Source organism: Excalfactoria chinensis, chromosome 1, assembly GCF_039878825.1.
Source record: "Excalfactoria chinensis isolate bCotChi1 chromosome 1, bCotChi1.hap2, whole genome shotgun sequence".
NCBI lineage: Eukaryota > Metazoa > Chordata > Aves > Galliformes > Phasianidae > Excalfactoria > Excalfactoria chinensis.
This window is the reverse complement of record NC_092825.1, coordinates 144,304,060-144,592,417: the sequence shown is the minus strand read 5'-3', so window position 1 is coordinate 144,592,417 and position 288,358 is coordinate 144,304,060. Positions and strand designations below refer to the sequence as shown.

Below are 288,358 nucleotides of genomic sequence, written 5' to 3'. Positions count from 1 at the left end.
TATCTTCTGTTAGGTGAAATTTAATCACAGCTTCCTGTGACTATTATCTAGTTGAATGGCCCAAACCAGAAGCTTAGTACTGTTTGCTTTCTGTGGAAATAGCATACATTCCATGTATCATACATTGTTGGGAATTCCTAAGAAGCTTGTTGAAGAATAAGCACAGAGATTGTTGTAATGACTTATTTTCAGAACAGACGTTCATTTTAATTGCAAGATATTAAAGGTGCTATAGATACATGATAAGCTGTTGACTAAAACTGCACAGCTTATTCCTTACTGATGTTGTCCCAGAAAAACTAAGAAAAAATCAGCTTATCAGTTTCTGCCTGTGTTATCAGCTTACTTTATCAGAGAATGTTTAATAAATATTTCTGTGCAAAAAAAAATGTATTCAGCATCTTACGTATTTCCAGTATCTTGATTCATCTGTAAATTCTTTGGAGAAGTTTATCTTTAGTTTTAAGTGCATACACAGAGGTTAGCATGGAACAGGTTCTGATTTACAGATGGAGTTCTGAGAAACTATATCTATTTGTACTGTGAAATCTTCCAGATTTTCATAGAATCATTAAAAGTTGGAAGAGACCTCCAAAATCATTTAGTCCAACTGCCCACCTACCACCAATATTGCCCACTAAACCATGTACTAAAGTACCACGTCTGCATGTTTCTTGAACACTTCCAGGGATGGGAACTCCATCAATTCCCTGGGCAGCCTGTTCCAGTGCCTGACCACTTTTGGAGAATAATTTCTTCCTAATAAGAAGCCTGAATCTCCTGTGACGCAATTTGAGGCCATTCCCTCTGGTTCTGTCACTGTTATCCAGGAGTAGAGGCTGACCCCCACGCTACCACAACCTCCTTTCAGGTAGTTATAGAGAGTGATAAGATCTCCCCTCTTTGACTGACTGAACAATCCCAGTGAGGGTCAGAAATATTTGGAGAACTCAGTAGTGTTTCATGCCACTTGCCCAATCACTTGCAAGCTAGCCAGTCTTCTGGTTGGATATATAGATGTTGTTAGCTGTCCCCATCAGCTGTGCAGGAGATGCCTCTCTTCCCCAAATAACCCTGCAGAGTCCTTCTTTTCACAACAGTTGACCACGTCCTGAGCACCAAACAATATTTGCATTCTTCTGAGAGGTTATATTTTTCCTCGTTGCAATTCCTTGACACAGGGAAATAATAATCTTAATTTTGCTAACCAGGAAATCGAGTGTAGATGTCCTATGTGAAGCCTGTATCAGAACGAGGATACTTAGTACAGAAGTTGCCATAGTTTGAAGGGTGGTTACTTTCTTAAGGGTTAATAGAAGTGAGTTAGGCCAGAATTTGAGCTGCTAAAAGCATGAAGCACTCTGGCCCACATACTACCCATTTCAAGGAGACTCTTCCTGTAACTGCTTGAATGATTATTCTGAACAATGTTCTACCATCCATTACTCTCCTTATCTCTGCCACTACTTCTCCTAAAGCTGAGTCACCTATTGTATCTGAAGTGCTTTGTACAAACTGTTCCATACTTTATATCTATGTGATAGTATTGGCCCATTTTCTATAACCTTTTGTTGGAGTTTCCTGGATTGCAAAGCCAGGCCAAAACCTTCTCAAGCTGTCAAATCTAGCATAAACTGGAACAACATAAGGAAGAAAGGAAAATATTTGTTTTTAAACATGTTTCTTAATCTGATACTGGGAAAATTCTAAAGCAGTATGATTTTTGCTCTTGCTTTTGGTGGAATCTATTTTAAAGCAAATTAAAAAAATATAAGTGTCCTCAGTGAAAATATAATGTAAGTTGGATCCATGCATTATTTCTAATGTGGTCAGACCATTTATCTACCACTTTTGTTTTGTTTTTTTACCAATCTACATTCTGATTCTATATTCTAATTACTGGAAAATATCATAATTGGGTTAACACTTCAGATGTTTGAAAAGAATCATAGGTAGCAAGTTGAAAAACATTTTTTTTTTCTTACGCTTTTCTCATTTTTTTTTGTTGGTAGAAGACAAAATTTTCCTCCTTGGAACAGTACCACATGCATTTTGTAAACAGCTTTTTTCAGGAGCCTTGAGACAATGGCTCAGGCTTTATTTGGGATGTATTTGAATTGTATGCTAATTTGAATTGTGTTTAAAGTTTTCTTCCCATAATCATTTCCCTTGAAATAGTTTTGATTCTTCTGTAGTCTGGGTAGCAGTAATGTTAAGGATCTAATATATGCTTCTCCACTTTCTATTTAGGCTTTATTTTAATTAAACTTCATTGACAAAGCTAAGGTAATCTACTGCAGATCTGCAGGTGATATTAATCCTATCACACTATAAATACTGCAGTACCTATATAAAAGCCAACCAACTAGGTTTGCACTATAGGTCAAAGAGGTCTAATCTATAACCAGTGGAGTTCATAGAGTTGTATTTCTGACATTATTCCTGGATTTCTGCGGGGACTGGGACATGCCTTATTGGAAAGTGAACTTGGAACAGTATAATAGTATGCATGGAGTTACTACTGTAGCCAGATTTGTTTGTTTTCAATTAAAGATACATAAAAAAAAAAAAACAACACTAATTAGCAATGCAGCGTTTCCTCAGCAAAAATGGCTGTTTGCACAACTTCCCACATTGGGCTAATCCACTGGATTTCTGAAGGATGTGACTGGCAGTGAGAACATTCTTTGTCTTCTCTAATATGGTTTTCAAGAAAGAAGGGTGGGAGTTTTAGAGTTAGAGAGCTTGTCTGAGTCCTGGAAATTCTCAATACAGAGATTTTTCTAAAGGATCATCACTGTACTTCCCTGAAGTATGCTGAAATCCATATCCTACTGCAAAATCCACTATAAATAACCTGCAGATGTGCATTGTGTGGTAACATCAATACATATCTCAATGTTAAACTCAGGAACAAGCATTCTAATTACTGTAAATGCAGGAGATGAAAAGATAGAATAGGCCTGGCTAAGTTTCAGAGCAACCAGGATATTTTGTGTTCAGCTGTGTCATTCATAATGGTTGCTGCTTGTTAGATGATGATTTCCTTCACAAGATTTTTTTATCTCAGGTTTAGAAACCTGCATCATTGTTCATCTTCTTCTCTACTCTTCCACACTTGTGAGCAAGGTGTTTCCTTCTGGAAACAATTCAGACTTATGACTACTGGTGTGCTAAGTGTTTTGTTTGGTAGGTTTTGAACTAAAACACCTATGCTGCGCATATCTAGGAAAGGTGAAAGAATTGTATAACCTAATGAGAAACCACAACACTCAGCGACTCTGTGGGTGGTCTCTGCTCTCATCTGTGATGAACCTCGGTGCTGATGGTAAGAGACATGGGCGTTTCACTTAAGCTTTCAGAATTATTATTTTTCATTAGCAGTTTATAGAGATTACGCCTACTGTAAATCTTCTGAAGCACTCTGCAGCCCCGGGGAGTCTAGATTACCCTGACTATTCTACTAGGCAGTGCAGTGCCTAAGCAGAAGACATAGAGAAGGTATGAGCGCTTCTGAAATCATACCAGAAGTGCAGATATGGTGAGTAGGGTGAGGACAGAGAACCTGTCAGGCAACAGGAGACCAGTGAGATGTGTTTCTTTTTACTGAACAGAATGAGAGTTGAGGGGAGATAATATTTCTGATAGTAAATATGAAGTAGAAGGAAGAAATATTTACATACATGGAATATGAATTTAATAAATGATGTAGCAGTAAGAACTAGAAATTAGAAGCTTTTCCTCTGAGTAAGGAATAGATTGTTTGGATGGGGGGAAAAAAAAATTTAAAAAAAAAAAATGGAGAGAGAAGACTCATCTGTTTGAAGATGGAAGGTGCTCTCATTTATAGAAAATAAATTAAAATCTTGCTTTCTGTGGTAGGAGAGGAAAAGACTTCCTGATCAAGGAATACTTTTCACTGCCATGTTCTCATCACTCTTTTTCATGATCCTTTTTAATGTTTCAAATTCACTCAAGAATTCACTGGCCTGGGAAATCACAGTAGTGAGATTTGCATAAACTTACTCATCATCCACTGTACTCCACTATCTGACTAAGTCTATGTTTTTAAGTTGTACAGTAGACATACGATTACCGCATTGTTGTCCATAGGTAAGTAATAACCTGTGATATTTTCTTGTAAACTATCCTTGCTGCTTTCATTTTCTGCTCATGAAGAAAAGACAGAATAATAAAAAGTCATTTCAGCTCTACATACAAAGTCCTGGTTTGATTGCAGACAAGGTAATTTAATTCAATTTATTTAAATGAGACCAAGTTTCATCAAATGCTTCAGAAGTGAACCTCCACTGAAGAGTAAATAATTCACTGAATTTCAGTGTTACATGTGTAGTTTAGAATCAGAAATGCAAGGTATTTTTGTACTGTTTTGTGCTTTGTTATTACTGCTGTACTGGAGATGAAAAGCCATCACATTTGTGAATAAAATTCTTACTTGGCTAATTTATAAATGCAGCAATTTTCTGGAAAGCTGATAAAACCTGTATCTGCTTACTTAGGGTGAGGGACCCTCCTCAAAGACTTCTGTCTTGTCAAAACATCTGTTTCTTCCTCTTAAAGATTTTCATATCAACAGAGGCCACTACCCCCTAGATCATTTTCTGATTGGAAGGATGTTTGTTTTAGGAAAATTGTATTGCCAGCCTCTGCTATTCTGGTTTCATGATGTTCAGGTTCCTGTTTTTTCAGATTGTGGTGCCCCAGAGTCACTCTCTGCCTTTTCTCGTGATTAAATATTGTGAGAAATAGGAGAGATGCACATATCTTAATGTATATGCAGGTGTTGTGTAAGGAGCATAAAAATTTAAGAGGTAACAATTAAGAATTGTTCAGAAAGATATATTTAAAAGCAACTTTATTCCTTATAAAACTCAGAAGCCCAGCTTTCTGCTGCTGAAAGCAGAGAGAAGAGTCTAAGCATGAACTGAAGGAGAAAAAAATTGCTGACTTAGGCTAACTAGCTTCAATCTAGTCATGGTATGCAGTGCTTTAATCCTGGAGACTCCAAAACTTTTTGTCATGGTGTATAACCATTTTATTATTAGGAAACTCTACTAGTAAGAAGAAAATCCCACAGTCCTGCCTTGTAAGGCACTTTTGGGAATTCTGGTCTTGGTTCAAGTAGTTTTAACTGACTTTGTGGCACAAAACTTCTCACTGTTTTGAGAGAGTGGGAGACATGAAAACGAGATAAAGTTTTCTAAGCATTTAATGAATTTGGTTGTCTGCTAGTCCAATGAGGGCTGGAATTAGTACAAATTAAGGACAGAAAGGTAAAGTCGGGAGGTGTTAGTGGAACAAGTAGAGATTTTATTTTTATTTATTTTAATAATCAAATGTTCAGTCTTATGAAATTGTATTTTACAGCTTCAAGTGGAAGAAAATACACACTCACCAAACCCTTATGCCCAAACTGTTCTTGTTCTATACATCTCATGGCTTCTAAACATGCCTTCATGAAACAGCTCTGGGGCAGTAATCATTATTTTTCTTTCCAGGCCATAGCACTGAGCCTGTGGTGATTAGGTACTTTTACTACAACCAGTTCACCTGTGTTTCAGAGTATACGTTTCTTCTTCTGCAGCTCCGTTGGCCTCCAGTAACATAAATTATGTTGATGTATCCTTCCAAGTATATTTCCACATTTGTGTTTCTGTCATATAAATGTAGTTCCTTTATCGTAGCCATTTTACAGAAAGAACACATACTTTCATAATATTTTTATAATGCTCAGTTACACTTACTCATAGCACATGCTGGGATTGTCTGAAATGTTACTAATACCTGCCAGGAGATAGCATTACACAGCAAAGTTTATTTTTCCTTAATCTTGGCAATGATAAGACAGATGGTTCAAGTTTAAGTGATGAGTGAACAGAGGAAAGTAACACCTCTCCTTTTTATAGCCACCCACTTTCATTTTCCTGTCTTTTGATTTTTCTGCAAGAGGTTAAAAGAGATCTTTGTACTCTTTACTATGAGTAAACTGTACACTGGCTTGTTGAAAGACCAGAACGTATATTCATGATCTGTCAAGCCTAACCTTCACACTGTTAGTGTTTTATGGTGTGGGCTTCGTAGTTCTTTTTTGAAAGCAGAATGATTTCATCACTACCTTGGGGAGATGAAAGGCAGCCAGAAGATGTAATTACTGTGTATTCATTTATGAGTCAATCACAATGCAAATATATCACAGAAAGACAACAACAGACACCTGCTCAGAGTGTGATATTACCAAGAGGTTCTTAAACATCTTTCTACACAGTTATTGCTATGAAGTGAGTGAAAGATAATTTTCAGGACCCTGAGGTATTCTGCAAAATTATTGGGGGGGGGGGGGGGGGGAGGAGGGGGAAGGCAAAAGTAGTGATATTTTATGCATAAACAACAGAACAAACTGAGGCAACATAAGTTGTGTTGAACATATTCTGCAGTAATATCACTCACTGACGTTCATGTTTCCCTTCAGTCACTGGGATGAAGCAGTTTGAAGCATTTAACAGCTCCCTTTGCTGGTGATAAGTAGGAAGTGCAATTTGTGTCATCCCCAGTTTTGTTGCAGAATCAGGTTTTACTTAGCTTGGCAGACAGCATGTACTAATTCCTGGTTTCTATTAAGATTTCGTAAATATTCCCAATAATTCTCCAGCCTCAAGGATAAGTATAGATAGACTATACGAAAACAACAAGGAAACAAATAAATCAAGCATAAATAGACTAAAAGAAATGAGTAAGATCCAAAAGCTTTATATAAACTTTCATTAGGATTCTATAACAAAAAACAAAAAACAAAACAAAAAAAAAAAAAAAAAAAAAAGATTCTGTATAAAATGGCCAACGTAAGACTGACTGAGAAAGGCGGTTTTTCTAACAAGTACAACAGCTCCCTAACTAAAGCTATCCCATAACCTAACTGCTCATCAGGAGCCTTTAGCAGACCCTGAACCCTAACCTGAAGCCTTTTCCTAATCCCAAAAGCTAATTAATAAACGTCATAAATGAAACCTCAACACCCAAACCTAGCCTGAATGCATACCCCTTAGCAGAAATCCCAATGAGATGCCAGATGCCACAACCTTAACCCAATGCCTTCACTCCCTCGCTCTAAGCCTCAGGTGCTAGAGCCCTCTCCTAACCTCAGTTTGCATTTGTTCCGCCCCCAGGAGGTTGAAGAAGGGCAGGGATTGTAAGGTTGAAGAGTTAAAGCCTGGGGAGATGAGTGTCACAGGCATGAAAAACAGTTTTGTGTTAGGGAGTTTCAATTAATGCAATTCTATGCCAATTAATAGTAACCAATCAACCAAAAAAACAAACTAAATAAAAACCAACACACAACCATTTTACTTTCTGATGTTGTTGTTAAAAGCAAACTAGCAACAAAAACCCAGACACTTAGGGAAAACACCTCAGTTTCCTTCTAGGTGTACTCCTCCCTTCCATATCTTCAGTTCACTCGTTTTATTATACTCTGTTCTTTCCAGGACACAATGGGCAGTGTAGGAGATTAAGATCAGGCTCCTTTGCAATTTCTTCTTACTGTTTCAGTGTTGGTTTCCTCCATGAGCTGGAGTCCCTCTAAAGTTGTACCTCCTCCCAAGTCTCCTCTCTGTCCATTCCCACATACCTAACACAACTCCAGCCTCTTATCCGGCTGCAGGTCTTTGGCTTTTTACCTGCTTTGCTTGCCCACCCTCTTCAGGCATTCTCACTTGTCTGCTTCCTTAGAATTGTTGTCTCCTTCCTTCTCCTCGTCTCAGCATTTACCACCTAACATGGTTTTGCAGAAGCTCCAGACATCCCTCCAACTGCTGAGCTTCTGTTATTCCACAGCAGAGCTGCCACAGCTTGCCTGGCATGGCATAGTTTGTGTCCCCTTCCCACATAGCCTGAAGCCCTTCAGTACCAAAGCACTGCCACCGGGTGAGGGGAGGGCCTGTCCCTGTCTGCTTTGTGCTGTGTGGCCTCATCTCCAGCACTGGGGGCAGGGCGGGGTGCCAAAATGTAAGAGGGCCATAAAACTATACGAGAGTGTCCAAAGGAGGGCTATAAAGAAGGGTCTAGAGGGCAAGGCTTACAAGATGCAGCTGGGGTCCCTGAGCTCTATGGAGTTAAGGAGGCCTGAAGAGATGATGGTAATATGTCTGGAACAAAGATCAATTGATCAGGCTTGGTATCCTCTCTGTGTTCACGTACAATCCTTCAGCACTACCGAACTTTAAATCCTACCTCTAATCTTTACCTCAGTGCCGTTTTATAATCTGTAACCTCAAAGCACAAGTCCAAATCCTGAAATCTTTACATCTTAGTTCTTCACCTTGGCTGAATCTTAGAAGGCAGACACATCAAGGCCTTGTGTATGATTCTGTGCACGCTGCTTTAGACCAGTAAGTCATATAGGTATATAAAAGCACCAGAGTAGTGAAAAGTTACGCTTGTCCAATCATATCAAGTTCTGTGATTACAGAGCACTCATTTGTTCAGTGAATTGTTGTTTTACAAGTAGGGTGGAGTTGACTTTGTGGTGGGAGTTCTGTGTCCCTGCTATTACATCAGGTGGCTCCTCTTCATTCTGTTCTTCATGGAAGAGAAATCCAGAAGGGACTGTCAGGTACCTGTGTTTCAAGAAGATTCAAATCAACACAACTTTGGAATGTGTCTTGAGTATTGTGGGAGAACAGTGTTGCTCCCTCCTTAACTCTTAGCTGTGTTATTTCCATTTTTTCCTACTGCTGAAGACAAGATACTAGTCTAGCAGGATCTTTGGTATGAACTATTGCGTACATTTATCTTTTCTGCTGATCTTTTGAACTGAATACATAAAGGCTTTTATAGTTCTTCTTCTTCCAGCTTCCAAGCGGATTGTGATATCCTAAGCACATTTTCCACCGACAGACTTCCTTTCATGGCTGACAAAAATCTTTCAGGATCAGATTATGGTTAGCAAATAAGTCGGACAGACTTGAAATACAAGGTTCTATGTAATCATCAATTTACAATAAACCTTATTAGCTGTCATTCAAAATTATATAACACACATGGAATCAAGCTAAGAAACAGATTTTGGAATAATGTGTATTGCAGCTTCTTATTCATTTCCCATTTTTAAGTGACATCAAGGACCACCAGGATAGCAGGGGCCAGAGCACAAGTCTATGAGGAAGTCAATAGGAGCCAAAGCCAAGCTCTTTGTAGTGGTGCATAGAGGGAGGATAAGAGGGAAATGGAGAGCTTGAAAGAGGAGAGTTTCAAACTAAATATAAGAATAAACCTTTCCCCTGTAAGAACAATCAGGCATTGGAACAGTTTACTCCAAGAGGTTGGGTTGTCTCCATCATGGGACATCTTGAAGATCTGTCTCAAGCTCTAATCAGCCTCATATATTCTTTTGCTTGAAGCTGAAGGTTGGGCTAGGGACCTCCCGAGATCCTTTTCCACCTGAGCTCTTTTGTGATCTTATGGTTCTGCTTGCAGTTTGGATAGAGATTAGATTTAATTATTGTAATCTGTGCAGTAGCTCTCATTGGAGACTCAAACTACTTGAACTGTTTTGGGGTGTTTGACCAAGATTTCAGCTTCTTGTTCAGAGGGAAGGAGGTCTCCAACTACTCTTGGGTCAGGTCTGCTAGCTCCATGTGGTTGTTTTAGATACAGCAGGCAGCTAAGATAACACTACTTTCTCTTTGTAACTGAATCAAGTTCCTGGTCACCCATTATAATACCGGGAGCTTAGACATTAGCCTACATGTAAACATGTGTAGACATCTGGCTTCAGGTGCCAAACCACAAATTGTACTCCAGATGCAGATTTTAAACCTAAGTACATGTAGTTGTTTTACACCAGTGGACAAATAAGCACCACCATGCTACTCTCATATATTCACTGAAGGATGGAGGGAGAAAGTATGATGAAAAAAAGCTCCTGAGTTAAGAATGAGGAGATTGCTCACATATTGCCATTATGGGCAAAACATTCTAACAGAGATTTGTGTAATTTCTTTACCTATTGGTAGCAGACTAGAGCAATGAGAACTAAAAGCATTATATAAACTCCCCATATCCATACTCTTATACCTCTTTCCAGTGAGCAGTGCAAGGGAGTGGGGAGTCAGGGATGCAGTCAGTCCATAGTGTTTCATCTTTGCCACTCCCTTATGGTCACTCTCTGCCCTTGCTCCATGTGGGGTTCCTCCTGTGGGATGCCATCCTTCCCGGATTGATCTTACGTGTTCTTTCCACAGGCTGCAGATCTCCAACCACTGTGCTCTAGCATGGCTTTGTACCACAAGACCTAACCTCTCAGGCACTGCTCTACACAGGTCCCCACGGGGAGCAGTTCCCCCAGCCCACTTGCCCCACTGAGCTCTTCACCATGGAGTGCAGCTTCGGCCTCTCCATGGGCTGTACCTCCTTCAGAACTCATCCACTGCTCCTCCATGACTACATGTGGTGATCACTTTATGTCATACCCATGGGTGCAGGGGAACAGCCTAGTCCTCTGTGGGCCTCTCCTGGGCTTCAGAGAGCTTCTGCTCTGTGTCTGGAGAACCTCCTGCCCTCCTTCTGCATTGACCTTGATGGCTGCAGTGCTCTTTCTCTCTGCATTTTCTCACTCCTTTCTTTTAGCTGCTGTTGCACAGTAGATGTTTCCATTCTTAAATCTGCTCTTGGAAAGGTGCAGTCAGCATTGCTCATGGCTCAGCTCTGGCCAATGGCATATCCCTTTTGGAGCCCCTGCAGCCCTACCAACTACCAAAACCTGTCCATATAAACCCAATACAGTGCAGCACATGATCTATGCCTTTAAAATCCCATTGTACTAATTTGTGTAAGCATATTTGACCAGTGCCTTTATGACATGATATGAGAAATATTTCTATTGGATTATCAGGGCCCTGTGGCTCCTGACAGACTATTTGTAAGAGCTTGTTATTTATGGAGTGAAAGGAGAAAATGTGAATAATTCAGAATGTCCAGGTGGCACTGAATGAAACATCCCCAAATGCCCATATCTGGAGTATTAGGATATTGTTTTCAAAGCACTGGTATGTCCCATCTGTGAGTTTTCTCAATATTTCTGTGTTCTGATAGTTTCTTGCATTCACAGCCACATATTTGGATCATACTCTGTTCTTCAAACTGAGCTCCATTTCCTTGTTTGCTGTTGCTAACATTACATTATTGCTAACCAGTTTCTAAATTATAGCATAAATCATGTAGTGTTACCTTATTTTCTAAGATAGTTTCAGAATTAATATTTATACCACTAGATGGCAATATTAAGTAAATTACAACCGTATTTCTTCCAAAAGTCGTATCTTAAATGCACATTTATGTCAAGGCCAAAGGACAAATGTTTCAAGAGAAATACTGTACAAGGGTGCTCCAAAAGTAAAACCTCCTATTATATTGGTCCATGACATCAGAGGTGGATGCAGGTGGTATGGCAATAGAAGTTGAACCTTCCTACCAGTACTCCGCTGCATTTTGTTGCTGTGTGACAGATAGCTGTAGAGGGGCAGTCTGACCAAATGGCATCTGACATGGAAGTGTATATAAAGCAAAAGTGTGTCATGGAATTCTTCCATTTTCATTCATCAGTGTTTGCTGAATATTTATGGGTATGGGTGTGAGCACAGTGAGGTGGTGGTTGGTGTTTTTCAGCAGTGCTAACAGTGGTGTGAAAGACAAGCCAAATACCACATGTAATTTTTTATGAGCACAGCATACAGGCTCTCCTTATGGCAAAAATGCATAGCAAGTGGTGGTTTTCAACTGTATTGCAAAAGAGTGTTTTGTAGCTGAGAACTGGCTCTATCAAATGGTGTTCTTGTACTCTGAATTTGTTGCAGTTTCCACAGAAATAAATAAAAGGCAATACATTTGGAGCGACCTATGTATTTCTACACATCATATATAACTGGAGATCTGTCATGTCATATAGCAAAGGTTAGGCATATGATATTCAGTCATAGAGTTGATTTCCTTGTGATGTTTTACTGGATGCAAATTATCTTTCTGTGTTTTGATAGGTTTTTAAAAAATTGTTGTCAGTTCTGTTTTGCAACTCTTTCTGACTTCTTCATCTATAGGAGATCTTGTATTCAAATCACTGGTTTTCTGTTTACTCTGGCTTTGATTGCTAATTCATACATACATGATTTAAAGCCATTGCTATTAATTGATCATAATGATCCCATAGTTGTTGCTTTGGGGAAGATTATCTATGGTATGATACAAAAAGCCTTTCCCAGAGGTCTGTCTGTGCTGACCCGCAGGAAGTATTTCAATAGTGTTCATCTTAATTTTAGCTGGCATTTCTTTTATTTGGCATGAAATCTTATGGTTTGACATGACTTAACAGTGAGAAGGTTTTGTTCTTTGTTTTATTTTTCCTTCTTCTTTCCACTTCTTGATCTAGTTTTTGTAGAAATATATGCCACTTTTTTTTTTTTTTTTTTTTTTTTTTTTTTTTTTTTTTTTAAACACAAATTACATTTTCCAGCTGACTGTCCAGCATGTTTGTCCTTTCTCACTCACAGGCTTCTGTCTGCCAGAAGCCTCAGCTTCTGAATATTAACCAACTTACTAAGGATCCCCTCAGGCTATCCATCTCTTTATAGCCATCTTCTATTTGTAAATACACAAATAGACTGAAGGCAAAAGTCAGGATCTGGCTGTAAGCATTAAACCCTTTTTCAAATAGAAAAATCTGAAACTCCTGTTTGTGTCATCTTTTGGAAAGAAACAGAGAGACAACTCAGAAGAAAGGAAGGAAATCTACAGAAGTACACTTGAAAGAGTGTATGCTTGAGCTGGCAGTAGTTGGGAGTCGTTTAAGAGGGCTAGGGAGCCATTGGTAAGTCATGAAAGGACCTCAGGATGAATCACAGTGTGTTACCAGCCCTCGGGGGAGCATTTGAGAGGTCAACAAAGACTGAGAGCACATCAAAGAGGATAATAAAGTGAAGGGAAGAAGGAGAAATGCAGAGGACTTACTGAGAAAGTAGGCCTGAGTTAGATAGAATGTTGTGAAGCCAGTCAAGAGCCCTACTCTGGTGAAGCATCCATCTGTACCTCTATGATGCCTGTAAAATCAATGGGGGCAGTGTGGAAACTGAAAGTTTATTTACGATACTGATGTGTGCAAGAACAAAAAAAGCTGTACTCTTCTCTGGAGTGTCAAAAAAGATGTTCATGAATGAGAGAAATCAGAATGCACTCAAGTTAGGTGTCGCTCAAGAAAGGAAAATTATGTCTTCTGTATTGTATATTGACTCTTCCTTCTGACTCTGCCACTGAAATACTTTGTGTTCATCCTCTTTTTAAATCTTTACCCATCCATCCCTTCTTATGCCCTGTCGCTTGAAAATGTATAACTAGTGAATTCATGCGGACCATTTCAGTGCAACAGAATCCTTACCTTACATGTGGAAACACATGACAATTCTAAAGAGTAGCTAAATGAATCTTTTTCCCTCACATTTTTTTTTTTCCAACAGTGTCAATGTCTTTTACTCTGCTATTGTTCAGATATTTCAATACAGATAAATTATTTCAGCTTCATCACGTATTTGACCTTGAAATTATTATTCTATTATGCACTGTAATATTTTCATATAACCTATATAGTATTTCTGCTTACAGCATTTCCAACATTGCCAAAATCAGAAGTGATGCCATAGTAAAGAAACACATCAATATTTCTAAATGAAAAAGGCTGTGCTTTAATTTGAAGAAAAAAAAAATCTGAAAAATGCATATTGAAAAAGAAAAAAAAAGGCAAACTGACTCTACCTAGGGACAGTTTTGGAAAGTTGTAATATAGAAAGCATTAATGTATTCTCTAATTATCAATTATTCCATAGGTCTACCTTGAATTTAAGCCCTCTATGAATGTCACTTACATAACATGAAATGATTACCAGCCTAGATAAGAAAGGAAAATGTCAGTTCTGTATAGGAATGAAATTAGGCAGTGGACTGATGGTGGTGGAAAGGTTGAGGCAAATCACTCTTAGCCTACCAGACTAAATAGTTCACTGTTGAAATTAGGTGTACTATCACATCATAAATTTCCAGAGCACGTACAACGTGTGAGTTCACCTACTGTACAGTATAAAACTCTTTGAGAGATGTTCTTTTCAAACTGAATTATAGCTAGATTTGCTGCTAGATTTGCACCAATAAATAAATAAATAAATAATCAACTTTGCAACAAAATGGAAGGATTAGAGAACTTCAGTGCAAGGTGGGAAACAGACGCTGACACTGGGAACCTTGGTTTTGCCATTGCCAAACATTAATGGAGACCTGCACCCTGAGAGGAGTAATTCTGCAGTTTTCCATTGTGCTATTTCTGCATTAATTGTAAACCACTACAATCACCACAGTCACAGATTTGGAATAATATTCAAAGCACAAATAGATCTTTGGATATTCAGTTTACTGTTTCTCTAATCAATCAGTCTGGTCCAGTTTCATATTGTTGCCTTTTCCCTCTTTTCTCAGAAACTGTTATTTTATTTTATAAGCACTGGTTAAGCAAAGCAATGAATCCTTCAATCACTTGTAACTAGGAATATATATTAATTCCCATTTTCTTCAGCAGTATCATTCAAGGACCAAGAGTAGAGTTGTTGTCCCATTCCAGCAAAGAAAAGGGTGAAAACTTAATGAGTGCATCATAAATTAAGACAGACATGATCATATATATGATTCTATGATTCTATATCAGGAATATATTCAATGACATAACTAATTCAGGAAGTTTTGACCAGTGAAGTATAACGATAATGTTTGGAGTCAACTTTTTACATATGTAAAAAGCACGCTGTTCTGTGACGTGTTGAATATGTCACATGGTAGAATTCATGAAAATCTTGGAAGACTATTTCTTTCAACAGACAAATAACATAGCTGGTAGGCACTTTGAGGTGAGAAATAATAAGGAAAATATTGTTGTTCTATTTTTTGCCGAAGACCTGTCTTTTACTCATTATTTCCTTAGCTCACCTCTTGGCATGTAGGTTTTTCAAGAACCTACATATTTGAACCCTATTTTGAACAGAGACAAACACAATTCTTGATTCTGCAGTAGCATAATCCTCTCAGAAGCTGCACAAGAAAGACAGATGTTATCAGCATTCTGTGGATTTCCGTGTATGAGTTTTGGTGTCACTATTTAAAAACAGCTGTTTAGTTTGTGTGTATCCTGTACATTCATAGAATCATAGAATCACCAAGGTTGGAAAAGACCTAAAGGATCATCCAGTCTAACCATTCACCCATTACCAATAGCTCCCACTAAACCATGTCCCTCAACAGAACATCCAATTGCTCCTTGAACACCCCCAGGGTCGGTGACTCTACCACCTCCCTGGGCAGTCCGTTCCAGTGCCTGACCACTCTTTCTGAGAAGTTTCACTTCACCTCCAGGTATGGACAATGCGTCCAGTGAGCTCAGACCAACCATTTGCTTTGGCCATCTCTAGATCCACTGACCAGCAGCCACAATATAGTATTTCTCTTTTTACATATTTTGTATTGCACTTGTGGAGATTTCCATGTCTTTTAGGTGGCCTTTGATTTGAGAAACTATGTTGGGCTATTACATTAGGATACCCAAAGTGCTATTAACTTTGCTCTAATTTTTACTTCAGTAGAAAATCCATCACTGATTTTTAAAAATTATTTATCATAAGAGTTCAATGAAACCAACTACAACCAATTACACAAACACTGAATTTTATTATTATTATTATTTAAATATTATCCTGAATAGTTCAAGCAGAAATAAAATTTTGTTTAGGACTGAGTTTTTATTCCCAATTAAAAAAGAAAAAAAAAAAAAAAAGAAAGAAAAAGAAAAAAAAAAAAAGGTTTTCTTGGCTTGTTCTCAGGAAAATTCCTGTGTGAACGGACTTCCTCTCTTTCCAGTAGACTTATGCCTGTTCTTCACCATCAGTATGCAGTTATAAAAAGGGAGGTTGTAGGAAGGGGAAGATGGTGTTTGAAACAACGTGAACATGTTTTATTATTGCTCTTCCACGAGTTTATCATGTTCTGACTGCAAGCAACCCATTAACGAAGATGCTTGTTGTGCATACAATGAAAATAAATCATGATGTGAAACAAATATATGTATAAAAATACATATGAGAAAAAAATATAGACAAGGGGATAGTCAAGTGTGTTTTTGTATGCTTTCTATGTGAGTAGAAATAATCACTTCCTTTTTTTTTTTTTTTTTTTTTTTTTTCATGTGTACTTTTTTAATCATCCTGGGACACAGTGGGAGGTATTTCTTCGGCTTTCCAATAAGGAAGGGGCCAGGATTATGGGGAGGTCTACCTTCAAAGCTGTGCTGTGTCCAGAGGGAGTCTCCTCCTGGGGTTTTGGTGTTGGAAGGTCTTTGAAGTTTTTTGGATTTTTACTTACCAGGTGGTCTGAACTCACACCAGCATCTCTGCTGAGCAGCAGTTGTGCAGCACAGCAGGGAACATACCTGCTCCACTTTCTGGAGTAAAGAAGCCATTGGAAAAAATGAGTCTTTTTCAGGATGGTTATATCTCTTACAAGAGCACAACAACCCCTGCTTCAGAAACTGAGCCAGAAAATGATTGTCTGACAGATAGCAGAAGTCTGATGTAGTTGCAAGCAAGCATTTAGCACCAACGGGAAGAGCTGTCTTAATCCAGCCATTAGATGGCAGAATTGATCAAGCAATAGCTGATTTTAGTGTGGTGTAGTGCATGCCCCCAAACAGATGGTTTAAAGAATAGATATCAAGTAGCAGCTGGTGCTTGTATATATTCCCCAAATACTGTACCTGGCCTACCTGCAGGCACTTTGAACTAACAGAGACCACAGTATTTGTATATCATTTCCAGAAGCGGCACTTCGGGGACTGGGGATCAGAGCATCAATCAATGAGTACTGTTAGATCTTTTCCAGGCGTGTGCCTTTGAAGACCTGTACCTGTGCAAATATTGACCATCATGATGCTGTCTGGCTACACATTTTTGGCAACAGCACAGGTACAATCCACTTGAGTGTTTCCCCTAAATATCATTGCTTTGAAAGGTATCTGTTCTGAAGTGGATCAACTCAGTTTTTAACTGCAGTTTGTTTGTTTGGCCATCAGGCAGCTTCATCAAATCACTCACCATTGGCATCTCAGTAATACCAGCTGAATTCTGTGGGAAGCAGTTTCTAAAATTTTAATCATTCCTCCTTGTATCTTCAATTCTTCAATATTTTCGAATAAAGAAGCAGAATACTGAATTACTGAATCAAACAGCATCCTAATGTACATTATTTTATTGACATCATTTTATTGCTTCTTTCTCTCTGTTTTTTTTTTTTTTTTTTTTTTTTTTTTGTGTGTGTGTGTGTGTGAGAGAAAGAGAATAAAAAAAAAAGTTACTTTTTTGACCTCCATAAATTATTTCAGCATTATCCTTCTGAAGATATTCCTCTTCTCAATACAGTTTCCCACAGGATAATGACCAGTCTCAAACTATATACATCCATGTATCCAGATTAAGATATTTCATATTCTTTCTTAGTTCCTGACAACAGTGTTTTGTCTTGGCTAGCTCACTAAGGAAAACTAGAGAAAGGAACTTGGTATTTAGTTCATTTACTTCTAGAATTATTCAGGTGGTTTATTTAGAAGGGGACGTGTGGGGGGGTGGGAAGGGCAGCAATAATATTGACACGTATGTCTTCAGTTGGTGTACATCCAGATGTACATGTATTTCACTTCCATATACATGATTGCCTCCAACAGAAACTTAAAGGATTTCAGCTCTTTCTCACTGAATTCAAACTCATTCTTTTATTTAAGAATATTGTTATGTGTTCGCTCTTTATTTTTTTTTTTTCTTTCTTCTTTTGTTCCCATCTGCGCACACATACAAATTCTTTACAAGGATACTGGAATTCATACCTCCTAACGTTAAGTATCTACTTCTTATCTTGCCACCTGAGTGGCAATATATACTCATTTATAGATGTAATTCATCCCATCTATTTTAGATGTCTGCTTTAGGATATGTCTGTTCTAGAAGTGACAATTTCTCTCCAGTGACTATAAAGGGAGCTTAGGGGGACATAGCTTAGATACAGATTACCAGTCTGTAAATTCAACCAGGTGAATCCCATATGGAGACCGAAGTCCTGCAATTGAGATTTCAATATTTCATCACTTGTTTAGACAAGAAATGGATGCCATCTGTATCTTTTGGTACCAGAAGTAGGCTATGAAGACACAATCCACCAGTAATGTATTTCTAAAGATGACAAAAACACTTAACACTTTTAGTGTATACAGTAATGAATTGTAAAATTTATATGTATATCAGACTGTTTATGACGTGCAGCAAATAAATGTGACAATACTTAGAATGGATCTGCTTTTTATTCCATTACGTGGTGATCTCATTTCACTGAATGAATGATTTGATCAAATATGCTAGATCTAAATTTTAAACTGAAAGAAGCAATATGACAGAAAACCACCTGGTTAACCAGCCTTCTTTGAAGGAACCTTCTCTCACTTGCTGTCTGGTTTGGTTTGAATGACAGAAATGATATCAATTTAGCTCTGATGCAACAGGCAGACTAAGGCATGAGTGTTGCAACCAATTTCAAAAGAGCATCAAAACTATCTTTGATTGTCGCTCTGAATGTACGATAATAGTTCATAGATGCTATTTTAAAGTAAACAGGAAGTATCCAAGTCAGTCCCTCAAAATACATTGTGAAAACAGCTCCAGTATTGTTCGTATCATTGGATAAAAATATACAAAAATACATTTATTTCTTGCTGTATGCTATTCTTACATACAAAACAGAAATGAGTTAATATTAACTTCAGTATTTTTGAGTTGAACAGAGTAGGTGATCTGAAGGGCTTAATCCAATTTCTCTTATAAGTCTCGACTGCACTATTCTCAGTCCTCTTATTAATTTCTGCTTCTTTTCTGTTCCATAGAAGGTTACAAGTGTCAGTAATTTATTTCTTGTTGAAATAATTAGAGAAATACTTTCTGTTCTCAATATTTTGCCGCCTAAGGACAGCATAAGACCAGTCAGTTTAGTTCATTGCTTCAGGTAGCTGATAAGTGAAATTAGAAAAGTGAGCCTTGTTGATTGCACTCACATGGATATTTCTTTCTCTGGGCTGATGAACAGAGCTGAACATTTTAGAATCACTGTTGGGGTGAGAAGTTATAGTTTCAAATTCAAATTACCCTGAAAGGTGTCCATTTGAAGTATATTATTCATATTAAAAACGTTTTAAAAGTTGGTGAAAGTAAAGCTCTGTAAAGAACAAATAGTTGTTTAAGTATCCACCTTCTTGTAAATTGTATACCCATGCTTTATCTTGTCTTAATGTTCAAAGTGTTTTCACAGTTATTTGTTCTTTAAGATTCAAGCAGATATTTTATAGTAATGTTTATACAATAAATCAAGTTATTCAAATTAGAAAAAGCCATGCTATTGAAAGTGCAGCAACAGTGACCTTCAACAAGAAATGCATCTACATAAGCATTGATTCTGGGAAAATAATACCTCTATCTGATTTTGGATTGCTGAAAATTACTGTGAGTTTTATGGAATGTTTTATTCTTCAGTCATTAAGACTAATGAGCTATGCAGGTTTGTTTTTATTATATATTATTATAATATTTACTATATATTATTATAATATTTATTATATTTTTATTCATTTTTTAACCCCTTCCCTCTTCCCCCAAGCTACAGCAGCATATTTCTGTTTTGTTTTTTTTTTGTTTTTGTTTTTGTTTTTTTGTTTTTTGTTTTTTGTTTTTTTATTACAGGTACAACTTTTGAGAAACTTCATTGATTTTATCGGATTTGCTCTGCAGTTCTGTATATACATATGTATCTAGAATTTGCTTGTACTTTTAGAAACTACTTGCTATGAACTGGTAAAGTTTCCCAGAATCTTACTGAATTATATTTGTACAAAGCAAACAATTGAGCATAATTGTTCAACACAGTAGGAGTATGCAAAGAAGATACACAATACTTCTTCTCTATGATGCAAAGATACAGCAGTTTTATGGCACTTGCTCATATTTATGTCTCTAAATCTCTTCCCTTAAAAGATGTGGACAAAGTCTATTCCTTTGCACAACAGCTCTTTATTAAAACCATTATTAGAAAGTATGATCAAATGGGTATCACCCAAGGCAGCAAATCTTTGGACATACATCTCCTATTACCAAACCTAGCATATATTCATGCCACAAATGTACTCATTGTTCCCTGGGGGATGCTGGGTGACAGCAAGCTGTAGCAGTGATAATTGTGATAGCTAAGCTACCTGAAAGATAGACTGACAACATGCTTATGTATAGAACTGTGAATACTGTGGTTTAGTATTCAGGTTAATAGTGGAATCATTTCATTTAAGATTGTTTCTGAATAAGTCTCTTGTCCAGTTCTGGATATGATTCTTCTTTATATTACTATGCTTCTTTCTTTCATGATTGATTATAACCATACAACACATATCTAGCAAACGTAAGCTAATATTATCAGTTACCACCTTTCTTGTGCAGCCCATGATGCAGCTCTTAGGAATTTGAGCCAATGTTCACATTTCACAGAATCACAGAACTGTAGGGGTTGGAAGGGACCTCTAGAGATCATTGAGTCCAACCCCCCTTCCAAAGCAGGCTCCCTACACCACGTTGCACAGGTAGGCATCCAGGTGGGTCTTGAATATCTCCAGAGAAGGAGACTCCACCACCTCCCTGGGCAGCCTGTTCCAGTGCTCCGTCACCCTCACCATAATGAAGTTCTTGCGCACATTCGTGCGGAACTTCCTATGCTGAGGTTTCAGCCCATTACCCCTAGTCCTGTCCCCACACACTACTGAAAAGAGACCAGCCTCGCCACTATGGCTCCCACACCTTAGATATTTCACAGAATCACACAGAATCACAGAATTTTTCAGGTTGGAAAAGACCTAGAAGATCATCTAGTCCAACCATTACCAATACTTCCCAGCTAAACCATATTCCTCAACGCAACATCCAAACGTTTCTTGAACACTCCCATGGTCGGTGACTCTACCACCTCCCTGGGCAGTGCATTCCAATGCCTGACTACCCTTTCTGAGAAGAAATACTTCCTAATGTCCAGCCTGAACCTCCCCTGTCGCAGCTTGAAACCATTGCCTCTAGTTCTATCACTGTCTACACGAGAGAAGAGGCCAACCCCCAGTTCACCACAACCTCCCTTCAGGAAGTTATAGAGAGCTATAAGGTCTCCCCTGAGCCTCCTCTTCTCCAGGCTGAACAATCCCAGTTCCCTCAGCCGCTCTTCATAAGGCCTGTGCTCCAGACCCCTCACCAGCTTCGTAGCCCTCCTCTGAACACGTTCCAGGGCCTCAATGTCTTTCTTGCAGTGAGGGGCCCAAAACTGAACACAGTACTCAAGGTGCGGCCGCACCAATGCCGAGTACAGGGGGACAATTACCTCCCTGTTCCTGCTAGTAACACTGTTTTTGATGCAAGCCAGGATGCCGTTGGCCTTCTTGGCCACCCGGGCACACTGTTGGCTCATGTTCAGCCGTGCATCAATCAGTACTCCCAGGTCCGTTTCCTCAACACAGTCCTCCAGCCACTCTGTCCCAAGCCTATAGCGTTGCCTGGGGTTGTTGTGGCCAAAGTGTAGGACCTGGCATTTGGTCTTGTTAAACCTCATCCCGTTGGCTTCGGCACAGCTCTCCAGCCTATCCAGTTCTCTCTGTAGGGCCTCTCTACCCTCAGGCAGATTGACACTCCTAGCCAATTTGGTGTCATCTGCGAACTTACTGAGGGAGCACTCAATGCCTTCATCCAAGTCATCAATAAGGATGTTGAAGAGGACAGGCCCTAGCACCGACCCCTGGGGGACACCACTATTTATAGACCTGGATCAAGTCTCCTCTCAGCCTTCTTTTCTCAAGGCTAAACAGACCCAGTTCCCTAAGTCTCTCCTCATAGGGGAGATGCTCCAGGCCCTTCACCATCTTTGTGGCCCTCCACTGGACTTACACACAATCTGTAGTCCTATAGATCAACAAGAGACTCAAAAACTTTTACAGCAGCCCAGTTCTTCCAACAGATTGAGTGCTGTTCATATGGGAATTGTTGTGATATATATCATCTGATACGGACTCCTGATTTTTAATAGCTTTCCATTAGCTGTGTTCAGTTTTGGGCACCTCAGTACAAGAAAAAAGACATGGAGGTACTGGAGCAGGTCCAGAGAAGGACAATGAGACTTGGAAAATCAGCCCTATGAGAGGCTGAGGGAGCTGGGGCTGCTTAGTCTGGGGAAAAGGAGGCTGAGGTGAGACCATATATATCTCTTCCAGTATAAGAAGGGTGCTTACAGTGAGAGAGGGGCAAGTCTCTTCTCACTGGTGACAGGACGAGGGGAAATGGCCTCAAGTTGTGCCAAGGTAAGTTCAAGTTGGATGTTAGGAAACACTTCTTTACAGAAAGGGTAGTTAAACACTGCAATAGGCTCCCCAGGGAGATGGTAGAGTCACCGTCCCTGGATGTGTCTAAGAGCCATTTGGATGTGGTGCTGAGAGATATGATTTAGCAGAGGGCTGTTAGAGATTGGGTACTATGGTTAGGCTATGGTTGGACTTTATGATCTTTGAGGTCTTTCCTAACCTGAGTAATTCTATGATTCTATGATTAACTTTTTCCTCTTCTAAAAAAAATACCTGCCAAAATATCATAGTATCATAGTATTGTGCGAGTTGGAAGGGACCTTAGAGATCATTGAGTCCAACTCCCGGGATTCGAGCCCTCTGTGTAGCAGAGCGGCACTTCTACCCCCTGCTCCACAGGGGGGGATTCGAACCCGGGCCCCCTGGTGTTGCAAACGGGAATTCTACCGCTGCGCCACCGGAGGCACACCATTTGTTTCTTGACTACCTACTTAATGAATTGTGAAGAGAAGGATAATACTGCAGTATTAAATAATTCTATTGATGTTTCAAATCCTAATAGAGCAGGGCTGGGAATGAAGGTATAAAATACACATATAAAGGAATAAAGCTTTTACTTTATGGAAAAACAAATTTCCTTTTAAGTATGCCTTGGAATTTCTGGGATAGCCCTATGTCTTATTAAAACATCAAAGACAATGTGATTTTGTAAGGTCTGGATACACAATAATGCACTCACATTTTTGATGTTGCTATTAAGTTGTGATCCTTAGTACAAAACAATTCCCAGTCAATTGTTGTTGGTATCCCTTGGGGATTAACAGCTGAGTTAAATACTGTTTAATGTCTTTATTAATGATCTGATGATGGAATTGAGAGCACTCTCAGATTATTCCAAGTTAGTGGAGAAAATAGTTGATACTGGTGAACAGCAGCACTGTGCACCACAGTTACCTCAGCAGTCTGGAGAAATGGGTAAAAGAAACTTCATGAAGTCCAGCAAAGGCAAATATGAAGTCTTGCACTGACTGATGTTCATTGATGCTTGCTGAACACTTATGAAGAGCAAACAATGTATGTGGGCACAGTGAGGTGGTAAGTGATGTGCTTCAGTAGTGCCAACAGCAACACAAAGGACGAGCCATGTTCTGAATAAGCCATACAGATTTTGGTAAGTGCAGCATGCAGGCTTTTGCTCATTGCTGGTGAAAATGCACAGCTAATGGTAGTGATTATGTTAAAAAAATAGAAAAGTTCTGTAGTTGAGAATTTGCTCTATCAAATACTGTCATTGTACTCTTTGCATCTGTTGTCATTTCCATAGAAATAAATTAGAGGCATTATTTTAAGACCAACCTATGTACTACATATATTGCCCTTTATGTATGGTAGATATTATTTCCTTGTTCTCTTTATAACTCCTGAAACCAATTTTACACAGCTCCAGGTCCGCATTTTTTAGGTTAAAAGTGGTGAGCTGTTCATAACCACCAGACTTCCAGTGCCAAGTCTGTACCATTTTTAATTACCTTTCACCTTTACTACTTCACATCATAATCTGTCTCCTTAACTTTCAAAGCCTCTGCTATTATAAGAACCTTGTGTTTCTTTACACAACATCATTATGTTAGGCATCTTAAAAGTTTCATTCTTCATAGAATAACTACTTGTTATGACTATCTATTCAAAAATTGTTGTACCATACAGTGATGAGCAAAATTAAGACAAATTAGTCACAGCTAACTAGCTGGGAAAAAAAAAAAAAAAAAATTAAAAAAAAAAAAATCAGCGTCACAACCAAACCAAATAAAATGAAAGCTTCAGAGAGGTCAAAACAAATTAATACCAAAAAGTCCCAAGGCCCTGCAGATTTTGTTGGCCTGATACTAGCAGCAGCGGTATGGTATTTTATCAGGCTACAGGGTAAAAATCTCAAGCACAGACCAAGTTTCTTACTGTTTTTCTGATTGTTAACTACACTTTTTACTACATTATCTTGACACCTCCAAAGAAAGATTGGGAATGAGGAAACATCCTTTTCACAAGATAAGCGAGCTGCTTGCAGGATAAGCAGGTCCTTCTCAATGTCTTAAGTAGCTGTAGCTTATGGACTACTGTACAGTTACACAATTGCACAGTTATACAATCAGTAGGTAAACAGAGGTTAAACAGATGTTTCATACAAAAGATTATTGTGATAGAAAGGCAATCTATGATATATGGAAACTGCTCACCAATGTTGAAGGTTCACAGTAAACTCCACAAAAGAGCAATCTCCAAAGAGATCCTGCCTTAGTGGTTGTCTGTCCTTAAATGAGATCTGGGAGAGGTGGAGCCAAGATGAATTACCTTCACCTGTGCTCCCCCAGCTGACTCATTGCTTGCCTCTCAGGTGGTTAATCAGATGTTCAGGTTGTGATCAGCTGTTTCCCATGCAGACTATTATGCACTGGAAGGTGTCATAGAATTGTGAAATCTCAGAATCATCTGGGTTAGAAAAGACCTTCGAGATCACTGAGTCTGACTAATAACCTAATCAGGTGAGTCCATCAACTCAATCTACTCATCAACTAAACCTTTTCCCTTAGTGCCACAAATGATGTCTCCTAACATCATTTCTTGTTCTGCTTGGCATGGTCACCAGTTTTACATCAACTTCATTTTCAAAAGAGTTTAGAACAATTTCAGTATCTTATAAGCAGGACATTTAATCTTGTTTTTGTCTGGATTACATTTGTAGAACCTCAGTGATGCTGATGAAAAGCAAGTGACTGTAGTTTTGGAACCTTTTAAATTTACAGTTGTGATTTGTGATTAAAATCTGCATGTTTGCAGATACAGTATGCTTGTTTTGGTGTCTGTATCTATAAGCTGTAGTATATCTACAATTTTGGTTAGAAAGCTTATTTCTGAACAACTGAATAAATAAAACCACAGTTTAGTTAATCAAAGCATCCTCCTTTATAATAATTGCTATGCCAGTATTTTCAAAGCTGACCTAATGTGTAAGTATCTAAATCATACATCGATTGTTGGAGTTTTTGAGCTGCTTTTAGTTGTAGCCTTACAGGACTTTTGAAGTCCTGTAAGTTCTGTATTTTAAATGTTGTCTAACTCCAAGCATTAACATATAACACTCTTTATTATTGTATTATCTGTCTAAACAAAATGAGTAGCAGCCAGCATTCCTGAATGTGAAAGTCAGGGAATTGTGCTTGGAAAGTGAAGACATTAGATGATTCTTTCATATGTCTATTTTGAAGGGATTTTACACCTCGTCTGGAAAAAAAGAGGTGGTGATTTAGGATTTGACAAAAGCCACACTGATTTACAAGCTGAAGTGATTGATTTGCTTCAGTGATGTCTTAGTATAGATATTTCTGATTATCTTCTCTTTTCAAAGAAGCAAGATAGTTCTACACTGCAAGAAGAAATCTACAATGGTAGAAAACAGTGAAATTCTTGAATAAAACTTAAAAAAAAGTGAAGAACTTCTCTGTGTGAGATGAAGACCCGACTCCTTGAGGATAACTACAAAATGAGAATACAAATCAGAGAATGTTGCTTGACCGCAATGTGGTCTTCTGGGAGAGCACGGGTTATCTTTACGTACTGCTTCTTCATCAATAACAGATGAGCTACTATTTCTTCTTACATGTCATTACCCTTTCCTCAAAAACAAAAAGATGAAGTGGAGAACTGAGGGGAGAAAAAGGTGAGGGAGACATTCATGAGAGGGAATAATTGGATTGGTTTTTTAAACTACATTTATATCAACAAAGTTTGTGAGTTAGACATGTCTAGTTTTTGCTGATAATAGATGAGTACATGAATAAATTCTTTGGCTGGAAAGATCCTTGGCTAAGTTCACTGGCTAGAAAATTTTAAATTCAAAACTTTTAAGTTCTAGAATCATTAAATAAAGGAAAACCTATTAATAATTATAGGCAAATAGGTATATATTATTTTGGCGTAATAATTGTTCACTTTCCACAGTATATTCCATGAAACAAGACTATAAGTAGTCATACCCAAAAAGCACTATGTAAGTGGTTATAAATGAATTCTGAATCTACTAAGCCAAAAGGATACCATTTTCTTCTATCTGCTATCCATACAAGAACTTGTATGAACTTGAACTGAGAACAGAGAAAGTAATTTCTGGTTAGGTGCTTAGGTCATACAGTTTTCAATGGTGGTTGTTCTGCCAGTTCCAAAGATGGGTTTCCTGGAGAAACACTGTACATTTGATGTGACAGTAGACTGAATATTCATAAGATGCTTGACCTGATTTCAGTGTATGGACAGATACTTTTGATATTCAAATCCACAGTTTTTTAATGCACACAGTAGTCTAACTAAATGAAATATCTAAAGAACATTAAACATAAATTTAAGATTTTCTAATATCCACTTATGGCATTTGGAATACAGAAAGATTTATAGGTAGAACCTAATGTCCTACTGGAATAAACATCAAAAAAAGTTACTTCCCCTAAATTATATACCTACGTGGAAGTGAAGGAGATAGTAACATATTGTTTTCTGTGTGACAAGCATTTTGAATAGAACTCTCCTTTAACACTGAAGGCCTCTACATTTGAGGTACCCAGTCTGTACTGCTTTTGAACTAATGAAGAGAGGGGGATAATAATCCCTCACAGGGATTATTAGAAATGGTTTACTTTAGCCATGTGATTAAATCCATGCCCTCTGTATAACTTCTTTTATCTTTGTATTGGCCGTAAGGGAACCCTAAATGACTAGTTCAGATGTAGAAATTAATGACTTAATTTACCTACCTACATATGAATTTCACGGACTATTTGAAAGTTCTATTGGAGACATGACATAAGACCTATGGGAGACATACATCCTTGTGGACCAGCAGCTGTAAACTGACCAGGAAGCCAGGACTGTCAGATCTTACGGTGTCTAAGGAGATATTAGGTTTTTGTCCTGTTTGGTTTATATTCAATTGCTTGTTCTTATCATTACACTTCTTTCATTTGCCTATGTGTAGTCCAAGACTTTCAGAATGATTTGTTCCATGAGAAGAAAAGAATGCCTTTTGGAGTCGCTGATTTAGTTCAAATCTAATGGCAATAGCAGTCTTCTGGCATACATTTCTGATTTTCATTGACTGTGTGGAAGTGTTGACAGCTGGCACACGTGAACACTTGGGAAACTCCAGGTCTCAGTAGTTCTGTTCCTTGATCCATCTACAAAGCCTGTGTCTTAGGATATACCCTATCTTAGGATACCTGAAATGCAGTAGGACAGTCATGTTTGGGCAACTGAGTCTTGACCTAAAGTCTGACCCTTAGAGCCTCACCTAGGTTCATAATTGATACTAAGTGTGTAACCCTCCTGCCTGGTCCTGCAGTTAAAATACAGGCACAGGGTGAACCAGTTCTATCCAAGTTTATTACTGGTAAGAAGAACACGCCTTTAAAGGCACAAAGAAAATTATTTGCATCTGTGTTTTCCCTAATTAAAGAGTGCCCTTTTCATCCATGAAGAAACATTTTCCACAATACATCAGTAAAAATAATTTATTATTCTATTCAAATTTATCCTATGTGGGAGATAAGACCATATGGAAAACAGCTAAAGACCTTTCTAAAAGCTAGGGAAAGGGAACTATAAATCTTGAAGTATGCTGTGCTGGATGTTACACTGAATAGGCTGACATAAATATTTTTAAGCCTCAGCAGAACAGTAGAGGAGCTTTTAGGTTTTCAAAACAGAAAAGAAAAATCTATACTACGATCCAGTGCTTTCATTTAAGAAAATTTTGGCTCACATTCTTTCCTAATTGTCTCCATGTCACCACAGTATAGAAGGAAAAATATTTTATATGTGATTGCACATCTCTTCATGTGATCTACAGCAATGCCTCCATCAGAAAAAATACAGAAGCAATAACTTTGGTTGACAGTTGTGCAAGTTGAAGCACTTGTCTTTCTTTTACCAAACTGATGCTTGTGTTGTCATTGTATACATGCTGTAGTAAACAAACAAATAGTCAGAATAATCTACATCGGCTTGCCTCTATGACAGCTACAAATCTGCATTCTTTTAAATATAAAAATCTGTTTTCTAATCATTTAAGTGATGATATGACAGCTATCATTACCAGAGAAAATGCTGAATATCAGCATGTTAGTTTGAAATAGAGGAGATAGGGGAATGGCATCAGAGGCCTTTGGCTAAGTTATCAGATGACTAAGATGCGTATTCTGCAGGATCAGTCTTTTGCTGTGGGTTGTCAATGAACTGTCATATGGTGAGATAGGATATTCATTTGCAGATCAGGATAATATAGTTTGCCATGCCCAGCCATCTGGAAAGAGGATTATTCCTTCAGGTATCTGAAAGGTGCTTACAGTGAGAGTGGGGCAACTCTCATCTCATTGGTGACAGGTGACAGGATGAGGGAAAATGGCCTCAAGTTGCAGCAAGGGTAAGTTTAGGTTGGACTTTAGGAAACATTTCTTTACAGAAAGGGTAGTTAAACACTGAAATAGGCTCCCCAGGGAGATGGTTGAGTCACCGTCCCTGGATTTGTCTAAGAGCCATTTGGATATGGTGCTCAGAGATAACATTTAGCAGAGGGTTATTAGAGTTAGGGTACTATGGATAGGCTGAAGTTGGACTTGATAATCTTTGAGGTCTTTTCCAACCTGAGTAATTCTATGATTCTATTATTCTATGCTTTTTTTTATTATGTGTGATATTTTGAATATCTGACTATTGAATGCACTTATAAATCAGTATGAAGGCAAAAAAACAAACAAACAACAACAAAAAAACCCACACAAAAACAAACAAACAAACAAACAAAAAAACACACACACACAAAAAAAAAACACCAGTATTTCTCTGGTGTCTGATTTTAGGTATTTATGGTATGCCTATTCCAGCAAATTTAACAGTGTCAAGGGACACTACCAGGTTCTAAGCTTAATCATCCATGCTGTTAAATGTTTTGAATGGTCCCAGAGTAGTTCTCTCTTGGGCTACTTAGCATTTTCTCCAAACAGTTTTCACCTTGACAGATAACGTGGTTAAGGAACAATTCCTAGCAGGCAGGTTGAGCACACTCACAGTCTTCTGTGTGGCAAGAGGGTTTTATGTATACTTAAACAGGCTGTTCTGTGTCATCTGAAAAGTTCCAGACATCTTCTGTAGCACAGACATTGCCTTGGATTACAAGCTCAATCATTTTGCTCTATTCTGCATATTCAACACACACTATATATTATTTGCCTATTCATGGTGCACATAACAGCTCCCTATCAAATGTCAACTATTTAAAATGTAAGGTTTTCTGGCTCCTAAAAAAGGGAATATGAATCTGGTTTCCTTCTTTTCAAATATTTTCATGTTTAAGACACCAGTTCATGTTTAAGACACTGTGACACTCAAGTGAAAGAGTAACAGCATGTCCCATGCTGTCATAAAGCAGTAGAAATACACTGGTTCTTGTTATGCACCCTATCAGAAATCCTAGGATTGGACTGTTGATGACAGGCTCAAGTTTTATAACCTAAAGTACCTTGCCTAATTATATCAGTTTTTTTGCACTTTATGAGATTTCTCTAAAAAACCTCTGATTTTTCTAAATAAGGAAGGAGAAGAATGACCAACATTACTGAAAATTCGTATTTTTCAGGATATTTCAGCGTAGAAAAAGAATGAGAACTGTAAGTTTTAAAAAAGCCTTGAAGTCATAATACATGTTTGGAAAGAATGGATGCGTATGTCTAACAAGGCCTTCATTATCATTGGTGTTTCTGGTGGTTTGTGATTATAATAAAAAGAATCTGTTTGTTCTAAGGACGCTGTGAAGAAGGAAAAAATACGTAACGAAGCCCACAAAATATAATGAAATTTCGATATCAAGCCAGCGGCAGTAGCACAGACTGCTGTCCTGAAACACTCTTTAATCCAGTTGCTATTTAGAAAAAGCTTCAAAGACTTTTTTTTATAAATCAAATTTCCGAATTTCTTTCTACATCATCCCGATGCATTTTTGGATGCTGTTCAGAGATAGAAATAGAGCACATATCAGCTTTGTCTTAATCCTTTAACCTTACACATGACAGTGAAGAACAAGCCTCTCTCTCTGATGTTCTGCATCATATATTTAATTTCTAAGAACTTTAAATCTCCTGGAAATGACAAAAGTAACTGACACATCTATAAAATAAGACATCAATCAGATTCTCTCTGCTTTTGAATCACAGTAATAAAGGGAATATTTTCAAATAGGGAACTGTCTTTTTTATTTATAGATATTCGGCTGGAAATAAGGGATCAGTAAAATGTTTCCTCCATATCTTTTTCACTGTATGAAAACAGGGTTACAGATCAATTGATTTACCATCACAATCGATTAGGTGACTCTCTTGCTATCTCTATTGTGACAGTAGACAAGCGCTCATATAGATCTTTCATTAGAGGGAGTCACTGAAAACCAAAGGTTCATTGCATGCCTAAATGGCTTGTAGCTGACTCATTAGGCCATTAACTAACCATTAATATTGTTTAACCTCAAACCTTACAGATAAAATAAATTATAGTCATGTTATCCAAACAAAATAACCTTAACTTCCTTAACAAGTATATAATTATGTGAATTTATTACCATCTGGTCCCACTGAACTGAGGGGTTCATTTTCAGAGCTATGAAGGGGGATATGAGAATACATCACCTTCAAGATAAGTACTACTGGGAGGCAGGTGCGTCAGTCACCAATATGCTTTGTAAGACACGAACCCATGGGGTATGGACTTACCTTGTTACTGCCCAAATAAAGTTACCTTTCACGCAAAATGTTTTCCCCTTTCAAAGTACCAAATCTTATTTTATTTCTTTTTAAGTGTTCCTGCATCTCCAAAATTAGTTGCATGTATAAAATGGCCTTCTCTGTCTCACTATGGTACCAAGGCTTCACACAGACAAACAGACTGTAACAGCAATAAGCATTAATTGAATGAGAAGGCACTGGAAATTTTACACTTACCGTAGTCTTTTCAGACTCACAAATTCTATATACGTAATGCAATGATCTGCTGAAATTGTACTGAAGTAGAAGTATAAAAAAACAACACAGCATATGTCCTGAGAAATAAACGAAACTTATGTCAGTGTGCTTCCCTTGGAACAAAGCCAGCTGAATCCTGGTTACTATCAATAATATAAACAAAATATGTTACAAGCTTTATACAGAGCTTAAAATAAGCAAAAACCCTGCATTAGCACATTGCTGATATCCCAGCAGGTCAGCTATAATACACCACTACTCATAGATATTTTTTATAAGATAACTTGCTTGAAAGCAGTCAGTAGGCTCATTTTCTGGCACATTTCTCACAAGAAAAAATAAAAAATAAAAAAATCATAATGCAATATCAGTTTCTCCTTTTGAGTGTACAAAAAAGTGAATGTTGAGAGAGGAAAAAATAACAATAACACATAAATTGAGTGGCAGAAGTGCAAAAAGGAGGGAGAATGGAGTAGTACTGGTAGAAAATAAAATCTACCTTTTTTACAGAACAGCATTTAAAAAATTACAGAGTATAATACAGTTTATACTTTAGTAAATGAAAATAATTGCTGTTTCTAATAAAAATGAGAAGGGAAAAATCAACTTACTGGATCAAAAGGTTGATACAGAATCCTACCTCAGCCAAACCAGATATGAGAATAATATAAGATTTCTGTATTTTTAGAATGTTACCATCTCATATGTTGTGCCAGTTCAGTTGAAAGTTAAAATATTTGTCTCAGACAGATTAAGGGATTGATTTTGTAAAATATCTCTTTGTTCAACAGCTTATGAAAATATCTGCTTATTAAGAAGTGCCTAGCTAGCACAGCTTAAAAGTCCAGTGAAGAGTTTTTCTTTGTGGAGATCATTATCACTTCTGGTCACTATCTTTCCTACAGGGTGGTCTGGGAAAGAAGAAATTTTGCATTTTGTAGCAAGGTGCATGTTATAGAATTGGTGCTAATGCCCAGGGCCAGATCTTCAAAATGCGTTTTAGTTATTTTCAGTGCAGTGTCAGAACTTTGATACATGCTCATGAAGTCATGCAAATACCTCTGTGTAAAATATATGTCATATTCCCTAAGGCACTGAGTATACTGAAATACACTTTGGCTAAGTTAGGTGTCACGTACAGTGAGATAATAAGAATATACCATCATATTACAAAATTAGAAATCTACTTATAAGTCTACTGGTTAGCATGGATTTGTTTTGTATTTATGGAGGAATGGAGAAAATGTTCTGTTGTTTTTTGTTTTTTTTTTTCCATTTTTTCCCCCCACAAACTATTATTTCCAGGACAGTAAAAAATGGGATGCAATTGGAATTGATAAATCAAATTCATTTAGTTTCGTGTTTAGTCACTGACCTCTAGAGTACTCCATTTGGGGTTATAAGATGTCTGCAAAATATTTACTCAGTTCCATGTCCATAATTTGAGGTGAGAACACCTTAATCCAGTGAACTAGATGAGAAATAAATAATTTCTTGTAGTCAATCTGACTTCTAAACCTAGCAGTTTTTTATGTTTGATGCTTTGACAGAACAACAAAATGAAAATATACTAACATAAATTTGTTAATTTACTATTAACTTATTAATTAACTTCTTCAAAGCCTTTAACATGGTCCCACGTGACATTCTCACTGCATGGGAGATGTATGGATTTGATGGTTGTATTATTCAGTGGATAATGAACCAGTTGGATGGTCACAGCCAGAGGTTTAGGCCCAGGAGGAGGCTGGTGACAAGTGTTTTCCCTCAGGAGTCCATCTTGGAAACAGTGCTCTTCACCATTTTTTACCAAGGACCTATATGGTGGGATTGGGCGCACTCTCAGCAAGTTTGCAGATCACACTAAGCTGAGTGGGACAGATGATGCAACAGAAGGAAAAAATGTCATCCAAAGGGATCTGGACAAGTTTGAAAAATGGTAATGTGAACATAATAAGGTTCAACAAGGCCAAGCACAAGGTGCTGCAGCTTGGCCAAAGCAATCCTAGGCTTGAGTGCAGCCTAGGAAAAAGAACTCCTTGAGATCAGCCCTACTGAGGAAGACTTGGGCATTTTGGTAGACAAAAAATCTTGACCTGATCCAGCAGTGTTTGTTTGCAGTCCAGAAGGTCAACAGTATTCTGAATTGCATCAAAAAAGGGGTGGTCAATAGGGAAAGGGAAGTGACTGTCAGAGCAGTATACCAGTAGAATCCCTTCTTGTTTTTCACATCTTTCACCAGGTTCAGTTCCATTTGTGTTTTGTGATTCCTTATCTCATTTCTGTGCATTAATCTGTCTTGGCAGCATGCAAAATTGGTACCATCTTTATAAAAAATGTGGTGTGTTTTCCTTTAGCTTATCTTTTGAAAATGTGGCAAAATATTTTTAACTAAACACTGATAAAACACTGTCTCTCTGCTTCATCTTTTGTGCTAACATACCTCCATATTACAAGCAATCTGAGATTGTATGATGGCAACACTACAAATGTTTCTATAAGTATGTGTAAGAAAGCGTGTAAGTACATATAGAAAAGTTCATATGACTACTCAGACTGTCCTTAAATTGAGATTGCCTGCTTAGGAAATTTCCCTGTATATGTGAAAAGATACTGCCTTCTTTATCATTATTATTATTTTAATTAACATGTTTCCAAATTTTAAAAGTCTACTTTTTGAGCATTATTATTTTCCTTTTCCAAACAGAAATGCCTTTAGGCATTTTAACTTACACTTGGCTGTGTGTTCAGTATGCCAAATAAGGCTAAGATTAGTCCAGAGACATTTAGTTAATGGATCTTCAAATCAAATATATATGTCAAAAACAGAATCCAGGGAAAGCTGGAAATTAATATCTGCTTCATCTGATCTCTCATGAAAGGTGATATACTCAGAGAAAGGATAATTAAATGAGACTCATCTAGACTTTGACACACAACTTTTTGAATTTTAAAATAAATCCTTGAAGTATACCGATGATAGGTTTGTCCAACTGGCAATAGTTTTCAAAGAAACTGTCACACAAGAATTCTCTTCATTTCACTTTTATTTTATGTAATCAGCTCCCAATAATTTTGACTCAGTATTATTTAGACATTCATTCAAATACAGAATGTCAACAACCACATGCACATATCCCATACAAATCTCACCATATTCTTTGAATATCTTCCATTGACTTTTATTTCTAATGGGAAAATGTGATACCAATACTTGAATGTCAGATTTTGTATCTATGTTCTGACTAGAAGAGGTACATGAAATTTGACTGGTAACTGATCATTTAAAGATTATTTCAATATCATTTCGATGTTTTGTTTTCCTGAGCAAGGTGGCTGCAGTTGATAGTGCAGTAAAGTGTCTGTGGTCTCCAAGTCTGGTTGTAAAACTATGTCTTTGCTGAAGACTCAGCATAAATGGAAGCTAGTTAGTGTTAATTGTCTGAAAGGTCCAGGAAAATAATTTACATATTCTAATGTTTTATGTTTTGAAAATAAACATTCAAACCAGAAATGGGTTACCTGCCAGAATTTTTCACTGCTGTTTTTATTTCTTTGTCACTTCTTCTGCCATGCACTCAAGAAATGCTTCTGCTTGTGTAGCAGGATAACAAATACATTTAAGATTTCAATTAGGAGTCATATGGTAGACACGGTTGGTTTTGTTGTTGTTGTTTTCTTTTTATTTTGTTTTTGTTTTCAAATATGTAAGAAAAGGAGTGGAAATTATGAAAGTGGAAAATGAAAGGCAAATGCATAGCAATTTTAGCAACCAAATATGATTTAGTCAAACATGATAATGTTCAACTGAACAAGAACTACTAACAAACAAATATAAATCAGTATGTAAGAAAAAGAATGTATTTACTTATTTATAGAAAGGAATAAAGTTTTTTGTTTGTTTGTTTGTCTGAGAATTCTTTATCAGATCCAACAGAAGTATAGCATGTTTATTATACTGAATTCACAATGTCTCTTTTTGTCTCCAGTATCTTGAAGAATTCACCTCTCTATTATCTGTGCCTGTCACTTTACTGTCTTTGCTTTAATACTCCATAAACACTAGTCTTAAGGTATATGAATTATGCATTCTCTTCATTAATTGTCTTCCGGATCTCTGGTTCTTCTCTCAAGACAATGGTTAAGAAAATATGTACTGTCTTTCACAAACTTCAGAGATTGTGACATAAGATGCAGTATGGGTAGATTTTCTGATGCAGCACTTTCTATTATAAATGTCTGCTAAGACATTCATTCTATAATCAGTGACAATTAAAAAATACTCAACTGACATTTTAGTGAAAATGATGTCTATTGGGGCATGCTATGTGAAACTTTCTCCACCTTCCGCTGAACAGAATGTACTGAAGGTGTTGTGTTGCAGTGCAAATTATTTGTCACACTGAATTGCTCATACCTTCTTAAAACAAACTTGTACTGTCTGTATTCACAGTTTTATGTTGGTAGATATTTCAAAAGTGACACTGAAAAATACTGAATATAATAATACAACGAAGTTTGTTTCAAAATACAGGGATTTTCTGTAGTGCCTTAAACACTGGGGACTTTCTTTCTTTTGCCGGAAGTAAATTGCTTTCTTGATGTGACATCTGAAAGCCAGAAGCCAATGAAAAAAAGAAGAGTTGTTTCCCAAAGGCCCAGGAATTTGGGACATTCATAAGAAAGTACATTTAAACATGTACATGTAAGAAATCTCTACGGTAGGTATCTGTCTCAGATGTCTGTAGAGAGCACCTCATTTGCCACACAAAACTAGCCAAAAACAAAGGGAATTCCTGCCATGTTTCTATCAAGGGCCATGCTCTAGGACGCCAAACAAAGGCAGCCCGGGGAGGCTGACCACATGTCTCAGTGATAGAGGTTGCTATGCAACCTCCGGTGAGAGTTTGTTAGTAATAGACGGACTTTTTGCATAGAATTAGGGTCCTTTTAATTTATATTGTAAATACAGCTTGAGTGGAAACCCTGATGAAATCTCCTAGGTATCTTTGAAATGAATAATGTACATGATAGGTTAAAATTGGTGTCAGTATTGCCGTCTTTCTGTACTAAAACACAGGTATTAATTCATTTGCAGCACATGAAAACGATGTCAGATGGGATGTTTCCCTTCCCCTCCTTCCTCTGAAGTCTTTGGTTATTAACTGTTCTTGTCCAGTAGCTGAAGCTTTATACTGCTGGCCTTGTGCCACTGAAATCCAGCAGAGCAGCATCATGCCCTGAAGCAGGTGTGGATTTATTCAGCTAGTTGCTTCTGCTCTTATCTGCACTTTTTACAAGAACTTTCCTTCCAGATCCACCGTTTCAATTTCAGATGCACAGATGTGTCATTTCCTTGTCAGAAAAAACACCCGAGTTTTTGGACATCTTCTAGGTGGTCCTGTGTTTTACATCACAGCGATACAGAAAACATAACATGGAATGAACATTTCATGTGTCTGTGTAGTAGTATTTTGCAAATACACATCTGACTGTTCTCATACAGTAGTGAAATATCTTCTCGAAGCTGAAAAAAAAACAAAATCCACTGAGGAAGATTCGTCCATGTTTGGACATTTTGGATGAATATTTAAGTGTCCCAGTTACTTCACTGTCAAAATAAATCATTGTAAGACTGTGATTAGTCATTTAAAATTACAACCAAATGGAGGCAACCTTCTCAATTTGGACATGTAGATTAACCAAGAACGTTATCCTCTTGACTGATTGAGTTTTAGAGGCACAATCTCTCACGTACATCTACATACATTTTTATTGCTAATTTTTAATTCTTAATCATGACTAGCCATGTATGCACTGTATTACTGACTAAAAGGAGACACGAACTGAATTGTTTTTTCACTGTTGTGTAATGATTTATGAACCAAGTATTACCTTGTGCGGTCACTGTAATATACTGTAGAATTTTCATGCATACACTGACTTCTCTTTGATTAATTCTGCACGGACTATGTTTAGATAGAAATTCAGTTAGTTTCTGAGTATCAGAGACATCCACATGGTGCTCGCAATAACATTTAGGATTCACACTGCTGCAATCACTGGCTCAACTCCAGGTATCTTAAAATTCAAATATGAATCCTTGTCAGAACTAGTCACAATGGTTATCTCTATAGGAAAGTAACAGGAGAGAAAGAAAAACAAGCAAATAGCGATTTCTATGACACAAGTCATCTACCCCCGAATTAATCATTATCTAGAGATACCCTATAATCACAGAAACATAGAATGGCCTGGGTTGAAAAGGACATCCAAGATCATCTAGTTCCAGCCCCCCTATCATGTGCAGGGTTGCCAACCACCAGACCAGGCTGCCCAGATCCACGTCCATCCTGGCCTTGAATGCTTGTAGGGATGGGGCATCCACAACTGCCTTAGGCAACCTGCTCTGGTGCGTCACCACCCTCTGAGTCAAAAACTTCCTCCTAATATCTAACCTAAGCTTACCCTATCTTAGTTTAAAACCATTCCCCCTTGTCCTATCACTATCCACTCTTGTAAACAGCCATTCCCTCTCCTGTTTATGCTCCCTTCAAATACTGGAAGGCCACAATGAGGTCTCCCTGGAGCCTTCTCTTCTCCAAGCTAAACAAGCCCAGTTCCTTCAACTTTTCTTCATAGGAGAGGTGCTCCAGCCCTCTAATCATCTTAGTAGCCCTCCTCTGGACCCGTTCCAAGAACTCTGTGCCTTTCTTGTGCTGGGATCCCCAGGCCACACTTCCCCTTGCTACAAAGAGGCAGTAGCTCAGATTTAGAAGTCTCATACCTGAACAAGGACAGATAAAACTCATCATGTGTAGACCTTTTATGAGGTTACATTTTTCCTCTTGTTGCTCGTGTCTTAGTGGCCTCTACCTTACACTTGAATGAAGTTCTTATTTAGGGCTGCTGCTCCTCATCAGTTTAAGTTATTATGTTGAGAGTACACATTGGTCCAACCTGAGGTTGTCCTGCTGAGATAAACTGACTGAAAAAATGTTACAGCCTAATTACTTCGTGGAGGAATGAGAGGAAATATATTGTCCCCCCCAGAAAAGGACAGCTCTGGCTTCTCATCTGACTGACAACAGACCTCTGACAACAGAGGTGATAGCAAATATCACCTCAGAGTTGGGCAGTTATCTCAGTCTCTTCATAACATGAGCAGACATAAACATGGAGGCTATTCTCTCTCTTCTCCCATTCATTTCCCTTCTCTGTTATATCCTATTACATTTCTATGTAGGCTGACAAGGATAGAGAAAGCCAAATTAGTGGATTTTTCATGTTTTATTCTAGAATGACTGTACCTTATGGTTATTCTGAACCCCTTATGGAGGTATGCAAAACACTACTGCTTCTATTTTTGAAGAGACTTTGTGTCCCACTGCTGCTTGTTCTGTTTTCCAGACAAAACTGTTGTACTTCATATGATCAATTCACCATTCTTTGTTGCAAATGCTGAAATCCTGTAAAAACAAATATCTTCACACTGGGAGCACAGAAAGAACTTGACCTCTGCTATTAGAATTCTTCTTTATTTTTGCAGCTACATGTAGCTGTGCAAATACGTACAGATAAAAGACAAGCTGAAACAAGGCTTCATGGTTTCAATTCTCATAATGGATGTGGGATTAAGACAGTAGTGTAAAATACTCTTCCCTGCTCCACAAAAGGCAGAAGTAATTTGAACCAAGATTTTCATGCAGTTTCTCTTTTTACTTTTTGGAAGGCTGTTTTGATGAACACACATTGTCAGATGAATGATCAAAACCTGACATGCTTCAGTTTTAAGTGAAAAAAAAAAAAAAAAACAAAACAAAAAAACAAAACAAAAAAACAAAAAAACAAAAAAAACCAAACCCAAACAGTAAGTTTTGAGGGAAAAGAAAGATAGTTTAACAATAATCCATGTAAACATTTCATTATCTTTCCTGAGTGGTGTGTGCAGGGATAAGCTGCTCACCTTCCTTTTAACCTTGCTTGAAATTATACACTCTTAATCAGGAAGGTTACAGCTTAGTAAAGAGGCAAAAGATATGCAATGTCCTTCTGTGCTAGTTCTTTCCCTATATGTTGTGATTAAATACAAAACAAAATCCAGATCTTTTGAATTTAATTTACTGTGCTTACACAAAGTAACTTCTTCATTTTTCCTAAGTACTTCTTGGTGTCATAACAGTCATTACTGTGCATTGACATGATGCATCTTGTCAAAGATCCGCTTATGAACTCCATATTATGCGCTGACATTATACATTTGAATAACTCCAAAAGAAGGTTTGATATGATGTAGCACATCAAATGAAAGTCTCAGTATTATGCTTTGACATAGTACATTGTAGCAGCTGTGAAGGAAAGAAGCCATTAAGATAGATCATGTCAATGCATAGTATGGAGCCATTAACGCTAAGATTTCTGACATGATCTATCTTAATAGCTCCATATCTGCACTGAAAAATACATTTGATCATGTTAGAGATCCACATGTTAACAGCTCAAGGACCGCTACTGCAGTGCATGTTGTATTGCTCTGAATACATAAAGAGGAGTACACTGCACTCATGTGAGCCTGGCTTGCTCTGCCTGCCAAGAAAGGAAGACCTTACACTTCTCCCTGCTGCATTTTCCTTCTTCCCAATATCACATATTCTTTCCTGAGGGAAGGTTCTGGGCAGAGCACTCCAAGAGTAATTCACTCTGCTAAGAAGAATTGTAATTAGAGCTCCCACAGTAGTTAAGCAGCTGGTGTTCTCTGACTGCTGCTTTGTCAACTGTTCTTAATTGCTTCATTGTTCCCCTGTGTTCCCCTTCCAGCTGATGGCTTCTTTCACCTGTTGTCTCTCATTTTACTCTTTGAAAGTGATCTCTTTTGGACAAGTTATATTTGTACAAAGCATTCTGTGATAGCTCACAGACAGTCTTGTAATACAAGCTCCCCTTAAAAATGACGGTGATAATAATAAAAATGTGAGGTGAATATTGTTGAAGCATACTTTTATTTCAGGTAGCTTGCTGTAAGAGACAGCTGAGCTCGTGTTGCAGCCCAAAGGCAAGTACAAAACTTCAAGAAAGCCCATTCTGCCTTTGGCTATGAACCTTGAAGAAAATCATAAATTGGAAGACTAAGTTGTTGGCTGAAAGAGATTTAGAGTGGCAAGCAAGGAAACAGTTTTGGGTGATTTCTTCTGTGCTCTGTAAAACAGAACTTTTTATGTGCTTAGAGAAATATAGCAAAGAAAACAGATCTCATCCCATCATTCATTTATTTTCCTTTCTGGAATAATGACGTCACACTGAATTTTGGCTGAATAGAAAAGCAGACAACACAAAAGATGGTTTTCAAAATAAAATGTGCAAAAAATATGCCCATTTCCATATGTGCTAGCTCTGTAACCAGCTGTTGTAAATAGCTGGTCCCTAAGCACCAGAATATCATCTACAATAGACATATTTAAGATCAATAGAAACACCGAAAGCTTATCCATTTCTGTTACAATAAAAAAGGAATTGTTTTGTCCATTATGGAACAATGCTGTAAAATTTAACAAAATAGGCACTTTTTAATATGCTTTGGTTGTCTCTTTGTTTGACAGTAGACATTTCACAATGCAGTTTAATAGCTCTGCTATGGAATTACACAGAATGCTATAGTATTTTGAATGTTTTAAAAGTAATTTTGTGTAATATTTTCCTTAATTTCATCAAATCCATGTTAATTCTGTGGAATTTTTCTTTAAGAGCAGATACTTGATGAGTGATGAGAGTGGTGAGGTGCTGGAACAGGCTGCTCAGAGAGGCTGTGGATGCCCCATCCCTGGAGGTGTTCAAGGCCAGGCTGGATGGGGCCCTGGGCAGCCTGGTCTAGTATTAAATGAGGAGGCTGGTGGCCCTGCCTGTGGCAGGGAGGTTGGAGATTCGTGATCCTTGAGGTCCCTTCCAGCCCAAGCCATTCTATGACTCTATGGTGACTAAATATCTTTTTTCTAATTAATATTTGAAGTTAAAATACTGACAAAGTCCCACCTACAAAATAAGTTCAATGACATTGCTCAAAAACAAGAGCAAAGCAATGCTACATAATAAAAGAAGACTTCCATACTCTCCTTCCCGTGCCTGGAAATTACTATAACATTGTATTGCCACAGAGACCTGACAGCTGTAAGTAGGAATGCTGTGATATTTTTGTTCACATGTCTATTTGTGGCACTGGCAATAATTTCTGATGAATCACTGTCATGGTTTTGTGGTGTTGCTGTCAATATTCCACATCATAACATCATGTGCAGTATGGATCATTGGAAGGTTCATGCTCCAGTTCCGTGGAATGGCAGCGTCCCGAGTACTCAGCTCTCGGAGGAGAACTACATATCCCAGAGGACGTCATGGCCAGGGATAAGTCACGGGAGGAGGACATATATAATCTCACTCCCAGGCTGAAGAATCTCTCTCTCTCAGACCCTTGGAGAGTGGGAAGTGTTCCAGCCGTGTCACCTAGAGTTCACAGTAGGCCTCTCGGTTTTCGGGGACTCTCTCTGTTTTGTTCAATTTATTAGCCTCAATCACATTGTATTATATTGTGTTATCTTGTATTCCAATATCATATTTAGTAAAATATGTTTTCCTCCTTAGATTGCCGCTGCTGTTCTCTTTTCCCATTCCCCTTTTTCCCTTCCCTTACAGGCCAGGGGCCATATGGGGTGGCTGCCCCTGTCATAGGCACAAGTAAATCTAGGTAACCTGTGACAATCACACAGGAAGTTTGGGAACATTGGTAGTATCCTCAACATCTATGTTGTAGAAAATATTTTTTCATGTAAGAACCACTCAAACATAGATGTTCAAAACCAAATTAAAAGCCATGTTTTAAAAAGTAAAGGTTTTGTGTATCAGAAACTGTCAGTTGTTAGAACCAGATGGTTTCTGACGAAGTCTCTCAAGATTTTCTCCGGACTTACTCATCCTACTACAGCTGAGAAGCAAGTCTGGTGCAGTACATTAGTGACTAAAAGATTTGCTTAGATTTTCACAACTCCTGCTCTAGGAAAGGCAAAATGAAGTTCTGAAGCCATTTCAATAACTTTACCAAAATCTTTCTCACTCTGCTTTTTCCCACTATATTCTAAAGGTATACTTTTTATTTCAGGAGAAGGGAAAAATAAAGTGGTGAAGCACAGCAAATGCTTGTTTGGTAACCTGTCCCACTTAAAAGCCTATTGAGCCCATCTGCTGTTCAACTCCAGTACTATTCATGAAGGTATTTCAAGAATTAAGGTGATGTTTTTCTCCATGTAAAGCCCTTTGTTACCCTTCCTAAGCTCATGCTATGCTTTCCTAACTGTGAGGAAAAACTCTTACTGAAGAAGATGTTTCTTTGCACTGACGTTAATAAACTCTTTGTGGCTTTACTCCTGTTAAACTTGCAGGAATCAATATAAAACCCTAAATGGAAAGATTATGTTGGTGCTTCCAAAATCTGAGGTGGGCATATCTTTGTTTGACACACATTAGTTTGATAGTTCTAACTGCAGGAGCTTTCTGTCAAAGTGTAGATTTCAGTTGTATCCCACTGCTGCCTTATTTGAACTTTATTGGGCATTTTACTGGTGACTAAATGGAAGCAATTTAAACTCAGACAGCGTGTATATGAGATTCTATTAAGGTGCTAAATTCTCATTAAAAACTAACAAATGATCAACAAACAAACAAACAAACAAAAAGCCCCACAAGTATTTTTGACCATCTTATCACAGGAAATCAGGCTGATTCCACTATGGCTACACTGGCACCCCAGAATACCTCTGAATAACATATATAGATGCCAGAAGTCTCCTAGTTTCTGGGTCAAACCCAAGACATATGGTAGCTCTTCACTGTACTTCCATGCTCATGGTCACAAAAGCCAGTATTCGTTCTGGATAGGGGTCAGAATGTGTTCAAGCCACATCCTTGGGGCATGGGGATACTTGTATTTACCCAGATGCTACTTAGTATGCAGTACCTAGGAGTGAGTCTGAGCACCACATTCCTGGTGACTTGTAAATCTTCCCTGTTAACTTCTGCCCTCTTCTGCTTTAGGCCTCAGAGAAAAATCTGTTCAGAAGGGGCTATCCCTGAGAAGCTCCAAATCAATGCCTGCCATCTGGCCTTGGAGTCCACCTACTTCTTTTCCCTAAACAATGCATAGTTGAAGAGATTCAACAATAGCACTTGAAATGTTTGTTTTTATTCTGTCACATCCTCACAGGTTTTTGCTACAGACACATTTTCCTACAAATTTGTATACATATATATAATTGTATAAATGTGCTGCATTCTTTTTGATTCACAGGAAGAATAAACACCAAGAAAACACTGATTCTTATCTGCCAAAATCTAACTCCCAGCATACATTTTTAAGCTAGTGTGACTGCTGAAATAGTACATTGCTGAAATAGAACTTCAGGAGTTCAATCAATGTATGCTCAAGCAAAAAGAAAATGAACTTCTGAAATGGGTTCAAGTACAAAATACTGACATTACAGCGAAACGATAGTGTGTGTCAATTCTGTTTGTGGTGACTATGAAAAAGAGCACCTCTCCTAAGAAGACAGGTTAAGTAAGACAGCTGGGCTTGTTCAGAACATTTTTCTTCATTTTGTTTGCGTTGGTGGCATTGTCTGTTTTTCATGTTCTATTGGAGAGAGCTCACAGCTCTTGGAGGTATTGAGGACTGGCAGTTCCTTATGAGTTCGTTTGGGACAACATACTCAGGGCTGACGAAAATTCGAGCTGTAAAACCATGTGATGTTTATACGCAGTTTTAAATAGTACATTCTAGTTTTTCAGAAGTTATAATTAAAAGATTTCTACTCTTCCTTTCTCAATATCTTTCATCAGCTTCGTAGGGTGAACTTTTTATTGCCAGAAATACTACAGAGGCAGAAAATGATCCATCTCTGTCTCTTAATGATTTAAGGAGATATTTTGGCCATTAACACAGAACCTCTGGGGAAAATCAGACTGCCTGAGCCGAGGATGATTAGTGCAGAATTGGAGTTGAGGGCTGCTACCCAAAGACGGGATCTGACTTAGGATGTGAACTGCCATTGCAGGATCCTGTTTATCAGGGAGCCTAGGACGAGATAAACCTCTGCCCTCTATGTTCCTAAGTTCATTTGAAGAAATGTGTGTCATTGGGTCTATCCTGGAGCATCACACTGGATCACAGAATCACAGAATCATAGGGGTTGGAAGGGACCTTCAGATTTGATTGAGTCCAACCCCCCTGCCAAAGCAGGTTCCCTACACCAGGTCCCACAGGTAGGCCTCTAGGAGTGTCTTGAATATCTCCAGAGAAGAAGACTCCACAACCCCCCTGGGCAGCCTGTTCCAGTGTTCTGTCACCCTCACCATAAAGAAGTCCTTGAGCTTCAGGTTGGTGGTGTTAAAGAGAAAAAGATATTTCCTTCCTGAACCGCCTGAGGCTTTGGAGTCAAGCATGGACAAAGAGCCCTGGGATGTGACAGAGCTGCCCAGTGCCAGCACAAAGGGAACAAAAGGGAAACACAGAGGAAGACAAATCTGTGTTGTAGAAAAAAGGGAATTCTAAAATCTTGTTTTCAGGAAGTGAAAGAGAACTACTGATCATCTGGTAAATACTCCCAATAACCCCCTCATGTGAACATGCTCAAGGAGAACTTTATCTGACTTTCACTCTCTTTTATCTCCTTGGTACTGTATAATACTGTTTATGTGTATTTTCATAGTAGACACAACAAAAAAGCTGTAAATGCCATTAGAAAAAAAATAAAATTGTAGATTTAATCTGAGCATGTTTTCTTTCCACCTTTGTCCACATTATCTTCATGATCTTCTGTGATGTTTTTATTCTGATACTTTCTTGTCTGATCGTAGGTCAAATCTCCCCCTCACACAGCAGTCTTCTTCACATGCTATGCCTGATACCAAAAAGTTGCACTCAAATACTCTGTGGTTCCCTGCAAGCCACTTTCCTTTGTCTGGAAATAAAAAAGTTGGCTGTGTAAGAACAGTTACCTCCTGTGCTCTCAGGTCACCTAAGTGAAATTGTTGTGTACAAAATCATCTGTATTTGGTCTTGTATCTGTTTTCAGGTGTAAAAACAGATTTATCCCTTCTTTATCAGTTGCTTTTTGAGTTCTCAATATTTTATTGTCTTAACTAATTGCCTTGAAACACACTTCACTGTGTCACAACATGCAGTCAGCATGCAGATTATATATATTTTTTTACATCCAAGAAATGAGCTTTTTATATTCTTTTCAAGTGCTCCGTTATTTGAACCAAGGTGAATCATTGTTTTTTATCTGCATCCTTGACTGCTGTTTAAGAGGATTAGTGGCACTGCTAAGCTTTGCAATGGTACTGATGAGTTGCAGGATCAGCTGCAACTCATAGTCAGAAAGCAATGAAACATGTCTCAGTAAATGTAGCTGATCCACAAGTCACTATAGAGCTCATTATCTTGGCCTTATTCTGTTACAAAGATTAGACTCAGACATAATTGTGAGAATCTTTCTACTCTTTTAAAACACTTTACAGTCCTGCTGCCATTCTGTGGTAGAGAAACCAGACAGAGCAAGAGCAACACTACCATGCAAATAATGGAGGGTTTAGCCTTTAAGTTCTCTGCTGAGGGAGGCAGACACAATATTGCGCTAGCACTGTCTGCAAAGAAGAGTTTGAGTAATACCGGCAAACTTAGGATCTGTGTCACCATAGCTAGAAACAGAAAACTACGTGCAAGAAGAGAGAGGGGTAAACCTCTGTATGGCAGGAGTCAGTCTTCACTTGATGTAACACAGTTACTTCACTTTACTCCCACTTGGGATCTCCCCACTGTGTTGCTGAGGGCTGTTTGTAGAAGCCCATGTGTCTGATGAGACTCTGGCTTTGTTGTTGATAACTCTGAATACCCTTCAGAATACAAAGTAGAGGTAGAAAAATAACTATTATGGCTTGAATTTACTGTGCAGCCGTTACAGTGAGGCTATATACCACTGAGCGCTCCCCTGAATGGGAAGGGTACAGAGCAAAGCCCATACCCGCTGTGCAGTGCAAGCTAACTTGCTTCAAGTGGACGGTGCCTTCAGGGCAAGATGTGCAACCTGTAAGTAAGTCTTCCCGACTTTGTAAAGGTGTGAGCAGCTGCTTTATTCTGCCAGTGTAACAGTGCAGCACTGCAGCCCAAGCAAGTGGGCTGGTGTGCCTACAAAGTCACACACACACACACACCCCCAAATGCAGTGGACAAAGATGGGGAAAAGCCAGGAAGAAGATAAAAAGGAAATAGGAAGAAGATAAAAAGGAAGAATATAAAAAGGAAAGGGTCATAAAATGGTTCGGGATATCACCTTGATGAAAGCTGCGGCCCTGGAAGGCATGCACAATTACTGGGAGATATGGCCATTGTAAAATGGCACAAAGAGGTTTTGTGAGAGTCGTGGTTCTCAAACCTCAGTGCAATGTTAATGGGAAAAATTACCTCTGCCAGATACTCACCACTGTCTAGAGGGAAAGTTGTATCTTTATTTTTGGAGTGTTGAGCATCTACAAACATCACCAAAGTCAATGAAAGCAAACAAGAAGGCAGGAATGTGGTTCCTTTAGAGGCTTTCCTGCCCAGGAATGTAATATATACCTTGATATATATTATACAAAGAACTAAGGTTGTCTGTGTTCATAAACAAAAATAGAGAGCAAGTGTTTTTCTTTAATTATTTGTTGAAGCTCCTCCCTCCATTCCAATATTGCCAGCACAATTTAACAAGCACATTAGCGTAATGAATGTAAATTACTGCTGGAATAACACATTCTTTGCTTAAAAAAAAATAAAAGAAACTAGAAGTATTTTGATAACTAATATACAGAGATCTATAAAAGTAGCTATTATCTTTTAAATGAATGTAGAGCATGGAGTTTATTAAATGAAGAAATGCAACATTACTTTTATGTACTGTGTATTCATTTCCACGGTTAAGGATTAGCGCACACACTGTAATAAGAAGTTCTCAATATGGAGTCAGACTGCCAGCATGGGTGCAATAAACTTTTCAGAATGGTTCATAAGATTATTCTAATTAGGGATAATCTAATTTGAACAATTTTTATCTTCTCGAAAAGTAATATGATGTCACACTATGGGAAGAGTCACTACCCAGGCTCCAGGGACACACTAAAAAAACCACACACGTTCTCTGTAATATTAAAAATTATGGTTGATCCACGAGACAGTCTTAGATCTACCCTTCTCCTCTCAAAAGATCCACCATATAGACTGTTAAGCCCCCATAATTATCTCCCCTACTTGTGACAAGCATGGGCTAATCAGTCTCTGAGGGAGTTTTCCTGCAGATCATTGAGAAGTGTGTGTATGCTTCACATTGCTTATCAAGCTACGCAGTATCACATAAGAGCTGACAAAAGTTCATTATCCTCATCTGGACTAGAATAACTCCAAATTAAGGAAAAAGAGAAATGCTTTTTTGTTTTTTATTCTTTTCCTTTCTTTTTCTTTAATAGAGAAACAAAAAAAAATACATCTGGCTCGCAGTGCACAAAGATCTCAGCTAAGAAAAAAGCAAGCTAGGTTCTACTTGACTTTAATCCCATATTAAAAGATTAGAAAAAACATCTGAAGAAATCAGAGATAGCCTAATTGAGGTTCTCGCCTTTAATCCTGTGAGTAGACTCCCCCTTGGATAGCAAGATCTGTCAGTGCATAGTCTTGGGAATTCTCTAAGGAAAAATAAACCACGCGAAATGGACATACAACATGCTCTCTCACATTTAAAAAGAGAGAGTGAGAAAGAAATAAAGAAAGAAAGAAATAAAGAAAGAAAGAAAGAAAGAAAGAAAGAAAGAAAGAAAGAAAGAAAGAAAGAAAGAAAGAAAGAAAGAAAGAAAGAGAGAGAGAAAGATTCTTGAAGATGGCATTATCTAAATATTATTTCCTAGGAAATAGAAAAAGAACAAAAATAATGTACAATATAAAAAGAAAAAAAAAAAAAAAAAAAAAAAAAAAAGCCAGAGTTATTTTGGAAGTTCTTTGATAATGCCTACAAGCACAATTTGAAAGCACACCAACTGGTTTAATTCTGCTTTTCCCACTCAGACTAAACTGCCATTTATAGGAGTGTGTTCTCTTTTCGCCAGTAACTGCATTTCCGTGAGGATAGCTGCATTCGAAGTGTGTTAAGAGAGGATCTTGGAATGAGTCCTTTGGAATCATACTGAAAACAGATGACAGAATAACAGGTGCACACAGGACAACCAGATAACAGATACACATTTTTCGTTTACCTTTCTTTTTCTGAGAAAGAATGCATAAAAATAGATTCATACAAATTCACTGCAACTTTCCCCTGCAAAGTCGTCCTTTCTCATATTAAAAAAAAAAAAAAAAAAAAAAAAAAAAAAAAAAAAAAAAAAAAAGAAGGCACACTTACAATGGTGAAAAGCAAAAGCAATGAAATTAAGCTGAAATTTTGCCAGTCACTGAAGTAGCACCGGTTTGTAAGGGAGTGACTGACACTGCAGTCGAGGTATTTTATTGTAAACATACAATTTATAGACTGGAAATGGAACTTAAATGCTTGTGTATTTTATTTCTGTTTAAATGTTCATAGTTCTAAACAGTATTTTTCATTGTAAGATATATTATTTTCGGATTTGATGATCCCCAGCAGCAGAGCTAAATAATTTTTCACTGGCACAGCTGCTCACAGAGGCTGTGGATGCCCCATCCCTGGAGGCGCTCAAGGCCAGGTTGGATGGGGCTCTGGGAAGCCTGAGCTGGTGGGTGCCAGCCCTGCTCATGGCATGGGGTTTACAGAGCAGATCATTAAGTTCCTTTCCAACCCAAACCGTTCTGTGATTCTGTGCCTTTTTTACATGGTTATTATGTAGTAGATACATGGAAAGGAATGGTGTTGATAAATAGTTATTCAGTATTTCAATGAAGAGTTACTCAAGAAATTCTTTTTTAACAGGTCAGATTTACTTTATCTCAAAGATAAAAGAGTAAAACTTTAGAACTATGCTTTCATACAGATACATATCTGTACAGAAACAAAGAGAAAAGGAGTAGGGTGAAATATGAAGAAAGCCAAAACAATTGGTCCTCATTAAAAAAAAAAAAAAAGGACTTATCAGAAGGTACTTCAGCATAAAAAATCAAGGTAACATTACAAGCAATAAACATAAAAGAGGTTCAGAACAGTTATTTTTATTGCCTGGAAAATTACTGTGATTCATGTTTCTAAATTATGTAAAGATATATAGATAATGGAATTATGAACTGTACATACATAAATGTGTTTGTATTCCATTCAACATATTCGGTAGTAATATATGGACGGGTTGAATCGCTGCATGTTCGGAAAGTTTTCTTTTATTTCCCCTATAAATTAATTCAAGACATGAGGATGTCATTCCGAACATTTTAATATGCAATTTAATATTTTATTAACAACGTTTAAGAAAAAGATTCATATATTTCAGTTATCTTGTTAGAAGGCACTATAAAATGTGGTAGGAATCATTGTGAGGCACAAAATTCCTATGGCTTGGCATAAGGTCTATGAACAAATTAAAGGAGTCTAATGCTGTATTTCAAAATTTATGGTGACAGTGGGGAAAAAAAACCCCACAAATCCTCTGGAAGTATCTGATCCAATATGGCTGGCATTGGAAGGCTTTGCTGCTTTAAAGGAGAGCTTTGTCTGCATTGTATGTACAAGAAGTGACACTGCACAGCAGAAGAACTGCAGTGCCCCAAACCCAGGTCTCTGGGAACCTCGTAGATAGGCTGAGCACCTTAAACTGACAATGAATTAAACAAGAACGGAAGGTACTGAACGCACATTAAATTCAACAGTAGCTGAGTTTCTCAGTACTTTGACAGATCAAGACCCCAATTTTTATTTTGTCTTTCATAACAAACAATGCCCCAAGGCAAGTACATACAGGAAGAATTTTGCATAAAGTTAATTGTTCACTATACATAAAAATAGCTTCTTAGTTTTAATGAGATCCAGGCGCACGCTGACCCAGTCATCTTATTCTCTGGTGCAGAATTCTTGGCAGTTATCAACAGCATGAACCGACTGGGAGTAAGGTTTGTTTTCATGTCATGGTAGTGGGGAGCTTGATGAGGACTAAGCCCACGTGGGGCTGTTGAATTCTGCAAGAGGAGTAGGAAGGAATGTTGCACCTTCCCAACTAAAGCATTTTAAAGATAATATGCATTTTACTCTAATTTCTCCCTTCTAGTTTTGTAAAATGCTTACCATCTTTTCGTACAGAAAAAGTAGCAAAGAAGTATGGTTTATTTGAAGCAGGAAGGCATTTAATTCGTTAGCACTTGATCAAAGAATTGCGTCACAGCTTTGCAAAAGATACAGTGCTAAAGTAATGGACATATTTAATCACGTGACAGCACGCATATTCAGAAATATTTTTGCAAAGGTAATAGCATTGTATTTGAAAAACTTCTTTCAGGTAAGCACATAAATCCAACGCAGTAAGAAGGAGCCCATCTTTTGTTTGGAAAATTTGATAGCCTCCTAGGACTGCTTGCTTCCCTGTGGTCTGTTATCTGAAATGTTCCCTGCCATGATACTTCGAATCAATGACATCAAATTAATGTAAGGTATTTAGGATGAAAACTCACTGTGCAAAGTGTAATTCTAGTAAATGACAGAATAATTAAGTAACACATGCAACAGATTCCAAAGGAAGAAGTTTTTGCTGTAACGTAATACACAATAATATCGAATACAACATGAAAAGGAGAAAAGAGCAGCCTTGGCTCTAAGATGCCTGACTTTATTGCTTCTATTGAAATACCATCTATCTAAGCACATAATTTAATCTCTGCTTAGCAGAAGCAGAGCTCCTAAATAAGCAGCCAGCATTGTGAACGTTCACTGTTGCTTAAAGGGGAGAAGATCTCACATTTTGTTAACACAGTTCTGGTCTGCACAGGAGCTGGTCCAATGAGTAGAAGGTATTACGACTATTTTTACCAAAGAACTCTTACACCAGATCTACCTTTTGCTTTTCATATAATGGAAATATTTGAGATGATTTCTGATAATGGGACTTGCTAAGATTTAAGCATTATGTAAGTGATATATCTGGGCAAGAGATTTCAAGAACTCATTCATATTCTGAAATGTGATATCTTGCTTAACATACATGAAGGCCAACACAGGTAGAAAGTAGAGACATAGTGACTTGAATGCGTATCTGAACTACTCACTTTGTTAGTTTTGACACAGATTGCATTTTTTTTATGTGGCTCTGAATGAGGCATATTTAATGTACTGCATTAAGAACCTGTAAGATATGAATATCTCTTCTCCCATCAACAATATTTACATTAATAACATTTGTATTTGCACATACATTTATGTGTGAGCAGATTCATGTACTTGTGAGTATGCAGCTTATGTTTCTTTTTAATATAGTATTTTCTCCTAAACACATACCCACAAAGTAAAGAAGTACAAAACGCTGGTGTCTAAAGATTTTCCCTTCAAATGACGTTTTCTTTTCTTTCAGGTGAACATCTGCTTCTAGAGAAGATTAGCTGATTAACCTGGTTCATGCCCCCTTTGCCATCTTCCTCTTAAATTAATTTTGAATGTTATTCTTACTCATAGGCCTTTATGCATTCCAGGTACATATCATGCCAGGTTTTAAAACATTCATGCATGTTAAAGGAGGAAATGAAATTCAGCTACTCACGTCTCCATCTACGTCTACCTTACATGAGCCCTAGTTATTCTAAATTGCTTCCTCTGAGTGCAGTCCAGCCACAATGCTAATGAATTTTCTCGTGATCCCTGTTTGATTTCATGGATAAGATTTAAGTCTAGTGAAAAAGACATAAGAGTGCTTGAAAATGACCCCCTTTATCCAGTGAGAAGTTAACAGTAGTCTTTTCTTGTCTCACACATCTGAAAGTCCAAAAGCGACTCTGTTTTCTGCTGATGTGCTTGGAGATCCGATATGCTTTTTCCATTTGACTCGGGTCCTGTTTTGTTTATTTATTTATTTATTTATTTTCTACGTCAAGCAGTAGATGGAAGCTGATGGTGTGAAAATGTAAATAAATAAAGAAAATCTTGGCAGATACCTTTGTTAAATATTTTATAAAGATGTCAATGTTACGCACCTGCCTGTTTTCTTTCGTCTCCAAATTAATAAAATTAAGTGTGGATCTCTTAAAGAGATAGTTTCAGAGGGAGGAAAAGTGTTAAAAATAGTTTTTAACTGCATGATTCTCATGCCTTTGAGAGATTTTGAGTAATGCCATTTCCGAAGCTCTCAGCACATAGGACAAGATGGACCCCTGATTTTGATTTTAGGTTATTTCTGTTGTGACCAGTATCACAAATACAACTTCATGCATTTTTGTCTGTTTGGTTTTAATTGATAAGGTCTATGTATATTAAGGTTAGTTTTAATACTAATTTTACATTTTCTGCTTCAGAAAAGGAGTCCCTTCTCCTGCTGCAGCCACATCTGTGATTTGACTCTTCTTACTGTAGCAACCACCAATTTATAAAGGGAATGGAATGTGAAGAAACAGGATTTGATTCTAAGAATGCTTTCCAAGTGATATATCTCCACTGAAATTCCAGATTATTCTCAGAGGGCTGGCACACTTACAGCAAAGCTCCAGTGCAAGGGGTTAAGCTGAGCAGGACACTCATCAGTGCAGCCCCGTGGCCAAAATCCTCTCTCAGTGAGGCAGCTGTGAACTATATTTTCCTTTAATTAGCTCTGTGGCCAGCTCACTCATAGCTGGGTAGGAATGTCTTTATTGCAGGGCACAGACACATCTAAACAAAAATGAGCATGTACTGGCTAAGAGAACTCTAGTAAGATCATCATCACTGCCAAGGCTAGGCAGTGAGGTGAATTAATAACAGGAAAAGTCTGCTATGAGAGGATGGGCTGTTAGCAAGGAAGCACAAGAAAGTCTCTGGACGTTGTACAAACCAACTGTTCCCTAGGAGTTTCATCTGCTCATAGCTTGTATTCCAGATTTTGCAAGCAATAGGCACAGCCCGCGAATGGGAGAGCTGGAGAGCTCAGCAGATAAGGATCAGTAGAAATGCAGCTTCGCTTTTTTCTCTGAAGAAAAATCAATATTACCTTTTTTTTCTTTTTTTTTTTCTCCCCCTCCTTTGGCTTTAGCGCCTTGGTTCAGAGTTAGCAGCACTAATTCATACACTTCAAAATGCTCTGAAGTTCTCTTCATATACTTTCCCAAAAGATGAACTTTTACCTAATACTCTGCTGACTGAAATCATTCCTTATTCTACTGAAATGTCAAAGTGCACCCAGAAAAACTTTCAGAGAAAAAGTAAGTGAAAATGTATATGCTGTTAAAGAGAGGAGGGGGCTGGGTTTAGCTAACACCTTACTTTACTTTTATACAGCTTATGCAGCCTGTCTGTATCTGTATGGCACTGCAGCATCTAAACTGTAATGTGTATGCACATGCACTGTCCAAAACACCATGTCCAGTGCATTGCTCAGTACATTGCTTGTACAAAATATACCCTTGCTGAACTTGCAATTTTGGCCTTGCTTTTACAGAAAGTCAGGCAAATCATTTATTCTATATTGGTTCCATTCTTCCATTCCTGTATTGTTGAAATGTCTTTCTGGCCTTTAAGAACAGTTTCTAGATTCTTTTTTTTTTTTTTTTTCTTTTTTTTTTTTTTCTTTCTTTTTTAATTGGATCAGGAAAAGCAGAAGCTTCTCTGAATGCTTGTAACTTACATACCTAAACAAAACTTAGTTTGACATCATGACCAGACTGCTGACTTTGTATTTTATTTAAGCATGAGCACTGGTATCTACTCCATATTTCCATTTTGTCCATTAGATACTTACTGAAGGGTTTAATGCCTTTTCTATCCCAATTTTTCCTCATTTAAATTTTATTGCTCTCATTTTAGCAGGATTTTGTTCTGTCAGAATGAGACAAATATACACTTTAGGAAATTTATGAATTTAATTGTTTAGATGATAGGTATTCTTTTCAGGAAATTATAGACATTAATAAAAACTCAATGAAATAAAATGTGTCATGAAGCAAACAAGTTTGTTCCATTCTTTACACTATCAACATTTAGTACCTTATGAATATTCCTTTTGCTTGCATATTGGTAATTTTTCATGTAAGTAAATGACTTGATAGCTGTAACCATATTACTTGCAAAATACTCCATCATCTCAATACCAGTACAATTAAAATAGAAACGATATTCCTCAGAAGATTACACACCAATTTGTTTCTACTGGCAATAAGCAGATGTCCTCAAAGATTGAACAGGAATGGTGAATTTAATATGGTTCCATTTGCAATGTTGAGATATTTCCTCTCTGATTTTAGGATGTATAGAGAATGGTGTAAAGCTGAAGTTTACATTTATAGTTTGTGCATATTGGAGGACATGAGGAGATGCACAGCTAAAAGGCTCAAGAAATATCAGGATGGGATGGCCTGTGAAATCTTCAGTGTTCCTAAAAGTCTTTTTGCAAGGCTTCTGTGACTGATGTGCTAAACATATTGCAACAGATTTCAGAAATGCTGGTATGTAAGAAAAGCATGTAACTGGTTGCTTCTATTACAGCATTTTTCACCTTTCCCTGTCCTCCTTACACACAAGGAATTCCTCTTCTAGTGTCAGAAAAAGATTATCCATTCCTGTATCATTCTTTCTTTTGATCAGTCTTCTCCCAGTTTGTCATCCTGAAAGTACAAGTTGCTTTCACAAAGGCTGGTTTAATTGTTCAGAATCTTCTATTATGCTTGCCTAGACAAGAATGCTGCCATGATCAGTGGTTTGGTTAAACTGCCCAATTACTTAGAGGCACAAGACTACATGCCAAACAGCCTGAAATTTTATAATGAAAATAATGAACAATAAGGCCAAAGGAGGAAAGCAACAAAAAGTATTTGAGCAACCTTCTCCTCCTTCCAGTTAAGAACTCTCCCTTTCACCTCCTAAATAAGATCTGTTAATGAATATCATAATATAGCGAAGGGAAAGTTTGAAACTCAAGTCTTTGGAGCTTCTTACTGTATGCACATATATAATAGAATCATAGAATTACTCAGGTTGGAAAAGACCTTGAAGATCAAGTCCAACCGCAGCCTAACCAATCATTCACAATATATCCATATTGCAGCGATTCCTCATTCTATGCTTTTAAGTTTCTGCACCATAGAGTTTCCACATTCATGGCACTCACAGTGTCTACAGGTCTTGCTTGTTTATCCTTTGGTGAGCTTTTGCTCTTCTACTTCATTTGTTAGATCAGCCTTTGCTTTCCCATCAAACTGAAGCCTTTTAGATTCATCTTGATGGCTCTAAACACTGTTCTATTGCCACTCATGTCACTTCTTCTGCTCTCTACTTTGATGCCATGACTTTCTAGCTTCTCTCCAACTTCCTATTCATTTGAAATCCTCCTCTTGTTGAAGTCTTTTTTTCTTATTGTCCCCTTATATTTGCAACACTTCTGTCTTTGCATCCTTCCTTCTTTCAGATCCATTCTCAAAGCATTTTTCATCCTCACGTGAAGAATTAAAGTACAGCACCATGAGCTTAGAACTGTAGAGACCGGAAATGAATCTGATCTAAACTATCACCTTCCCAACACCAAGACTTTGGGTATGAACACCTCACCACAAGGAGGCAACTAAAATAATTCTGATTAATCGCACGCTATAAATGCCTGCTTCTCTGCAATGGGTATAAAACCCAGCCACATGGGATGAGACATAAAGATGTTTCTTCTGCAGACACTAAATCTGCAGAAGAGTTCACCATACATATGAACATTTTAATTAAGTACTGTACTGAGGAAATAAACATTGCTAAGTTTTAGATCTTATATATTAAGGGAATATTAGCTTATATTGACTTAACAGTCAGGTGTAAAACAGTGAGAATTAAAGTACAAGGAGACAGAAGTTTATATTTTCTCTCTATGCTTTGTTAGAAGGACCAGATATTTCTTTTATTCTCTCAAATAAGAGACAGAGGTGAAGACAGTCAGACCTGAGCAATCCTATTGTAAATAAGTGGTAAATTATGTCCACATTCTTAATTTGACACTCAAGATAATTTCCTGAGTGGTATAATCTAATAAATAATTGAATATGTTCAATAATCTTTATAGCCTTCTGTACGACTCTTATTAATATTTCTGGTTTAATGTCTAGGGGCACATCATGGACCAGCATTTCTTTGCATATTTTGCATCCTACTGAGCAACAAGGAAAAAAATTTGGACTCTGCAGAAAAAATTTAGAGTTTTAATATACAGTCAGAAAGGCCATCCAGTTGGTCATAGATTAAAAGAAAATACAGCAGTATTTAGAAAAGGCAAATATTGCAAATCTGTAAGGCTGGTTCCCTCTCAGCCAAAATTTTAGTTTAATTATGATTTAAAATAAAGTGTTTTCTTAAGGAGTCTTATTAAATCAGTCAGTAAAGCTGTATCAAATCCTTTAAACTTCAAGCTTAACAGTGTATGCCACCCAAGTTACAGGCTCACTGTAACAAAAAATTATGCCATAAAATTCATTAGTAATTTAGACTAACTTAGAGATGACAGAAATCTAAATTGAAAGTATTCTGAAAATGAATGGTTAGCTAACTGGGTACAATGAAACTAACTGTGTATTAAATTGAAAACCTTAGAAACAGTTTTTACAGTAACACTCTCAACTAATGAGTTTTAATTTACATTAGAATATCTATTTCAGAGACTAACATTTGACCAGTCTTAAAGCATTTAAATTACAGATCAGTTTCAGTCCCCAGCTACTGCTTGGATGTCAGGCTTGCTGTGTTCAGCAGAGATGCAAGCCTTTATGTCTCAAAACTATATCCTAAAATGGGATGTGACACATCAGAGCTCAGTGCTGCATTGCCTAATCTTCAGTTGCCCAGCCATTAGATACAATTCAAGCATCCATATTAGGACAACTTCTCTAAATAATGCATAGGAACGATACTTCACAATGGACTTTAAGATCACTAGTAAACTGTGAGAACTTGTCAGGAGTCTAACACTACCATTACCTCTGAGTCTGACTTCTATATAATAATATTGAAACTAGAAACGTGGTCTAATTACAGATCTCTCCTAGACAGCTTCTAGAAATTAGGGAGTATTTTCCATGCACGTTTTGAGGCCAGGGTTCCCTAATCACCAGATATTGATTAGTCCATCAGTGGCCACAGATTTGCTTTTTCTGTTGAATCAGAGCCACTGTGCACCCAGGGATACGTTCCCAGGGAACAGAGAAAATAAGGGGCAAAGTTGAATCTCCCACTTAGAATATGCAGCCATTGAATATTAGGTATCTGTCACTACTCTTCTAGTTTGGGATATAAAGAGTTTGGGAATTTTTCTTAAATAAATAAATAAATAAATAAATAAATTTGTTTCACAGCCAGTTCAGTGGATGGTAGTGTTGTAAACTCATCCCTGAAGCTCTGCTTCAGTCTGATTCAGCGATATACCAACTTCCCGCATGTAGCTGTGAAAGTCTCCTGGGGAAGAGAGTGGGCTGAGAAACAGGACAAGGTTGTGGGTTATAAATAAGCTGTGTTCTAAGGTGGGTTTTATGGTCAGATGCAAATGCAAAGGCATAGCTCGTTCAGAGTTCTGAAGACATAGGTTTGGTTTATCAAATTCCTCTGATCAGTCATTGATCTTTAACCACCATTACTGTTTTACTCATTGCTTTAAAACTCCACAGGATAATTATGGAAATCTTTTGACTTTTTATTTTACTCTATTTACCCTTCAAGTGTGATTCTAATTTCAATTCATTTGCTTTTTCATATATAAAATCAATGATAACTGAAGAAATTGAAATACGTATAGGGAGACTGTATCACTTAGTACAAAATTGTTAAAATATTTCATTGACCTTCAGAATTGCAAATTGCAACTATCTGCCTGTGAACGGAGTCCAAAATTCACAACTACAAGCCTAAATTCTGTGCTCTACATGAGGAGACCTAAGCATCTCAGAAAATTAATGCCAAAACCACATATGCTGAATCAGAAGCTGTTTTCTTATCAAAAGTGCTGAGAAATAGGGTTTCCCCGTTAGCCTGACCATTTCCTGAGTTTATAACCCGTACCCAAACAACAAAGCAAGTGCTTCTTGACTCTGTAAAATCTTCTTCTATATATAGTTCCTGCTCATCTTGGACATGGCTCCCTCATTTCAAAGTACAGAGGTGATATGTCTCATCTCTGCAGCTAATTCTTCATGCTGAAAAAGACATACATTCTTTTTCCGATCACATCTCTCACTGACCAAGAGCTCTTGGCTCTTACTGAATCTGGACAACCATAAGATGAGGTGTACTGCGTTCACAAGGCCATTAGGGACACACGCAAGGAGTCAGTCTCTGTACCATAGTGTGTACGGTTTTCACAGGGCAGACAGAGCTACCCTGAAATTTACTGTTTCCACGGAACAATAAATGTTTCCTCTTCTTCCTTCTCTCATGTTTTAAGGGAAATAGAAGTGTCTACGTTTTCTGTGGAAGTGCCAACCCTATCAGTACATGTTAAGTGAGACAGATTCTCTTTTAAGCAGCTCCTTAAATTTGGTCTTTACTATAACAAAGCAGATACTTCTCATAGGAAGAGATGACAAATATGTCAAAAGTACCAGTCCACCTTTTGAAATTATATTTCTGTACACAAGACTAGAAGTGCAAACAGCAGCAGGAGCAGCAGCATCATATTGTTTCTTTGTTGCTGTGTATGGCACCATTTTCCCCTGATCTTACTGTGAGAATTGTTTATTAGCATTGATACTTGCATCAGTATTTAAAAAAAAGTATTTCTACAAAGTCAGTCAAATAATTCCAAGCAATCTCTCTTAGCTGTGCTCCCTGTGGGTGTTATCGTATTTTCACATCAATGTAATTACAGAGCTGGTTATTTATACATGTGGTAAGTTAACATTCATATATTAAGAGTCAGACACTTATGACCACAGGAATGCTTGGATCTATAATACTAGTGCTCTTTGACAGTGTCCTCACTTTTCTCCATGAGCCAGTCCACAGAAAGTTAATGAAAGTATACTTCACCTCTGAAAATATAATAATAATATATAATATAATAATAATGTCCAAATAAATGTTACCTTTCACAAGGGCAAGATATGAAGAAACACCAAAATAAGCGATAACAAATGTTGAATAAGCAGGTGAATCATCAGCCTTACAGTAATATCTTCTGAAGCCAAGAGATCCTGTTCCCTCAGTGATAAGAATCACCTGTGGTGGTTTGTTGATTTTTTTTTTTTGCATGTATTTTATTTATTTACTTAATTCATTAATCTCTTAATTATCGTGCTTCAAAAGAAGAGAAACTGATGACAAGCATTTGCATATGATCTCTGATTACAAGGAAGCATCTGAGAATGCTGAAAGCTGCAGTTGCAGTTACGAGGACAGTTTATCATATTCCTTCTTATCACTTTGTGTCATTTTCTTATGAGTGACTTTTAGTTAAGCAAATTTCTCTGTGTGCTGGCAATGAAAGAACGAGGACAAGGAGAACTGAATTACCTTATACTTCTAAGTAGCAGGCTTTTCAGCTTCTGGCCCCAAAGGGTTCCAGGAGATCTGTCCGGTGGTATGGAACGTCTCTTAGATATCTGCAGTGTTGTGATTTCACTGGCCCAGGTACACTATGAAGTCTTCAAAACAAAAGAGAAAGATTGTTATTCAAGCAACTATTATCTCTTGTACTGGAAACTTGTATGTGAATGAGATTATAGTGCACTTCTTTGCTGTAAGTGTTTCCAGGATGCTATCTGGCTCTGTTACCTGGATGCACATACATTTGGAGGCTCTGTTACAGACATTAATTGTAAATATCAACTTCTGTCACATTTGATTGCTATAGCACTTAACTGTCTTTCATCAAACAGATAACAGACAGTACAGAATCTGCAAACCAAAACTACAGTGGGATACAAATTGTTCTGTGTGATGACGGTGTGGTGGAAACTGAAGTGGATAAATAAGAAATTCATAGTTCAACTGCCACGAAATTACTGTCTTCCTTAATTTCCTTATAATGCTTTCCTTGTTGCCTTCACATACTGATACTGAACTTTTTTATTTGTGTTGCCATTAGTTAACAAGGCATCCTAAATAATCAACCTATCTTTGTTAAAATGAGCAGGATGCACGCAGAAAGAGATGTTGTATACAGGTGAGGACTAAGCAGAAAATGTTGTAGCAATTTGCTGAACACGGAGGCTTATTGAGGATGCAGTCCTGAATAATACACACCAGCTTTGCTCTTCCCCCTTTAGTGTGTGTAGAGAAGCCATGAATCATTCATGGTCTCCCAGCTGAGCGGGGCTTCAAAGGGGCTGGTTGTGATTGGGTGTCCTGGGTGAATTGCCGCGCTGCAGAAATGCCTGCACCCCCAGCACTGGAGGGGTGAGGAAGCACTTTCATCTGGGCCTCCAAAGTGTTTCGGGTCACAGTTCACCAGGAGATAACGATGTAGATGTACATTCAGAATTAGCTGCAGAGATACCTGTGTAGTGCGGTGTGGAAAAGTGAGCCAGTTAGATCCCCAGTGGATGCTGTGAATCAATTACTGTATTCTGAATACAAGGTTGGCTGCAGGGGATAAACAGATGTCAGAGAATTTTTCCCTAATAAGACCATAGTAATAGAAGAGCACTGTCAGCTTCATTTTACATTAAAAATCTCATTTCCTCTTTATATGACCAATTTTATTAGGCCTCTAAACAAAGATATTTTATGCAACTGATAGTTGTATAATGAGAATTGTATCATTAGATTTCTTTTGTTTTTCTTTTCTAACAAAGACTGAAAGAAAATGTAAAAACGAATCTAACTAAAGTTGGAAAGAAGGTGTGTAATTTAGAGAGCCAGATGATCATTTGTTTTCCTTTCCAACAAAAGAGAGTACTGAATTGGTTATGGCTGCCTTTTATGCTGAATCTCAGAGCAAAATATTCCTAGGATAAAAGTTGATGATTAACTCACACCGTTCCCTGCACTTTCTGCATATTTTATCAGATGCTGGTATACACAGCTGTGGTCAGAAACAAGAAATAGCTCGGATTTTAGTTAATGAAGCTTTGAACAGATCACTCACTAGCAAATAGCACCTTATGCTCACTATTTCTCATAACCTCACAAAAATCAAAATATCAAGATATAGGAGCACCATGTATTTAGAGAATAAAAGAGATGAAAAATTACAGATAGCCCAATATCTGTGATTGTACTCTCTCAAATGGAATTACTCTAATTACAACACAAAATTTACAGAAACTGAAACACTAGACTGGGGAGGAGGGGGGGTTGGATATACTGTATTCAGAACCTATTCACATGAGCTGTGCACTTTTTCCCATTTTGAAGGTAAATAAGAGCTGATGCTGAGGTTTTTAAGCACATGTTACTGTCATGAAGACAGTGCAGCTCCATATGGAGCAAAAATTGCCTTTAAACACCAGTTTGCAATAAACACATTTCCATTTAGTGTTAAAACTCATGGACACATCTCAAATGAAATCTTAATACTGAATATTTTACCAGAAGAGAAATGTGGAGAACATTACTGATAAACAAGTCAAATTTCTGAAAACCTCTATGAAGTTGCATGTATACAGAGTACACACTCATTGAATTCAGTTCAGCGGAGTTTTGGCTTTGTTCACTAAAACTGATTTAAGAAACACAAAGACATTATATAAAACCCTGTTGTTGAGTTATCAAAAACTGGCTTTTGCTCTCTTCTCCGCTCTGACATACAATAAAAGAAAAAAATAAATCAGAAGTGTGTCTTCTGAGATAGCCACATGTTGATAATATGTCCCTGTGCAGGTGGTAACACAGCATTTGAGTCCATAACCTTTCCACATCAAGACCTGAGCAGTTCTGTAATTTCTGCATTCCTGGGATTTGTCTTCATTGGAAACTTGGAAACAGTAACAGCAACAATGGTATTAAAACAACTTCTCCAAACTTGGCTGTCCCCAGGGTTTCTTTCTAAGACCAGCTGTGCCCTAACTCCTAATCACTGTGCTTTTGCTCCCCTGAGCATGAGGACTGCAGCCCTCCAGAGCCATTGCTGCACTACACTCCCTATCATCCCTCTGACACACAGCTCTGTTCACTGCAATACAGATTCACAGGGGGCAGAGAGAATGTGGAAGGCAGAAACTTCTTTCAGTCACATCCTTCCCTTTCCTTTTCCAATCTCTCTAAAGACAGGCTATGCAGTATTAGTTACTTTAAGGCATTTGCACATTATCTAGCACTGTTCTAATTCTGTAAGTTACTATTTGCACGGCTACAGTGCTGAGAAAGAAGTTAACCTGTCTTACTTACCCAAACCGTTCAATTAACATGTCTTTAAATAAAAGATCTGTTTCTTCTCTCCAGCTGAGACAAGTAGGGGAGCTCTATGTTCACAGTCATGTTTTGCTTCCAAGAGATGCCATGGTGTTTGTTGCTGAGGTGGCGTAAACTCAGGCATCCAGGACACTGGAAGTACCCACATAAAGCATGGAACTGCTGTGACTGAGATATTTCAAAAGAATTATTTGACACAGACACTTCAAAACCGTGGACAAGGAAATATGCAAAGTAGCTGCATACATTTGGTAGATAAAAAGGCTGATGGCTGCACAGTCACTGGTCTCTCCCAAATTTAAACTCCTGACTTCATGTATCCCAGCCTCTAAAATATTCACAGGAATTTCATCATCAGAATTTCACAAGCTCTATGGAAATCCAAACAACACATGATGAAGTGACTGTACAATTTGTTGTTTTGTAATACGTAATTAAAAAGCAGTAAGGTCCTAGTGTATGCTAGCCATATTAAAGCTTGTAGAATTTCTCAATTAAAAACAAAAGATACCTAGATAATTTGCAAATCCATGAAAATCTATGTAACACCTTTTACTTCAATAGCACTGTGCTGAACTATAAGAGCCATGGCCTGAATTCAAGGAAACACCAGCATTTACAGTATTCAATCGTAAGGCTATGACTGTAGGAGTGCTGTCTCTCACTAGTGACAACTTGCCCAATAACATGATCAGCCCAAGGGTGTCCTGTGTACTATAGTGTTTTCAACAGTTATATGAAAAAAAAAATAAATCACAAAGGAAGCAAATAACCACAGTAATGCAGAAGCATCAAGAGCGCTCATATTTAAAGGAGTTCACTGGGAAGAAAGGTGTATGTTTCTGAACAGTGCTTCCTGCAGTATTAAGCTCACTCACCCTTCATTCCTGAGTACTGTTTTGCACTGAGAAGGTCCCTGTTCTTTTGGGACTTCTAGGGACGTGTGCAACGAAAAAGGCACAGATAATCCAAGCTGGTGAACTGCTTTTTTAAAAGTAGTAGAAAAGGGCATAATCATTCCAATGCTGGAAAGCCCTGGTGATGTAGCCTCAGATGAACACTGTCACGGTATTTAAAGGACAATACACAAATCACACCTATGGTTGTGTTCAACAGTCTCACTCTTCCTCTCATCTTCAAAGCATTATTTACAGCCAGGAAAGCTTTCAGTTGTTCATCAGCATAATACTAAACTTTCTGGATGATACACTAAATTTTGATTAGTGTTGTGCTCTTACACATCTTGCAGCAATGAGATTTTACACACCAGTGGCACTCTTAAAGGCAACATGTATGAATGTCAAAGTCCATGCTCAGGAATAAAATCATTAATGTTAAAACATACAGCTGCCAACAAGGAAGGCCTACGGATAAATACTACTCAACTTGAGCTTGAAATCAGTCTTCCTAATTACAGGGTCTCCTGCAGTTGACTCACTATAAACACTTCCCTCAAGTTTCCTCATGGACTTCTTCCACATTCTAGAAAATCAGAAGATAAAGAGAAACAAAAAAAAAAACACAAAAAAAAACAAAAAAAGGCAGCTAAAAGAAACTAACAGACTCTAGTTCACATTATTGAATAATGAAAAAGGCCTCAGCCTCCACCGATGTGATAAACATGTTTGCATAGCATAACACAAAATATCAGAAAAGCCACATGACATCAGCTTGAGAGAAAAGAATGAGTACATGAATTGATCATTGCTTTTAAACACAAAAGCACAACACCATAAATTCACAAAGGTCAGAAAAGCAATGTTCATTTGAATAGTTCCGATACTTCCAAGATGCTAATTTAAAGGGTGACATTATTAATACATTAATGTGTATATGTTGACATCAAGAACACTACCAAACCACAAGTAAGGCTTAGGATACAATACGAAAACAGAATGGCAGTAATAAAAACTCCAATTTCCACGTCAGTTCCCTACTTCCAGTAGGACCTTGATCTGTAAGACAGATACCTGTGAATAAAAGACATAGTTTAAGTGGGGACGAGAGAAGGCGAGGCGGCAAAATCATAGACTCAACTGCGGGAGCAGAGTGAAGAGACTGTTATTAAATACGCTTAAAAACTTTTAAATCCATGCAAAAAAAGCTAGGTCACATGAACAAACCAGCTGCATGCTCACGTATGGTACAAACAGCTACCAAGCATGTACATCTATTTTGAAGGTAATAACACAATAGTTGACACATTACCACCTTATCTAAAAATAAAAAAAACAGGCACAAAACAAAAAAATAACTAAAAGGAGCTAATCTAAAAAAAAAACAAACAAAACAACAACAACAACAAAAACACACAGAGCCAACAAACAATCCATAAAAAAACAAACAACAGCACACTTAAAACGAGGAATATAAATATGAGCTGTTACATGGAAAAACAAAAGACAAGCAACGCGTGACTGAAACCAAACTCCCTGACAAGCCAAAATGCAAATGAAGGCGCAGGGGCGGGCGGGGCAACCTGTTTTTTTTTTTTTACTTACCTATGAGCAGTTTTCATTTTCTGGTTTGATATTCTCCTGACATTCATTTGAGGATCTCCTTTATACTTACTAACTGGAATGTATGTTTATCCTACCTGGAAATGCAAAATATTGCCCTATATAAAGTGCTTTTGAAGGTAAACAAAACTATAATTTTATTGAGATCAGTCGGTGCTTCCTTCACATTTTTAGTGACGTAGTTCGCAGTGCATGCTGTAGGGAATAAAATACGTGGTTTTAATTATCAACAAGAAGCCTTAGGACACAGTCAGATTAAATTTGAACATGCATGTGAGAAACAAAATAAATATAGATATATGGTGATAGGAATAGATACAAATCAATCTCGAGGGAAGTGGGAAGGAAAGAGACGAATAATTAAGTAGAATTCTATGAATAAACAAGTAATATATACATAGAATGTCCTCTGTTGAAAAGAGCCTCTAAGATCACCTAGTTTCAACTCCGCTGGTATATGTAGGGTATCCACCCACTAGACCAGGCTGCCCAGAGCCTCATCCAGCACATCCTTCAATGCCTCCAGAGGTAGGGCATCCACAACCTCCTTGGGCAAACTGTTCCAGTGTGCCTCCACACTGTTAATGATAACTGTGTTCTTTATATCTAACCTGAACCTCCCCCATCTCACTTTAAGAGCACTCCCCTTATGCTATCAATGTCCACCCTTGTCAGCAGCTGTTCCCCCTCCTGTTCATACACTCTCTTCAAGCATTGAATGGCCGCAATGAGGTCTCCCCAGAGTCTTTTCTTCCCCAAACTAAACAAGCCTAGTTCTCTCACCTTTCCTCATAGTAGAGGTGCTCCAGCCCTCCTCTGGATCCGGTCCAAGAGCTCCGTGTCCTTCTTGTATTGGGGGCTTCAGGCCTGGAAGCAGTACTTCAGATGGGGCCTCACAAAAGCTGAGTAGATGGGGACAATCACGTCCTTCTCACTGCTGGCCACCCCTTTTTTATATGCTGCCCAGAACACAGTTGGCCTTCTGTGCTGCAAGCGCACAGTGCTGGCTCATGTCCAGCTTCTCATCCACCAGTACACCCAAGTCCTTCTTCACAGGGATGCTCTCAAAGAGATCTTCCCCCAGTTTATACAAATACCTGGAATTGCTCTGACCAAAGTGCAGCACCCTGTACTTGGCCTTACTGAACCTCATTAGGCTTTCATGGGCCCACTTCTTCAGCCTGTCCAGCTCCCTTTGGATGGCTTCCCTTCCTTCCGATGTATCCACTGCACTGCTCAGCATGGTGTCATCTGCAAATTTGCTGAGGTTGCATTCAATGCTATCTTCACTGATGAAGACCCTGAAGTGTACCAGTCCCAAGACTGACCCTTTAGGGACACTGCTTGTGACCAGCCTCCACTGTGACACAGAACCACTAATCACAACCCTTTGGCTGCACCCAGTCAGCCAATTCAAAATCCACTGAACAAATCCACACCTCTGCAATTTCGAGAGAAGGATGTGGTGAAGGACCATGTCAAAGGCTTTGCACAAGTCCAGGTGGATAACATCCATTGACCTTCCCCAATCTACCGAAGACACCACTCCATCATAGAAGGCCACCAGATTGGTCAGGCAACAGCTGTCCTTGGTGAAGCCATGCTGTCTATCTTCAATCACCTCTTTATCTCATACGTGCCTTAACATAGCTTCTAGGAAGACCTGCTCCATGATATTCCCAGGCACACAGGTGAGGCTCACCAGCCTGTAGTTCCCCAGGTCTTCCTTTCTCCCTTTCCTAAAAATGGGAGGAATATTTCCCTTTTTCCAGTCACCAGGGATCTCATCCAACAGCCATGATTTTTCAAATATGATGGAGAGCAGCTCAGCAACCACATCGGCCACCTCTTTCAGAACCCTAGGATGGATATCATCCAGCCCCATGGACACATATATGTGCAATTTCATGAGGAGGACTCTGACTTGTTCCACCATTACAGTGTGGAGTGGTTTCTGTCCCACACCCTCACCAAGAGGCTCAGGGTCCTGGCAGACATGGGAAGCCTGACCACCCATGAAGACTGAGGCAGAGCACTTTCTGAGTACCAAGTCAGCTCCCCATTACATTTCATCAGAGAGGGAACACTCTCCTTGGCCTGTCTCCTCCTATCTATATGTATCTGCAGAACCCCTTTTTGTTATCTTTCATATCCCTTGCCAAGTTCAGCTTCATCTGCACCTTGGCTTTCCTAATCCTATCTCTACACACACAGACAATAGCCCTGTATTCCTCCCAGGCTACACAACCCTGCTTCCACTTTCTGTACATTTCCCTCCTTTCCCTCAGTTTAAGTTGCAAATCCTTGCACAGCCATGACGGTCACCTGCCTTCCCTGCTCCACTTCTGCTGGGAGTTGGAGAGCCATTGAGGTCTCAGAAGGGCATCCTTAAGGAGCTGCCAGCTCTGTTCTGTACCCATGCCCTTAAGGACCATTTCCCAGGGGATCCCACCCAGCAGTTCCTTGAACAGCCAGAACTTTGCTCTCCTAAAGCACAGGTCCTAGCTCTACTTTTTGCCAGGCCTGCATTATTCAAGTCCACAAACTCCACCAAGGCATGGTCACTACAGCCCAGGCTGCCTCTAATCTTAACTTCTCTAATGCTCTCCTCTGCATTAGTAAGCAACAGGTCCAGTAAGGCTTCACCTTGAGTTGGTCTACCTATTACCTGGACCAGGAAGTCATCCTTGACAGACTCCAGGAATCTCCTGGATTGTCTACCAGCTGCCTTGCCACTATCCCAGCAGATATCCAGGTGGTTGAAATCCCCATCAGGACATGAGCCTGCGAGCGCAACACCTCCTGCAGCAGAAGCAAGAAGGCCCTGTCAACAGCCTCCCCCTGATCAGGTGTCCTGTAGCAGACTCCAAACACTAGATGCCCCTTACTAGACCAATCCTTGATTTTTACCCACAAGCTCTCATGGCTGTTCCTCAGACACAGCTCTTTGCAATCTATCCACTTCCTAACACAGAGAGCAACTCCACTACCCCTCCTACCCTGCCTATCCCATCTGAAAAGCCTTCAGTCCTCAATCAAGGTATTCCAGTCATGGGATTCATTCCACCATGTTTCTGTGATAGCAATTAGGTCATACTTTCCCAGTTGTGTCATGGTCACTAGTTCCTCCTTTTTATTTCCCATGCTGCATGCATTAGTATAGAGGCACTTAAGCTTAGACGCTGGCCTCATTGCCTTCTCAGAGGAGCCCCCAAATACCTCCAGGAAGAGTCTGGGTTTCTCCCTTACCACCTCCCAATATGTCAGCATTCCTACACATTTCTCTGTCACCCAGTATACTCCCTTCCCCCATCATATCTAGTTTAAAGCCCTGCTAACCAGCCCAGCCAACTTGTTCCCAAGGATATCTGTGGCCCTTCTAGTCAGCCAGCTCCTGTCTGCTGTCAGCATTAGGGATCTCTTGGAAAGAGTCCAGCGGAGGGCCACAAAGATGGTGAAGGGCCTGGACCATCTCCCCTATGAGGAGAGACTTAGGGAACTGGGTCTGTTTAGCCTTGAGAAAAGAAGGCTGAGAGGGGACTTGATCCAGGTTTATAAATACCTGAGGTGTGGGAGCTATAGTGGCGAGGCTGGTCTCTTTTCAGTAGTGTGTGGGGACAGGACTAGGGGCAATGGGCTGAAACTTCAGCATAGGAAGTTCCGCACGAATGTGCGCAAGAACTTCGTTATGGTGAGGGTGACAGAGCACTGGAACAGGCTGCCCAGGGAGGTGGTGGAGTCTCCTTCTCTGGAGATATTCAAGACCCGCCTGGACGCCTACCTGTGCGACGTGGTGTAGGGAGCCTGCTTTGGCAGGGGGGTTGGACTCGATGATCTCTAGAGGTCCCTTCCAACCCCTATAATTCTGTGATTCCTGCCTTCTCAAAGCTGCATCCCAAACCATAGTACCCCTAAGAATAAACACCACTCACAAAGCCATTCGTTCTGCATGTTCACCCTCCTCTTTTTGTGAGGATCCCATTCAGCAACTGGAAGGACAGAGGATAATACAACTTGCACCCCCAGTCCCTTCAGAAGTCTTCCCAGAGTCCTGAAGTCCCTTTTGATTACCAAAGAACTTCTTTTGCCTACCTCTACATTTTCACTGGGGAAAACTACTAACAGATAATAATTAGAGGACTTAAAACAGGTGAGTGATGTTCCTAGCAACATCTCTCACCTGGGCTCCAGGCAGCCAACACACCTCCCTGTGGGACACCTCCAAGTGGCACAATCGGGCCCATGGTTTCCCTCAGAAAGGAGTCCCCTATGATGACAACCCTTCTTTTTTATTTCCAGCTGACCTTGTAGCAAAACAAGGAGCAGACTGTCTAGCCTTGGGCAACCTGTCCTGCAAAGACAGACTTTCCCCAACATCCACACCCTCCAGTCCCTCCAGCTCCAGAGCTTCATACCTGTTATGTAAGGGAGCCTGGGAAGGTGGAACAGGCTGAGGGGCAGCCCACTTGTTGTCCCAAGCAGGGACTTGTTTCCATCCCTCACTGTCTTTGAGGTCACCCCTCCACACCTGACTGGGAGACGGCAGATGAATTCTACTGATTTAAGAGTACCTCCACCGCACCCTTCCTGTGGGGATAGCAGAGTGCAACTCCCTCAGTCAATCCCCTTCCCACAATCCCAGATACTCCTCAGCCTTTCTTACTTCCTTCTTCAGCTCTACCACCAGGCCGAGCAGATCACCAATCTGCTCACACAGCACACAAGTGGCAACCTGGCTGCCCTCCTGTAGCAGTGACAGGGCCAGGCATTCTCTGCAGCCTGAGCCCTCAACTGCGGCACGGACGCTCCAGCTTTCAGTCTTAAGTCTCTACGTCCCTTTTAACGGCAGCTCATCGCCAATAGTGACTACGGCTGCACTTAGGCGTGATCAGTGAGCAACGACCTGTTAAGTGCTAAGCTCCCTCCTGTACGACAAAGCGACCTAACCCACCTGCCCGCCGATCCTCTCAGAGCTTGCCCCACAAATCACTCGCTCCACAGCTAAATAACAACTCCCCGCCCCCTCCCCCGCGTAGCGGCGCGAATAAACCGCTTTGCCTGAACGGCCCCCATGATCCACACACCCTGACTCCCCCAATCCCTCCCTGAGGCATTTTGTAGGCAGGGCGCGGGAAGCAGAGCTGTTGCCCTGGCAACGCCCACTTCACGTCAGCTGCTCTCGCTAGAGCTGCTACTTTGTTTCACTGGGACAGCTGCGAAGCAGCTAAATAAATAAATACGTAAGTAAGTAAATAAACGTCTTCGAGTTGTGCCTGTGAATATGACAAGTTCAAACTCTTTGGGCTTTATGATACTGTCCCAGAGTTTTGTGAGGGATTGAAAAGTAATTTAGTAACTGATTAGATCAGCTACAGAAGTAGTAGTAGCATGCCTACATTTTGTGTTGATCATAACATATAATCCTCCTACCTCCCTTTTATATTTTCTGTACAGACATTGAAGAAAATCCCTCACACTATTTAAAACTGCTTCGTTTTGTGTAAAATTTATTGCAGGATTTTTAGATATATCTATACAGCTAAATGCAAAGGGGGGGCGGGAAGGAGTCAAGCACTGGAATCCTGTTTGCCGCAATTAGCATCCTCTATTTAGGATAGCTAAAGTTAATTTTCTCCAACAGGTCTTTAGACAGAGGTATCTCTAAGCAGTTTGGATGTGGCCCAGTCTGTGCCACGTGGCCTTGAGGCCAAGCATGATTCTTTTACTTTCCTTTTCTAAGTAGTGTTAGGAAAAGAATGAAAATCCACCTTTGAAATCTCCGTGCAAAAGCAATATGTATTTTGGCTGTAAATGAACTTGTAATAATTTCAAATTTTAAGCCACTGTGCCACACTTCTTAATGTGCAGTTTTGGAAATGCCTTAAGAATGTGACAACTATAACAGGTACTTCTTTTTTTTTTTTTTTTCCTTGTCTTATTTTGTATATTTGGCATTACATTTTGAAAGCATATTTACAAATAGTTTTGGCTTTTTGTGAGGCTAACACAGCACCAAGTTGAGTGTGGCACAATACTCATTAACACCCAAATACTTTTTTCTCTAGCTTATTCTTTCAGATGCCATGGATTTTCCAACCAATCCCACGTTCCATGAAATTATCAGTTAGAGGATGAAATTTTGTCATAATTGCAACAAATGAAAAAAGAAGGCACAACAAGCAGAAGCTGCTAGAAGGAAAAAGACCAAGAAAAAACAGATGGTAACAGATAACTGGTGACTTCTGGGAAGGTAAGTGGAGTATAGCTTATAGAATGAATTTGATGCTATGTAAATATTGATTTTAGAGGTTCTAAGATACAGTATATTAAATTCAATGAAAATTTAAAATTCAGCTACACTAGAATCTGGCCAGGTCAACATCTTCTGTCTTCTTCAAAAGATACTGAGGGATTTTCATCTTGTTGTGCTATGGCTTTAGGTAGTGCATAAGAGAAAGCACCCTCTGCAGATTATGCACCTGTGCATAGTGCATAAAATCTATGTTAGCAAAAGCATGATCAGACTCAGAGAACCTCTACAATAACTTGTGAAGAACTGACTGCTTAATCACTCAAAGAAGAACAAATAGCAAGACAAAATGAAAACAGAAGGCTTTTCATTTTTATTTAAGTATATGTAGGTACATCTTTATTAAATATATATATAAATATATGTAAAAGCCTGATACTGTGAGCTTGCAACATTAAATATATAAAGTACTCAACTAATTTAATTTAGAATACAAACTGCTCCTGGTTTTATTTATATACATTCTTAATTATTTTGGTGTAACATGGCCTAAATCTCTATCAGGCTGTACTGAAACTGTTGGTCATGATTCCTTTCTCCTCTGGTTCTAGCCTCAGATGCATACATCAGCGATTATTTACTTTCAGTTCTGCTGTGCATGCATAAATGAGCCTGGGATTTGGTTTGTTTAATTTCAAGATTATGTAACACTAAGAAATGTGTGTATGTGTGATATTTGATAAATCAGTACATATGAACTATGCAAACAGCTCACAAAACTGGAAAAGCATTTTTTGCAACTGTAAAATTACAAGAAAACCTACTATTTTATTTTTACAAATCCTAACACTTGAGATATCTCCCCTGAGGATTTGTGTTTTTCTCCTTCTGAATATATACATTTTTATATTTGTTTGGTTACTAAGACTGAGGCTTCAGACCAAGGAATTGGAAGTTGCAGCCTTTCGACAGCCATTGCTTTATTCTTCTATCATAAAAAGGATCCTAAGTAAAGAACACCAGCAGTGACTTGCATTGCTTCTGGGCATTTTTTTGTTCTTGTGATCTAAAGTCCACTTACTGTGTTTTCTGTTATTTGGAGGTCACAAAACTTTGATCACTAGGGGGTAGTGTGGGGCTTTTCCTTGATCTAAGATATCACACTCTTCAGCCTGATGCTTTTTGAATGTGTATGTGAAAATTTTACATTAAATGTCCCATATCTGTGCACTCAACTCTACAGTGTTCAGAATTTCCTGGGTTCCAAAATCACATCGTGCTATCTATAGAGATTAATGCATGGCATTCTCTTTACTTTTTGTGAATTTCCTCATAATCCCCAGCATGCGTCAGTTATAGCCTTAGTCCTCTCCTTTTTTTCACTTCTCTCACAACACATAAACATAAACGCATCCATGCAAATACTTACATTTTGAACCCACTGACAATACACTAACAGATTTAGAATATTGCAAAAAGTGTGACCCTGTACCCTGTATTAATATTTAATCAAGTGCTCACTATACATTGCAAGTTAGTCTGAGGAAATTAATTAGCCCAAAAGATACTTGTCCTTTAAAGGCACTGTAATCCCTTTTGAAAATGTAAATTAGATAATCCTTTAGTGAGTGCAAGCAACTGCTCATTTCATTCAAAGTGTGAGGTTTTTAAGATGTCAATAGAAAGCTGTCCTACGTCATTTGAATGTATTGGTTATAAATTCACCCTCTAAAGGATTTCATAAAAAAAGTGTAAGAACTTGCTCCTCCTTCTTTCAGATCACTTCTTCCCTTGCATAAATCTGAGCATGACCCATTGGGGACCCTCCCTTTTCCATTTTTCTTAATTAATTCCCTTGTTATCCGGAGACTGAAAGGCATTCTTGAGATCAAGAAAGGTCTAACATTATTTGAACATAATGCCAAGAAGACAATTCATGAAAAGCTGGATTTCAAATGTATAGGTAATGGTATTTATACCACTACTAGCTATCACTCACTTTCTAGCTCATAAATCAAGACTGCCTAAATTTCATACTATTATAGATTAGATATTCTAGTTTGTCAGAAAATTAAAGCTAGAAATGTTCACTCTCTTGATTACTGTGTTTTTTCCTATCACCTAAAAGAATTTCTTATTCAGATATTGCCTTACTCTTGGTTTCGAAATCCCAAGGTTTTCTGATTAACCTAACTTCTGCCTAACCAAGTGCGGGATTCAGCTATGTGTTTTATCACCTGAGCAGGCATGGAATAGGTTTTTTAAATTATTTTTTAGCTGCTGGTAGTTGTTCTAATAGATTATCTCTTAAAAAATGGTATAAGCTTGTTCTATATTTCCTACTGGCTGTGAAAGATATAGACTGCAACTAGTCCTGTGCAAAACTAGTCTCCCCACGCAGGGCTCTTCTGAGATTTTCCCCAGTTTTTGTCCTTTTTTTCTTTTTTTCTCAGCTGTGGCTGGGCTTAGTTCCACAGCACTTTAAGAATTCATTCCCACAAACCTCCCTGAAGACTGAATATTTTTACTCATGTAAGTATCTCCTACCTAAGTAAGGGCTAATAATAAGATGTAAAGACTTGAGCACTTCTATTCTGCAGTGATTGGATGGTTTCTTCAATATTTGAGTGTGCTCTCATTTTCAGAAGCAAATATATTGAGGTGAGTCAGTATCTGTAAAATGATGTCCACATAGCAGTCATACATCTGATTCTGTGTGTCCATTATAAGGAGAACAAATGTGATCTTTTTTTTTTTTTTTTTTTTTTTTTACTTTTAAGAACAAAGAACTTTGTGCTCTTCTTTCTTAATTCACTGTGTAAACAAAAACTTATGTGAGATTCTGTAGCAAATTGCTCCTACTAATTTTATAAATGTATGAAGAATTTCCTGTCAGAGATCCTATTACATTTCTTGAGCACGACTCTCTTATTGTGTCAATAGCCATAAGAATAGAACTTCCTTAAAAACTGTGAAATGAGAGATGTTTGTTTCTCAGTTTTATTTCATTTTGAAAGTGTAATGAAGAAGACTGTTAAAGAAATCTTATTTAGGGCAAAATTAGCTGGTGACAAAATAAGGATTTCTTACTTTCTGTTCCTCCTTCTCATCTGTTCCATCATAGACTCAAACCGTTCCCTATTTCCCTATTGTTCTGGATAATTTATTCTGTGCCAGCACTAGTATTAAGCCCTTCAATTCACTCACTGTCAAGTTTACAAGATTATGTACAGTGGTTTTGTGTGGTGGACTTCTGTCCACCAGGGACTCAATGAGCTGAAAATGTCAACTTGGACCTAAACCAATCGCCTAAAGCTGCAAGATAAGTGTGATTTCATCCAAGCCACAAAACATTTACAAGTGCTGTCTTCATTAAATGGAAATGTATTTTCAAAATACAGGAACGTTAACTGCTTTTCACAGCATTCAACTTCCTGCTTGGCAATAGGGACCCTCCTACCCCCAATACACTCAGATACATGAGAAATTCAGATTGTGCTACTCTTAGTGGTTTATTATGCTCCCCAACACACTTTCTGAACCTGGAGAGGCTCTCGATAAAAGGCAGTGAATCTGACACTGTCATATCAGTATTTTCCCCAAGGAGTTTAAACACTGGTATAAAATCACTGAAAGGCAATCACCATGCAGCCAAGTTACAGCTTTAGACAATCAGTGTGGAAATCCATAGAGCAATTTGAGTTACTTACACCCTTTTCCCTCCACCTTTTTTGACCCGCTTCCCCTTGTGCTGTGAACAGAAGTAAATTCTTTTGCTGTTCAACTTCTGTGAACTGAGCTTCATGGAGGAAGTGCTGTGAGGTCATGGGATGAGAGGTTCACCTCCACGTAACTCCATGCAATCTGATGTGACACACAAATTTAAAAATCACTTCCAAGGATATTTTCAGCCAGAAGAAATACAGTGTGTGTAGCACGAAACCCAGCTGGCTAATGCTGAATATGTAAATAATCTTTGAGAATATTGAACTGTATTCATTCCTGACAAAGAACAGTGAAAACAAACCTTACTTCTAATGTTTGCCAGATTTTACCCTGACTTAACGCTCTTGTTTTCCATGGGATTGTGTGGAATTCTTTTTGTTAACTGTCTTTTGCTTCAAATTCAGTGGTATCACCCAGATTGCTCATTAGCTCAATAATGTATCAGCACACCTGAAAAGGTACTCTTTCAAATAATGAGACAAAAGTGAGAAAACTCTAAGACTTTGAATCAGGAACAAAGAGAGGTGAATAGGCATCCTTGGGACATTATTTCAAGTAAGCTATTGTGGTTTTAAAGGCTTCTGTGGCACGCTTTCTCAGAACTTTGTCAGGGATGGACCTGCCTTATCTTACACCATGCATAGGTTCACACCCTACTTTGCCTTATAAGCAACAAAATAAGCTATCCAGCTCCTTGACCCTGGTAGATCTTTCCAGATTCCAGGCATGTACCAGCTCATTTCTATTTTGCTAGCGCAGTTCTTCATAAGACTGCTTTATAAACTGCTTTAGTAGATAAACCAAACTGATTTAGCCTTCCAGAAAAGAGCTGAAAGTAAAGGGGCTATGCAACACTCTGTGTCATCAATGCTTACCAAACTTGAACTGCATGTTGGTATTTATTTGCTATGTGGTGCTCTTCTTCAAATGCTATGTAAGCTGCCTATTTTGATAGAAGAACAACTTTTTTTTGTGACTTATACAAGCAAATGTTATCTGCTCTCAACTGGGATCAGGTATAGTTATGACATTGAAACTGCTAGCAGCAGAGTGAACAAATATATTTTATGCCTGTTAACAGGTACTTTATGTTCCACAGCCTTGCAGTATGTTCCTTTGAAAATTAACTTCCCATGGGCAATCTAACCTCCATTATTTTCAATCAATTTTGCAGTCAAACTCTCCAACTTCATTTTCAGGTGGCTAAACCTTGGTTCTGTAACAGTTTAAGTACTTCTAAGAAATATTTGCTTGTTTTCCCAGCTGTCAAACCAATAATTACCTGTTAAAAGCCGATTGCTCTGTTCCTATCTCTGATAATAGTGAGAAACTGTAGTTGTGGCACCAGTTTAGTTTGCACTGAAGGTCTACGTTTGTTCATCAGATCTTGAACAACAATTACAGAAGACAGCGAGGAAGAGAAATTACAATTTTTTCCAGTTCTAACGGAAAAAGAGAATGAAAACCAACAGTAATTTGAATACCATATTCATATACATCCAGCAAATGAACTATGGGAATTTGCTCACAGTGATTTGAGGAAATGTTTAGATAGCTGATATCAGCAATTGAGCTTTTGGAATGTATCAAAGGCATACTAAAAACACGGTGTTATGTTTTGTTGCCTCGGTTCCTAGCAATGTTGCATGCACTCAGCTGCAGGGGAGATGCATTTGTGTGCTCTGTGCACAATCCTGTCCTTCCAAATCACACGATAGCCTGTTCAGGTTGCATTTCACATTTTTTTTCAAATATAAGTTAGACCCATTATAAGCATAAACTGTATGATGAATACAGGAAGATGCCTGTACAATTCATGCCACATCTTTTTACATGCTTCCCACTTTAGATGAAGTGTGATTTGGTGGAAGAAAACAAGGCTACTCTTTAAGGTAGATGCTGCCTTAAGATCCCTCAGTTTACCTTTAGTTCTTCCATTGCATCCTCATTTTAAAATGTATCTTAGCTGTCACCAGTTTACTTATAGCGTAGTAATAACTCAGTTTGGAATACAAATGTACAACTGACAAAGCAATTGAGAATAAGGTTTTTGTCATTGTATGGGGTGCAGGCGTGAAGATTTGGCACTGGGGAACTGCAGAGGCTGACTCTGTCAGGAAGGGGCTGCTTCATACCAGACACAGCCAACCTCAGCTGTGGGCCCATTGCAGAGCAGGGGTGGGCCCAGAAGCCAATATGGCATTCTGTTCCAAATACTTTGGGAGAGTTGTAGATATTAGAGGCTGCTTAAAAAGTGATCTGGTTATATGATGCTACTTTATACATTTTAACACCTTCCTTCAGGTCTTGCTGCAGTCCAGGATATTTCAGTTGTACTTCAGATGGCTCTAGAATGACTTACTCTACCAGTTCTCTTCTACATATATCCCTGTGCTTGTGACATTCTTGTCTGACAAGGGACCTGTGTTAAAAGTGGCAATACCCAGAAGGAAAACATTCTACAAGAAACAAGTGATCTGCAAGTGTATACCTTAGTGAAACTATCCTCGTTGTTGTTGTTGCTTCATATCTCATTTTCTCAGACTTATGTTCCCACATACTATGAGCTAAAGCAACAGGTGTAGGAGAGTGGTTAGGCCCTGGAACAGGCTGCCCAGGGAGGTTGTGGATGCCCCGTCCTTGGAGGTGTTCAAGGCCAGGTTGGATGGGGCCCTGGGCATCCTGATCTAGTAAATGTGTATGTTTGGTGGCCCTGCTAGGAGGGGGGTTGGAACTACATGATCCTTGAGGTCCCTTCCAACCCGGGTCATTCTGTGATTCTGTGTGATTCTGTATATGTTAACCAAGTAAGCTGGAGTAGCGTGCTCAAATACATATATATATTTAAATTAATGGATCACTTAAGTTATCTAAACTAATTTGAAAGTGCTCATTTTGTCTAAATTGGCTTTTACATCTGTTTTCTAAATGAACTGTCAAGTGAGCCCAGCTTACCATGCTTTGATTCTCACCACCTCTGTGCTCAGTGCTTAAGCTGGGTTTAACTTTCATGAAACAGTACAGGGCGGTTGGCTGCAACTAATATGATATACAACCCATAGAATTCACCTAACATGACAAGGGCTTCACTCTACAGATCTTCCTAACCTGTACCACTCAATTTGCTTGTGTGATTGAATGACACTGCTTGTGATAGAGCTTATTTCTTGTTAGAAGTATCTTTGCTAAAGCCAGACAGACTCATCTGACTAAATAGCAACCTCTTTAAGAGCTACTTCTAAGATAGTCACCATACTTCCACTCTTCAAAGTGAAGACAAACATGTCCTTCCCAGAATATTTTAGATCAACTGCCAAGAATTGCCTTAAAAATGACTATTTCTCTGTGCTAAGCAGGATGAAGTTGTGGACATATATATCTAATGTTAGGTGAGCTAATTCTGATAAATGGTGAAATGCTAGGCACAACTTCAGCATACACAGCACAAAATAGTATGACTGAAAAAAAGGGACTCTTCACAGGTTACTGCGGATGTAAGAGCCCCCCAACTAGCCTCCAGGTGGCTTCAACCATTTATTTCCTCAAACAAAACAACTGATTTAATGGTTAAGAAGGCTGGCCTCAAATGCTGTTGGCATAAAAAGCATGTAGCCTCATAACTCCTAAGGATTTATTGCAAGTAAGCAGAGCCAAACTCTGTCATTCTCAGCCCATTAGTTGTCCTTAGGGGAATCATAAAGCTCACTACCTTTATACCTGTAGTTGAGAACTGAAATAGAAGCTGAAGTATAGTTTGAAAATACAGCTGAGCCCACTTAATGTCTTTTTCATGCTCCTTCCTTTACTACTTACTCCAGGTCTTTTCCCTTGAAAAAGAAAAAAAAGAATTTGTTAGACAACTTCATATGCTGGAGCCAGCACAGCTCTAGGTACTAGACTTCTGCTAGAAGGGGGCCTGTAAAAAAGCTGGAGAGGAAATCTTAATCAATCAGAAGTGTAGTGATAGGTTAGGGAGTTGTGGCTTTAAACTGTCAGAGGGTAGATTTTGATTAGAGTTATAAGGAGGAAATTCTTAACTTAGAGAGTTGTGAGGCACAGGAACAGCTTGCCCAGCAAAACTGAAGATGCCCCATCAACTGAGGTGTTCAAAATCAGGTTGGATGAGGCCCTGGGTGGCCAAATCTAGTGGGTGGCATCCACAGTACTGTGATTGGAAGTAGATGATCTTTAATATCCCTTCCAATCCAGACCATTTTATGATTCTGTGACTTCCTAGCTGAAAGCAGCTCGACTGTACCATTGATCTATATCCCAGCATGGCAATAACATTTTCTGACTTTGGCAATCTCCTGTCAGCAATATGAATGGAGAAAATAACTTGCAGAACTATCCCTTAGACTTTTCAACTGTATGGACTGCTAGTGATTATTTTCCAAAGCTGCTACTTTTATTTAACAACTCAGATATGTTCTTAGTCACATCTTGAGAACTGACACTTGTCAAAGAGGTGTGAATTTATATTAAACCAGTAAATCATTCATTTCTCAGTGCCTTGCTCTGAAGTGGAATAGTGCTTTCTTGTCAGTACATGCCCACACTGGGGTGAGTAGCATTTCTCTCACTTTTTGTATGCCAACAATTAAATTAATAATTGCTTTTACTGAAGGAAGAATTGGGCTACATACTTAGAATGGTTTTTTGTTTTGTTTTGTTTTATCTGGTTTACCAAATGGCTGCACAAACATGAGACATGGTGAGACATGGGAAAGCACATGTTCCAAGAGTAAAATCTTCTCAGCCTGATTATTAACTCTGGGCACAATCTGAATTCAAAAGCAAGAACTGCTTGCCCAAGTTGTCTACACAACACTGGAAGGGTCAGTGAAACACAGAAAGCAGTAAAATGAGTAAGGAATTGTCTCATAACAGGTCTGAGCAAAGAATCCTCCATCTATTTAATGTTCCCTATTGAGCTGGAGATTTAAAGCAGCTAAGTCCTTCAAAATGAAAAACTGAGGGATGAGTGGAGAGAAAAAAAGACCACATAATTATGTGCAATAGGATAATGATTGGAATGTGATGAAGTTGGGATGTAAATTTCCACACTCAATGTGGTTATTATCAGATTTTTCCTGTATGAAGTGGCCTTGTGGCCAAGATGGCTGGTCGTATCCTGCAGTGCATTAGAAAGAGTGTGACCGGCAGATTGAGGGAGGTGATTCTCCCATTCTACTCTGCTCTAGTAAGACCATACTTAGACTACTGTATCCAGTTCTGGGCTTCCCAGTTCAAAAAAGACAGAGATCTCCTAGAAGGAGTCCTGAGGAAGGCCACAAAGGTGATAAAGGGCCTAGAATATCTTCTGTATGAGGAAAGGCTGAGTAACCAGAGTCTGATCAGCCTGGGGAAAGGAAAACTGAGAGGGTATCTGGCAAATGGATGAGACCAGGCTCTTCCTAGGGGTGCATAGCAGTAAGACAAGGAGTAATGGCCATAAACTTGAACATAAATTCTGTGATTCTGTGATTCTGTGATAAGAAATTCCATGCTAACATGCAGAAGAATGTCTTTACAGTAAGGGTGACAGAGCATTGGAGCAGGTTGCCCAGGGAGGTTGTGGAGTCTCATTCCATTGAGAAATTAAAGATCCATCTGGATGCATACCTGTGCAACATATTGTAAGATACCTGCTTTGGCAGGGGGGTTGGACTTGGTGATCCCTTGAGGTTCCTTCCAACCCCTGTAATTCTGTGATTCTGTAAATAGTAATTTACTGATTGCACTTATGGAAGGGTGCACAGCCATGTCCTAGAGGCAGAATAACAGGGAGGATGATTCAGAGGCAACTGATTAATCATAACAAGGCTCCATATAGTTCAGTGTTCTCAAGTCTTAAGGGTGCTTGAATGTGCTACTGAGTATTCCTTCAGCATTCACACAGTCAAGAAGCAACAAATCTGAGGAGCGTGGTGGCACTTGAAGTGTCTATTAGATACTGAGCTTCATGGCAATGAATGTGTATACCTATATTCAAAGTAGTAGGTTCCTAAAATTCCCCATTTCTCTTCACTGACCATGACGACTACAGTTGTAGGCATCTATGGTGTAGGCAGCTAAAGTCAGAGGCAAGAAATACTACCTCTTAAATTCTCTGTTTTTGATTTGAATATAAAGCCTCATTTTGATATAAAAATTTGCATCACATTTAAACTTCCTTTCCTGTTATGTAAATTCCTTATTTCTCTCCTTTCTTGGAAAGTGTTTGCTCATAGGTTGTGGACAGTATAGTCAACAGATTGGGATCATTAATAACAGATACTGGAATTATATGAAACAGCAAAGGTTAATGATCGTTTTAAAAGACATGTGAATGTATCCATTGAAGTCTGGTTTTCTAACACAGTTAATTTCTTTCTTAGACTTTGGTCAACCAAGGTTGACCTTGGTTGGCTGCTAGCTTCCCATTCAGACAAGGACTCCTAAATAAGATGAAAAATCTTGTGGGTTGAGTTAATGACAGGGAGATCACTTGCAAATTACTACTAGAGGCAAAATGTACTTGGCTTGGGGAAAATTAATTTGATTTATTAACAATTAAAAATAGATTTGGATAGCAAGAAAGCAAAACAAAAATAAAACCAGTACCTTTTTCAGTCTCAGTTCAGTTTCAATCCTTCTTTCTACGTAGACATCACTATCTTGGCTGATGGGCTCAGCTCTGTCCTGTGGTGGGGCCATTTGGGGGCCAGCTGGAAGGGTATGTGTAATCTGTTCTCAGAACCAGATCTATGCAGAGCTTGGAAGACACAAAACTGGAGTCATCCAAAGCAAATCAGAAAATGAACTTAATAGTTAAGCAATACAGAGGATCAAGTATAATGTCTGCACATATGAGAGTCAAGAACTTTTTATTACTCTTCCATGGATGTTATTCTTTCTTTTGTATATTCACTAATTAAATTTCATTGGAAGGATTGTAGCTTGTTTTATACCTGGCTGATCAATGCAAGGCTTGTCCACTCCTGCTAATACTTTAAAAAGATAGAATGTGACTGGAAGAGGTTTATTTATTTTTTGCATTCTAATGTAGTTCTAGGGGTTAGGAAAGAAAAACATATCTTTTTGACATCCGATTCTCTGAAATTCTCTTGCTTGATTTTGACTGCTTTAAGTCTGCTGTCAGAACTAGATTAGCTATAGAAAATCTACCCATCAAGAATTTGTCCAGTTACACAGTAAACTTTCTTTTGTTATCACTGATATTTTCACCATACTCCAGCTCTGACTTTCAACTCATAACAAAAGTGCTCCTTTGTCGAATCTTTTATCTGTTAGTTTCCATGTAACTTCTAATATGCAAATAATCTTGCTGAGAGGGCAGTGGCAGCTATCACCTTTACATAACCAAAGATATCATTTATTCTATTTCAGGATATTATGAATTTCAATCATAAATGTCACTGTCTGATATTCCGCTGTTTGTATCTTCTTGATGACATCTTGGTGATGATAATGAGCCTTTCTGCTCTAGCAGTGAGGATGCTGCCATCCATCTTCTTTGTTATGGCCCTTTACACTTCTAAATTTGCGCATTATGTATTAGACAGACAGAACTCTAGTTCAGGTCAGCTGAGAGGAATGCTTTCATTTTGCAGAAGGGCGGCACTTCAAACCTCATATAAATATTTTGTATTTTTGTACCAGCTAACTTCCTTGTAGAAAACAGATTTGCTTGCAACTCAGTTACCATGTTGCAAAGTATTTCGAACTTTTGCAAAAGGTCATGACTCAATATTGCAACTGAATGAAATTTTGTATTAAATTATTAAATATGCTTTAAATATTAATTAATAAACAGTAGGTAGTAATAGATTTATGAAAAAGTTCTACAATTTTGCAATTATGCTTTGACATATACTTGTTAATGAAATGAACATTATGCGCTTTCATGCATAGACAGTAGATGGAGATTGAAATTAGTGTCTGCAAGGTTTTGCCATTTACAAGTTAGGCATCTAGTTATATAAAATCTGACAGGTATGAAGCAGGAAGACAATCAGTTGCAGAAGCTACAGAAAAAAAAATACAGAAAAATTGCACTTAGCAGATAACTTACTTTCTGGAGTTGCCTTTCTTCCGTAACAATAGAGATAATGTAGACAATTGGTATTCAGCTGGCAGAAATCAAGTGAAGTTAATTATACCCCTGGTGCCAAGAATGAGCTATGGTAAAGATTTTCGGGTACTACAAAATGTCCAAATGAATCTGTACACCAGACAGATGTAGCTGGAACACCATCATAGAAACCGAGATCATTCAAGTACATAACTTAGATGTAAAAAAAAAAAATTAACAATAAAAATGTTATATAATAACATTACGGAATAGGATGAAGTGGAATGGACAAGGTTATCTTGAGATTTCTTTTGTTTGATACCATCGAAGTATCCCACAGTTATCTCACCCATCAGAAAAATATCGAGGACTAGAAGATGCACTACAGCAGATTATTGACTCAAAGCTGGATTGTAAATTTAGATAGATTTATTTGTTTTTTTGTTTGTTTCTTTTTTTAAAATTATTTTTATTTTTATTTATTTATTTTTCCCTAGCACTGAAACATTGAAATTTATTCCCACGGGTTTGTTGAGGAGAAAAATATTTCATAGTTTCAGACAAAATGTCGCAATTACAGCAAGGTGGAGTCCTTTGAGATAAGGATTTGTAGCTACTAGATTACCATGAAAGTAAGGGTGTTCCAACAAAGGCCCTTCCTCTCCACACTCCATCATTTTCCATTACTGAGAATCCACTTGCATGGTATGTGTGGACAAAATTCCCTGCACACTGAGAGCTTGGGGATCTCATATCTGTTTGTTAAAGTAACAGTAGCATTTAATCAAAAGAAAAATCCATTCTCCATTAATAAATAATGTATACATCTAGCATTATAGTCAAGCAAGAAAATAGAAATGGTTCCAGTAATTTGAGTGTGATGTTTTCCCTTTGTAAAAGTTTAGAAATACTGCTGACTGATACGGACATCATGTTCATGAAGTTACATTTAAAGCTATATTGAGTCTTGAGCTTCTATTACGGATCCATATATAATTCCAAGATACAGAATGTCCCTGGAGCTTTAACTTGTCATACAGGGCTTAAGCCAGGCAGGGGTGTGTTTATAACAATTGCACTATGTTAAGCTTTATATGCAGCTTCATAAGAATGAATGTGTGTGTAGAAAGTAGGGGATGGACTTTTTGAAGGATGCCTATTTCTTACAGATTTAGATGATCCATTAGTTCATCTCTATTCTAGAGAAACTTGTCATGTCTCCTACAATAACAGCAACAGAAGAAACAAGAATTCAAAGCGTTTTGAATTGAATTCTATTCTAAACTACTGAAATTTATAAGCCAATGTGTTTACACTGTAGTTTAACAGAAAAGGATTCTGATCTATTGACTTTTTTCTAGTCTTTTCTAGACTTTTTTTTTTTTTTTTACTATCTGTAACAGGTCTGGTATGATGCTCTGTTTGGCTTTAGGAGAAAACACTGTTGATAACACTGATGTTTTAGTTGCTGCAGAGCAGTGCTGTAAAAAGGCAAAGATATTTCAGCTTCTTATACTGCTCTGCTAGTGAGGGTGGTTAGGGACCACAAGGAGTTGGAAGGGGACAGAACCAGGACAGTTGACTTAAACTGTCCAAAGGGATATTCCATACCAAGTGACATAATGCAAAAAACCTTGAAAAACAGTGGGGAGCTGGAACTGGGACATCCACTTGGGGACTGGCTGTGTATTGGTCAGTGAATGGTGGAGAAATTGCTTTGTGCATCACTTGTTTTTTATATGTATATATGCATATATAAATATCATTACTACTATCTTTTTTTCCCCCTTTTCCTTTTCTATCTTAGATTTTATCTCAGTCTTTGAGTTCTATGTTGTGTGGTTTTTTTTGTTTTGTTTGTTTGTTTGTTTGTTTTCAGTACTCTCCCACATCCCACTGGGAGAGACTGGGAGAGTGAGCAAACAGCTGTGTGGTGCTTAGCTACCTGCTGGGTTAAAGCACAACTAAATTAATTTAACATATCTTTGGGCACCACTGAAATTACTGGAAATAGTACAAATGGTTTAAGTGGAGCTGGACTTTTTTAATCCACGGGGAAAAATAAGAGAAATGTCAGTTTATTCACTTGTTCACCTGAAGACAAATATTGCTATATGAGATTGCCCAGACCACCCAGGGTATTCCTATGGGGCTGACAGACATGACTGTGGAAACCCACTGACAACTTGGCAGTTAATCACATTGTTCTAGGAAGTTTCCAGAGATGTATATGGGCAATCACATTAATTTCTCAGAGTGCCTAAATTTAGGTGAACCTACCTGTTAAACTGGACACCCAAATCTGGTCATCTGAATATGGGAAAAACCTATATACAGCTTTCCCGCAATTCTTCTGGCAGAATTATACATCTGATAATGTACTAGATCTTGTTTTCTGTTCTATTACTCTGGTAATTAAATGAACTCTTTTCCTGACAAATTGGTATCCATCGGATTCCTGTTTCTGAAGACATGAGATCTATTTATACTGACTGATACAAGGAATAGTCACGACTTTAGTAACAAAGACTGAGATCAAACTTAACTGTGTTAGGCATCTAAATTTTAAATGTCATAGTCTTTCTAAACTATGGAGACTGGAGCTTTGGAAACCTGATGAGGGAAGACCTGTCCAACAAAGACTAGGAACATTAATCAGACAAATGTGGAATATGCACACCCCATCCAGTATTTACAAAATTAGGAATTTATGCCTTTGTATCCTCTTACCTGTCTGGGTTTCTTACAAAAATCTCTGAGTATTCCCCTCACAAGACCAAATTAACTTACACAGAGGGACCTGTACCTGGGGACAAAGAATATCTTTTGTACATAAAGTCTACAGATTCACAGTCAGAAGTCTTAGAAATTACTTTGAAAATTGTAACATGAGGATGTAATTAGCCCTATATGGGACAAAGGCTATGCATCTATGATGTTGACTGAAATCTCTGTTTCCCTCTGCCTGTTTGAACATTCCCATGATCATTCATTATGTGCAAGATTATTTCAGTACTTTCCCCTGTAGTAACAGTAAGTGACAGCACTCTGTGTACTTCAGTATTGAAGCACTGTTATGCCGTTCAGTTCTAAGAAATGTAAAGCAGCCTCTATGTACATAAAAAAAAATTTCAATTAAGCATTGTGTCCCATTTTTCAGCACAAGTATTACCTTCCAGCAATAAGGAATAAATCTCTTTATAGCTATGAAAATACCCAAGGTAATTCAAGTCATTCATACTGTTGTGATCCTTGTCCCTGTGCTGCGAAATGCACTGGCTCTGCAGTTATTCTATATCCCTGATAAAAGAGAAAGGATTTTCCTTTACAACATTTCTAATATTTATGAAGACACATCCTGGGTTTATTCAAGTCTCTTTTTTTTTTTTTCTAATCTAACAAAGAGTCCACTGTGAATTTGGAGGAGAGTTGTCAATATAATACATGTGAATTAGTGATGGGGTAGGAGTATGGGTCATCCTAGTGTGAGTCAAAACAAAATGCAATTTTCTTCATATCCATAGAGTTTCAGTTACAGATGCATTTAGTATGAATATAAGTTGATAGAATGCAATTAATGCCCAAATCCCATTAATGCAATAGGAGGGTAAAAATGAATGTGATCAGCTCCAATTGATTTAAGAAGAGCTGACAAATTCCCATAGTAACAACCATCCACCAAAATCTCATAGTTTCTTACTGGGGGTAAAGTCAAAATACTCTTCAAGAGGAGGATAGTCAATTAGACATTGTCTAAAGACAAGTTAGGAGACAGGAGAATGTGAGGATGCCTTGAAGTAGATTGTAAAAGCTACAAAAAGGACAGAATGATGTGGATTAAAAAAAAAAAAAAAAAAAAAAAATTAGTGAGAAGTTGAATGTGAGATGCAAAAAAACATATGAAAGGGATACTGAGAATGGGATACATTCCAATTTGTAGCAAGGAAGTCAGATATGTCAGAGGGTAAACAGCCAGGAGAAACTTCTGAAGTAAAAGAAATGGAAATATAGGGATTAAGAAAGACCAGCTCTTTAAGAATAATTAGAATTAAATGTCATTAGAAGAGATGTCTGATGATCCACCCAAAAAATAAACGAAAAGGTACTCTGTGTATTTTAGACACAGTAGAATGGTACCATTTTTCTCCATTCAACTAGTTGAGTGGTTACACTGCATATGCATACATATACTTGTAAAAGTATACTTGTATACATAAATATTTGATTATTCTAGAATTGAATCTGTATATCAATAGCTATATAATAAAAGGTTCTTGTTTTCAAGATCCTTCAGTTGAAAGGACATAGATTTGCAATACTAAGGGAAGACGAGACAGTCAAGAAAATAAATTTCAGAAGTACGATGTTTTTTTTTGTTTGTTTGTTTATTTTTAAATATCATCATTTAATATAAATGTCTTGAAAGAATTCTGCAGGTCTGATTCTCGATGCCTGAATATTTCAGGGAGAAAGAGAACAAACATGAAGACCAGATGATGGGTAGCTATGTTATAAAACTGTTACTATGTGGCTGCATGTCATCCTTCCACAATTTCAAACATAACTAACAGTTGCATTTATTTCCATCAGCCAGAAATACAGTTTTGAATACATATATAAATGGTAAAGAATCAGAACAGCACTTTCACCACATTGGCCTACAGAATTATAAAGTCTGTAATCTTTACTCTGTAGTACCAACCTGAGTGCTGTTTATTACAGTGTGAACATTAACTCTGACAGTGCATGTCCAGTCAAGACACAGAAAGAAACCACAGGACGTTTGTTCAGTTTAGACTGAAAGCAGTCTCTGTTGACTTCAATGAAATTTGGTCCATTTTTAATCCATCTTATCTAGTAACATTAGAATATGAAGCATAATATTTTTCAAATATCCCATGAAGAAAAAGGATAAAGGAATTTTCATTGTAGATATATATCACATAAGTATTACCCAAAATAAGACAAATGACATTTGATGGTCATGATTAGTACAAAAACAAATACGAGAATCCTCTCAATGGAATGAAACAAGCAGTGATTGAAATGCAGATATTTGAAGAAGAATTGTTATACACCCTAAAGAAATTTAAACAATTTTTGTAATGGTTATAGCATACCAGTGATATTTTTCTGATTTGGAAAAATGATTGTAACTTGCTGGAAAGGTTTATTATGGAGCTGAATAATTTATACCTCACCATTATGTTTGATGGAAAGCAGAGTCAGAAAATTGTTAGCGATCTTGATGTAAGTCAGACACTGATTTGATCCCAGTGATAGCAGAGCATATTTTGCTTTTATGCAGATGGGATAGAAATAGTCACTGAAAAAAAATATTTTAAAGTCCTTCAAATAATAGTTTAATTCAAGATACAACCATAATCCTCAAAGGAGTTCTTGGTCTGTAGTATCTCAGTGAAATCATCCTAGCCCTAGCATTATGGAAAAATGTATGTGGAATAATATGACCATCAAAAGCAGATTTTTTTGGCATCACAGGGATTTTATAAACCCACTTAATTGGGACTGTAGCTGTTTTTAGGGAACCAGGGAGCCCAAAACTGAAAGATGATCTGGAAGAAATGTTTAGTACAGCAAGTAGGTGTGATGGTTCTGTACACCTCTTTAGCTGAATATTGCCTTCTTGCATTCTTGTTACAAATTTTCTGTCTTTATATAGCATTCCCAAAGAAGTCATTATCACAGTCTTCTCCATAGGTGGGAGATCCCAATTTGATCTGGGTGACCACTGGTGGAAACCAATTTTAACCCCATTGGCCCATTGTTGGGCAAATCTGCTACGCTGTTCACTGAACAAGGGACAAAACCATCTAACTCAAGAAAATTGCTGACAGAAGACAGCAATTTGTTTGTTAGACACTGTCACTTTTATTACCATCCGTCAATAAGGCATAGACTATATATTGGCATGTTTCAAAAATAATACAAAATAAAACAATAAAAAAAATATATTTTTTTTGCTGTAAGGCCAGTAGTTGCTTTCAAAAGGAATAACAGATGCTAAAGATCTCTTGGTACATGTTAATGATGCTAAATATATCAATAAAAATCATTTCCTAGGTAATCCTGTCCTAAAGTGCTTTCTTCTCTAACCACAAACAGTTCATAATATGACATTTAGACAGAATTCACTTATCTGCTCCCTAAATGGAGTCTTCAGAGATATCCCCAGTTTAGTGATTATTATATGGTTATTTAAATGTTCTTTTGTAATGCCTGCAGAAATCTGAGTTCTTGAGCATGACAGTTAACTCCAAGGGAGGAAAAACTGGACTCCGTTGAAGAGTATGTTGTCTTCAACATTCTTTTGTTTCATTCCTGGAAGCACTATATTTTTTACTATCTCACTCTGCATTTTCCAGACGGTGCCACTTATAATTGCCATTTAGCAAATGAAATCCTGCATGGATAAACAATGCAAATCATAGAATCACAGAATGGCTTGGGTTGGAAGGACTTTAAATATCATCTAGCTTCAACCCCTAGATATGGTTGTGCAAGCTGCAGTGTGAGCCACCAAAACTCTTTTGAAGAACATAAGCAGTGGTGACACATCTGGAAAGGCTGTTTATATATTCATAAAGGCCGACAGAAGTTACTAGCTCTGTAATCAAAATTTTCTGCTCAGTATGGTTCCATCCCAACAGTTCTGAAGTTCATTTTGATCTTCTCTATTGGAAATTATATTTTCCTCTTATTCAATGAGAGGCTTCCAAAATGATTGCTCATCTCATCTGCCCTTCAGTAAAAATGATAGAAATTCATTTATTCCACAGATATGACCAAGGGCCAGATTCTGTATATTCTGTAATAGTTTATAATAATAATAGTCTCTGGAGTTGCTTGGGCTTTAAATTACTGAATCGCAAGGCACAAAATCTCTATAAAGTAACAAAATCAGATATGGGTGAGTTCCACAGAACCACAGAATCATAAAATGACTTGGGTTGGAAGGGATCTTAAAGATGATCAAGCTTCAAATCCTGTGCCATAGGCAGGATTGCCAACTACTAGATAAGGCTGCCTGTGTCCCCATCCAGCCAGGCACTGAACATATCACTGTCCAGTATCGTGAAATCCCAAGTTCATTTGCTACATAACAGTTGGGGGTCCTTTGGATCTACTGAATCACATTCACATTATCGTGGATCTGAGCCTAGACGCTTAATACCAGATGAGACTTTTGGGTTGAACAGCACAAGTGGAGACAAATGACTCCCAAATACTCTAAGCCCTGGAGATAACCTTGTTTGAAGTCTTTCCTCTTTTAGCTAATGGGACACCAGTCCCTCCCAGCAAAAATATTTACCTAGCACAAGCTCAAAGCAACTGTTATTCCGGATCCTGACTGAAGATCTCCCAGTATACCTGATTCTCCTTCTGTACTGCATAGGAACCTTGGTACCTCAGGCACTAATATAGGTTGCACTGGAGGCCAGACCTTAAGAAACAATATTTTGCAACATCTAGTGATGTGGTGCTCCCAGTCCTTAATCCAGAAAGCATAAGTGGTTAATATCTGTTCAAGTGCTATCAATCAGGCAGCCTGTTTAGTTCCATTCTTTTGAAGGATATTTTTAATATAATACAGCTTCTCATTCTGCAGAGCAGGTAGGGAGTGATCCACGATGTAAATTCTTTTGAGACCCAAATTACTGTTACTGACAAATACTGACAGCCAATTGAAATGTCCTTGGGGACCTCTACCAGGATTTAGGAGTTTGTTTATGTGCTCACACCCCAAGTGGAATGGAAGAATGCACAACAAAGTGAGCTTGACAGGGGCAGCTGCCCTATGAGGAAAGCATGACTATTCCTTAAACAGACCTTAAACCCTATTAGCTATTTATTTTACATTTTTTCTTTACAGTGCCAGTGGAATACTTTTCCCCAATACATAATTTCCATGTCATCCATTTGATATGTAATACAGTTTCTTGGAGTGGCTAATATTCAGTTGATTAATTAAAGAGGTATCACTGAAAACAACCTTCTTTTTTGTATGACCTGGCAACTGACTGCTAGAAGGAAAGAAATGTGTGGCTTGAATGTAAAAATTACCAGCTGAAAAGTTTTATGCAATTGCCTTGACAGAATTATATGAAGCTAATCCCTCAAGCATTACTTTTCTTGCTGTTCCCCAATCCTATCTATTACTCCTTTAAAAAATTGTTTTTTCTAATTTTTTATTCTTTTTTACTGTTGCACCCAGAGGCTGCACCAAGATTGAGGGCTGTTGCATTAACAAGGGGAAAACAAATCCTACAACGTCCAACTCAGACAGGCTATTTTGATGAACAGTTGTATTTCTCATTTGAAATAAAATAGAGAAGGCCAGGCAAAGATCTTACCACTTCTCCTTATTTTCCTTAAAATTCCTTCCTCACAGTTACTAATTAGAAGCAATTTCAAAGCTCAGGATGAAGTTTCTATTATTTTTATTTTTCATTTCCAACCAGTTTAAATGGAGAAGTTCAAATAAAAGAGTTTATAAGTTGCTTTTTAAAACTTGTCCTGTAGTGCTTACAGTGCTAGATGTTTAAAAACAGTTTGGATCTGGTGCTCAGGGATGTGATTTAGTGGAGGGCTGTTAGAGTTAGGGTACCTTAGTTAGGCTGCTGTTGGACTTGATCTTCAGGGTCTTTTCCAACCTGAGCAGTTTTATGATTCTGTGATTCTATGATTCTGTGTCACTGTAAGACACCTGTTCTTCCATTCTTTCCTCCTCATGAGTGTTGGAGAGGAATGCAGTAATTCAGAACTGATCCCAGGCCCATCTTTTTAGACATACTACATATGAGACTATTGTTGCAATATCTTAGGATCTTGCAGTATTTAATAAATCTGAGCTCATAACTCCCCAGAGATTTAGAGTAGTAATTGTTAATAATGTTCTACACTTTCCCATACTGTCATCCCAAATTCTGTTAAAATCTTCAAATTAGAACTTGAGAACTGATAAACAAAATATTCCTCCTTTCCAAATATTGGTACTGAAAAGGAATTTCCGAATATGAATAACAAAACATTGAATAAAAATACAAGTTCTCCAAAGGAATATGGGCAGATATGGATGCATGCTTTATATGCCACGAGAAATGTCTCCAGCTCTCACTCTTAAGTCCATGTTTTACACAGTTATGTTTTTTAATCTATTAGATAGTCTCATGATATTTGGAAAAAGCTCCTTACAAAGGTGAATGTGGACATGATGGCTTTTAGGTAGATTTTGGAGCACGACTGTTAACTCTGTTTGAGGGCCAGGAATGAAGAAAATAATAACTGTAAAGTCTGATCAATGTGGCCAAAAAGAGATGTGGCTAGACAGAGGTGGGATAAAACCACAGTGATATCACAGGAAGAGGTGTGTGAACCAGAGAAATGAATCTGATGAGAAACTATGAATGAATGAATTGGAGTGGTTCAACAGGAGCTATGTCAGTTGGTGATTCTGGTGAATCTTGGATCAGTACCATAAGAGCAGGAAAAGGGGAGAGTATGAAAGAATGATTAAAGAGATAAGAAGTTGATTAAGAAGAACTAGAAACATTAAAAGTGTATCTGCTATAAAATATTTCAACTTACCATTTGAAAAGGGAATGTGGTAGAATATACTTCTCTTTCTATGCGTTCTGCTTCCAAAAAAGCTTCCTTTAACTGAGCATTAAAGATACTTAACAAAATAAAATCAATTTCAGAAATGTTGTGCTATTTGATTCAGAACTAATAATTTCACAAACATTGATTCCACCTCTGGTCTGAGCTAAGTTAAACTCTTATTTAGCCCTCTTAGTAAATTCACTCTGTTAAACCTGAAGAACATCTCAATTAAACAGCTTCATCCCTAAACAGATTTTGTAGTGCTCCCTGGTTCTGCTACCAGCTCTAACCTCTTTTTCCATTATGACTCCATTCACTTCTTTTTGTTGCTGCTATTTCTGGTAACTTTGGATAAAGTATGATGTTCACAGTAAACCCGCTGGAAGGTATGGGCTCTCCTGTTATTTTTCTCTTGACTTAGAGCACAAAGTACTTCAGAAGAAGAGCCTCACAATAGCATATCTTGTATATATATGATATTGATCCTCTCCCATCTAGGCAAAGTAAAGGATGTATGAATTGTTTGTGAGATACATAGACCTGTACAATTTTGGCACAAAGGTGTTTTCCTCAGCGTACTCTTGGAAGTCAGCAGCAGGAAGATTGATTTTCTTTTTCTTTCTTCCTTTCCTTTCAGGTTGAGTCGAGTAGCATTCAGAATAACCTGAAACAAGTGTAAAGCCCATTCTCCTGGGTCAGCTTCATCCTCAAGATGGTAGAATTATTGGGGCAAGTGTAATGTTGAACATTCAGAGGTTTCCTTTATAACTGTGCTCAAATGGACGTGAAGATGAGGGGGAAATAAGCTTTTGTACAGCTCTCAGCTTCTCTTTAATTCACACACAAAAAAAGCACACATGCAGAGCCGTACCCTGCTGTTAACAGGAAATTGTATGAGCCTACAGATATATCTCCCTAGTGATGGCCAGTGGTCACAGAAACTGGGAGTTTTTGTGAGATCTCTCAGGAGCAGCTTCCACAAAGGATTCCTTCAACTGACCACTGGACAATTTTGGACATGGAAATACTTAGATCCTTCATGTGTATTACCACAGCAGCGGCACGAGGGTTTAAGCACAATTTGGCATCCAAAAAAGTAATTTAAATACTATTAAGGTTAGTGGGAGTCCTTCCATTTATTTCAGCGTCTATGGATTTTTAGTTTCTATTTTTATCATTCAAAATATCATATACTTCTTTTCTGAAAATTTAACCAGCATTGAACCTGCAGCCAGCTTGGAAACTTCCCTTAACGTTAATGCAGTACTTCCTCACTTCTCAAAACTAGCTCCATGCTCCCCTTCCTTTCTCTTTTCTTTCCTTCAGAACTGAATATAACAAGAAATGGCAATGCTCAGAAAGCAGCGCCATTCCAAGGGGAATGTTTTCTGAGGCAAGGGAATGCCTTTCTTAATGTTAAAAGCTTTCCACTTCTTGTATGACTTATTCTTCTGTTTGGACAAGGGTCTTCAAAGATTCTGAATTATAAGAAGATTAAATGCTAGCCACTGTCTCTTCTGAGTTAGGTACCTCTTTAAGGCACTTGAGATATCTGTGACAGACCTGAGCTATTTCTGCTCAACACTTAGGGTTTGCCTTAAGTATAAGGGCTTGCCCCACTCCCTTTTAAATAGGACTGAGCACACAAAGAAACTGGTGGCAGACAGGGATTTATGTTCGTGGGGATAGAAAAGAAAAAAAAGAAAGTCCAAGATCTGCTGATGCCAGTAACACCTCTCTGCACTAGAATGCTTGGCTATCACAGATCAGCTCATCAGAAGTACGCTACCTTTCTGGAGGTACAGGCAGGACAGAAAGTAGCAAATTGAACTCTTGGAAAGTGTAGGAAATCACTGCTTTTATTTTGAACCCAGCATTCTTAATAGCAAACCTGAGGAGCTTGAGGACAGCTGACAGTGAATGTGATTGATTGACTCTGAATCCCAAAATATTGTGTTTTAAGTCTAGAGTATAAACACATCAAAAAAAGTTTCTGTTTTTAAAAGGGGAAAAAAAAGAGGAGAGAGGCGACTGTGCAGCATGAAAAACCTCATCATTTCCTCTGTAGGAGAGTGCTGTGCAGCTAGCTACAAACCTCATATTCACAAGGCAAACAAAGCATCATTTTTTAATGACTCTTCTGAATACATTTTTGCAGCAGCTTGCCTAGACCTGCTTGTCATAATGGTTTCTTCAAACGCTTTTTAAAGCCTGTGATGTTCAAGGCCCTAGCCTTCCCCCTCTCTTGCTTGTTTTTTATGTGTCACAGTTGTCAACTAAAATAGAGCACCTAGCCTTTGTTTCAAGATGGTACCTGATCAATATCATCAATCCGTCTCACTCCCTCTGCCTCTCCCTCTCTCGCACTCTCTCTCTCTACAGCTGTATCCATTTCCTCCTGGCAAAAAGGGACTTTATGAATAAATGATACTGAAATGCTGAGGGTTCAGATACTAAATAATGAATTTCACCACCAAAAACACAACAACTTCTCCAATCATAAAATACCGCTCCTTCCATATTGATTGTGCTTTGGCAACTAGATGCAGTGCTAGGCTTCACTCTGCAAGGTGTTTAAAAAGAAAAACAGGTTTACCCGGGATTTATCATGTATGGAAAAATGTAATAGCTAAGTAGGCTGTCTGCTAATGTCTGGCATAATGTTTCTTCATAATGGTTAACCCTTTTGCAGGGAGTGGAATAAGAGTGCCTCTCTCTCTAGATGGGAACTTTGCTCCATGGGACATTACAGTAAGTGTGTCATCTATTCTGCGCTGTTCTACGGTTACTAGCTTAAAAATGATAATGCAAGGCTCCTTTTATTTTTTAAGTAGCAGCTGTGTGCAGGGAGCAGCAGGACCGGGTCCTAGGTCAGGAAAGCTGCAGCTGCTGTTCATCCTGATATTGCTGGGTGCTGGGTTTGTGGCTCACTCACTGTTGCATGCAGTGGGTCAAGGTTTCGGAGCATTTGTTGTCTGCTCAAATGTGACTTGCTTTCCTATTTCCCTCATGAATGGTCTCTGCTGGCGCATTTCTGATGTGCAAAGAATGCCAGTATCCGCTATCTGAGAGAAGGCTGGGGTCAGGGGGGGTAGATTCATGGCATGTGATTGGCAAAACCTGCCTTCTATCAAGTTGTAGGCTAACTTTTTTGACTGAAATGTTCTGTGTCTGCCTATAAATTTGCTTTACTGCCTATTAATGTCAGAGAAGTTTCATTTTTAATTAGGTGAAATGAGTAGACTTTGTTTTATGAGGAATGCTATACGTCCCACCTACAATCTTCCTGGAGAGAGAGGGGGGAGAGAGGTATAGATATATATATGTACATAGTTCAGGTTAAGGAATGATGTCACTCAAGTGAAAAGTCAAAGTAGGGAGGGTGTTTTTTAAGAGAAAACGTTTGAGTGCTTTGATATATTTGGCAAATCTATTGGTAATTTTGATATTGGAAAATTACTTTAATATGGATTAGTCAGATTGCTAGGAAATTACCTTTCGCTCTGCATTCTAACGAATATGTCTAACAATAAAAGCTCTGTGGCTCGTATTTCTATTTCATAGTGCTGTGATGCTTAACTGTTTATTCAAATGATGCATATACATTTTTACATCTTCATTTATTTATTTATTTTAACTTATTTTAGAGGGGGAAAATGCAGGCATTAATTTAGAGCTACTGATGCAATGAAATGGAGGAATATATTTGAGCTATTAGCCGCTTCAATCTCCTGCCCACAAATAATTGATGAGTTTCTATTAAAGATTGACAAGCCGGCAGACTGCAAAGCATTTCTACTAGAAAATGCACTGTGGATAGCAAATATGCATTATACGTTTTATTCTGTTGCTATATTTTAACAGTTTTAGAGTTGATTTTGTTGTTGTTGTTTCATACAGACTTATTGGTTAATATTTGACTAGGAAGAATTTGCTTGATGTAAAAAGAAAAGAGAGAGAGAGAAAGAAAGACAGTAACACACACATGCATCAGAATTCTCCCTAGCTGTTTTTCATGTGTTATTACTGATTGTTTCATGTAAAATTCTGTAGGTTTTTCAATTCATTTTCTCGGGTTCAGTGTTATACTATCGGGATGCATTCAGAAACATGCAAATGTAAATCCTACTAATGTTACCGGAGTCTGTGAACAGGAGCAAGTTCCTCATCAGCATTGTTTATATGTAAGCAGAGTGATAAAAGTCTCAGTAATTTCATCCTCAGTTCTGCTTTCTATGAGCAGTTATGAATTTATAAAATAACACAAAGCAAAAATATTTTTTCATCCATAAAAAAAAAAATTAGTTCAAAATTATGGAAATTACAAGTTTTATTCATAATATGTCTCTTTGATTTATGTACTCCCAATAATTTCTTGCTAATAGAAGTAAATTTTTTGACTTACAAGTTGGTTGATAACTCACTTAGTTTTGTTTTCTTATGAAGGCTTTCATTTCATTATTTATAACATTGTTCTCATAGAAGAATTTGTTTTCAGTAACATACTAAGAGAGTTAAACAGAAGTATCTTTCTTTTAGCAGAATTAGATTAGGAGAAGAGGGAAGAAAAGATGGCTATTTTTGTTATTTTTCAATTTGAAATAATCTTGGAAATCCTAAAATGTACGTAAGCAAATGAAGAATAACTACAGCCCCCGCTTCCCCTCCCCCCTCCCTTTTTTAAAAAATTATTCTCTGCATCTGCCTTTTTGATTCCACCTTTACATTTCTGCAGGTAGACAACAAAATAAACAAGCATGAAATGTGGAGATCAGGTGTGACTTGAATTGGCTTTATTTATTGTTGCCACGTCACCTTTGTGGTAACGAAACATAATTCTTATTCCAGAATTCTTATAAAATAACAAAGAAATTAAAACTATTGGTTTTGAATCCCTACAGAATCTCCATATTAAAATGAATATTCAGGGATTTTTTTTTTTTTTCAATATTTATTTTCTGAGATAATCCCATCTAATAAGCAGTTAATATGTTGATGTATACAGGAACATTTTTGATGAGGCAGATCATATAAAACAGATTGTCTACACATAAATAAACCTACATATGCCACAAATCAAAAGTTTCTACTTCAGAAAACTCCAGCTGATAGATAAATAGACCTGCATACATTTTTGGCACGTAGTGAATATTCCATAATAGGTTGTGTAATAGGATTTCATTTAACTATTCAAGTATGTGTTAGTGCCTACTTTGGGGAGACAAAATTAACATGTTTTGTTGGCTTACAAGGTATGTAAGGAATAAAAACAAAAGCCAAAGCGTCTTAGGAATGCAGAAGGTATATTATTAAAAAATAATAGAATACAAATAGTAAGGAATATCTTTGTTATATACAGTGTTACTGGCTACGTATCTTAGCTTCATTTTGTATTTATGAATATATTTTCAGTAGAAGGATAAATAGGTGAAAATAGTTCACTACCATATGATTTGTTTTATCCTAAGGCATTGCCTGGGGTTACTGGTACAGCCCTGGCTCTCAGTACCGAAAAGTGAAATGTGCAACAATGAAAATTTTATTAAAACGTATGTTAACCCATTACAGTATGTTCACTTCCAATTCTTTGTAAGAATGCGTGATGTATCATTTTGTGTGTGTCATTTTTTTAAAAAGATATGAGTCAAGTAGAGGAGCAAATTTAATGGGGGGTTTTTATGGGAAACATTATACAAATGGCAGAGTGTGCGATTCCCATTATTAAAATAATTTGTCATTGTATGAAAAAATGGTATAAATTTCAAGAAAGAGTCTTCTTTAGTTATCTGCCCTTTTTTAATGACAGCGGCTTTTGTGCAGTAACGGCAGACACGTTTTCAAGCAAAGCCCATTTCAGACCAGAATTTCTGAGAGCCCTATTAATGTTTCATGCTAATCAAGGAGAGTGGGAAATAGAGCTGACAGGTGCTTTCTACTCTGCTTATTCCTGTCTTCCTGCATTAGACATTACTAGCTAAAAAAGAGCCAATATGGTTCCTTTCCAGAGCATGTGGAGACAAGGGCAGGAATAAAATGCTGCTTTTTATAAGTTTATAGTTGTTTTTCTTATTGCCTCCACTGGTGACATCCAAGGAAATATAGATGCAGCGATTATTAATAAAAAATTATTTCACTTCAAACTGTGACCTGAATTAGACTCTCAGATTTCCCCTAGTGCACTTTGGAAACTCCACACTCATCTGAGATAAACTGAGGTCCACCTGGGATCCTTGTTTTAATGGAGTATTTCCATCTGAACGAGAAAGAAACATGTACCTTTACTCTAGGACGAGTCTTTTTGATTCAGGAATGCCAGGGCAAAGAACAAAAGTAAACTCCTCATGAGGCAGTGTGCAATGTTTGCTTCACTTGATGACCAGTGCTGTCAGTGCTGCATTGGGCATTACTGGGCATTGTCCTTTGCCACTCTCCCTTGTACTAAGTACCTCACTTGTGCCAACCAGCAACCCTCTGGAAGAAGTGCTGAAATTCTATGTATATTTAAAGGAGAGAGTGGCGTGCCCTGGAAGGTTGAGGAGAGGTCCCATCTGGCTGTGTTTGGCATACAAGTTAGGTAAGGAGACCCTCGAGTTAGGCCTCTGGAGGCCCTGGTGCCTGTTTGGCAAGTTTCGGTGCTTCTCTGGGGAGCCTGTTTCAACCCACTCCTTGAATTACCGTAGCTGGAATAATCGGAAAAAGGAGAAGTGGAGCTCTCTGTTCCAGTACATTGCTTTTTCCACAGGAAGCAAATACCAGTAAACCATCCTAATAGTGCATGGCAACCAGCATAGCTTAACGTGGCTTTTCATGTAAATTATAATATGTACAATAATACAGACAATATCAATTAACTTTTGCATCTCTAAAGACATTCTGAGCAAAAACAAAACAAAACAAAACAAAAAAAAAGCTGCAGTTGTTTAATCAAAATTATAGTTTTCAAATTTAACCAGTATAAGTCCTATTCTGGATCATTTTACACTGATTTAGCTCTTGCCTACCTTGATTTTGTTTGCCAGTAATTTGCTGCTTTAAGTTAAACCAACAAACACACAGCACACGTGAATATGTGAGAATCCAGCTTAGACAAGTCTATATTAAGAATCTAAATCAGTTTAACTAAATTCATTTAAACCACTGTAACCTTGTCACGTGGTGTGGATGCTAATTCGTTGAAAAAGTTTAGACTAAAGTATGAAAATAATTACCACTTTCCGCTGGCAGGACACAAACCAATGCTACTTATTTGCTTAATTGTCAGCTTTTCTTCTATTAAATATATATTTTTTTATTTTGCTTTTGAGAGGATGTGATTTCTACAGTGAATCACATATACCTTCAGACTCATAATGTGTATGAAGAAATACTATCAAAACAGCCAAGTTCAACTTCTCACATCTATTTCCCAAAATCATGAGAATCCCCCTGCATAAGTATGGTGAAGAATACATAGTTCACATCACTAAAGAACTTCTACCTATATTGTCTTCTTTGCTAGATTAAATATTATATACTTGAAAAAGTCTGCTTTAATATATCTTCTGCCTCCGTCAAAAGCAAATTTCTTTTTTGTAATTTTAAAGATGAGTGAAGCACTTCTCTCAATGTATATTCAGCAAAGTTTCTATCTATAAGTTGTACATAGGAATGACACTCATGCCTTCAGGATAAGATAAAATGTTATGATTTTTTACAGTAAAAGCTTTCATGAATATACTGTGTCAGAAGCACAAAGAATTCACTGCTAAGAAGAATCTCAGATTTGTTTTATTTATTTATTTTTTTTAATGTTGCACTGAAGTTATTCATAAACTTATTTTCATCAGGCAGCCATCTTTAATTTTTATTTTAAAGATTTTATCCAGGCAAACTCTGAACAGTTTGCTTTCTGACTTTGTGTGTTTCTAAAATGGTGGAGTAACTAGGAAATCTCTGTCATTCTGTTGTTGATATTTAACTCTCTAAAACACGTAGAATAGTATCACATAAGTGAGAAGACTGCTCTTGATCCCTTGGGTAACAGCTTCTGTTGCCAAAATCTCTAGCATTTCACCTGCCCTAGAATTCCCTTAGCGATGATAAGACTGCATAATGATCTTGCTTGGATTTGGCCTCTAAACCTAGGAAAGGATATCTAGGTAAGACTCATCATGCTCATTGATTTTTCTGCTTGGGAAAAGATCATCTAAACATCTCTAAATATGTAAAAGATGTTCAGAGAGTCTACAAGACTACGGTAGCTGTTAGTGTAATAGATTACTCCAATGTGATGAGACAGATCTCCCTGAAGGTAGCTTCCATAATCTTTTCTTTTTCCAAATTATTATTATTTTTTTCTAATTGTTTTCCTTTCCTCTGTGGAAAAGTGACTAAAGGAAAGGACTTCTTTCATAGAACCTACAATGATTTCTGAATTCATGGATGATTCCAGGGCAGTGGTTTTCTTTTATTCACCCCACAGTGAAACATTTTGTTGTAAATTAAGATTAAGAAATATCTGCTTCATTATAGCACATTTTAAATAATATATTTTCTTTCTGTCCTTCTGTCTGGAACAGTCACTTAGAGAGAGATGGAATACCTGCATGTGTGCTCCAGTATCTGAAGTTCTGTGCTTAGGGAGGAAATAAAGGTTTTCATGTGTTCAAAGACCTTTTGGGAGCACTCCCAAAACACAAAAATAAGTAGATAGTACAATTTTTCAATATAGACCTTAGACAGATCCTTCTACTAAGCCCTGAATGCTGTTTAACTTCAGCTACTATAAATACTTTCAACAAAACTATAATGCCTGTTTTCATCAGAGTTTGACCAGGAGATATGTGGATGCACAAAGAGCGTACCACATATCCCACGTTCAGATCTCTGTCATTAAATCTCAGTTTACTCATTTACTATATATTTCAATTTATTTGACCAAGCTTTTGCATCTGTGCAAATAAGTTGTGCATAGGGGAGTCCTACTGGGACTATGAAAGGAAATCCATAGAGGTCCTTACATTCACATTTCAAAGGCTTCTGCTACAGAACTGTGCCCTGTGTTTACAAATAGAGGCCTCCTGCTCAAAAATCAGTAGTTCCTTCACTCTGCCCATCCTGTGTTCTCTGTAACAACTGAAAGCAGCACTGTTTATATATGAAGACCTTTTGTAAACAATACTGTTATTCAGATGCCTCAAGAAAGCTTAATTAAGACCTATTTGTTTACTTATGCCAGATACCTTACATACGCAAAATCAAGAAAAAAATTTCCTTCCTGAGGAGATTATATAGTCTAATATAGTCCAGGGCAAGAAAAAAATGAAGCCACAGAAAGTTTGCATTTGGGATTCACCTTATCGTTCCTTTATCTTCTGGGTCTGATAGTCACTCTACAGTTTCTTCAATTTATCTCCTCAGATCCCAATTATTTAGATCTGTTTTAGATTTTAATATTAGGGAAAAAGTTAACTGACCCTAAAAGCAACTATTTGTCTCTTTAAGGAGCATTTGGGCAACTAGCCGAGGTGAAGCTGTTACCCAGACACTGACCCAGAATTCGTAAGTAGTGGCAGGGTTAGAAATAAAACTCGACCTCTGTGAGCCCACCTCATTGTGCCCATTTCATTGTGCAGCCATTGCAACACGCTGCCTTGGATCCTAGGCTTTGGAAGGATATTGTTCAGCTGCAGCAAAGGAGTATAAAAGAAAGCCAGGTTAAAGCAAGCAGGGCACTTCAGCCTTCTATCTGTGGTGATATACTCTGACAAACATTTTACATTTAATTTATAGGACCAAATTCTCCCTTAATTTATGCACGTGAAGCTCTGTTGGCTTCTACAGAGTTAGCTCTGCTGTAATTGAGAGAAGAATTTGGCCCAGCATCTGTAATAAATCATTAATGAGCATGTAGTAAGATAAGTTTTAATGATTAATTAACAATGTATTTTTTGGAGAAAAGTATTCTTAACATGCCCTTTATGTATCAAGTGATAATTACTATATTAAAAGCCTACTGATTAAAGCAATTAATTATGTGCTTAATTTATTTACTAATTAAGCTTTAATATATGTATAGTTAAGTAATTGCTAATGAGTATTTCACATTTGCTAAACAGGTCTGGCAGTAATTCCTTGGAAACACTATAAAATGCTTCTTCTAGTGATTACATGACAAAATGCACCATTTGTTGTTGTTTTTTTTTCATTCTTCCTCCACATTTTATTGTAGGGAACCTGCTTTAGCAGGGTAGTTGGAGTAAGGGATCTCCTGAGGTCCCTTCCAACCCCTTCCATTCTGTGATAATGTGTGATTTTCATTTCTCCCTCCACCCCCGGTCATTTGGCCTGCATATTCCTATTTGCTGAACGGAGTATTTTATTAAATTGTAAGCTTAAAAGGTCTGAAAAGGCAGTGTTTCTGGACAAATTTGGAAAGATATATTTCTGAAACATAACTCTGTCATGCCCACATGAAAACAAAAATCTTCTTTGTGTACATAGAGCTAAAGTCTGCAGTTTTCATCTTGGTGTGTATTCAGATCTTGGGCAAAATTTCAGCTGAAGTTAATGGGAGTTTGTTTTGTAAGGACCACAGCTGTGGTCACATACACTCACATACAGTACAAGAGAGGGAGGTGTACCTTGCAGTTCTATTAATTTCCTTAAATTACAGTGCTTGTAGTATCCATTGTTGCAGTACTTACTTTTAAGTCTTATTCTTTACATGAGCAAAACTCCAATTACGGTTGATGAAAGGTTTGCCTCAGCAGATATTGCTGAGGTAGGATCACTTTTAACATACCTGACAATACACAGTGTATAGGCAAGGTCCTTATTCACTTAGATTTCTATTACATCCTAAGTGAAAACTGAAACTTGAGTTTTTGGTGCTTGCCCAAGTTGCGTCACAAATTATAGAAAAAAACCACTCTCCCCAAAAAACCAAAACAGTTCATCTTTTCCCACTTTTACGGTTCACACTCTGCCTTCAGGGAGGCATTAGATCAGTGTAGACTCTCAAGTGTTTAAAAATATAAATAGTAGTGGCATACTGAGTATAGCATGGTCTGGTGGCAGAAAACTGTATGCCATGAAGTGTTCCAGGAGTTAGTGCTGTGGCTGTAATTACTTCTTATTCCACTAAGACACTTACAGCATTGACTTGAGGGGGAGGAGCCTAGCAATGAGAGAATCCCATCTAGTTAATAAGACCCAGATTTTGGAGGATAGAGGGAAAGAAATATTTGAACAGCCTCCTCCTTTTCCTACCCTTGTGCTTGCTGCCCTCACTTTCAGCTTCCGTGTATTTCCACAAGATCTCTGTTGTTCCCTCTTTTTTCCAAGTTTGGATCCTGGGGACACTTTTTCCTCCCATTCCATGGTCTTATTTAGCAGGTGAAAGTGTGTGTGATCCAGAGTACATTTCTATTAGAGCAAAATTAATAGGTTCAGCAGAGCTGGGATGCAAATAAACAGGTCTTACTGTAGTGTGTGATATGCATTAATGAAATGAGAAATGGACTATTTCACCAAGAATGTGCTCTATGTAAACTCTTCACTCTTCTTTTGATCTGTCACCAGATCAGAAATGGGCGGGAATAGCAAATAAATGCAAGGGATAAACCCCAAATGAGGGTCTTAAACCAGGCTTGAGCAGACCCTACATTTTTCTTTCAATAAAGTCTCATATAACTGTTTGCCAAGGCTCCACACAGCTGCCTAACCAGAGGAGTGTGGCAAACTCAAACCACTCTGTAGTAGAATTACCAGAACCATTCCCTAGGAAAGATTAAACTACATTTGTATATAATCTGCCATTACTAAGTTATACGATAATACATTCTTCTACAAAAATTTTCTCCTGTATTTATTTAAGAGATAATAAACAAGGGGTAAAGACATAAAAAAAAAAACAACCTACTGGGTAAAGATTTAAGAGTGGAAAAATGCTCTCCCAGAGCAATTCAGCCTGTAGCTAAGGGGCTTCAGGACCCACTGACACCAGTGAGAGTCTGGAGAGTCAAGTATCTCCTAGGGCAAGATGTTACCTTGAACTTTATAGATGTATTTGTTAGAATTAAATAGGGATTGAGCTCACTGCATGAGAACAACTGCTGTCAGGTTATAACTGAAATGTGATCTGATAATCAGAATTCTGTAGATGAACTCAAGAGCTTCCAAGATTAATTTTGGATCATTTTGGTGTTCATTAGGGAAGCTGATTTACATTTGTAACCTATTCAGATTGAAGTAATGACAGTGCATCACTGCTTGTTGATGGGACAGAAATACTTTTTTCTCTTTGTTCTGTAATTTGGCTTAAAGACTGCCAAGGGGTTTAACCCTGTTTTAAGTGCTGAAAACTGACCATCAGAGCTGTAACCTCCTATGTAGCTCTTAATGAAGTTAGAAGAGCCAGCAGGATCAAACCTTACATACAATGTTATGATTATTATTATTTTTTTTTTCTCCTGATTGCTTGCATGGTAAAACCATGACAAAGCAGAGAGCAGACAATTCCATAAGTGTTCCTTTCTGCTTGGACAGCAGTTTCATTTCTGTGTCTGTGCAGTGTGCTGAGAGTTCAGCCCAGAAACACTCACAGCTCCTATGGGAGGCAGATGTGAATGGTCAGAATCCTTGTTGTTCTCTTATGAGGGCTGGAAGATGCTAGATCACTGTAGACAGATTCAGCACAGTAGGAACATAGCACTTGTTCATCTCCTCTGGCCTGCGAATCTGCGGTGGTGAGGGGGCCACAACTAGACTGCACTACTCTTTGGTCCTAGTCTACTTTAAATGTAATGACATGTGGCAGTCTGAATGACAGGCTGAGGGAAGAATTGTGCTCTGTGGTTCAAACTACTTCAAAGAGAAGTTTATGAGCCTTATACCTCCAGATAAATTCAACCAGTGCTCTACACTGAGAGAGAAAAAACAACAACCAGAAGTACTGAAAGAAATGACTTTTACATGCTATTATCATGTGAATATCTTTAAAGATACATTTTTCACTATGGATCCTTTATAAACAAGGTTCATGGAAGGAGGAAACTGCTGACAGTAGGGCACTAAATCATTTTCCAAAAAGCTAAGCTTTTAGATTAGAAAAACCTCACTTTTACCCCACAAAGAGATTTACCTCAGTAAGAACTCAAAAATGATTATTAAAATGTAGAGTCTTTGAGCACAGAAAATAAATAGTTAAATCACCTGCATCACACAGCCTTCTTGATCCAATCAGATTAAAGAAGCCTGGGAAATTTTGCAACACATTTTAATATGCAGGTTCGCAATAGGGAAATTAAATGGAGATTTTTTTGTTCTGTGAAGTATATTAGACACTGGTGTAAATTTTATGAACATGCTATAGAGGTAAAGGAGGACATTTCAGGAATGGGAAAATATGTGGGACAGGATTTTGAGATGCTTTTATATTCCTCCTCAAAAGAAGTAGATTTCCACAACTCAACATTTCCATTCTCTTACTCTAGACAAGGACCTCAAACAGAGCATTCCTTTGTGCTCCAAAGCCATGTGTAATTCATACAGCTGTGGCCATTATCAAAAACATATCAAGAAATGGCTACAGATACTAAATAAATTTTAGCATCTCCAGATAATAACACAGTTAAATAACACAGTTCAGCCACCATTCTCATTCTTTGAAGCCAACCCACTCAGCAGGGCTTGAGTCTATCTGGTGTTTAAATTTTCTCTTAAAAAAAATAGGGAGACTATCTTTGAATCTTCTTTCAAGAGGGATCCGCGGTGCTTTTCATCTCTTGAAAAATGCCTGATTATTATTTGGAGCAGTGCTAATCATCAGAGGTCAAGACTATGCCAGATAGTGTGCTAACAATTAACCAAATCAGATGATGACAATGTCTGTATCTGTGCCCTATGCATTTTCATATTTCCTAGCACAGCCATAGAAACAGCTGTATTATTCTACTTCAAGGACCACTGATTTAAAAGATGACAGGATTTCAGCCATATAGGATGACTGGGCTCCAAGTGATCTGTCTGGGAGCTCTTGGGTCAGACCCAACTGCATGTCTACCAGGCACCTGAATGTATTCCCTGGGGATGGCTGTCTTATCTGAGTTCATCACTTCTCTTCAGAGACTGTCCTGAGAAACTTCCCCAAAAGCCAGCACCTTCAGTGAAGCAGTGGTGGTAATGGTGGTGAAGGTGTTTAGCAAGATGATAAAAATGAGAAAAGAGAATGCTTTAGGAAAAACATATTAGGACAAGAATAGTTATCTTGCTGACTCTGCGGCCTGGTTAAAAGTTATATTTCAGTGACTTGAGAGCAGGCCACCATCATAAGCATTTGACATTGTCTCCTGAGGTCACTCTTGTAAATTCTGGATATTAACCAAAACCATCTTCTGATGGAATTGGCATCACAGAATCACATCACAAAATGGTGCAGGTTGGAAGAGACCTCAAGGATTATCAAGCTTCAACCCCCTCACAGCAAGCAGGGCCACCAACCTCCATATCTAATACTAGACCAGGCTGTCCAGGGCCCTATCCAACCTGGCCTTGAATACCTCCAGGGATGGGGCATCCACAACCTCTCTGGGCAGCCTGTTCCAGCACCTCACCACTCTCATAGTAAAGATATCTCCATGATATCCAACCTAAATCTTTCCTGCTTCAACTTCAAACCATTTCCCTTTGTCCTGCCATTATCCACCCTTGCAAAGAGTTGACTCCCCTCCTGTTTGCAGGCTCCCTTCAGGAAAGGCTGCAACAAGGTCACCCTGCAGCCTTCTCTTATCCAGGCTGAACAAGACCAGTTCCCTCAGCCTGTCTTTGTAGGGGAGGTGCTCCAGCCCCCTGATCAACTCTGTGGCTCTCCTCTAGAAACTCTCCAAAAGCTCTCTGTCTTTCTTGTACTGGGGGCCCCAAACCTGGACACAGTACTCCAGATGGAGCCTGACGAGGGCAAAGCAGAGAGGGACAATCACCTCCCTGTTCCTGCTGGCCACCCTCTTCTGATGGAGCCCGGGATACCATTTGCTCACAATACAATAAATTTGCCTCCCTTTCAACTACTGTACACAGCACACAAAACCCATATTTCCAATTTAATACATACTCTTCCCAAATGAATGTAATGTTAATAAGAGCCTAAGGCTTCAGAGCTCATGAAGCAACCTTGACATGCCACTTCTTTTTTGAAGTAACTCTATTTCAGGGTAATACTGGCCAGGATGTTACTGTAACCCTTTTGAATTTTCAGCCTAGTGAAGATAATTACAAAGCATGAGTCATTCAGTTCATGATCTACATAAATATGAGATTCTTGAAGATATCTACTGTTTTTTTCTGCCTTCTATTTTGGAATCTAAAGGTATAATAAATTTAGAATATGAGACCCAGGTGTTGTGGAAACTAGAAACTACACTTAAGATGTTATTTCTACTTTTTTTTTGGTGGGGGGTGGAGGTGAGGTGTCAGAAAGGAGGGTGATGGGGGAGGTGTCTCCACCAATTTTAACTGCAGCTGTCAGTAGTTCATAAAGAAATGCTTCAAAGCTTAAGTTTTCACTGATTTCATCATTTTATTTATTAGTTTCTAATGGATTAATTTAAAGGCTTGATGTTCACACATAACATTTTTAGTGCCGTCTTGATCTAGATATGTTAGCTAAACAGCCCCTAGTCTTCTTATAGTAAAAGGAAACATTATAAGTGACCAAATATTTTACTTACATTGACTGGTTTACCAGTCCTTGTTGGCTTCAGAAGGGTCACTGCCAACACTGTTTTTCCCAAAGGCAAGATAGTAGCTCTCATTGAGTAGAGCCAGCTTTTTTTTCTCTTTCTCTTTTTTGCTGCCAATTTCACTACTGATCTTGTGCAATAAAATGTGCTTGTCAACGAAAATGTCAACCAAGTTTAAAAAGAATAGTCTGAGTAAAACTAAAAAGTAAATTATTTAAGTAGAGTTGTAGTTGAAACTTGAAAGAATTCTGTTTGGTGGTTTTCTTTACATCATTCTGCCAATGGAGGAGGAACTCTGAATTTCTAACTAGTGAAACCCTGTCATAACTGGGGCTGACAGTTCACATTGAAAATTCTGTTTTCTTCTTTCCCAGGAAAGCAAGTCAAAGTTAAACCAACAAACTACTGTTGGCAAGTGCCTTACCTTTGTTCTGTGCTTCTTTATAAATTAGCCACTTGTGTTTTCTAGGTTGCTTGTAAATGAAATTCCTAGAGGTTAGGGTCTCACATTAGGTACGTTATTTTAAATATATATATAGACAGTCTAAGTCTTCTAGGCAGTCACCAGCTTTAGAGCACTTAACAATTAGAATCAGAAAATACTCTCAATTAGTGTTAATCAGAAAGGAAACATACTGAATTTTGAATTCAACAGGAAATCCAGACAACCTTGTCCCAAACTTTGTTGCTGTTAAATATTGGTGAAATTAAGGTATTTATAAACATACCAACACTGTATCCAATCTGATATCACGCTGAATTTTGTGTTTGCTTATTTATGCTCCTGCATGCAGAAACTGCTGAAAGGTACAAGGTTGGGCATTTGCACATTAGAATTATTATGTATCTAAAGGTTAAAAAGAATAAAAAGTAAAAAGACCTGATTTTACTGTAGAATTGCTGTTATAGCATTATGTGCATGAAACTTTCTATAACCATACGTTTTTTTCTATATATATCTATATATACATAACCTCTATTCTCTGCTAATTGACTTATCACTATATACTACAGTATATACATGGCCAGTTCATTAAGGTTAATTTGTTCAAAAATATTAGAAGCATTAATTTCTTGCTTATAGCTAATGGCTGCTCCCAGCCAGTGTCTTGTTTCATCATTAGTGTCAGCTAGATTATAACTCACACCCAACTGTTTTTACACTATCTAATAGAATCAATTGATGCAATGGTTGACAAGATGCTGTTTTGCATTTTGTCATCTCACTAATGCACATGGCTTAAAGGCATTGGCATCCATAATGTGGGGCAGTTTTGTAGGAGGCACAGAATAGGCTGAAGCTGCAAGGGCCATTTTCATAAAATATTAATGAAATTGAAAAATACACTGGGGTTGAAGGCTTGTCTGCTAAATGTAAGGTAAAATCTATTCTGTTCTGCTTTCTGATGACTGTAATTAGCAGCCCTAATTAAAAATTCAAACCTTGTGTATATTTGAAAGCATGAATCTTAGCTCTCATAGTGTTTATTTCCTTTACAAAGTATTTTATTTTACAACACTAATTGAACAGGATCCTTCCTAGCCTGACAGCCGCAGCTGGCTGGAGCCAGTTTATGTATCCAGTCTCTCTAGACTACTTCCTTTTGTAAGCAATAAAACATCTTTAAAAAACATGTATATGCTCTCTATGAGCCATTAACTCTGTGTCACCCAGTGTGGAGCTGGCCATCCGCACACATGCATTGTTGTTTCCTTCACTTAAAAGTGACCTCCTTGAAAAGGCAGCTTTTTTCTGATCTTCAATATTTAATGTGGATTTACTTACATTAAATGACCACCTTTCTTAAGGAGACTTGTCCCAATTCTGACATTATTTATGAACAGCATATGCTGTGCAAAACCACGGAAGGAATCACCATTACTTCCAGTAGAAAAATCTACTTTTTATCATCCCTTTGAGCAGTTATTTTGAAATTTGTGGCCAAGATACTAGAGTTCCATGAGGGAATGTATCACTACAACTTGATTATAACCACATTACTTTCTGGAATCTGATGAACAGCAAAGAAGGCAAGCTAATACAGCTGTAATGTAAATGGGCTGAGTTTTTTTTACCATTGTGGTTCCTCTTTTCACTATTTGCTATGGGAATGGCTCTGAGCTGCACTATTTCCTGTTTTCCTTCCTGTAATCTGGCAAGGATACAATACTGGAATTTTAATACCCAGAATAGTGCCTGTAATCATAAGCAATATTTTTCCCCCCAGAATCTTGTCTTTTTGGTTAGGTGGTCTTTTTAGTTCCTCGTGTCAGGCCAATAAGGCCACAGGAGGAGGAGACAAGGTGGATGGCTGGAAATTGGAATTAGAATACACCCTAATGTATCTTTGCTAAACATTTTCTTTGTGGATTTATGTGATAAACAGAAATCTTATGAAGCCAGTCTGTGGCTAAAGGTTTGTTATTGTGATTCTTGCTATGCAAAGAGTACAAGTTTAAACTGAGTATGGAATGTTGGATCAGGTTCAAAGATCTGCAGGAAAATCATCATTAAAACAGAAACAGAAGCTCAAAATAATCCAAACCTGAAGGAACCGGGAAGCTCATGACTGTAGTTTGGGCTGTAAAATTCCAGACATCATTAGATATATTATATATAAAGAAAAAAAGAAAGAAAAGGAAAGAAAATACACTTTGGAATTAAGGCAAGAATTATATCACTTCCTAAAAGTCAAATCACTTCTAGGTCACTTCTTAGAAATATGATGGTGGTCACTGAGTTTTAAGTAGTCAGCAGTTATCACTCAGAAGGAAAGGCAGTGTGCTGCTACCCCATGAGCAATTCAGCTCATGGAATTATTGATTTGAAAAGTTCTCCAGACAACGAAGGACTAGTTCAGATGACTACAGGTAGTGTCATGTATTCGACCCTAATGTCATTCGTTTGTGTGACAGCCACAGTTTTCTCCCCTCTTGACAAATGTATAGCCTACTAATCCATCAGATGTCCTGCATGTGATGGGGAGTCTGTAATATCTCCATAAATGCCTCTCTGCTTTCATATCTTGCAGGAACTTAAAACCACAAAAAAGAACAGACTCAAACCAGGAACAGAGCAGCAAACAGATGAACTGCATAGGCTCTTAGGTTTTCACTATTTTATTTTATTTTATTTTTTAACTTATAATTATTAATTGTTAATAGGGCTTGAGCACTGAACTCACTTGAGCTTTCTGAAACCACTTCAGACATGGTCCTCAGACTGTATAGCTGAAATTCAGACTGTAGCTAATCACAGTATAGCAAAAAGAGCTGTATAGAAGAACACAGAAAGCATAAATGCAGTAGTTTAAAGAGCATATAAAACTATAAAAGCTGTAGGAAATAGCATTTGATGTTTTGATTTAGGTGATGAGCGTATAATTTATTTAGTAAGTTGTTGCCAAAAACCATTGGCTTGGTCTGATACACCTCTGCTAAACGCAGTTTGTAACATCGAAAACAAATAATGGTCCTTGTGCCATAGGGTTTGCTATCTACAGTGTTTACATGATTGTTTACTGATTTTTAAGAGGTGGCTGCAGAATTCTGCTCCAGTAGTCTGAACGTTACTCTGCAAGTCTTATCATATGCATTTTTATGTTAACTACTTTTAAGGCATGACCCAACTTCCTAAAAGATTTTGGAGAAATAATTCATGGAGGATGAAATACGCTGGTATTTTTCTCTTTGCTACAGAGACTCTTTCTGATCCACATTAACAGTATAGAGGTTGATGTTAAATACCGTTAATGCAGAAAATATTTCTCAGTTAAAGTCAAAATGAGGGATATATTATATAGAAAACCATTGGTGTGGAAAGCCAAAGAGAAAGTGATTTATTTCCGTGGTGTAAAATGACAAATCTAACATTCCTTTAACATAAGTAACATTTGCTCTCATGACTCAGCATTGCTGATGTGTGCTATTTGCAGCAGCCATCTAATGCATGCAAGTTTAGTTCTAAATTTCCACGAGGGAAAACAGAGTAGGAGACTACTAAAATTTAGTAGTTTAAAAATTATTCTTCAGAGATAAAAGTAATTCCTTTTGAAGAGTCATGAACTGATATACTGCTGATTTTGTCTCTTTCCTCCTTCAAGCTTCCATAACCCAGGCAACTGCCTTCACACCAGTTATACCACTCTTCCTCCTCAGTCCAGTCAGTGGGAGCATCTCCTACACAGGGACATTCTCAAAAGGAGGACAGATTTTCTAGTTCTATGTTTCTAGTTCACAGTCTTCTTCACAAGTCTTTCTCCTAATGGGACTGTGGCTAATAACTCTGTTTCAAAACCAGCAGATAGATAACAGACACATCAAACTTTAAGTATGCTTTACAGTCTCTCATGTAGATGAATCAATCTAAGGATTAGAAGGAAGGAGAAGGACTTTATCTGTTGACCTACGTAACTTATGATCATTAGCCCTGTGCTGACATCTACCTACAGTCTGCAGTTGAAGGCGTTGCTGAGAGGGTTTTGGAGATCTTACTAAACAAGCAGGAGGAAGGAAGGAAGATTTCAGTGCTCAGCTTGGAAAGAGAAATACATCAGTTGCTCTGAAAGGAATACCTCCTATTTATTTCCATGGAAACTACAGCAGAAACAAAGAGCACAGTAACACTACTTGACAAAGAAAATTCTTAGCTACAAAATGCTATTTTTCAACATAACCACCACCACTAGTTGTGCATTTTTGCCAGCAGTGAATGAGAAGCCTGCTTGCTGTGTTCATAAAAATCTGCACCAGCAAAGGTGACCCACTGTCACTGTCACTACTACTGAAATGCAACACCCACCACCTCACTGTGCTCACATCCACTGTTGGATCTCCATAAATGCCCACCAAGTGTCAACGAATATCAATGGGTGCCATGTTTTTCCTCATGGAGGAATTCAATCACACCCCTTTGCTTCATCTGCACTTCCATGTCAGGCACCATTTTGTCAGACTGCCTCTCTGCTGCCATGTGTTGCATGGCAACAAAAGTGCATTGTCTGTAGCACTGGCTTGCAGATCTATGTAATATGTGAGGAAAGGGGAGGAGGCTGTGGGAGAGGTTTTCACAGAAGAAACATTTGCCTTGTATATATATTTTTTAAATGCAATTGTGGTGAAACTGGAGTTTTCTTATAATCCATTCTTGCCATGTATTTTCAATTACTTGCATATTTTCTTTTTTATCATAGATTGTTTCTGAATGTCAACATTTACACTTTCAGGGCATGTTCAAGCAATCATTCAAGATATAAAAATATATTAAAATATATGCTGTCTACAAAAACTTTTTTCTTTTTACCTCTCCTCTCCTCACCTCCTCTCCTTGCTCTACTAAGAATTCAAAACCCACCTACAACTTTCAAAATTACAGTTTCATACAGAACTACTGATACCCTTAGATATGAGGGGTAATGATCCTCAGAGATCTGATTGCAAGTGTGGAGCTAAATAAAAGGCTGTTTTATGATTGCCTTTTTAAAAACATAAAAATCATCCATTATATTTATTCAGTTCATGAGCCAAACTGAAGCAAACTAAAAGCAATAGCAGGAAGCCAGCTAACACTGCTTTGGAGTGCATGAGTAAGAATTTTAAATGAGGTCTGACACAAGGCTTAGCTGTACAGGGAGGGGCTCTGGTGGTATATTAGCCTCTTCACATTCACTCGGTATATCATATATTCCTACAGATCTTTCCTCCCCTCTCTCCAGTGTTTACTCCTTCTCCCACTACCCTTTTACTTCCTCTTCCCCACCTTCTTTTGCCATTTATGGATGTTGATTGACAAGAAGTAAATGGTATGCAGCCAGCTGCTGAAGCAGCAGCTGGGGCTGGTGTTCTCTCAGTGTAGACATTTCGAGATATTTTAAAATGCACTGTTCTGTAATAAATCAGCTTATCAGTTGACGTGACTGTGGATAACACTATGTGTCTGTTTTGACCAAAAGCCACATTTTGTTAAAACTGTGTCGCTATGCCTGGCTTTCTGCCACTGCTGGAGATGACTCTGTGCCTTCTGTAGGTGTGTGTCAGGAGGGGTGACCTTTGGGCTGCCTGGCATTCTGAACCTGGTCCTGTGGGCACCTCCCCATGAGCATGAGTGACGCTGGTGTAGAGCAGCTTTGTGTCTAGGACTGCAGCCCCACAAGCAGTTACATGGAAGTAGGAGCCTGCTCCTCCTGCTGCACGTTATGAATAACTCTCACTGAAGTCAATGGGAATAACTTGCATCCTGCAAGGAGGAACTAGGGTTGTATCTCTCTTAAAAAATGATGGAGATGTCCTGTAAATTCCTAAATATCATCTCCTTACAAATAAGAGGTAGGTAGGCACAGCAGGGAGAAACACTCCTGTACATGTGCACCTAGGCTGAAAAAGCACTTACAGTTCTGTTTTTCCAAGGTAACAACAACCAGTGCATAGTAAGCTCATTAATTAAAAGAAAGAAAAAAGAGAGAGAAAAGGAAATGGAAACAAAAGACTAAAAAAGAAAAAAATCAAAAGAGAATAAAAGGAAATGAAAAGGGGAAGGAAAAGGCAAAGGCAAGAAACACCCCCTCACTCCTTCTTCTGCCCCCAGCTGTTAAGCCCCTCTTTGGTTTTTGAAAAGGCCAGGATTACTTTTAGAGAAGGTTTGGATCTTGTCAGCAGGCTTTCTGAGCCTTACTACTGGGCTTTCTGGATAGAAAAACAATGCTGTTGAAGCTTATAAGAAAAAGCAATAATATAATAATTGTACTAATCATTGTTTAATCAATGAAACACACTCATTTCACATATTTTTAAACCTCTCATACAATATGTAAATCTCTATGAAGTCACAGAATGAGCATCCTCTGGTACCTAGTGCCTTCAAATCCACTCACACATCAGCAAGAACTTTGCAGATGGAAGTAATTTACAGGGTGTTGAATGCTTTAAAGATTTATTTGCTTTCCTAGATGCACACACACGCCTTTCAGGAAACATAAGGCTGTCAGGAAGTTTTCAACTTATACAATTTCTGTAGGTTTAAGTTTTGCTTACAAGCATTTTAATTAAGTCACCTGTCTTAAAAGAGTGCTTAGTACAGCCAATCTGAAAGAGGGCTAAGGCAAGGATTCATTCAAAATAACTTATCTATCAAATAATTGGGGTCAAATTTTCTGGGTATTCTGCTACAGAATTTTCCTAACTGCTGTACACGTCGATTTGTGCAGCCTGAAGATTCACCACACCGTTAGGAAAGAAACTTTTGGTTATTGGGAGCTCACTCACAGGAAAATCTAGTTTATACTCAACAGCAAAATTGTTCCACACATCAGTGAGGCTGGCACTCAATTTTTGATATTTTTGCAGAAGAATTCACTTTGCCTAACTCTAAGTGCCCCTTGGAAGTCAGAGGACACCAGACAGGTGTGGCTATCCCCTGCAGGTTGACAGGGGTGCTATGCTACATGTCTTAACGGAGTTCATATCAACTCTGTAAATGTCTTTATTTACCAAAATACTAAGGAAAGGCATATTTTTCTCTTGCTTTTATAAAGCACAGGGAAATGTATGGCTTTTGCCTCCACCATAAGTATGTGTCACATTCATTAAAAGCAGCATCTGGGTTTAAATCTGGTTAGGAAGAAAATCAAATCTGCTGTCAGAGCCTGGAGGTCCTTGCGAGAGCTTATGGAAATCAAATGAATTTTATTGAATACCCATTCCAAATAATCTATTCATTTTGCAAGTTCCAGTTTTAAAATCAACACACAGCTGGAGGGCCAGATTGACTGGTAGGCTTTGGCTGTGCTGCGCTGCTTTGGTGGTGTCAAGCAGCTGTAAACTTGAATTAACTGGGCTGGTTGGGGTTGGCTCCCTGTCAGGTTTACAGCTGCTTCCATGGCCAGAGCAATGCAGAAAGTCAAAGCAGAATTGTGTGTCCCTTCTCACAAGTGTGGGGGACAAGAGAGTGTGCAGGAAGTCACTGGTGATAAGGAAGTATCACTTCTAATGGGAAACCATTTTACAAAAGCAGCGGGAGGAAAATAGATATATATATTTTTTTCCATGCTGATATCAGCGAGCACTTCTAAGGCAGAGAAATGAAGCAACTAAAACTTCTCTGGAGTATTTTTCTAGATTTAGTTACTACCACAGACTTGTTCTCTGCTACTTCACTAGTCTAAAGCAAAAATGATGGATCACGATGGGAATTAGTTTCAGTATGTACTAGTGGTATTAAGTTTTATCTCTAGCTGCATCTAAAAGCAACTCCTAAGGAATTTTAATATCTTTGTTCTTCCCAGGAATGTCTTGTTAGGAGGTCTGTATGTTTTATGAATGGAGATTCACAGAACAAATGTCTATTGACAGAGAAGGACAGAAGGTGAACGTGGGGAAAAATCTCATCCATTCCATGGCTAAGGACAAACATGTTGGTACATGCATTAAAAATGAAGTAGCAGTACACTATGCACTATATTTTAGTTTAACTGTATGTTTCAGCCTGCAGCATGCTCTACTTCGTTTTCTTTTTATGTCCAGTAGCTTCTGCTTCATAAATAGCTACTGACCTCACCAAAATTTAGCTGCAGCTTTCCCACTGCAGACGTTGGGTCACTTGCTGTTAACGAGTGTAATAGATAATAGATGTTAACTCCAGCACATTGCAGTGTTTCAGCAGAGTGCATTCCCTAGCAATGAACACAAAGTGTCACTGTGACCACACACTAATAATTCTAAGAAATATAGAAACTTTTGCCTAATTTTGATTTTATTTATTTATTTATTTATTTTTAAACTTGTGTGTGTGCTCATTTGGAACTTCCAGCATTAATTATCTTTGTTCCAAGTTGGGCCAGTCTGGGATTCTAATTACCGTCATTTTTACAATTCAAATCTCTGAGGTCCTGGTATATGTTGGAGTTGAGCTTTGGGCTGTACATAATCAAGGCAGAAAAGGGATAGGTGGCAACATTGTACATTTCAATTGCCTTGTCTGATATGCCCCTTCTGTAGAATAATGAACATTGGAGAAACAAATTGTTCTGTCAGAGTCAATATCAACCCAATGCCCTGAGCTGCTGGTCACTAATGCTTCCTGTACTTAATGTGCTACTGGAGATGATCTGCTCAAAACAGTTAAAGTTAAGCAGCAGCAGATTTGGCAGCAGGACTGGAAGAGTAAGTGAGAACAACCACAGCGTTGGAGTTCCCTTCTACCAGGATGGAGACAAGCAAAACAGAAAATGGAGTGCTTAATGAAAAACCCGGCAAAGAAACAAGATGACTGCCAGGGTCTCCTGTTGGTAGAGGGGGAGGAAGTGGCCTGTTTTGTTTTTTTTCTCTAAAATGTTCTGGATTCTGACAATTATAGCAAAACAATATAACTAGGGTGAGGGGTAAGATGTTGAGAAGAAGTCAGTTTTCATCCCCAGGTTGTAAACAGAAATCTTGAATTGCCAAAAACTGTTGGTACAGGTGCCAGGGTTCAAGGTAGGGGGTTATCGTTTTAGCCAAACTGTACAAGCAAAGTGGAACAAGTAGGGAAAGTTTTGTAATGAGACAGCTTTGAAATCATGCCCATATATAGCTTTCAAAATGCTTAAGGGATCAAACAGAAAGTAATGTCTGAGCAGTAAAAGGAGTAAAGCTGTTTTATGCCTAAAAACTCAATGGGCAATTTGTCCAGTGGGTCTTAGTGGCATAAATCTGGACAGCTGGAGGCTACCTGTGAGCATGAACACACAAAAACAGAAGATACAGCTTTTCTTATTAAAAATTAGAACTCAAAGAAACAATGTAAGACTTCTGGGTTAGTATCCAGAAAAATGGTGAGAATAGACTATAAATACAATTATTTTCCACTCTGCACCTTCCCTAGACAGCAGGTTGAGAGCTTCCAGATCTTCCAGCAAAATCAAAGTGTGAGTCTACATTGAGAGGAGGAAAGCATCTGTAGAAAAACTGTACTTTGGGTTGCCTAATTGCTTTTAGGAAACAAAGATATTACAAAAATAGTGATGGACTAGTCCTTGCCTTGAAAATCTAGCTACAGTGGTGGAATGAAGAGTTGGAACACGGAAAATTTGTACTGGATCTATGAAGATATTCAAAGTGGAATAGTATAGAATGAGTAGAATTGTTCACTTGGAAGAAACCTCAAAGTTCATCTAATCCAACTGCTTGACCTCTTCGGGACTAACCAAAAGTTGAATCTTATTAACGAGGGCACTGTCCAAATGTCTCTAGGATACTGACAGGCATGGGGTGTCAACTAACTAACCAACTTCAGCAACATGAAGGTCAGCTGTTTGTAATTTAAAATAGATCTTTATGCGCTCTAAAGTTGATTGAAATAAATAAGCTTTTCCAAAAGTTAGCCTATCCCTGGTAATTTTGATTGATATTGTAGAACAGGAGGTGCTTACCTTTTTTCCACTGACACCCAAACCGAGGTCAGCTGGATCCCATCTTCCTTGAATTTTCAGGGTGTTCCTCTGTGACTTTGTAGTCTTGCCTTGATTTAGAGGGTTGGTCCCCTTCTTTTAATCAGATGAATTTTATAGATAAGAATGATAGGCAGCACTTTTCAGAAGTCTACCAGTTACAAAGCAAAAAATGAGGATGAGAGTTGGATAAATAACCTGTAGTAGGCTACTCTTTTTTTCTTTTTTAAATTGGGATTTCTTCTGAGTTTGCCTTATTGACAGAGTGTATGAGATGATGAGCTCTGTGGGGTCATGGAGTTTGACAGATATTTTGATTTGAAAATAAAGCATTTATTCTATTTAAACAAAATTCGAGACAATAATTCATGCTAAATTTTCTGACTTCAGACAACTTTGTCTGCAACAAATTTAAAGCATGGGAGCATGATAATTCATGTGAAAAATCTGTGGATCTATGAAGCTTATCCTTACACAAAGATTTGAAAAAAGAGGTGTATGTTTTTGACAGTTGTTCCTTAAGCAAACTCATTGTCAGCTGGTTTGATAAACAAAGAAGCAAGAATACAAACTAACCCAGTAAAACGGGAAATACAAAGGCCGAACTCCTCTTGACCCTGGAGAATTGCAGTTATTCACAATTATTATGCCAACTTACATACCTCTGAACAAACATTAAAATCCAATTCTTTCATCAGCTGTGGAATAACAGCAGCTACAACCAACACAAGAGCAAAAAGAACTGTTGCAGATTCCCAGGACAGAGAATGAAATTAAGGAAACAGTATTTGTGTTGGAAAGCGGGAAAGCCTATGCCCCCAATGGATTTACTGTAGAATTTTTAAATACATTTGAAAGTGAAATCATATCAGCCTTACAGGACTATGTCACCAAGCTTTTCAGAGAGGATCGCTTCCAGACTCCCATAGGGAAGCAACCGTCTTTCTGCTTCTCAAACCAGATTATGATCCTCTGGAGGGGATATCTTTTCGATAATTAAGGTTACAATCACAGTCTCATTTTACGGCTGATTTTGATCTTCCATGTGAAACTTCCATATGACTGCTTGATAAAGTCACGCAAAGTAACTAGAGAATTTGATCCAGTCTTACATAAATATATATTAATAACATATTTTTAATCACAAGTTCAAAACCACACAGATGCAGAATTGTTTTTTAACCACAAGTGGATAGAATAAGATTTCTTTCACATTGCCTAAGTACAGTTCTCAGAAACAACTACCTTATCTTGCCAGACCCCTTCCTTCAAACAAAAGGAGAAAGGCACCTTTGGTTTAGTTACGATTACGATTACTTAACTCTTAAAAAAATAACTTGTCCAACTGATAATGCAGAGAAGTTTTATTTAACCAGACTAAATGTTCTCCAACTAGCTTAAGCAGTGATCGCAGTGAGATAGAAACTACGCTTCCATGAGGAAAATACTGTATGAACTTCGGTTAAATGAACAGTGGTCAGAACTGCTACAATAACCAGCAGTTCTCACCCATTCTAAAAATTAATCACAATAACATGTTCCCTTTTCTTGCCTCAAAATTACTGCTTCTTTATGAAAAGAACATAATTTATCAGTTTCTTTCTAGTTATAGGCTACACCTCTGGCTGACAAATCTCAGGGACTGTCCCAGCTTCACTTAAGCCGATGATTCTGCCTCCTATATTTTTGGTGACTGTAAGAAAAGATTACAAAACCTCGCATCTTCCTGTCATCGGTAAAAATTTTTTGCTACCATGGAAACACACATGAACAGAAAGGATTTTTGAGAATTTACCAAAGATTACCCTGCCAACACATGGCATAATGTCTTCAAGCATTTAAAAGAAGGACAGAGAGTATCTCCTATTTGTCCACTTACTAACACTCCTCTTCTCCCTGAGGCCTTTGGAGGCAACCTCTATTAATTGCAGAATAATTCTGACATGATGACTCTCAAGGATATTTGTAATGAAAGAATATTTAGGCCCTTTGAGAGATTACTGAAATATACGCCATACACCAAAACAACACGTTTATAGATATTTACAAATAAGACATTATCTGTGGGAAATAAATTGAGGAATTTTTGTACCCCTGAGTTCATTCCCTTCGAATGCTAGCTTTTAATTATGGATAAAGACCATAAAAAGAATCTGCACTTGATATCCTTTTAGGCTGAATAAATTCAGGGGAGATAAAAGCTAAGATCAAGTGCAAAAGCGATCTGGATCAAGAATTCTCTGATGAAGAATGGATTGAGATATGTAATCAAACAAAAACAATCTCCATTAGTGTAAGACACCAAATGTTTATATTTAATGTTATTCATAGAATATGTATGACTACAGAAAGTATGCACAAAGTAAACAGCGACAGTGATGATATATGTTTAAAATGTAATTTTGAAAAACAGCTTCAGCATGTGTGATGGGACTCAAAGTATGCTGTGTCTCTAGCAAAGGTTGCAGAAGTCAGGGCTGATGTACAAATGTATAAGTTTCTGTCATCAGCTTGCCTCATTCTCTGTCAGGCCTTTTTTTAGAAAGATTAAAATCACATTTGTGGACCTTGTGTTGCCTGCTGCTTGGGGGCTTCTGAATTGTGTACCAAACATCATTGTCTCTGTTTGTGGGAAGGGGGATAGCTGGCAGAAACATCTAATTTTGGGGAAAAAAGCAAAACAACAAACAACACTGAAGAAGAAGCCAGGAGGCTCTCTATGATATAGTGATAAAATATGGGAAGATCCTAATAACTGGCCTGGAATTAAAACAGAGAAGCTGATGTATGAAGGAGGACATTATCATCCACATCTATAATAAGAAAATAAAAACACCTGTCCAATAAAATAAGCCTATACACATTCTAAGTGAGTTTTGTTGCGAAAATATTTTATAGAGATCCAGCTCTCCAGCTTTTCTACATACTAAGCTCCATTTGCTGCATTTTCACCTAAAAAAAAAAAATCAGCTCCTGACATACAGAAATAATGACAAGATGTGAGTGATGTGGTTTAATTTGTCTGTGACTTTATTGACTGTACTCACCTGGGAATCATTCAGCAATAATACGCAGTGCAGGTCATCATTTCTTCTTCACTTGTTTCCACATATTTGGGGAAAGCTGTCACTCAGAGCTAGGACCCCACTGCCCTCCCCTGTGAGGAAGGTTAAGAGGCTGTAAAGAGGGTGCTGCCTATTTGTCACTAGAGCCTCTTTTGCCTCTTTAGCAGGAGATTTCTCTTCGATTTGCTTCATCTCAGGTTGATTGAGAAAGCAGATGCCCTGGGGAACAAACACAGGCACTGGTCACATGCCACCAGGAAACACCAGCAATTAGCTAGGCTGTCCCACTCAGGTTCCCAGAGAGCTAGTCATTCTCGCATCAGCCAGAAATACACACTAGCAGGTAGAGCCCTCTCCCCAGGATGGCTTATTTATCCCATTGATTACTATTTGGTTTTGGACTGTCTAAGAGCCATTCCCATCCTTGAACACATCTAATCTCTTCACATCTTGTGGTTCTTCACGTCCTGCTCATCTGTTCAGACCTCTTGGTCTTAGAGCACACTGCCCCTGCTATCCTTACAAACATCCTCACGTACTCACAGCACTAACTCAACTTACAAACCTCACTGTAAACTACTTCTGGCATAGAAACTCCTTTCAGGGGAATCCTATTGAACTTGTAAATAGATTATCCAACATTCAAGGCCCACCTTCTATCACTTAATTTGTCTTTAATAATAAATAAGTTCTAGCCAGGAATGAGGAGGCTGCTGTATCCCCAGCTGTCTTAGTCAATGTCTGAAATCCTGCCAATTTATTAAGAATGTGCAGAAGTACCTGCTATCTCTAAACTGCACAAGATATTTCAGGGATGGGAGTGAAGATGGAGCAAGAGTTCCCCATTTCTTTCATTGGCACTTCTCCCAACCAGCAGCTGAGTTGTGTGTGTTGGGTTGCATATGTTTTTAAATCATCCTTTCCTGAAGTATCTATCAGAAAGACAAGCTAACTCAGTGTCTCCTAGGTAAAGGAATAATAGCATCCCTTTAATCTCCAGGGACACCTTGATGGAAATTTTGGACCTCTGTTGCATGCATACAAGATGCCTCAGTTTACCAGGTGTAGACTGAGGCCTTAGCTACATCTGCACAGGCATCTCACACCATTCAGTTTTCATTTGCAGTTTTGACAGAGAGCTTAGCTGAAACATTTTCTTCTCTTAGGGCTCAACTGATATATCTAACCATAGATGTCTATTACCCTTTGAAATGTTCTGTGACTTTATTTCTGCTGCTCCAGAAGGGCAAAGGATTTCTTGTGTCATATCTAGTAAATCTAAGAGGATTTATTCAATACTGTGGGGTGTCTCAAATACAGTAGACAACTCTACAGGCAGTTGAATTTATTCTTTCTTATCAGTAAATCCCTAAACTTAACAACTGTGGCAGTATCTTCCACTTTTTTTTTTTTTTTTCCCCAGATCTTCATTTTTGCTTTGGACAGTTGTAACTTGGTTTCTCCAAGTGTGTATTTCTCTTTATTGAGATTTAAGTGAGTTTCTGTTTACTTCACCATAAAAACTGCTTGAGAAAAGCATCTTTTGCTTGGTTTCATACAGAGGCAGGTTGTCACCTATGGGGATGTTTGTTTTGCCAAATAACCATTCCATTTAGTAACAGATCTCTCAGTAGTTTCTGATCCTTGTTTCTATATTCTTTCTTCAAATTGGATCTTAGGTACTGAAGCTAAAACATTGTACTTTCTGAGCTGATTTTCAATACTTTCTTCACAGTTTCTTGTGCCACAGCTTTCTCAGCTTCTGAGGAGTTATTCCCCATATGCTGATCAGTCCCAGCATGGAGAATCCAAGATCTTGTAGGTTTCTGTCCTTTTCAAATTGCATGGAGCAAGGACAAAGTAAACCCTGTTAACTTCTGTATTTAATCTTCTTTGTGCGCTGAAATTACTTTTCCATTTTCCTCTAGGACTATTATTACTCGTGGTTAACTCATAGCCCAGAGCTTCCTACACACATAGCTTCTGTCTCAGAGCAGAGTGAACAAACAATAAAAATACTTCAGTGGAAGTATCAACCATGCTGCTCTAGTTCCTACTCACCCACCTCCTAGGAAATTTTACACTTAATTTCTTCTTTGAGTCCCACTGCTGTTGGATCTCAGTCACCAATCTCCTCACTGTGAATTTACAAGACATTTCAACCAGCTCCCCAGCTTATCTTGAAAGGGACCCTGACTCCTGAAAGAAACAAGCCTTTGCATCTATATGCAAGTTAGTAGGTTCCCCTGCTGCCTCCCCATAGGCAGCTGCTATATTTGCTTTATTCCTGGTGCACTGATCACCATTTGTTTCCCTTTCCTCCTCCTCCCTTTCCATATTCCCCCAGCCAGACCTCAGCTCAGACAGTGTATTCTTTTTTCCCCCTGCTTTCAGGTGAATCTTCTCCCTCTGTGCTGTTTCTGTTCCCACTGAAGCTAGCTAGAGATTGGCCATTTACCCAAGCCAACAGGGAATGTGAAAACCAAGAGCAAAGCCTAATGAAGCTTGGAGAGAACAACCATGTTGTGCCTAATTGCATTCAGGATTTTTCAAGCATTTTCCTTCCATAACTCACATTGCAACAGCAAATTCATTGGAGATATGCTCTACTGACTGATGTACCAGTTATGGCTTACATGCAGGTTTCCATCTAGTGCTGCCCTCTGACCTGGATGCTTGTGATAGAGAGGAGAGAGATGTATGTTGGCTTAACAACAGCCAGTTTCAAAGCTTATTGAAATGGGAAACTTTCTATTGATGTCTGTGGAGTTTGAATGAAACCCCAGAGCAGACATTTGCAATTGACATAGCTTTGCTCACAATTTACTGTTCTCCTTAGTAGGGATTTGAGATCATTTTTTTCCCTGAACAACTTGGGGGGTGAAGAAGTTTGCTTTCTCCTCTGAGATGTTTAGGTCTGTTTAATATAAAGATTGGCTAGCAACCTGTCAGCACAAAAAATATGACTAAAATGCTACACTCGTCTATCAAACATACCAGAGAGCTCTAAAGAAATGCTTGGGGGCTGCCAATATCTATTTATGTTGGAGATGTCCATGGCATTTATAATGTACAATAAATAAGAGCAGTCATTCCAAAACATTGTAGTAAAATGTTCACCACTTAAAAGTAAATACTAAGCAAAATGATCTGCTGCATTATTACTTCCATGCAAAGATCTTCATAATCGCTACCATAATGAAAATATCTTTATTAAATATATAATGGCTTTTAATAAGATGACCCTCCAAATACAAAATGTTTACATTGATCCACTGGATTTGTTTTGCTGGAAAATAAAAGTGTTGAGAACTCCTTTCCAAAGAGTGACAGATAGTAGGCTGCTGCTTTTCAAAAATTATTAGTTTTATTAATATAATGCTTAATTCCTGGTATATGCGTTAAACAGATAAGGCTGCCAGCAGCTGCTCCCTACCACAGTATTTCACAGTTACATGATAAAACATTGTTGTTAACATTGCAGTGCTGTAAAGCAAGGTTGTAGAAACGTGGACATGTACTGATGACAAATTTGCCTTTAAATCTTCTTTGCTAATATTTATAGGCATGAAATCTTAAAGCACCTTTAATGTGCCTATAATCCTGCCCATTTGACAGCTTTTACATAATTTTCTCGGGAAAGGTGACCTGAACATCCCAGGCTGTTGACAGTGCAGCTGAGATGGCCCTCCAATAAATGAAGCAGGATTATCCAGACACTACGGCAAACAACAGCTCATAATATGCATCAAGAAATTTCCATAGCACATCAGATCTTTGTCTTCAATGACACATGGATCATGACGGGATTTCAAGAACACATTTCCCTAGACACCTGATAAGTTTTAATGCAAAAGTATAGCATAAAAGGCTCCCTTCAGATAGGGTTGTTTTTTGTTGTTGTTTTTTTTTTTTCATATTAGAAAAAATATCTTTCAATCTAGAAAACTAGAGGCAGCTTTTTAAGCTGAATTATCATGTTAGTTTATACTGCTTAGTGTAGCTGTGTTCTTTGATGCTTTGAATGAATTTACGAGTTTATTCAGATAAAATTATAAAACATTATGAGAATATATTTTTTTTGCCACTTTGAAAGTCACTACTGACAATAAACAAGTCTTCGTGAAGGGTATGATAAAGCTATGCAGAAGTTTTGCTGCATCTCTTATGCTTCTCTCTAGAAACACCTTAGACAAAATGCTGTTTCTATGCCTCCTAGGTTTACACGATAATGTCAAGAAAAGGTTTTGATGCCTGCTGCCAATTCATATCAAAGATGTCATGAGCTATAAATTTAGTTTATATTGGTGTAATTATCAGTGACACGGCCAGATTGTATTAATATTTCTGCTCTCTTGCTTAGTCTAGGTACTTAACAATTTGAATGCCACAAAATATCAATACAGATGCTTTATGGCATCATGCCAGAGCAGCCTGGGGACAAGTAGGGTAGAAGTGGTTGACAGTTTTTGCTCGAGTATGGAGTTTGTTTGGTCTCATAAGACATTTATGAGGTCAATTGGATGTCATTTAAAATATCAGGAGAGAAACATATTTAAACTACACACCATGTTCCGCTAGGAACACTGAACTCTGCAAAAAATATATAAAAGGCATTGTGAGATCTGCATAGATAGGAAAGAAAAAAAGCAGGACTGAGGCTGACAAGAAAGAGATCTTCCCCAGAGTAATAACTGTCCCTTTGCCACTCTCACAAAAAGAAATTAGGCAAAAAGAAAAACAAAGTCACAAACACACACACAAAGCTTTGAAGCCAGCAAACATTAATTTTCATTTAAGACAAGGTTTGCACTGATTATTTAGATCCTTACCCAAGACCTAACAGGAGTGTAGGACAATGGAACACTGAGGAAAAAGCCTCAGGATTTGTTTTTCAGAATGCTCATTGATACTAGAATAGCAATGATCAGTGATTAAGTAGAAAAAATAAAAGAACAGAACATTCCTGTACTGAGTGATGACGCCATGAGACTGGCAGTTAGCAGACAAGGCATTTGGTCTCGTTCAGTCATTAACCTGATGTTTGTACTCGTGACTCGTGGGAAAGAAAGTATTTCATTCATCTGTACCTCAGTTTCTTCATCTATTAAAAAGTGAAGTGACTTCATTGTGAGTACTTTGACTAGTTAGGTTTTATAAGAAGTTGGAGGAGCCAAATAATATCATCACTTATCATGATTAGCATTCATCTATATAAATAGATAGCAGTCAAATACTAACATAAATACACGTAACTTATACATGTTCTAGGACTTCTGTAACCTGACTAGGCTACTTTCTTTTTGTGGACCACACAAAGCAAGTGCTCTAGGGTGGGGAGAGCTGTCGTCTAGGATTGCTGGCCTTTCTCGATTGGCTATGAGTAACTGGCTAAACAGCACACAACCAGACTGTGGCAATGAGTGCAGCAAATCTGCTTATGGCATTGAAGAGTCATTCTGATAGAGGCAATTGTGTGAGAGGAAGAAAAATAAGATACTTGAGGTGAGAAATTTAACATCAGTGTCCTAACCTTTTGTATATTTAGTGTCTATTTCTTACCCAGTGATGTTTCACTCAGAGATCACCAGGAGTGGTGACCCATTGAAGTAAAATGCTTTTATGTGATACAGGTTCATGTCTCCACTCTTCTTCATTTGAACAACAGATGAACCCAGGTCTTCCTCTTTACAGAGGACTGTAAATAGCAGCAGGATGTAGACTATATAGTCTCCCTAGCATAGGTATCAGTATAGTTTCCAAAACTCAAGCTCATACTGGTAATGATAAAGGAAGAAAAAAAAAAAAAAAAGTATTTTCAAAAATCATATGACGAAAAATAATTTCCCTTACAATTCTGTTTAACACTTCTACAGCAATGTATAAGATATTTCAGCTCTCAGATGTCAGGGGAATATATCTGCTTAGCTGACCTAGTTGTTAGTGATTTGGGCACTAATTAAATGAGCTAGACTGACTCAGCATTGCTATGGTGGTTTTGTTAGATATAGTAAAATCTTGATTCGAAAGACTTTGCTGATACTGAGGTCTTCTCAAAATTCTTAAGAAAACTGAGTTTTCATGATAAGCTAAAATGTAATGACTTTTCCTCTTGTTCTCTTGTGTACAGTAATCACATTCAGAAACAAAAACCAAAACGGTGATTTATCAGACAATCAGGAGCACCAACAGATTTTTGGAGGCTAGTCATTTGATTTTTATTTTGCTGTGTTAGTGGATAGTATTAAGAAAACAGAGGGGTCACAAAATCTGCTTAGAATGACTGAAGAAGTTCTCTGATACTTTTACTCCTGGTTTGGAGAAAGCAGATATAATTCCCATGATGTGTAGTGAAAAATTGAAGGCATCTGGGTATACTTCTTGCCTATGTTAATATATCATAGAAATCCTTCTGACTATCTTTGCTGTCTCACAACTTAATGTAGAACTGGTGTCATTGCCATGATAAATGAAGGTGCATCTCAGGGTTTTGGTAATTATTTAACTTATCCTAAGTTGCACATCACATGCTTTAGTATGGAACAACAGACATCCATTTTGCAAAGCAATGCAGTAAAGAGGAAAACCAGCTTATATTACTATAAAATAAATTTTGCGGGGTTTTGTTGATGTCAGTTTGCTTTTAATAATGATTATGAAGTTGAAAACATTCAAGCAAGTCTTGAATCAATGCCCTCAGCTTTTTCAACAGATCAAGGAATGTACCCTGTTTGAGAAATCTTTACAGGGACATTTTAGGTGCTTCACTCTCAAAGCAGAAACAATAATTTGGACTCTACTTTGTGAGCTTTGGAACTCAGATGTGACAGATCCAGAATGACTGAATGTTGAGGTGGTTGGGGGTGAAGTCTTTCCAGTGTCAACAGAAGAAGGGGATTTGGAGTTTAGAGCACAGGACTATCTTTCTGATCTTTGTTTGTACAGCTGCTATGATGGAAAGCTGCAGACCTGAAAGTGCTAAGATCAGACTCCTCTGTGTTACAGATTTTGTAGTGGTAGGTTGTCTGAACAATTAGGAGAAAATAATTCCTCATTAAATTAGAATATAGACATGTTATACTTTGATGCTGCATGTGAAATTTTGAAATGGCAGAATGAAATTTTCTGAGATTCCAAGGATACCATCCCTTATCGTGAAATAAAAATATGATAAAACATATTTATTTAATAGACCTTTCTTAACTTTAGTGATGATACTGTGAACAAAAAGGCTGGAGAGGACGTCATAGTGCAAAAATAATTATAATTAGGAGTTGAGGGGTAGTAAATAAATCATCTTCAATATTGCTTTCTTCTTTTTTTCTTTCATTTTGGTTTTTTTTTCACACACAGTTTCCAGGATTCATTTGCATTCCAAGAGTTCTTATTAAAGCAGCAGCATTTATTCTACAATATATACAAGAGTTTCTATTTTTAAAATTCTATTTCAAGGCATGAGCTTGGCATACAAAGTCAAATCCCAGGAGCGAGTCCTTTCTTTTTACTTTAAAAAAATAATAGAAAAAAAATATATCCATCTGAACAGTTTTAGGTTACATGAGGGGAAAAACTTACATCCACTTTCCTCAATGTTCTTCCCAACTGTAAAATAGTATCTGCATAAATGAAATTTAATAATATATATATATTTTTAAAAAGATGAAAGATGAAATCTTCCTCTTTTTTGCTGTAATTTTAGACATTTTTAGTACATATCTGTGTACATATCAATGAACATAGAGAAAACTGAGTATAACCAACATAATAATTTCCCTGTGTATATTTAATGCATGTATACTGTAGACTTGATATATAAGGGTGCTAGTTAAACCACAATATTTTTTTAAATGAAAGATCTGCACACTAAAAAGAAATTTTATCCATTTACTTTCATGCAGTTTGATCTTTGAAGTAGTAAGGTGTATAAAAAGAAAAACAATTCTACCAAATGTGTGTTGCATAAAAATAAATAAATACATAAATAAAGGAAGAAGAAAAAACAAAAAAAAAAACAAAACAACATCACAAACCACACATAGATTTATTTATTAAAATATGACTTCATTGAAAGTGAAGTTCCACTTGGAGTTAAAAACTTAATTTATTTTCATGTGCTTAAGTGAATTTTAACCTTTTTTACAGACTGGAGTAATTTCACTGCAAATATATTACATTAATTTCCTTGGAATATAGCAATTTAATCAGGCATATAATCTTCCATACAGTCAGCAAAGGGGAAACAGATGAGCAGAAGTTGTCACTGTTTGTGCTATGAGAAGTAAGAGATTCCCAGAGTGCCCATACAGACTCAGCTGTCCCTGATAGCTGGTACTACTATTCCACCGTTATAGACAGATAAATCCACATGCAAGAGCTAACTTCATTAACAACTGTAGAACAAGAATTTGTTTAGGTGTTCAGTGAGCCCACATTACTGCACTATCCAAGTACTTCATAAACAAGAAGGAACAATTTTCCAGAAAACTGTAAAGCCGGGGAGTATCTTTTTTATTTTTTATCTTCTAACCAATAAGTGGGCAACCAGTACAAAGAGTTTAGGTGCCTGCATTTCTGAAATGCTGACTATCTTCCATAGTCATCAGCTTCATCCTGAATTTTTGGCTCTCAGCAACTCTTCAGGTTAGATCCCATCAAGTGAGTTGTACCAGATTGTTGAAAAGCCTGTGGCAAAGTTGGAACTGTAAGCCTGATTTTACACAGTTCTAATTGAATGACTTAGTAGAAGAGCATTTGTCACTATGCAGAGGATGTAAAGAGAGTTAGGGCTTATTTTCAGGAAGAACCTCACATGTTACCTTAAAGCACCACAGATAATGGCACATGAGTGAGTGAAATTATACTTCAAATTTTGTGAATCCCCTCCCCGAAAATATGATAAAAAAAATAAAACTCATTTACACTTATTGCATTTCTGTTTTATTTGTATGTATGCTGAACTCTGCTCTCAGGTAAATGTCTAGATGTATATTAAATTGTAGAAACTATGTACCGTGGTTGATATGAACTCCTTTCCACCTTCAGAATGTATTTACTTATACCTAGGATATCATTTTCATATTTTAAAGATTTTCTTCACAACAAAAAGTAAAACCTCCTGTTATATTTCATATTTAGGTGATAATCTGCTTCTAATTTTATTACGCTTAAATCTGAGAAATTGTCCTTGAAAGCATAAGCTCGGATGAAAATTAAATGCAAATAACAGTCTATATTGATTTACGATGTGCATAAATTTCCTGGGGTTTTAGTAATATTTTTATTCATTCATAATTAAGCATAAATTATTTTATTTTAAAAGGCAGTGTAGTTCCAACCTGTTTGTCACAGAAAGCAACTGTGGATTTTTATTTCAATTTTAGCATTACATTTTTTCTTAAAGTTTTATTTCTTTTGCACAAGCAAGATGTAACTACAGGAAAAAACTTTCTCTCAATTAATGATTACATTTATATTCACTTTGAATTCTGTGTAGGTCACCTACTGAATGTGTTTAACAGAGGTGTCATAATTACTATGACTTTTAAATCCAAGAGAGAGGTGCCTGATTCAGATTGCAGCCATTCCAGGTTGTTGAAGGTTTTGTCTGCACAACCAAAAGACAGTAGTGATACATAATGCATCATTTTTCAGGGGTGAAACACAATTGCAGGGTTGGCCTGACTTACCTACAGAGTTGACATCTGCCACTATGCAGGTCACCACAGACTCCCTTCAGAATCAGTGACAGAAAGAGGTATTTTGTGAAAGGAATTAATTCTATGAAGTATAGGCACCTACTTCAGCATGGGTCATATTGTGACCCGCATCTACTGTGTGTGTTGAGTAGAATTACCCAGGCTGGAAAAACAGATCTCCTCTGACTACTTTCAGTCAGAAATGTTCCTTCATAGGAATGTTAAGTTAGATGTTGTGATTAGTTCTCTAACAAGGAGAAGATCTAGGAAGCTTTCTTTTCTTTAGCAGTCTTTCCATAAGTGAATGGAGCAGCTGAAGAGGACAGAGGCCAATGGGAAAGCATGAGGAAGCAGTAGGAGTGAGAAGTTCTGACTTAGTCCCAGGGCACTGTTGGCATTAGAGAAACCTACTGTGAAGAGTTCTATGACTGGGGTATCATGATGAATCATTCTGGTCAACAACAAGCTGAATGTGAGCCAGCAGTGTGCCCTGGCAGCCCAAAGGGCCAACAGTACCCTGGGGTACAGCAGGCCCAGCACTGCCACCAAGTGAGGGGAGGGACTGTCCCGCTCTACTCTGTGCTGTTCACATCCAGCACTGGGGGCAGAGTTGGATGCTACTACATATGAAGGACATAAAGGTATTAGAGTGCCTAAAGGAGGGCTACAAATATGGAGAAGAGTCTGAAAGGGAAGATGTATGGCTGAGGTCCCTCAGTTTGCTCGGCCCAAAGCAGAGGAGCTGAGGGGAGACCTGATGGCGGTGGCAGTGCTGAGCTTTGCTCTGTGTGACAGGGCCCGAGGGAAGGGCATGGAGCTGTGTCAGGGGAGAGGCAGATGGGTGTCAGGGAAAGGGTCTGTACCAGAGGGTGGTCGGGCACAGAACAGGCTGCCCAGTCATGGCACTGAGCTGCCAGAGCTCAAGAAGTATTTAAACAATGCTCTCAGATGTGGGATTTGGATTTTGGGTGGTCCTGTATGGAGCCAGGGGTTGGACTTGGTGTTCCATGTGCATCCATTCCAATTCAAGCTATTCTATAATTCTGTGATTCTAGGCAGAAAGGTTCTCCCAGTGTTGAACATGGAAGCTAAAATCAAGGGATTTCTGTTAAATAGCTTTACCTGGAAGCAGTTGTGATTGTGCCTACATGCCAGGTGTGCTCCTGGAGGTCTCTTCCAGCTGTCTGCTCCAGAAAATTCTGGTGTACACAGACACACTCAACCTATCTGTCTATTGGGGCAACGGAAGGAGCACCCAGAGACCTGGTCTAGCTGACCTTTTGTAGCATACTCTGGCCCTCTAAGGCTGGTAGCTACAAATAGTCCCTAATGCAACTGTCCAAGTAAGTTTCCGAAGTTGTGGAAGATTCTGAGAACTGTAAGCACAGCTCAGTCTCAAACATAATGAGCAGACAGGAGTTTTCCAACAAGTAATTCTTTCCTCTTTGAATTTCTAAGCAATCAGATAACCTCATTGTTCTGTATCTGATTTAATATCAAGAATTAAAAAGTACCAGCACTCATTTTTTCCCTTACTCTTTGATCTCTAATGAATGTGGGCAAGAACTGCATACAGAATCTTGACCAGTGAGTTTCAGGAATGCAGTTCAAGTGGCTTTCTTTGAAAAAACCACAGTGTTATTCCCACACAATGCGCTGCTGAGCAGTTACAGAGTCTGTTAGATTGAATCTAAGGATATTACTGATTTTTAACTACCTGTCATAGGCTAGTTGTAAAACAGTATTATACTAACCACTTTGGATACATGAAATAGTAGGAGGCTATTTAAACAAACCATTTTAGAGCTGTGGCACTAGGCAGAATGGCAGTAGGACAAGCAATGAGAAGTTTTTTGCACCCTTTACCTTGATCATACTCCTAATTCAATTTGCTTCTCATACAGGGGATATAGTAACTCGCTTTTTCAGGAGCCATTTGAAATTAAGAGTGTGATTTGAATTCAACAGTGAGCCTTCCCATACAGTCATTAGAGATACAAAACAAAAAACTATCTGTCTTTAACACATATCTTGGGATTGGATGAATCACAATCTGCCTGCATCTCTCCCTCTGCCAATCAGAGTCTGAGGCTTAGAGAACAGCTCTGAGAAGTAAGAGCTCTGACTTTGCTAATTTTCAGTAAATTAAATCCCATACATGGTTTTACTACAGTGAAAAGTGAAAAGGTAGCTCTGATGTAAGCAGGATCAATCCTACGTCCTGTAAAGTTAATATCCAGATGCAGCAAGGGCAGCATAAGTTTTTGGAGCATTGCAGGTAGTTTTGGTTAATTCTGTATTTAGTGCTAAAATTCTGAATCAGCTTTGCATTGTTAACAGAGTGTAAAGCTGACTATAATGTCCAGCAAGCTGAGAGCCACAGAACCATTCTTTTTGTCAAGGAACCTATCCAGTTGTTGTTACTATAACTCCATTCACTTTGATGACATCAAAACGTCTGAGGCAACCAATTTTTTTTACCAGCTTTAGAGTAAAGGCTGAAAAGTCAATGGGAACGTCACTCTCCCAGAAAGTATCCATATATCATGAAATATAAGAGTTGTTACAGCAAGATTTTGGAGACTCCTTTGGTTATTTCTTTTGTTTTCTGATGTGTATCTTTTCCTATATCTTGCAGTAATGTCTTTTTAATTTTTTTTTCTTCCTTGCTTACTGAGCTATATATCCTCCATCTCCTTTACATCCTTTCATAAAGACTGCAAGTCCAGCATACAGCTGAGCGTAAATTTGCTCTCTGGTGTTCTTCTCCCCTTTGCTTGAACCTAATCTTTTCTTCCTATTGTATTTGTCTGACTTAAACTGTAACCTTTTGGGAGCAGTGAGTGTCTTGTTATGCCTTTGCAAAGCCTGTGTGGATTATACCAACAGCACAATCCTGCATTCTGAGTTTAAGAATATGTTGTTGAGAGCATGTTTTTTTAATGAAGCATAAAGCATTAGTTTTTTTAGAAATGTCATTCAGGAAATAAAGACAAAATTGCCACTGAATTTATTTGGGACTGGAACTGAAGTCTCTGCAAATATATATATATTTATATATTTATATATTATAAATAAATATTATAATATATATATGTATATATATATATATATAAATTATCTGTGTTTGTCTGTGAGAAGAAGTTGTTGGTGTCACAGGAGCAATACAAGACCCAAATACTGTCTTGCCCCTTCTCTCTTTCCTGGAATTTCATTAGAGTTAGATTTCAAAGAGAGGAGTAAGTGATTTATATAAGCAAAGGTAGTGTTAAGGAAGACTACAAAATGTCCAATCCTCTGATTAAGAGTGTGGTATGATAAAGTGAAATCAAGGAAGAAAATTAGAGGGAACAAATAAAGTGGGCAAAAAAAACCCAAAACTTAGATAAATAATAATAATGCAGCTAGCAGAGAAGAATTAGACATAATTGCTGTACTAGCGCATTGCTAATGAACCTGGAAAGAAACCAGGTGGAATAGATCTATGTGTTGCCCAGTGGCTCCTGCAGGCTGGAGATACTAATACAGAAAAACATTCAAGACAGAGGAAAATTTAATGAAAGTAGACAGTCTTGCCAAATCAACAGTAATGTTATATTCTTTTCCATATAAAGAATTATAAGTAATGTGATTAACTAACACTAATTAGATATTTTCAGTGGTTGTCATATAAGAGTACACTCACGTATTTAAGTGCCTGTGTTTTCTGGGGGGGAAGGAAGGAAGTGAATATTTTTATTATTATTAAGACTGTTTTCGTGGATAAGGGACATGAGCAAAAGTAATGATCAGTATTCTGGTACTGTCAGAATTACGATTCTCTTGCCACAATGTAAAAATCCCACAACCATTCTGTTCATAGATCCATCTGTAAACCTTCATTAACAGTTAAGAAATGGACTAAGGAATTAGACCTAAAATCTCTCTCTCTCTCTCTTTTTTTTTTTTTTTTTTTTTTTTTTTTTTTTTTGCGTGTGTTATTATTTAAGGCAGCTTTTTTTCCTTCTCTCCTTCTTTATTTCTGTACTGTCCCCCCTTTCCTCCCCTTTTTAAAAGGAAATCTTTTTCCCATGGCAGCTAAGCATGTGGTTAAAGGGGGAAAAATTATATTCACTAACTGATTTTCATTTAGTGCCATCAGGAGCCTTAAGCCACTTTGTGTGCAGATTTCCAGTTTCAATTAGAATGGATTTTCAGACATCAGATGATGTGAAAAATTATCTCATTTGAATCACATGAAACCAAACCACTAAGACATTGCTGATGAGGGAAATAGTGGTCTCATCTTTCCTGTGGTGTGCCATCTCTATTAGACTTTGTAAACTGCGGCAGTTTGAAATCTTTAACCAGCCATTACTAATAAGCATATGTTAATTGTAGCAGAGATCATAAACAGGTCAATTAGGAGGCAAAGACTGGAACAGAATGAAACATTCAGCTGGAGGGAGAATTCAGGGCAGGTGTTGGCCAGCATGTGCTGCCCTGGCAGGAGCTCTAAGCATCTTGGGTAGAGCTCATTTAATGTTTTGATTTGCTGAATTTGCATTTCAGATTTCCATTCCTAATAGACAATATAGTAAGTCTTTGTTAATGAGGACTCTGATTACATGTGCCATTATAATTGGGAATTAGCAGACCAGCCTTGTTTTGGAGATTAAATCCAAAGTAAATTGGATTAAAGACAATGCTTCTGAAATCCCTTCCTTTTTGTTTTCACAAGCCAAAGGTGAAGGAGATTCCATTTGTTTTGTACATATGACTCCTTCCTTGATTAGCGTATCTTATGGATTGTTTATATTTTTTGAACATAACATCTATTATCAGTTCTAACATTAAAAGCAAGTAAGACATATCTGTGTATGTTTAAATATCCTGACAAGGCATCTAGCTTTGTTGTTGTGCGCGGATGAAAAGAGTGCCAGCAGAGAGTTAAGAGCATTCTGAAACATTATTCATTATCATAAAGTAGATGCCTCTAATTGTTCATCTGCCCAGGATATATCTTTGTGCCCAGGATACGTCATTGTCTTTAAGTCTTGGTACATGATTTTATCCTACCTCCATTTACCCTAGTTTGATTTCACTAAATTCAGAGGAGTTACTACCTTCTGAAACATTAATTTGTGATGCAGTTCTCAGACAGTATTTAGATATGGTTTCAGTTATTTCAGAGATAGGAGAACAAAGATTCCCTACTCTTAGTTTGATCTGAGATATTATCAGAGAGCAAGCTAAGTTCTGTCACTGATGTGACTGTCTGTACAAAACTTTTTTTGTAGCTGCAGTAGTATCCAGTTCCAGTGCACCTTCCATATATCTTATTCTGTGGTACATTCATTTAAGTCAAAAAGTGTTCAGATCCCTTTAAAATTCCTATGGCTAATTTAGTTTTATAAACTAATTATACTCAAACATTTTTATTAAGGAGTGTGCAGAGCAAGCTGTTGTCCCTGGAACTGAAAACTGACCAGAAATTTATTCTGGAATTGTAGGGAAAACAGTCCAGCAAATAAAGGACAGCATTTTCCATGTCACTGTGTCTTGCCTGTTATATGTAGAAGCAGTATCTTATATACCAGTTATCAAAAGCAGAAAGTAGAGAAGCAGAAAAAGATCTACTAAAGTAAATCAAATGAATCAACGGTGTTCTTACTGTTTCAGGAAACTAAGGCATGCCAACTCAAAGGTTTAGAGTTTTCATAGTAGAAGACAATATTTATTTGCTGTTTTCATAATTCTAAAATATCACTGTTTCTGGCTGTTACTTCCTTTGGACAAGCTCACTCTAACTGGAGTGAGTCAGGTGTGCACTTTGACCTAGAAACACAATTATTTGAGCACACACACAACAGGTATCACGTAAAGTTGTGTTAGACCACAAGTGATCTTTTAGCATTGTTGCTGTCTTCCTGCTACTTCTCAATAATCAGACTGAAAGAAACATATGTGGAACATACGTTTTTTTTTGTTTGTTTGTTCACTTTCAGTCTTACAGAAGGCCAGGTCATATTAGCCATGCAAGAAAAGCAGATATGCTAGAGTCCAGGAGTAGATGGAATTACTAGGCAATTGCATATGAACTCTCCAGCTCAACTAAGAGGTTGTTATTCGTTAGACTTAGTTTCAGAGCTGAACAAAATAATGCAATTTATATTGCTCCTACCTTTGCTATTTGAGTTGTTCAGATCAGAAAATTTTATTTAGTAAAAAGTGTGTTGAAACAGAGATGTGCATGTAATCAGTGTTAGACACTGCACATACTCATTTAGCACTTACTACATCTTACACTTTAGATGAGTATTTTTACAACCCTCTCTTATTTCTATGTTGAGTATTACAGGTTTTATGGAAGTAGGTTACTTTCTCCATCACATCTGTTTATTTGATGGAGAGAAAGGGAAGGTGAAGCTGCACACAAAAATTTATCCAAGAAAATATCAGCAATCACAGTTCTGTAATAGTTATGTTCAGTGCTAGCATGAGCATTACCACTCTTGCATTGTCAGTGTCAGTCTCCCACAGTGTGTTTTCAATACGAAGTTCTACTCTCCCACTATTGCCATGAAAATAGATTTAGCCATTAAACTGATGACAGATAAAAGATTGGAGAAATTAAAGCCATTTGTTTGTGTTTGGCCATGCATATCATATGCACAAACTCATGTTTGAATATGGCTGGTATGGTATGTATACCTCTTTATGTCTAGAGACAAGCATACCATGAAAAGAGTAGGGATTTTTAAAGATTTAGAATATGAGAAGTAGAGATGTATAGTAGTCACAACACTTTCCCTGGCATTTGTGACACATCACTTCCTCGAAGTAAAAATATTAGTATTCTAGCAAAAGGAGCCTGTGAAGCAGTTCTTGAAAAAGAATGAGTATATAGAACAATGGTGTGAAAAACGAAGGAACTGTGACAAAAAGCCTCACATATAGTAGAAAGGTAGGATTGCAGCAAAACCTACGGCAAGTGCTAAGTATGTATTAATTATTATTGCACAGCAACTCAAAATAAAAGCTTGTGTAATTAACCTCAAAGCCTCTCTCAACTGATTTTTTCCTCTAGGCATGAGCTTTGTCAGGAAGTTTAGCAAATGGTGGATGTTTCAACATCATTTTTACAGTAGAAGAGCCTTTGAACCTTAACCATAAGAGACCTACTGTCACAAGACTGTTATTATTTATGACTCCTATTATCTTTTGTCTTTTGTTTCCAACAGCCTTTTTAGCTAAACAGTACTCAAAAATTGTAGGGTAACACAATTCTTATCCGAGATTATTTGCAAGTTAAGGCAGCAGTGTTCCTCAAAGCATGACCCTAATCGTTCTTCTGTGACAAGTACCTGTGTTTACATGAGCGCTTTCTAGCATTTATATGAGATGGAGATCTTTGAAAATGAGCTCAACATTTAATTAGGGACAAAGCTTAAGATAGGTACTTGGAAGGCCAGGCATCAAGAACTTAAGATTTTCTTTTGTGCTATTTAAGTTACTGAGACTCACTACTTTTACATTAGCCAGTTCTTCTCTAGAAAGCTTCTCCTTTCTGGTCACTGTTTTTTTAATGCTTTATATGTTCATGGACATGATATAAATGTAAGTATGATGTGACCTGTTGGTGGGCTCTAGAAGTGAAGAGGAAAAAGAAGTAAGGAAAAGTGAGCTAAGGGAAACAGGCGTAGTGAACAAGGAATACTAGGAGAAAGAGATAAGAAGGTTGAGATGAAGGATATCTCAGAATGACTCATATCGGTGTGCTCAAGTGACCTTACTGAGGAAATTTTCCTTTTAAGTGTTATTACCTGTACTGATTTTGGCTGCAGTAGAGTTAATTCTAAGTGAGAGCAGGATAGCAGGCAAAGAAACTGGGAGAGGCTGTCTTCCTGGGATCTTCATTGGCACTAAAGAATTCCAGGGACAAATGAGAGCCCATTCCTTTTAGAGGTCTGAAATATCAGTACAGTTAAGACAGTGCCCCACCGAGATTTGGTTCCTGCTTGGAGAGGGAGAGAGCTGAACTCAGTTTCCTCCTCTCAGGGCATTTCACTGACCCATGAAATCTGATTAGTAGAACTTCCCTCCAGGTGGCCTTTCTGGGATGTCTGGTAGAAACTGAATGTCTGGTAGTACTCAGGATGCTTTGAAGTCCGAAAAATTGGAACATCTGTCTATTCCAAAACTAATAAGAAGGATCTCGGAATTCATAATTAGAGGAATAAAGCATTTCCCTTTCTGGGAACTCTATTGTGCACTGTATATTGCTGTATAATTTAAAGAAGACACACATTTATTTTTAATGTGTTTAATATTTGCAATTTATTTCACCAAGAGCTAGTTTGGTCATGGTTACCAAGCTCTTTCTGAGCAAACTCCCAAAAGACAGTTGATATTCTGAAATTAGTCGGACCAGTTCAGTTCTGAAGCAAGCAGTAAGTGATCACTGGTGATAGTGCTACTGCTCCCATCCCTCTCAGGGAAGAAATCAGGCTAAAAAAATCACAAATATTAGTGGCAAAGATCCTCTTTTTTTTTTTTTTTTTTTTTTTTTTTTTTTTTTTTTTTTGGTTCTTTATTTTTTTCCAGAGTACCAGAGGGTGTAGGTTATTTGGAAAGGAGGAACAAAAGAATTCAAAAGGAGGTTATCAGTACAGAAACTTGAACCTCGTCATATTCAATCAACCAAGCAATAGTTTCCTCACTTCTTTTGATACAGAATGGCTATCCCAACATACAAGTCTCCTGAGGCCCCATAATTTAAATGAGTAGCTTTCTGGCAGATAAATGTGCATGCAGGGACCAAGATTTTCAAAAGGGAATTTGGATTTGCAATCCCATCATGCTAGATAAGCTCTGTTTGATATCCAGCTTCCTCCTTGATGCCACTTGTCCCACTAAGATGTCACTTAACTGGAAGTTGACTCAACAGGTTGAACAGCTTCTTCTGTGATTCTATGATTCTATGATTGATTTATGTAGTGGTAGATTGGCATAACTCTATATGATGTGAGAAGACATGAGTAATAGGAGATATTTGTTGATAAGTGGGTAATTGTTTGTATACTGTTTCACACAGGGAAAACATATGCTTCTGATCTCAAGAGACTGTCTTGCATTTGTACAATGTCCCAAACTCTATGTTTTCCCTTGTACCAATCCACCTGAAGACAAACATCACTGTAGGGACTGTTAATTAAATACTCTTACAGACCACATGCTTTTTGTTTTTTTCTAAGTCAAATTTCCATAGATTTCAATACTAAATCAATGTGGTTGTTGCTATGCTTTTCATATATATATATGTACATGTGCATGTGCATGTGCACTTTTTTGCCCTATGTCCTCCTTTAACAAACTCCATCATACAAACCCCTTTTCTCTGGTGGATAAATATTAAAAATGATATTTACTTCTTTTCACCCCCTGTGAAACTGTGTGGACCTCGATCCATGTTAGGTATTTGTACAGAACAAATGATGTATCCCCCACACATCACAAATGTAAGCTTAACTGTTCCTGCTGATATTCAGATACCTCAAAGAAATATTTTGGTATTTATGTTTACACTCATAATATTTAAATAAATGTTTTTATGTTTCAGTATTCCCTTTTATCCCACTATCGCTCTCCTCAACAATAAAATATAAGATTGTTCAACGAACACTTGCACATGGGAACTGACAAGGTGGAGCACCAAAGGGCTTTCCAGAGCTGCCTCCTGTTACTCAAATTCACTCACAGAGTTAGAAGCCGAGTGCTAAAGCACTTAATTTAGGTCCCTGCTGTTGCTATCCTTCACCTCACCTGATGAAGGAGAGCCCAGAAATTCCAGGTCAAAGCACTGGGCACAGGGAACAACTGAGGTTGGTTGCATGGTCAGGATCTAAATCATTCCAAACTCAGCAGTTTTCATATGATATCTGCCTTGACAACTCAGTTTGCCAGTTCCTTTGCAAAGTAAATTTAGGCACAATAGTGATGTTTCTTTAAGTTTTGGACCTTCTGGGCAAAGAAGTAAAATAGGGAAAACCTTGAAGAAAAGCAGCATAACAGTAACTCTACCTACTGTCCCTCAGTTGCTGCTAAGTCCTATGTAAACATGCAGACACATTTCTGCACTAAAACACAATATGCAGAATATACTGCACTGTATTTGAAGCTGATGTCAGATTTCTTATTTTGGTGTTTTAATAAAAAAAACATGGAGTTGACTGTAGCATCTAAGGGATGCATGCATATTTTTTCACCTGAAAATGAAATAAAAGCTTTTACTGAGAGAAACAGTTTCAGAATGGTGTGTATGTGTGTGCGTGTGTGTGTGTAGGGGGTAGCAGAGGCTATGACATAGCATATGAAGTCAATAGTGTAGTTGTTATTATTTATACATGAGTAAAGATTACAAATGCAGGCAATAGCTCAGATCTCTCACCCCCTGGATCTGTGAAACCTGTCACTCAGTCTCCTGCGGTGTGTCTTCCTGTCTCCGAGCCATTGGACCACCTGCTGCCATGACTCTCATCTATTGCATCGCCCGAAGGCCTCGATGATAACAGCATTGATTCCAATGTACATCTAATTACTTCTCATAATCTATTCATTTCACAATAGTGTAGTGAAACATCTGTCACATCATAAACTCTTTAGTATCCTTATCAAACCACCAAAACATACTCTGCTGCCAATTGGCAGCTACCTCGCTTTCTCCTCTTATTAATATGATGCAAACATATCTATGTTTTTCAGTTGTTTTACATGAATTTCCCTGATGACCAGTGAAAAAGAATTGGGCAAACTGCAACTGCAATGTCTGTTCACTATATAGTGAGGTACTATCGTTGATGTCATACAAATATCAGTGAAAATTGCTTTGTTTCTTCTAGAGATAAAGGCTCTAAGTAGAGCCTTTAGCATTTATAGCACAATCATAAATGGCTCCTTTCCATGGCTCAGTGTGACTGATTCATTTACTAAAATAAGCATCACAGGAATTATTACATTTGAGTGGTATATTGCATGGGAAAGGCTTTTACCTTTATAGTTTTCACTCTACCTGTGGGTAATTAATGCTCACTCTTTCTTCATGCAAGAAATCAAGTGCAAGGAGACTCATTAGCATATATTTTTATTATCAAACTACAGAAAATCTATCTATCCCAATAGGATCATGAATATGCAGTCATATCTAATAAAGAGGGCTGATTAGTCCACTGAAAGGAACTTCAGATACTCGGGCAACAACACAGAAATAAACTGAATGGTATGGTGCTGGTTGTCCATTACATACTAATTAAGCGTGAACAATAAATCCTGAGTGAAAGGAGAGGTATGTTATAACTGCATACTCACTTTCATTTTCAATGTTTGCATTGAACAAACTGAGTTTTGTTCTTGTTTTAAATCAGCAATGGAAATGAATTCAGTGTTGATTTGATAACTTTAGAAATGGGAGCTATTTGTTCAACCATAGAATAGATACAATCTGAGCAGCCATCTGATCTGTTATGCTTCAGCCTGGATTTTGGAGGATCCACTTTTCCATAGACTTTGAGTAGCCAGTGAGGAGGCTAATTTGGATTCCCCAACAAAGCTGTAGTGTAATGCCAGTCACTGCAGTTATTTTTATTATCTGAACATCTGGCAGTGAGGAACTGGATTGCAATCACCAATTCAGACCACATTTCGTTCCTGACCTTGCTGAGAATCACATGGGTGACCTAAAGGTGAAAGAGTCCATATCTCATTACCAACCCCCAAGACAGCCAGTTCTCTTTTATCCATTTGTCAATATATAATGCAGTCCAATATATAATGCAACCTGAATATTTATCAGCCTCTATTTTCATCTCTTGTGCATTTTCTGCTTTGGAATAGGTACCATTTGTACCTTTTTATTTACGGCATATGTTTTTACATAAAAATACACCGACTACTCCAGCACTGTGGGAAGCGTTCAAATATTTTATTGTTATTGGCATATCTTAATTATGAGCATGTACAGTATCTAAGTCACTTTAAAGTTAGTTTTTGACCTATTCAGTCCTTCATGCTGCCATGTAGAATGGCCGGGATTTATGAATTGGGAACATTCCTCCTCATTAAGGGAGAAAGAAGGAAGAAGATGTTTTTGTTCTAAAGACAAAATGGAGCCCTGGGAAAATAGTGGGTGGCAACACTGCCCACAGTAGGGGGCTTGGAACTCGATGATCTTTAAGCTCCCTTCCAGCCCAAGCCATTCTATGATTATAAGATGAAAGCTCACAGGACAGCTCAATACTACATAAAGACTGATCTTCTGATTCATCATTCCAAATATCAAAACTTGTTTTATCATGGCTATGAAAGAATTCAATTCTTTTCTATTTCACCTACATGAGCTACAGTACACAGTTTGTAGCAAAGTGTCCAGAAGGGAGAGTTATATATGCAGTAGTGTAGTGTTTGTTCACTGAGACTGATAATATCTTTGGATTACTTTGCCCTTCAGGAGTCATAGATGGATTTTACTGTTCATGATTCTCCCACTGTGATTTCACCATGGGCCAAAATGCCTTGTGGACTGACTGTAGAATGTCACCCTGAGAAGAGTACAGTGTACTTTCTCAGTTATATTCCATCTGTGTCAGGAAGCTTCCTAGCTGCCGTGGTACCTAATATTTTTGTATGTCATAGGGGCAATACAATGACAAGAAACAAGAAATCTATTGGAGAGTGTCCCTGCCTATGGCAGGAGTGTTGGAACTGGATACTTTTAAAGACCCTTCCCATTCTATCATTCTATGATTCTACGAAAACACTGACATGTAACTTTTTTCCATAAGCATATTATACTCCTGGAATTTTCATAAATCCGTGTCAGAATAATAATTTCACCAAAATCATAAACAATATAGAGAATAAAGTGAGATTTATATAAGTTCTTGGAACTTTATTATTTGCAAAAAGTTAATTTACTATTTCACTTTTCAGATTTTCTTCACAGGATTGATAAATCAAATTGAGTATTTTTCTTTTGAAATGAAATCTGAGTTTCTTATTTTGTTACATGGTTCTGGGAAGTAAAGTTTTCTAAGATATCACAAAAATAACTGTCAAATCTTGAAAGAGATAATGTTAGGGTGTTTTTTTCCTATATTTTTCCCATGCCATCACCTAAATTACAGATTACATTTAGTTTTCAAATACTATAGTATCAAAGTACATAGTACACATTGTCATTAACAAGTACTGGAAATTTTAAGTGGGAAACTTGAAAATGAAAGATGTTCAAAAATTTAAATTATGCAAGGAGAGAAGAAGTAAATTTGTGAGCATATGGCAAAAATCTACCAGTGCAGCACTTAAGAACTGGATCAAAACTAAGTGGGTAGAAGGTATTTTACTTTGATAGCTGTATTGAAAGGATTGCTGGCATGCATAAATAAATAAATAAACAAATAACAGCAAACCAGCACTCTGTACTGTAGCAATATGTAATATTCTAGTTCTAATTCAGGAAATTATCTGTAAATTATTTTGGAGTAAATGAAAGAAATGGACTTGGCATAAATTAGGATATTTAGTGGTATTGGAGAGAAAAAGTATCTATTTGTCTTAACATGAAGGTCAGCTTTTAGGCAGAATGAAAAATTTTGAAGAGATCAAATATTGGTTCTAAAAGTCTAAAAATAATATTTAAGACAATATCAGAATGTACCCCTTGTTTCCTTTCTGAAACCACGGACTTGACCCAGATTTTCAAATACTTCATCTTCTTCCGAAAGGGGATTTTTCAAAAAACACATTGTCCATCACAAGTAGATAAATAGATGAATAGAAATGTTTCAATATTATTTCAGTATAAATCTTTGGATTACTTAAATACAGAGACCTAATAACAGAACAGCAAATGGGATAATAGGACTTAAAGCAAAACTGTATGGTTAATTAATCTTGGCCAGCTGCCATATACTGACTCAGTTGCTCTCTCCCTCTTCTCATTGGAACAAGGAAAGAGAATAGAATGGGTCAACATAAAGAGAGTGAGATCATTTACCAGCCATTGCCATGGTCAAAATAGATTTGTCTTGGGGAATAATGATTTATTACCAGTTAAAATAGTTTAGAGCTATGAGAAGCAAAGACAAAAAAATCAATTAACAAAATACCAGCACCTTCCTCCCACTCACTTTTTTTCTCACAACCTTTAAAGGTTGCTTCCAACTCAAGCAATTCTGATTCCTTTGCAGGAGCCCAAGGCAACTCAAAGTGGAGGGAAATGGGGTTGTGATACATCCACAGCAGTTCATCTTCACCACTTTGTCACATTTATCCCCTGCTCCATGATGTGTCCTATCCATAGTCTGCAGTCCTTCAAGAACTGCTCCAGAGTGAGCTCTTCCAAGGCTGCCATCTTTCAGGATAAGACTACTCCAGCATGAGCTTTTCCTTGGCAAAATATTTACCTGCTCTGGTGTGAAGTCCTCCATGGACTACAGTGTTGATACTCTTTCTCTCTACCGCATGCTCTTCTCTCCACGGGCCACAAGGAAATTTCTGCTTGGACAGCTACACCACTTCCTCCCTCTCCTACTTCTCTTCTTTGGTGTTTATTTATAACTCCTACTCTGTCCATTTGTCTTTTTCTGTGCTTTCTTAAATACACTTCCCCAAGGCGCTGCTGACTTGTCTGCTGGGCCCAATTGTGCTTAGCAACAAAGTCTGTAAATATACATCTCTTGAAATTAGAAGAGGCAGGGAGACAAGAAGTTAAAAGTAAACATTTAATGGCTTTGAATTATTTGGGATGTAAGCACTGTAAACCAGCTCTTTGATACCAAGGGCCCTCCTGTGAATAGGTGGCTTTTATCTGCCTATTCTTATAGGAATCGGCTGCAAGACCTGTTTTCCTGGTCATGTACTGGCACAACTGTCCTCCCAATTGAACTGTAGAAATTATCTCCATGCTCTCATCCTCTTGGAATGAATCAATTCCCCAGACCCTGGAGTTTAATGAGAGTGTCTGGGGACTGGAAGACTTCCCTTTAGTCAGGGAAGAGGTGGTCCGTGGATGCCGAGGCAACACCAATGTTCATAAATCCATGGGACCCGATGGGGTGCATCCATGGATGCTGAGGGAGCTGGCAGAGGTGACTGCTGAATCACTATCATCCTTGAGAAGTCTTGGAGAATGGGGGAGGTGACACTGAAGATTGAAGGATAGCCAGTGTCCCTCTGGTCTTCAAAAAGGGCAAGAGAAAATATCCAGGTAATTACGGGCCAGTCAGCCTCACCTCTGTCCCTGGAAAGGTGACAGAACAGCTTGTGCTAGATGCCATCTCCAGACAATTAGAAGAAAAGGAGGTTATCAGGAGTAGTCAACATGGGTTCAACAAGGTGAGGTCATACCAATCTGGTAGCCTTCTATGATGCTGTCACTGGTTGGGTGGATGGGGGGAGAGCGGTGGATGTAGCCTTGATTTCAGCAAGGCATTTGATACTGTCTCCCACAACATCCTTTTAACAAAGCTGAGGAAGTGTGGGATAGATGAGTGGACAGTGAGGTGGGTTGAGAACTGGATGACTAGCAGAGCACAGAGGGTCATAATTGGCAGTGCTGAGTCCGGTTGGAGACCTGTAACTAGCAGTGTTCCCCAGGGGTCAGTGCTCGATCCAGTCATGTTCAACATCTTCATCAGTTACCTTAATGAGGGGATTGTGGCCACCCTCAGCAAGTTGGCTGATGATACGAAGTTAGGAGGATTGGCTGACACACCTGAAGGCTGTGCTGCCATTCAGCGAGACCTGGACGGACTGGAGAGCTGGGCAATATGAAATCAGATGAGGTTTAACAAAAACAAGTGTAGAATCTTGCACCTAGGGATGAATACTTGCATGCACCAGTACAGGCTGGGGGATGACCTGCTGGAGAGGAGCTCTGCAAAGAGGGACCTGGCTGTCCTGGTGGACAACAGGTTGGCCATGAGCCAGCAGTGTGCCCTCGTGGCCAAAAAGGCCAATGGCATTCTGGGTGCCTTAAAAAGAGTGTGGCCAGCTGGTTGAGGGAGGTGATCCTCCCCCTCTACTCTGCCCTGGTAAGGCTTCCTCTGAAGTACTGGGTCCAGTTCTGGGCTCCCCAGAACAAAAAAGACAGGGATCTCTTGGAAAGAGTCCAGCAGAGGGCCACAAAGATGGTGAAGGGCCTGGAGCATCTCCCCTATGAAGAAAGGCTAAGTGAACTGGATCTGTTTAGCCTTGAGAAAAGAAGACTGAGAGGGGACCTGATGCAGGTCTATATATATCTAAGGTGTGGGGGGCAAAGTGGTAAGGCCAGACTCTTCAGCAGTGTGTGGAGACAGGACAAGGCAAAATGGACAGAAACTGGAGCATAGGAAGTTCCACATAAATGTGTTCAAGAACTTCTTTATGGTGAGGGTAATAGAGCCCTGGAACAGGCTGCCCAGGGGGGTTGTGGAGTCTCCTTCTCTGAAGATATTCAAGACCCACCTGGACACCTACCTGTGCAACCTGGTGTAGGGAACCTGCTTTGGCAGGGGGGTTGGACTCAATGATCTCTGGAGGTCCCCTCCAATCCCTTTGATTCTGTGATTCTGTGAGTCCACAGGGGGGTCACTAAGATGATCAGAGAGCTGGAGCACCTCTCCCATGAGGAAAGGTTGAGGGAACTGGGCTTGTTTAGCTTGGAGAAGACTCCAGGGAGACCTCACTGTGGCCTTCCAGTATTTGAAGGGAGAATATAAACGGGAGGGAGAACAACTGTTTACACGGGTGATGGGATAAGGGGGATTGATTTTAAACTGAGACAGGGGAGGTTTAAGTTAGATATTAGGAGGATGTTTTTCACACAGAGTGGGGTGAGGCACTGGAACAGGTTGCCCAAGTATGTCGTGGATGCCCCATCCCTGGAAGCATTCATGACCAGGCTTGATGTGGCTCTTGACAGCCTGATCTGGTGGTTGGCGACTCTGCACATAGCAAGGGGGTTGAAACCAGATGATCATTTTGGTCCTTTTCAACCCAGGCCATTCTATGATTCTATGATTCTATTGTTCTGTGGTGAAGATAAAAAGAGCCTGCAGACAAATGTCCTCATATCCTCTGCTGCAGGACGTTTTTTGTAGGGAGGGTTTTGTACTGGTTCCTAACAGTCAACACCATTAGGTGTTCTCAGAGGGGTGATGCAATGGTTTCACTCTCCAGGACATGGTTTTCAGTCTAGATCTTTGTCACGGAGTTATCTAGATCAATCTATGTCCATGACAGGGGGGCAGTAGGCCCATGGGCCTCCCGGTCCCTGACAAATGGGAAGAGAAAAGGGAAAGGGGTAGGGAGATGGGAGCTGGGCTCAAGGAAACAAACAGAGCAGTGGCAACAATCTAAGAAGGAAAACTTACTTTACTAACTATGATGTCAGAATGCAAGATAACACAATATAATACAATCTAATTGAAAATTGAGGCTAATAAATCAAGTAAAATAAGAGAGCGTTTTCTGAAAACTGAGAAGCATATTTTGAAATTGAAGACACATGGCTTGGAAGCACACCCACACCCACTGCTAGGCAGTGAGAGAGAGAGTAAGTGTCACATCCATGACTTATTTTCCTCTTTGACCGTGAGGTCCTCTGGGACATGTAGTTCTTCTCTGTGCTCCACGTGATGTTATGATGTGGAATGCAAATAGTAAAAATTACAAAACCATTACAATCTTCTTTTGCCTCTCCTTGTGTGCTTCACTGGTTTATTTTCTCCTTCACAAGCAGCTAACACTTTATGCTCTTTTACTACACTGTCATAAGTGGTGTTCTTAACAACTGTCATCTCTTTTTTGGTGTTAAGTAAGAATTAAACTTCATTCAAATATAGGAAAAAAGATTTTTACAATTGTTGGATAAGTGGATTGTAGTTTCATATTCATGCCCAGAAATGGATCTTGTAGAAATAATAACCAGTTTTACTAAAGTCATTCCAACACAGCCCAAAACAAATCTAGAGTGAAAAAAAAAAAAATAAATAAAATAAAATAAAATAAAAATAAAAATAATTACCCATGTTTTCTTTAAAATTATTCTAAGTTTTAAAGAAAAATAACTGAGTTTTAAAAGTTTTTGAGAAGTCTGGAACTGGATTAGCTTTGGCCAAAAAAAAGAAAAGATTTTCCTTAAGTGTCTTAAATTGTAGAGAAAATGCTCATGTTCTTTTGTCTCTTTCTTTGGAGAATAGCTCAGTATCTACATAATGAACACAAGTTTCATGCCTTGGATATAAAATTAATTTCCAAAACATTGCAATACCGGGACAACTGTACAGTACAAATCACTATTTTTTATACTACCAAGACCAGATTGCATGAGTTTTTCACACACTGTTTAGAGGAAAAGGCAATTGAATAGAGAAAGCTGAACCCCACTGGGCTTCCCAGACTGCTGAATTTGGATACTGAAGTTCTTCACCATATAGGGAGGATTATGAAATGGAGAAGATTCAACAGAAAACAGGAGATATTAAATGTGAAGGACAAGTTTTGATCTGAACAGGCACGCTTTCTTCTGACTGTCCATTAGACAGCCAACCAAAATGCTATCTTTCTGTAGCCATCTTCTTCTTTTTTACAGCATCTGTCTTTATGTTTGGACATTAAGAAAACTAATTTTAAAACCTATACATATGTGACAGACATCCTAAGAGAGAGCCATGTTGGGAAGGTCTACTACCTAGGAGGGGTTTTGGCTTTGAACTTTTAACAGTAATAACTAAGAATGTCCAGGAGCAGGATAGTTGTTGTATAGTCCCAGCTACCATGCAAAAGTGCAATAAAATTTAGATTCATTCCAGATAATGCTGGATATGTGGTTGAGTTTCAGAAGATAGATGCCTGCAAAATCCACAGATAGTAATGAGCACCTCCAGAGATTAATCCAATTTGTTGCAGTGACTTACCATCTAAAGTGTGTTGCTATTTACTGTCTCCGTCTCTTTTCTAACAACTAGGACTGGATGTCAACAGTAATTTAAATTAGGTTTATCAGTTAGGTGCAGAAATTTAAGTCGGAAGAATCTGTCCCAGTGTGGATTTAACTCAACTGGTTTGTTACACATTTTTTGTTGCTATTTCTGTTTTTAATTCATTTGTTTGTCACACTCTGGGCTCAGTTGTCTTTTTAGTTGAAATGATTTTTAACCTGAACAACACTAACTGGAATGCAGTGGCCCCAGATTCAACTGCAGTCTTGGTAGGGCTTTTCTGATGGTGTTGAGAGGAATGGAATATAAGTATGGAAAGGTCATTTGCAGTCACACAGACATTAACATTACTCATGTTTTCTTAAAAAACTGAATGCAAGAAGGAAACGCTCAGTCAACTGCTGGCATGATACTGAAATTACTGTTGATTCAGCATACCATGAAATGTCAGATTTTGTCAGAACTTGTGGTTGCCTCACCTTCTGACGTGTACAAAGAAAGGATAACAATGAAGAAAATATTCTGATGTCAGTGACTATGCAAATAGTTTTATTTTGATTCTTAGTTAAGTTTAAAATACCAGATGGGGTGTTAATGCTGTCTTTAGGTATTTATCTTGAGGCTTCACTGGTGGATACAGTCATAATCAGGTGCTCTGAAGCATCTCCTGTAAGAACACAGTTCTTTTCCAAGCAGGAAACCTAGGTTGCTAACTTATAACCCTAAAAAAATGTGTGATGTATTGTGAATACCCCTCAAGCCCTTCTTTTCATAATATTATTTAGATTCAGTGTTTGGAAAAGGAAGCATCTCTATCTTTCACAGATATTTAGACCTTTTCCAGCCCTTGCAAAACTCCGCAGAAGTAGCAGTCCTTCATAATCCTGTGTGTTCCAGCTGTGGTTTATGCTCCTTGGGTATCGGAATCATTAATAAATTGTATATGCTGCACAGTAGTAGAGCAGCCTTGACAAGACAAGGTCCTTATTCATCTGAGTGCAGTTGGAGAATGAATGCACAAGTTTTTTAATCTATTTACATGAATAAAACTCTCTGCAATGTTCAGCTAAGGCCTCTTGATTTTCAGTACTCTTCTGAGTATTGATTTACTGAGGTAGGAAGGAATTTCTGGAGATCATCTAGTGAAACTCTGTTGCACAAAAGGGACTTCTAGAGCAGGTTGTTCAGGAGCATGTTTTGGTTTTGAATATTTCAGAGAAAGGTGACTCCACAACCTCTGTAGTCATTCTGCTCCAGAATTTGACCTCACTCATAGTGAAAAAGCCTTCCCTTAATTTTAAATAAAAGTTTCAGTGTTTCAGTTTGTTCCTATTGCCTCTTGTCATTGTGCACACTGAAATGAGTGCAGCTCCATCTACATCTCTCCTCATCAAATTCCTGAAAGCTTTCTCTGCTCTGGGCTGATCAGTCCCAGCTCTCTCAGCCTCAACTAACATACTCCAGCACTTTTATCATCTTCCTGTCCCATTGCTGGTCCAGTACTTCCATGTGTTTTGGGAGAGTCCACAACTGGACCTAGCACTTTAAATTTGTCTTACCAGTGCTTTTTAGAGGGGAAGCATCACCTACCTTGACCTTCTGTCTATGTCTTGCCCAGTACAGCAATGGAGGAAGTTAGCCTTCTTTCCTGCGAGAAAGCCCTGTGGGCTCATGGTCATCTTGGGTGCCCACCAGAGCACTTCTTTTCAGTCCTCTTCTGCAGAGCTACTTTCCAGTCAGGACTGATTTGAGGTGACCACAGGCTGCTCCAAAAAACTTACAGTGCTTGTTACCTGCTCACTGAGATGCACTTTCTCATGCGGTGCCTGAACTTTCAGGCTTGTCAGTGTTGATGACCACCAAACTATAAATCTGGCAACCGATAGGCTGTTCCCAAGGAGATATTTGTGCAGTATGTTCATTTGGGTAGTAAAATGTTTTAGCATTTTATGTACAGCTTCAGTAATGCTTACCACTTTATCCAAAGGTCTTACATTAACAAAGTCTTCTGAAACTACCAAAGCTTCTCATAGAGTTTTCTGCTGAGCAGTTGTGATCCACTGTCTTTAAAGGTGCTTAACAGCTCCAGGTTACAGGAAAATATTGCTTTATTGTCTAAAAACATTTTTCTCTTCAGATATATTTTTTCTGCAATTGGCTGAATTCACTGTGCAATACAAATTAGATTTTTGAAGGACTAAGCAGCTGGGCATCTTAACAAATTAGTTAGATTTTTGCTTTCTGGAGGGTAACAAAGAAATGAGTTCAAAACATGTACATGTGCATGTTCTTTTGACGCAGTATTCGTGTTTTGATAAGCATATTTGAATTGATTCAAGGTCATATATGCTTTAGTACTGGAAACATACATAGTACTTTGCAGGCTATTTCACTCCCTTTGTAATGCACACACTTTGTAACACCGCAGAGGGGAATTACTGGCTTGGTGGTAACAATTCCTTTCAGAGAATTGCACTGTCTTGTGTGCCACAGTGGAAAATGCATCAAGATAATTCCCTCATCACTGCCTACCCACCCACCCGCTCCCTGTAGTCTGAGATGAACTGTCTAGTCACACATTGTAATGCTGCTTCTGGTAAGATGTTTGATATATTTTTTTTTCCCTTCTCAGAGCAAAGCGCTTCTGGAGCCTATATTTATTCTGACATTTCTTTTTTTGGTGCATACACATTGCCTGTAAGAGGTTCTTTGTATATTGTCGTTACTGATATCATAAGAAATTCCAAAACTGAAGAGTATTTAAAGTGGATTCCTGTGTGAGAGATTTTACAGGCTTTTTTTTTTTTTTTTTTTAGAAGTTCCTTGCCACTTTTTACTTAGCTCGGCATCATAATGATTTCAGAAATACATACTCACACACAGGGTGTGTGCTGTAGGATAGGAACCAAGAGAAAAAAATTAACCAACACCTGAAAATCTTTTGTTCCTAATGACAGAATATAATGGAAACCTAATTCTTCTACTGTATATTATCATCAGGTAAATTAGTTACACATATAATAAGGTTTTGGTGTATAAATTATAAATGAAATAAACAATTCTGTCACCATGGTGTGCAATGAATACACCACATGTTATATGTAAATATATTAGTCATTTGCCTTTTGTTTATGTTTCACAGGAATCCATTTTCTTCCTGGTTCAGTTCCTATTCCCAATGGGTTCTTACTAAAGTCATCTCAGCCCTTCATGTACAAGCTTTTTAAAGTGGAATTACTTTCCTTCTTGTTTTGCTTTTTTTTTTTTTCTTTTTTTCTCTCTCTTTTTATTTTTCTGCCTGGTTTTAATAATGGTTGCTTTTGTGCCAGTTTCATTTAGTGCTTCAAACTGTAATGTTTTTTGAAAGACAGAGGAAAAAATAATAAGGAAGGCAGAAAGAGTCTACATGATATATCATTATAATACAAAAGAAACATATTGAAATCATTTCTTTTATTTTCATTTTTTTTCTTCAAAAATTAAAATATGTACCATAAAGCCACTATGAATATTTTTACTTTCACCAAACATTTCATTCTGTAATGAAGCAATTTGTTTTTAAGGAATGCATCATTCAGTCCTTCTTTCCAAAGAGTGATGATTTTATTTTCCATGCAATACATTCTATGCAAGGATGATGTAAATTTGGCCCTTTTTTTTTTCGCCAGTGCCACACAAGAGCCTGAAAGCACTTTGAACCCAGAACAAGAAGCAACTACTGTCAGTGAATGATGGCTTTAACATACAAAGTCCAATAAATAATCTAGAATCTTATATTCAATCACATTCCTTTCATATTCATCATGGATTATCTTTTATGCTCCCATAGGCTATTCCTGCCCTCCCCAGGGAGCCAGAGTTGAATTGAATATACCTCATTATATTTGGGATGGCTGTGGACCCTAATGGAAGAGGCAATACTTAGCAAGTAAGCAGACTAAAGTTTCATGATCAAGATCATCTAAAAGGGATATTTGTAGCTACTATTTTCATTTCCCCCACAGTGTTAACCAACATTTTCTGCAGGGTGAATGATTGTACCTTGACATTGTTTACAAGGCCAATTATATCTTTATTTTCAGAGCTATTCCAAAGGCTATTAGAAGAGATTTTTTTCCCCCCTCTTGTTGTATTTGTGTAGAAAGCTGAGAAAGCAAGGATGCTTCTTTTACAGTTTACTTGCAGCTATATCTCCATGGAGGTCTTCTTTGTGCTCTCTCCCTGTCTCTCTCTCTCTTTTTTTTTTTTAACTGGAGCAGACTGTGGTTAGCAATGGAATACAAAAAAGCAATTCTACTGCCTCATAAGCCACAAAGTGGACTATGGAATTAACGTATGAGATGTTATTTCTAATTTATCTCCTCTCTCTCTGTACTACAAGTACTCTCAAAAGCACTTACATATTTGAAGTCTTGTAGAGATACCAGTTAATGGGAAATGGTTTGCTGTGAGAAGCGATCTACTTGAGTGCATAGAAGAGGCCTCTTTCTATCAAATATTTCACGGGTAATGTTTTACCGTTTCTCTTAGATGGCATGCCATAGAGTATAATAAATTTCAGTTTGTTTATATTGTGTGTCTGTATTTGCACTTTGGTGATTATATTTGAATTCATGCAAGATCCCTATTTTTAAAAAAGAACTTTACCGTAATCTTCTCATTAATCCTGTCCTGTTTGTCTGTTATTAATAGGCCACTGTACAATGTATTCTGCTGCAAAACTCCACCAGGCATGACTAATTCAGATAATTAATTTGCTAGAACATTAACACCATCAAATGAGCCTGCTAAACCGGTAAATTTAAAGTAAATTAAACTTAATTTGCAGGTTATTGCAATTAAGTCTGCCTTGTCTTTCTGAGGGATTTCAACATCCTCAGTATTTAAGAGGCAATCATAATGCATGCAAGTGGGCGGGCTTTTTGGCTAATTAACACGAGTCTAATCTGCTTTTCAATTAGGGTGGATGTTTATAATGTGCTGGTGACAGTGTTGCAATTCAGTACAGCATAACAGAAGTGCATGGCATAATTATAGCTGAAAAGAAAAGCTCATGCAGGGCCTGTTTAGGGGTTAATGAGACATTGGCAGCTTCCAGCTGAGGAGATTGAGCCAGTTTAGTGCAGCTTCAAGAGGAAACCACCCATAGGGGTTTCCTTTGAAGTGTCAAAAGGTCCCCTTGTTCTGGGTGGCTTATGTTTCATTTGTCTGAGTGGCATATCAAAAATTGATGAGCTGCCAGCAGCAGTCCTCATGACATTAATTCACCAATTGTGTTTCTAATAGTTTCATCCTTAAATACATTTGGATGTTGATAATGCTAAGAAAAATCAAGGTTCTGAAAACAATGAGAAGGTCTGTGCAGTTCCAAGAAGTGTATACAGGCTACACAAATGCATCAGCTGCAAATGTTAATGATGCAGATGACCTTACATTGCTCGTTATGAGCAGGAAGAAGACAAAGATGTATTGTACATCCCTTTGCTGAACAGCATTAGAGCTGTGGCAGAGTTGTGGTATTTATTGTTACTTGGGTTCTTGAAAAGCTTTAAATGGGTCAAATTCATACCTGAAGTAACTTCACTGGCTTGAGAACAGCTACACCAGAACTGGATTTGGTCTGTCATCCTAAGAATAACAGAAAGAAAGTTAAAAAGTAGAGATATAAAAAGTACTGGGCATAAGTGATTTCTCGATTCCACCTAAACCATACATGTGCTTTGCAGTCCCATGCATAGGTGACAGTAGTTCTCAAACTTTTGTGCAAAATTGAGTGTTCATGAACAGTTCTGCCAGTCCACAACAGAAATGTGAATTTCTGGGAACACTAATGACATGGAAAAAATCAATGCTATTTATGTATTTAAAGATACATACAAAATCCTGAAGCAGAGAAGGGGTGAACAGTGAAAAGCTGTCCACCTAGTTCGTTCAGTCAGATAATTCCTGATTTACAGGTTTTCTATGGCATTAGTAAACATAGCATGTGGGAATACTGCACTGGAGGAGAACGTTTAGTTGTTGAGTGAGATGCAGTGTTCAATATACAGTGAACCAAATACCATGCTCCTTTTTAAGTCTGGGAACTGTACAGTTTGAGACTTGTGGGCTTGTTTGTTGGTTTTTTTGTTTTTTTTTTTTTTTGTTTTGTTTTTTTCTTTTTTTTTTTTTTTCGTGTGTTGAATAGCAAAACCCCACCCTAAGTAAGTCTTTTCACTCCAAAACTTTATTTTAACCTTTTGCAACTTTTTGAAAGCTTTGCATGGGGATTGATGAACACAAGGCAGATTGAGCCTGTGTCACCTGAGATTATTAGATCTGTCTCTACCTTCCACTTAATCGAAGTGGAAGAACAGTTACCATCTATCCCTACAAGAAAACTGTAGAGGCCATTCTACTCACCAAAAAATTACACCATGATCTGTAAATGCTCTCTCTCTCTTTTCTATAAAAAAAAAGTTTAAGCTGATTAGACATCTAAGTTAGAGTGCTTGGATGTAGGCAGGCAGAATAAAGGTCATAGTCTGCATGGGGAAGGGGGCATATCATAGAATCATAGAATCACTGAATGGTTAGGGTTGGAAGGGACCTTTAAGATCATCTAGTTCCAAGCTCCCTGCCATGGGTAGGAGCACCTCCCTCTAGACCAGGTTGCTCAGTGTCCCATCCAGCCTGGCCTTATACGCCTCCAGGGGGAGGACACCAACCTGCTCCAGTGTCTCAACACCCTCACAGTAAAGAAATTCTTCCTGATATTTAGTTTAAATCTACCCTCTTCCAGTTTAAAGGCATTTCCCCTAATGCTGTCACTATATGCCCTTATAAAAAGTCCTTCCCAGCTTTTCTGTAGGCTCCCTTCAGGTACCACGCTACACAGTATGTGAGTGATCTTTTTTGGGGGTGTTGATGAGGAAAGTCAAGAGATTCATTAGTATCTCTTCATACTGAATGGGTGCATGATCACTCCTGTTGAAGTGTCTGACAGGTTTTTGGTTATGGCAGGGAGAAAGATTCTTCCTTTACTTAACCTGAGATAATTCAAATGGTTCAACAAGATGGGGAATACATGAGCAATACCTTCAGGGACAAATGTCTTTGTACATTAATTTGATACATTGTACTATAAGCATGGATTTTGAATAAGTCAGTAAAATTAAATTCTTGTTGAGATTTTTTTTTTTTTCATCTTTGTCTGGACTTCTGACTGTGACTTGTGGTGTCATCGGTAAATGGGGTTTACTAAGATAAAAATACTCCTGGTGGCAGAAGTGGCCCTTAAATAACTAAAATGCTCTTATCTGAGAAGCACTTTACCAACTCAGCATATGAACATATACTTCAAGGGTACTTGACAGATTTTTATGCTTAAGGTCTGTGACTGATGCATCAAATGGACTGGTGGCTCAAATGAGGAGACAGGAAGTACCTTTGTTGGGAATGCAAACTGTCATCTTTTACAGAGACTTTCTGTCAGTTCTTCCAGACTTTCAAATGCAAGATGACAGAGGTATAGTTGAACTTGCTAGTAGCAGAGAAAGGAATGTGAATCCACCTAGGAGCTAGAAGGGTTCCTGTACAAATATTAATTACAAAGATGAAGATGTAAATGGTTTATGTTGCATTTCTTCCCATTTTATGCTGAATAGAAATAGTTGAGTGAATATAAGGATTAAATTATTTAGACAGTACTGGCAACAAAAGTATAGCACAGTATTCACTCACATTTACTAACTTCTGTTCCCAAACTGATTTCACATTCTGTAACAACAGAAGGAAATGTTATTCAGCAAGTGGCTAACATATGTAAAGAAATATGGGCAGCCTGGTTTGGTGGTTGGTGACCCTGCCCATGGCCGGGGGTTGAAACTAGATGATCTTTGAGGTCCTTTTCAACCCAGGTAATTCTATGATTCTACGATTCTATGAAATATATCTTGTTATATCTGCATGTAGGTTTCAGATCCATTTTTGTTCATTTGTCCATATGTGAGTGGAATTTCAACCATTTGCAAACAAATTTCCTGAGAAATGTGAGTGTGAAATCAAAAATAAGGGAAAGGATATGAACTGGATGTTGAAGATAGAGGTACATGCCATTGGGTTCTATTAATAAAACACATATAAAAAGAGGATAGCCTCCTGTTCTTCACTTAATGCAGTTACAATAAAAACAACAAACAAACAAACAAACAAAACAGGAACACCACACTTCTGTAGAATATGCAGTCTATAACACATGCATTCTACAGATCACTCAGACCTGAAAGTGTAGGGACATTTCTAAGAGAAACTTTTATTAGGAATTTTTAATCAACAACTGTTAGAGACACCACACTGTTTAGAACTCCTGTCAAGATCAGGGCATTTCTAAACACAAAATTCCTGCATAATTTTTAAAGGCTATGTTAGTGTCTTCACTGGTTGGAGATTTGATGTAAGGAGATGTTGGAGATTTGATTTCACACCAGGAAGTGAAGACAAATTCAGTAGCTGCCAGTTAATTAACAGAAATTTTTGTACTTCTATGAGTTGTATACCGATAACATTTATGGGATTATTAGATAACTGAAGTTTTAAATAGTGTGGAGAGTATAACATAGCATGTTCAGAGAAGAAAATGTTCATTAGAAAGATTAAAGTACACATTTTTCTCCCAGCTCTTTACCTGCCTCTCCTCTGGGATCAGAGCACTATGGTGCCAGGTCTTCTGTTGATTCTGTTTGTTCCCAGTGGGAATCTTCCATCACTCCTATTTTATAATTTAGGCAAGGGTGCAGAAACTCTGAAAATCTTCATTTATGTAGATGGCTGATATCAGTCAGGCATGATGTGAGGGTGTTTTTTTTTAAGCTGGCTAAATTTCTTCAGAGAGTTTATCTCTCAGAAAAGATCAGTTATACAAGAATTAACATTTTAAGATTTTGGCTTTCAGAGGGGGGAGGATATCTGATCTTGCTAAACTTAATGCAAAGATTGGGTTGTAAAGTGAGCAATACACTTCCCACTAACAAGATGCAAAAGTTTGTTAGTTCTTTTGCTTTTCTTTAGGTTATGGAGAAATTCAGTCAAAGTTTCGATGTGAGCATACAATTCAAGGCAGGAAAGGCGATGGTGTAGCCCTCTATGCTAAGAAAGAATGTGAACATACGGAAATTAATGATTGTGATGATAAGGTTGAGAGATAATGGGTAAGAATAAAAGCTAAGGCCAATAAGACTGATATTATTGTGGGAGTCTGCTACATCGTAGGGGTTGCAAGGGACCTCCAGGGATTATTGAGTCCAACTCCCCTGCCAAAGCAAGTTCCCTACACCAGGCCACACAGGTAGGTGTCCAGGCGGGTCTTGAATACGTCCAGAGAAGGAAACTCCACAACCCCCTGGGGCAGCCTGTTCCAGCACTCAGAGGAAATCATTAGACCACTGGGTTTTATTAAGGGAGAAATGACCTGCTTACTCAGCAAAAGCTGTTACTTTTTCTTACCCCGAGATTAGTTTTAGGTTTCTATACTTTGTGTTTTTTTATGATCCAACCACTGGGCCATGGTCTCTCTGTTCAAGGATGTGATATTTTTTCATTCTGTATCTGAATCAAAACAGAACAGCAAAAAGTGACAAAAAAATGGCACGATTAATAGCGCTCTTATTTTGCAGGGATTTTAATAATAACTAATCATTTAAAATTCTTAAGACATAAATTTGGGTATGATGTTGATTATTTCTTTTACTATAGGGATCAATTTTCACAGCTGATTTAGTTGGAGGTTTGTGACAGAAAAATCTTTTGGTATCATCTATATAACTGGTGTCCAATCTTTTGGCTTTTCTGGGCCTCTTCCTTGAATGAAGAGGAATTGTTTTGGGCCACATACAGAATATATAATATAGTTTGTTTATATAATCAACAAAACTTGTTAAATATATTTTTTCTTCAAATGTTTTTTTAAAGGAACAAAAACATAAAACTACTGGGATATTAGCTTTTGTGAAACTAATGCATCACTCTGATTTGATGGAAGTGGCTGCAACTCTTAGTGAATTCTCACTGATTAGTGAATTCTCACTAATTTTGAGTAATAATAATTCATGAGATATTTTTGATGAGATGTTACTCTTCTTGTTTTTCAGCCTTGAAAACAGTTGTTCATAACTCTTTAAAGCATATACTGTGACTATTACATGGTCCAAGCATGATGTGAATGAAATCAGCTCAGCCTATAAGATTATTTTTTATACTTCTTTATAGTATATGCCTTCACAAATCTGCCTAAATTTCATTTGTTTTTCTCAAAAGCAAAGATAAGGAAATGTCAAAGTAGTAAATACCCAGAACATTTTACTGATATCTGCCTAGTAGGCTTAGAAGAGAAAACAAGATAGCTCAAAAATAGAACATTCATCTAGATCTTGGTCCATTATTTAGGTCCAAAGAAAAGAGTATGTATACATACAGCAGTTCTTAAAGCTGGTTGACTGGTCTAAAAATCATGTAAAGTCTTCAGGTTACATGGCTGAGGATTATGTTCTAGTTTCTTTATGTAACATGGCATCATAAAGACTTGCATAGTATCCTAAACCTGTTGTTTTTGCTAACAAAGAAATAAAAAATATGCATCTAAGTAAGGACACACTGAAACTTCACTGCACTGTATCTAGTTAGTCTTCCAGAGAATAAGATTTTCACTGCTCTGCTAGTCTATCTAATCCTCTTTATCCCAGCAATTCAGAGTAAAGCCATTCAAAATTCTCCTGCAGGCTCTACATTTTTAGCCTGGCAGAACTCACATTCTGAATGGTCTTCTGTCTGTATTTTTTAAGACATCTTATCTAGTAAGTGTTTCAACTGCGTACCTGCAAGATTATATACTAGAGGAGTTGTAAGTGGGAAAAGAAAAAGCTGATCTTTGCTATTTATCCACTAAAATCATTATTTCAGTTTGTAGGCACAGATTCAGCATATCTGCCTTAACAGTTAAACATCACAATGCTTAACATATCCATTGCAATCTCCATCAGCAAACTTAAATCTGACTGTTCTATTCTTGTAAAAATATACAAGTTCAATCACCTCTGCAAGCTTGGGAGTCATTAGTTTATGAAATCATTAGATGTGAAAGAGGCATGAAGAGAGTTCCTGCTTGGCTCAGATATTATGAAAGAATTGTCTTGTAACAAATGAGGAAGGCATTCCCTGCAGTTCCAAAATCAGCCCAGTGCATTTTTTAGAGCAAGTTATTCCTCAAGCAGTCCACATAATTTAAAAGAGATTAACCGTATATTTTCTGCAATGAAAAATGTTGAGTTGATAGCATGGATAATACTAATTGCTGTCAATGAAACCTCCCTGGTGTCAGACTAAGTAGTATGTATCAGACTGATAAATATACCTGAAATTGCAAGTATAATGCAAAACATTACAAAAGTAAAAGCTGATGCAATGTCTAAATTATTTGACACTTCTCACTTAATTTCTTCTTTATCATTGTTGTTCGTATTCCAGTTCTGCTTAGGGTCAGAATAAAAACTATTTGTGCTAGACAGCTTATAGAGCTGTAATATGAAAGTTCTCTTCACCTTTACCCTCCCCTGAGTTTAAAGGGTGACATTTTAGTGTACTTTAAGTCAGCCAAAGAACTTCTAGTGATTTCAGGAGGTGCCAGAATTCCTTCTGAGAGTTTATGAAACACCTGCACCTAAACATGTGTAGGTGAGTCTAAGGTATCTGAGTGCAATACTGCAATTGCAGTTCTCTTCCTACATGCACAGCTTTTAGTTATGCCTGAAATATTCTATGTGAACTGAAGTCTGCATGTGTTCAAACTATCCCAAATATCTAAACTGGGGACTTTTATGAGGGTGGATAGTGATAGAGTGAGGGAGAATGGTTTTGAACTGAGGCAGGAGAGGTTTAGGTCATATATTAGGAGGAAGTTTTTCACGCAGAGGGTGGTGAATCTCTGGAACAGGTTGCCCAAGGAGGTTGTGGATGTCCCAGTCCTGTATGCATTGAAGGCCAGGCTGGATGTGGCTCTGGACAGCCTGGTCTAGTGGTTGGCGACCCTGCTTGTAGCAGGGAGGTTGAAACTAGATGATCATTATGGTCCTGTTTAACCATTCTATGATTCTATGATTCTATGACATTACTCCTGAAAAAGCCATGATAATCCCAAGAGGAATATTACCTCCTTCTAATGGAGAGTGGTCCCATGCTTTTGAAGTAATGTTCAAACCCTATTCGCTTCATGATTGTTGTTATTCTATCTAGAAGCCAGAGAAATTGAATTTACTTCCATATGTGTGTGGAAACCTCACAGCTCCCAGTATCTGTGAAGTATGAAGACAAGGGAGATTGTCAGTTCTTTCCCATTTATTCCAATGAATATCTGTGCTGGTATTGATTACTTGTAAGAAATGACTTTTTCACTCTAGGAAGGAGACTGCAGATGGCTTAATGCAGCCTATCATATTGCAATTACTTTTATTTTAAGTACATGAGACAGAAAAAAGAACATCATGCCATCAAATCATAGGGTAGATACAAAAGCACCCTCATCAATTTTCATGTAACTTAAACATCCCAGACCTGAAATTTTATTATACCAAGTTATGTATGTATAGGGGAAATTTTCAGATAATCTGGCTTCTGTTATTCAATTCAATAAATCGTCTTTCATAATAAATATTTTTTTACCTCTATTTAATTTTTTAAATTATCTATTAAGAGAGAATCCCTTTTTCAAAAATAGTATTACTTAAAGATATGATTCTTAAGAACAGAAAGAACTTGGAGCCACTCCAGGGTAGGTGTTTATGTGGAAATTGCTTTCACAGAGCCTTTTTCTTGCTGTAAATTGATGGGGACTGATGTTCTTGTTGAATTAGGATGTGCACAAATTCAAGTCCTCAGTTACATGATTAATCTAATTGTAGGCTGAAAAGGGTCATTTTATAATGTTCCCATTGGAGTTCTGTACAAAATAATTTGCTTAAAAAGCAATTGATGTCTTCTGGAAAACTTTGAAAAATGTTCTACTTAAAAACATTTTGTCTGTGTGTCATGTAGCTTCTGTTTTTTCTTCTATCATTTTTATCATTAGGGACATGACAATATTACAGCTGCATGAGAATATCCTTGCTTCTTAAGATTTCATCTCTCTTTCACCCAAAGTCATTTCAGGGCATCATAATAATTCCCATAGCAACCAGTTATTATGTTACAAGTGGAAGATTTGGCTTTTTTAGAAAAGTATGACTAAGAGCACGTTTTAATAGATAAAATTAAATAAATAAATTAGTAAATGTTCCTATTAGCATACACAGAAGGTGGTGTAAAGAAACAGTCCCCTGGGTAACAAACACAAGTTCTTTGCTCGCTTCTATTTCTTGCAAGCCAGGAAGGAAAGCATTTCTTATTTGTACAACGATTAAAACAATACCTTTTTCTCATTAAAAAATTATTGAGGGAATGAGTAACATTAAATAATAAGGCAAAAATAATTGCTTTGTGTGATAGTGATGGCTATGTAGAGTATAAACAGAATTATCCAAAATTTAAAATTGCCTTGTATGGGTCAGCTGTTGGTTATTCAATATGGCTTAAAAATGTGCAAGAATGTACAAGTATTCTCTATTTTGGTTGACCTCAGTTTCTTTATTTTGAGTAGAAAATACTTGCACAGTTTATATACATGTATGGAATTTTGAAAAGATGATTTAATAATAACTGAAGTAAGGTATTGTTATATTAGGTATGAAAATTAGAAACATGATCGTCCTTTACACTCTGTAGTAGATAGCCAAGTTCAGGAATGATGAACCAGTCTGAAACTACCATTTTCTCAAAATAGACTACAAACAAACTTCAGGCTGATTACTTAAAGACACCTCAACAAACTGAAAATTGAACTTATGTCTGGGAATCTTTGCAACAAGATGCTCATATTCTATGTGGCATGGTACCAAATTTGATTAGAACAGTAGACTTTAGATTTGCTCCTATGGTGTGTGAACTATTTCATGGTTTACTTGAGCTAGATATCCTGTGGTTGCTTCTTTATTTATTTATTTAATTTGTAACATATCTCCTTATCAAGATACAACTAGATTCAGGTACCCGCAAAGTGAATTGCAAGGCCTTCTTTTATTGCAGTGGGAATTGGATTGCACATATATAAGTAAAGTTAAAGTACTTAGGTACAGAAAAGTACTTAGATAAATGGAAAACACTGCGATGCTTATCCCCTCATGTGTGCTGACATATATAGACTATAATACTTTAAAATATCTCTTGGAATTTGTAATGATTATTAAATAAGGAACTAATTCATTCTGTTGATTCTAGTTATGACTTCAAAATCACATACAAATATATCCCAGAGCATGCTTTTAAATGAAAGCCTATTCTGCAAAATACATACTGAAGATGCAGTCATCTTAATATCTCTTAATAAAATGCACAAAATTATAGATTTTATTTTCAAGAATATTTTCTTCAGGATATTTTATTGATATATAGAAGTCAGATATCTTTCCCCAAACCCCATAGCCAAGAGTCGTATAAACCAAAAAATAATGGGTCTGGTGAGCTGTAATGGTGAACAGTTAATTTTCTTTCACAAGTGTTTTCACTAGTACCTTTTCAGACTTATGCAGTCAAAGGAGAAGACCGAAATATGTAGATCAACTCATAAACTCAAATAAAATCTTTGGAAGAGAAAAGTCATCCAGTTTGATTTGTAACTCAGAGCTATTCATCAAGTACGCAGAATGTACTTAACTGCTATATGTTTCTCCTAGACTACGCAGAAGTTTGGCATTGTTTTTAAATACCAAAATAAAGCACTGGCTCCACAAAAATCTTTTAAAAGACTGAGACCAATGAGACCAATTGGCCATTATTTCACTTGAAATCTTGTGTATTTCAGGATTTTTTCAAAACCTTCTGGATTTCTGGAAACATTCAAATAATATAATCATCTAAAAAATACCCCATTTCTGTGTATTTTTTTTTCTTTTTAATTCATCAGACAAGATGCCAAATATGTTTTTTCACCTTAGTATTTTCCAACTGAAAACACTGAAGACTGCCCTTTGAAGGGAAGTAACCTTAGCTGTTTCCGTTACATTGCAAGCAAATCTTGAAAATTCACAGAGGTGTGGAAATGTTATTGATTCGAACACAACAGAAAAAATAAAATTCAGTGAGAGTGGAACTGCAATAAATTTAAAGGGATTGTATCAAAGTCCATTTAAAAATAACATATCCATAAATCTCTTAATTTATTACTCAGATTATCTTATTAATATCAGTCTTCATCAACAGAGTGGGGAAATATAATTGGGCAGTTCAACTTTGAGTTGATAGTTGGGATTAATTTTGTTTGCTTCTGACAAGAGGGATGTATAAAAGATTTTTAAAAATCACATGCATTGCATTAGGAAATAGATCTTTTGGTTTAAATTTTTAAGGCTGTAGGGCAACTGATCAGTTGGATAGATGTTAGGGGCTGGAGGCTGGCTGGCCATAATCACTCGTGTTCTGGCGTTCATTCCTTAGCAGGCATGTTGTCTGAACTCCTTTCATCATGTTGTCCACTTCTCAGACTGAATATCCAACATGCCATATTTGACTGCTGCAAGAAACAATCCTTAGGTAGTAACACCAGTATTTTTCATATACAGTAACCCTTTTGAAAATGCTTTTTACTAATAAATATTCTTTGCTAGAGATGGAGAGTGGCCAAGCTTTTGATCCTCCAAGTTTCAAGTTCCTTTCGCTTCAGGTGTTTACAATATAACAACTTCCACAATTCTCTCTTCCCTTTCCACCTCCTATTCTCCTTAAACAGTGACTCCAGTAGCATGTTATAAACTTTCTCTTACCTTATGCTTTGTTAACACTATAGTCCTTTCATCATAAGCTTATGCATTTCTCAGATTCCTGAAAAGCAAATTGCACCTACTTCCAAGATGCCAAGTTCTCTCTAAAATGGACCCCTACATGCCTCTTCATCTGTGTCTTATTGGTTAACACTGTTGTAACCACTTGCACTCTGATCTTCTGAACTCCTGCCTACTTGCAGACCTGTGAGTCTCCCTGCCTGTCTTCGCTGATGGACGAAAGCAAGTTATGCGCTGATCTTTGTCTTTGGAAGAAAATGGCATTGATTTGGCTTATGGCCAGACTACTTAGGACTACTGCCTTCTCAGGGAATATCTAGGTGAAAATGACTGGGTTAATCTAAGACAGACAGGGACAGACAGACAAATACTAAGCAGCAGCAGATACCATGTCCTGAAGATTGCTCACTGGTCTTCTTTGATTACCAGTACAGGTTGCTAAAATCCCTGTATCCTAGTGTCTTCACTTTATATCCATTACCAGCTTCACACAGGCGCTAAGCCCTCACCCTCTGTACAGGGTGGTGTTCTGGAGAGCACGGTGACCCCTCCTGCAGAAAGCAGAGCTCAGAGGTCTCAGAGTAGGGGAACAGAGAGTGCATGTCATGATGCTAGCCTGACATATGGTCAGGGCACAGCAGGAACAAACACCAGCTGGGAGCTGGAGAGCACTCACAGCATGGTGGTGTTGGATCTCCATGCCAGTCTGAATCAGCAATATATCTTATTCTACATGCCCATAAATGCATGCTAGTATTCATGTGTGTGCGCATCAACATATGTACATATAGGATGTATAATATACATACGTATATCATACAACAGCTTATCTCAGTTGGCCAAAAACAGAGATAGATAGTAAAGTGTATACAGATTACGTTTAAGTCTCATCCATCTGAAAGTGATTATTTTTGTAAAAAGTGTAAATATGGCAGATGATATTTTTGTAGTGTATTTTCTCAAAGATGACCTAGGTGCATTCATGTCCCACAGATGGATTATCCTTTGTTCATGCTAATTCATTTGAGTCCTCTAAGAAAACATGGTATTGTTCTAAACTTCTCTCTATATCTGCCTAATATAATCTAATAACAACAGTTTCCTAAGCTTATAATACAAGTAAAGTTTCTGAAAAACTATTTTTCAGCATGGTTTTTACATTTCCTCTTTTGTTCTTTTGTTCTTTTATTCTTTCTTTCTTTCTTCTTTCTCTTTTTCCACAGGGATGGGTAAATAAAATAAAATTAATATTAACTTATTAATATATTAACATTGACATTGGAAATTTGGGATAACTTGAAAACAAAGACAAGAAAGAGACTGGATAAAAATTATGTTCCAGCTGTAGAGGAAACCCACAGAATCAGAGAGATGTGTATGTTATTACTTAAACCCTACAATAAAAATATGTTTTAACTAGGGCCAGTAAATTGTTACAACCATACAAAAGCAAAGTGAAATTTAAAAATGAAACTCAGCAAATTAGAGAGTCTGAATATCTTACATAACTCTATTATGAAGAAGGCTTCATTTCTGCTAAAAAGCTTTGCATAGTAATTTCTGTTAGCACTTCTTGATGTTAGCAGAATCTTTTTTAATGGTTTAAATAAATATTACATAAATTACAGAGGTGTTCTTCTGCTTTTGATAATCAGAATTTGAAATTAGCATTGGCTGCAAAGAGTGATTTTATACATGACTGTTTGCAAGGTAAAAAATGTGGATTCAAAGAGCTGTAGAATTTGTAGCACTCATCTGATAGCTGGAGGCATAATTCCACAATGAATTTAAACATGTGCCCAGCTTTGTGTCCATGCCCAGCCGCGCTGTCCCCAGCTGGTGTGGCCACATGTTTAAACTCATCAAATTATGGGCGAACCAGAGCTCAAGAGGCGCCTCAAACATGAGTCCCATTCTATGATGGGATAAACTTAGTATCCAAATCTTTACAAGGGTTTTCATAAATCTCTAAAGCATGTGTCCTCTTTCTGAACACTAATGTTTAGAACAATAATCTCAAAATGCAAGCTAGAAAGAAAGAGTGGTGAAACCATAGCTTCTACTACAACACAATGCACAGATTTTTTTTCTAGGCCAAATAAATATGCCCTCAGGCAAATAATCTGTCCATTTAATAATTCAGTTACTGTACATATGGAGTCCCATTTTCTGTGACCAAATGGAACAGGTTTCTGTTAGAATTAATATTCTTTTCTCTCTCACTTCAAATTAGCACTCTGATTTTACAGTCTCCATTCTGGAAACTTTTCCACTGTCAAAACTAGGAGTTGGGCCTAAAATGTACTTACAATAAACAGTTTAAGAGATTTTATTCAGGGAGCTGGAGAGGACTGGTATATTTCAGTAGCTAAGCATCTCAGATTACCAAGACCTCAAAGAAGCACTTGATTGCAGTCCAAAAATTCCTGCCAACACCTAATCTTTCAGATTGCTTACTTTTTTACTGATTGTTTTCCCTGCCTTCCCGGAGTCTCTTTATCTTTTGACTGCCACAGTGTTCCTGTCAATTATGACACAAATTGGGAACCAGATATATAAATCCACTGGACACACCCAGAATATGTTGACAATAGACCAAAACAGTTCTTCTCTCCCTATTCTTCTCCACTTTTTTTTTTTTTTTTTTTTTTAAAGTTATCAGAGCTTATTGAGGAAGCTAAAACTGAAACTGGAAGTTCCCATAGCTGCCACAAACCAAGCTGGAACACACAACTTTCCTTTTTCTGATATATCCTATTTCTCCTCTCCCACTTATTCTGACTTAGAATCATTTAGATTGGAAAGAACTTCAAGATTTTCAGGTCCATCTGTCAACCTGACCTAACATGTCCCACCATTAAAGCATGTCCTTTAGTGCTGCATCCATATGTCTTTTACATACCTTCAGAGATGGGAATTCCACCACTTCCTTGGGCAGACTGTTCCAATGTTTGATCACTCTCTCTGTGAAAAAATTCTTCCTAATTTCCTGTCTAAACCTTCCCTGGTACAACCTGACATTTGAGATTTGCTATATAATTCTGATATGCAATCAATCATTTCTTTGAAATTTCTGATCTCAAGAAAAACTGTTGGGAAAAGAGAAGAAGAAATTATGTCTCACCTAACTAGAGAGACTGGAGGTTTGAGCAGTCCTGATACAGCAGGCCAGACAAATGGGAAAAATCTCCTGTGCGTTGTTAGTCTGATGTGATTGGTTTTCTGGGCATTAGGACCTATCAAAAACCTTATCAAAGCGAGCAATGGTTCGATGTCAAAACTTCACTAAAGTAAATACCCTAGTAGATGGCATATTATGAGGAGGGCATGACTTCTACTTCTCACTGATCTTTCAAATGAGCTTTCAATTAAATGATTCTTGAAATGTGCTTGGAACTGAATAAAATGTGATCAGTACATGTTCTGAGTCCTGTGAGACCACCTGAAGGATTCATGTATATAGGAAGTGGCAGGGCCCCTACTCTGCAAAACAGGGAAAAAGGATTGGGACGTATTTCAACTGATGTGATGCTATCTTTGGAAGCCAAGCAGGAAAAAAATAAAATAAAATAAAAAGTAAGTTCTGTGAGATAATTGGATTTGTCTGTTTACCTGTGTAGATAATGCAAGTGCTGTCTTTTGGATACGTTTTGTATTGATTAACTTAATATCCACTTTTGGAACAAAACAGTACTTTTGACCAATTATTAAATCCTGGTAATTGATGGGGCAGTTTTGCCTAAGATCTGACAAACCAGCTCATGGATGAACACAAAGGAGGTGGTTTAAACCAGCAGTAATCAAAGCTCTGCCAGCACCATCAGTCTCAAACAAAAAGCAGTGGTTATACAAGAACTTGCCAGCATTCAGACAAGTCATGGCTTGCTCATATAGTTTTCATATAATTATAGTGTTACTATGACAGCATCTTGGCATAAGAGAAATGAAAGCAGCTCTTATTAAGGTTTTCAAATTTTTCTCAGCCAACAGAGCTATGGTAACATCCTTTAAAAGAGCCCAAAAAAATCTGCAAAACTTAAGGGTCAACATTTTGGCAGACATGCTGGTTTCCATTGAAAGTGCATCCCTGAACCAAATGTACCATGGATCTGACACGGATCTGTGAAAGGCATTCATATGTGGGAAAACTTATTTTGATGTCTGAGATTACGTGGGGCTGGAAACAGCATTGGTTCAGATTATGTAAAATCTCTTGATATCAGATGGTTCTTAAGGGCTTTCAGACTCTTCTGTTCTGGTTGTATGATCCTTTACTGCTCTCACTACAGCCTTATATGGGTAATGGCATCTACTGAAAGACTGTGCCTTCACTGAGAACTGGGATAGTTCTGTACGTTCTGCCCTCTTATCCATACGTATTTTATGAAAATTCACAAAGTATTCAATAGCTCTTACAGTCATTTCTTGTTATCTCTGCCGGCTTGGAAAAGTGATTGAACATTGGGGTACATAATAAACATGTAGGGAAAAAGGGTTGAGACCCTTTCAGAGGGCACTTTGCTTTTTATTCTGCCTGCAAGGTACAGCTATGCATCTTTGGTTAGAAATGTTAAAAAGAAAAAACAGATGAAAGCAACAGACATTTTTGTCAAGCTGTGACAGAAATCAAATGCAAATAGAGCTCAGTTCAAGACTGTTTGTTAAGTGTCACATCGATGAGTATTAAATGCAGCTCATGTTGTTTTACAATGAGCATACTGTATATGAATTTTATTGATTTTTTTTTTTCAAAGATGCATCGAATAATGTACTCTTCCTTACCAGTGCCAGCTTACAAGTGTGTCTTCATGCTTGTGTATGCACATTCATTAGGCTCCTAAATGCTGCTGCCTTACTTAACATGACTTGTTTTGTGGAGGCAGGGATTCAATCTTCAGAAAGGCCTACAAAATGACTCTCCTCTGAGAAAAGCGAAACAGAGCATTTATACTTCTCAACATGAAACTTGTCAATGAGCAGACTCTCAAAATGATTCACTGGCAGTGCACCAAGCTTTCACAAGGAATGGGTTCTCAACTGATTTCTATTCCACCAAAAAGTGACTTTAGGAACTTTGTTTTGCTGTTAAGAGTGCTATTAGGAATATATGTAAAATGTTAAGAATATTTACAAAATCTGTCCTTGGGATAAAAAATGCACATGAAAAGCAACACCAGCAGTGCCATACTCGCCTCTGTGCAGTAACACACAGCCATTAATGATTCAGCAGTGATGTCATTGCCCAGTGGGAAATGCTGTGTGTGGCTTTCTTCTGTGTCCACCTGCTTACAACACTCAGATCATCAGAATGCTTAGAGAAACGTATTTAGATCTGTGGCATCTAGGCAACATGATGGTCTTACAAGTTTTGGATTGTAATGGTTAGCCTTAGACATTTAAATGCTAGGCTAAAATACGTCAAAATTGGCAAGACATTGAATGCATTTAATGACATTGGTTTCTTACTTGCAGATTATAATGACAGACATTCATGGTCATTGGAAGCTGCAAGGTACAAAGTGCATTTGAAGCCTTGGCTATTGTCTTTCAAGATATCTCATGTTTGGGGACACAGCAGTGTTACATATGAGCCTAAATAGAGGCCAGGAATTTGGATGACACCCTGAAATGCTTGTTATCAAAAGGCATGTGTTGAGAAAACTCCTCCTCATATATTGAGTACTCTAGAAGTCTAGATTTCTACTGATCCTTTGCCACCCCTCCCCATGTCCACCACAGAGATGTTGTGGCTTCTTATCAATACACATAATCACTGTTTATTATCTTAAAGAAAGGAGCTGTAAATAGTGTTTTATACATATGCAGTCTTAAAGTCTCCAAGCTTTGTGTATCTTTTGTGTTAAAAAAAAAAAAAAAAAGTGTTAGTTCAGCATGATCTTAAGGATACATGAAAAATGAATAGAAGAATTTGTTGCATTCCCTTAATGAAGCCAAAACTTGTGTTATACTATCCAAGCTGTGATCTGATAAGGGTGCAGAAGATAAGGATTCATCTCCTGGAGTCGTGTTGTTTCCAAGCCTGTCTATTTATCCATTCACTATCCATCTATGCAATCTATATTTTAGGGAAAATTGATAGCCATTAGACAGCAGTTCCTTCCGCCTTGTAGATATTTTCTCCTTTCCAAGAATGATGTGAACAGCAGTTTCTTCTGTAATGTTATTAAAAACATATGGGACGGTAGCAACCTAAGGGCCACCTTCTGAGCTAGGAAGGGGACAGCAGGGTACAGAATTAATAAATTTCAGAAAGAACAGCATCTCAAAAATAAAAGACCAAAAAATGTTTTAACTCTAATGAAAATTCAAAGTTGTTTCAATTTAGCTGAGCTCCTAGCAAAGGTATTTCAGTTAAGCTGTGCTGCCTCTTAATGTTCATTTCATTAGGATTTTAAGTGTCATTTTCAAATAGGTATTTGGTTTTATAATAAAAATACAGAGGTAATCATTTTTTGAAACTAAATTTTAAGTCAGAGATACTTATAAAGCCAGATGATGTGATTTGAAACAAATGCCTGTTCCACTTAAGTTCAGGTTTCATCCATATATCATGTTCTGAGGAGACAAAACTGAAAAATCATGGCCTGAATGCTGACAACATTTTTGTGTAAGAAATGCAATAACCAGTACTATTTACTTAACTAAGGAGCAATGTTTCACACAGATGCATTTTTTCCTCTTTCTCCTTAACAATCTTCTCACAGTAATTTTTTGTCCCTTCTGCATCCTTGCTGTCCTTTACAGTCTTACTTCATAGGTATTCCTTCAAAACAAGTTTTTTACCCATTTTTTCCTCATTTAGGGAGTGCTGTTATATTTCTGTTCTTTTGTTTCTTTTTTACCTCTTTTATGGTTTGATTCTACAGTCTTCCTTACTTATCTCACAAATTCATACTTGCAGTCTGACATGTTCATTTTTTCAGGTATTTCTTTCATCTTTTGCCTTACTTCTTGTAGTTCTTCCCCTTAGACCAAGCTCATTCTTATGTGTTATAATCTCATATAATGTGGCATGACTGAAATGGAGCGCTTGGAAATCTGTGTAAATAAGTTGCATGTATTATAGCATAACTAGGCTATTTTTAAATTGCAGGCCAAAAACAACATTTAGAGAAGTGGCTCAGAAAAGAAGCCGCATTCTACAGCTCAGGAGAAACTGTCACTTATGTGAGAATATTGAACTGAAGCATTTTAGTAAGACCTTTTCACATATTTATATGTAAGGACAAGGAGACTGCATATGTGCTATTCTTTTGGTGTCCAGACAGTTTAGGGACTTCTTGCAGATATTTGTTCTAAAGTACACAGTAGAGATCCCAGGACTAAAAATTAATATTATATTTTATCCACAACAATCCAGAGGGCACGGAATGGCATTTAATGATCTTAAGTGAATATAATTCAGATAATAATAATTTCATCAGTAAGGAAAATACATTTTTGTCAGTGTTAATATCTTCAGTTGTTGAGAAGAACTGTGTTAAACCAGTGAGTCATTTATCCTGATTTATACTAGTATATTTTCTAAAGATATTTCACTCTGCATGCAGTTTACAGAAAATACTTTGGTTACCATAAAAATCCCATTAAAAAGTGATAGTTACTCTAATAGACATTGTAGTCCTCCTTAGAGAGTGATTAGATACAGCTTCCATTGAGTACGTAGGGCTACACCAATAATCTAAAAATACAGCAACAAAAATTGACGATGAATCCTGGATGACCAGTGTTAAAACACTTGAAATAATGAACTTCCCTGCGTGCCTGTGCTGCCATTTACAGTCCTGAGTATTTTACAAAAAAAAAAAAAATAAATTTAAAAGTATATTCAGTTTCCCACATTTAATTATCATATGACTTTTGATATGGTATAATGATGTCCAGAACTTCTGCATGAAACCGGCAGATATGACACCTAACCAAATGGAGACTGTCCATCTTCCACAGAGCATTATGAATCCCAGACTGCTGAGGATAAACCAATATGGATTTGAGTCCAGATTCAAGCATCTAAATTTGAACATCTGCATGTAGCTATCAGTATGCAAGCCAGACTTTCACTCCACTGTTGTCAACAATAAACTCAGATTGCGGTTGTCCCCATTCAGGCAACTAGTATCATTTTAAGTGTCTAAGGGCAGCCCACTTGATCTATACTCAAGAAAGGGCATAATTTCTTGTAGGTCCTATCTCATAGATATCAGATCCACAGGACATCTAGAACATTTTAAGGTGTTTTCAATGGCCGTAGATGGAACAAATATTGTCTGGGAAGTTGTTTAGTTCAGACACTGACCTCTAGTCAGTCTAGAAACATCTGTATCTAATTTTAATCTGAGCACATGTATGCAAAGCAAAAATGGTTTTTGCTATTAAAAAAGAAAAAAAAAAAAAAAAAAAAGGCTATCTGTGCAAATATACAGAGAAAAAGTAGGAGACAGGAACAGTTGCTCTGTCCTCAGCAGAGGAGGATTGGGGGAGAATTTGCAGATGGCCAAGTGATATGACTTCTCAAGTTTCTGAGGCAGTGCTTGGCAGAGGGAACTTACTGCAAACTTCACTGCCAGACCTCATCTAGTTCTCCTGCTGTGGCTGAAGACATTACACAGAATTGATAGGAATTTGATATGAAGCAGCCAGAAGGGCCATGCATATATTTCTTTTTCCAAGTCCAGCACTACATCTGTTGAAAACCATTACTCTCCACAGCTTTGAACAGGTTCTGGGACATTCCTCAAGCATTTCTGTGTGTCCCATAAAAATTCTTTTCTCAGATAAAGTAAATAATAGTCTGATCTTCCTGTAGACAGAAATGTTTGAATAGAGGCAAAGGAGAACCTGTGAAAGTTTATGCTATCCCCTACACATCCAACTCAGTTTGTGGACTTCCTACGTCTGCAGCCCTTACTCACACTTCAACATGCTGTTCAGTCCAAGTGTCCATCTAATTACTTCAGATTAGAGATATGCTTGTTCAGACATGATGAGGATTTCCTTCTCTTGCCTGAATGTCGCAAACTGATGATTGTTTTTACTGTGACAAGACAGAAAGATGCTGTTGTTAAATCTAGAATAATCCACATTGAGTGTGCTCCTGAAAATGCCAGAAGACCACAAATATATAAAGCTATATAAAGCACAAATACATGAAGTTCTATTTTCGGACTACACTTGAGCTCTCTTTTCTATTTCTGCCAATAGAGATTCCCTGACACAGATATCTATTAAAAGGATTTTGTTGAGCAGCACAGCTGTGGCTTTTCACTGTGATTTTGTCTAAAATGTAACATCAATCTTCATAGTCTTCAGAGAAAGCAAGGAGTATGTTCAGACAGAAAGTTAGGGTGGGTCCTCTAGGGATCAGAGGGACAATTCAAGCATCATGATCTTTCATTATTTTTCTGTTGCTAAAAATGAGATCAACACCATAAACAATGCACAATAGTAAGGGAAGTATCATGGTTAAATACAAATTGAATATCTGAATAGGTACTATAAATACTTTTCCAATCACCTTTTAGCTAAAGTGAAGTGATACCTTAGAGCTATATGGTGCCACTGCATCTTTATCAGACCCCACCCTGGCTAATGCAGTAACACAGAATATTGAGTGATTATTCTTTAGCGTTTTAAACATATGACACATTTAAACATTTCAGATTTCCAGCAATTAATCAACCTAGGTCTTCAAAAGTTCTCAATTAAAAAAAAATAAATATATATATATATATATATTGTTAGCAAAGACGTGGAGCATTATAACAACTCAGAGGATAAGCTGTGTACAACTCTGTATAGAGTGGCAATGGAACTGCAAAAATTAAGGGGAGAAAGAGCTTGGATGGAAGCATAACAATTTTAAAACAAGTGCCTAGGAAAAAATGTAGAGGGAGGGAGGGAGGAAGGCAGGCAGGCAGGAAGGAATTAAAGAAGGAAAGAAAGAAAAGATTTGTTCTCTTAAGCAAGCTAATATTGGATCCTTTTCTATTATCTTAATCATTAGCAATCAATACCTTGCTCATCTAGTAACCTTAACAATTGTCTTCAAGTGAAGAGCTATCTGCTGTGAATGAAGTTTGGATTATTCAGGTCTGGTGTTTGTTTCACTTTCTAAAACATTTTCTCATTATAACTGTATGTTTAATGATTTCCAAGACAAATATATTTATGGAGTAGAAATAGTCTTTTGCAGGCAGCTATTAAATCATAGAACTATGGAATGGCTTGGATTGTAAAGAACATTAAAAGGACATTAAAGACCATCTAGTTCCAACACCCTGTCAGAGACAGTGTTGCCACCCACTAGATCAGGGCCCCATGCAACCTGGTCTTGAACACCTCCAGGGACTGGGCAACCACAGCTTCTCTGGGCAGACTCTCCCTATGCCTCACAATCCTCTGAGTAAAGAATTATCTAATGTAAATCTTCCCTCTTTCAGTGTAAAACCATACCCTCTTGTTCTATCACTGCCCGCGTAAAAAGCCAGCCTCCTTTCTTAAGTTCTCTCTAGGCACCAGAAGGTCACAATAAGGTCTCCCCAGAGCCTTTTCTTATTCAGACTGAACAAGATCATAGACATGCTTTGTAGAAGTGCTCCAGCCTTCTGATCATCCTCATGGCTCTCCCCTGTAACTGATCCAACAGTTATGAATCTGTCTTCTAGTGGGGGGGCCCAGGCCTGCATGCAGGACTTCAGATGGGGTCTCATAAAGGCAGAGTAGAAGGAAGAAATTAACCCCCTTGCCCTGCTGGCCACCCCTCTTCTGGTGAGACTCCAGATACAGTTGCATTTAGAGGTGATGGGACGCTTAAATTTGGAGATGAAAATCAACAAAAACTCTAGCTAACAGGATGTATATAATCTATATACAGTCAAGGCAGCTGGTAGACTATGGAGTAAAAATACTTCAGCTTCTTAAAGGAACTACATAGAATTTAAATATTTTTATATCTAAAGATTTACTTTCTTTTGTTTTACACAATACTGCAGACAGTAGTAGTTCCATTTTGTGATCTATTGAAACCAGAATATGTTTTCAGAATGTTCAGATTCTAAGCAAGGTTTGCACTACATGCTAACTAGTCTGCCTAGAAACTAATTGTTATAGTTTTGAGATTAATATGGAAACAGTGTATTTGCCACACAAGAAATGTTAAATTTTAGATTGGACCAGATCTCTCCATTCTGATTCATTTTTATTATTTCTTCTGTAAACTGTATTATTCAAATGACAGTTACTTTGCAGCACAAGAAGGCCATCAGAAAGCCCATTAAAAAGATTTATTCAAGTTTAAGATGTGTGATTCATTTTCATTAATAGTTTTGTTTTAATTTTATTTACATATAAGCAATTTATTTTTAACAGTGTCATTCTACCCACTGAATTATTTCAAAAACTAAAGCCAGATTCACATTCACACAGTACTCCATATTTTAGCAAAGTAATATAAGAAATTTATTTAACCTTCAGTTTTTAAGCTCCTTACCAAAGAAAAGAGAATCTGAAAAATGCATCTGAGCATATCTGCCACTCAGATATGAGTCATTCATTCTACAAGGAAATATATTTTCTGAGAATCAAATAACAAGAATAAAAGGAATAAAGCCATTAAAATTAGGGCCAATTAAGATTTATGTGAGTGACATAGGAATTCTAGCATGATAGTACCAAACAAAATTGCCTGTAAGGATGTTTATTGCTTCTTTCCTTCTTCCTTTCTTCCTTTCTTTCTTACTTTCTTTCCTTTTCCCAGTACACTCCATGTGAGACGCATCAAAATCAGAGAGAGTAATGGCATTATGATGTACTGTGTCATTTCAAATGCATTTTGGCTCTTTCCTGAAAATCATGGCCACACAGTTAAATTCCTGGGAATCGGTTGGGTCTGGGACAAATTTCTATTTTGACAACTTTAAATATATCTAAAATGTTTTAAGCATTCCTAAATTTCCTACGTTATCCTCAACAATTCCAGTAAATGTTAATATGCTAAATAGATGATTACTGAGAATGCAGTTTTGCTTTTAAAGAATTATTCTGATCTTAAATATAAAAAATAAAATAAAATAAAATCATCACTATGTGGATAAAATTACAAATATGAAATGTTAGTCACTACAGCCACATAATCCTTCCTTTTTTAACAGCTTTAGACTGTATCTTTTGTTTCTGAGCCTTCTCCATTCCATGTATTAATTTGCTCATACAAGAAAAAGTCATTTTGTAAATGTGTTCTTATAAATAACCAGAGAAACTAAAATTGTTATGATTGATTTGAAATAATTGATTGCAGTGTGACAGCTTTCTTTTTCTTAATTATAAAATACAATTACATTTTTGTGCTTTCATACCTGAACATTACAAAAGCTGAGAAAGCTATTTCTGTTCTACTTCTGATTAGATCAGCAATGCCACTTCTTCAGGTCTTATCAGATTGGTTTTGATAATAATTACTTGGGAAGTGTTTGATCTCAATGATGAATAGTTGATTAGTTTTTCATGAAATCAGTCAACCACACCACTCAACACTACTCATGTGAGACCTTGTTGATTTAGCTGTTCGAAAGAATGCATTCTTTCTCACTGCAGTTATGGGATGTCAGTCTTTGGGGAAAAGAGGGTGGAAAAAGGGCAAGTTTATGGGTAATGATATTGCAGCAGCAGATATTTAAGGTTTGCTAATTCTCTTCTCAATTATGTTCATTCCCTGCCTTGTCACAGTGCCTGCTACATGGCTACAAAATCAATCTTAGAAGTGGAATACATTTTTCCTGTTTCAAAAAAAGGTTTCATGACACTATTGTCATCTTCGAAACCCTTGGAGGGTTTTGCCCTGATGAATAATATTTCATATGTGGAATGTTTATGTGATTTTCACGGAGTGATAACCCCGCTACCACCTAACTTTGATGCATTGAGATTGCTGCTTTTCCCTACTAAAGTGCTTTTACACACCACCTCCTACAAATTGACTTAAGAGTCAGAAATAGAAGATTCAACAAAACTTCAACTCTCCATGGAGAAAAAAAAAGGGGTCTTAGAGAGAAATTTATACATTGGGCACAATCTGCTTTAATTATTTAAACAGGAGCTTTTGCTGAATAAGACTTCTAGGCATTTTTTTCCTCATCTTTTTTCTTTTGCTTTATGCAGTTAGAATCAGTTATTCTAAACTGACCATACATTCATATTTTAAAATGACTGGACTTTTTTTTAACCAAGCTTTGTTTTAAGGATTGGTCTGCAGAACTGTACTCAGTAAAGTCAATAGTATTGTCTGTGTAAGTAAAATCTGCTCACATAACAAGACACTCAATGGATTAGTCTCCGAGCTATGGGGAGAGAAATCCTATAGCACAAGAAGAGATTTTCAGGACAATATCCTTGCATGTCAGTCATAAAATACCAAGGCAGAGCCTTTTGTCAAAAGAGAAGTTAATGCTGTGCTAACTAAGGAAAGAAAACTTCCAGGGAAGCAATATTTTCTCTAACACTTTTGTTTTTAAAGTTGCTAATAGGATTATGACAGTTTTAACAATCAGCAAATACAATGCATTCCAAAGGCTACTTTTGTTAATTATAAGATCTCTGGAAACTGCCTAGATCTTTAAAACTTAATGTTTCACTAATAAGCTTAGATCCCTTTAGGTTATTGTTTTGGTGTGGTTTTTATCTTTCTTTTTTTAATATCAACTGTTTATTTGGTAGCAATACATTTCTCTTTGAAGATCCAATTTAAGCAGGTTCTTCTCTTGGAGACTCAGACTGCTTAAAAAGAAAATAATGTTCCAAGACTATAATTATTTTGGTTATTGTGTCATATTAATGTTGTACTGGAAAAAATGTTCAGCCAAACATTTTATAGTTTTGATATAAGTCTAAAAGGGAAGAGAGAGGAATCAAGCTGCTGGGTGGAAAAATAGAACACCTCACTTTAAATGATGAAAAGCAGTTTGAATACAGTTACCTCCAAATATTACATGAATTCAGCAATTTTTACTTAACTGTTGTGCACTGTCAAAGTACCTGTCATCCTTGGATATCATCTTTATGCACTAGTTGTTGGCCAGCATTTCAGAAACACCCAGCTTCCACTTAGAAGCAGAAATGAGTGGAAAGATTTTCATGCAGGCTTATTACTTTGCAGCTCCATTGCAAAGAAAGGAAGCTGCTACGTGTTGGCTTCTTTGATAGTCTGTCTTTGTTATGCCTCTTAGGAAGATATACAACAGTGGTTTTCAAAGGAACCTAAAGGATTTAGGTGCCCAGTTCTCACTGAAAGAATATAGGAGGGGAGCATCTAACCCAACATAGCTGAGAAGCCTTGCTGAGAACTTTCAAAATCCATAATGTGCAAAAACAGATCAACTATCCATGGTTGAGAACATACCTATAGTTGGGCAATCTCACAGTTATAATGTATCCATCTCATAGGCCTCAGACCCCGAATGAAATACACCATCCATGAGAAAAAGGAATACAGTAAGGCAGATAGGCCTCATGTTTTCACTGAATTCAACTAATTTCAAATCACAATCTGTTGTCTGACTACTGTTAAAATCTTAGGCACCAATTGCCCACAGAAACTCATGATCCTGTTGCATTTAAAAGAAAATATATCCCCCAAAAATGGGGAAAAGGAAATAAAACTCTGAAATGTCATAATGTTTGCTACCACATTGTTCTCCTTATTGGTAAAATCCTTACTGATTTCTCATTTAATTCTTCTCCCATTATTCCGTACAAAAGGAAGCATGCATTCTGGCCAACAATAAAAAAAATCTATAGAGTAGTACCATTTCTGTCATTTGCAGCTAATGAATGCTATTTAGTATTGACTAGCAGCAACTGGTCTAATAATGACAATGACTCCACTGATTTAGACCAATAAATCTAAAGACTTGGCAGGCCTCTATTAGTATAATAAGCTCGAACATTCACTCAGGAACATTAAGAAAATGGGTAGCTGACATGTGAATATTAGAGATTCTCATGTTTCTTTCCATTCAGAAACACCATCTGGCTGAAAAAACATAATTCCACAGTGTTTAATGTGTGAATTTTAGTGACAGTTAAGGTAACTGTGAGGGTTTTTTTCCTTTTCCTGTTGAGAAGGTGGTCAATTATGAATACTATAACTGTAGGGCTATGAGAGCCTGTGCTAATATCATCTATCAGTAAAGTTTGGGTGTTGGGGTTTAACATGTGTTAAGCATCTACTCTGGACAATTGCTATTACTACTGTTTCCAGATATTATTGGAATAAAATATTTGATACTCCTCATAACAAATAAACATCTCAGTGCTTTATGACTAGATGAAAGGCTTAAAAGACTTCAGATAAACAACAGGGATATGCTTGACATTATCAGCTATACAGAAGTAAATCTAATGTGCCAGGCATTCCTAGTCTGCTTTATGTACATTTATTTTTTGCACTCATGGAGGTTATAATATAATACTTATTTTTATTGATTTTCATTATTACATGCAGATGTAATAAAGAAAACAGATTAATAACACTGGCTTCATTAGACCACTGTGCAGATAGTTGTTGTTTTTTTTTTTTTTAAACCAACCAACCAACCAACCAACCAACCAAACAAACAAACAAAAACTAACCTAAATCAAGTTTAGAAATAATCCTGCCAGATAAAGTTAAACAATCTAGTCAATATAATTATGAGAAATATGTCCACTCAGTACTTCGGTCCAAACTGTAAATCTCTCTCAGAAGCAAGTTACTAACAAACCCTCAGTGAGGCTCCTTTGTGCATCTCTAGGATATTTCCTTTTTTTGTTGTCTGTTTGCTTGTATTAAATTGCAGAATAACCTTCCCAACCAAGGGGAGGTAAAAGCACGGTTGAGCAGTGGTTGGAGCTTAATGATCCTTGAGTCCCTTTTCAACCCAAACCATTCTATGATTCTATCTAAGTTGGTTGCTACTGGCAGAGCCCATGTTCCACCTTATAGGGCAGAGGGTTGCTTACCTCTATCCCTACAGTCATGTGCCAGAAGATCCAGGGAACATCCAGAACTGAACTGCAACAAATCATGGGTGAAATAGCTTCCTGATGAATCACAGAATCACAGAACCATAGGGTTTGGAAGTGACCTCCAGAGATCATCGAGTCCAACTCCCCTGCCAAAGCAGGTTCCCTACACCACGTCGCACAGGTAGGCGTCCAAGCAGGACTTGAATATCTCCAGAGAAGGAGACTCCACAACCCCCCTGGGCAGCCTGTTCCAGTTCTCCGTCACCCTCACCATAAAGAAGTTCTTGTGCACATTTGTGCGGAACTTCCTATGCTCCAGTTTCTGGGTGAAGCTATTGGCGAAGTCCTTATTGCTGCATCTCGTTTGTTCAGCTTGCATTTGTAACAGAGTTTCAGCAGACTCACTCAGAGCTACATGGAAACAACAGAGACTTGCAGCTCAAGCACTGGAGTGTTTTGGAGGCAGATGCTTCCACAAAACAGTATTTTCCTTCAGATACTGTATATAAAAGCTATAGACCGTAACTGTATGAAAAGCGGGAAAATGTGGCTAATGCCAGAGTTCCCATGACAGTTTGCATACAAATTTGTGTCTGGAGGTGAATTCATTAATAAAGTCAATACAGAGTTTATGTCAGCTCCACCAAAGCAGATAGCCATAGGAGAATCTGTCTAACTTAGTAATTCATCTGATGTATTTAATTTGCTGATTTATTTAGTAATAATGAATGGATGTATTGTATTTGAAAATGGAAAGTGCTCTGTAGTGTGAAACATTCTGTTGGAAGAGATGCGGAAGCATATTGCAAGGGTAAGGGCAAGGACAGAGAAGCAACTGGAGGTTTACAGGTCACTGTATAGGAGCAATAAAAGTAAAGAGCTCTTATTCCCACTTTTAATGTTATTATCATTTCTGTTTTCTTGCTGTTGTGCTTTAATTTCATAAAATATCAAGTACTACTTCTCAAGGTAAGCAGATGTTTGCAAACTCAGGTGACAGTAAAGAAGGAAAGATTAAATGGACACTAAATTCCTCTAAAACTAGATTAGGTTGCAAAATGATGTAAGAAAGTACCATTAAGGGCAGAGCCCACCTGCAGCCAGTAAAGAAGAAATGGGAGCTTCAGATGTAGATGCCTCCAGGATCCATTGAGCAAGACGCATCTCTCCTCAAAAACCCAGTGGCAGTGGATGGTATAAAACAGGAACACTCCTGCCCATCTTACATAAGACAACTAGTAAAACAGGCTGCAAGATCAACATACAACTTTTCAGTGTAACAACTTCAGCTTGGTCTGAGTTTCAGATTTTGATTATAGAGTTTCAGTTTTCCATATTAAAAGGTGTCTAAGTGGGACTTGCATTTCTACAAGAAATTTGATGTGAAGATGTACATTACTTGAGATGGCATTATTTCCAGCACACTAACAAAGGACTGCAGATGGCACAACATTACTGTGTCCTGAGAGGGAAAATCAAGAAACCTTGAAATGATGAGCCTTCAAACAGGAGAAGCTGATTTTGTGTCACTTGCTGTTACATGTACAGATGATTCAAGTGTAAGAGTCATCAGTATCCACACATCTGGTCTTCACAAAGGGGCTACAACTCCAGAATGACACAAGCATGCTGCAGAATATTGAAATCCTGTGTACATCTGGAACAGACTGCCCAGAGAGGCTCAGAGAGGCCCAGGAGGTGTTCAAGGCCAGGCTGGATGGGGCCCTGAGCAGCCTTGTCTAGTGACAGATCTGGAGGTAGATGGCCCTACATGCAACAGGAGCTTTGGAACTCTATGATCCTTGGTCTCTGTTTCAACCCAAGATATCCTATGATTCATTGACCTTGAAAAAAATTATAGAGGAATTAAGAAGTTTTAGAGAAGAGCAACAAAAGTGCATTAAAGTACACACTGTAATGAAAGAATTAAGGAATTAAAGCTATTTTTAAAATGTCCAATCAGCAGTGACCTCATCCACTACAAACTTATGTGAAGAATAGAATTCTGATAAAGAATATTTTTCTTCCTTTTATTAATAAAAATGATAAAAATTAGATTCAGAACATGCATCTTCAGTACTGAGAATTCAAAGAACTGAAACAGCTTATGAAAGTCGGTGGTAGCATTTTATTCATTGCTAACAATTTTTAACACAGAGCACATTAAAGAAAAGATCATTTGGGATTACCGCAGTGGCCTCTGCCTGCATACAAATTCACAAGTTCATGAAATGAACAAAGAATAACACAAACAATAAACTCAGTAGTATAAATATCAGTTTGGGGGTAACACAATATTTCCAGGAGTGTGAGTGTAGCTCAGAGCTTTGTGGCTATGGCATGTCCACACCCTGGCTATGTGCAATCTGAGGATGCATAATAAAGTAAAAAAAAACAAAACAAAAAAAAAACAACATGTAATTCCAACACAGAGTCAAAACACTGCCAAGATCAGTATATTCAATATGAGTAGGCAAAACGTCTTTGCTGGTATCTCCTATGATAGCATGGCAAGTCCCAGCTTTTTGTGGTTTTAAGACTTGTGCCAAAATTCTGATGTTGTGTAAGAGATAATCTGTCAATATAGAAATCAGGATTATTAAGAGAATTAAGAGCTGTTTCTAGAAACCAAACCAGTAACTAAACATTATTTGGATTTTTTAATATATCTTTTTAAAGGCATTACTTGCCTCTACAAATATCATACCCAGAGGATCAGGAATTGTTTGTGTTCTTCTGTTGCAATGCAGAAGTTCCCATGAATCATCAGAAAATCAGTCAACATCATCATAAAATCTGTCAGCATTGCTAATTCTTGTCGAACATGACATGATTCTGTATTTAGATGTGACACCAATTCTTCCTGAAACTCTGCAAAACTCTACAAAAAAAAAATGGTGCAGCTGATCATACACATACATCCAGAGCTGTTATATAGTGTGCTGGTCCTCCCACTTTGACAGTAATTTCTTTCCTGATTTACCATGGCACGTCTGTCATGGGAAATACATCATAAGCATTCATTTTCCCTGAAGTCCATCTTAACAAACTCCCTACATAATAATTAGACAGCAGTCAGCTATCACATTTATTTCCTTCTTTTCTATGCTGTTAATCCACAAACTAAAGAGTAAATTTAAATGATTTTAGTAGATTACAACAAGGACAATAAATGGCATCATTGCAACACATGATAAGCTTCTGTTCAAACAAGTTGTATTATCTGTGACTGGTCATCCAAATGTTCGTTTTATCCAAGGTTTGGGAAAACTAAAGATGTTTAAGTACTCTTGAAGATGAGAATCCAACATCTGTAACATTTTGTCATGGTTTTGCAATTTTGTAAATTTTGCTATCAGTATTCCACATCATAACATCATGTTAAGCATAGATAATTTTGACGAATGTGCTGCTCACAGAAAGAAGACTGAATGTCCCAGAGAACATCATGGTCAGTCATATGACAAGGACTCTATATAATCGCACTTCAGTGCTGGACTCGCTCTCTTGGACCTTGCCAGCCAGGGGGGAGCCGTGTGGGAGCGTTCCAGCCGTTTCGCCTAGAGTTACAGTAGGCCTCTCGGTTTCGGGACTCACTCTCTCTCTTATTTTACTTGATTTGTTAGCCTTAACTCCAATTATATTGTATTATATTGTGTTATTCTGTATTCTGATATAGTATTTAGTAAATAAGTGTGCCTCCTTAGATTGTTGCCGCTGCATTTATTTTCCTTTTCCCTTTTTCCCTTTTCCTTTTGGGCCAGTGGCCTGCAGGCCAACTGCCCCCCTGTCATGGGTGCAGGTAGATTTTCAGTTAACCCATGACACATTTACAAGCTAGGGTTCACAGTAAGACTGTATTTATGTGAAGCTCCTAATAGAGTTCTGTGCTTCTCAGCCAGTTAAGACCTGTTCTTCTTGTTCCTGGTCTGAATCTGTCAGATGATGAGGTCTGATGGCACTTAACTTTCCCACGAGGGCCAGTCCTTGGCAGGGCTGGCTCCTTGATTCAGTGGTATTGTGAGAAAGGACTACTTGCAGTTGCCACAGGGGATTAGGTAAGAATGCACCAAAAATATTTTCACTTGTGACCTGAGTTCAGATTTAGAAATTTGCATTAAAAATAGTTAAGATGAACTGCAGTGTACCACTCGGATCCATTGAATATTAACCACCTGACAGAAGCGCTAACAAGTATTTAGAGGGATCATCTTTCCCTTTTGGACAACTGTATTTGCATTAAAATTGTGCTTTTCCTTTTTCTTCTGGTTAATAGAACTAACTCTTTTCTTGTGTTTTCCAAGAGACAGAAAATTAAGTTTACCATTTGGCATCTGATTTTTCTGCTGCTTGCTACCAGATCAATAGAATGCACCACAATTCATTTATTTATTTTCTTACTTGTTTTACACATTTTCTTACTGAGGTCTTTTAGGACCAGATTATGAGGAGGCACAACCAAGAGATGGCACCAGTGAACAAAGGAAGGGTAACTCATGCTATCTACCTGAACTTATGCAAGGCCTTCAGCATGGTCCGGCACCAAATCCTTATCTCTAAGTTGGAGAAATATGGATTTGAAGGCTGGACTATTAAGTGAATAAAGAATTGGTTGTATGATCATAGCCAGAGGATTATTGTCAACAGCTCTACCTTCACCTGGATAGGTGAAAGCTAGTTACAAGTGGTGGCCCTGAGAGGTCTGTCCTGGGACCAGTTATCTTCAATGTCTTTATCAGTGATACAGACAGTGGGATTGAGTGCATCCTCAGCAGGTTTGCTTGTGACACCAAGCTGAGTAGCACAGTCAACACAATAGAAGGGAGGGATGTCATACAGAGGAACCTAGGCATGCTTAAAAACTGTGGACTCAAGAATATAATGTGGCTTAACAAGGCCAAGTGCTAGGTGTTTTACTTGAGTCAATGCAACCCCTGATATAAGCACAGTTTGGGAGAAGTTCTCATTGAGAGCAGCCCTGCAGAGAAGGACTTCAGGGTCCTGATGGACTAAAAGCTGAACATGAGCCAGCAGCGTGCACATACAGCTGAAAGTCCAGTAGTATCCTGGGCTACATCAAAAGAGAGGTGGCCAGCAGGGAGAGGGCAGTGATTGTCCCTGTCTACTCTGCCTTTATGAGGCCCCACCTGGACTACTGTGTCCAAGTCTGGGGCCCCCAGTGGAGGAAGAATGCAGAACTGTTAGAGCAGGTCCAGAGGTCCACAAAGATCATCAAAGGGCTGGACACCTCTCTTATAATGAAAGGTTGAGGGGGCTTGTTCAGTCTGGAGAAGAGAAAGTTCTAGTAACACCTTGTTGTTACAGTACTTGAACTGAGCTTACAAGCAGGAGAAGGATCAACTTTTTACATGGTCTGATAGTAACAGGACAAAAGAGTATGTCTTTACTCTAAAAGAAGGTAGATTTAGGCTTGATATTAAGAAGAAATTTTTTACTCAGCATGTGATGAAGTGCTGGAACAGGTAGCCCAAGCTGTGAGTGCCCCATTTCTGCATGTGTTCAAGGCCAGTTGGATGGGATCCTGGGCAGCCTGATCTAATGTGTGGCAACCCTGTCCTTGGCAGGGACTAGAATAGGATGATTTTATTGTCCCCTCTAACCTAAGCCATCCTATGATTTTATGATATTTTTCTGCATTGTAATGTCTGCTGTTCCTCACTTGTGGGCAATATAAATTTATATATTAATGTATATCTGACTTTCAGAATCCAACCTTTCTCAGAGTTTGTTTCATTCTCTGGCTGAGTTTTTCATTTAATTTGGGAAGTTTATTTATTTAGTTCTACCACAAGGCTTCTGTATATTCTGAATCCTAATGCAAAGAGAATGGAGAACAAGGAAGACAGAAAGGCATTTCAAAGTATGGACAAAAATAGAGATAATGTGCCTAATGCATGGATTAGACTGAGCTCTCTGGTCCCACATGACCTGACTCTTACATCCAGGAACTGCCAGTGCTGTTGAGAAATGAACAGAACACATTTCCATGCCTGGGATATGAACCTTGAGCATATCGCTTTGGCAATTTGAGTCTACATTTCTTCTCTCCTAGTTTTATACACTGTAAATTCTTTAGGGCAGTCTCTTATCCCAGTTTTAACGGCACTTTGTAAAGCAAGAACCTCTGAGATTACTGTAAAGCAAATAAATAACACTAAATCTATAATAGACTTGTTATGTGAAACAAGCAGAGATTTTGTATATGAGCTATTAGATGTGTAGGATCGGCTGAATTCATTAAATCTAAAAACACAAACATATAAAGTGTGTATATTCTTTCAGTTTATTATATCATACTGAGCATAAATAGATATATTTATAATATATGCTTAGCCTATTATATAAAGTGGATTTAAAATGCATTATATTAAATAAAGTGTGTCCTCCGGTACCATGCATGTTATAGGCACTCAGCAAATTGAAATGACATAAAATTTAAAATGGACTGTATTCATCACTTCTTAACTATAGTCCTCGACGAGGCTAGCAAAAAAGGGTAAAGGTATGTCAGCCCAACCTTCTTGAAGCACCCATGACTGGAGTCCATCTTGATGTATCTGAAAAGCTCTAATCACCTAGTGCAGCAGTTGTACAGCACAGCCTTGAATTCAAGTTACAAAAACTTCCCTGAAACCCAAGGCAAATGCCCAGCAACTGAGTCTCATGTTGCCTAATCTATCACACAGTTGATACAGCAGTGCAGCTGGAGCTTTGGTTTACTGTTGAAAGAATGTCCAAATATGATCACTATTATTTTTCATCAAAAAAAGAATATTCAGTCCCATGTCTTAAATATTCTGAACTACTGCAGTACTACAGGGATGGCTGGGTATGATGCCTCTGCTACTTCTACTTTGTGGGTAAAGTGAAAAATATCAGAATTAGCTCCGGTGAGCCACATAGAACCTTGTATTTACTCGTGCATCTTTTTTCTTTGATACATGTATTACCCCTGCCTTGGAGTAGTTGTCCCCTTTTGCCTCTCTACCAACCACAACAACAGGATGCATGATGAAAATTTGTGTTTACAAATCTTGCATGCAAATGATCATGGAGCAGCCACAATATGCAGTAATTTAAATTTGTTGACAGAGTTGCTAAGAAACAAACCTTTTGATTCTGTGAAACTCTTTTTGATACAGCTCCATGCTCTGACAGTTGAAGTTATTGAACAAGAGTGAGGACTCTTTAAAAGAGGAATTTCTGACATTTGCTATGTTTTCAGAGGCTGTAACATAGCTCTGAATATTCCTTCAGTGTCAGTTTTATTCAGTAGTAGAATGTCTGATTCCATATAGATTTAAACTATCCTATATTTCAAAAAAATGGCTTCAGCACTTCAGTACTGCCTACTCCCACTCACATGCACAATTGTTTTGCAGAAATTGTGATCTTTACATGCTCCCCTGCCAAACACCTTGTAAGTTTCTATATTTTTTCCAATCTGTTCTTTAAACATCCTTTCTCCAGGGCATTTTCACAAAGGACCTCATAGCATTCTACTCAGATATCAACAGTAAAATACACCATTATTTTGACATTCCAGTGTTTTGGAGACAGCTGATGTTTTGAGAACATATATTCATGCTGTAGATACTTAGCCATTAAATAGTGAAACAGAGTTGGGGAGAAAAACAAGACCCACATTAATCCCAAATGAGATTAACTATATCATTTAACTGATAAAATTGGAAGCACTGTCATGTAAAGTCTTGTAAGGAAAAAAGAGGATGATTTAGACCTCGGGTTGTCTCAAACATGTTTTGGAAGTACCTAACCTTCATTCATTTTCTAAGCCACTCTAGGAAAACTACAATCCTAAAATAAGTGCCTAATTTAGACGTTTGAAGTTAGGTAGAATTAAACCTTGTCTAATTGATCATAATCTTATTTTTCTTTGCAGGCTCAGCAGTTGGAATTGCAACCTGCCTATATCAAGACTACCTTTTGTGCACATCTGCCACCCTATTGTGCTCAATGCACAATAGGGAAAAGGCATACGAGCAAAAATTTCAACATTTTGTGGGGGTGGGACATAAGCAAAGACAGTTATGGGACATTTTACATTTTTCTGGTGTGAAACACAGTATAGCCTAATGACACATGTCTGCCAAAGTGCTATTTTTAATCAAATTAAATGGCTGCACAGTCATAAACTGAAGCTACAAAGGCAGAAGGATGTCTCTCTCAGATATAGCGATCTATGAGAGTCAGAAAGAAAAGCACCAAAAAATGAAGTGCTGTAAAAGAGTCAGTCACTTTCACATTTACTTGGAAGCCTTAAGGATCATCTCTGCCTACCACATTCTCTTCACATTTTATTCGTAAGGAACATTTCTTCTTCCTTGTGAAAAAAACACATTCCTGAAATTGTGCAAAAGTGTTTTGAAAAGGATTTTTTTTAAATGTGAAATAAATGTAAAAATAATGAGTCATACTCTGTAATGGCCATTGCAGAATGTGCATTAGAAGGCAACCAGAGCACTCTCAGCATGCACTAATAGCTTGCTAATGCACAGCCTTCAGTGCCTTATTGCTACAGTTGACATTTACCGCAACGAATACTTTGCAGCAAGAAATATTTTGGGCTCCATTACACTTTCACAACCTTGAACTGTGCTGGGAAGGGCTGGAAGTAGAGTGCTGTGAGCAATATAGGCCAAAACCTAGAGAAATAGCTCATATCTTTGCCATTTGTCAAAGTACAGATAGAAAAGACCTACCCAGTATCAGTCTTTGCATGAGAAGGGGAACTATTTCATTTCTTCCACCTCTGTGCTCATTCACTGGGAGGCAGTGGTGTACATATCTTAGAGAATGACCTTGATGGGAATACCCAGGGCCAATGCAAGGTTCTCAGACTCCTGCCCCTGTGCATTGGACACTATGAATGGTGTTGTGATTGCTTGTGTTTTGAAGCTCCTTCCTGCCCCAGATTTTGTAGCATCAGTCTGTTTCCTCTTCCCCTCTTATTAGCCATGTGCATGCATTTGTTTGTGAATGTATCTGCCAGGGACTGAGCAGCTGTGACTGTAACTACCAAAAAATGTTCTGTTAGCTGGGCAAGCGAACAATGAACAGCTCTTGCAGCTCAGGGCCTGAGCCAGAAGCAATCTGATAACCAGTAAAGGTTTGGATTGGTTAATCTTTTTTATTATTATTGTTATTTATTTATTGGCCACTGTTTATCTTCTGTTCTTTATCACCCTTGACAAGCTTGATGGAAGAACTGTTCTGTGCCCTGAGCAGCACTATTATCCTCACAGAGCGCCTGTGTCAATGTACTGATGTGTGCAAAAGCTTGGTCAGTCCTTCTGCTGGTGTTCTACTTTGGATGTAGGGGCAGTGTTCAAAATCCATCACACAGAAAATGATGGATCCTCACTCCCCATGGTGAGACCTCTGGAAGACACAACCGGTTCTCTAAGTAAAAGGGGAAAAGCAGGACAGAACTCCTGTTGACATCCATGAGAGCCTAATCCCGAGCAGTCATTCCCACAGAAAATACTAATTGCATTTATTCTACATTTAGCAGCACTGTGTGTAGGATCAGGACTCCATTTTGTGCCCAGCTCTTCAGATAACAGTTACATTTTTATTCACGGGCCACTGCTAGTTTATCTACTGTATGCTTGGTGTTGTGCCAGAGGCTGGGTAAAGAAGCTCCACTCACCTCATTGTAAGTGGGTTTGATTTCTACTTCTTACAATGGCACTTTGTGAGGTGCTGCAAAGAGGCAGCAGCATCAGCCAAAGTCATAGTAGGATGAGTATTAGTTCTTAGCTTCTTTCTGCATCTGTCTCCAGAATCATCTTTTTTCTGAATGATATATAGGATATCTGGTTCCTCAGAGGAAAGAAATGTTGCAAATACAATAAAAGATAGTTCAAATAAGATGCATCACTTACAGCAGGGAAGTTAGAACTAGATTATCTTAAAGGTCCCTTCCAACCCAAACCATTTTATGACTCCATGATTTCACTATTGCAATGCACTGTCTAACTGATTCAAAAACATCTAAGAATTGGTAATTCCACATTATTTTAAGGTTTGGAGAACGTGGATCTTCTTTTTTTCCATGTCCAAAGGTCGCTAACAACTCCTGTGCCATATAAATAGGATCTTGTTACCACCAGGAAGACCGAGAGTCCATCACCAAACACCTACTGATCTGCCCTGGGGTTCAGACTGGGAACTACATAAGATGAAACACTGTGGAGATGATTATAATAATGCCAAGATATGCTATTATCAAGATATATCTTTTCTGTTGGCCTAAACCCTTAGCTTGTTAATTCTTTAAGTGAATAGCCCACAAAAATAAACTTCCTTTCTCTCTTGTGTTTCTGAGAGAAATCAACCACTGCTCATGACAGATGGGACAGCACTGGACCAGAAATCTACATTTACACGCCATCCCAGTGGATTGGCACTGTTTGAAAGAATCAGGAGGGGAATCGCCTCCACAATTTCAGCAATATGAAAGCTAAGCTCCAGAAAGTGGCAAAAATTATCAAAATGGAAATCTCTGCTTTGTTGTTGTTGTGTTGCTGCTGTTGCTGTTTTTTCATTGTTTTAAATAGACCAGCAGTTACTTTTGCTTTATATGTGATCTGGATAAACTGTTCCTACCAAATAATGCAATGCAATGAATTTAATTGAGCTGTGCAAGTCCTAACAGTCAGAAAACCGATACATTTCATGGCTGGCTATGCTTTGTTTTCTTTTAATGCAGACAATTTGATGTTAGTGATTGAACCAGTGAAATTTCCAGAGAAAGTGACAAGGCAGTCAACTTGAAACATAGCATTATTAGCAGTTGTCTTTTCTAGTTCTGTGTGCATGTTGAGTGATCTGGGATGAAAAACTAACAAGCACCTGTCAAATCTGAGACATCAGGTTTTTTGACAGAGGGCCCACTGGACTTTCCTATCAAGAGAGCCTTTATGAGTAAACCGTGGAAATCTCTCTCAGACAAAAAGGAAACAGAGCTCATCAGATTCTGCAGACCCTTGACTTCGAGGGCATGCTGTCTCCAATGAAAGGCTTTTGATCACAATGCTTTTTTATTCAGATTTGACTTCACATTATGGCTAATCAATACCTTGCAACAGTCTAAGTCCCCAGTTAGATGCACATCTCACAGTCAGGCAGGGAGACCTACTAATTGAGAAAAAGTCAGAGACCCAGGTACCATCGCCCTCAGGCCATAGTCTTGCCTCAGCTCAATCCTTTTTCCTATCCCTGCCTCTCATATCATGGTACCCTAGAAATAGTGGAAATAAAATTTAGAGACATGACAGGCATGGAAAAGCAGGATCAATTCCTGTCACTTGCCACCAATGTTTACTGCCTTCCCAGGTCTTCAGAGGGTGTTTTTCTTTCATAGCTTAGGGGAACTTAACCTTTTATAAATAGGAAGATGGTACCTTCATGAATTTTAAATTGTTTGATTTTTCTAGGCCTGAGATTATCTCGACTTTCCCAAAATGACTCTCTTTTCAAAATCTCATTTGTCTATACGGGATCAGAAATAGAAATTGGAAGGTTTTTATCATATCTCCAATTTTTTGCCATGTCCACTTAAAAAATCACCTTTCTCTCTCTTCTATATTGTTTTTCACCAGTCATCCTGTGCATAATACAAATTTATTTTGTGGTTAAAAAATAAGTAAATAAGAATATGTGCATACAGATAAATATATTTTTATAATCAGCAAGATAACCCCAAAAGTAGGACATGGGATGTCCTCATTGAGGGGCATCAGCAAGAGATTTGAGCAGTACTGGGAGGATTTCAGTCCAGTTTGTTCCCCACACTACCAGTCTAGGGGGCTGTACTCACTGGAATATCATGAGGAAAGTGTTCAGTTCTGTGACAATATTTAAAAAAATGAGTTCTTGGATTTATTTGTCTCCTGCCTTCCTTTGATGGTTTTCTTCCAGTGCTATCATCTACCTAGCTCTTTCTGTAGCCAACTTCATGAAGAAAAAGCACATTTGTAAACCTGCTATTGAAAACTCTGGTAAACCAACCGCTGGAGGGAGTCACAGATTAGAGAGTTGCTAGAACTACCAGCTACTTCTAGGTTTTACTTTGGGAACATCATGTCTGTCCTGTGTGAAATGAGATTTCCAGGATGTCTCTCTGTAAGCATTAGTACATGGTGGTATGGGCTGAAATAGCTTTCCAAACTGGCCAGAAGTTTCTTCAGCAAGTAGAGAGATGCTACCCATCTCGTCCTCTCTTCCATCACCTCTAGCATGACTGTGGCTCTGAATGGATATTTCAGTGGCAATTTGTGAAGTTACAGTAAGCAGGGAGAAAGAGAGAAGGAATAGGCTGAGAATAGGTAGCAGAGGTGGGAGAGGGATGAAAAAAAAAACAAAAAAACAAAACAAAACAAAACTGAAGAAGAAGCAAGAGAAGCAGAAAATCAGGTGAAAAAGACAAAGACCAAATCAAAGAACCTATGAGAAGGAGAATTAGCATTTAGTTTTCACGCTGTTCATTATTTTTCTCTATAAGCTCAGTCAGAAGCTCAGTTTGCTGCTTCCTGTTCCTCATGATGTTCTCCACTTGCATCCATGAGCTGTCTTTCCCAGAGCAAATGTCTCAGAAGGTCAGCTTGGGCTACTGCTTTTCAAATAAAATAGTTTAAATAAACATACAATCGCAGTAACAAGGAATCTGCCGTATAAGTGTACTTGAAAGTTCAATCATGTTCTGTAATTATAAAAAATGGTTTAAAACTTGGTTAAATGAAAATATATCAGCAAATATATGTGCATATTGTTCTATCTCTGAAATGACTATTTTTATAAAAAACCTCTTGTATATTCTTCAGCTCACATTTTCCTTTTTTTTTTTTTTTTTTTTTTTTTTTTTGTAGTTAATTTACTGCTTCCTTGTTTTTTAATCTTTCAAGGAGAATAGCAGAAAAATAAGTTTCATTCTCCTACTACAGTAAGCAATTACTTAAAATCATATAAAATACAATAAAAGACACAATAAATGAAAATTCTTAGAGGCATAGAACTTAGCCACTGGCAACCCAATTTGCAGTCCTTTCTTGGAACAAAAAGAAATTGCACTTATAGAGACAAAAGGGCATGGATGCCATGAAGATGGTGGGGACGAAAGCAGTCTGAGATAAACAGTGACTTTATGAAGGATCCCTGTTGAAGGATTTATTAAGTCTCTGTACACTCAGGCACCTAGAAAAGGTTCTAGAAAAGTCCTTAAAATTATGCTGAAGTTTTACTTTATGTGTCTTAATTTTTTGGTAGCCAAGGCTTTTCATAGACTGCCAACATGAGGTATCTTAACAATAAAATCTATAACGTACACAGGAGTCACGTCTCTGTAGGACTAGCATACTTTCATCTACAGGCAGTTCATTTTCCCCTAAAGAATGAAAGCATGTGTAGCCTGTACTCAAAGAGAAGCCACAGAATGCATTTTCTCTAATTCCCTCCATTATTTGCTGTTAGCTGAGAACTGTTTTGCAGGGTGTTAAGTGTCTGAAAGTACTGGCAAAAAGCTTATTGTTAGCCAGGCTGAAATCCAGCCAAATACTCCTCCTCTTTTTCTCCCAGCTCCCACTTTTTGTTGACTGCATCGTGTGTGCTATTTTATACCTGTATCTTCTCTGTATGATCACATTAATTACATTCCATTCTTTCCACTTTGATATCTCATTAAAATCTTATAAATGATCATGCAGTGACCTTGAAGGACATGCATAATACATGAAAGTAAACCTGCAGTAAAATGTATTCTTTCACTCCTGACTGGCTACATCCCACATTTCTTTTTCCTATCCCCAATGACCCCAATATGGGGAGTTACTTTAGCTGAGCCAAGGTATGCAGTAGTGTGCAAATCCACTAACTCCATTAGTTTTCCCTACTGATGACAGCTGCAATATGTTAATGGCTTATGTTTGGATGTGATGGCCCTGCTACTACTTAGGGCACTATGCTAATTACCATAAGATGGTGACAACAGGTGCAAGTGTCACTTCATATCACCATCATGTGTATGAGAAAAATAGCTAGCAGCACCAAAAGCAACTCAAGAAAATGTAAACTTTAGTCAGCATCCTGTGATTCTCTGAAGAACTATTCTTTAATGCTTATGATTAAAGGATTTGCAGACAGATATTGTTGCTTTTTCTGCAAGTACAGTAATTTTGAATTCATAGGCATGTCTTCATAAGCTATTTAAAGTTACGTTTAAACAACATGCACTTATGTGGCAGTTCAGGCAAAATGCAGAAGGCCTGTATTTATGAAGGTTTCCTTACTGAATAAAAGTTTTACCAAACCATATTTGCTGCAGTGAATACATATTGAAACAGACACGATTTTTAGCTAAATGAAATCACTGCATCTCTTTGGCCTAATGCTCTTAACATAGCTCTGCTCTATTGTCTGATTTGGTTATGCATATACATACTTGTCCTCTTTCCTCTTTGTCAGGGTTTGGTACATCCTTTTTCTCAATTGCAAGCATTTTACTAAAGCCCTGTGGTAGCCCTTCAGCAGTCTGAGCCAGCAAGATAGTTATCGTTTTGCCCTTAATATGGTCATACTATTATAAGAGAGATTTAATGCAAGGCATGTGGATGCACCTGAATCTTCTGTTAGAAACAAGCAAGCAAAAAAATAACCTTTGGAGACAGCTTTATGTGAAGTAATGAATAGTTATTAAATTCTGCTATTATTGGGGTAAAAATGCTTTTCACAATACTGTTTTTACTGTTGTTACAAATGTTTGTAACTACCCGAGCCCTCTGAAAGTGAAGATAAAACCTTAAAACACAGCTCAATAACAGATTTCCCAAGAAAAGAAGTTGGTCCTGAGTAGGACCGTATTGACTACTCTCACAACACTCATAGCCATAATAGGCACATTAAAGGAACTGCAGATTTTTTCTTCAGAAGTGCAAGTGTAAAGCTAAAATGCAAGTTATATTGTAAAATGAAATCCAAAACTATTTGCAGAAAAAGATCAATTTTACAAAGGTTAAAAAAAGAGAAACCTGATTAGCCTTGAAGATGAAAACATGGACAATTTTTTTTTGTTCAACTTCGAGAACTTCTTGATGCTGCCTTGTGTCACTATGGTTGAGTTGCTTTGTTGTCCCCATACATTTACATAGCTGAGAGTCACTGAATGCATTCCTCAAATGATGCTTTGCATGATTCCCCTGCTTTACCCTCTCTATAAGGAATCTGGGCACATAATGGGATATAATTTTCTCCAGGGATTACAGTGAATCAAATAGGAGAAAACACAGATCTTGTGAGGTCATATTTTCAGTAAATATAACAATTTTTTCAGAATAAAAATTATTTTCCTTAATAAGAGTATCATTCTTCACTTTAGCTGAACCTTCCTTCAAGTTTTCTAAGAATTTTGTTGCTATTTTTCATTGTTCTTGGATGGGTTTTTTTGTTTGTTTGATTTTTATTTTTGTTGGGTTTTTGTTTGTTTGTTTGTTTGTTTGCTGTTATTGATATTGCTGTTTTTAAAGTAGCAAGAAGGGGTTTTGGACAAATCTGCAGTTTTATATATGATCTGAGAGATAAACTTCATCATGCCTAGATTATCATAACACCATATCCCAATCAATATTTCATTAACAAAGAGTAATATTGCTGAAGAATTTACTGAATCTAAAACATGAAGAAAAAGGCAATTTTGGCTCACAAGTCTGAGAAAATAGGGATGAGATGCTTTAAAACTTGTTCCTTATTGATACTCCATGTTTTTTACTGACTTTAAGGCAGCAGCAGCCATGCTAACTTTGATCTCTTGCATAGCCAAGGTCACAGATTCTGCAAGTACTTCTAATGAATCCAGGTGATCAGCTTGAACTATTTCAGTTGAAACACTTTCCTAACATTTTTTTTAAATGTAGCAGTACTCATAGATAAGTAAAGATTAGAGACAGGCCAATAGAGAACAAGGTATCACGTATCAGTTTCCCAAGATGGTCCTTAAAAATGGAGATGTAAATGAAAAAGAAAAAAAAAAAATAATTAAAAAATCTGCATTTTCTCATAGCAGCTTTCCAGTGTTATTGCAGTTCATGATGTGTAAAAGAAGTTCTATTAAATGCAAGTGCATCTTGAGCATAAAAAGGATCATAGAAAAGATCAATATTCTAGCCAGTGTCACATGGAGTTTTAAGTACAGCTTTATCCAACCTGTTCTTGCAGTATCTCTTTCCCTGACTGCACCACCGTGTTTTACTTCATAGCTTTACACTGACTGCATATTGGAGCATTTTTCATTGCATTTATTCCTCCTTGTTGTTCAAATCTCTCATTTGGGAATGCAAATGTGAATTTGTTATTTTATACTAGAAAGTCCTATCTCTTGCTTATATAGACATGACTGAAGAGGTGTATGCATTAAGATGTACTGTTCCTATGTAGAATTAAGACAAGTGCTACAGGCAAATCCCTATATATTCTACAGGTAATGATACCCTAGTACAATAAATAATAAGGAATTTTCAGTGAAAATCTTCTGTTTTCAGTGTAATTTTACCTACACCTGAATTGACAGCGATTGTCAAGGGATTCATACTGCTAATAAACATTTCTCCATGCTGAAATGAAACACATTCGACACCAAAAAAATAAAAAAATAAAAAGAGTGGAGCTGAAAAGTGAGTATGTAAAGGGATGGCTCCCTCCTGAATAAAACAACTTGGCAGATCCACATGCCACCATGTGTGACCTGATTGCTGCATACAGGTGCATTATTCTTAAATATTCTTATTTACTGAATATTCACTGAGCCCTATTTGTGCATTTTCTGATTTGCTCCCTTTGCAGCTAGGAAGGCATGGTTCTGTGTTGCTCCTGGTGACACTGAATGTGATTAAGGGTACTTCCTTAACGTGTCAGCCTCATTGTGCAAACTGTTAGAGACTCAGTAGTTCTACTGCAAGAAATAATGATTTTTCAGGTGAGAAAGACTTTATCAGACTGCTTTCTATTTTTTGTATCTGTTATTTTAAGCAGCTGTTATCAAGAATGTGATTTGAAAACATAAGAGAAGTAGTGCAAGGTCTTCACTTGTATGGGACAGGGGATGTTTGTGCACAAATTCTATGCTCTCAGAAGAACACTGTAAAAACTTAAACATCTATCACAAAGCTAATGATGCTGAAACCCAGAAGTGAGACTCACTCCCTTATGGAATGTTATCACGGTCATGCTGGTATGAAGCTCCCACTCCATATTCCTTCAGCCAGCCAGTTATAGCCAGTAAGACCAGTCCTAAAGACCAACCTTCACTTGGTTTAACCACACATGCAACAATTCCAAAACCAATAAGACTATTTATCTGCAACAAAAGATCCTTAAACATTTCTTAGGACAACTGTTCACTGTATTCCATTGTGGAAGCACATCATGGTAACGGGAGCATACTATTTCTTCATAAATCACATTCATTCCTTTAAGCCTGATGACCTTCACTACTATTTTTAGTAATGGTTTCCATTTCATTTGTTACCTGTTGCAAATACGCATTCTGTGAGGAAGTTCTTTATTCACAGGTGAAATATTCTCTATAATGTAATTGCCAGTATCTCTTCTTGCTGTTATAATTAGCCCTATAACTTCTGCAACTTTTAAAAATCGTAACTAGCAACCTCCTCCTCCCCAAAGCAGACATTTAAAAATGTTGTTATTGTCATTTGGCTTAAGCACATTTTTTTCTCTTACATTTCCCCTGTTGAGACCCAGCCTGAATGAATTGTAACCGCAGCTTGTCCAACTGTTTCTTAAATAATTCCCATTTTTCTACACTAGGTTTCCTACACAGTCATGAGATCTTGCATCATTTCCATCAAGATCATTCAGTTGTTTATGTTACCACAAGCTATTCCTTCTACTCAAAGTGAAGGTGTAAGTAATTCATATTGTGACATGTGCTGAAAGCATGTTTATCTTTCAGAAAAACATCCCTACATTATACAGTTATCTCTGTCAGAACTCCTTACAGTATTTTTGTTTTTTTTTAACTAAATTTCCACTCATCCAAAACTCATCATAATCCTTCCTCTTAATTTCTTTTCTGTACTGTGAATCTGTGATCCCTAAATCAACCCTGTTCTTTTTATCAAGATGGGCTAATTTCCTAGCTCCGGGTGCCAAGAGCCTCTGATCATGAAGTTCAGTCAATAAACTGACTTCAGTAAGTAAGCAATTATGCATTGCCTCTGGAAACATGCTTCCCACCTTACAGGTTTTGCATACTTGTTATCCCAGTAAGTATCTGTGAAATTAAAATCCCCCATGATCAAAGTTTCAGTTTTTTTATAAGTATCTCTTAGCTGTAAACATGTTGTTTGTTGCAGTTATTCTAAAACACAATTTACAAGTGTCTGCAGTCACCACTGTAACTTGTTTCTTTTAATCAAGCAGCTATGTACCAGAAACGTGAAACACTATTTTGCATATACACAGTTAAAATATACAAGCCATAAACAATAACACTTCCTCTGAGAGCAGCAAAATTTAAATGACACGAAGTGTGCCCTAATCTATAAAAAGTCAAGAATGACCAAGTGCCTCTCCATAATGTCATTTACTTGAACACCAACTCAGTTACCATCTGCAAAGTATTTTAGTTAGGGACAGGGTAAGTAAGAAGTTAAGAATAACAAGATATTTTTTGTAGTTTAATTGAATGCCCAGTTCTGACACGCAGCCACACACAAACACACACACCAAAAAAAAAAAAAAAAAAAAAAAAAAAAAAAAAGTGAGCAGTCACTTTAACTGAATCCATATGTATTTGAAGACGATATTCGAAAAAAGAGGTTTTAACTTTTGCACCCCTTCCTGTGTTCCACTGGGGCCTGGTCTGGTGGTTGGCAACCCTGCCCATGGCAGGGGCATTGAAACTAGATGATCTTTGAGGTCATTTTCAACCCAGGCCATTCTATGATTTGATTCTATGATTTGATTCTATGATTCCATGATTTTAATCTCCCAAATATCATTAAGTAAAAAGTATAACTTTAGCATTACCCTTTCTCGCTGTTTTCTTTTTAAAAATTTTCTTATTTATTTATTTACTCTGTGAACATAAAATTAGGACACTGAAATTGCAGAAAGTTATTTATAGTGGAGAAATATATACCAGGATATTTAAAATTTCTAGCTGAGAAAGGGTTGGCGGTTGCCTCATTTTGAATGTTTGTCACCTACTCTTTGGCACACTGAGGCTTCAGGAAGCTACAAAGTAGGCCTAGATGTTAATTGAATAGACAGGTAAAATGATTATTTGCATTTTTCTCTAATCTTTTTTCTCCCACACTCTCCCTGCTATTTTCTTACTTGATTGCTGTGGAAAACACCATCACCCTACTTACAGCTCGGGCCCATAAACAAGTCTTCAGCTTGGATCTCTGCCTAGGTACTGTCATCCAAACTAATATTATTGAGATTTTGTTTTTAAACATCCACTCCCACAGTGAAGTCTTTTAACACCTCATATCTCAATTATTACTACTTTGTAATCTCTGACTTTGACAAACATAACCTCTCCCCACTCAAAGTCTTGGTGCACACAGCATACTATCTGGCTTTTTGACCACATGTGACTTACTGTATAAGATCACTGTGCCATTCACACCAATCTTAGAGCTTCCTCATTTTATCAAGAGGATCCCTCACCTGGAGCACCAGATGCCAAGGCAAATTCTCAGAGTAACTTCACCAGCTTCCCATGATGCTTCTTAGAAGATCCAACACTCCTGTAAACATGAATTTCCATCTCTTCTAAAAATCCCTCCCTGAAGTTCTCTCTGGCTGCATACAACCCTTGGGAATTATGCAATTATTAGATCATAGCTCTGACTGTAAGCTGTTTGGTAAGGTCTTCTTTTGTGTTCCTCCAGCTATAAAGTGTGGGCACTGTGTACCACTGGTAAGCAGCTCAGCAAGAGATTACCAGGGAAGGTGTTCAGTTTACCTAAGCTTAAGCGTGTTCCCAAGTGAGATTCATCTGCACCCCTGTTATGATCAGTAAAACCTACTCCATACCATCAGGGATCACTCAACTGCTGAAACACAGTTGTCTAGCAAATTTGTGGATGCCCTAAAGCATTTCAGTCTACCACAGCAGGCTGGCAGATATGGCACAGGACTTCTGTGAAACCCACATCCCTTGAACTTAGCAGCTAGAGGCTAGGCAGGGCACTCTCCAAAGTCTCATATGATGTTATACACTCATGTTTAAGCAACTCTATTGAGCCTGCAGTGAGCACGGGAGTAGATGAAATACCTAGATGGCATATACACAACTGCATTTAAATACCTGACTCTGGAGCTAAATCTCACCTTTGTTAACTACTGCTGTTTAAGCATATGTTCATATATCCTCTTCCAATGCTGTTTTGTAGAGGAAAAATAAATAAATAAATAAAAGAGGAGCTGGAGATAGTAGTTTATCTCTTCTATTAATCAAAACCCAGCAGCCTTTCCTTAGATTCAGTGTTGCTGTGAACTCACACATCTGTTTTACTGCAAGTATTTCTACTACATATGCAACAGCCATTCTTTTCATGGTAGATGTCCCCAAAAGGTAATAGTATATCAATCCAATACTCACCAGATGGAAGAATTTTACGTAATTGATGACTGATCTGGGGGAAAATCTGCCAGTCACTCTGCTCCATTTCCTTTTCTGCTTGTTGTAGAAGATAGCTTTTTCAGACAACGTGCCTTGCAGTTCACAAAGCTGCATTATCACTACCACTGAAATGATCAAAAAGACTTTGCACTTGTCTTACTGCAGTTATTTTCATGAAAATTGGAAACAAAGAAAAAGAGAGATGAAAGCTGCTGTGAAAGTATCTTTGAAAAGCATTTAACTTAAATAAGCCTGTCCATTTCTCCTTGCCAAAGGAAAAAAAGTGCAAACTCTTTAAAGCCAAAACCTTTGAACCACAGTCTCAGAAGAACATTCAGGTAAAGCTGTTGAAATCTTGATGCAATAACTAAAGAACATGCACACACACAAAAAAAGGGATAGTTTCTCCATCCCAGGAACCTTCTTTTGTGTCTGTGTCCAAGTAATCTTCCTTATATATTTCCTTGTTTGATATCTTATACTAGTTTGTTAAAGACTTCTTTGTTGGACTTTTCTTCATTGTATATTAAACCAATAGAGGTGGTGACTCAAAACCAGGCAAATAGAGTATATAAAGAGGGGACTGTGTGTATGTGGAGGGGAGGTGGGAGAGAGGGGAGGGCAGCGGGGGAATAATTTATTTCAGTAAGAACTGAAAGGAACTAGAGATATTTTGATTCTAGGAAGAAGGGAAGCTAAGCAGAACTGACAAGCAGGGGCATGTAAGCACATACTAGTAATTATTGCATTAAATTACATGTCCATTCTGACCCCTCAGGAAATCACGGACTTTAAATGGCAGAAAACAAAGAGTGAGATCAAGATGAGGAGTCAAAATCCCTGATAAAGACTCAGTGTAAGGACTGTCTTCAGAACACGGAAAATCTTTGAGACCTAGATCTGTGAATAGCCTGTTAGGAAGCAGTTCATTTTCTCCATAAAATAAAATTAGAGAGAGAGGACAAGAGAGATTCACTTTTTTTCCAGACTGTGTGGCCTCCTGAGAGCCAAGTAATATCTACTGGTTAGTTTTGCACCACGTTTGCAATCCCTTTGGCACATTAACAGTACACTTGGTGCCATACTAAAAGAATGCATCTGCCGCATTATGTGGCTACTTGCTATCCTGGAGCAACTCACAAAGATACTATTAAGCAGCAGTGATTAATCTCTTCACAGCAAGATTCCCCACAGTGAGAGCTAAGCTAGAGGCTGAAGAAATATGGATATATATATATATTTTCCACATTATTTTGCTGTGCACCACTATAAGGTTTCTTCTCAGGTCTTTCAGCTCCCATTAAACATGTTTCTTGGGACTTCAAAAAGCTTGAATAAATCAAGTTTGTTCTGTGAATATTTTAACCTTCCATCAACCTTCCAGTTTTTATTTCTTCTTTTCTCATAACCTCAGAAAAAAAAAATGAGAGAAAATATGAGAAATATACCATTTGCATCTTCTTTTTCTAGCCTATCTACTCTTCTCTGATCCAAAATAAATTGATCTTAGCAAGATTAGTTCAGTGTCTTGGCCTTTGTGTGCAAAATGTATCTCATACGCCCTACGTTATGTAGAAGCAGTGATTCAATAACTATCTTTGGGTAGTATACAATACTGACTTACTCAAGGAGATGACTCACACAAGTAGCAGTGTGTTTCATCTCTGGATTAGTTTAGGTGAAGACACCTACTTATCCTGGCTGGTTTCATTTTTTGCCTCTGATAATGACATTAGCATTTTTACTTTGTGCACTGAATGATTTTGCAGGCTGTTTGGAAAGAAACATCTTAAGAGTCTACTCCATATTCTGTTCTCACTGAGTTATTGAAAATATGAATTAACACCACTGCAATCAAAAAATGCTTAAAAGTATAAAACCAACATGAATCAGCTTGGAAACAAACTCTTGTCTGAATGCTCAAGTCATGTATTTGATTCAGAAGTAATACTTAGCCAGAAGTAATATTTAAATGGCATCAAGATTAAGGAATTTATTCTGACATTTCTATATACTCACACTGTTTCTGTACTGTTCATTATAGGGTGAATATGTAACTGGAGGGAAACAATGTACTGAACACAGTGTCTTTTAAAGTTACTTTTCTTGAGTTTTGCCCCAGTGTCACAGTCTAAAGACACTGCTGTAGAGTACAGCCCGTACCAGAATGTGTTTCACTACCTCTAATGGAACAAAAAATGGAACAAAACCAACAACAACAAAGACATGGTAAATTTAATAAATAAAGCCTACATCCTAGACTATGTGTTGCTTTGTAGTATTTGAGAAGAGATAAGGCATTTATAAGCTCAGTACCATAGTAGATATAACACAAAGGTGAAACTTTCATCTTTGAGATTTTCGTCAATACATGTGTCAATTATGCATTTCATCATTATGATCATATACTCTATCATAAAACAACTTCTGAAACCAGATTGATTAGGGATCATTGAAATGTACAACCTGTGATTGCAATTATGAAGAAAACACAGATGTGTACTGTGGATTTGCGCAGGTTGTTTTCTTTCTGGGTGGAGCTGCAGAAAAAGCAGTGCTTAAAGGGAGCTTATAGCCTCTTCTACAATGTGGATGCAGGATCCTAGAACAGCTCTCTCCTTATGCTTGCATGATACATGCCTAGGACTTGCAGCCAGTGTGAACTTCATCACCAGGAAATCACAGACAGTGTAGATCTGTGATCCGAGAATCATGACACACCACAGCAAACTGAGTCCCAGTCCTTCCATCTCTGCATTACACTGATCAGTACTGTAGGCACATACTTTCTGTCCTCTTTCATATGGTGATGAGGGGCATTTGAGGGTCTCCTCTGTGCTACTGCTCCATATACATCTGAGTTTGGAAATGACAAGAAGAAAAACTGAACAGTGTCTTTGGAAGGAATGAGACAAGTCTGAAGTAAAAAGCTTGATCTGACAAGTACAAATCTGATAGCTAAAACTACTGTATCACTTCAGCAATGAAAGAGCAGGGAAGAAACAGAGGGAGAAAGAACTACTGCATCTCAGTAGTGCATCTGACACTGAAGAGATCTGGTCTCCCCTTCAGTTTGACCTAGTTTGTTTAACACTATTTAGCAAGCAGCAGGACAACACCAAATTTCAAATCGCTCAACATATTTAAGCACTCATAAATAGACACCTTAAAAAGGTGTTGAATGAATAGAGCACCCCTTCCTCAACATAGACTACAACTGAATGATATCTGTTCCTTACCTCAGCAGCATTCTTTTCTAGCTAAGTCACTTGAAGTATCTGCAGATGTTTCCAGCTCTGTGGCCTTCTGTTGTATTTTCCTGAGAGACTTCAGTAGAGACCAAACAGACACTTTCTCTCTGTTGTTCTGCACTTAAGAATCTAGAAAGAAGCTTTAAAAACTGCTTCAGATGAAAGGAAAAAAAAAAAAAAAAAAAAAAAAGTAGACAAGTGTTTAGTACATTACTGTAAGCATTTAGGACAAAGAGACAATTCCCAAAATGAAGACAGTCATGAAAATATATAAAAGCTACATATTTAGTTACAATCAGCTCTTAAACTTTCTCCCAGAGTACATTACAGCCTTGGTAAATGCTGAAAGGTGCTACTGTTTGAGGGAGATGTACACAGGTTGAAAAATATTGGAGTATTGTCATTGCTCCCAGAATTGAAAATACCGAATTTATATTTCACTGTAATCCATTCATTGGTTTATAGACCTCCAGTTCTCCAGGGAGCATGACAGATTCAGATGGCCTCCCTGGATGCTTGAATTTGAATCTCTGATTTAGCTGAAAGTTGTATTAAGAAACCTCATGTAGCCAGACGGTTTCCTATTGACTACACATGTGAGGAGGCTCAGGAGCACAAGTTATTCCAGCAAGGATATAGAATAAATTATGTTCAGTAATTTGCCTCTAGATCAGCCTTTCTCCACACAGTGGAATAATGTATTCATCTGGACAAGCAGGCCCCATTTCAGAGAGTGTTTTATGCAGAGTACACATCTTGCAAGAGAACTGAACAGATCAAATATTTGGCACAGAGACTTGCTTTCATAGTCCCTCAAGAAAGCAGTACTTCAGTTTCTGGAGGCTTACACTATCAACTGGAAAACTTGTGGTTTTTTTTTTTAATGTGACTGTGTGACACTCATACTTGGATTAACCATCACTTTGCATAAACTTTCTAAAGGGCTTTGACTTTGAAGAACAACCCCATGTTATCCGAGATAGCAACGGTATTCATACCTCAAGAGGTGATCTGTGATGGGTAAACCACAAAGACTTTGACAGTTTGGTTTAGGTAGACATGAACTGACAGCTATGGGTAAATGTCTGAATTCTAAAACATGTTACTCACTTATCTCTTTTCTTTTTGCTCCTCCTTCACAGTAAAATTTTAATCTTTTTATCTGAGTGATTTGCTACATGAATGATAGGTCTGGGTTTCCCCTGTTCAGCAGTGGCCCAAAGTAGGGACCTCAAATGTCCCAGTTATCTCTCAGAGGCAATTCAAAGTGTTCCTGAAATCTTGTTAAGTTTAAGAGCTAGAAGGCTCCAACACTACACACTGGATTCTGCAAATTTAAAAACCCCAGAGAAAGAAGTTAAGCAGATTTCCTGAGCCTTTCACAAACTGCAGTCTTAAGTCTGGAGATTCAGTTTATTTTGACAAAAGGTAATTTGCACCCTAGCTAGTACAAATAAACATTAACAGAAAGAGGCATTCAGATTCCTATAGATGTATAAAAAATCATATATTCCAACAGCATGTCAGACAATGAGAAATTTAGTTCAGTTAAAGTTTCCCTTCTGCTGAAAACTTTCTCAGCCTGCAAAGTTTCACCCTTTAGCAATGCTGAATTGCTTGCCTGTGTTTCCAGGTTGCCTCCCACACAATGTCAAAATACTGCAAACAATGCTATTACTACAGCATTTCTGGCAGCACCCAATCCACAAAACGCTTGAAATGTGGTGCAAAATCTTGTTCACTTGGCATGAGACTAGCTGCCCTCTCTCAGGACTTCTGTAACCATATGTTCACATCACTCCTGCTGACATTGGTGGGAATTGTTACAAACCCAGAGGAGAAACCTATTAAAAACAAGCACTGTTGAATAGGTACTAATATATGCACCAGTCAGAAAAGGAGGAATTTAGCTTAATTCTCTGCATAAGGCATAGGAAACTACTTGGATAGAAGAGTACTAAGAAAAAATCTATTATTAGGCTGTTATCTAATTCTTGGAAATGAACTTTTGCTGTAGTTGATGCAGAACTGCTTCTGCAAAGCACTGAATTTAGAACCAAGTTCATCAGACTTTCACAGAATCACAGGATGGCTGAGATTGGAAAGGACTCTGGATGTCATCTGGTCCAATCCCCCTACTCAAGCAGTCTCACATGCCCAGGCTCATGTTCAGGGGGCTTTTGAAAATCTCCAAGGAGGATACTTCGCAACCTCTCTGGGTAGCCTCTACCAGTGGCTATCATCACCTGCACAGCACATCACAGAAACGCTTCCTGTTTCAGCAGGAACCTCTTCCACTAAATTTTATGCCCATTGCCTTTTGTCTTGGTTACTGGTCACCACTGAAAAGAGCCTGGCTCCAACTTCTGCATATCCCCTTCAGGTATTTATGCACTCAATATGCATATTATGCAGGTATACTAGTGAGCTGCCTCTTCTCCATACTGACCAGTCACAGCTCTCTCAGCTTCTCCTTACAAGAGGGGAGCGCCAGTCCACTGATCATCTTGCTGACCCTCCAATGGATTCTCCACAATATGTCCCTGTCAAAACCCAATAAAAAACCAAAACTAAACAAAAATTACCCTCTGTGGCTTCATGGGGCAGAGGGCTACTCCAGGAAAACTCTGAATATTTAGAAACTAAAGAAATCACAAAAATTTGGATAGAAATGTTCATAACATCTGGAGCAATTCATATTTTCTGGAGATTGTGATTCAGTTTACATTTTTTTGTATACTTGGAAAAATTACCTTCACAGGTGGAAAATCCAGATTTTGTTAAAGATTTCAAAGGTGTTTTTGCAGTTTCATTAGACACATTCAGAATAATTTCCTATGCATTATCTTTACATGTTTGAAATATGCCTGATTTATCAGAACTGGAAGATGTTTCTCATAACTATTTACATATCTGAATGGACTTCAACCACTATACTTAAAATCTGATAATTTCTACATGCATCAGCAGGATTAGATAGTACTTGGATATGAATGAACTTGGATAGTATTTGGATATGAAAATAATGGGTGAAACATGGGTTTTCTTTTCATTTATATTGAGAACAATCTTAGCTTCGTAATTCTTTCATCTGCTGAAAACATACAAGAACAACATGAAGCACTATACAAAAATAACTTTATGTTGTTTTGTACTACAGAGAAAGCAAAATGAAAAAGTATTTCATTTTTTCTCAGGCTACACAATTTATTTTTCTGTATTTTATGGAATATAAATTTATGTCTATCCACAATACAAACACAAAGCAGAGGAGTTTAAAGAACAATTAAGTTGTTCTTTTTGTGACCAACGAATCACAATCAGAGACTCATGGAATCTTAGAGTCATAAAATGGGTTGGGTTGGAGGGGACCTCAAAGGTCATCTAGTTCCAACGCCTCTGCCTTGGGCTGGTTGCCACCCACCAGATCAGGCTGCCCACAGTTCCATCCAGTGTGGCCTTGAACACCTGCAGGGATGGGGCATGTTGTGTTCCAGCACCTCTCCACACTCTGAGCGCAAAATTTCCCCTTAATATGTAATCTAAATCTCTTTTAGTTTAAAATTATTTCCCCATGTTCTATTGCTATCAGACCATGTAAAAAGTCTGCCTCCCTCCTGATTATAAGCTCCTTTTTTTGTATTGAAAGGCCCCAGAGATTCCTCCAGGCTGAACAAGCCCAGCTCTCTAATTGTCTCTGCAAGATAGGCGCTCCAGTCCTCTGACCATCTCTATGGCTCTCCACATCTTTCTTGTGCTGGCAACCCCAGACCTGGATGCAGTACTCCAGGTGGGGTCTCACAAGGGTAGAGCAGAGGGGGACAGCCACCTCCCTTGCCCTGCTGGCCACCTATCTTTTGATGCAGCCCAGGGTACAGTTGGCCTTCTGGGCTGCAAGTGTATACCACTGGCTCACGTGTCACTTTACATCCATCAGAACACCCAAGTCCTTCTCAGCAGGGACAGCTGTCAATGAGCTCTTCTCCCATTCTGTATTCATATCCAGGATTGCTTTGCCCCAAGGGCAACACCTTGCATTTGGCCTTATTAAACTTCATTAAGCTCACATAGGCCCACTTCTCAAGCTTATCCTGGTCCCTTTGGATGACATCTCTTCCTTCTGTAGTATAAACTGCACCACTCAGCTTGGTGTCATCCACAAACTTGCTTAGTGGGATTATTCAATCCCACTGTCTATGTAATTGATAAAGATGTTAAAGAGCACAAGAAATCATGTTTTGGCCCATTGTATGTAGGAAGTCATTCCTTTCTATATAGAGTGGAGAACTGAGTCGGGCAAATATAAGTTAAAAGAAAAGATGGAAACGCTGCAATCATTAGGTAGCATAGGGCACAGGAATTCCTTAAAGAGGAATCTTTTCCTCTTTAAACTTGGAAAATGTTGATTTCTTTTTCGAGTTCTTTTTTTTCTCACCAGTTTAAAAAATAAAATTGCCATATCATATGCTTTATTAATAGATATTAACTTTCAGAATTGAAAATATAATTTGGATATGGATGTGTGTTTTGGAATTGTCTGACTTTGGGTTATTTCAGCCTTCTCTTTAGTCATCTGATAGGACAGAGTTCCTTGATTTTTCTTCCAACTGTAAATTGAATATCTAGTCTGTCAGTGTACATAAAGTCCATCCCACCCCCCCACCCCCTTTTTTTTAATGTTTTTTTTTAGCTACTTCTGGAGTAGAGAAAGAGGCTTCAGCTCTCAGTTTTTGAAAAGCTTGTGTCCCTTAGGACAGGTTGTCCTCACCCCTTTTTTCTCTTTGCCCAGATACCGTGCTGCTTTGTTTTGACTTCTCAGCCCTCACCTCATTGCTCAGTCAGCCATAATTGTATCATCTGGGCTCACAGCTGTAATCAAACACTCTTTCAATCTCATTCTCTTTCCACAGGTAATTCCAGGTCTCAAGTACTAATTGTTCAGGTATTACTCCACTGTGTTTGCATCTTCTCCTCTCCCAATCTTCTATTCCCATTGTCCACCCAAACTCTTTAACAACACATTTTTGCTGGGTTCAGGCAATTTCCTCTCAGTTTTAGTACATTTTCAGTTTCCTGGTTACATTTTCTTCATCTTTCTAGCTTCATATCTGCCTACTTGAACAAAGATCATTAAGCTCCTAAATAATAAAATACAATAAAGTATGATGAATCAAACTCCAGAATAGAAGATTATATATTTGTTTATTACTTACTGAGACATTTTGTAACATGTAACTATCTCCAAGCATTGATAATTGCTAATAATTTTAAATCATATCCTTCTCTACAATCTCAATATTCAAAAATATCATTTTTAATGCTACAGTTTAATAAAAGTATTCCATTTGCAAATGTTCTTTATCAAGATATACAGTTTCTCCCACTAAGGGATTTGTATCTGCTAGATGTTCAGCAGTAAAACTGCTGGGACTACGAAAGTGGCATTTAGCTGGAAGAAATGAAATGTTGAGTATGCAAATGGATGACGGATGCTCATTTGTTCTGAGCCTAGTAGGAAACATGTCTATATGGAATACAGTACAGACTCAGAGATGACCCGGAATGTTACATTTTCTTATCTGTGCAAGCTGAGATGTCACCAAGCATCACAGAACTTAGAGAGATAGTAACAGAACATGGAAATCATAAAACTGATGAAAAATGTCTTATTTTTTTAAATTTTATAGCAACCTGTAGCTATGAAAATGCATACATCCTTTCTCAGTGGTCAGCCACAAGTCTTGTAAAGCTGTCAGAGTCCTTAAAAGCATGGAAGGTACTAGAGTAGTAGAAGTGTAGGGGTTATTGCCCTCTCGCTTTAAAGGCTTGCAGATTTTCAATCTGACTCATTCAGAACAAGTATCTGGGGAATAAAAAGCACTGTTAAGTCCTACACTAACATTAATTTAAAAACAGCTGTAACATTAGTCCCAGATGCTAGGTATTCATCTAACTCTCCCAGTAATTTTAGGTGTTCAATATCTAATATATACTAATGAATACTGATATGAGCACAAACAAAACACAATGTTTTGATACTTGAAGCAACAAATACTTCTATTTACAGATAGACATCCTAAAATTCATTAAAAAAGAATTTTATTTGCTTTTGAAACTGCGTATCATATGCAGAGTTCTGTAATCACAACACAAACTGCTATTTATGGATCAGTAGCTACAGTCATGAACAGGGTCCTGTGAAACCAGATGAATTTAACCAATTGAATTTATTTGAATATTTTTGAAGTTACTGACACTTTTCTGGGCCCATATCCCTTGTGATTTGATGACCACAGACCTATTTGAAAATGGAGAGAAATTTCCAGTTAATGCTAACTGTTCTAGAGAAAGAAAATGGATGAAAAGAATGAAAAGAATGGTTGATGTGGGGCCACTAAGACTGCTGAGGAGACAGAGTGGTGAGACATAACCAATGAAAATCATGTGACCGAGACGAACTTTGCCTTACTATCTGGAATGAATGAAAATTATTAAAAACCATCCCTCCTATTGATGGCTATAACAAATTCACTTTGAAATGCGGTGCCTTCTTGTGATAAAACTAAAAATCTTTTTAAAAATACATAAGCACTTAAAGCTTTGAGAATATTGCGTAAACCATTTATTTCTCTAAACATCCTATTTTGAACAGGAAATTCAGAATATCAGACAGAAAACCATATGTTTGTCTGTTCTACTTGTAAGTAACAACAACAATGAAATGCTCAGTAAATATAACAATTCTCAAAATATAGACTAGAAAGCTACCGAGGAAGTGTCATTGGAGATGCAGAGTAGTCCTGGTTATCTGAAGATGTGTTTTCACACAACAGGAGAGTGGTAATCACTGGCATTGCTGTGTAGGCTAGGGACAGGCAAGCGAATATCTCATCTGAAAAAACAAATAAATTCCTCAGATCCTAGCTGAGAAATTTTGTTAGGCTGATCAACACCTGGGATGCCTATGCACAAACAATACTTTCATTCTCTGTTCTATGATCACACCACTACATATCTTCACCTAGGTTAAAGTCATAAATAAAAAGCCATTTTTCCTTAAAGAAATAATTTGACATTCAGAATAAAAAAGTTTTTATAATTTCCTGATGCAAATGTTTTCTCCACCACTGTAGGAAAATTGCAGTGAATTCTTGAATGTTTGTGGACAAATTACATGACAGTTTCTCTGTAGGCACAAGCGTACTGAAGCAAGAGCATTGCTGTGTGGTACGTACAATAGTGTGACCACCCTTTCCTCTCTTTTATCCATTCCACTGTTATTCTGTTTCTTTTAGCCTTATTTAGAGCTTTACCATGCACAATTTTATTTAATTCAACTTATTCTGTCCCACATAACTAAGGTGACTATCAAATATAAGTCTAAGTAACACAAGTCTATGTTGAACTGAAGACATGCAAGACAAGAAATCAGAAGCAAACTTAAACGTGCTATCATTGTTTGATGATTTTTGGTTACTGGTATTCCACATCATAACATCATGTAGTACACTGGGAGTTAAAGTGTTAATGCTCCAGTTCTGGGTGCCTGGCCAGAGGAGAAGAACTACATTCCCCAGGGGACTTCGCAGTCAGAGAGGAGATAGAACTCCTTGCAAGGTCACCTAATTGGGGCTTTTCGTCTCAGCGCTCTTCTCCTTCACTTCTCCTCGCCACTGCCCGTCCCGACTGCGTGCATAACTTCAGTATCAGTGTAAGGCCTTCAGCTGTTTGGACAGTCTCTCTCTCTCATTATATTTGATTTATTAGCTTCAGTTCTAATTATATTGTATTATAGTGTGTTATCTTGCATTCCGTTACCATATTTAGTAAATTAGTTTGTTTCTCCTCAGACCGTTGCTGCTGTTTTAAATTATTTTGGGGTCCTCTGTTTCCCTTTTCTGAAGGCATGGATTTTGCAAAATCCCTCCACCCCACTAGTCACAGAACTGGGCAGGACCAGCCCATAAACCACTGACACATGCTTCCCTACATATGATCCTTGATCAGTATCAGATCTGCATTGCTGATTGCTGATAGTTCTTTCTTTCTTGCTAAATATAAGACTCAGCCTATTAAAAACCATGCTAGAAAGAAGTCATGATAACTTTGTGTGAGGGGAGGATTCATTTAGATTAATTTGCCTTTATGAGAAAATGCAAGTCAGTACATTGTGTGTTCCAGCAATTTGTGTCAGCCTAGTAATATATACTGCTATTAAATCGTGCAAGCATTTAACAAGAACAGTGAGAATTAACAATGAACTTGAAAAAAGTTACTGGTCTTGTAAACATTCATTGCTTTACTTATGTATTTGTAGTCTTACTAATCTTGCCAGATGCTCTAAAATTCCAGAATTCGTTCAAGTTCTCATACTTGTTTTAAGCCTCACAGAGCAACAGTATGTTGATATAACCCCAATACCCAAGAGGAGAAACTGCAGAAAGAGTGGGAAGCTCACAAACATCCTATGTAATACACCAGAGCTATCTTAATTATTATTATGCACTGTTTATATTAGTGTCACACAATGCCTGTATCATAGCATAGTCCCAAAGGCAGCTTCTGTGTAAGCAGCTACAATTTCATATCCTGTTACCTGTGGCTCCCTTGCAATTTTCTTGCTTCAGAGTGGCAGAGCCGTTAGCATAGCTCAGCCTCTAAATCAGCAGAGCATATATACACAGGCTTAACTTCGAACATACCTAGAGACTTGTTTAGATCCTCTGACCAATTAAGAACTCATTCATAAGCTCAGTCATCTGCTGAAGTGATTTGCAAAACGAGGGTCCAGAAACCTAGAGTTGAAAAAAAGTTTTTCAAAGAGGAGGGAAATAACATGGGAAATTGTTCCATGTGTTCCAAGCTACAGCTTCTGTCATGGGGTTATCCCTCAATATCAGTCCATTACAAGGGAAGCATAGGCCCTGGAAAAGAAGGAAAAAAGGAGAGACAGATGAGCGAAGGAAAAAAAGGGGTTTGCCACGTGACCTGGCCAGACCCGGCCACACACTCTGGGAGAGGGAGAAGGGCAGAGAGTGAGCAGGTAGTTTTAACAAAGAGAAAACACAATCTGAGGAGGAATGAGAATTCACTAAATGTAACCAAATCAAACAAAATGAGAGAGACAAGAGTACCCAAAGTAGGAGTCGAACCACAACAGTGCAAGGGCAGCATGTGCTTTTCTCTGCAGCAAGCTGAGACGGCCAGAGGGAGAGAGCGGCTGGAGTGTGGTCCAGAGCTCCACCCCACTTCTTCATGCCAAGTCATCTGTGGATGCCTCCCCTCCGAGAACCCAAAATGCCCCAAAAGGCAGTAACACGGAACCAGAAGATGAACTCTTTAACTGTCACTGTTCTGTGTGATGTTCTGATGTGGAATACCGACAACAGAAATCACCAAACCACAACAGTTTCCTGCAGATTTTCCTGCACCTCTGCCTTTCTAGGAGCAATCCTGACTTCCTTCCCATATCTCTTGATGGCCCATTTCACTTTTTCAAGCTTTCCAGCTCAGTTTCCCTGCTTGCTGCTCACAATCCCGCCACAGCCCTCTTTCACACACACACACCAATTGCCACCTCCAACTGTTCCAAGTGCTCCTGTCCAGGAGGAAGGCCCTGCTGCTTGGTGTGATGCTTAGAGTGATGGCTGTGCTGACTGGCTAGCATGCATGCACACTGACTGGCCAAACAGCAGCCTCGCTGAACATGGCACCCCTGAATTCAGATTGATGCTTTTCTTTCAGAGGACTTTAATTTGATTCTTTCTCCTGCATACATCACATTCCTTCCTATAAGCTACCTATGAACATGTCACTATTGCTTGTTAGATGTCTACCGCTGAACCAATAAATAACATAGCAACAGTCCAACATAGAGGACTTAACAGGACTGAAAGACTGCTTGACTGTTAGGATGTCATACAAACGCATCAGTTTAAAACATTACTTATAGAATCTATTTATGTCTTAGTTACTTCAGAGGAAATTACATGTTTATTGCACATTTAGATGTGACAATAGTGAGACTGAATAAAACATGACAGTGATTCAGTGGATAAATACTCTCTCACTGAAAACCATCTAGAAAAGTTGCCTAGGAGACTTAGTGAGATGAACTCACCCTGATTCGCAACAGGACTCCTGACACTGCTCAGTTTTAGTGCACTGAAATTAATCACTGAAATTAACCACTGACACCTGCCTACTACATCCATAGGTGCATCAATCTTGATTGCTTCCTCCTCACTTGTTATTATGTGAAGACTGACTCCTAGAATATTGTATTACCATTTACACTGGCAGTCTGTTAGCTCTCTTTATAAAAAAAATCAGGTGTAAAGAATATTCCAAGTGTCTGAAATGTACTTTTAAGTATATATATGTCCCATCTCAAGTGATAAAGTATCTTCAAGAGATTCCTGGAGGACGTGCTAACACTGAAATTGTTCTTACAGGAAAGGATTATTATGAAAAAATATCTCTGTAAATAGATTCTAAGGCTGAATTTAGTATGCGTGTCCAGAAATTGATGAGTAGGTCTAAAAATGCTATCCTGATAGATTTTATATATTATGTTTTGTAACCATCCATGAAAGAAATTTTAATAATTCTAATGAATGGAAGGAAAAATGCTTACATTTGCTGTGTAGTTTGTAATACAGACTAACAGAAGTAATGAAGCAGTGAAGTTTATATTGTACTCTGGGGCTGATACTACCATCAGTGCAGCAATTCAACTGACCAGGGATTTGTTCTAGTACTGAGATAGCACATGTCCTGCAGGAACTAAGTCTGTATCACTTGAAAAGGAAGAGGGTAAGCAAGCTTTCCTCAACTGTCTGTCTGCTAGAATATAGCAAATGAATTCTGAAACTTAAGGAAACAAAAGTCAACTTTCCTCAGCTCAGTATCATCATTAAAGACCAGATAAGATGGCTCTTTCAGTTTGTAAAGTTGAATTGATACCAAAGTCTCAATAACATGCCTTCTGCATCTGTTGGTTTTTTGTTTGTTTGTTTGTTTGTTTGCTTTGCTACTTTCTTCCACCTTGGTGCCTTTGGCTCCTCTCTTCCAGTTCAAGTCTCATTATGCCACTCTTTCCCTGGCTCGCTACCAACATACACATTATCCATTCTTTTTCATGAACAGTATACAATCTCTCCTGTCAAGCTCCACTACAAATTCATCCATTCCACCTTAACGTCTTCCCAGTCACTCAACTCTAACTTAGCTAAATCCCAGGTCCACACTCTCTGATGACTTTTTATCACTTTTAACTCAGTTCTCCCCCTTTTCCTGCATTTACTTTTGTTTCTGCCAGAATTTTTCTGTTCCTCCAAAAAAGCATAGGGAACACAAGTCATGACCTTCCTTCCTCACCTTGGTATGTATCTCCATTTTCCTTATCCTTTTAAAGATCTTGCACTATTTTCTGTCACAAACGCTGACATTTCTCCTTTGCTCTCTCATCCAGACTCCATCCACATTCCCTAGTGAACCATCTTCTCACATCGTTTGCTTCCACACACAGCCTCTCTATTTCTCTTCAACCTAACCTCCAACTCCACTTTTCTCTTACTGTACAAGATGCTTCAGATGCTTCACTTTTGACCTCCAAGTACAGCCTTAACACCCTTCTCCGTTTAATTTTCAATTCATCATCTATTTTGTTTACAATAATCTTTAATGCTCCAGACCATACACTCTCTAATACAGCTTTTTGACACATCCATCATCTTTTATGCTTGCCCTTTTCTTTACATGAGATTTTGTACTCACCCTTCCCAGTATTGTCTTCTACCAGTCTTTCTTACTATTCATGCTTTGGTCCCATCCTTTTTGAATCCATACCAAATTTCTTCTCTCTGCAAGAAGGAGTTATAAAATGACTCCTCCTTAATATTCAGATTATTCGTAAAAGAAAATGAACTGCAAATATTTGAAGAATACGCCACAGTTTTCAGCACACAAGAAAGTCTGCTTTGTGTATTTCTATCAGTGGATTTCTAACTACTCAAGTTAAAGAGGACTAAGCAAGGCCCTCAATTATCTTGCTGTGCTAATTATCTTAGCTGTGCTAAGGCACATACGAAATAAAGAGGTGATTCGATACAGCCAGCATAGCTTCACCAAGGGCAGAACTTGCCTGACCAATTGGCTTTGGTGGACAGGGGAAGGGTGGTGGATGCCATCTATCTGGACTTGTGTAAAGCCTTTGACATGGTCCCTCACCACATCCTTCTCTCTAAATTGGCGAGGTGTGGATTTGAAGGATGGACTGTACAGTGGATTAGGAATTGGCTGGCTGGACACAGCCAAAAGGTTGTGATTAATTGTTCTGTCTCAGGGTGGAGGCCGGTCACAAGCGGTGTCCCTAAGGGGTCAGTCCTAGGACTGGTTGCTCTTCAACATCTTCATCAATGATATAGACAATGGCATCAAGTGCACCCTCAGCAAGTTTGCACATGATACCAAGCTGAGTGGTACAGTCAATACATTGGAAGGAAGGGAAGCCATCCAGAGGGACCTGGACAGGCAGGAGAAGTGGACCCATGTTAACCTAATGAGGCTCTATAAGGCCAAGTTCAGGGTGCTGCACTTGGGTCAGGACAATCCCAGGTATTTGTACAAACTGGGGGAAAATCTCCTTGAGAGCAGCCCTGTGGAGAGGGACCTGGGGGTCCTGGTGGACAAGAAGCTGGACATGAGCCAGCAGTGTGTACCTGGAGCCCAGAAGGCCAGCTGTGTTTTAGGCTGCACTAAAAAAAAGGGTGGCAGCAGGGAGAGGGAGGTGATTGTCCCCCCTTTACTCAGCTCTTGTGAGGGGCCCAATGTGGAGTACTGCATCCAGGCCTGGGGCCCCCAGTACAGGAAGGACATGGAGCTCTTGGAGCAGGTCCAGAGGAGGGCCACTAAGATGATCAGAGGGCCGGAGCACCTCTCCTATGAGGAAAGGTTGAGGGAACTGGGCTTGCTTAGATTAGAGAAGGCTCCAGTGAGACCTCATTGTGGTCTTTTAGTACTTGAAGGGAGCGTATAAACAGGAGGGGGGATGGCTGTTTACAAGGGTGGATAGTGATAGGACAAGGAGGAATGATTTTAAACTAAGATAGGGATGGCTTAGGTTAGAGATTACGAGAAATTTTTTTTCACACAGAGGGTGGTGGCACACTGGAACAGATTGCCCAAGGATGTTGTGGATGCCCCATCCCTGGAGGCATTCAAGGCCAGGCTGGATGTGGCTCTGGGCAGACCAGTATAGTGTTTGGCGGCCCTGCATATGGTGGGGGAGGTTAAAACCAAATAATCATGGTCCTTTTCAACCTAGGCCATTCTATGATTCTATGATCTTCTGGAAACAAACAAACAAACAAATAAACAAACAAAACCACCACATTTCTCTAGTAACAATTTCTCTGATGTCTGGATCAGATTTTCACCTTCATTTCTGTAACTCAGACATATTATAAAAATCAGGCTTTTGATAGAAGTTAGATATTGCAGACCACATCTCATCCATTTTTACTGTGTCAAATGTCTAAGATTTTTGTCAAAGTATTTTTGTGATGAATTTGTCTGTGTCCTCTCATTCAGCTACTGCCTTCATACGCATGTCACGCACACACAGAATTCCTGCATTACATTCTATCTAGATTATTGCAAGTCTCTTTTTTGCATCATTAGTGAACAGTGTTACATCATACTTGGATTGCTGTTGCAAAGACCATATTTTATCTCACTGCTTTCATAACACTTATTTTCCTTTTCCTCTCACCTTCTCTCATTTGCCACAGTAGATAATATCAGCCTTTAAAAACACTCTTCACTCTTTCCATACTCTAGTAGTATATTAAATTTTGTACTGATTATTGGACTGTCATGCACACCTATTATTCAGGATTTGTTGCCCTCTTGTTCCACTCTTAAACAAATACCTGAAGTTTTGCCCAATTGGCCCTTCATAATTACTTTAACATCTGTAAGTCCTTTTCTACTAATTTTCCTCTCCAGGATTCCACTCTTACCTGTGATGCCTGCAGAAAAAGCTTGACAACATCTTTTATCATTTTATTACTGGAACTATCACACTGTTGTTAAAAATAACCACTATGCTGGCAAGCATAGCATAATCATCTATCAGTTATCCTCCATCTATGCCCATCTACCTGTGAGTATACACATTTTCTTGTCTTATGGTTAAATAGTATGCTCTGTAGGGCAGGGTCTAACTGTCTCCTCTGTGTTTGCACATTGCTTAATACAGCAGTGTCCTGGTTCGTGACTCCTAGGTGGACAAGTAAATAATAATGATAATATCTCCATTCTTCCTCCTACAGAGCTCACCCACTGAGCTGACGGCCTAAATGAAACCCAGGGTGATTAATAATGCATCCTTTTACTGACTCTTACACGTTATTATTCTTGTCACCTGTCAGGATCCACTTTGAGGGAAATCTGTTGTTTTCTGATGAAAAAGAGAGTAAAAAAGCGGCAATTTCTTTTGCCCACTTCTTCAGAAAAAAAATATTAATTAAAAATGGATGAATCATAGCGACAGTCATGAAAGAATTAAACCTCCCTTTGGGAAGGTAGTCCCAGAAGGTGTCAGAGTTTTGAGGGGTTGTCATAACAATCCCTGGACATTGTGTTTGCAATATAACTTTCAGTCTTATTCTGGTGCTAATTAGTGTTTGTTATTGTATGGACGTATGCCTGCTGAAAACTAGACGGCAAGACCATCAACCCCTTTCACATAGGCCACTGAACCGTAAGTAGATGATAATGAATTTTGGTTCCTCCCAACCTGGACCAGATTTGAAGCAATGACCTAGAGGTGAGAAACTCTACATCTCATTACCATTCCCCTGAGTAAAACAGTTCTCAAATCACAGGATGAAAAGAAAGAGAGGAAAACCAAGCCTTCCTGGTATGAGTTAACAGTCCACATGAACTTTGAATTTCAAAGCTCTGTCTCAATCATTAATTTAATTAAACTTAAGTAGACTTTAAACTCTTTAATTTATACAACTGGGAAACTCAGTAGCCAAAACAAAGAGATATGAAAACAATTTTTAGAAGAATGGAAAGGTAGTTACTTGTCGTTCCCATTCACCCATCCCCCTACTGTTTTCCTTTGTCACACCAAGCCTGATGAGTGAGATTAAATATGATTGCCTACTCTTCTGCCTAGCTGACAGCTCACCTACAGTGCTTTCAAAAATAAATGTTATGGCTGTTTTTGTATAAGCTTCAAACATGTATTTGACCTTTTAATATTTTATTTCATTTTATTGATTTTTACTTTAATTCTTTAAAGTTTTTGTAGCTGAAGAAAGTTGCCAGCATAGTGAGCTATGCAAGTGGACCAGTTTGCAAATGGATTCTTGTAAGCTCTTGAGCAGTGAGATGATGCAACAAATTACATGGATAGACTGGTAAAGAATGAATGCACTTTTACCAAGTGGGTCTTGTGAAAATAAGCTGTTAAAAGATTGCAGACTGACGTAGTAGAAATAGCAGTTAAAGAAGAAACATAACGCAATCAAATTCATTCTCACTAAACTTTAGACCTTTTGCTGTAATTCTTTATATAAAAATCTATTTTTTTCTTGACCGTTAATACTGATAATTATATCTGTATTTCTTAAGAATATTATGAGTTGCCATTTCTGCATAGTAGCAGATTGAATTTATTCACCTTACGGATATATTATTATCACAGATAATAACTGCAGCATGATAATTATCATTAATTATTCATTTGGATTAAGAGGCAAATAGGCTTGCATTCAAGGGTCTTCCAGAGCAGCGTTCATTGTTCCAGGGCCGTGTGTGCCAGTGTGACTAATTCATACTCTTTTCAGTGCCACTGTTGACATCTGACCGGTCCCATATGTATTTATTTCAAAATATTATAAAAGGAATAAGTGCATCATTTCAGGACATAACCACTAAAATAGACATATGGTTCTTTTCTGCCCTCTCAGTGAGAATATGCAATTTTCTATTAGAAGATGCGCTCACGGAGTATCATTTCAATAGATCTGTGTGTATGCCCTATCTTTGCATTCCTGTGTCATCCTATTTAAGCTTATATAAGCCAATATATTTACATAATAGCTTTTAGCACAAATAATAATGTGTGAAGCTGTACACTTTGCTGTTCACTGAGCATAGTATTTAGTCAAACTGATTTCAATCCATTCTGAAGCAGAACTAGGATTAACGTACAAACATATCCTCAGTGCAGTGTTAGGAAAATCCAAGGGAAAGGAAAAAATAAGCTAGAAAGGGGATATGGCTGATGAAAAAGGAACAATAAATAATATAAATGCTAATTCCTTTATGTGGCTTTCACCCAATACTTATTAGCAAGCCACTCTCTCCATCTCATTCCCTCTCTAATCTTTGCTTCATTTCTAAAAAAATGTCTTGAAGGTAGTAACACGATCATCTGAGGACCAACATGACAGCTCCAATATGCACAGAGTGATAAATGTCAGTCTGGCTTTCATCGCTCTGAGGCTGCACTTATATATGCCCTCTGTGACTTATCATCTTTGCTTCCACAGATGATTCCTTTTTATTGTTAATATGTCAGCATGGGTCCAATGCTGTTCAATATGAATTGTTCTGTAATAGTCTGAAATGCTTCTTCTCTAACTTCCATTTTAGCTTGTTCCACTATTTCTATGCTTAATTTTAAGGTCACGTCCCTAATGTTCAGGAACAAAGGCATCAGTATCCATTTGGTGCAGCACGCATTTCATTGGATAAAAAGACAGAACAAGAAAAGGTGCAGACCGAGTAGAAGGAAGTAGTGTTATCAAAACTGTTAAAATATGGGAATGTCAGTTTGAGACTCTAAATTTGAAAAAGATAAGACCAGAAAATTAAGAAGGATATTATCATAGCACTAACTGTAATCCCTTCTTGCACACAGAGACACCGACAGCATGTTGTTGACAGAGAGAAACAGCTACGCAGGACAAAAAAAAAATGACAACACACTACAGAAATAAACAATGTGCTTGCTGTTATCCCCTTCAAAATACATATCTAGAATTAAGTATCTAGAAAGAAAGAGAAAAGGCAGCAGAACTTCACAGCCTGCCTGCATTAAGTCCTCTGGATAATGGCACATTCACTGTAAAACTGGCTACAAACACAGGCAGAATCATCAAAGAATACTTTAAAAAGGAGGGCAGAGAGGTGGCATGCCAGGATTTGAAACGGAGGCAGAGATAGACAATTGAGATAAACTGCTTGGAGTGAAGGGCTCCCTACTAACAGGAAAGAGGAAAAGAATGATTTACTCAGACTAGAAGGGGTAACACAAGCTGGCAACATCAGCTAAATGATGTACAGAAATTCAGCTCTTTTTTCATTTGTATTGTGGAAGCATCTAGAGACCAGCAACTGGCAACACTGTGAATGGTTTTGAGGAAAGAAGAAATTCTTTGAACTTTTCAAAGGCAAAGTATGTGACACTGCCAACACAACACACAACATCTTTGTCTTCATTTTGAAGACACATAGATTTGATGGACAGATCACTCAGTGGATAGACAATTGACTGGTCACACACAAAGAGTTATGGTCAACAGTTGGACACCCAGGTCATGGAAACCAGCAACAAGTAGTGTTCCTAAGAAATCAGTATTGAGACTGGTATTGTTTAGCATCTTTGTTGGTGTCGTGGGCAGTGAGACTGAGTGCATCCTCAGGAAGTTTCAGTTATAATCCCAAAGCCTTAAGGGAAAGGATTGGGGGCTGCTGGTGGATAGGGATTAAATGATCGGTGGATTGGAGCACCTATTAGCAGAGGCTGAAGAGCTGGAATTAATCACACTCAAGGGGGATCTTATCAATGTGTATAAATACCTGAAGGGATGGTGCAAAGAGGATGGAGACAGGTTCTTTTCAGTGTTGCTCAGTGCTAGGACAAGAGGCAGTGGGCACAAACCAAAATACAGGATGTTCCACGTGAACATTAAGAAACACTTCTTCACAGTGCAGGGGATGGAGCATTGGAACAGACTGCTCAGAGAGACTGTGAAGTCTCCTTAAAAAAAGACCTGCTGACAGAGTTGGAGTTGTTCACCTAGAGAAGAGAAGGTACCAGAAAGACCTTCTAGCAGCATTTCAGCACTTGAAGAAGGCTTATAATAAAGATGGGGAGATACGTCTTATGGGAAAATGTAGTGATAGGGCAAGGGTAACTGTTTTAAATAAAAAGAGAAAAGCTTTAGATTAGATATTAGTAAGAAATTATATATATATATAATTTGTATATATGTATTATATATATATAATTTGTGCAACAAAAACAGCAACACAGTGTTGGCAAAAATTATGGTGATGATGAAGTTTTAGCTTTTGTTTCAGTTTAGATTGTAATACTGCATACCAACCAGTGCCAGGAGAAAATGAATGTTTTTCTTGAAGCTTCCTACTCTGTTAATCTCCCAGTTCTGCATTTTTCAGTATTCACCCAGATTTGTACATATTTACTTTGTAGGGGTCTATTAAGCAGCATGGTGCTTTGCTCTTCCCCTTTGTGTTAACATCAGTGGCTATTCAAGATGAAGGCCATGTGTGCACCCAGCACTGATTGCAGTGGAGGGTGCAAAACTAAATCTCAGTGTGAGCTCATGATACAAAGATATAGGAACAGAAACTTATCAGCTGCTAAATAAGGTGAAAAATATTCCAAATATTATCTGTTATTATATGTTTTCAAATGCCCATCACCTAGTCTTTGCTGAAGGACAAGACTCCTGGAGAGCCCTATAGGAAAGCCTTATTTTTATTAGCATTGTTTACTTATTTTTTAACTTCTTACAAAAGTGGAGAAAATTGTCTCTTTTACTTTACCCTAAGTGAAAGAGTTTATGATTAGAAAAGAAAGCTTTTTCAAGCTGATAATTAAAAATCATTTCACTCCTTAAAAGAATGAACAGCAAAACTGGAGTTTTTAAGGGAAGCAGCTCATATTCTTAATTAGTGAGTTCTAAAATAAGTTTTATATAATCAATTATTTTGTCATCTGTTAGAACATCAGAGCCTTTTACTCTGGGCTTATGAGAAGTCTGGTAGTACTACTAGGTAACCTTCCTGAAAACAAAAGTGATTTTATTTTAAAGGCTGGCATAAATGTCATAATTACATACAGTATTTGTAGGAGAAAACAAAGTAGATCAAAGAGGGTGACAGAGAAGAGACAAACAGCCACAGCAACAGAGATTTCATGCTCAGAAAAGGAGCCAAAATAAATTATATTTGATCTCTGCTAACGCTTTTATAATTTCATCAGGAATAATCTCTAGATCTTATGCATTACTTCTAATCCTCCTCAGATACCAGGCTGTCTGTAAAAGTCTCTTTTTCTATGTGATGCTGTCATGCTTCTGCTCTGCTACTGCAGTGCTGAACATGTTGCAGGCAAATGCACTCTTGATCTCCTAGAGGATAATTTTAGTTATATCTAAGCTGGCAGGACATGACTGAGCTAGAATAGATGAATAACAAACTGGGCGTGACTGGAGATAACTGAATCTGGAATTTTCCACATCATCAAACGTCGACCAAAGAAAGGTAGCCAAAAGCTGACCGTCTCCCAGATTTACAAGTACTGACATTTTGAGAGACAATGTATACAAGACAACACATTAAACACATTATTGTGTTATTATATTTCCCCTCCCCCATTAAAAGAGTCTGGTTGAGTCTTTGAGTGGGTTTTATGTTGTTTTTTGGTTTTTTTTGTTTTTTTCCCCAATTTATTTATGGAGAGATATTTTTACAGTCTAACCCAGTTAAGCTTGACAGCTTGTTTACAATAGGACCCAGAAGACACATTACTCTATGCACAACAATATAAATACATTTGAGATGCACACTTACGCTCATAACATTTGTTAAACATCTGAAGTGCTCAGCGATCAGGTATCCAGAATGATCTAATTCACTATTTAAATATTATGAAGGTAAAAGGCTTATTTAGTTTGCTGAGAATGACACATTAACATAATTGTAATGTATCTTAGAGAAGTCGTATATCACAGATAGTTTTTTAGACAGTTATAATGATCTAGTAGAAGAATTTTAAATTTCATCAGAAAGTCAGAATGATGTTTTATCTCTCTTCGTGTAAGAGTAATTTTTGATTTGGACATGCAGACTGCTTCAAACTGAAATTAAGTTAGGTTATCAGTATTTTCCATAACTGAGTCCTTGTCTACTTCGTAAATTAGTGTGGACAAACAGGAACCTGAAAACCACTTCCTCATCTGTGGAGAATTGCATCAGACCTACTCCCACTTGGTCCTCAGATGTGGATACTCAGGAACAGCCCAAGAGCTCCTCTGGTTTCCTTTGGTTCTAGAGAAATCTGATGTGTGCACCCCACAAATGCTCCAAAATACAGTCCTAACCACTGGGAGATCTCAAGAAGATCTCCCTTGTGCTTGACAAAAGGACTGACAAAGATCAGCTCTCAGAGCAGCGAATGCCGTCCTTCAGTAAAATTTCATTGTTGATTACATATCACAAATAAATCTCAGACATTCTGTCAGCCATCTGGAAGCTCTGTGCAGATATAAGAGTAGAATTTCATATTTCTTTCTCCCAAATTAAATTCTCTTTTAAAGCAATCTATAGATATTGTTAGTAACTTGTTTTGAATTACTCCATTTAAAGCCTGCACTGAGCTGTTACAGGTGAATTATTAATCTGCTGCCATGCTCAGGGTATTAACACCAGGAAGCCCTAACAAGTGCACAGTAGTAGCTCCAAAAAGCATTACTCTTCAGTTTTGTTTGCTGCTGCAGTAAAATGCAGAAGCAGTGGAATATCTTAAAGTTTGCTCTGTAATTTAAAAGGACTGTCCATTGCCAGAACCCAGAGCTGTACTAGAAGTTCATTTTTCTCCATCTGTGCAGCATAAAACTTTAATTGTGAGACAGTTTTTTAAAGTCCTGTGGCATAACCTGTAAGTAAGTGAACTAAAGTGTAGTGAGCATTTATATATAACTTTAGAATTTATCTCTACTCCTGCAAAGTGATGATGGCATTGCAGAGGATGACCTAACATAAGCCATCTCCCAGTCCGCCTTGTATTTCCTAATGAAACCTCAAGCTCCAGACACAGCCTTCTATTCCTGTTCCTGCTTAGTTCCTTTTTTTCCTCATGGATGACTGATATTTAATATAAATGAAGTAGAATGACACCAAGGGATGGATGGTTTGTAGGTCAAGAGCAACTTGGAAAACTTCCCTGGCTATTTTGACACAGTTTGCAGTACCGTAAATTTTTTGTGTTCGTTTTCTGACAATATGCATGGAGTTAAGCTATCCTGGGGAAAAAAATATTTTAAAGAATAGATTTGCACACATATTACTTGAATAATGATGCAAGAGGAATTTCAGAGTAGCACGGCTTTGAAATTCAGGGCTTTACATTCTCATCCTATGGGGGGGAGGGAGGGAGGGGAAGTAAATAAATACATAAATAGATGAGATAAAGAGAAAAATAGGTAACTAAATAAATAAATCAGTGTACCTTATGCTGAACACTATGAATTCTGAATTTGATTTAAGAAAAAAATAGAGTGCTCAAATACATAGCAGCTGGATTGCTATGTATTGGGAGCATCTATAAGTATTTGTGAACTGCACAACACAATGGAGGGGCTTCACAGATTCTAACCCATCGGACATTTGTCAGCATCCCAGACTAGTAGCAATTGGTCTTGTGCTACATCAAGGCTGTTTCTGCCTGGTGATGCATAGAAGTGTTACAGTACTGAATTGCCACAACTGTCATGTTTTTTGTCCTACAACAGTGCCTACTCAAGGCTCAGCTATCTCTGCAAAGCATTACCATGTGTAGTAGATGCATACCACAAGCCACCAGATTTGCATAGGGCTGTGCATGTTCTTTCATAAGCCACAAGTTTGGGTGTCTCCTAACAGCCAGGGCCTGAAGAAATGTTGGTTATCTTGCATTATCAGAACATTCTTGGTGATCAATTCAGTGTTTTAAAAGTTCATTAAAAAATTCATTGAATAATTAAGGAAATAGTGAACTCTTTGTGGCTATTTTATGAGCAGAAAGAAAGGTTAAATTCATGGGATAAATTATTCATTGTGAGTTATTCACTCAGCTTTAATAGTTTGCAATTCTATAAAGAGCTTTGCTTAAGAAATGCGCTATATAAATCAATCAATAGCATTAATAATATGCAGGAAGGATTTTCTCCTTTGTGATCTGTTTTTCAATAAATTGTTCCCCCTTGACACTTCAAGTACCATCATATGACCATTCCTCTAGCCCCCAGTGCCCCCACCTGTCTATCACTGTGCCACAGCTGTGACATTCAGTCACCAGGCCTCCTTCCAGCTCACACCAGTATATTTTATAGTCCATCAGAGCTTGCATAGACCTTGAGCCACTCCTTTATATATCTATTTTGCTAAGAATTCAAGCAAACCCAATTACACACACATCTACACATACATGCTTTGTTACAACATGCTTTAAAGCACATTGGAATGTGAGCATCATCACACAGACTTCACATATGCCAGGTACATTCTGCACAGCCATACATTAAAGACTTTGAACCACCTCTCATTTAACAGACAGAGCCTGCTCCAGCTTGGAGAATGACATCCAGAAGAGATAAGGCTATGTCTGAGCAAAGCTGCAGCAACACACACTTCAGGGAACAGAAGCTATGTGAGAAAGCACCCAGGTGCTGAGCAGGCTTGTGCAGCCTGTGCTGAAGTAGATCCAGTGCCAGCCTTCTGCTCCCTGAGTGGTACCCATTCCACCTACATTAAAGTTAGTGTGAACGTATACACATGTGCCAAACCACAGTACCTTTAGTTAAAAACTTAGCTCCTCCCCCATTGGCTGCCTGTTTAGTTCTCTTGTGTGATCCAGCCTTTATGAATTTGGAGATGCCTGACATTACAGCTCTTGGAATGAATGTCAAAACTCCCATTAGCCTGCATGGGCAGAAGTCCAAGTACTTTTTACTTCTGTCACCCTTCAGATAAAGTTTATATTTTTCACCTCCTCTGTCCTACCAGTCCAGCTCTCCTCATATTACCAGGTGCCTCCTTCTTGGCATTCTGAGCTCACCCAAAGCCAGCAGTATTACGAAATCTCTCTGGTAGAATGAAGGAATTACTGTATAGGATTAGGAGCCCTGTCTCTAACTAGCCCCAGCTGGGATGAACTTATTTGTGTTGGAATGTTTTGTCAATATTAATTTTTATCATGTTGTCAGCTGCCTTCATACATCCTATTGGTCAACACACTCATTCTTCCCCCAATATTATCTGGCTAATTTAAATAACTTTTTTCTCACTACTAAACTGCTAAAGTATCAGTAAGTCTCTCTCTCTCTCTCTCTCTCTCTCTCTCTCTCTCTCTCTCTCTCTCTCTCTCTCTCTCTCTCTCTCTCTCTCTCTCTCTCTCTCTCTCTCTCTCTCTCTCTCTCTCTCTCTCTCTCTCTCTCTCTCTCTCTCTCTCTCTCTCTCCCCATGATTTTTATTCTTTATAGAGTAATTCTAGATTGAATTATGTTGATCTTGACATCTAACAAGTTAAATTCTCCTAAAATATTTATTTGACTATAGGTGGGTTAAAAAGGTCCTTTTCAGTTTAAATTCATTTTTCCTTGCTGTTTATAATTCAACCTATACTCAACAATTCAGATGAAAATGCTGAGACATTTCCTATGGTGCTCCTAATAAATCCCCCACAGAGATGTGTACATCCTGGGTTTTCAAGCCTGTTTGCTAATAATCATTATTCTGTTGTTTAATATACTCAAATAGGATGATTTTAGGAGAGTGGTTAGGTCCTGGAACAGGCTGCCCAGGGAGGTTGTGGATGCCCCGTCCTTGGAGGTGTTCAAGACCAGGTTGGACGGGGCTCTGGGCAACCTGATCTAGTAAAGACGTATGTTTGGTGGCCCTGCTAGGCAGGTGGGTTGGAACTACATGATCCTTGAGGTCCCTTCCAACCCGGGTCATTCTGTGATTCTGTGATTCTGTGTGATTTTCAGTGGATTGTACTCAAATTCTGAGCATCCAGTCCTATACTTCTCAGTTATATTTGTAGAAATGCTAAAGAGCATCCCTGCAACCAAACTCTTAGGGATTTATGTTCTGAACATATATATATATATCACTGTATACTGTCTAAGATATGAATAAAACCTAGACATTAGTCACCTCACTTTGGACACCCAGACTATTGAGTGAGTGATTTAAGTAGCATAGAAGAATAAAGTTTAGGTGAATTCATTGACCTATGGATACGTGAAAAAATGTAAAGGAATTATTCACATAAATTAGCATCGTTCATTCTAGACAATAGATGATGTAGATATTCTGTGGAAAAAGATAGGTGGCAGATCATGTTTCTAAAGACTGCACCATAAAGTGTCTCCACCAGAGGGGCAGATTTAGGTTTCATATACATAAGCAATTTTAACTGTATTTCACTTTTATGTTCTTCAGTCTTAATATCTCTCTTGGTCTGTAAAATTTGCATATTAATACTAAACCAATCTTTTCCATTCCTATTATTTTAAAATAAAATTGTTGTTTTACTCAGTCTTCTAGCAGAGAAATATATTAAATATTCTGTTCTTGCTTTATCTCAGCAACCTATCAAACACGTGGGTAGAAAATGTAGAAAATGCATTTTGTTTGTTTGTTTGTTTTTTAAGTATATACAGAAAGATTAGTCAGGTAACTGTATTGCAAGTGAGGAAACAAATCTGACCCCAGAGAGTCAGAGGTTAACCTTTGATGTGTTCCTCCTACTGAAATCTGTGAATACTACCATGTAGATCAGTTTGGTACATATTTATACTTTCCCAGTGCTTATATAACACAGTTTTAATACTCCACAAAATAAAGTGCTGAACCATTTCTGGTATTTTATTGTGCTCCTAAACTATTATAAGTATGACAGACGCCCTACTCTTCTAACTATGGAAGATTTTTTTTCCCAACTCAATCACAGCATTTCCATTAAAAGATGGAGACTCCTCCTCTAACCTTGGCAACACCTTCTCTGCATGATTAATTATTTTACACATTCTGTAGTTCATTAGGGAAGTGTCTGATGGCCTCAGGACACAGGTTTCTGGCCTTTATATGCGTTACTTTGTCAACCTCTTTTTCTTCTGTCTTTCAGCTGTGAAATAGACAACACTGTATTACTTTGTGTTTTCACTGCCATATTTGTTTGGTCTTTTTCAAATAAGATTTTTTCAGTAAAATCTTTCACTTTCAATAATATCTTCAGTGCATCCATCATTTAAGCCATTCAGTGTCTAGGTAAAGTTATACATTACACACAAAAAGATTTTTTGTGAAAACCCAAATATCTGAAGATGATCTTACCAAACATAAGATATTTCCAGAAAAAATACAGAAGGTTAACGAAGACTGTATTGTTTCTTGGAAGACAGGATCATGCATTACTTTCAGTAGTGATAGTTTAAATAGGAAAAAAAAAAAAAAAGAAAAGAAAAAAAAAAGTATCAATATGGAGATCGGTAGCAGTGTAATGGAGAATAGGACTGTGCTTGCAATCTATGCTGATGATGTTCAATAATCTGTAGTCTACTACTCTGATAATTCTAGTGGGAAAAAAAGACATAGCACAACATTATTTGCTATAATAATACATAACTGTGAACTGCAAATTATTTTCTCCCCTTTTTTTGCATTTCAGGTGCAAAATAAGTAATAAGTCTGAAATTAAGCCTGAGGAGAAGCATGGGGCAAATTCTCAAGTATTTCCTATACTATTTAATATGCTGTCATGTCAGAACTGGAGAAAATAAATGTTATCATAGCTGTGGTAAAATTGCATTAGTGAAAGTCCTGCCATAATTCCCTCTGCTTTCAAAACAACCCAGATTCCACCATAGATGCTGGCTTGAAGATAGATGTCACAAAATCTTACTTAATTGGCTTTCTTGCATCAGAATAGTACACAACTTTCCTGCCTCCAACTATTCTGAAAATTGGACTGCTGTTTAAATTAGATGTTTTTGTTCATAATACTAGGCTTCACTAAAGTATGCCTTAAAACATTATTTACTGGATTTTGACTTTAGAATTTTCCTTATTCTTTTTTCATCTGTTGCTCACTCATCTGGATTTTTGCAACAGAATGCAAATGGACAGACAGATAGGTAGATAGGATAGATAGATAGATAGATAGATAGATAGATAGATAGATAGATAGATAGATAGATAGATGATTGATAGATAGATAGATAGATAGATAGATAGATAGATAGATAGATAGATAGATAGATAGATAGATAGATGATTGATAGATAGACAGATACATAGATTTTTGTTATTTCAGTATTGGACATAGAGTTTTGTTATTTCAGTATTGGCTTAACTGTACTGCAAAAAACAAAACAAAACAAAAAAAAAACACACAACGAACATTCAAATATAAACATGGACTGCTCAGACAATATATATTTTTACCTTTATAGCTGAGCTACACTTGTCAGAGCTCAGTGTATTTTCATTCTCAGCTGAAGATGTCAAGATTGTAGGCAAGTAGGTCACATAAAAAGATTGTATGTGAAGGTGTTGGTCTTTCCCTAGATGAAGCTATAGTGACTGTACAACTCATTTTGGAGCCAAATCTAGATGCCCAAATTTAAGTGGATTGAACAAATCTTTCGGCTACATTATTTAATTTTCTCAATATTACTTTTCAGGAGTTAGTTTAACTAAATCCCTTTTAGGAGAGATGCAATCTACCCATCTGAAATATCTTGTAGGCCACAGTTAAAATTCTGTGTACAAACCATTCTATAATTTTCCCCTCCTGAATATCTTCAGTGAAATTTCTTGAGCTGTGGTACAATAAGATCATACCTGGCTAAAGTAAAAAAATCAACTTCAGTCTCACAACTTCATTCTCTGACATTTTAAACTATCTTCTGTAGTCAAATTCCTTGTGTTTTGATCTGTTTGTTTTCGAAGGAATTCATGTAAGTATAAAGATCTAACAAAGAGTAGTCTAGGTCTGAGTGAGTAACCTCTAGATCTCCTTCCAGTCTGTGAAGAAATCAAGAGAAATACACACTTCTAGAATGAGATTCTAAATCTAGTGATCTATACTAGGATGAGATGGGTCACAGTCCAAGAGAGACAACTATCTCTCTTAATTGATCCATGAGTTTAAACAAGTATTTTAAACGTAGACGTAACAAACACCTACAGTTGGTCTTGGTCATAAAAGGGTAGACAACTTATTCTTTCTGCAATTCTGGTTGCATCTACATCTACCCATAAAATAACTGTCTTAGGATTTGCACATGTTAAAAGTTCAGTTTCTGTTTTTATAGCTACTAGAAAACTCCAGTGTGGATAGTGGTTTGACATTTATTCCACCAAACCAGGATGAAAAGCCAAAGTACTGACTTCCCTTCCATCCTAGACCAGGATCTGGAGTTTGTCCCTGCCAGCTGTCTCTGTACCCTCCAGGCAGCACATGTGGCATGGGAGCATTTCAAACCTGTGTCTGTGCTTCATGAGTCAGATGATTTAATGCAGAATTTTATCATGGGGCAAGCCATCATACAGGAGACACAGAGACTTTGGCTATGAAAACTGCTTATTGTAAGTATTGGTGGCTGATGACGGAGACTCAGAGGAGAAAATATCTGAAGTTCCCAGGATGAGGCTCATGATATCCATGGGCCAATCTGGTTGAATGTCCTTTGTAATAGGCCTCCCTGTAATTTTCTTCAAGGGAAACTTCCCTCTTCGTCCCATTCTGTATCCTTTCTCTTCTCTTTCTATTGCTGCTCTCTCCATCACATTACCTCAATGCCATAGAAACATACTTAGCTGCCTGAATTTGCACAGGATTTACACTTAGCCAAGTTGAAGCAGTAGATGCAATTCAAATGTCTTTCTTCCTTAAATAAGTTGTTCCTTCTTAGATTTGTGCTGGGAAGGCAAACACCACACTAGATTTAATCCAAAAAATATATATATATATATGTATGTATGTATATATTTAAAAAAAAAAAAAAAAAAACACTTAAAAGGAAAAAGTCATTATAATTTTTGTTTCCATTCTGGAACTGATCAAGAGACTAAATAAGTTCCTGCCTAGCTCAGAGACACTTGTCACTCTTTTTTATAGCATGATTATATTAATTCTGGTGCTGTGAATTAATAAATTTTTAAGGACAAATTTAGTCACAATTATAGCAGATGTAGCACTGCCAATGCTCTGCCATTCCACTCCAGGTTCTCTTCACTCTTTGTACACTTATATTACCTTTTAACTTTTAAAAGATTTTCACTTTAATTTGATTTTTCAGATATCTGCTAGTTTTGCTTTGTTTTCTATTACAAGCAGGTGTATAAGTAGTTGGTTTATACAAATTTCAGAGGGATCTTTTTTTAGATCATAGATCTATAGGGAATAGGTAGCTAATTTAAAGTGTTTCACAAATTTACACTGAAGGATGCTCCATGAAAGAATGACACTACAAGTTACATTAAACAAGCAAACATTTGTTATGGGGACAGTAAAATTTACTTTTCACAAAAGGAGCCTACAGTAATAATGCATTCAATTCTATTTCCCAGAATGCTTCTTAAGTATGTTAATAAAGTCTTTATTGTGTCTGCTTATAAAAGTCGCCACCATTTCCCATTAGAAAGTCTCTGTTTATTCATCAAACATTTACTGACAGTGACTGCTGGGAGCAGGCTCAGATTTCCACTCCATTACACGTTTGTGGCATAAAACACATTAATTATAGATATATTACAATATTCAACTCATTGAGGAAAAATTAGATGATCAAGGCTCATTTTCCTTGACAATAAGCAAGTTAATGAAAATACTAATTACCTGATGATGAAGTGGAGCCTTCAGGATTGAACGCTTAGCATCTGTACAAGAGCTCTGTGAATCTAGCACAGAATATTAAAGCCAGAAGCACTAAAGGGTGGTTCATGAGGTCATCACATGCCCTTCATCACAGGACAGAGAGTAGTTAGTTCATAATATAAACTTTTATGTTCAGCCTTGCTATGTGTCACACACAAGCACACTGTTTGTTTTAAATTATTTTTTCAAGAAATAATGCTCTTTTGAATTAGTAGATATGTTGTCTAGCACAACTTTTTAAAGGAGCTATGGGACTTAACAATAATGAATTTCAGCATACAGAGACAGGACAAAATGTAGTGAAGAGAAAGAAGGCACAGTCACAAGAATTCCTTTGTTTTGTCCAATTTCAGCTAAAGTCATAGTCAAAACTAATAGCAGACTATGTTTCATATTCATGAGGTTTCTTCATTCATCTATCTCTTTATTTATTTTTATAACAACCACTTCTACTTTTGTGTATACTTTTCTTTTTTTAACACTTCCAACTTATATTGTAAGTTGGAATCACTCTTTATGTCATCCTTTGGTTTCTTTCCAAGGTCAGTCATACTTCACATCTACTTTTGACATTTTGCCAAGACATCTATGTAATTACTGGGGCTGGGGGATCTTATGGATCTTATGTCCAAAAATATTCTGGAACTTTGTTCTCACTGTACGAGAACACTGTTGTAAGTCATGGATCTCCACCTATTTTTTAACATGTTCTTCTTGAAAAAAAATAAAACTATGTAAAACTGACAACCTCTTTTCAGGGAGAGGTATAGCACAACCTGTGTAGGACACAAATAAGTATGTTAAAGATCTCTAAACTGTATATAACAAAAATTTCATTGAAATATGATATTGATATTGATATTTTGTCTTCAAGTTCTTTAAATTTAGGCACTCAACATGCAGTTTGTCACAATAAGGTTGTCCTTACTGTGTAACAGTTTATAACATTAAACTTCTTGTATACAAATATTATTGCTTTGTATCTAGATGTTGTTTGTATTATAGAAAAGCAGCCAGAAAATCTCACTTGACCTAATATGTGTAAACATATATGTAAAAATAATCCTTCTTCCCAAAACACTTGAAACAATCAGATGTAAAATAATTTTCAATAAATTTATTTTAAGTGCTCCCTCCCTCCTGTTCCTCAAAGTGTGTTTTTGTATCATTTTCTCAAATATCTTTGGCAATGGCAGGATACTGGAAAAATAGGATGAGCTTTTAACTCATAGAATACAGTAGGTCCTGCAACAGCCTTATTTTGTTATTGTTGCTTAGCGTAACTCCATATACAGAATTGAAACTTTTATTTTACATGCCTGAGTTTTTGTCTAATGGGACACAAACAGCATGAATATCATGAAATATCATGAGCCCTTTGAAAACACCTAGGAAAAAAAAGTATTCACAAGCATTTCCACTGTCTAGGGGGCAAGTAAGATTTAACAAAAACTTTCCTCAGATCTGTCTTCAAACATTAGTTATATTTCTTTATTTTGTTGGCTGGCAATCCCACTTTATATATTAAAGAGAGCCAAGGAAAATATTTCAACAGAAAAAATGAAAGCTGTACTTGTGTTAGCAGTCTCCACCATCCTCTTTTCCACAGACAACAACTATATCCCGTCAGTCTTTAATACAATTTTCTGAGACATTTTGTGATCTTATAGTTCCACAAATTGATTAGAAGTATTTTAAATATCTGCTTTTCTTCAGAATGAACACACATCTAATTTGACTGTGACAGTTCCTCAAGAAAAAGAGCTGCAAGGGGGAACTTCCACACGCTTGGTCTCAAGTTTCAGAATCTACAGAATGAATGACGCTCATCATTGATTTCTATCTACACATTCTATTCCATTGTAACTTAAAATTACAACACAAATACAAAGTAAGCCTACTGGTTTTGTAGTCTAAGATTTATTGAGCTTCCCATTATTAAACATAATTTCATAGAAATTGGGGTAAAAAATGGGATATAAGATCAACATAACAGAGAGAAATAAATAAATAAATAAATAAATAAATAAAGGCATACAAACAAACAAAACAGATTTCTGAACAACAGACCACCTAAGTCATCATGTGAGAAATTATGTAAAGAAAGATATATGTTCAAGCTTCTGCATTAAGTGTCTATATTTGCACTGAAAAGGAAACACACATCTGTATGGTATTTATATTTCTAAATACACCTCTCAGTGTAGGTTCCTAGTTAGAGTTAGCTTTTTATTCTAACAGAAACACAAGGAGAGATGTTGGCTCTTATAGTCTGTGAGATAATTCTTACTTGAGAAACATGATATGAGGACTCCTGACCTTTGCTTGTTTAATTTAAATCCCACATACATACAGGAAGAGGCATTGGTTAGATACATGAGATAGATGTGTTGTACAGTGTCATCAAGATTTGCGTTAAAGCTGTCCACCTCAACAGTGCCAGTAAGGGTGGCATTTTCATAGCATGATGTGGAGTTATCTTTTGTATATTTTGGATAGGGGTTAAGATGCCTGAGGATGTAAAGCCAACTGTGCTTGAGTTGGAGGTCTGTACAGGACAGAGAAAACTGAATCAACTTAAAGTCTTATCTGTGCTGTCAGCCATGCCTTACCATTTCCTGAGTGACATTTGGGGTTTGCTTCCACAAAGACTAACCAGTCACTTTTCAGAGCAAACCAATGTGGCACTCAATTATTTGAGAACAAAAAAAAATTTAATTAACTACCAAGATCATCCCTGTCATATTCTTGCTGCTTCAACCTGTTCTCACTCTGTTTTCATATTCTCCAGTCATAGATTGGAGAGAACCCCTTCAACAAATCTGTGCTTTGACAACAGCATAAACTGGAATTGTAGGTATCCAAGCATCCAATCTCTTAACTCTTTCACAGAAGGCCATGCTTACGTATGCAATTGCTTCTTTACATTCTTTCATATTTAATTGATTTTCCAACACTTGCCTTTCTTTGTAAATATTGCTGCAGCTTGATTCATTTGTCTTATTCCTTCACAGAATTGCACTTGTCCTGAGGGGGGAGAAAAGACTTATGCTGTTGAAATAGAAACAAATTGTGTTATACTCAATACTGTTCTGGTTTACAGCATGCAGACTCATTTTATGTATATTCACATACTGGGTTTGAGTTGCAAAGAGTCTTCACTTCAGTCTCATAATTTCGTGTTCCCCTCAACAGTAGTGTGACAGCAATTATGGGAAGAATATTAAGAGTGCTATCTGTACAAAAGATCCAGACTTTGTGTGCTTATATGGATCTACCCAAATAACATGAATGCTTCAGAAGAATTTAACAGGGAAAAAAGTTGACTTCTGTTATGTGAGATGGCTTTAAAGTATTTTGAAAAGAAGTTTTGTTAGGCAGCTCCTAGAAGTTTTGTGATCTCTGTAAAAATGACCGTATTTTGTTTGGTTCAATAGTCAGAATTCTCATTCTACATCAACAGGAATTCTGTGTAATTCTTTGTCAGTGGGTCAAGTCACACTATGTGATATTTCTGTCTCCATTTCAGGAGCAAAAGGTTTAATCACTATTGAAAAACAAGTCAAAATGATGGGTGAAGTAGAAAACAGATCTATTTCTGGATCTATTTCTGTGTGTTTGCGTTAAACACAGCAGCGTACTTTTTTCAAAGAGATTGTCACAGGGAGGCCATGAAATAGCATGTTTTACGACCAAAAAAAAAAAAAAGAAAGAAGAAAAAAAAAAAAAAAAAAAAAAGTGGCCCAAAGCAACTTGAAGAGAAAACCAGCAACCATACATTATCAATATAGAATCCCATTCTCTGTCCTGCTATTGAAAAGGTTTAGGCAAGTGCTCTGGGATGCGTTCAGATTTACTGGCAGTAGTTCTCCACAGTTTCAGTTCAGTTAGTTGTCACAGGTAATTTCCTAGTTCCCTAGTAAAATATTGCTAATGGGGATCTGTCACTTCACGTGGATGATGTGTTATATTCAGGACCTCAGAAATGCTTTCTGGAATGAAAGAGCCATAACTAAATTTACACTAGACACCCCAATGTGGAGCCCAGTTGCCTGAACATAAATGTCTAGTCCCATCTGAAGTAAGCCAAACTCTCTCTCTTGGTCTCAATCTGCAGCTGCAGGAAGAAGGAAGTTTCCTGTAGGCCCTGTGTTACACTGACTATCCCATGGATTTATTCCACATATCCCACGACATCTCTGACTGCACTGAAGACTTCTGTTTAAAAATATTTCCTACATTACTACATTACAGAATCACAGCCTTGGTGTATGCAGTCCATCCACAGCTAATTGTGCATTTTTAGCCAGATTTCCAAGTGTATTTCTGGAAGGAAGAGAGACCAGAATGATTTTCCTAAACAGCTAAGCAGCTTAGTTGTCTACTTTCCATTGAGATCAAGAGAACCCAGGCACCTAGCACATTAAGTAGGTTTAAATATTTTATCTGCATCTCTCAATAATTTATATTTTTAGAAGTCATACCTCTTACAGTAAAAATGTACTAATATTAACAGCTTAAACATATTCACATATTCCAGTTTAAAATGTCCTGACTAACTAATAGCAAAAAACATTCAGATTTTTCCTTTTACTTACCAACTTCAGTTCTTTGGTATTTGAATCCATCCTCTAAAATACTGACCAAAAATCCATTTAGTTTTGTTATTTTCAAAGGCCTGTATGAATTTCAGCTACCAATGGAAAATAATTCCAGTTGTGTGAGTTATCTGGGAAACCACTCAACCAACAGTGTCCTTATTCCTGGAAACAACACTCTATCAATTGAGTGCTATTACAATGGTGTTGACCCATCTTTCATACTTTGATTAAGGGACATGACTCCTCAGAAGATATTTGTACGCATTTACATTCTCTTTGTATATTATCTTGGATTTTGTTTGCACCTCTCAATTCCATGGAAATAAGAATTAATTAGAAAATAAAAAGCCATCAGTGGAATAAGGCTGAAAAAAAAAAAAAAAAAAAAAGTGAAGTGAGAATGCAAGGCACTGGGTCCTAGTGTAGATTTCCAAGCAAGTGCTAGAAACATTCAGTTTGGGTACAAATGCTGGCCACTGTCATGTGAATGTTGTATTGCGTTCCCCTGACTGCTTCAAACCACAGACACAGCACACCTACAATGTTTGCTGAGGAATTTACCACGTTCATAATGGATTTGCAATCAGAAAATTGCCAAGTCCTGAATCCTATTAACAGCAAAGCATGGGTACTACATGGCATCCCCTACATCACCCTTCTTTGTGTAGTTTGTCTTGAATCAGAAACAGAGTAAAAACTTGCATGACTCTTGAATAAGATCACTCCAAAAAAACAAGCCATTCTTCCTTCATGGACTTAAAAAACGTATCTGTGATTCAACTAGGAGACTTTTTCCCATTGCTAATATTTCTAAGAGAGGCACATTTTTCTACACGAGTTTAATCTCTAACAGTTTCAAAGTCTTCAGAGGCTTAGTGCCTAGTTCTAGATATTTGTTAATGTGATTTTTCTGACCTGAACATTTTTCTATAATTTTATCCCTCCAGCACGGCATGTTGCATTTAAGCTAAAAAGACTGTGGGGATGCAAAGAAGAAATTATCGTGCTACTGTCTGAAGTTAAATTCTAACACTTACAAAGAGCAAGTTGAAAAGAAAACTTCAGTGTCTTAATTCATAAAGATGTTAATTTTGACAGCTAAAATACAATGCTCACAAAAGAATGAAAGACAACACAGTCTTCTTTACCTCTAAAAGGCTTCCTTTTTTGTATGTAGCAGGTGCCCCAAGTCAAGTTATACTGCCTGCTTTAATTTGTCTTTAATATCAGATGTGCCTTATTGATTTCTTCTGTGTATGTTTTCATTCTGAATAATTCAGAGGCACATTTTTTTTTCCATTATGGTCAATAGCCAGAGAAAATTCTGAAGATAATCAATTGAGCTCTGCCTGACGATTACTAGTGTTGATATCCCCTGAAGTGAGGGAGTCGGAAAGGCCAGGGATAATATGACACAACAGTCAATCAGTGCAATCAGTGGAAGTATCAACACTAGCTGTACAGTGAGAGCCAGACCCACTCCAAGGATCCAAACAGCTCCTAAAAGTTCTGATGCTCGGCTTCTTGTCATATGGTACACCAGATGGACCATGTAAGACTATATTCAAAAAGCCTTCCTTTCTTCTCTCTCTGCCTTTCTCAAACTGATAGGATCATAAAGCAGCTGTTTTGTTTGATTTATATAACATACTCAGTTGCGTTTGGTTTTTTTCACTTTTTCTCTTTTCCAGCCCTCTTAGTCTCAGATACCCCCAGAGAAATGAGTAGGATGAGCGTTTGGCCAAAGAACTTTCAAAAACAAATAGATTTTTTTTTTTTTTTTTTTTGGTTTAGACATAACAGTCTCATTGGTTGGAGACCACATGACCAGTCTTGTAATTCCCATCACATCTTTTCACATAATCTTGGCACCTCACATTCAATTTACAGTGCAGAAATGTGTGTTTCAGAATAGATGTCTAAAGACATTGCTAACAGTAGCTGACTAATAGTAGTCCTAAATAGTGTATAGCTACTGACTTGAAGCTTGAAGCAACTTCAGCTGAGTCAAGACTTATTGATAGTGAGCACACATGCATGTGTATCTATGCATCTCTGCTCCAGTGGAGAGTTCCAGTGAGTGTCCTAATGCAGGCCTATGCAGGCCAGTGAGCTACAGCTATGCATCTTACCACATCTACCTCCTACATTCATAAAATGGTAACAGATGAAATTAAACACTAAATAGTTCATAACTAAATCGTTTAATGATAATCCAATGTGTACAAAGTAAAGGAGTAAATTGGCAGCAGTAGCTCAGTTTCCCATGGATAACTTATTTATAAATCTCTCTGTGATTTATTATTAATCTCCTTATGCAATAATCACTCATGCATATAAACACAGCTAAGCTTAAAAATTATATTCTGATTCATGTTTCTTTACAAAAGAAATGTTTTGACTATGAAACTCAAATCATCACTGTTTTAAAGGTTTTGAAGACATTAAAGTGAAAAAAAATATGAAAAATATAATTTTTGATAGTTTCAGGTTTCTTTAATATTTCAATTTTCATCTCAATATTATGGGAGAAGTAAGATGAGAGTCTTACTCTCAGTTCAAACATATCACAATTAATCTGAAGCCTAATTTTTTGAAAAAAATTAGAATCAGTTTAATTAAAATTGACATAACTTACTTTTCAACCAGAAACTGGGTCCACAAAAAAACAAAAACAAAAACAACCTTTTTTTTTAATATTTATCTCCAATTAAAGGTGTTTCCTCGTAAATATTAATATGCTTTCTATGTTACAAACATATGTGATATGCTCCAGTTATTTTCTTAAAAGTAGGTCAATATGCATTTTACCACTGTTTTCCATTTTCCCATGATCTCAAAACACGTTATGATTCTTGTCCCACTGTCCTGGAAAACCATAAAGTTGAGGTCTAGAACCAAAACATTATGCACAGTTGAGATGAAGTTTTTATACCGTAAATGATCCACTCCACTGAAGCACTAGTTGAAGCAATAACCATATGCTGCAATTGATTAACATAGAAGTGAAGCTGAGGTACTTAATCAATTGCAAAACCCACTTATTATGAGTCTATTATAAAGCAATAGGGATTTTTACTGTTATTCAATGAGCTAAAATATGAAACAGGAGGAAATAAAAAAAGGATAATGTTATTCTTCTCAGCAGAAAATGGCTGAGTGCCTTTCAGCCATCTTTCCAGTCAGGGGGATGCAAATATAGTTCAGAAACAAAATATGCAAAATTTACTAAACCATTCTTTGGCCTTGGCATGGCACAGCTTGCATCCAGGCACTTAGATCATCTCTCTTTGCCCCAAAATGGGGAGAGCCTCCTGCCCATGTCCACAAGCCTTGCCCAAACAGCAATAAGGAAGGGGAAAGTCAGCAGCAGCCAAGTTCAGGACCACAATAGGGAATAATCTGTATAGCTGCTCAAGTCTGTACCTCAGCCCTGTTGGGTTTATGAGGAATAAATTAGTTAACAAGAATTAAAAAAGAAACAAACAAAAATCTCTGGCAAATATAGGAACAGGAGAGTAAAGAAAATAAATTCAGTGAGGCTGAACATAAAATAGTTTTAGAATGTGTTTCTTGTGAAGACAAAACAAGTCTTTAGACTCCAAGCCAAGATTTCTTACTTCTGATTAAAAGATTGATGTTTTGGTTAAGATACCTCCATAGCTGGTGAAGGATAATGGATACTTGTAGACAGTGATTCATCTTTTTTATCTAGACATCTTAGAGTAGGATGAATGCCTATTATGGCATATTCTCTATGTGGTTTTGTACTGATGTACCTAAAAGTAGGCAAATGCTCAAGATCAGTACTGTATTCATTTCTTCTTTTTAATGAAACCTTCTACCATATTCAGCAATGCATAACTCCCTTCCTGAAATAATGTACCTGGATAATAGCACACATCAAGCCTTTGTGTGGAAGACCATCAGACACATCCTTTTTGTACCACAGTTCCCTTTTCCCTCTGCAATATTCCTGTTCAGCTTCTTTCCTCCTTCCCCCCCTCATACCAGCTAGAACAGTGGAGGAAAAAAATAAATAAATAAAAAATAAAAAGAAAAAGAAAAAAAAAAGTAGTAATAAAAAATAGTAATAAAAAATGTTGCCTCAGTGATACTTGAGCCCTTGTGAAGCAGAAGCAAAACAAATATAAAATCTGAAGTACAAGCTGTTAAAGTCATTGAAACACTGGTGTGCAGCAGTCGGATCTTCCATGTTCACAAGTAATGCACCAAGAAGCACCTCTGTATGACTTAAAGACTTTATTTGGAACAGTTTGAGATACTTAATTCTTCCACTATCCCCAGCCAGCACTAGGTGCTTTATGAGTCATTTGCACACAGTACCAACGACCTCTAGAGAATTTTGTCATTACAAAACAGCCATGTTTATTTAAGGAGTTAGTTAAATTTTACCCATTCTTGTTTCATCAGAATCCAGATGTTACAAAAGGATCATAACACTTAATTTTTTACATAGTCATGGTTTTTATTTCAGAAAGAAGGAAAAAATGTAGGAATTTTTGGCTCTGAGCCTTTTTCAGAAAGGGCAACCCAAGAGAATCATTAACTGTGGGGTAATCTTTTTGCTCATGGATGTAATATTAATGTAGTTTCTATAGTCTACCTATTAATTGAATTGGGATGAAGGATTATACCAGATGACTCTACCGTGAATAAAATAAATCTTATATAAAATTCACTAATTAAGTATATTAACACCAATAATGTTGCAGGGAGCACATTAATGGTAGCTGACTTTCAGGATTGATATATTTCATTGAGGAAATGATACTAGCAGGTTTGAATTAGAAGAGCTAGATTTCTTTACTCCTTTCTGTGAAGCTGAAGATATAGAATTACATTAAGTAACACCAGAATTTAATTACTGTTATAATTTACCAAAATCCTAGCATGTTACCAAACTTCTGTTACTACTTTGAGAGCTACCATATTTTTTCTTATGTTAATGCTTTCTTTTATTAATAACAAAAGAGACTAAGTAAAAACAGTAATTTCACAGACATTTATACTCATCTGAAATCATTTTTAAACAACATTTATGAAAAAAGTATTACTACCATTTTAGTAATATGCTTCATAACCAGTGTCATTACTTCTTCCTATGTGCTGATTTAATTAATAATTTTAAAAGTGGAGAAAATCATTGAAAGTTTATTTTTGTACAGCTGTTTAAAACAGCTTATGAAGTTGTTTATAAGAGGATAACATGCACAGATATCATCCTCACATACATGTACTTCTGTTTCTTAGATCAAGAAATTACAGTAGGTATGAGTTCAAGATTCATTAGAGGGCAAGTTTAACAACATGACAGATAAACTTCACTCTCCTTAAGATCTCACGCAATACATATCACCTTCATAACATATTATCTATTTGCCTCCCTCTCCTCGGTGCATAAAAATACTGGTGCACAACTTTTTTCCACACCAATTTGAACATAAAATTCCCTTTCCGAAGCCCTTCTCTGTCTTGTCAGTTTATCGCTGACCAATATACATATACTTTATTTAAGCTCAGTAAACTTCATGTTGCAAATTTGCCTTTTTGCTGTACTCTGTTGGATACCTTGTTCCCATGAAAATGTTCCTATTGTGAACAAAGTGGACTGCACCAAGGACTTCATCTGTTACCTTCATTTTCCCTTTTATTCTCTCCTTGCACTGCAGATTCCTCAGAACAGAGTTTTTGCTCAACTGTTCGAAATAGAGTTTGCACATAGTGGGCACAAATGGATATGTATCTTGGGAAAAAGTGATAGGCTGAAATCACAGGAGGGCCGTGGTTTCCATAGGGGCAGAGCCATAGATGCAGGAAGACAGATGTTTCTGGCCAGACTCAATGGCAGGTATGAACTACTAATAAAAAGGGGAATTCACTGCTATTGACAATTAGCTCCTGAGTGGTAAAGCCTGTGGTAGAATCCATGCAGGTTTATCAGCTGGCAGACAAACATAGGAGAACTGAAAGTCAGAATGGACAGCAAGATAAGTACTATGCTCAAGAATCTTACAAAATAAAAGATTCTGTGCAGTAAGTTTGGAAATACACAAAAACCAGAGCTTCACTCTTTGGGAGGTTATCCTGGATCATTTCACCTTGAATAGGTATGCCATTAAACTTACAGAAAATTGGGTCTGATCTCTAAATTTACATAGAAATTGACACAAACATTGTGTTACAATACAAAACTAATATGTTATTAAACAATAAAACTATACAAGTTTTACACTGTAGTGCACCCCACTGCTTCTTTTGGGGAAATAATCTGAAAAAGACACACCTCAAGTTCAGAATAGTGGCTTGTGTGCATAATTGCCATGATGTTGCCTGCTACTTCATCTTTACCATTATTTAGACTGGAAATCTATTTACTTCTTATGTGTTCAAAAATGATTTTGTACAGTAGAGGGAATACCCAAGTAGTATCATAAATAACAGCAATTTTCTATATTTAGTATGCCTACTCTGTGTGCCTCTTCAAGACACTTTCTTTTTCTGAAACCAGAACCATTCCTTTTACTTCTAATTGTGATAACAATTTTCTCTAATCTGTTTGCCAGAATACTTAGAATGATATTAAATCCACAGACTCTAAGATTACAGTTTAGATTCTCTGACATACATGTTTACAAGTATTAACTGAAATTCCCCAGAGTATTCAAGTTATCCATGAAGGGATAACAGGTAATTCTAAGTTTGCATTCTTGTAAAGTTACAATAAGCTTCAGTTTCTTATTTAGGTTGCTTAGCAAAATGGAAAAACAACTTGATCTTCATTCAGCTGTTGGTTTGGTTTCACCAACTTTTTGACGAATGAGAGGCATTTTCATTTGCACTATCCTATGTTTTTACCGATTAGACTGCAGTAAAGAGGCAACTCAAACTTGGAAAATATTTATGCTTTCATGTACTCCATCTTCTCTCTCTCTCTCTCTCTCTCTCTCTCTTTTTTTTTTTTTTTTCTTTTTTTATTTAAGGCTAATTAATTTATTCAGATTTTTTTTTTTTAGATCTTAAGTTTCCTAAATGTCATATAATTCTTGTTCTCTACTAGGCTCTTTCAATTTGTCTACATCTTTCTTTAGGTACTGAGTACAAAACTAGACACGGAGGCCTCACCTACACTGCAAAATAATTATGTCCCCAACTTACACATTACAGTTCTTTTAACACATCTGAGAATGACAATTACCCTTCTTTCTAAATATCATCTTGCCACCCCAGTTCTATTGCTGCAATGTTGCTGCCTGAGCAGATATTCCCTGTGCTGTTTATGTGCTCTTGAAATTTTGTTGTTGTTGTTGGAGATCCTTACTCAACTCTGATACATGGATTTGAGGTGAGATAGATACTTTTAACACATCCAGATGATATCAAGATGTCATCAAGATGATATCAACATATCGAGATGATTATCAGAGGGCTGGAGCACCTCTCTTATGAAGAAAGGTTGAGGGAACTGGGCTTGTTTAGCTTGGAGAAGGGAAGGCTCCATGGAGACCTCATCATGGTCTTCCAGTACTCAAAGGGAGCATATCAACAGGAGGGGATATTGATTATATGTGTGGATAGTGACAGGACAAGGGGGAATTGTTTTAAACTGAGACAGGGTAATTTTAGGTCAGATATTAGAAGGAAGTTTTTCACTCAGAGGGTGGTGGCACACTGGAACAGGTTGCCCAAGGATGTCATGGGTGTCCCATCCATGGAGGCATTCAAGGCCAGGCTGGATGTGACTCTGGGCAGCCCAGTCTAGTGGTTGGCAGCCCTGCGTATGGTGGGGGGTTGAAACTAGATGATCATTGTGGTCCTTTTCAACCCAGGCCATTCTATGATTCTATGATTATTATTCTACGAAGACCATTTTGAACTGCTTTAATATAATTACAGCCGTCTCCCTACTCTCTTACAAAAGTTTAACATCATGTACAAAAGGTACAAATGCAGTTTCACTTCTGTCATCCAAGCCATTAAGCTAAACTCTGCTCAATACAGGTTTCTGCAGGATCCCTCTGGAAACGTTCTCACAAAGCAGTTTGTAATTATTTCTGATAAAAGTTTTCCACCTCTGACACAGAAGCATACCAGTGTTTTCAGGCAAACATTGCTCTGATTCACTCATGAATTGCTGTGTGAGAGTTTGATCCAAAATTAAATTAGCACATAATTAAAGCCTATCATTACAAGCTGGGGAGGAGCTTTTTATAAGGACATGTAGTGACAGGATGAGTGAAAATGATTTACAACTGGAAGAGGGTAGATTTAGACTAGATATTAGGAAGAAATTTTTTACTGTGAGGGTGGTGAAACACTGGAACAGATTGCCCAGTGAGGTTGTGAATGCCCCCTCCCTGGAAGCATTCAAGGTCAGGCTGGATAGGACTTTGAGGAACCTGGTCTAGAGGGAGGTATGCCTGCCTGTAGCAGGGCACCAGGTGATCTTAAAGGTCTCTTCCAACCAAAACCATTCCATGATTCTATGACTCTATGATCATACGTTGATTTTTTTTTCTATTTTTCATTTTAAAGATAAGTTGAAATGGCTTGCTGATTGACAGACTTTTCTATATTTCCCTTACTTTTCCCCCCGTGATTGTTATAATGGTTTGGTACATGCAGTGAAGTGGTCTTAAACTTTCCTGAGTTCCTCTTGTATTAAACTGCTGGAAAACCCTCAATAGCCTACTTCATGTGCTCCATGGGATCAAAAAAAATGCCAGTTTGAGGAACTGCTTCCTAAATGATTTGAATGGACTTTGAGTCTTCCATACCAACTCCTGCTGTGCTGCACTGCTTGCTGATGTAGATGAAGTCTACATGCCCTCCTTCCAGTGTCAGTTATATTTTATTAATTCCCAAAAATGACAGCTCGGCAATTACTTCAACTATTATTCTTTGAATCTGAGGGTGAATTTTGTCAGGTTCAATTAACATGTTACACTAACTCTTTTCAAATTAGTTTTGTTAATTACAGTGATAAACAAACAAACAAATAAAAAAACACTGTATGCACACACACACACAAAAGAACCATTACATATTTTCTCTGCATCTTCGTTTGCTTATTTTCCTTTCCTCTTTAGTACTGCACTGATACATTTCCTTCCTTTCTCTTGATTTGCTCCTTACATTTTAATAGAATCTTGTATAGGTGCCATTAGTTGCTATTTGTAAGTCATTTTGCATTTTAGCTTTCCTGAATTGTTATGCTTCATACACATACTTATTCAGCTGTCCTTTTAATATCTCTCTCTTTTTTGTCTTTAGACAGAGTTCCTGATTCAGTCATGCTGTCTTGCACTATGCTTCCAAGCTCTCTTTCACATCAGAATACTTTGCACTATGCCTTTAATATAGTCTCCTTCAGTAAGTGCCAGGTCTCCTAAATTCCTTTACCCTTTATACCATCTTCCCAAGGGACCCTACTTACCAGTTCCCTCAACTGTTGAAGAGTGCTTTTTATGAAGTCCATTATGGCTACTCTGCTGTTCCTCCTGTTCTTGGTATGATGAACTTGTGATCTCTTTCACCCAAAGTTACATTCCACCACCAGACTTTCATGAACTGCTGCCTGTTAATCAGGCTCTTACTTAAAACAGCCATTCTTTCTCCCCTCCACAGTCTGATCTACTACACCAAATCCAGATGTCAGTAGCATTTTTTTGGTGAAAGTGATGTAATGGTTCTCAGGCTCCAATTCAAAAATGAATGTGCTGATAGACTACATACAACCCAAATTAATCCATTTTAGTTCAGCATCAGTAGCTCTTCAGCAGCCTTACTGTGGTCAGTGTTCTTCAACAAAAACACAAATTTGGAAGGAGTTCAAAGAACAAGGATGATCATAATGCAAGAAAACAATTATTACAAGAAAAGGTTGACATAATCAGGTTGTTCAGTCTACAGAAGTCCTGAGAGGAATTGTGATAACATTTTATGTTTTGTCATGGTTTAGTTAGCAGATCTATTTTTTTTATTTTTTATTTTTAAGGATGATTTGAAAAGCTAAAGCAATCACTATCCATAGTGGCTATCTGAAAAAAGAATGAGTTTAGACTTTTACTGTCATGTTCAAGTTAGTCATTAGTCAATTTCTTACAAGGATAATAAGCAATAGAATATCTGTCCAAGGGGAGAAATAGATTTAAGAACTAGCTACACAATTTTTCTGCAGTATACTGTAACCGCAATAATCCACTAGGATGTCCCTCTGACAATCAGATCATCCTCACAACCACAAATATATATATATATATATTTATATATATCAGTAGCAGCATCAGACTTCATGGACGTATGAAAATCTCTGCAGAATGAGGGCTAAAATGAAGTACGCTATGAGTAGACAAAAAGTGGTTTCTGACAACCTTGGCAACTTTTAAACAGCAAACAAAGAATGAGTTCCAATTTGAGCCATCAAGAGCATTTATTCTTACATTTGTTAGTATTCTACTGTACTACGCAGCTGATGAGCTTCTTCCCCAGAGACAATCCGTAATCTCTTAAAACATGAATTCTTGTCACCTCTGCATAACATCATGTATGTAAACAACTCAGTCTGTTTTCAGGGACTGAAACTGTGTTCAAGTCTGTAGAGCAGAGAAGTATGAACCTCACCATGTTCAAGACAGAGAACAGTTTTTTGACAGTCTTTGATATTTCTATCAACCTATATACTGTACCTGAACTGAGGTCCTGGGACACCAGATGGAGCAGATAAATTTTAAGGTATATTGTCAGAATTTTCTCATTCAGACTTTCTACAAAGAAACAATCATCCTTCTACATGGCAGACTAGCTGTCACACAAGGTACAGAGTGATGAGCTATCTGAGCAGAGTATAAATGTGCTACTCAGACACCGAGAAAGATGTAGTAAGCTGAAAGATTCCTGCTATTCTGCCAGCTGCCTTGCCAAGAAGTTGCCACAAAGTGCATTCCTGTACCCAGATATGAGGACATATATGACTTACCCTCATGGTAGCTCTTTCAGACATTGCTAGTGCTAGGCCTTTGCTGGTGTTATTACATAAAATGCAAGCAAGGCTCGTGAGTCTGAAGGGCATCTGACTCTGGTGGGTCTTCTGAGGCCAGGAGAGCTTCCTTTACTTGGTGGGTAGTACATGTGGTACCTCATACGAGGGGATTAGCCATATTCCCCTGGAGTCAGAATTCATGCCTGAGGCGCAGTCCCTCCTGGAGCTCCTGCGGAGGTGATGTGTCTCTGCAGTGTCCCCATTGTGGCTCCATGCCTTCAAGGCAAAATTGAGTGTTTAGTGTTTTGTCCAAGATATTGCTTCAGAGACTGAATTTATGATACAAGCAGATAAGGTAGCTCTTAACCAAAGTTAATCATCAAATATTTATGTACATTAAACACTGCAATTATTTATATTTAGAGATAAGAATACTGGTTTTTGAACAAGGCCACCATTTACTAAATGAGTTTTAGTCTTTGACAAATTACCCAAATCTTCACTTCTTATCATAAAAATATCCTCCTATGGATTCTCATGTAGCAGAAAACTGTGCATAGTTGCATGTCCAATCTTGGCTTGACAGCTTTTTACTCCCTTTGTTTCATCCACTTCCCTTTCTGTCCACAGTGAAGAGAACTTGCTTCACAGTTACTATGTTTCTGTTGTTCATATAATATGAAAAATTGTGTCTGCTTATTTAAAAATACAGTGGGGGTGACTTTTAGGGACATTTTACTTTAAATGGATTTTCTAAAGATATGATTGAATATACTCATAGTTCAGGGGGTATGTTTTCCAGGATGGATGGCTGGGCCCTGCTAAAATGAATTTGCCTCTGTCCAGCACAAAGGCCAAAGAACAGCTGCACAGAGTCTGGCTTTTGCATATGTATGTTTTGCACAATTATGGAGTATTTTTCCCTTGGATTCACTTTATTTATCTGCTTAGGTTATTGTTCCCCGAGGAATAGGTCTAATCTAACTACAACAGTCAAAAAAGGGAGATGCTGCCAGTCATTCCTGTTTCTACCTTTCTTCTTCCATTCTCTCCCATTCTTGACAGATACGGCACTTGTCAGAATGATTCAGCTTGGCGACTTATCAGTAGCTACTTACTTCTTGTTGTTCTGTTATTAATTGGATAATTTAAGAAGAGATTAATAAGATTAGTCACCTCACCAAAGATCCAGTGAGCAGCTGAGATAGCACAAGTTGAACAGCAGTATTACACAGGCAGGAGCAAAAGAGGAAAGCAAGACTTAGCAGCAGCTGGGAACTTAGCTCATGAAACACTCTAACAACCCACTGAAACACAGTCTGAGCAGTAATAAATCAAAGGTTCTTCCAACAACATATAACTGGGAAGGAGTGCTGACCTACTAGAGGAGACATGTAGATCAACAAGCACTCAAAAAAATATAAGCGGGCTGGTGGGAGATACAGAGTTGTCACATACCTACTATTTTGACTGATCAGCTCAAAGTAACTTCTTCCAAAACTGAAAGATGAGATATCGACTGCAAAATTATAAGATATTTAGTACATTAGCATACATTTTCCTTTGCATGTTTGGAGTAACTGCGGAGTCCAGCCATCCTCCTCCAGTTTCAAATGCTGCTCTACCATCTTCAAAATTTGTTGTCCAGTCAATTCAAAATTTGATTTTATTTCTTTAAAGTAAAAAGCTGAACCATACATAGAGAAGTAGTTTCTCTATTGTAAGCAATCACAGATGATGAAGAAGGAGAAAAAATATAGGAAGTTGCCTGTTCTACCGGGAAAGCTCCATATCCTAAGGATTTCTTCTTCTGCCTTTTCACTGCAGGATTGTCATCAGAGAAGGCAAACTGGAACAGAGCCAAAGTCTCCTTCCTTCTCAAAGTAAAACCTGTTTTACAAGAAATAAAGAAGTTGTAGAGTCCAAGTAGAATAGAATAAGGCCAAATATTGCCTATTTTAGGAATTTTCTCTGTATCTGAATTATTTCATAACTCAGTGCAGAGACTTCTAAATGCCACTGACATTAACAAAGTGTACAAAAATGATAATCTCAGTTGGATGCCACAGGCTGAGGACATATCAGCTTTTTTGAGTTGCACAGAGAGTTGGGGATAAGAAATGGGAAGCACACAAAGCCAGATCACTTTCATAAGAAGAATTCTCGTGTTTGAAGAAAGGTCTGTCAGAAAGTGGTGTCTGGACAGATCCTAAAAAGTTCAAATAAATCTACAAATGACTGACTTGGAAATAAAATTGAAATAAAATAGACTTTGAAGGGTTTCATGGGGAAAGATAACATTTTCAGAAAGAAAGAAAAAAAAAATCATTGACAAGATATATATGAAGTATTGTAGAACTTGCTGGAGAACAGAACTGTGGACACAGGAAAGGTAATTTACGTTGAAGCCACCTAGAAGGTCATGTGTTTCCAGTTACAGGCAAAGCTTTCTACAGCTACTAGAAAAGGAAGCTGGAAGTGGTATTCTTACAAAGGTCATCTCTGAGCAGTGAACTGAAGCATGTTCAAACTAAATGCACAGCTCTGATTGTACCCTGCTGAGGACTGGCTTTACTCAGCTGGCTATGAAGATTTTCAGTTATTATTGCCTCAGTGACTGAAGCTAGTCACAAACTCTTGCTAACAATTTGAAGCAGGGCCTGCAGCAGGAAAAGCATATCCAGAAATTTTGTCACTCACACTGAAAAAGGTTGAGTGCCTCTGTGAGTTCCAGCAAGTCTTTTCCATTTCCTTCTACTTTTTTTTTTTTTTTTTTTTTTTTCCAATCTTAATGGTCAGAAAAGTGTGGAAGACACAGTGCTAAAGAGAATGAAACTGAAAGCAGTACTGACAGTGCAGAGCACTTTGTCTGACTTTCCAGGGTGGCACACATACAGAAATGTCTTTTCATCCATATTCTGTATTACAGTTTATTACAGAAATCTAAACCAAGCAGCAAATTTATTGTGAACAAAAGATAGCTGATTCAAAGTGATCATACTGTGATCTCATTTATAAAGGGAATGATGAAACTTAATTGATACAAATGGGAACAGAAGATAAGTGAAAGATTCTCAAAAGAATTTAAAGGAGATTCAAGTATATAATTACTACCTTATGCATTTAAATCTAAGATTTATTTATTTGGGACCTCCATTTAAATCCTAGCTGATCCTGAAAGTCCTTCCCACCTCCTCCGTCAGTGGAGAATATCACACTGAGAACAATGCAGTCAACCACCACTTCCTCTTATTCATTGTAAAGGGAATACATTCATATACCTCCATAGTGTATGCAGATGTGTTTCTTTTGCTGTCTCTCATGGTCAAGCCCAATTCTTCGTTATGATAATAGTTGTTTTACTGAGTGTCTAGTGAGCTCAACATTTAGCCTAACCTGATAATTTGAAATGAAAAAAAAAAATAAAAAATCAGGAAGAAAAGAGAAGTGAGATGTGGAAGACCCACAGAGATGGTTTACCAGACAGATACAGTTTGGAAGTAATGGTCTTCAGAAAGATCTTCCTATGCCTTCCTGTAGGAGCCATCCAGATGGTTCACTACATAAACCAAATCTTTAAAAAAAAAAAAAAAAAAAAAAAAAAAAAAAAAAGGCAGACTGACCCAATCTGTACCACTACATAACATAAGAGCTAAGTCTGCCTATTGCTTATTGCAAAAAAGTCCTCTGGAACTGCAGTTTTGGATATAGGGAAAAGTCAAGCCAAACCCAGTAGGTTTCTGTGGCTTATGAAGAAGCTAATTACATTTACCAAACACCTTCCATGCAGTAAACCAGTGCTGTGCACACACTGTTTACTAAAATTGGAGGTTGTTTTCCTATCAGCTTGCCTTTCCATTACCTTAAGCCCTGTGTTTTATATCACTGCCTCTGCAGGATTGTGAGCACTTCCATGGAGGGATAACTGAAACACACAATTCATAATTGTGAATGCATGCTGTTGTATCTAGAAAGCCCTCTTTTCTTCCTCAATTGTTGTACGCACAATATCGGCTAGGGGAAGATCTGAACATTTTTGAAGGAACTGTTCTGAGTTACTTCATTAGAATACGTATTTCACAATCCATGAGAAGATTCTGACTAGATCAAAACCAAAATAGAGTTTTGAATATTGTTATACCTATTATAGATGTTAATGTTATGCCTTTTATAAATAAAACATTTTGGCTTTATCAAAGTAATTATTTGTAATAGGATTATTTGAAGCTCCTGAATAAAAAATGCTTTAGGTTTTCTATGATAGGAAATAATTTGCTATTTTAGACTTTCACACATTTAGAGTGTAACACGTGCAATTCTTGAAAAAATGGAAAATAAATCTTTCAATGAATTCTACTAACTGAACTTTTTTAGTACTATACACTACACTTGTTTTTTTCCAAATAAATTCTGATGCCTAATCTCAAACGCTCATTAACTGTAACTTTTTTTCCATAAAAGTTTGTTCCTGTTTTCATGCAGTCTTCCCTCTGTGCTTTTTCTCTTAACATACCATTCTGACTTAAGAAGTTATTTGATGCAATATGTATTAAAGTAGACACTTTAAATTAAGAAAAAAAAAAGGTATCTTGGCAGGTCAAGTCAGCAGCATCAAGTTCTGCTGGATATATAATGACAGAGAACTCATAGTGAAGGTGGCAGAAAGGACAATGCTGCTTGCAGTTGCATTTACTGCTAGTTATTTTTGATGGCTGAGGACACCTGATAGCAGGTCCCAATACAGAGGTTACTAAGTAGTCACAAATGGGTCTGAATTGTCAATAATGATGTAATTATCTGCAAAGTAAGCATTGTGTCCTGATGTAGTGGACTGGCAAAGGTACCTACTTACCAGCTAGCTGGAAAGTCTCTCCTATCTTGATTATAATCAGATGTACAGCCCTCCACAATTTGTTCTGGATTAGGCAATAGCTTGCATAAGTCCTCAAGAGAGAAAGATGCCACCACATAGGACTAAAAGACATCCATTTCTAACCCTCCCATATCTGGCTCTTCAGTCTTGCAATTCTCACAGCAGTTGATGGCCTCCTGAAACCTTGCCAGACAAGGAAATTAAGAAAATAACTTTTCCTTTTCCATCACTTATTTTAATATCCCTTCTCTTAATCTTACATCAGGAGAACTGATGTTCTTTAGTATAATGAAAATATGAGTGTGTGATTTAATAAACAAGATTTTTCACTTCAGTTGATGAGACACTGTGTCTTTCTGCTCATTATATTATGCATCTCTTGTACACTCAGAGTGACAAAGCAGAATCTCTCCCAAATTAAATGAGAAAATTGACAACCTTTATAAAATTTTGCCTTTTATTTTCCCCTAAATATTGGTTTTCAATGTTTCTGCTCATAGATTACCCAGTTACCTAACAATTACCCAACAAAACCAGACATTTGTGATAAATAATATTTGTGCTGTGCAGATTGAAATTTTTATTTTTCTTTACAAATGCTAAAAAAAAAACAGCCTTACCTCTCCTGTAAGAAGTAATTAGTATACCCTTTATTTGTAGATATTTTTTGTTTCACTACACCCCTGCATCAAAAAAGAACAAAATCAATTTTGTGATGTAATTGCAGTTAGAGGGAGAAAGAGAACAAAAGAGTCAGATTACTAATATGCAGGAAATATAGGTATGTGCATTCCCTCTTACCATAAATACTGTCATTTTATTTATTGGAATTAATCAATGCATAGGAAGCCTACCAAGAATCTCTAAAGCACTATGCAGCAAAGACAAACCAGCAACAGAAGGAAAGTTTTAAAAAATCAAATATCAGATGAAACACTTTGCTAAACAGCACAGAAATAACCATCCTACTCAGAAAGAAATCAATTTCCAGTTATTCAGAAGAGAAGGAAAAAAATAAGGGAGTGACAGACAAAATCTAGAGGACAATGCAATAAGCAAGCAGAGATCCCTTCAGACAAAAAACAGTGAAGATAAATGTAAGCACAGGCACACCATCACTTCAGTGTTCTTGAAGATATTACACACCTGTAAATGAAGTAAATAAACTGAATTTGTCAAATTAATTTATCTTTCAACCTGAGTATTTTCTTGAATGTTTTGTTTTCTATTGCTCAGTATAAGTAAATTCTGCACTAAGATATAAGTAATCTCAAAATACACATACAAATAATGTACTAAAATCTAAAGTATCATAAGAAAATGTAATTTCCTTCAAAACTGCTTCTTCCAAAAATCTACTTATTTACTAGTCAAATACAGCTGTGTTCTTTCCAAGGATGCTCGCACAGTTTTTTTCATTTATATTGTCTATCAAAACAGTGAGTGGATCATACGCTGTTATGTAAGTTATACAGTCTTCATCCCTGTAGTAATAAAATAGGTCAAAAGAGGTGCACCAGCCATCCATAATGCTTGAGTGCTAATCTATTCCTCTGCTTCATTTTGGACCACTCCAACCATGTCCCTCAAACATAACTTTCTCTAGAGGGTCTAGATATTCGCAGCACTAGATGTATAAGGTTAACAAAGTTGGGTAGGTGAGCTTAGTACAAGACAGCCCAGCTAATGCAGGTGCTGAAATACATAATTACATGTATATTTGCATGATGTTCTAGGATGGATCTTTTCCTGAATCTGTACTTGAAGGAATTCATTATGATTAAAATGCCCCTCAGCCACCCTGAGACATTTTGTATGTTGATATTTACGTATAGGTTAGTTACCTTGGTTTTTATGTAATGTAGAGTGTCAGACAATTGTGGAATTCAATTCATCTGATTTACTTAAACATCTCCTTTCAGTCATGGTGTATCACTCTTAAGAAATAGATATGTATATATATATGTATATATATATATACACACACACACATATATATATTTGGTTGCCTACAAAAATCAGCTCAAATAGAAGCATACAGTGCTAATCCCACCTACCAGACTAAAACTTTCCATGTCCCTTGGCCATCATCACTCCCAAGATATTTTAACAGGAATGAGCTGCCCTAGGCTTGACTCAAATAACATGAGTACATTTTGCCCAACGCATACCTGCAAACTCTGTATTAATCTGTATGTATTTTCTTCGGAGTATAAACTCATTACAGGAAATGACATCAAGGTAGCGTCTTCTACTCAAAAACTTGAAGTAAAAGCATAGATTTGAACACTGATTTGTCAAAAAATTTCACACTGATCCATCTGTTCTGTCAGGATGACAATCCCTCTGACATTGAATCCAATGAATGTGGACACAATACCACATGTGCCAGAAGAATGGTGATAATGAGAGATACAGAACACTGTTATCAACAGTAAGATGACCCACAGCAGAACTAAACTTACATATAGCTTCTGTTGTGATTGATAGCAAACATAAACAGAGAAAGGGATCTGGAGAGTCCTAACCAAAAACAAAAAAACCAAACAAACATAAAAACAAACAGATGTGTTGGATCTTGAAATCAATTGCAAATTTGGGATGGAAAAGCTATACAGAGAAAAGGAAGGGAAGGGGAGGGGGGAGAGGGCTGTTATTTTCACAGATGTTATTCTTTAACTCTTAGTAGTCCAAAAAAGGGAGAATTCTGAAAAAAAAATTGAGTTCATGGAGGTGACAGTAATGGCTTTTCTGCACGTGTTCCTCTTTTCTCCAAATCAGTGATTTTAAAGAGTATCTAGAAGTAGTGACTTGCTGATACATGTTGTTTGCTGTCAGAATCGTGCCAAAACCTCCGTGTCCTGGAAACTTCTTTTTTATTAAAAATACCCTTTTAAACTACAATCGTCTATACTTCCTTCCTGATACAAACCAATTCTGAGGCATAAAAATGGTTTTGATTTTTTCAGTATTTTGGGAGTGTCTGCAGAGCATCAGGAGCACTGACTAGTCTGTAGTATCTAAAGTCTGAAAGATCTAGTAAGCAAAGCATCAGAATGAAGAGAGATTCCATGCTAACGTAAGGTCTTTTCATAGACCTTACTACTGTTTAGATTTAGAGGAAAATCTCAAATAATATCTTTTTCAAAAAGGTGCTTAGTCTAATAAGCAGATTGTATGTATCTAATATGCACATAGGTTGCTCCAAAAGTAATGCTACTTATTTATTTCAGTGGAAACTACAACAGGTACAAAGAGCACAATAGCAATACTTAGTAGAGCAAATTCTCAGCTACAAGATACTATTTTTCAGTATAGCCACTACCATTAACTATGGGGCTCCCAGAAGAGTGTGATTTGTGAGATCACTTGGAATTGTCTCTTATTCAGTAGGACTCTGCTGACTGTGATGCTGCCATGACTCCCAACTGTTACACAGTCATCTAGTGATTAAAGCATGTAACCACGCTTTACAATAATCCTGGTCTTAAAGTACCTGCTCAAGTGTGAAGCAGCCAAACTCTGGGTTAATCTCATCCTGAACTGTCACCCTGACATGATCATCTTTTCTGTAGATGTACCTCCAATGCATGTGTTCTCACCTTTCCTTCTGAACTGAATCTGAAGGGTACAATTAGGACATGTACTGGTGAACAAATAACCTCAGAGAGGAAAGACTGTGTAATATCTGGAATATCTTCTTCTTCGTTAAAAGCTAAAAAAGAGTTTGTGACCAAGTGAAGTTCTGGTATTTAAGTACCTCAGATAAAGTAATTCAGATATGCATTTTACCCTTGTGATTTCTTAGTGACTGCCATTGATGTCACAGTAATCAGCATGCTGTCTCTCATGAATCCCTGAGAAGATGAAGAATTTTCTTCCTTTGACCATTTTCCTTGACAAAATAGGTCATCCTTGGTCATACAAGGGGAAACGGCTTCAAGCTTAAAGAAGGTGGATTTAGGTTTGACATAAGGAGAAAACCATTTAGAGTGAAAGTGATGAGGCACTGGAACTGTCTAGTGCTGTGGTTGGTGCCCCATCCCTGGAGACTGTCAAGGAGAGGCTGGATAAGGCCTTGAGCAACCTGATGGTGTCCCTGTTCAATACAAGGGAATTGGACTAGGTGGTCTTCAGAGATCCCTTCCAATTCTAAGGATTCTATGATTCTATCCTACCTTGCCTGCTGACACCCAAATGATGTTACTGAACATCTGTCCTAGTGATACTGAAGAAGATCGGTAGCTCTTCTTTTGACACTTCTGTTACTACAGTGCTACACCTTTCATATCTGGAAAGAATCTCCAGTACACTAATGACCAGAAATTGAAGCAGAATTTCAGAAATTCCACTACAAATGTCCATCCTGATCTTTCCTCTCTGTGCACAATAGTGTAATATGTCTTAGAAGTGCTGGAATGGCACCGAAAGGCATACTGGATGGCTAGTCTCTCCCATCTTCTCTAAAGGTTGTTGTGTGTTAGTTGCCTTATGATTCCTCAATATTGTCATATTACTCAGTTGGTATTTATCTGGTTCTGATGACTTTTGTTGCACCTGCACACACTGGATTTTTTTCCCTACATTTAAGCTGTGTTTTATAAAAGCCTTTTTAGCTGCTAAATGCCTTTTCTCCCCATTTTGCTGTTTTCTTATTTTTAGTATCAAGTATGTAGATTTTCAGCATGTTAATGACAATGGTTTGTCTGTGCTCTGATAGTTTCCCTTAATATTTATTTTATTTATTTAATTGTGATGAGATTCAGAGTACAATAAATCCTCAGATTTATAGGCACAAGAATATGAGGACATTCCACTGCGTCAGACGAAAGGAACACCTAGCCCAGCATCTCATCTGTTGGCCAATGCTGTCAACAGAAAGAGCTCAGGAATAAAACACAGATCAAAACCATGGGACATAGTAAATTTTTTACGGGATATTCTGTATACAGTAGTAACCTTTCAATCCTGAACTTCTTGAGTAAAAATGGTTATTTTGAGTTCTTTAAAGATCTTTATGCATTTTTCTTCCATACATTTGCTTTGGCCATAGGCATATGAGAACCACTTGGCATTCATGAATTACTTCAGAGGCATTACTTTAAAATGAATAGCAGCACATCATAGCATGCGGACCAGGCTTCACACTGCCAGATAGCAAACCTATTTTCACTTGGTAAGAGGAGGAATTCTGAGGGAAAAAATGAGAATGAAGACAATAGTAAAATTGTTACAAATACAAATATTTCAGGATCTTCCCTGTGTGTTCCAACAATCTTCTTACTTTTAATTAAAATGTGACCTTGCAATAACCCAGAGAACTTCCCAGTTTATGAGTTAATTAGAACATGAATATGAGATGCCCAGGCAGTAGTGGAACATGAGAAAAAATGTGCCAGCTGCCCCTTCATAGCAAGTCACCTGCCTTGGTCTGCTGCCATGCTTCTTAACCACAACAAGGAAGCAGCTTGATTGCTGGTTCCTCATTTTTTCACTATTTCCCTCTTTTATTAACAAGGTTAAACTTGGAATTGTTTAAAATTTCTTCTATACTTTTATTTTTTGGAAGTTCAGGTAGAGCAGAAAGCTGCTAGAGCTAAAAAGATGGTTTGTTAGCAGCATCAGAGTGAAGAGGCTGGAATAGATGTAGTTGGACAAAGGGAAAATAGTAAAGGAGAGAGAAGAGAAAGAGGGAAGAAATAAAAGAGAAAAGGAGATGCTAAATAAAAAATGGTAGGAAAGAGAGAAAGGTAAAGAAAGGAAGCAAGAATGGGAAGAAGAAAGGACAAAAATTAACAAGAAGATAGTTCATGTCTACTTTATCTTCATTGACATATATAGTCCCCTCCTTTTTCTCAACTACTTATTTCAGCTTCTTATGGAAGCAAGAAAAAAATGACAGTGACTCATTTTTCTAGGTGAAGAAAGTACCTCTAGTTCATACTATGGCATAGAAAATATTTGTCTAGTTTCTTCTTAAAAATTATTTTTCAGTGTGTTCTGTAAACCAGTAAATATTTGTTTTACTTTCTCTCACTGCATGATCTCAAATGTTTTTGGTATTCAGAAGGTCTTTTCTTGAGCATATAAGGATACTTTATGCCCTGAGTCAGCAAGTTCATGGATTTAACATATATGCTCAGATTCATCCCATATGGCATTCCCCTGAAAGTCCCTAGGTAATCCACTGCTGAATCAGAGACATATGTATCAATGAGAAATTCAAATGATTCACAACAATGTACATCATTTTGTACTTGTCACCATAAAAACAAGCTTGTTAAAAATATATATGTATATAGAAAAAGAAAAAAAATCCCTAACTTTGCATCAAGAAGGCAGGTGACCCCAGATATATTCATTAGAATATGTATTCTAATATTTCTTATTTGTGACTACATGGTAAAAGTAGGGTATGAAAGATATCCCTGCTTGTATAGTCCTGCCTCTTAAATCCATGGTAAAATTCATCCTGATTTCAACAGGAGATATGAAGGAAATACAGAATGTCTTTGAGAGTTTAACTTGAAAGGACAGATCTGAAAAGGATTTTAGTGAAATGTCACTGCATCTCTCTGAAAGATATACTTTTACAGTAGAATCTTCAGTCCTGAGTGAGATGCCTGTTACTATATAAAACGTATAGGAGAGATGGAATCCACAAAGACACATTTTGCAAAGAGGCACTTCAGGAAATATTGAGAATGAGGATATACTTTTAAGCTTTCACTTCAATTTACAACTTATTTTGGATTGTAGGAGATGCCTTCTTTCACACGGAATTCACAGGTCTAAAGCCTTGAGTTACAACATTTTACTTCCTAATAAAAGGGCTTTCCTTTTCTAGTTTTTGGATAACAAAGGACCTGAGTTTTCTTTGTCACATGGCACTACAATCTCCCACCTCCCAGAGGAGTGCTCCACTCTCCCCAGCTAGAGCTTTCCTGGATAATTAAGTAATCACTGGGAGAGTCAGTATGTGAGAAGTGCTTGATAGGTACTCCCCCATACTGAGGAAGAACCTGGGTTCCAGTTCATGAACCAGTGTATGTGTTTAATACTAAGTAATCACTACAGCAGTGACTGGAATCCAGATCTCCCTTTTTCCCAGGTGACTGCCTTAAGTACCAGACTCTTTCTGTCTTCTGAAAAGCTTGTTCTTTCACTGACTTAATGAATATTTAATCACTCCCTCTGAAGTGGAACATCACGTCTTGCAAGGAGAGACAGTGAGCAGCCAACCCCAGAAAATCTACTAGCCTGATGCTTGGAACATTCTTGCGAAAGATGCAGTTTCAAATCCTCAACAAAATAGAATTAATTGAATCAAAATTTTCTACCTTAAGTGAAAAAAGTTCACAGACTTAATATATATGCTCCACTTTTGTGCAACATACCCTGAAGGACTTGGCAACCCTCATCCATCTACAGGGCCACATAACATTGCGAGGTATATCGGGAGTTAAATAGGCTCATATAATAACACATATACAATTGAAGGGTTGGATAGAATAACTTAAAATTTAAAAATTGCATAGGAATGTGCTCAACATCTAGCAGATCAGGATTTAGGCAAGAATCTGTCCAGAACCTGTCCAGAAGCAGGTTTTAGACTCCTGGATAATTTTAATAAGGATACACTGGTTGCTTGGGCACAGACTCAAATGTGTATATCATTTCCTAATTCCTTTTTAGAAGTCAGGAAAATTAAGAACATTAATTAGGCTCACTGAATGCCTAAATTGGGTACTTAGGCTTCCAAATTGATTAGTGGAGTGAGCTAGGTACTAAAGAGCAGTCCAGAGAGTTTACCTGCTGGGAGCAGACTCACTTAAAGATAGCTGTTATGAAACATTAGCCACAGAATATAGCTGTGTCACTGCCCCTCTCTGAATTTTAGACACTGACATTAGAAGTTTAACTCTGTACACAGGCATTTAAAGCTCTATGCGGTATTGCAGGGCAGCCCTCCAGCTGCCCTCTAGCTGCCACTTTAGAGGAACAGTTTCACGCAAATCCTGTGTCTTGTCCACCAGCTCCACAGACAGATAAACCTAGAAGCTTCTGACTCAAACTTCAAGTCAGATTCAACACCAAGTTGGAGCAGTGCAAATATAGGCATCTGTATATAGTTGTCTACCTGTAAATTAGTTGTCTAAATGAATGGAGATCATAGGTATGATCTTTTCATGAAACATTAGCATTCCTTTGGATCTCTATTACATACCCAAAGAGCTTGTATCTCAAGTGCTAAAGTATCTGAGACAGCACTTGGAGCTCAAAAGGGGAGCCAAAGTAGCCAGCAGGTCTGGAGAGCTGAATGAGAGTAAACCGCATATAGTTGGGAATAATCTGAAAAAGCGGACTTCATGGGACAGTGAAGATCACAGTTACAGTGGAATGACATTGCACAACACAAGATCAGAGGAATCAGAGGAAAGGCAGGCCTGAGGAGCTGTTATTCATTGCAGGCCTACGGAACCAAATGTTCTCTGCTGGAAAGAAGAAAACCAAGAACAAGAATAGGCCAATGTTTTTCTGAAGAAGTGCATCTATATTAATTTAGGCATATCTTGAGTAAAATTCATAAAAAATAGCAAGAGAATAGGTCAGACTCTAAGGAATTACCAAAGAGCAGCCCACTGATACTAGCATATCTTTGCTCTCCCAGTGACCAATAATTAATGACTGTCATATCTTCATCTATCTCAAGCAGGAGACAATGCAAGAACTTCAATACTCTCTGATCTGATGGCGTCGTAGACAGGATATTCTTTGGTATGTAGGAGATGAAGTTAAAGATGTATCAACCTGAACACCAGTCTTAAACAAGTAACATGATTGACTTTCTTTCCAGATTTCCTTTATAGTCAACTAGATGTTAGGGGAAAATATTTCACTACAGGTTGTGAGATGCTAGAACAGTGTACCCAATGAAGTTGTGGTTGCTCCATCCCTGGATGGATGAACAGGGCCCTGAGCAGCCTGACCTAGTGCCTGGTTTAGTGGTTAGCAGCCCTGCCTATGGACGGGGGGTTGGAATGAAATGATCTTTAAGATTCCTTAAAACCCAGGCCAGTCTATGATTCCATGACAGATAAAAATACTCTTTGGGTGTACAAGTCATGTCTTTGTAAAATCAATGTCTAGAGCAGGTCACCTAGGGACTCCTTTTTCTAAATATAAAATCTAGTGAATTCCAGATAACACAGGATATGAGGCCTGGGCTTAACTGTAAATTGAAAAGTCAAGTTACATAGAATTTATTTTGTATGTGCCAGTGCCATCATGCACGTATGGTGGTTATCTTACAGCCTCTCCACTTGGCAGTTGGCAATTTTGTCAGAAACGTCATCAAGATCTTTTAGTCTCCTAATCCACCAAACAAAAAAAAACTATCACTACTGTGTCCAAGACTTCTGCATCACCACTTATGAAACATATTTGAAGGTCTGGAATGGCAACATGTTTACAAGTACTACCTGGAGTATCACCTAAGGAAGGAGTATTGCTATCAAATGTAAAGCCAGATGTAATTCATCACAAGGGGTTTGATATTTTAACATCTAAAATCTAGTACTTCAGTCATTTTGAAATACAAGCATCTTAGAAAGCTCTTTTAGAAGGGAAACAGAATCATCTGTATACTCATTAAGTATTAATACTGAAATGTAAACCATATAAATGCGTAGTTTTACCTTAAGCCAACAATGTTGTACCTTTTTCATTTTTGTGTTAAATATACAACATTATTATGGATAAACAACTACTATAAATATTTTAACAAAAACTGGTTATAATATAATATTTTAGGCATACTATTTTTTCATTTTTTTTAGAACAGGTGCAGAAATAAAAATGTTTGTTATACATGAAAGTAATACATTAAGAAACTAGCATTAAACAGATCAAAGTTAAGGCTTACACTGTAGTGATATTTCTTTCTTATTCAGTAAGAATGTTTGTTACATTATATGGTCAAAGGAAGAAAAAAATTATCCCTCATTACTCCTTTCCCTTTTTTAAAAAGTACAGTGTTTATAAATTGCAATGAATAGAAACATTCTTGTATTTAAATCTTAACTCCTTTTTCAAGTATTTGTTTCTGAAGATACTGTCACTGTGCTGTTAAAATTCTTCATATCCTTTCTTCTCACACAGACTAAACATTCCTTATAAATAGTACAATTGAACCAACAGTCATAATTCTTCTGAGTTACAGTCTGTTGGGGGTAAATGCCCACCTAGAGCTTCTCCTCTTTCCAATCTGAGTGTTGCTTGAGAGTCTGAAACAGTAGATAGACTTTGCAGTTTCCACTACAGCTACATAACTAGAAATTTCCAAAAGAGGAAGAAAACACTGAATTTAAATATTTCCCACTGAAACTCTATTGATATAGTAGCTCACCCGAATGAACCAATTTGAGCTCCTTTAATACTTCTAGCTGTTGAAATTATATAAATGCACATTTATGTGTCTATGTGTAGACTATGCTATGTGTTGTAAATTATCCATCTTCATACTTTTTTTTTTTTTTAATCAGATGACTAAAGAAACCATGTGAAAGTTTTACAAAGAGATCAGGATTCACTCTTCGTAGTTTTAATGCTCAAAAAATTGAGAAAAATAGGCACCTCCAGTGTGTGATTCATCCCACCTACCTGAAATACTTGTCTAGGGATGGACTGAATTCTCCACAGATCTTTCTATCCACTATCTCCAAAGAGAACTTTTACAACCAACTCTGATTCAATACCTACTTTTTAAAGTCTGTATACCTGTATCTGCACCGAAACAAATAAATAAATAGATATTGGTGATATCAATGTAATCAGTTCAATGTAATTTGGGGGAGCAATACTGCTCATCCATGCTTGTTGCTGATTCCTTGGTAGCTCTGTGCAAGAGCTACGTGTCATGGCTACCTGTCTCAAGCTGCTCCTACTTTGTTAGTATTCACTGCATCCATATCAGGAAACTAACTCTCAGACCCAATGGCATGTCATCATCCTGATCAGGGCTAGTATCCTCATACTGGCAGCACTATGTAGCATTTGACTCCTGCTCTTGTCTAGGACTTCTGCAACATTCATACAACCTTGAGTCAAATTCTGGAGTTAGAAGGCAGAGAGGAGGAGAAGGCAGATTTGAAATAGCATCAGGGATATCCATCAGAGTAATTTTTAGGAGTAGGTATAAGTAATAACACTAAAAGAAAACTACAATTTGCTACTGATTATAGGGGAAACATACTTCATAGTTTTATCCATCTTTATTCTCTCTCCTTCGACAGGGCACAGAAATCAAGCTAGACCTTTGAAAAGGCAATGAAATCTTCTAGGACATCAAACAATCCACCAATCTGTTGTTTCTTTCCAATGAATGGCAGTAAGAATATATATGAACTGTTGTATCCATACATCTGCATCTGAAACAAGTTCCTGAATGAACAGACCTTTTGAAATCATTCCTGAAAACCATGTAGACCTGGGTCACAAAGGATGAGGTGAGGTTGTATAACCCTTCAAGCCTGGTTAATCTTCCTGTGCTGAAGCCAGTGAAAAGGACAGGCACATCCAGATTGCTATTCAACTCAACCAGCATAACCATCTGTCTTCAGATGAAATAAATCACTACACAGAAACATCTGGCCAGTAGCAGAAGTCAAGAGTTAGCTTAGACTAAACAACTTCTATGGTTAAAGCCGGGAGAAATGAATTTATAACTCATTGACCATTTTCTTTGGTTACAAGGTTCCTTCAGCAGTGACCTATACATACAAAGTTGCTACCCAGAGTTGCAGACATACATCTGAAGCCACATTTGGGCCATTAATTACAGCACACACCTTGAGGTCTCACACACCAAAATGCCTTAGTGGTGGTAAGCACATTATGATGATGATAAGAAACAGTCACATACAAAGCACTGTGTGGAATAGTGCCCAGTCTAAGGGTCAAAGCACAGGGGAAACAGTAAAATATGTAGATAAAGGAATACACGTGATTATAGTAGATGTAAGAAATGGTATAAGAGGAATGAGATGAGATAAATGATGTAAGGTGTTTTAAAAGGTTAGGTGAAGGGATTGACAGTAAGACAGATTAGAGTTTTTTCTTATGTTACAACTAGGCAGTATCACAAGAACCTTTTTCTTTGGATCATTAGGTGTTCAAAACTGAATGTGAAGATAAACTGCATCTTGGTGGTGTTGCTTATCATCCATTAGAGACTGTGTGGAGACCACCGGGCTCATTGCCATTTGGAATGTAGAATGAGCTAAAATCAAGGTCCTCGAGTTGAAAGGTTAGTTTTTTATCTGCTATGTTAAAGGAACCTTTTTTTTTTTTTTTTTTTCCTTTTTTTTTCCCTTTTTTTTCCCTTTTTTTTCCTTTTTTTTTCCTTTTTTTTTTTTTTCCTTTTTTTTTCTTTTTTTTTTTTTTTTTTTTTTTTTTTTCTATTAACTAACTGTGGAAGGAAAGATTGTGCAGTGACTAGAAGTACACTGTAAATATTGTCAGCAAAAGTCACAGAAAAACCTTTCAAATGATAAGAAATGATGATAGAAAGAGTAATACAACAAATCTGTATTGATACAACAATCATTAACCCCACACCCTCAATTTCATTTGCATTAAAGAAGCAGCTGACCACAATTTTGTGGTGCTATTTGGCTTTGCCCTACTGAAACTGTTTGACAGGATGGCAGGTTTACATCTATGAGTATATACGTGCACATGTGTGCATGAGTGTATTTAGGTAAGTATTTTGGGAAATACACCGAATATTTTAAGTTCCTTATGTTAGAAAACAATGTATGTGCCATTCAAATATTTTAACTATATGCTACAAAAAAACACTCAGATTTGTTCTATTATGTGAATCCAGATTATGTCACTTTAGCAACTAAGGACTATTAATTTAAGCAGTCCCATCACAATCTCACAAACTCCCAGGGAAAGAGTTAAAACACTCAGAATCTGGTGAAAACTGTTATCTATACAGATTCCTGTGGACTGTTACGTACACTTTTGGTCTAGTGCAGAGGCTGTTGTCCCTCCTGCCTGCTATATACTCTGTGGCTTGCCCTATTCTTTATAGATGAGTCAGACAGAGCTCACTGGAGTGTTCAACACTGTTAGTCACTTAAACAAGCAACTATTCACATCATTTTTTCCATGACAATGATCTGAAATCTTATACTGGGCAGTATAGGCTGTTTAATACAGAAATAAGAAGGAAGTAACCAACCTTGAATTATTAGGGTATTTACAAAAAAATAAAAAATAAACAGAAAACAAGCAAGTGAAAAATAGGGGATGAAATTAAACAGTAATAATGATTTATAGCAAGATACTCTGAGACATGACAGAAGTCTCAATACACCAAAAGGAAAATCTTGTTTGCTCAAATTATTTGTTTCTTCAGTCTAATGAATGTAATTCTAATATACAAGTGATAACACTGGCATTTCTTTGAAATGTTGATTCAGTTTAATTATGAAAATCACCAAGGTATTTTCTGGCTGCTGCATCACTCCCTGTACTAAGATTAATCACATCAACATCATTCATTTAATCTTCAAAGAGGAAGCAGTTGTCCACAAAAGCCTTCAAATAGCTTCATTAGTGCAATTTTTCAGACTCAAACACTTAGCTGGCAGCATATGATTGAGAGTAAGGAAGGTCATTATATTCATCTGTTTCCTAATCCCATTTTTTTTTTTTTTTAATGTTTCTACATTTTTTTTTCCTGTGGAAATGTATAAGCTCTGTGTTCTTGCCCTTTGTTTTGAACAACCAAACTATGTGCAGTTCACAAACAAGGCAGAACAGTTGGTGGCTATCATTCTTTAGTCAGTTTTCAGAGGATGAATTTGAACCAGAATATGCTCCTCTCCTGAGCCCAGCCAGTGATGATTTAACATACAGCTTGTTTTTGTCACCAATCACTAACACAAAAGATCTTAAGAGGTGTTTACTTAAACATGCAAACAGGGTTAAAAAGGTGAGACACCAAGCAATGTGCCTGGTGTTTTCTATGCTAGACTGAGACTTATTAACAGTGTTTTAGAGAATAAAAATAAACCCAACCTCTCTCTATTATTAATATTTAATTGCATGCTAAGAGTATCATCCTCCTCAGTCTCCTATGGATGCTGAAAAGACCTTCCTGGTTACTGCTTCATATTACTTAAAAACGTCCCCGACACAATTCTGTGCATTTTCAAAAAATCATGATGCCCAGTGTCCAATTAGCTGCTGTTGAGGCACAGCCTTTGAGCAGTTTTAATTTGAAGAAACATAGCAATGCAATCCACCCCACCATTCAGGGCACAGAAGCTCACCACCAAGATCGCAGCGACAGCATGGTCAGGCACAATTATCCATTCTGCATAGCACTAAAACAAGCACTGGTCAAAATATACTTAGTTCTATCATTAAGAACCCAAACTGTCAGTTCAGTTTTGAAGCTATGAAACGCAAAGACTTTATTAAAGTTTCTGCTAGCACATTCGCCTGCAGCTGTCAGTGCTGTGCACAAATCAGTCAGAAGAGGGGAAGCCTTGAGATGTGAGACAGTGAATGCAAATTTAGTAAATAAACTATTTAAAGGAATTATATTTTCAGTTTTAGGTGAAGCAAAATATCAATTCTATATTCCCAAAATCACTTAGGCAAAAAATCTTTTAAATGGGTCTCAACACTATAGTGGATTGCCAAAGATTATAAACAAGCAAATTATTTGGAAGCTTCCCGTAAGTTTGGAAAGATGCATTTGAACCACAACTGCAATTCTTTTATTAACTGTTGGATTAAGTTGGCAAAGAAGTGTAGGAGAGCTCCATAGATACAAGACTGTATGCTTCAGTTGTCACTATCTTTCCTTCAACTACTTACATTCCTCTCCCTGACATATAAACAGCGTTCCTTCCTACCTTCAGAATGCTAAAATCAAATGCTATATGAAAGAACAGCATAAAATACAGACTTTGTATCATCCTCAATCCAACCACTAAAACTAGAAATCCTCTGATAATGAGAGGTCTCCTGAACAAATAAGGAATTTATTTGTGCTTGTACATAAAATAATGATAATAATAATATTCTCAAAAGTTGTCATGTTAACATGACTACTACTACACCCCACTTGTGCCTTTCTCTAGGAAAAGCTTCTCCAACTCCTGTGTGGGCTGAAAAGCTTATGTTTTAAGGTTTTCTATAGGTACAATATTCAGCTTATAGGGGAGAAAAAGAAACCACAAGTGTCAGAGACTCCAAACACATGTATTTCTATGCCAATCTATTTGTCACAACTTTCCTCATAGTACCCAAACTCTTCTATAGAGGGTTGTTTCTTAGGAAAAACAGCAAGATAGAAGTTGGGATCCCTGAAACTTTTCAGATCTTCCCGTGTTGCTTTCAGATCTTATCACTGGATCTTGGCAGTATGAGGCCACATCATTTCAAGCTGTGAGCAACAGAGGGAATGACCAGGCTGATCTTGCAATTTGCCCCACTTCACTAAAATAGATAGAAACTGTTACTCAAAGTAAGCTTATTTCTGTTGCTATCTCCCTTCTGCAGGACATGAGGAAATACTAATTATTCTACTCTGCACTTCTAAATAAGTATTAAAAAACAACAACAACAACAAACCAGAACAGCTCTGTGTGCCTGGGATTGATCCATCCACCAAAGCATCTAGCAAAATCAGTACATTTCTAGGTATTTAGCCTTAAAATGTTATACTCCTGTTGACATTTTTGGTCACTTTTTATCCAGGTGAAGCTATCCTAAGGAACTTCAAGGCTTCTGGTTCTCCGCCAGGGCGTAAAAGAAGGAAAGCTCTTCAGCCAGGTCTTGCTGTGACAAATGTGGGTGTTACATGCTACTCTCCTCAGATCTCTGTTTTCCTAATTACACACTTGTTCTCTGAAAATTCTGAATGACACAATGAGTCTAACCAAGATGTATGCTGAAAATTCCCCTTCAGTTATTGGGTGGGGAGATGAAAATAAAGATAATCACAGGGAAAGTATTTTCAATTAATCTGCCTCACACCATCTATTTACAATGTAAACATTTATTTTGCTTGCTTTCAGTGTTAAATGAACTTTTGCTATTAACCAGAAACAGACCGGTGAGTGAGTGACAACATGCAGTGAGATTGAGGGACTGTTAAAGGCCTAGTGTCTCAAGTGTCTAAAAAGTAAGCTAACTGCTCTAGACAAATAATCTGTAAAGATGACTATGAATACCATATGTTTATATCGCCACTAAAAACAAATCAGAATTCACCTCCCCAAGAGTCACGCTCTGCCTTTGTGTGCGTGTGTGTGTTAACAATACACAGATTTTCAATCAAAACTGGTACCAAGTGAAAAACCTTCTTCACAGAGCATGAAGAAGTAGAGATTCACCTTTCTGACCACCTTCTTTCCTGTCTTCTATATATCCTCATAAAATATTTACTCTACTGCTGAATGACCACTCTGATTATCCTTAGACTCCTTTTCAGTTTCCCTGATGATGTCATGGAAATGTTAAAGCCATTATGCTAAGCTAGGACCTCCATCTCCCACGACCTCTTGGCACTGCATTCTGAGGACAGAGCGATACTTCTACATAAAAGTTACTCTTCCTTTGGGTCATCAATAGGCAGACTGGTAAGCCATCAGCATTTCCACCTATGCCAATAAAATTTAAGCCAGGTCATGTGAAAAACAAAAGTACAGTTCTGTTTTGTGTATACAACAAAGAGACCAAACTGGTTACTGGAAGGTACCATGGTTTTCTATGGGAAAATAGGTGTGACTTGATGGTTCCACCCCATAGGTAATACACGACATTCCTTTTCATTAAGCGATTAGGGAAGTGATTAGAGACTAGCACCCTGCTCTAATTATCTTTAATGCAGTGTTTCAAATTGATCATGCATAATGCAATTAGAAATCATAATTAAATTAATTTATATTGATTTAAGCCTGTATAAGTTGTTAATAACGATAGGCCATTACATTAATTCCTACGAGCCAACATTAATGTTTTCGATGCTCTGTAACACCCTCGCTTCCCCCCACCCCCCGCCCGGCGCTTCACCGCGGGGTTCCTCGGGCGCGGGCCCGGCCCCAAGGCTACGGCTGTCCGCCCTGCAGCGCCCGCTCTCCTTTCCTCGGAGACGCCCAGGGGGAAGCTCAGGGCTTCAGAGAAGCCGGGGAAGAGACGTGGGGTGTTTGTTAACCAAGATAAACCCCCCAAAAAGCGGCTCTAGGAGGCCGGCAGCGCGGAGTAGGGGCCCGGCCCCAGCGCTCCTCTGGAGCTTGTCCCGTCGCTGCCCGGCACCTCTAGGCGGTCCGGGGCCCAAAAGATTTTTTTTGTTCGAAGAGAAAGATCTCCGCTATGACAAAAACTCTCAGCACTGGGGGTGATCAAATGATTTCAGAAAACAATTTACCCTTCGATAATATTTCTTTTAAAATGAATGCAGGATCGGATTGGAGAGGCATGAATTCTATTATATGTACAATTTAATCACGGGGTATTTAAAATAGACATTTCCATCTAAAATCCAATCAGAAATCAACACGGCACCTCGAGGCATTAAGATGATCATCTCCATTTTGCATTTGTAAACTGGTAGGAATAAATGTGGCTTCTGGATACCAAGAGGTCAAGTACGGCTGCTCAAATATTTTTCTTACAAAATGACGGATTTATTAGACAAATAAGTAGCCCGGCTGATGCAAAACCCCCAGTGATTGAATTTTGACGTTGAGTCAACAACAACTCGAACTACATCAGTGCTCCGAGATTTAGTTAGGATGGCAGAGATTACTGAACAAATAGGAGGCAGAAATGAATACAGATTTCCTAGGATCTGCCCCTGGCACCCTCTTCTTGACATTCCCCTCCATATGCCATCCCTATTCACACTGTATTCTAATTAAAGGACCGGGCTACCTCTTCTGATTTTACAAGAACTTTTAAATAATTAGTCTGGTGCGTGTTAAAAGGGAAGGCTTCAGACATGAGGGGATTTCGGTCCCTTTAGGATGTCTCCCCGGCTTTGCAGTCACTGCAGTCCCTTCCGTGAGGAAGGGTGGAAAACGCCTCTGATGAGGCTGCAGACGGAGATGAACTCTGCTCTCACCACCGTATGCAAACACGGGCATCCTCGGCTCGTTTCCAGCCCATTCAAAGAGGGTACTTGGCTGCTTTGTGTTTTGTCTTTTTTTTTTTTTTTTTTTTTTTTTCCTTTTCATTTGGGATTTTAGAGGGATTTTTCACTCTGTTCCCAGTGGAAGGGTTCAAGGGGTGCAGAAAATCGCTCCACAGATCCCAGCGGATCTCTCCCAGCCCTGCACAACAAAGGCAGCGGAGTTGGTAGGGTGAATCTGTCCCCTAGCTTCCACCCTCCCACTCACACACAAGTGTGTGCCCCTAACAGGTTAGGGATGAGCGATGCTGGCCGGCAGGGAGCTAGGCATGGGCTGGAAAGCTTACGTGAGCTGTGGAAAAGCGATGTTATTCTTGCTTCATTTCTTCAGCGCTTTGGAGCGTTACTTTTACTTGCTAATCACGAAGGGGCGCTTAAATAATTGAGAATACGTTTAAGCATAAAGCAGTCAGTTTCTAATCTTTTCAGGGGAAAAGGGACTAATCTGCACCTGCTGTGAGAGCCTTTTTTTTTTTTTTTTGGCTTTTTTTGCTTTTTTTCTTTCTTTTTTCCCCCTATTTATTCTGTACGTTACTTCAGTGCATGCTGGACCTGATGGCTCCATTTAAAGATCCTCGCGGTCTCCACATCCTCCCTTTCCCAGACCCATTTTCCCGTTCCCCTCTTCTCCGCAGGCATAAAGTTTTCCTGCACGGAGAAGAGGGAGAGGAGGAATCTTGACAGACACCTTTCAGATTAAATTGTAATTATTTTATTGAAGAGAAACTCTTCAGAATTTCCAAGCTTTTCAAATTTATTTTATCTCATATAAATTTGTAAAAAAGAGAAACGCCTTGTCTGTCACAGCGTTCTGACTTGAAATTTAACAGGGGAGATCTCGAGAGCAGGATTTTAAAGTGCATTCTCTCCACTTTAAGACTGGGGAAGAAATTGTTTCAGAAGCCTTTCTCTTGTTACCTATTTTCCCTGACGAGTTTTTACACTGGGAAGACGCTTCTAGGAGTATTGCCAAAGTTATTTCCAGATTTATATTTCTGTAACCTACTTAGGATTTAAAAAAAAAAAAAAAAAAAAAAAAAAAAAGCTGTCAAATTAAAGTGAGTCCTCCTATCTTGCCTGCTCCCAGCAAATAACTTGCAGCACCTAATAAATCCAGATGGAGTTCCTCATATAGCCCAGTGCAGAAATAATTATTGTCCTGGCTTGTTTCATGTCAGAGGCCTCTTCGGCTCATCTGTCATGAAACCAATTTCACTTTATTTACATCCATTTGCTAGTTTAATTACTGTGCTGATGAATAGCCTGAAGGAATTAAGTTACGAGTCTTTGGAAACCTAAAACGACAGATATATGGGTTACCTTTTAAATAGAGGAAGAAAATGATGGGTGATGTATGCACCAAAATTTAAAGGTAATAAGGGGCTTTCTCTCGCTTGGTGGAAATGCAGACTCAACTGGCAGCCTGCGCATTTCCCTCTTGTCTTGATACAAAGTATTGCCCAGAAAGGTTTTCGTTGTTTTTTTTTGTTGGTGGGGGAAGAGGGTGGTTCAGGTTAAATGTGATTTGCATTAAAGAAAACGTTCTGGAAGACAGTTTCAGGATTTAGATCTAAGCATGGATGCACTCATTATTTTTCCATCCACTGAAGGGGGAGAAAAGGTCAGCAAATAAGTCTGTCTTAAAGACTGACTTCAACACAAGCCATTCAGTGCACAATACAGCCCAACTCGTAGGCTCACTACCTTGTACCCTCAATCTCAGAAATTTTCTCAAACCCTTCCTCGCCCGAATTTGTCTCTTTGTGATGTACAACACCAAGAAGTGATTTTAACTAGCTAGATGACACTGTTCTCTTTAGGCAAACCTACGAACAGAATTGTTTCCCAGGTTCCTGGTCAGGTCCCTTCCTTCCTCCCCCGAGGGCACAGTGCTGCACTGTCCTGCAGCCGTCATCCTGCCCTTCCCCTCCCCCACCACACAACTTTCCCCATGAGCTCTAGCACTTTTTTAAAAGATAATATAGAATTTCAAAACTTTTTGTGGCTTGTTTCTAAGAGAGATCGGGCTGTTTGAGGATTTTCATTCATCGTGAAAGAAGAGCCAAACAATGAAGCAGTCCTAGAAATGCTTTTGGGGTGTTTTTTGCCCAGGCTGTGTCCCGACCTGTCACCTGCAAGTCCGTGTGAGCAAACCCTGCAAAGGAAGTCTCCTAAAACTCCCTATCTTCCAAGCAAAGGGCAGAAAGCATCCCCGGGAGCATAAGCAACTTTTTGGATGCTCTGAACATATCAGAGCATCTCTATTTTCCTGCACAGAAGAAGTTTGGGCGATTCTGTTTTGAGAGATGCAACAAAGAGCCAGAAAAGCTCAGGCACACGGGGGCTCTGATACGTCTCTCCCGTAAGGACTGCTGTTGCCACTACTCCTGGCACTTTTGGGAGTACTTTTAGGAGTCTCACGGGTTTAGCCACCGCGAAGCAAGCCTCTAGAGAAAAAAATGATGTCCTGAAAGAGACGATACTTATCAAAAGCTTTCCTCTTGGAGGCAAAGGAGAGGCAGGGGGTCCCCGTTGTCACAGAAGTTGAGTAGCACCTTCAAACTGAACCCTCTGCCAGGGGAGAAGTGATACATTTCCCCCTCCTCCCACAAACCTCGCCATCGGCTGGCCTGAGCTACACGGGGGTATAAAGGAGTGGATCAAACGAGAGTTACAGCTGCGTGTTAGAGGTGCTTTGAGTTTTACAGCTGCGAGAAATGAAAGGAGAAAGTATACGGCAAAACAGGGTGGGGTATTAAAAGCTCTCTTTCTCCCCCTCCCCTTTCTCTCCTTTTCTCTCTCTCCCCCTTTGATTAATAGATCCATGTGGCTAACGGCCTGACATATGGTGTGCGAAGCAGCTTGAGATGGCACCTTAGGCGTGCCCTGCGGCCATTACCATATTAGAGGCCCCCGCGAGCTCAGCCGGTGCTCAGCGCGCCGCAGCCCGACTCGGAGCTGTCCTTGGTGCTGAAGCGGGGCGGGTCTGAGCTGTCGGTGGTGCTGAAACGACTTGTCTGTAGCTGTCCATGGTGCTGAAGCGGGGCCACCTTCTGCCTCGCCGCCCGAGCGCGCCTGTTCCACCGTCCCTCCCCAAGAACTACACACTCGGAAGTCTTTTCCTGCTGGAGGTGTGGAACTAACTGCATCAAAATCATCTCTCGACCATAAAACAGGGACTCTCCCCTCCCCCACCATCTAGGAAACAAATAAATAAATACTCTACTACTGAAAACACAAAAATTGCTTCGTATGGTCACATTTGAAATACAGAACCAGACTGAAAAGCAGAGGAAAAATAATTAAAAAAAAAAAAAATAAAAAGCAGGGTTCTGCAAAAAGTTGGGAAGCACTTCTGCAGTAGAATGGCTTTAGTAGTACCTGGTAGAGAGGGAGGGAAGATGACCCTTACCTTATTTAGAGACAGATGGTGCACAATGCAGTGGATGAGAATGAGGCAAAACATAAGTTTTATTTAATTCTTTTGAAGGCTTTTGACAGAAACATAAATCACTCCCTGCACCTTGCCTTTTAGTCTCCCGTAGATAAGTGCCCTCTCTCTTTTGAACTTTGTTCAGGCTGTTTTGTTGGGAAATAAATGTTAACACCAGATTAAACGTTTCAGGTAGCTGCGTTTTCTGATTTCAGGAAAATAGTGTTAATAAGGAGCTTTGATGTTGTTTTACTTTCAGACTGTATGCCTTAAGGCAGAAAAAGAAAGCATAAAGGTAGCTGGAAAAGTAAATTGCCAGAAGCGAAGAGCACCCTCTCTTTCAAAATCCTGTAAGTATTCCACTCTCCCACATCAAACTGCTCCTATGCAGAGCAGCAGTCACTAGGTAGAGGTTCCCCGCTTTTGCAAACATTTCTCTTTTCAGTGCACACACAACAGTATGTGCACCCGTGTGTATGTGTGCACTCTAGTGCACATAGTTATTACTGAGCAGTTGTTAATGGAAGTGAAGAATATCGGGAAAAATACGAGAAAAATGCCCCCCCTTTTTTTTTCTTTTTTTTTTTCTTTCTTTTTTTTTTTTTTTTTCTTCTTTCTTTTTTCTTTTTCCCTCCCCCACAATAAGAATACAGAATCCCGTGGGAAGGAGAATCCCGAGGATTTGCGGTAAGGAGTAAAACCGATGCAGTGTAAGCAGAGAGATACAGTCCAGAATAAAAGTTGTGCCCAGTACACATTTGGGGTCTTTCTAGTGTTTTGCCAGCAGCTCGCTGCTCTGCTTTCGGGAGCCCGGCACACCAGCACAGCAGCCTCCTAGCGCATAATCAATACATTTTGCATAACACGAGTCTCTCCCGCACGCTCACTCTGCCTTGTACTCTCTCTTTCTCTATTTTTGTTTGTCTCTTGTAGGTGGATGGGGTTTCTACACAGGGCATTTCTGTAAGAAATTAGCGGTACCGAGACACAGGCTCGAAAGAGAGCCGTGCACGACGATAGTCACTACTTCCTCGGGCAGAAATCTCTCTGAAGCCCAGCACAGCAGCCTCGAGCACGCAGTACGCTTTCAGACAGACACAGCTTTCGCCTCCTCTCCCATCTCTCCTCTATTTTCCCCCTCTCCTCTCTCTCTTTCTGCTCCTCGTAGAGCAGCGCTTTAATAAAGTCACATAAGTGATTGAAATTAACATAAATCATTATTAGTTATTAGGATTTGCTCTAAATTACTCCGTGAATATAACACCAAACCCCATCTGCCACTCCTGCTCTAGCGGCAATAGATTGCAGATAAAATAAATGTCCTTACCCCATTAGAATGTTCCTGTCTCTGTAGCCAAAAGCCAAACAAAAGCAATAAATACCGAGCTTTTTTCTCTCCACTATTCAGCTGTGACTGTTTTCATCAGCTCTTCCTCTAGAAAAGCTCGATAGCTGCCTGAAAATATTGCATTTTATATCACCAAAGGGCGATTAATATTGCATTAACTGTATTTAACATTTTTTAAGCGCGAGTAATCTGAAATGAGTAAGTTTCTGTTACTAAATACAGGGGATGTCAGAGCTGGTGAAAACAGCTTAAAATATCTGTATAAACAGATTATTTGTTTCGTACTTTGTATTTTTATAATGTTATGGTATAGTGTGCTCTGTTTGAAGTAGAAGAAGCCATGCTAATGGTCTGTTTAAAGTATTCTGACACTGTCTGGAGACATCCAAGTCTCTGCCTTCATTAAATGTTTATTGTCAACACTTCAGTGAAAAAAAGTCTCGTGTAAGTGAATTTCCACTGCTGGATGCTGTCAACACTTTGTTTTATTCTGATCCGCGTGTACAAAAGTTTGTATACATTATGCTGAAGTGAAGAGAGGCAGAGATTTAGTGCGCTATAATTAGTTACCAAACAAACTTTTGTTAGTAATTCGCTTTGCATAATGACCATAATCAAGGACTAAACTGTGTATATCGGCGCCTTGTCTTCTCCCGGCTCAGCCTGTACAAAGACGCGCTCGTGTTGACATGCTGTCCTCTCGTCAAGGAACATCTATTTAAAATAAAAAAGGAGGAAAAATAAAAAATAAAAAACAAAAAGCCCACAGCTTTTACATATTTTAGCTCTGCCTTCCGCTTTTAAGTTGCTTCCTTTCATCCGACCGAGGGATGCGCGCATGCCTCCATCCCTCCCCGGATCCAGCGCTCAGCGGCACGAAGCCCCTTCCCACCGCTGAACCCCGTTTTAGGGCGTTTTCTCTCCACACGGAAGCGGATCCGTGAGAGCGGGAGAGTGGAGCAAATCTTCCGTTGGAGGGAACTATATGGGAGCCGGCATGAATAGATGAGTAGTTATCATTTATCTGCAACACAGCAGCATGAGTTCTAGGGTCTAATTTTGATATAAAGCCTTTTCAGTACTTTGGTTCTTAGGGAGATTAGTTTCTTATGACATCAGATTTTTTTAAAGCAATCCCCCCCACCGCCGCCCCTGTTTTTAAAAATAAGTGTTTCGGAACTTTCCCCCCGGAGTCAGAGATGCTCTGGAAGAGGACACACCACGCAAGGGCCGGGTGGAAGTTCTGCCTTCAGGCGAACGGGAGAAAAGCAATACTGGGGGCAGGGAGGGAGGTGAGCACCCCGCGGCAGCGCAAATAGAGGTGGAGAGGCAAAGGCGCAAAATGCGCGCTGCTGCCCTGGGATGCTGACCCCCCCTGTCCCCAGCCGGTGTTTCTCCTCCTGGCAATAGGCCCTCGGTGCAGAAGCCTCTTTCTGAGGCTGTTGCTTTCTTGGTTTCTTCAAATATATGGATGTTACATCCTATTTGAAATGAACTTTTGAGCCATGGTCCATCCACCCATCCATCAGTCCCCACATACACACATCCCTCTACCAGTCCATTCATCCCTCCCTCCATCCCTCCATCCATCCATCCATCCATCCATCCATCCATCCATCCATCCATCCATCCATCCATCCATCCATCCATCCATCCATCCACCCCCCCCCCAACTCTCTGTGCCATGATGCCAAGAGCTCTGTTCACAGTTCTTTTATTTTGACCCCATCTCTGCTGACCTATATATGCACCCACCTCCAGTCCCACTTTCCTCTCAAACTGAGCCTCGTCCGAGTTTGGAGGAGGGGGTTGTAAAGAAGGAAAAAAATGCTTTCCAAAAGCAGATAGGGGAGGGGGAAGAAGAGAAAGGGAGGGGGGTCGTGCAGCACGCCTCCCATCAAGCTGTCTTGACAACAATTACTAAAGTTTTTAATTAGCCTCTTGTTATAATTCATTTTATTAATTTTCCAAATCTCAGTGCATGAATTATTCAGGGCGGCTCCGTAATGGTGTTTGCGGCAGCGTGGCCACAGTGGGTGCGGGCGGTGCGGGGCCGGCGGTGCGGGGCCGGGTCGGACCCGGGTGTTCCATCATCTCAGAAATCACGTCATTGCCGCTAATAATCGGGCTGCCTCGCAGGTGGGAGCGGGTTCCCACGCGGGTTGGAATTCTGCCGCCGATCTGTTAAAATCAATTAGGTTGCTCTCCTCTTTGGAGTCAGCAGGTAAATACAATAAGGCTTTAAAAAATAGCGTTGCCGAACACCGAGGCATAAATAACTGGAGGGACTGAGAATCGTTTGGGAAACGCCAGCGCTGCGCGGGGCAGTGGCGGTGCATCGAGCTCTGTGACATCAGGTCCGTCCGAGTTACAGCAATTAGCTCTGGACAGACCTATTTCTGGCTCGGAGGAAGGGGCACGCGTCGGGCCGTGCTGCTGGGGCTCTGCTCTTTTCTGGGGAGAGCCGGACTTGTTGAAGCGGGGCCGAATTAGCCTTAGCATCGCAGGAGAGCAAAAATCAATACGGCCGTGGCAGTGGGTGTCTGTTACTCACTTATGACGGCCTAATCAAAGTTGAAAGCGTAGGAGAGCAAAATGCGGAGGGGGCATTCCGGGAGCGGGGCCGGCTCTTACGGCACCACGGCGGGGCGGAGGGCGGCGGGGGACCCCGCGCATGAGGGGGATTCGAACCCGTGGCTCCGGGAGAGCTGCCCTCCTCCGGGCTGCGGTTACGCCTGGGGGGGTTGAGCGGCAGCGCCCGTGCGGCACTCGGCCTTAATCTTGTTTTGTTTTCCGGGAACCAAACTTTTGGCCTCTCGAAGCCCCGTCCCTATAAACATGCCTATACTCACTTTTCTTTTTGGAATTTTATTTCCTGAGATATTTGCAGAGAGGCGTTTATTTAAAAGGCCTCATCAGTACTTCGTGTCTTTTTCTTTTCCTTTTCCTCTCTTTTCTTTTTCTTTTTCTTCTCTTTTTTCTTTTCTTTTCTTTTCTTTTCTTTTCTTTTCTTTTCTTTTCTTTTCTTTTCTTTTCTTTTCTTTTCTTTTCTTTTCTTTTCTTTTCTTTTCTTTTCTTTTCTTTTCTTTTCTTTTCTTTTCTTTTCTTTTCCTTTCTTTTCTTTTCTTTTCTTTTCTTTTCTTTTCTTTTCTTTTCTTTTCTTTTCTTTTCTTTTCTTTTCTTTTCTTTTCTTTTCTTTTCTTTTCTTTTCTTTTCTTTTCTTTAATGAAACTTTCACATTGATCCGACAAAAGCAGAGCGTTCAGGTTTTGCACAGTTTCCTACTGTGAGAACTAGGAAACTCTGCAAAGCTTTTATTTTTCACGATCTGTTTTATTTCTCCTTTGTACCCGATGAGGACTGTAGAGATTACAAAAGAAAAGCAAAAACAAAAAAACAAAAACCCCACCTCCTTCACTTCTCGCTACATAAGATTGCCCAGCACCGTATTTACAAATGTGGCACCGCTTGTAACACTGTAATTCTCTGGGGCAGATGGAAAATAAACCCAACAACAGCAAAACAAAAGAAAAAGGGGGAAGGTGGGGGGGTTGGGGAGGGGGAGGAAGAGTGAGGTTTGTAATTAATTTTATTTGTTCATTCCTGACTCTCTCTCTCAAAATAAATAAATAAATAATGATACCCGGTCATACTTTTCTATAAAAGAATCTTTTTACAAATGCGTTTATTAAAAACCCCGATGACGTTTCGAGTCAACAACAACAGCAAGAGGTCGATTCTGGTGGTCGAGATCTATGCTCTTTAAAAAACACCCTCAGCGCTCAATTTTGTAACATCAACAGTTGTCCAAAATCACAGCTCTTTTATTATGAATTATTATTAATTATTATTCTTTTCCTTTATCGTTCTGTTCCGAACATCACGTGTCTCCATTCACAGATTTACCGGCGAAATGAAAAAAAAAAAAAAAAAAAAAAAAAAAAAAAAAAAAAAAAAGAAAAGAAAGAAGGAAGGAAAGAAAGAATGAAAAGATTCGGCTCAAACGTGCCTCTCCGCGGGACGATTCCGCCATCCCCTCCGTTGCGCCGCGTTGCCGTCGGGTCCTCGGGCTCAGAGCAGAGCAGCGCTGTGGGAGCGGGGCGGTAGGTGGCATCGTCCTGCGGGCTCCCGGCGGGCGGGCGGCCCCGTAGGAGCGTACAGCACGAGATCAGCTCGGGATTCTCGCCTTTACTAACCCCAAACAAAAAAATAAAGCATTTCGTTACATCGTTCAGTGCAATTAGGTCCGTCGGAACAACGCGTCGCCTGAAACCACCCACTCTTCCCTCTCTATACACTATTATTATTATTATTATTATTATGCAGGTGCATAATCCTTTCCAGCGAACTGAAAAGAAATATTTCAGAAGTCCCTCTTAATTTTATTTTTTTTTTCTTTTAACTTTGATTTATATTCTGCGGTTATAGAATAAACTCCAAGAAACACACGCAGCTAATTAATATATAGTTCATTTTATTCGGAGCACCGATTTTCACATAAGAGCTATCTCAAAGTAAGGATTTCTGGATTTAGCAGAAAAATACATCTCTCACTATTTTCTTTTTGGTAGAATTACTCCCATCGGCCCACGGCCGTACCTTCAATTTAGCAGCCGTGTCTCGGAAATGCTATCATTACGGTTATTTTTTCAATGCACCCAATAATAACAACTATTCTGTTTCCACGTTTGTTCTATGTGTAAGTATGCTGGGACGCATCTCCCCGTTGGATTTTGGCATACGGAAATACTCCTGATAGAAATGAAAGAAACAGAGTAAGGACACAACCAAGGAGAAAGCTCAGCAGACGCACATGGACAGCGTATTCGTGAGACATCTCAGGATCCACACGTGGTTGCAGTTTGTAACCTTTTTGTTTGTTTGTTTGTTTGTTTGTTTGTTTTCTGTGCATTAAAGAAAATATTTACAATCGTCTTTCTTCTCTCTCTCTCTGTCTCTCTTCCCCACCCCCCCTATTTTTTATCTTCTTTTTTTTTCTTTTTTTTTCTTTTTTTTTTTTTTCCCCCCTCTTTTAAATCTAAATACAAGAACGTGACAAGAATGTTGGTGTCCCCGGTGAAAACAGGCAGTCAGACTGTGAGATCACACCATCCACAAAGGTTCTACCAGACGCTATTCTAGTTAGTGCTCAGTTTCAGAATGCATAGAATGTTTGCGCTGCAAACAATGATACACCAAATCATAATAATTATCTTAATATTAATCATCGTCATAACAAAATAAATAGTTAAATAAATAAATAACGCCGAAGCTCTGTCACGGCTCTCTCTGTGCCTTGTTTCCCTCTTTTCCTCGTTCGGGGCACGCACGATTTCAGGCTATTGTTTGTTTTGTTTTAAATGGGGAGTCATGGGGTGGGAGGGGGGTGGGTGTTTTTCAGGGATTCCTGCCTGCTCAGACTCGAACAGCCGGCCCCTGCCCCGGCTCCTGCACTCAGTTCTACCTAACGAGGTTTGATCGTTTCGGTTCGTTTTACTTTTTCGATCGCGTAAAGCTGCACCCTGACTATCGGTGTCAGCATCGGGATTGCAGAATACTACCGCCTGCAATCCGGGAGGCTGTCACAGTGCAAACCGACCCCCCTTTCACCCTTCCCCCTCCCCCCTCTCCCGCCCCCCCACACAAAATCCATCCCCTACCCAACGGCTGCTTTTCCTAGTAAACGACTTTTCAGCCCAAATTATGTTGTTCCTTTTGCGGCAGCCCCTCGGAAACAGATGCCACTCTGCCTCCTCCTTTCCCCCTCGCCCCCCCATACACCCCCTCCCCCCAACCGTTGCGATTTCCCCCAACCCCCTACAGGGACGCGGGGGCAGCACTCTAGGGCCGTCCCTGCCCCAACGCAGTGGGATCGGATGAGAGCGGAGAGAGGGGGCCGACAGAGCCGCGGCCGCACGGAGCTGCTCGCAGCCCACGGGTAGACCCCCTACCCGCTCCTCTCCCATCTCCCCCCCCGCCCCCCCGTCCCCCGCAGCCCTATCCCTCAAAGGACTGGGTCCGTGGGGGTGCAGAGAGTGGGGAACAGCATAGAGGGGTGGGAACCGCACAAAGGGGCGCGGCGGCTCTCAGGGCTCAGCACAGACAGAGCCGTGGGCAAAGCCTCGTGAAAAAGCGCATTCGAGGAAAATAAATAAATAAATAAATAAGTTAATAATAAAAATAAATCCAAACCCACGAAATCCATCTCTGACCCAACCGGCCCTCCCCTCCCCACCAAAGCACCGCCGTCCTCATCTCTCAAGCAAAGGGAAAAGGGAAAGAAACCAAAGTAATGAAAAGAGGCCCAAACCAAAGCAAACGTAGCATCGTCACCGACAGTTCCGCCCTCGGCTCGTGGCACGGTTTTGTTTTCCTGCTGAAAGCTGGGACTCAGTGCCGGGTTCGTGGCTGCCGCGGTACCGTCGGTGCGTGGCGGTGCTGTTCCTTCTACCGGGGCGGGAGGGGGGGAGTTGGGAAGGGGGCAGAGGGGACGGGGCTACGGCCCCGCGGCAGTCTGAGCCCCCCCCCCCACCCGTCCTTCCTCTGGGGCCGTCCCGGCGCCTCTTGGTGCGAATCATCGACGGCGCTGCCCCGCTCCCACCCTCCGTTCCCCGCAGTCCCTCGGTCCCTCGGTCCCCCCGCGCCCCTCCCCGACCCCTCCCCCTAATAGGTGGCGGAAAATTTCATCCGTTTCTGCTTCTGTCTCTGGTTGCAAAACCAAACCCGCACCACGTTCTTTTTGAGGTCCAATTTCTCAGCGATGGCAGCAATCTTCTCGGAGGAGGGCCGGGGCTGGACGGCGAAGTACGCCTCCAGGGAGCGCTTCTCCGGGGCGGCGATGGAAGTCCGCTTGCGCTTCTTCTCGCCCCCGTTGAAGAGCTCGGGCTTGTTCATTTTTTCCCGCTGGGCCCCCTCGGCCTCCTCCAGCCAGGCCTGCAGGATAGGCTTGAGGGCGATCATGTTGTTGTGCGACAGCGTCAGCGACTCGAAGCGGCAGATGGTGCTCTGGCTCAGCGAGCCCACGCCCGGGATCTTCAGGTTGGCCAGCGCCGAGCCCACGTCGGCCTGGGTCACCCCCAGCTTGATGCGGCGCTGCTTGAAGCGCTCGGCGAAGGCCTCCAGCTCCCGCGGGTCCGTGTCCGAGTCGCAGATGGAGGCCAGCCCCGCCGCCCCCACCACGGCCGCCGCCGAGGCCACCTGCCCCGCCGCGCCGTGGTGCGCAGCCACCAGCCCCGGGTGCGGCAGCCCCGACGGCATGTTCATGGCGGCCGGGTGCGAGAGGTGGCCCAGGCCGTGCATGTGCGGGTGCGGGTGCGCCGAGCTGGAGATGAGGCCGCCGCCTCCGCCGCCCCCTCCGCCGCCGCCCCCGCCGCCGCCGCCCCCGCCGCCTCCGCCGCCCGCCCCGTCGTGGCCGCCGCCGCCGCCTCCTCCGCCGGCGCCGCCGGGCATGAGCGCCAGGGAGGGCGAGGTGATGTGCTCCAGGAGGTCGCCGGGCTCCAGCGCCTGGTGGTGGTGGTGGTGGTGATGGTGGTGGTGCGCCAGGGGCACGGTGGAGGTGGAGGTGCAGGGGACGCTGTTCATGGTGTGATACGTGGCGTCCGGCTTGAAGGGGTGGCTCTTGCCCTGCGACACGGCGATGTCGACGGCGGCCAAAGCCTCGGCCCGAGCCAGCAGCGTCTCATCGAGGCTGGCGAAGAGGTTGCTCTGCAGCTGCGGGGACACAGAACAGAGCGGGGGGCGGCGGGGAGAGGCGGCAGGGAAAAGGGTAAGGGGCGACAGAGAGGGGACAGAGGACGGAATGGTGGGGAGGAATGAGGCGAGGGGGGAGCCGAGGACGGAGCAGAGGGGGGAAAGGGGTGGACAGGGTGCGAGGGGAAGAAACAAATGCGAAAAATAAAAGAGAAAAGGAAGGAGAGAAAGGAGAAGAAACGGATCTGTAACTCTTGGCCACGAACGGTGCCACGCACGCACCGCGCGCTCCCTCTCAGAGGCCGAGTGATAGAAAGGAACGCGAAGCGCGGCTGAAGTCGGAGCGCCGCGCGAACGCCGCTTTCAAAAAAGATCACAGCGCTCCGATGATTGCAGGGGAAGACATGAAAAAAACATTAAGCGCCGCTTGTCAGAATGTGCCTCGCAGCGGTTTTTTTATTAATGCACATACACAGACATGCAGCAACCAGGAGAGAGAGGGGAACGGGAGGGGGGTGGGGGGGGGGGGGGGGGAAGAAAGAGAGAGAGAAGGAAGGAAGGAAGGAGAGAAAGAAGGAAGGAGAGAAAGAAGAGTGGAGAGAAAGAAGGAAGGAGAGGAGGAGGCAAGGGGAGCCGGAGCCGCCCGTCCCTTACCGGCGGCGTTGGCAGACACGCTCTCCGGATCGCTTCCGAGCTGGAGTGCAGCGAGGGGTACTTGTGCTCAGGTAGGGTGGGATGCATGGCAAAATGCGGCTGCTTGCTGTTCATCGACATCATCTTGAAGGCTTGGCATGTAAATCCACAAACACTCCTCAAGTAGGGCGGAAAGTGTTCTCCGGCTCTCTGCCCTCTTCCCTCCCGCCGGAGGCAGCCGCCCGAGGTCGGGCCGGGCTGCGCTGGGTTGGGCGGGCGGTGAGGCTCCCTCCGGCCCCCGCCGCTCACTCCTCTGCCTGCCGCTGCCCGGCGCCGGGCGCGCTGCGCTGCGCTCTGCGCGCACCTGAGCCCCGCATCCCGTGGCTACAGCCGGGCGGGCTCTCGCGAGAGCGTGGCTGCTGCGGCTTTGACAGGCATCAGCTGTCTCCCCCCCCTTCCTTCTCCTCCTCCTCCTCCTCCTCCTTCTTCTCCTCCTCCTCCTCCTCTCCCGCCTCCCCGCTCCGCACCTCCCGCAGCGCGCACGGATCGCCAGGGCAGGCGCGGGGCGGCTCTCAGAGCGGCCGCACCTGTGGCTGTCTCGG

At 38.3% G+C, this 288,358-nt stretch overlaps 1 protein-coding gene and 1 long non-coding RNA gene across 3 annotated transcripts; one reads left to right on the top strand and one right to left on the bottom strand.

Moving 5' to 3' along the window:
* Positions 1–95,796: 95,796 nt before the first annotated feature.
* Positions 95,797–280,154, top strand: LOC140265171 (uncharacterized). Of its 2 annotated transcripts, none has more exons than XR_011906213.1 (6): positions 95,797–96,012; positions 268,603–268,740; positions 272,220–272,311; positions 272,944–273,103; positions 278,346–278,436; positions 279,020–280,154. It is a non-coding gene; the product is annotated as an uncharacterized lncRNA (long non-coding RNA). The 2 variants fall into 2 exon arrangements; XR_011906214.1 differs by lacking the exon at positions 95,797–96,012 and adding an exon at positions 267,728–267,940.
* Positions 280,155–286,059: 5,905 nt separating this feature from the next.
* Positions 286,060–288,145, bottom strand: POU4F1 (POU class 4 homeobox 1). Its single transcript, XM_072344468.1, has 2 exons — positions 287,778–288,145; positions 286,060–287,144 (listed from the first exon to the last, which is right to left on the bottom strand). Exons 1-2 carry the CDS (start codon positions 287,898–287,900, stop codon positions 286,098–286,100), a joined length of 1,170 nt encoding a protein of 389 aa, XP_072200569.1. The 5' UTR covers positions 287,901–288,145; the 3' UTR covers positions 286,060–286,097.
* Positions 288,146–288,358: the final 213 nt, after the last annotated feature.

What these genes read in the sequence shown, in the direction of transcription:
- POU4F1 (XM_072344468.1), bottom strand. Translation starts at nt 287,900, where the DNA reads ATGATGTCGATGAACAGCAAGCAGCCGCATTTTGCCATGCATCCCACC. An exon ending in CGTGTCTGCCAACGCCGCCG is followed by an intron (nt 287,145 to 287,777) that starts GTAAGGGACGGG and finishes GTGTCCCCGCAG; the next exon opens with CTGCAGAGCAACCTCTTCGC.